Source organism: Mesoplodon bidens (genome assembly GCF_964165515.1).
Source record: "Mesoplodon bidens genome assembly, chromosome: 6".
NCBI lineage: Eukaryota > Metazoa > Chordata > Mammalia > Artiodactyla > Ziphiidae > Mesoplodon > Mesoplodon bidens.
The window spans coordinates 30,238,897-30,527,254 of NC_138162.1; the positions used below are offsets into that span (position 1 = coordinate 30,238,897).

Consider the following 288,358-nt stretch of genomic DNA (forward strand, 5'->3'; position numbering starts at 1 on the left):
AACAGAAAATCTCAAGTCAATTCCAATCCATTGACTGTTATTTTTCCTTCTTGGGTTTTAGAGACAGCTGGAGCCAACAAATGCCTGGACCTTCTGGCCTCTTTGGCTTCTCCTAATCATTAGAAAGAACACAGAGATGCTAACCTTTGGCCCAGGGCAGTTCCCTATTAAGAAAATTTGTTTTTCTTATTTTTACAATTAAAATATATAGGTTTAGCATAGAAAAATTGGAAAATATGAAAAAAATTAAATGCTTCAAACCCAATCTGACAAAGAAAACCACAGTTAATATTTTTGTTTCTTCCAGCTACACATATACAAAATTGTGATTATTTACATTGCCAGGTAACTTGCTTTTATCACATAATAATATATCATGAGCATTTTTCCTTAGTCTTAACTCCTCTGCAAGAATACAATTTTCAGTGGTACAACATATGAAGGTATGTTTTCTCACATATCATAACATGCTCCACCACTACATACCAGATTTTCAGCATCCTAAAGAAAAAAAAATTACAACTGTCTATCGATTATTTCAGAAAAATAATATTAAGTAATAATAATGATGACAATAACAGTAATCCTTAACTGACTTTTAGGGAAACACCTCCAGAGTTTCATCATTTAAAATCAAGTTGACCCATGTCTAAATTACTAAGAGTTTTATCAAGAATGTTAAATTCTAGCAAATGATTTTTTTATATCTAACTAGATGATCATATAGGGGTTTCTGCTATTATTTGTTTGGTATATTATGTTGATAGATATCTAAATAATATTCAGAATGTCTTGCATTCATGAAATTATTCTAATATACAGTTGGAATTGTTTTGAATATATTTACAAATTTTACATATATGTTCAAATGAGACTGAACCATAGTTTTGTTCTATCTTTGACAATTTGGGGTGTAAAAGTTATTTTAGTCTGATAAAATGATTTATGAAGTGTTCCATAATTTTTTGGACATTAAACTATTTATGTACCACAGAGGTTGTTTCTTGAAAGTATAAATTAACGCTTTACTAAGTAATCTGTGTCCAATGTTCATTTTGAGGATCAGTGTCTATCCTTCTCCCAGTTGAATCTCTGGTAATACTACAGAATCTATTATGCTAAGTGTTTACTAAACGAATAAATGAAAGATACTAGGAGAGAGGTAAGCACGGTTCGATGGAAGCACTTAAATGGGCATCCTACCCAAACTAGAAATTCAGGAAAGTTTCCTAGGAAAAGGTATTAACTAACTAGGAGGGGCCTTTCCAGTTTAAGCGAGGATTTCAGCATGGCTATTACAGAACATAAAGAAGAAGGATCAGTAGTGGCTCCAAAATTTATACATTAGCATTTAGGGGTGATGACCTGACTGTGGGAAACTTTTCTTGAAGCCGTGTTATATAACAACTACACTGTTTTATCTCAAATTCTACTACTGTTATATTGGACTGACATTGGGGGCAAGACTGATGAAGATTATGGGTAAGCAAATCCTCCCCCAGTATCTTTTCCCTTGACACATTCGTGGTGTGGGGAAATATGGAAATGACATAAAAGAAGATGGAGAGATTAAAGTGGGCCTTTTATGATGGGCTAACTCAGCGTTAATGAGATGACTTTTTCCACTTTCTCTTATTTGTCGTAAGTATTTAAATGGTCTCCTTCATCTGGGCCTTTTTCTTTGAGCAAAGAAAAGGAGCCACTCTCTTCTCATTTCTTTCTCAGCACCCACTCTCTCAAGATATAAGTGCTTAGTTTAGTGCTCATTTGTAACAGAATAATAAGCTCCTTCTATCCTCCTCCAACCTCTTCTCTTCCTTCTCCTCCTCCTTCTACTTAGAGCAGCTGTGCTCAAACAAATCAAAACTGCCTCAACTCACACTTTTGAAGTTAGATCCATGTGCCAACATGAACAGAGACAGGCAAGGAAGAGCAGGAAGAAAAGAATTTCTTCTGTTAATAAACTATTGTACCATGATCTCTTTTTAAATCTCTCCCAAACCATTATCTAGGTGGTAACTCACTAGGAGGAAGAGAAAAAATATAGAAAGTTAATGGGGAAGCCAGGAAGGCTGCCCTATGTGACCAGCCAAGGAATAAGCCAAGGAATCATGCCCTTCTGTGCTCCAGAAAGAGAAAGCAGGGCAAATGGTTGGTTGCAGGCTGGAGGACAGAAAAAAATGAGACATTTTCTCACTCTGCTGCCCTGGTCCCAATGAAAACAATCTATCACAGGAATACAGGAATACAGCATAGTATAAGGCACAGTACTTACATCCAAAATCTACAGTTTCCTGGGCATCATGTTGGACAAATATGAAACAATTAGGGCAACAGCTGAGTTTTCATAATGTACTAACACTGTATATCATAGGAACTCATGATATACACCGTGGGCTAGAAAAAGCAAGTAAGGCAGGAATGTTCGTTTCAACACACCTAAACGCCATGTAGTATTTTCAGAGGATCAGAAGAGAATCTGTGATAGGTACTATGGTATTGTGTTAAGAGGACTGACTCTGGATCCAGATTGCCAGTTATTAAATCCTGGTTCTAGCTATATTATCTGGGGCAAGCTACTTTACCTTCCCTTTACCTGTTTGCTCTGTAAAATGGGGATAATAATTGTTTCTCGTACTATTATTATATGTAATACTGATAGGCTCGCAGTGAATATTAAATGACTGAAAAAAGTGCTTATCACAGCACCTGGACAGAGTTAGTTCTCAATAAATATTAGCTAGCTATCACTGGTCCAGCCATACTAATACTTGCCAGTATTCATAAAATCTTTGTGCCAGGGGTTCCTTAGTGGCGCAGTGGTTAAGAATCTGCCTGCCGGTGCAGGAGACATGGGTTCGAGCCCTGGTCCAGGAAGATCCCACATGCCGCGGAGCAACTAAGCCTGTGCACCACAACTATTGAGCCTGAGCTCTAGAGCCCGCGAGCCACAACTACTGAGCCTGTATGCCACAACTACTGAAGCCTGTGTGCCTAGAGTGCATGCTCTGCAACAAGAGAAGCCACCACAATGAGAAGCCTGCACACCGCAACAAAGAGTAGCCCCCGCTCTCCACACCTAGAGAAAGCCCACGCGCAGCAAAGAAGACTCAACGCAGCCAATAAAAAAAAAAAAATGCTATTCTAGTGAACACATGAATGATAAGAAAGCCACACTGCCTTACTGCTGACATGAAGAAAGGTTTAGTGGTCTGAAGAAATCAAACCCACAACATTCCCTTAAACCAAAGCCTAAGCCAGAGAAAGGCCCTAACTCTCCTCAATTCTATGAAGCCTGGGAGAAGTGAGGAAGATGCAGAAGAAAAGTTTGAAGCTAGCTGACATTGTTTCATGAGGTTTAAGAAAGGAATCCACATCCATAATTAAAAAGTGCAAAGTGAAGCTGCAAGTGCTGATGTAGATACAGCAAGTTACCTAGAAGATCTAACTAAGATAACGAATGAAGGTGGCTACACTAAACAACAGATTTTCAATGTAGACAAAACACTCTTATACTGGAAGAAGATGCCATCTAGGATTTTCACAGGTAGAGAGAAGTCGATGCCTGTCTTCAAAGCTTCAAAGGACAAGCTAACACTCTTGCTAGGGGCTAATGCAACTGGTGGTTTAAGCCAATACTCATTTACCCTTCCAAAAATCCTAGTGCCCTTAATAATTATGCTAAATCAACTCTGCCTGTGCTGTATAAATGGAACAACAAAGCCTGGATGACAGCTCACTGTTTACAACATGGTTTACTGAATACCTGAAGACCACTGTTGAGACCTATTGCTCAGAAAAAGAGATTCCTTTCAAAATATTAAAGATACACAATGAGATTAATGTTGTTTTCACGCTTGCTAACACATCCATTCTGCAGTCCATGGGTCAAGGAATAATTCTGACCTTCAAGTCTTATTATTTAAGAAATACATTTCATAAGGCTATAGCTGTCATAGACAGTGATTCCTCTGATGGACCTAGGCAAAGCCAATTGAAAACCTTCTGGAAAGGATTCACCATTCTGGATGCCATTAAGAACATTCCTGATTCATGGGAAGAATTCAAAACATCAATATTAAAAGGAGTTTGGAAGGAGTTAATTCCAACTCTCATGGATGACTTAGAGGGATTCAAGACTTCAGCGGAGGAAGTAACTGCAGATGTGGTGGAAACAGCAAGAGAACTAGAATTAGAGGTGGAGCTTGAAGATGTGACTGAATTGCTGCATTCTCATGATAAAACTTTAATGGATAAAGAGTTGCTTTTTAAACATGAGCAAAGAAAGTAGTTTCTTGAGATGGAAACTACTCCTGGTGAAGATGCTATGAAGATTGTTAAAATGACAGCAAAGGATTTAAAATATTACATAAAATTAGTTGCTAAAGCAGCAGCAGGGTTTGAGAAATTTGACTCCAATTTTGAAAGAAGTCCTACTGTGGGTAAAATGCTACCAAACACCATTGCATGCTACAGAGAAATCATTCATGAAAGGAAGAGTCCATCAATGAGGCAAACTTCACTGCTGTCTTATGTTAAGAAATTACCATGGCCACCCAACCTTCAGCAACACCACCCTGATCAGTCAGCAGCCATCAACACTGAGGCAAGACTCTCTGCCAGCAAAGAGATTATGAGTCACTGAAAGCTCAATTGATGGTTAGCATTTTTTAATTAAGTATGTACATTGTCTAAGGTAGGAAATTTGACAAGCTATGTTAACTACAATGATGAAATCATAATAAATTCTAAGTACAATTATGTAACAGTATAGTGTATGCAGAATTAACATTATCTTTCAATAAGTTTATTATAACCTGTTAGTATTTTCCCTTAACATATCTTCTCATTTTTCAAAACAAAATACATAATTTTTTTATTTGCCTTTTATAAGATAGAGAGCAAAGTAACAAACCCTAGACTAGACTATGTTTCTATACATAGTTGCTATAGAAGACCTCCTTCTGCTTTTTCTTTTGTGTGTATCATATAGTTCACACTTTATGGTTCGGCAGGAACATTTACATTTCACATTTTAAAACATATAAAGAGTTTTTAATTGATATTAAATAAGTGAGCACTAATATTTATAATAATGCAAAATATGTTAGCAAAGCTAGTGCCGATAATGAAACATGGAAGTTGGTGTAAAAAGAAGTCATAATGATTTATACACAGCATTTATTTATTTAGATTTTAAAAAAAGAAGCACAATCAGCTTTTAATAATAAGTAATCTTATTAAATTTTAAGAGTACTTTGTTATATGCATGAAAGAATAAAATATAAATGGCATCAACAAAATAGAATGTAGATGATAATGGAATCATATCTTCAAATTACTGGAACAAAATAACTGTAACCTGTAAAGTAGCTAAATTATTTTTCAAGACTGAAGATAAATTACTTTTCAGATAAAGACTAAGGGATTTTTATCATTCAAAGAATGTACTGAATTAGCTATTAAAGAATGTACCTAAGGAAGAATTAAATTCAACCTAAATGGAAGAGTAGAATGGAAAAAAAAAGAAAGAAAGCAATAGTTAACAAAAAATTAATAAATATATGTAGAGATCTATAAAATAGCCTTTATAGAAAAATAAAGAAAACAAAAATCTTCAGAATTACAAAAAGACTCTAGTTTTGTGAAGACACTAAATAAGAGTAGGTGATTTTAATACAAACTTCTCTCAAACTGTTTGCTATAGAAATGTGAAAATAAAAGATTTGAGTTCGACAGTAAATAAGATTAACTAAAATATATAAAAATGTAAGATATAGACAATAATATATGAAATACATAATATGTAAGGTCTATAAAAATGTATATTCAAACACTAGAGAATATATGTTTAAAATACAAGGCAAGTATTAATAAATACTGAACAGTTAAAATCACTCGACCACAATTTCTAGTTACAACACAACAGAATAACAACAAAACCAGTTCACGTAGGTTAATTCTAAAAAGAAATTTATAGGTATAAATAAATGGATATTTCAATCTTTATATATGACATATATACATATCATACATATATACATATATGAAAATAAGAAAAATGGAAAATTAATACACTAAGCATTCAATTCAAACACTAAGAAAAAATAAAGAAAAAACAAACAAACAAAGACAAGGAAGTAGTGAATAAGTAGCTTAAAAAATTGCCAGGCCAAAACAATTCCCCTTGAAAAGTCTAATAAACGTTAAAGAATAGAAAAACTCTATCGCATGCATTAATTTCAGAAAGCTGAAAATATGAAGAGCTTCTCAAACTAATATTTTGAGACTAGAATAAAGTGAAACAAAAACTGCATAAGAAAATGGACAACCTGGAAGAAACTGACAAATTCTTAGAAAGGTATAACCTTCCAAGACTGAACCAGGAAGAAATAGAAAATATGAACAGACCAATCACAAGTAATGAAATTGAAACTCTGATTAAAAATCTTCCAACAAACAAAAGTCCAGAACCAGATGGCATCACAGATGAATTCTATCAAACATTTAGAGACAGCTAACACCCATCCTTCTCAAACTCTTCCAATAAATTGCAGAGGAAGGAACACTCCCAAACTCATTCTATGAGGCCACCATAACCCTGATACCAAAACCAGACAAAGATACTACAAAAGAGGAAAATTACAGACCAATATCACTGATGAATATAGATGCAAAAATATTCAACAAATTACGAGCAAACAGAATCCAACAACACATTAAAAGGATCATACACCATGATCAAGTGGGATTTATCCCAGAGATGCAAGGATTCTTCAATATATGCAAGTCAATCAATGTGATACACCATATTAACAAGTTGAAGAATGAAAACCATATGATCATCTCAATAGATGCAGAAAAAGCTTTTGACAAAATTCAACACCCATTTATAATAAAAACTCTCCAGAAAGTGGGCATAGAGGGAACCTACCTCAACATGATAAAGGCCATATACGACAAACCCACAGCAAACATCATTCTCAATGGTGAAAAACTGAAAGCATTTCCTCTAAGATCAGGAACAAGACAAGGATGTCCACTCTCACCACTATTATTCAACATAGTTTTGGAAGTCCTAGCCATGGCAATCAGAGAAGAAAAAGAAATAAAAGGAATCCAAATTGTAAAAGAAGACTTAAAACTGTCACTGCTTGCAGATGACATGATACTATACATAGAAAATCCTGAAGATGCCACCAGAAAACTACCAGAGTTAATCAATGAATTTGGTAAAGTTGCAGGATACAAAATGAATGCACAGAAATCTCTTGCATTCCTATACACTAAAGATGAAAAATCTGAAAGAGAAATTAAGGAAACACTACCATTTACCACTGCAACAAAAAGAATAAAATACCTAGGAATAAACCTACCTAGGGAGACAAAAGACCTGTATGCAGAAAACTATAAAACACTGATGAAAGAAATTAAAGATGATACCAACAGATGGAAAGATATACCATGTTCTTGGATTGGAAGAATCAATATTGTGAAAATGACTATACTACCCAAAGCAATCTACAGATTCAATTCAATCCCCATCAAATTACCAATGGCATTTTTCACAGAACTAGAACAAAAAATCTTAAAATTTGTATGGAGACACAAAAGACCCCGAATAGCCAAAGCAAACTTGAGGGAAAAAAACAGAGCTGGAGGAATCAGACTCCCTGACTTCAGACTATACTATAAAGCTACAGTAATCAAGACAATATGATACGGGCTCAAAAACAGAAATACAGATCAATGGAACAAGATAGAAAGCCCAGATATAAACCCATGCACGTATGGTCAACTAAACTATGACAAAGGAGGCAAGGATATACAATGGAGAAAAGACAGTCTCTCCAATAAGTGGTGCTGGGAAAACTAGACAGCTACATGGAGAACAATGAAATGAGAACACTCCCTAACACCATACACAAAAATAAACTCAAAATGGATTAGAGACCTAAATGTAAGACCAGACACTATAAAACTCTTAGAGGAAAACATAGGAAGAACACTCTTTGACATAGATCACAGCAAGATCTTTTTTGATCCACCTCCTAGAGAAATGGAAATAAAAACAAAAATAAACAAATGGGACCTAATGAAGCTTAAAAGCTTTTGCACAGCAAAGGAAACCATAAACAAGACAAAAAGACAACCATCAGAATGGGAGAAACTATTTGCAAACGAATCAATGGACAAAGGATTAATCTCCAAAATATATAAACAGCTCATGCAGCTCAATATTAAAAAAACAACCAACCCAATCCAAAAATGCGCAGAAGACCTAAACAGACATTTCTCCAAAGAAGACATACAGATGGCCAAGAAGCACATGAAAAGCTGCTCAACATCACTAATTATTAGAGAAATGCAAATCAAAACTACAATGCAGTATCACCTCACACCAGTTAGAATGGGCATCATCAGAAAATCTACAAACAGCAAATGCTGGAGAGGGTGTGGAGAAAAGGGAACCCTCTTGCACTGTGGGTGGGAATGTAAGTTGATACAGCCACTATGGAGAACAGTATGGAGGTTCCTTAAAAAACTAAAAATAGAACTACCATATGACACAGCAATCCCACTACTGGGCACATACCCAGAGAAAACCATAATTCACACATGCACCCCAATGTTCATTGCAGCACTATTTACAATAGCCTGGTCAGGGAAGCAACCTAAATGCCCATCAACAGACGAATAGATAAAGAAGATGTGGTACATATATACAATGGAATATTACTCAGCCATAAAAAGGAATGAAATTGGGTCATTTGTAGAGACGTGGATGGATCTAGAGACTGTCATACAGAGTGAAGTAACTCAGAAAGAGAAAAACAAATATCGTATATTAACGCATATATGTGGAACCTAGAAAAATGGTACAGATGAACCGGTTTGCAGAGCAGAAATAGAGACACAGATGTAGAGAAGAACCATATGGACACCAAGGGGGGAAAGCAGTGGTTGGGGGTCGGTGGTGAATTGGGAGATTGGGATTAACATGTATACACTGATGTGTATGAAGTGGATGACTAATAAGAACCTGTTGTATAAAAAAATAAATAAAACTTAAATTTTAAAAAAAGACTGCATAAGAAGAATAGAAGGAAAAAAAGTCACTCTACTGCAAACATAAATACAAAAATCCTAAATAAAATATTATCAAACATAATCCAGCAATGTACAAAGTAATAATACCTAGTGTCCATGTAGGAGTTATCCCAGGTAACCAAGGAAATTTTAAAATTAGAAAATGTTTCATTTTCACACAATATCAATAATTCACAGTATCAATTTAAGGAGAAAAAAATGACCATTTTAATAAATTCAGGAAAATCATTTGATAAATTCAACAGGCAATTATAATTTTTTTAATCTTGGAAAATTAGAACAGAAAGAAACTTTTTCAACCTGATAAGATACCTACCAAAACCCACAGCAAATATCATAGTTAATAATGAAATATTAAATATATTCATTGTAATGTTCAAAATGAGATTTTTTAAATGCCTGGGTTCGCCTCTTCCGTAACACTGGACTAGAATCCAATTGTATAAAGAAGCAGAAATAAGACATTTAAAGATTACAAAGGCAGAAATGAAATTATCATTATCCCAGACAATACAATTTTCTACAAAGAAAATGAAGAAAAGTTATAAACAAATCATCTGAGTTAAAAATGGTTGCAAGTCAAAGATCAATATTAAAAAATCAATTGTGTTCCTTGTATCAATCACAACTGGTTAAAAAAGTATCTTAAAAAGAATCTCATTCACAATAGCAACATATATGTGAAATGCCTATGAATAAATCTAATAAAAAAAAAGCACACGTACTTTATCAGAAAAAAATTATAAATCTTTATTTTAAAAAAACAGATAAGGAAACCTGAGTAAACAGGGAGCTATATTTTGAATATAGTTAAGAAATTCAAAAACATTTATCCCCAACAATCTAAATTTAATGCAATTTCTATTAAAAGTCAAACAAAGTGAGGTTTTCTTTCCCCTCTTTGGATATCATTAAGTTGATCCTAAAATTTACAGAAAGAATAAAAGACTAAGAGTCACCAAGAAAATACTGCAGAATAAGAAAGAGGATATGGTAATCACTATACCAAATATCAAGACTGACTATAAGTTGTAGATATGTAGATAATGTAGTGTTGGTGAAGATAAACAGACAAATGGATCAACAGGATAGGACAGAAAGTCTAGGAACATCCCAGGCATCTAAAAGAGTTTGAAAACAGATATTATAGACAGTTTGATGACTGATATGGCATTGTAAATCAGTACAGACCAAATACTGACAAAAAAAGATAACGATAGATGTCTACCTCATACTACACCACATATAAATTTAATAAAGAGTAAATAGCCAAATTCTAAAAAGCAAAATTCTAAAACTTCTATAGAAAATTGTGGAAAAATATCTCTACGGCATATGGGCAGGAATAGTATTAACATTTGTTAAATAAGACACAAAACAAAAAGTAAATGAAAAGAATGACAAAATCAGCCTCCTTAAAAAATTTTTTTTCAGATGTGTTTTCAGGTTTAAAAACTATTTAGTCAAAGAAATACACTTAACAAAACAGTAAAATTTTATTTTAAATGATAAAAATTTGTTCAACCCTTCAGAAAAATAATATGACACTACCTATTTAAAATCTCAGCAATCTGTTCATTCCTGAGAGTCAGCTAGAATTTTATCCAAGGGATATAGCCAAAAGAAAAAAAAAATTAAAGCATACAGAAATTTTCATTATTTAAAATATCAAAATATGAGAAAGATAGGAGGAGAATGAGCCAAGTATCCTGCATCAACTCAATGAAATATTATGCAACCAAAAAATAGATAATTTAAGACTCAGCCTCCTTAAAATTAAAAGTTTTATATGACTAAAGACACCATTAAGAAAGTTTAAATACTAGACATAAATGGGAGAAATTATCTGTAGTACACAAAAACAAAAAAAGGATTAGTCCAGAGTATGTTTCTAAAAATACAAACAATCCAATAAAAAACTGAAATTTCTACAATGTAAAGGAACCCCAATACCAATAAAAATATAAAAATAATCAAATCACAAGTTATCAGAGAAACAAAAAAATTTTAATGAGACATTGCATACCCCAAAAATAGTCAATCAGTAAATTATGACAGTAATATGGAGAAACACAAAATCTAATTGCCACGGGGAATATGAATTAACACTTTGAAGAGCAAATAAGCAAGATCAGGTAAAGTTAATCCCTTAATTCCACTTCCAGGTATGTACTCAAAGAAAGGATGAAGAAAAAGCTAGTCTATGCCACCATCTAGTGGCCTCAGAATATAATGGAAAATATAATTCCTTCAGCAGTGTTTACAAAGGACTTCTCAAAGTACATGCACAGGGATGCAGCAACAACTTATAAATGTGCAGAGTTTATATATGCAGTAACTTCCCTCACTGCCCTTTTGGGCCAGTATTTGACTCCATCTATCCTGCTTTCTTCTGCAGATTTGCATGAACCTAACTAACCTTGTGACAAAACCAAGTAGAAATATCTTCGGGCAGAGTGTTTCTCATGTCTATCTTATATAATTTCCAACACCCTTCAAATGATATCCATTGTTATGTGAGGTTGAAAGAACGCTTCTCCAAACTAACCAGATTAGATTGCATTGACAAGAATATGGGGCAAAAGGGGCCCTCATACACTTCTGTTAAGCTACAAATTTGGAAAATTAGTAAAGATGAATATATATCCCAAAATCAAACCAATAATTTTTTTATTAAACAAAAAAATTACAAAAAAGATAAATATGTGTATAAACTATGACACAAAAATTCCTCTCCTGGATACATTCTCTAACCATGGTTCTTAACCCCAAAGGACATCTAAAAGTTTCATATATTGAAAATGGATAAGTTCCCGAGATCAGCTGTACAAATTGTGCTATAGTTAACAATACTGTAGTGTACACTTCAAGTCTTGTTAAGCGGGGTTATATCTCGTTAGTTTTTACCGCAATAAAAAAATAAAACAAAACCTTCTTGAAGTGGCCAAAAGCATCCAGAAAATGAAATGGGGGCAGTCAACATTTATAAGAAGGAATGGCACTGGGTGAGTTTCCCTTTTAGGGATTTTAAGATAAGGGAAGGACAGTCACCACCACTACAGGGTGCCTAAAATTCAGATGGAAAACTTCAATCTTACTGACTTAAAGAAACAGAGGACAGAGTTCAGGAAGACAACAGCAGCTGAAAATCTAGAAAAGAAAACCACAGTCAAATACAGCCAGAGAGTGGGAGCCCCAAATTTCTATATAAACTCTGCCCAAATACTGGCTGATCCCTAAACTACACATAAGAAGAGTTAAGGCCAAAAGACCTGAACAGAGATTTCAGTTGCTGCCCACCTCAGAGAAGACAAGTTTGAAACCTGAGTCCTGTCAAAGTACTGCCTGCTAAAGCAAAACATAAATACTTGTGGAATATTCCATTTCCGCAAATAGTCACAGAAATATTTTTACTCCAACAGCCTCTTCTGAAACCTTGCTAGTCCCCTGATCAAGAGGCAGAGTCTTTTTCCCCTTTGTGCATCCTGCAACACTGAGTAAATACACCTGGCATCAAAATTGAGCAGAGGGCCTGGCACATATTTGGATCTTAAAATACAAATAGAAATGTGATCTTCTAACTAAGGCCAACACAATTCTGGAGTGCTGGAAGAATATAAGTGTGGATGGAGCTAAAACACTAAGATATGGAAGTGCACAGCAGGGTCAGGGGACAGAAAGTCAATAGAAGATAAATGGAGTGAGAGGGGACAGTTGGGAAGAAACAGAAGGAGGGTATTGGACATTCCTTGAGGCTGTGCATCGACAGCTTTGGTTACCACACCCTTATATCTGCTTCACCTGGAAAAGAAAAACTGCATCACACTGATCTTCCATTCTATAAAATGGGCTTTGTGATACATTCTGACAATGAGAACTGGCTTTTACTCACAGGGAATAAAATGAAGGGAATCTCTGATCTCAGTCCTCCAGCCTTCAAAAAGCAAAAAAAAAAAAAAAGTGAAAAGTTGTTGAGAATCCAGCAAAAAACTGTTTCTTTTCCATTCTTACATACTTTTTCCTATTTACCATTTAAAGATTATTATGAAATTAATTAAAATTACCTACTAAAATGATATGGGAAAATACACTATACTGTTAATTATAAAAAAGCAGGTAGTGGGCTTCCCTGGTGGCGCAGTGGTTGAGAGTACGCCTGCCGATGGAGGGGACACGGGTTCGTGCCCCGGTCCGGGAAGATCCCACATGCCACGGAGCGGCTGGGCCCGTGAGCCATGGTCGCTGAGCCTGCGCATCCAGAGCCTGTGCTCTGCAACGGGAGAGGCCACAACAGTGAGAGGCCCGTGTACCGCTAAAAAAAAAAAAAAAGCAGGTAGTAGATCAAGAAATACAGTGTGCTCTCGGGTGTGTAAATATAGTATATAAATAGATATATATAAAAATATGAATATTTATTCTATAATTATGAATGACTTTCATTTCTTCCTTTGGGTTTTCCTGAGCTTCTCAAATTTTCTATACTGAATATGTATTATTGGTATAACCAGGGAAATAATAATTCAGAGGAGAAGGGAAATTAATGTTAGTAAGTTAGGTATAATCAGTTCTTTGAGACATCAACCCTAATGTATCTAAAAGTTACTACCTTCTATATTATTTAAAGATTCAACTTGAAATTACTTCTGGGATTATAGAGTCTCTTAGAAGAAAACAAAGGAGGATTTAAATTGGCTATCAGAACCACTGTGGAGCCTCTGGAAATATTTAGGGCTCAGAGGTAGGAAAGTATTTATGTGACATGTTAGTTTACTATTGCATACAAATTTATAACATGACATTCTGTTGGGCAGAAAGCTTTATTTTTTCCTCTCCTTCGCCATTACTAATAGTTGTCTGTGATTGTGGGATACTTGACTGTGAGCCCTAGAGCATGGCTATAGCTCTAGAAGGAAAACTAAGAAGTCATTCACTGAGGAGGAGCAGCAACTGTCACAAGAAGTTAGTGAAACACTGATGAAAAAGAAAGAATGTTTTCCTTGTTTTGAAAACTGAAACCCCAATTAGCCATGCTATCTACTGCAAATGGTGAAGTTGAGGATCCTATACTGAAGATTTAATAGGGAACGTAAGGACAAAGTTGAGAAGAGATATTTCCAGAAAGGAAAAGATGAATGGGAACTGGGAATTATGAATAATTTATTTTATTTTTAAAGTGCTGAATACAACAACAAAAAAACTACCATGAAGAAAAGAAAATACTAGTCATGGTGACTGGTATAGTATAGCAACTGACCTGAGTCAAGGTAATCAGACTCAATCCCAGAAGTGCTACCCCAGTGTCAGCAAAAAGGGTGCTCTTTGTGCAATGATCTCTAAACTGGAAGAATGTAAACCCAGAGCTCCTGATGGTCATCTTTGCCAATATGTGGCAGAATCTAACCAAGGAGATTAGAGCTGAGATAGAGAATGTGCCTGATGATGTCATTTTAACTCCTGAACCCAGCTATGGCTAAAATCAGAGTCACCTGTGTTCATTTGATTTATGAGTCAAATTAGTATTTTATGCAAAACTAATTTTAGTTGGGTTTTACCACTTACAACCATATAAATCCTAATTAATATATCCCCTTACCTCACATCTCCCTCTATCTACTCACATTTTTGAGGCTAAAAATAAGTAAATAAAAGTAAAGTAAAAGTAAAAATAAGTAAATTTCTGGTATGAAGAACTAGAGCACAAAGTTTGAGGCAGGCACAACCAATCTAAACTGGCAAAAGGACAGCAAACTTTTTCCTCTGAGAACTGGAACCTGACAAATATGCCCACTCTCACCACTTCTATTCAACATAGTATTTGAAGTCCTAGCCAGAGCAAGGAAAAGGAATAACAATCATCCAAATAAGAAAGGAAGAATTAAAATTATCTCTGTTTGCAAACGAAATGACCTTATGTGGAAAACACTCTAGACTCCACACACCAAAACAAACTGTTAGAACATAATAAGCAAACTCAGCGAAGTTGCAAGATACAAAATCAATGTAAAAAAAAATCAGTATGTTTCTATACACTAATTATCTAAAAATCAATTTAAAAAACAATCCCATTCACAATAGCAACAAAAAGAATAAAATACTTAGGAATAAACTTAATCAAAGAGGTGGAAAACTTGTATACTAAAAACTATAAAATGCTGATGAAAGAAATTAAAGCAGACATGAATAAATGGAAAGACATTCCATATTCATGGATGGGAAGAATTAATATTGTTAAAATGTCCATACTACCCAAAGTTCCTACATATTCAATGCAATCTCTATCTAAATTCCAGCAGAGTTTTTACAGAAATAGAAAAACAATTCTAAAATAAATATGGAACCACAAAAGAACCCAAATAGCCAAAGCAATCTTGAGGAAGAAGAAGAAAGCAGAAGATATCATACTTCCTGATTTCAAATTATATTTCAAAGCTATATAATCAAAACTGCATGGTGCTGGCATAACAACAGACATACGGACCAAGTGAACAGAATAAAGAACCCAGAAATACACATACATATATGCACATGTACAGTCAACTGATTGACAAGGGTGCCAATATACACAATGGGGAAAGGATAGTCTCTTCAACAAGTGATTGGATAATCACATGCAGAAGAATCAAATTGGATGCTTATGTTATACCATATACCATATATAAAATTCAACTCAAAATGGATTAAAGACTTAAACCTAATACCTGAAACTATAAAACTCCTAGAAGAAAACACAGGGAAAAATCTTCTGGATATCAGCCTTGGCAATGATTTTTTCGATATGACTCCAAAAGCATAGGCAACCAAAGCAAAAAATAGACAAGAGGGATTATATCAAACTAAAAAGCTTCTGCATAGCAAAGGAAACAATCAACAAAATGAAAAGGCCACCTGTGGAATGGTAGAAAATATTTGCAAACCACATATTTGATAAAGGATTAACTGCAACTCAATAGCAAAAAATAACAATAATCTAATTAAAAACTGGGCAAAGGAACTGAATACACATTTCTCCAAAGAAGATATACAACAGATGAAAAAGTGCTCAACAACACTAATCAGCAGGAAAATGCAAATTAAAACTACAAGATATCACCTCACACATGTGACAATGGCTATTACCAGAAGAAAAAAAGATAACCTGTTGGGAAGGATGTGGAGAAAAGGGAAACATTCTACTTTGTTGGTGGGTATGTAAATTTGTGCATCCACTATGAAAAAAGTATGGAGGTTCCTCAAAATACTAAAAATAGAATTAACATGTGATCCAGCAATCCCACATCTGGGTATATATCCAAAGGAATTTAAGTCTGGATCTCAAAGAGATATCTACACTCCCATGTTCATTGCAATGATTTCACAATAGCCAAGACTTAGAAACCTAAATGCCCATTGATGGATAAATGGATAAATAAAATGTGGTGGTATATAATTAAATGTAATATTATTCAGCCTTTAAAAAGAAGGAAATCCTGCCATTTGCAACAACATGGATTAAACTTGAGGACATTATGCTATGCAAAATAAGCCAGTCAGAGAGGATAAATACATGCTACATGATACAATGTATATGAGGAACCTAAAATAGTCAAACTTATAGAAGCAGAGGGTAGAAGAGTGGTTGCCAGGAGCTAGAAGGAAGGAAAAACAGGGAGATATTAATCAAAGGGTACAAAGTTTTGGCTATACAAGATGAGTAAGTCCTAGAGAAACACTGACAATAGTGCCAATAGTTAGCAATTCTGTATTGCACACTTTGAGTTTTTCTAAGGATAGATCTTATGTTAAGAGTTCTTATCACCAAATAATAATAATAGTAATAAATAAGAGGGTTAATTGATATTTATAGGACATTCCATCCAAAAACAGCAGATTACACTTTCTTCTCAAGTGTGCATGGAACATTCTCCAGGATAGATCACATCTTGGGTCACAAATCAAGCCTCAGTAAATTTAAGAAAATTGAAATCATATCAAGCATCTTTTCTGACCACAACGTTATGAGATTAGAAATGAATTATATGGAAAAAAAACGTAAAAAACACAAACACATGGAGGCTAAACAATACGTTACTAAATAACCAAGAAATCACTAAAGAAATCAAAGAGGAAATCAAAAAATACCTAGAGACAAATGACAATGAAAACATGATGATCCAAAACCTATGGGATGCAGCAAAGCAGTTCTATGAGGGAAGTTTATAGCTGTACAAGCCTACCTCAAGAAACAAGAAAAATCTCAAACAATCTAACCTTACACCTAAAGGAACTAGAGAAAGAAGAACAAACAAAACCCAAAGTTAGCAGAAGGAAAGAAATCATAAAGATCAGAGCAGAAATAAATGAAATAGGAACAAAGAAAACAATAGCAAAGATCAATAAAACTAAAAGGTGGTTCTTTGAGAAGATAAACAAAATTGATAAACAATTAGCCAGACTCATCAAGAAAAAGAGGGAGAGGACTCAAATCAATAAAATTAGAAATGAAAAAGGAGAAGTTACAACAGACACCACAGAAATACAAAGCATCCTAAGAGATTACTACAAGCAACTCTATGCCAATAAAATGGACAACCTGGAAGAAATGGACAAATTCTTAGAAAGGTCTAACTTTGCAAGACTGAACCAGGAAGAAATAGAAAATTTGAACAGACCACTCACAAGTAATGAAATTGAAACTGTGATCAAAAATCTTCCAATAAACGGAAGTCCGGGACCAGATGGCTTCACAGGTGAATTCTATCAAACATTTAGAGAAGAGCTAACACCCATCCTTCTCAAACTCTTCCAAAAAATTTCAGAGGAAGGAATATTCCCAAACTCATTCTATGAGGCTGCCATCACTGTGTTACCAAAACCAGACAAAAATACTACAAAAAAAGAAAATTACAGACCAATATCACTGATGAATATAGATGGAAAAATACTCAACAAAATACTAGCAAACAGAATCCAACAACACATTAAAAGGATCATACACCATGATCAAGTGGGATTTATCCCAGAGATGCAAGGATTCTTCAATATATGCAAGTCAATCAATGTGATACACCATATTAACAAGTTGAAGAATGAAAACCATATGATCATCTCAATAGATGCAGAAAAAGCTTTTGACAAAATTCAACACCCATTTATAATAAAAACTCTCCAGAAAGTGGGCATAGAGGGAACCTACCTCAACATGATAAAGGCCATATACGACAAACCCACAGCAAACATCATTCTCAATGGTGAAAAACTGAAAGCATTTCCTCTAAGATCAGGAACAAGACAAGGATGTCCACTCTCACCACTATTATTCAACATAGTTTTGGAAGGCCTAGCTATGGCAGTCAGAGAAGAAAAAGAGATAAAAGGAATACAAACTGGAAAAGAAGAAGTAAAACTGTCACTGTTTGCAGATGACATACTATACATAGAGAATCCTAAAGATGTCACCAGAAAACTACCAGAGCTAATCAATGAATTTGGTAAAGTTGCAGGATACAAAATTAATGCACAGAAACCTCTTGCATTCCTATACACTAATGTTGAAAAATCTGAAAGAGAAATTAAGGAAACACTCCCATTTACCATTGTAACAAAAAGAATAAAATACCTCGGAATAAACCTACCTAGGGAGACAAAAGTCCTGTATGCAGAAAATTATAAGACACTGATGAAAGAAATTAAAGATGATACCAACAGATGGAGAGATATACCATGTTCTTGGATTGGAAGAATCAATATTGTGAAAATGACTATACTACCTAAAGCAATCTACAGATTCAATGCAATCCCTATCAAATTACCAATTACCATTTTTTACAGAACTAGAACAAAAAATCTTAAAATTTGAATGGAGACAGTAAAGACCCCGAATATCCAAAGCAGTCTTGAGGGAAAAAAGCAGAGTGGGAGGTATCAGACTCCCTATCTTCAGACTATACTACAAAGCTACAGTCATCAAGACAATATGCTGCTGACACAAAAAGAGAAATATAGATCAATGGAACAAGATAGAAAGCCCAGAGATAAACCCATGCACCTATAGTCAACTAGTCTATGACAAATGAGGCAAGGATATACAGTAGAGAAAAGACAGTCTCTTCAATAAGTGGTGCTGGGAAAACTGGACAGCTACATGTAAAAGAAGGAAATTAGAACAGTCCCTAACACCATACACAAAAATAAACTCAAAATGGATTTGCAACATAAATGTAAGACCGGACACTATAAAACTCTTAGAGGAAAACATAGGAAGAACACTCTTTGACATAGATCACAGCAAGATCTTTTTTGATCCACCTCCTAGAGAAATGGAAATAAAAACAAAAATCAACAAATGGAACCTAATGAAACTTAATAGCTTTTGAACAGCAAAGGAAACCATAAACAAGACAAAAAGACAACCATCAGAATGGGAGAAACTATTTGCAAACGAATCAATGGACAAAGGATTAATCTCCAAAATATATAAACAGCTCATGCAGCTCAATATTAAAAAAACAACCAACCCAATCCAAAAATGCGCAGAAGACCTAAACAGACATTTCTCCAAAGAAGACATACAGATGGCCAAGAAGCACATGAAAAGCTGCTCAACATCACTAATTATTAGAGAAATGCAAATCAAAACTACAATGAGGTATCACCTCACACCAGTTAGAATGGGCATCATCAGAAAATCTACAAACAGCAAATGCTGGAGAGGGTGTGGAGGAAAGGGAACCCTCTTGCACTGTGGGTGGGAATGTAAATTGATACAGCCACTATGGAGAACAGTATGGAGGTTCCTTAAAAAACTAAAAATAGAACTGCCATATGACACAGCAATCCCACTACTGGGCATATACCCAGAGAAAACCATAATTCAAAAATACACATGCACCCCAATGTTCATTGCAGCACTATTTACAATAGCCAGGTCAGGGAAGCATCCTAAATGCCCATCAACAGACAAATGGATAAAGAAGATGTGGTACATATATACAATGGAGTATTACTCAGCCATAAAAAGGAACGAAATTGGGTCATTTGTTGAGACATGGTTGGATCCAGACACTGTCATACAGAGTGAAGTAACTCAGAAAGAGAAAAACAAATATTGTATATTAACGCATAAATGTGGAACCTAGAAAAATGGTACAGATGAACTGGTTTGCAGGGCAGAAATAGAGACACAGATGTAGAGAACAAACATATGGACACCAAGCAGGGTAAGCAGCAGGGGGTGGTGGTTATGGTGTGATGAATTGGGAGATTGGGATTGACATGTATACACTGATGTGTATAAAATGGATGACTAATAAGAACCTGCTGTATAAAAAAATAAAATAAAATTCAGAAATTCAAAAAAAAACGATTGAAAATTAATACACTAAGAATCCCGCCCAAAGATTTATAAAAAGAAAAAATGAAAAACTCCAAAGACAGGAAAAGACCAAACCAGTAGTTTAAAATTTTACCAGGCCCATACCATTTCCCTGGATACTTTTAATACACTTTCCAAAAACAGGTAGCCTTTATCATATGCAAGTTGTTTCATAAAATATAAAAAGTGAGTGGGAACCTCGCCCAACTCTTTTTTATAAGCCTGAAATAACACTGAAATGAAAACTGAATGACAATATGAGAAAGGAAAAATTATGAGCCAATCACACTTACAAACACAGACAGAAAATTTCTATATAAAATAATAGCAAACAGAATCTAATAATGTACAAAATAATAATACCTAACATCTCAGCAGGGTTTATACCAGAGATGTAAGGAAGTCTTAACATTATAAAAATATGTTAATGTAACTCACCACAATATGAATTAAAGAATAAAAACAAATGATGTTTTTAGCAAATTCAGGAAAAGTTTTGAATTCAACGGGCATTCACAATTTTTTAAAAATTAAAAACTGAGTAAACTAAACACAGAAAAAAAAACTCCTTTAACCTGATAAAAAGTATTTATCAAAAAACTTATAACTAACAAGTTCCCTTAAAGTTCCAAACAAATTCAACATTGCACAGAAATCCTACCCAGTGAAAGAGAGAGAGAGAGAAAGGCAGAGAGAGAAGAGAAGGAGAAAGGAAGGGAGAAAGCAAAGAAAGAAAAGAAAGAGAAAAATAGGAAGGAAGGGGAGAAGAAAGGGCAGGAGGGAGAGAAGGAGGAAGGAAAGGAGAGGAGGTATGAAGATTGGAAAGGGAGAAACAAAATTATCATTATTTACTGAAAATAAGGTTGTCTACATAGGAAGTAAGAAAAAATCTATAAAAGGAAAATCTTAAAATTTAAATGAATAAGAGGATCTAGCAAGACTTCTAAATACATGATCAATATACAAAATGCAATAGTATTTTGTGCAGCAGTTATAATTGGTTAGAAAATGTACTTTAGAAAGCATCTCACAACACCAACAAAAGTATAAAGTGCTCACAAATAAATCTATAAAACCTGTATAAGGAATTTTTGAAGAAAAGTATAACTCTTCTTTAAAACACATAGAAGAAAACCTCCCACAAATTGGGGAGCTTTATTTTGTTCATGTTAAGAAATTCAAGAATAACTATATCAATTCAGCCCAAATTTTTCTATAAAGTTAGTATAATTTCAATCAAAATGAAATTAGGATTTTTTTTTAAATTTATTAAGTTTACCCCAAAATTCAACTAGAATAGTAAAGAACAAGAATAGCCAAGAAAATGTAAGAATAAGAGCTACAAATTTACTGTATTAAATGTCAAGATGGATGATAAAACTACAATAATTCAGATAGCATAGCACTGGTACAAGTAAACATAAATATGTCAAAGAAATAGAGTATTCAGAAATAGCCTGGGCATATGTGGAAATTTATATCCTAAATAAATGATACTTAATATGGCATTGCAAATCAGTAGGGAATGGATGAAATATTTAATAAACTGTGCTTTGGTAATGGACTACTAATATTAAACGGAAAAATAAAGATCAAATTAAACCTCCACCTCACACTGTGACCAAAATAAATTTGAGACAAATCAAATGCCAAAGGCAAAACTGTAAAATATCTACAGGAAAATGTCTTCATACACAGGGATGGGAAAAGTGTTATCTCAAATGAGCCCATAAAACATAAAAAACTACTAATTCAAATTTAGAAACATCTATATGGCAAAAATGCATCATTAGGAAGGTTTAAATATTAACACAAATGAAAGATTATATCAGTAACAAATACAACAAAAGAGGATTAGTATCCAGATTGTTTTTTTTTAAGCTATCAGATTACTAAGATAAACAACATAACAGAAAATTGGGCAAAGGATATAAACAGGACCTCAAAGAAAAGGAAAACAGCATGGACTATAAAATTATGAAAAGAGGCTCAATTCACATGAAATCAGAGAAATGTATATTAAATCAATGAGATATTTCTCAGCCAAGAGATACAAAAATATTAAACCGTTACAAGAACTGTCAAGAATATGGAGAGGGGCTTCCCTGGTGGCGCAGTGGTTGAGAGTCCGCCTGCCGATGCAGGGGACGCGGGTTCGTGCCCCGGTCTGGGAGGATCCCACATGCCGCGGAGCGGCTGGGCCCGTGAGCCGTGGCCGCTGGGCCCGCGCAACCGGAGCCTGTGCTCCGCAACAGGAGAGGCCACAACAGTGAGAGGCCCGCGTACCGCAAAAAAAAAAAAAAAAAAAAAGAATATGGAGAAAGAGGAAATCCCATTCACTGACAGTGGGAATATAAATCAATTTAAAAATCTACAAAAAAGTATGAAGTTGACTCATTAATTCCACTTACAGGTATATGACCAAGGAGATCCACACAGAGTTATTCACTGAAGCATTATTTATAAAATAAACATATGGGAACACTTAAATATCAATAACTAAGTTATGGTATCCTGTAACACTGGATTATAGGAGAGTAATTAAAATGAGTGAACCAGCTCTAAACTACTCATTTTGTTACCCTTTGTCAGTCACTTAGCTTCTTTGAATATCAATAACTAAGTTATGGTATCCTGTAACACTGGATTATAGGAGAGTAATTAAAATGAGTGAACCAGCTCTAAACTACTCATTTTGTTACCCTTTGTCAGTCACTTAGCTTCTTTGAGCTTCTTGTTTGCTATTTTTGTTTTAATCTATGAAATGGAAAATCAACCTCACAAGGTGAAATGAAAGAGAATAAGTAAGAAAGAGATAAGTAAATGACATAATATATATAACAGCTCCTATGAAATATCAGGTACATTAGAATCTGATGTTCTCTTGTCTGTGAAATAGGTATCACCAACATTCTCTGAAAGAGAGGCGGACAGGAATAGGATATATGATTTGAGAATAATCAATGTTTATTAAAACCCGTTTAAAAATGAGAAAGGCAGCTAGATAGGAAAGAGGAAAGAATTAACCAACCAAATGAGGGCCTAGCTCTCAATGAAGAGGTAATCACAAATGAGACTCTAGTCACATGAATCTACCAACAGTCTCCATTCCAAAACACTTACAGGCTCAGGACCATTATTCAATGAAAAACACTATGGAACAGGAATTATACTGAAGCAGCCTGTAAAGTTATGACTTTTCACTAACTAGTTTTAGTTTTATTTTGTGCTGAGTGAGAACTTCTGATGACACCAAGGTAGTAGGAAAATTGGGAACCATATTTCTTAATATTCAGTATCTATATAAGAAGAAAATAACCTTGAATATGAAGCTCACATCTAGTAATGGAACTAGTAACCCCACTTCTAGTAAGCCCACTTCTAGCTGACACTATTAAGTTGTCTTGAGACGTCAACTTACATTTTTCAGAAGAAATTTTAATCTGAAATAATGCTGATTTCCCATAAGCTATGTGTCTGTCAACCTTCATAAGAGATAGAGGGACAGCTGAGCTTCAATCATAAAGTGTATTTGGGGAAATCCTAAACTATATCCTGAAGGACCTAACAAGGGACAGAAGAGCCAATAGGCCCCCTGGGTTTGGATACATCCTACAAGCCCCTTACAGTAATGTTCTGGCCCGCAATACAATATTGAGAATAAATTTTAAAATAACAAATTATAAAGATGCTGCAAAAGCAATTAAAGATGGTCAAGTAAAGATGGTCAAGTAAAGCTAACACAGATTAAAAAGTGAGTTGACTACTCAGCTAGTAGGTGTCTATGACAACTTGCAGAGAGGAAGAGAATTCCATTGGAGAGCATCAGATAATGCGTGTTCATTTGAAAGAGGAACTTCATGGAAAAATGTGTCACAGACTAAGCGCACTAGTGCCTAAAGGTAAAAGGTGTTTAAACTTACACCTAGGAAAGAAATCAGCCATATTTCATGATAAAAATCCAAAACAATTAGCAAAAGGTCCAGAAATACCTCCCCCAAACGTTTCCCCCCAATTCCAATTGTGAGGCACAAGGATTATTCAAAGGAATAGACTTGCCAAGCCTATTTCAGGAAATAATTGCTTTTATTATTGACAGGTTTTTAAATGTCATTGGCACTAGAATTCACTTTCAAATGCAAAACATAAAGAAAGCCAATTAATAGAGGATATCTAAAAAGGTATATAATGGATATATATTAAACTCATATGTTTATGTGTTTTAGTAATAAAAAACAATCTATTTTATTAATAGAAACAGCATTAAATAAATTCATATTATATGTAATACTGGGCTGCTCACAAGTCTTTCCTACTAATTCTAAGAAGGCTAGCAGCAAAGAGGCTTATACAGAAATATCAAGACATTGACAATCTCAAGAAGAGGTATCCAGTCTTTTTCCTTCCCCACAGCATTTAATTCAATACTCAACACACAACAGGTGCTTAATACATATTCACTGATATGAGTAGGATGCTTGCTAAGAAACACTGAATGAAATTTTGTTACTTTATTACCATTTATTTATATTAATAATAAAGCAACTCATAAAAGTTTTGAAAGTAATTCATCTTTACTGAAATTTTTCTCTTTAATACATAATACCATATAACAAAAAAAGAAGAACTGTAAGACAACTCCACTCTAAATACCTACAGGTTAACTTACAGGAACTTAAAAATAACAAAAATAGCGCACACTACTGGAGGCCTAATGAAGGAAACTAGTTTATACCACCACCTAGTGGCCACACAATGATGCAGCACAAAGAAAGTACTTACCAGTGATGTCACCAAAGTACAAGCATCTGGAGTTCACACGTAGAGCTACTGCCCTCCTATGCAGCTGGGCCAGCGGTGGATCCATCTCTCCCACTTCCTTCTGCAGATTTGATGAGGCTGACCTTTGGACAAAACCAAGCAGAGACATCATCAAGTGGATTGTTGCCTTTCCCCAACTCATATAATTTCCTCCACACTTTAACTGATACCTATTTCTTACATACAGTGTAAAATGCATTTTCACACTCATTGGACAAGATGGCAATAATTAAAAAGTGGTCCTGGCTGGGCCACATAGCAGCAGTGAACCTGATGAAATTAATCTCTCAAAATCTCACCTTTTTCACTGATAAAATGGAGACAAAATTTAACTTATAGCATTTTGAGGATAATTAAAACCTGTGAGAAAATAAATAGGAGATTGCCTTAGGCACCTAACAGTACTTAAAAATGTTTACCTAATTCTAAGTTGTAGCCATAAATTTTACTCCTATCTTGTAAGCATTCTCCTTTTGGAAATATTCTTGGACGTTTCCTCTATCTTTCTCTTGGTTGGATGCAGTTAATGATGAGGCTCTAGAGGGTGGCCAAGCCACAGTGTGGAAGAAGTCTGGTCCTTATCCTGTATAGAAGAGCTGCCTGCCAAGTAGGTAAATGAACTCTGGTTTCTCATAAAAAATAAAATTCATTAGTGTTTGAGTCATAATACGCTTTTGGTGTCAATTTGTAACAGCAAATTAGCCTAAATGATATATATATATATATGTATGTGTGTATATATATATTATATATATGCTTGAAAGATACTACCAAATATTGAGATCTCTGGCCTATATATATATACAATGGAATATTACTCAGCCATAAAAAGAAATGAAATTGAGCTATTTGTAATGAGGTGGATGGACCTAGAGTCTGTCATACAGAGTGAAGTAAGTCAGAAAGAGAAAGACAAATACTGTATGCTGACACATATATATGGAATTTAAGAAAAAAAATGTCATGAAGAACATAGGGGTAAGACAGGAATAAAGACACAGACCTACTAGAGAATGGACTTGAGGATATGGGGAGGGGGAAGGGTAAGCTGTGACAAAGTGAAAGAGCGGCATGGACATATATACACTACCAAACGTAAGGTAGATAGCTAGTGGGAAGCAGCCGCATAGCACAGGGAGATCAGCTCGGTGCTTTGTGACCGCCTGGAGGGGTGGGATAGGGAGGGTGGGAGGGAGACGCAAAAGGGAGGGGATATGGGAACATATGTATATGTATAACTGATTAAATTTGTTATAAAGCAAAAAATAAAAAAAGAAAGAAAGAAAGAAAAAAAAATATGAGGAAAAATTATTTCCAATGTAGAATTTTACATCCACTCAAACTATAAATTAAGGAGGTTGATAAAGACATTTTTAGAGATGCAAGTCTCAAAAGTTTAAGTCCCATGTGCTATCTCCTAAAATTAGGAGGAAAAAAAAAAGATGCAAGATCCCGGAAAAATGAGGTCCAACACAAGGCAAACGAGATTCCTCAGGAGATCAGTGAAAGGAGATCCAAGAATTACTACAGGGCCACCTTAGAGAACGCTTAGTCCACACTGGACCAAGAGAAAAGACTCCTGAAAGATATCTCTAGAAAATGAAACTGATAAACTGATTAACAGGTTTAATTATTTTGAGTTTTGGCAAAGAATTTGGTGATTAATAAGTGTAAGGAAAAGAAGAGAAACAAATGAAAAAGAGAAATAAAAAAATAGTCACCTCCCTATGATTAAGATCATAGACATAAGCCACATAGCAGTGGCTTAAACTAGAAGATGAATTCCCTTGTGGAAGAAGTCCAGAGACAGGCAGTCCAGGGCTCCTAGTATGGTGTTCCATGGTGTCAGAACCTAGGCTGCCTCTCTCTTGTTGTTCTGCCATCCCCAGCATGTGGCTTCTACCTCAAAGACCAAGAACTCAAACCATTACATCCACATTCTAGCAGGCAGAAATAAGAAAAAGACAAAGAGGAAAATAACCCCTCCTACACAACTTTAAGATCACTTACAGTAGGTCATAAATGCGCTAAAACATCCCACTGGCCAGGACTTAAGTCACGTGGATGCACCAAGCTGCCTGGGTTCTATTAGTATTTTTTAAAGAGGGGTTGGGACAAGAATGGCATTGGGAAAGAGCTAGCAGTCTCTGCTACCTCCCTCCAGCACTTTCTATTCTCCATATCCTACTTTGTCTTTCCTCGTCGTATTTATTAATCCCTGATATATTTTTCCTTCATTTGTCTATCTGTTTCCCCTAACCTGGAACTTCCAAGAGGACACAGACTTTGTCTTTTGTTCACCTCTGCACCCCAGTTTCTGGAAAAGTGACTGAAGCATAGAAGAAATTTAATTAATATGGGTTGAATGAGGGAATGAATTGTTAATTCCAGCGGGGGGGAGTCTAAGAAAATAAATTTAAATATAAAGATCCAGTCTGGCCACAGATGATGCTTTGTTTTGTCTTCATTAGTTAGAAATGGATGCCCATCATCTGGAAAAAATGACTCGCCCTTCTGGAATTTTACAAAGCCTCCTTTCCTCTGAACAGATGATTCAAGTCATTGTACAAGGTACAACTAACCCCCTAGTCCTAATAATATAAGCAATATTGCATTAATGTTTGCAATAATGTAACTATTAGCAAGAATAACATAAATATTAAGATGATGTAAATAATGTAAATTAATGATGTAATCAATTAACTGATTATTTTTCATGTAAATATTATTAGCCGCAGGAAGGGAAATTATTTGGGGGGAGTGTTATACTAGAGACATAAATCCTCTCCTTCCATAGAGGGAGTCAACAGATACTATCTAAACCGAAAAGAAAAAACCAAACAAACAAAAAACACAAGAAATAGCAGAATATGCCTATTATTTAAAAATACAGAAACAGGCGTCAGAAGAAATAGCTCAAAATGTTGAAAGGTGATTATTCTGGTGAGCAATAATCAGGGATAGGGGAGACTAGACCAGAGGTTTTGCTTTTAAGGATCACAGAATTTTAACAACGTATGTTTATATTTGAATTTTTTCATATCTAGCTCGGTGCCCCCATTCCTCTGAGCTCCTGGAAAATACAGTGTAAGTTATTAGGAGCCTTGCAACTTCACGCTGTGGGCAGTAATGGGGAAGGAGAATGCACTTGGAACAGAAAAATTAAGGCTCCTTGGTCGTACACACTCGCATCCTATACACGAACTTTTAGGAATTGTACGCAGGTGCGCAAGGAGATGAGGCGATGGGCCCAGACAGGTGGTACGGGAACGACCTCAGCATTCAGCTAATTCTAATGTCATTTCTGACGCTGGGGGTAAGAACGTTTGAGGGAACCAACGGGGAAGGAAGGGTCAGAGCTAACACCAAATGCGTCTGGAGCTCAGGCTGCGAAGGGCGCCTGGCAGACTGGGCGGTCCGGCCGCCCCTCAACCCCCCCGCGCCCGGCCCCAACGCAGGAGGAGGAGCTGGCCCGCCCCGAATCTGCATCCGGCAGTTGTGCAGGCGCCGCTCCCTGCTAGTCGGGAAGCCACAGGAGGAGGAATTTAAGGAAGAATACCGGCCGCTGCCCTTCTCAGCGCTCGAAGCCGTGCCATGCTTGCCCTCCGAAGGAGCCTGACTAAGGCTCTGGCCGCTCGGACGCAGGCGCCTCAGGTACCGGCCGTCCGGGACGCGCCCAAATCGTTCCCTGGGGGAGGGGCGGGGAGGGGCGTTTGCGGGGAGAGCGCGGGCCGCGCATGCGCCCACGGGCCCAGACCTGCCAACGTGGTGCTGCTGCCGCAGAGCAGACTTCTAGTACAAGTCTCGGAATCACGAGGCGGCGGACCCCAGGATGCGCGGCAGGAGGAAGGGTGCCGTTAGAGGAAGACCCACTGCCAGGGTCGCCTCCGGCCGGCTCGCAAACAGTCGTGGACAGGGGCCGTTTCTAGCCTAGGTACCCGGAAGCCCTGAGGACACCCCTGAAGCGCCAGCTGCTGCGTTTTTGCGGCTCTGCGAGGTTGCTGTCGCCGCCTTGGGGCCTGGGCTAGACACTGGTCCGGCCCCTCCAGACTGAAGGGGCAATAGGACAGGCTTCCCCCTATTAAGCGAAATACACAACCTTCCAGCATTTTGCAGGCAGAGAACCTTTAAGAGGGGGCCCAGGGTGCAGGTGGTGAAGCATCCTGCCCAGATGCCACTGTCTCCTGAGGTTGGTGCCCTAGTCAGGCAGTGTCAGGAACCTCGTAGCAAATATGATGATGACAACTTCATTTAATCTGGCTAAAAAATGTACAAAATAGATTATTGTGATTCAGCCTTAACTGTCAGGAATTGGCCTATTCTGTGAATCTAACCTAGAGGTTTCTTCCTTTTGGTGTTTAGGCTTTTACTTCTTTCTCAAAGAGCAGTAAGAAGGGGATTATAATCTACTCTAGAGACTGACTTTCTGGTGAAGACTAAAGAGGAACCATTAATGGCCCCTTCACCCGAGATTAGCAATACAGTCTTTATTCTGATTCTCTCTACTGGGGCAGGACCAAGAATTATTCCTTAGAATTTTACTCTGAACTTTGACGTTATTAAATGTCAACCAAAAAAAAGAAAAAAAAATGGTTCTGACGAACCTAGGGGAAGGACAGGAATAAAGACGCAGACGTAGAGAATGGACTTGAGGATACAGGGAGGACACGTTCTTCTGCCAACGATAATAAAATGTGTGCCTTTGATCACATGTTTTGATCTCCAAATACAGATTGCCTGAAAAGCAACTTAAAAAGCAATTGTTACAAGTACCCTATTAGCCCATTTTCTGATATCTGATCTACTTATATTTTATTTATAATATTTTTTAACTATAAATACTAGGCAGTTTTTATTTGCTTAACATTCTGTTAGTAAAGTTTAGTAAGATGGCACAAAAAGAATATCTGTCAAATACAGGGGCAGCTGCAATTGTTTTTGATGGCAAGCTTAAGTCAGTTGGGCATCATAGACATGGAATGACCTCAAGAGAGATTATTATAATTAAGCCTTATACACAAGTAAAATATATGCATTACTGTGTTTTGTAAACAAAATATATGTCAGAGGAAGAAGCCTACTGCTTTCCTTTGACATATCAGGTAGTCAGTATAAGCCCAAAATTCATCAATAGCCTTATAAGTACCAAAACTACTTTAATAGATAATTCTGGTATAATCAGCTTCAGGAAATGTGCACATGCTAACCAAACTTAAGTACGATGGATATGTAAACTAGAATGCTATATGAATGTATATGTATACGCATGTGTGTATATACATATATTTGTATATACATATATATATATACACAAACACATATACATACACAAAGCATCTCCTACTGAAAGTTAAGTTTACTCAGAGAACCCAATTAGAAATTTACATTGTGAGCATATGACTATTACAAAAGTAATGAATGGTTCTTAAGGGATATTTCCATCAACCTGCTATAATTGGGTGGATTAAATGCCCTTCTGCTGGTTGCATTTGTAATTAAACCCTAATAATTAGGCAGACAATTCTGACTTACTGATGTTTCCTTTTTCTAGCATTTACATAGGCTATCACCATATTACAATGCAATTGGCTAAGTCATAGTTTCCTATTACTTTAGTTACACTCCTGTCCTATATTTGACTAGTTGTCCACTTCACTGGATTTAGAAAATACTTCTATCTGACCAGCAATTTCCATTGTTTTAAGAACCTAAAAAAAAAATGAGTTTTCTGCCAGTAAACACATTGTTATTGTGCCAGCCAAAATACCTGTATATGTTAAAAGTTTGTTTTAAATGCTTAAGTCTAATACATATGCTATCCAATAAAGATGGAGTATTAGCTAAATAAGGGATAATAAACTATTTGTAAAATTTATTAGGATCCTAATTGTAGTCCTTTGGTAAAGAGACTGCCCCAGTGCCTTCTTATGAGCAACTTCTCATGGAAAAGTGACTAAAGGTGGAGCCCCTGCTAGGAAACAGTAGCTATATATTTAGAATGTTTAAAAGCAGGCATCTTTATTGACATATCTCTAAACAAATTCAGTGGAGAGAGGACAACAGAAGTCGAAACAGATTATGAGTTTAATGAGTGTTCCTTGTTTCCAGACTCAGATTTGTTTGTAACATAATATTATAAACCCTACCTTTCCCAAATATTTCAATTTGCCTTATCTTTCTTCAGGTGTGCTCATCTTTTGCTACAGGCCCCAGACAATATGATGGAACATTCTATGAATTTCGTACCTATTATGTTAAGCCCTCAAAGATGAATGAGTTCCTGGAAAATGTTAAGAAAAACATTCATCTTCGGACAGCTCACTCTGAATTGGTTGGATTCTGGACTGTAGAATTTGGAGGCAGAATGAATAAAGTGTTTCATGTTTGGAAGTATGGTATGAGTCATCAGCTTAAGTATTCAGTACAGATTTTCATTCAGTTAGATATTACATGAGACTTAGTTCTTGGATCTATGTTACTATAAATACATACAGGTTAAGTAAAACTAAAAAAACAATATCAAAAAAATTAATTTAGTGATTATTCTTCTCAACAGTATACCTCTTAACAGCCCATTGCTGGAACCTTTATATTATCATATGGGAAGCAATATTGGGAAAATGTGGCATCTCCAATTTCAAGTCATAAAATTCTGAACTAGACTTTAATTCTAAAAAAGAAGTTTAGAATGGCTTATTGTAAAGATTTTTTATGAAAAATTTAAAGCGGGTAATGCAAGAACCAGAGTGGGTTAGGATCATAAAAGAAAGTAGAATTATTTTTTCTTTATATTGAAGCTATAGCTGGATATCAATGTTTTAACAGAAATCATTCCAACATCTAGGGACTTTAGGGAAATAGAAGTTGATAGGGGATGACAGTTAACTTTGAAGCCCTCACCCATCCTTAAGATTTAATAATTTTGTTATATTTCAGGACCACTTTGGTTTTTTTTCTGCCCCCAGAGTTTCAAGGAATTCACTGTCATTATACTAGTCTAGGGAGGTAGAGGAAAGGAAATGAGTGAGTTCTTTCAATACTGAAGTTGACCAACCCCTGGTTTACAAGAAGAACGGTTACAGGAATCCCCAGAATGTTTAACTCCAATATTAAATTTTTGTGAAATCACATCAGGACTTGATGATATCTAAAGAACTTTTAATAATTTCATTTAGTGTTTGGTCATCAGTGTCCAAAGTTAATAGTCATATAGTACTTTAATATGAAAAGTACTCATTCTGTATTTAACGTGGCCATAGTTTAGGGGTTCTCCCTGTTGTAATAAAACAAACCCCATTAAAACACAATTTATGGGACTTCCCTGGTGGTGCAGTGGTTAAGAATCTGCCTGCCAATTCAGGGGACACGGGTTTGAGCCCTGGTCTGGGAAGATCCCACATGCTGCAGAGCACCTAAGCCCATGCACCACAACTACTGAGCCTGTGCTCTAGAGCCCGTGAACCACAACTACTGAAGCCCACACGCCTAGAGCCCGTGCACCGCAACAAGAGAAGCCACCGCAATGAGAGGCCTGAGCACCACAACAAAGAGTAGCCCCCGCTCGCCGCAACTAGAGAAAGCTCTTGCGCAGCAACGAAGACCCAATGCCACCAAAAATCAAATTTATTTAAAAAAACACAATTTATGCTTTAATGCACCACCAGCTGAATCACGTCCCATTAAGAAATTACTAGTAAGGTCCTGATATAACTTACTAATGCTCTAAGAAAGCTGTTATTCCTTATCTGCAACGTAAACCATAGAAAACTCTTACCATTAGTCTTATAAGGCCCTATTAGTAAATATTAGCACAAGGCCCATATGTTAGTAACATATGGGTAACAAACAGAAGAGAAATAGTACTGGGTAAAAAGAATGGATGACAGTAAGAGAATGAGCACTATTTCTTTGGAAGCTGTTTGTTCAAAGAAGAGGCTGAAAAAGCAAATCTTCATTTCATTTATGTTCAATTTAATTCAGTTATACCTTGACCTGACCACTCATCACCATCACCACTGACAAAGAAAAATAGTCTTTTTCTAAACTGGCGCCATAATTTAAATGCCTCAATAAAATTAATAAGAATAGTTAACAGATATTGAGTACTCACTAGGTGCCAAACACTGTTCTGAGCTCTTTTCATGTGCTAATTCATTTAATCCTCACTTCAGCCCTGGAGTTAAACAGACACAGGAAGATTCAATAACTTACCTAAGCCTCACAACTACCTACTAAGTGGTAGAGCATATGAAGCCCATTACTATATGACATCAGTTGTTTACATTCCTACTCCCCTTTTAGACCATGAACAACTTGGGGACAGGTGTCACATTTACTTATGTTGGTATCTCCAGTGATATAACATAGTCCTTATGTGGCCTCGATGAACTAAATGAAACCGAGAAAAAGTACAGGTGGTTTTAAATCAAACATTTTTATTTTTCTTCCTCCTTTTCATCCCATAGACAATTTTGCTCATCGAACTGAAGTTCAGAAAGCCTTGGCCAAAGATAAGGAATGGCGAGAACAATTTCTCATTCCAAATTTGGCTCTTATTGATAAAGAAGAGAGTGAAATTACTTATCTGGTGCCATGGTGCAAATTAGAAAAACCTCCAAAAGAAGGTAAGTCCTTCCGTCTTAGTCCCTGAATTTTGATGGAGAAAATATTAAAGATTTTAAGCTATAAAAACTAAAGTTCTACTGGAAAAAAATGAAGTTAATCTTTTGCATAATATAGGAACCTATGTTGATTGTTGAGATAAAAATAAGTTGGAGCTCTTAGCTTATTCTTAAAAATTGAGCATTAAATAATGGAGTATTTTTCCAAATTGGTATCATACTGATACTTAAAGTTTAGCTATATTATAGAAAAAGTTGACATGGTCACTAAAGGTTGAGAAGTTGGGCCTTGGGAGCAGGGAACACATGTGGGTAGATGAGGGATAGTGTATGATATTTTGTCATAACTTTTAAATATGACAAACTTTTAGATATAAAAGTATTTTTCCATAAATTACTACTAATCTCAAATCATTAAGTACAAATTTGCTTATAAAATTTGACTGTTTGCAGGGAATGAATTAACTGAAACTGCCAAGCTGTATTACTGTAGTCTAACTTTTATGTCTTCCTCTTTCTTATTTCTCAGTTTGAAAATAATTCCCAAAGATTTGTCTTCCTCCTGATTTCACTTCTTGCTGACTTAAAGAAATTATTACCTCAATCCAGTTTTAAACAAAGGTCAGATTAGAAAAAGCATAAACTAATTTAAATTTTATTTCCCCCATTATTCCCAACTCTGTAGTGCATTTTGGATTACAAGAGATTTGAAAAGTCTTACTTAGATCCTTATCCACCTAGATCCCCTCAGTTTTAGGCACCATCTAAATGAACTAGTGGGCTTCAAAGACAATGTCAAATCTTGGTTCTCTTCCTCTATGTTATTCATGATTCTTCAGTAACTTTTGCATTTTTTTCCTTTACTTCTCAAATCTACTGGTCCCCTAGTTTCTTTCTGTCCAGCCACCCTATACTTCCACCCAGAAGGTAAAGTACTTTTCAGGTATTTACCTGGATATTATATACCTGGAATAATAAAACCACCTCCTTTAGGGTTTGTTTTGCCTCAAAAACTCTGAGACAGTCACTTCAGGTCCATTGTTTGCTTGCTGTTCCTGGTAGAAATGGAAACCTATAGGGGGAAATTATATAAAGCAAAAAAGTAGTAGAAGTTGGAAAGAAGAACAGAACTGTAAGAGATTGGAAAATACTTTATTCATTTCTATTATAAAAGTGTAAATGCAGGCAGCTAAAAAGTCCTATACCATTATTTTCTATTTTATTGATAAATTTTATAGATTAAAAATATTTTAGATAATAACTTACCTATATCTTCCAGTCCCTTTTTCTTTGTTCTCTATAAGCTTAACAACTCATCCTTAAAGTAGGTCAAGGACTTTCTAAACATAAAATCACAGTGCAAATTATTAATAAATATGTCTACATAAACATGTATATGTGTATGATCCTCCAAATCTATATATAGATTAGCTTTCCACTGGAACCAAACTAAACAGGATTACAAATTGCTTGAATGTGTTCAGTAAAATACTTACTTTTCTCCCTATTCCAGGAGTCTATGAACTGGCTACTTTTCAGATGAAACCTGGTGGGCCAGCTCTGTGGGGTGACCCATTTAAAAGGGCAGTTCATACTCATGTCAATCAAGGCTACACAAAATTAGTTGGAGTGTTCCATGCAGAATATGGAATACTCAACAGAGGTACGGTTGTCCATCTCTTCTATGAAATTGCAAAGTATATTGGTGATCTACTGTTAAGTTCCTTGGGTCAGTTTGTCTCTCTTCTCATTATTGAGTGTATTTTACTTTTTATTGGCAAATTTTTTGTTTTTTGTGATTTTAAGGGTTGAGTAAACCTGTTTTAAATCTTATTTATTTAGAATATTAATACCTTATGAAGCCTTTTTCAAATACTGAACTGCTTTTTTCTCTGATACATCAGAATGATAAAATTTTTTAAACTGGAAAGAACCTCAAGAAATCACCTATTCCTTTCATAATCTTTTTTTCATAATCTACATAATCCTGAATGTAGTTTTATTGATTTTTTCCACTTTTATTGCAATATAATTGACATATAACATTGTGTGTGTTTAAGGTGTACAACATAATGATCTATGTATTTATTGTGTGAAATGATTACCACAATAAGTTTAGTTAACATCCATTACCTCACATAGTTACAATTTTTTTTTCCTTGTGATGGGAACTTTTAAGCTTCTCAGCAACTTATTTATTTTATATGTGAAAGTTTGTACTGTTGTACCATTTGTGATTTTTTTTAATAATATTACTTGGGTTGTTTTGGGGTGAAAAGTAATATATAGTTATTGTAAATATTAAAAACATGGACAAGCCCAAAGAAAAAAATTACCCATTTCTCACTACTTATATATACATAGTATGTATACCATATTGATTTATTTAATAAAACACCTATTTGGGATATTTAACTTTTCAAGTTGAAAGATACTCCAGTCAGGATTTCAGAGGGTTTTTTTGTTTGTTTGTTTTTTTGTGGCAAACTCGAAAAATGCTTATAAGGTTTATCTGAGAGGATAACTAAGACTTTTAATATTTGAAAACTCATAATATCCAGTTGCCTCCTCGTATTCTCCACTTCATGTCTAATGGACATCTCAAACCTAACATATCCAGAGTTGAGCTGATCGTTGCCCAGAAATTCAACTTTTAATAATATATTGTAAAAAAAAAAAGTTGGACTGTGCAAAAATAGATGTTTGTTTAAGTTGGAAAATACATGAAGAGGAGAAAAATTATGACAATTGTTAGATGCCTTTCTCACACCATACACTAAAATAAAATCAAGATGGATTATAAATATCAATTATAAAACTGAATTCATAGAATTACTGAAACAAAATATAGATAAATTTATTTAATAATATGTGAGAACAACATTTCTAAGCCAAAAGCAAATGAAGAAACTATGAAGGAGAGAAAAGAACTGATGATTTTATTGTACAAAGGCTCAAATTTCTGTGCATACCCAAAACAACATAAATGAAATCCAAAAGCAAAAAGAAAAATAAAAGCTTATGCAAAGACGACACAGATGACTAATATATATTAAAGAAGTTGCAGATTAAAACAATAATTGGATGCCACTTTTTACCTAATAAAAACATATTATATAGATATAGTATTAGAGGGGTTGGGGACAAACAAGTACTGTTGTACTATGTAGGGCTGTATTGGCTTAATCTTGCCCCCCTTAATAATTTGGCAATAAAATAAAAAGCTTAATTTTTTCAACTGTTTTTGCCAACATTCTAGGAAATATGAATGTTTTTATTTATACAAGAAGGAAATTTGAAAGGATATAAAATATATAATCACATTTGAATGATGACATTAAAGGTTTTTTAAATCTCTAATTTACTATAATGGACGTATAGAATTTTTATTTAAAAAAACTACTGAAATGTGTGTGCACACACTTTTTAATATTAAATTTATTCTCAGTGTACTAGGAATATGATAATATGCTGAGTATAAATCAGTACTTCACTTCTGGAGGATAGTGTATAATATATACACCATACATTTGTAAGTATATATGTAAGATACTCTTTGGTTCTCTCAATTTAAATTTTAGGAGTTTATGTTAAGAAAATAATCAGATCCAGACTGCCTGGGTTTGAATCCCAGCTCCACCACTTAAAACTCTGTCACCTTGGGTGAGTTACTTAACCTTACTGTGCCTTCGTTTCCTCATCCATAAAATGATGATAATAATAACCTACCACTGAAGCTTATTATGAAAACTAAATGAGTTAATACACACAAAATGTAAAACCAGGCTCAGCACGTAGTAGGCACCCAATAAGTGTTAGTAGAAGTTGTCATCAACATTGCTCTTATGATAGATATACATGTACTGCTGCTCTAATGAAATTTATGTCAGCATTATTTATAGTAAGGAAACTTTGGAAACAATGTTTATAAATTTCTCTCCCAAATCGCTCACCCCTCTGAAATCTTATCACTAATATACTTAGTGTTACCCTGTTGATAATCACTATTTTGATTTAAAGAATAGGAGTTACAGTTTCTGATTAATGTTTCTTTCTTATTTGAGTAATGCTACAGTCTTTAGAATCTATTTCTGGTTTATTTATTTCTGCAGTTCATGTTCTTTGGTGGAACGAGAGTGCAGATAGCCGAGCAGCTGGGAGACATCAGTCTCATGAGGATCCCAGAGTTGTGGCAGCTGGTAAGCTATTTCACTAAGCACAAGTTATTCTTAGAACATATTTGATTTAGTCAATAACTTTATATACCTTCTTATGAATTTTTTTCCAGTTCGGGAAAGTGTTAACTTCCTTGGGTCTCAGCAGAATATGCTTCTGATTCCTATGTCATTTTCACCTTTGAAATAGTTTTCCACTGATAAATGAAGCATTTCATTAACTGCCATAAGATGTGTCTGCTAATGGTGCTTAAATTCTCCCAAGAGATTCTCACTTTTATTTGATGGAGGTGGTAAGTTAATTTGCTATGTCCCTTGCATATTTAAAAGCTACCTCTGTCCACTATCACCACCACTTCAGGAAACAGTCTGTTCCTTTCTGCCCAGGCATTTCAGTATATGTCATACATTAAAAATAGTTGCTATTACTATAGGATCTTGACTTTTCATTTATTTCCAAATATCTCTTTTTCTCTATTTTGACAACCATCTGCTTTTATAGCATTTTCTTACATTCAAATGATTCTTTCATTTCCATACCTGTGATAATATCTTTAAATTATTTGTACACATTATTAACCTTTTCATCATGTCTGTTTTTCTGAGATTTTAAAAGTTTTTGTCCATTAAAGTTTATTTTATACTACCAGATAGGATTCATAAAAATATTAAACATATTTCTTTACTATGTAAGAGTACAATGTTACCTGTGTCATCTGTATTAATTATGGTTTTAACATTAATAATTACTTACCTGGAAAATAATGTCATTAGGTCCTGGTATTAAAAGTTATTGATGACTCATTGGTTTATATGCTGCAGTATCTTCATTTACAGTTAACTTTACTAATTTTCACTTCATTTTAAATCACTGTTTAACAAAAGTACTTGGCCATCTGTTTGTTTTAATGAGATATTTATGGTTATGGAAATGTTTGCCCTAATAAAAGCCTACATGTACAATCTGATTCTTTCTATTGTGTTTTATATTTTTATCCTCATCTCTGGAGCTATTGTTGTGTTGCCATAAGGTAATGAGACAGTAATAATGTAGTGTCTTTATTGTAAATATTGTCACCTCAAGTAAATAGCCTGCTAGTAGCCTTACAAGAATTTCTTCAGTACCATCACAGACATACTAGGATTTTCTTACAAACAACTTTAGTTTTTATTTTAGTTGAGTGCCTCGGCCTTCTTAAACTAGATTTGGCACTTCTAAGCTCTCCTGGTAGCTTGTATTTACAAGCTATGTTATTTATGTTTCTAACATACTGCAAAAACAATAAATTATGAATTAGCTATCTATGGGAAAACTGAAAAACAGGAAGCACAGTCACCTCTCACTTACCTGGTCCTCAGAAATCTCAAGGACAGATGAGTTCCTAGTAAGGCAAAGAACACCCTAACTCTGAAGGCTAAAATCTATCAGACATGTTAGAGGCATTGGATTTAGGCATTGGATTTAAGTTTTGACTAAAAGTCTTCCACCTCAGTTTTTTGAAAAGTTGCCACTTAGGGAATGAGGTGGTGGTGGTATGAATTGCAGTCTGTGTGGATGGATTTCCTCTGGCGTGAGATCAGCCGTGTGCTTAAGGCCATGTTTGGTCACATGAAAGTGTAAAACTGGGTCTGCCTTTTCCTCTTTCATTTATCTTTGGACTAGCTAGAACATTTCCTGGTGATGGCCAGGGGCCCTTTCATCCATCCAATCCAGAGCCCTGATGGAGTTTTATAAAGCAGCAGCAGACCAGCATTCTTACCATGTCCTAGACAGAACTGGAGAGCCAGTAGAATGATGGGCTTCACTCCGCTGATGAACTACAGGTGCTTCTATTTGCTGACACACCCCTGGATCAGGAACACGACAAGCCTGGCCGGGACAGAGGACATCGCAGAGATGACACAGATGGACATAATTACGTCCACTAACATGTTCTTCTTGCAAAGAGAAAGTCAGTGAGAATCTGAGCGTTCATTGATGCAATTGAGGACCCAATCAAGGCAGACACACATATGCAATATCTGAGGAATAGCTCAGGGAAAAACACTGGCTCAATAAATAAAATAAAATTATTTTATTCATAGTTAAAACATCATTTTCAGGTCAAAAACCTGACAGTTCAAATGCGGAATTGATTTCTCTGAGTTCATGAAAGAGTCCAGTACCAAAATGAAACTATTGAAAGAGGTCAGAGAGGGAATTTCCTGGCAGTCCAGTGGTTAGGACTCTATGCTCCACTTCAGGGGGACTTGGTTCAATCCCTGGTCAGGGAAGGCCTGGCCCTAAAATAAATAAATAAATAAATAAATGGAATTTAATTTAATTGTTAAAAAAAAAAGAAAGAGGTCTGAGAGTGGCCTAATGGGGTTCACTTTGGTTCACTGTTTTTGACATTATAAGAGCAACAGGTTGTAAATTCTCACACAAAGGACTGCTTTGGTTTGAAAACTTAATAAATGCAGAAATATTAGTGTGAAATTACTCAAATAAGTTAAATTCTTCTGGCTGTAAATAAATTGGAAAAAAACGATGTATAGCATATTAATCTAACAGAAACAAAAATTCTAACAGATTCTTGTTATAAGAACGGTCTTATACACGCTTTATACAGGGTCATATAAAATTTCCATTGACCTATGTAATTATTCTGTAGGAGATAAGCAGAAACAATAATTGCCATGCTCCACATATAGGATCTACATTTTTAAGTATTAACTGGAGCTCAGTCTTGACTGGCCTAAGATCACTAAATGCCAGTGATGGCTTTGTATTTAAAAGTCTTAAACAATAAACTGTTAGGTGACCATGTTTACCTGACAACTACTCCCATGCACCAACTACTCTGGGCCCCTTTTTCTGACATGTTTTGGGATGGATACTGTTACTTGCCAAGCTTCCAGTGTTCCTTCACTTGCTTGATGGCATCCTTAACTTTGACTTGGAGGACATGATTGAGAAGTACTGGCACCCCGAGAAACCTACCATACCTAAAAGTACAGCCTGACATTAGAACACTGAGAATATGAACACAGTACCGCTTTGTAGCAGATATAGCATGAGTCTGTACATGCTTCATTTAGATGAATTCCCTCTTTAAAGGAAGTCTAAAGTTAGATTTGGTGAAAGTTATGGCTCAATCTCCTCTACTGGATTCTGGCAACCTCTTAACTCCTATTATTCCTGCCCAGGGGGCTAATAGAAGCTAAATGGGGAAGGGGAGGAGCCTGGGCTTGATTACAGACAAAGTTAGACATCTGAGATGTTAAAGAAAGAATACTCATTCATCTCACAGATGCTCCTCCAACTATGGTGGCTCAGGCCTGAACTTGGATCGCAGGGTAAACGAATGAGGAGTCAGTACGAGCAGTGAGGGACATTGACCAGAAAGACCTGAAGGACTTATACACAGGCCTTGGCTCTCCCAGCATGAGGGCCACTGTAGATGTCCCAGACTACTCTGCTCAGAGAGCTATGTTGTGAGGCAGCCATGTAAGTTAGCTCATTTTCCTGAAGGTATGAATGGATTTCAACGATTCTTCCTTCTTTTCTTCTGAGTACCACCTACTGCTTCAAAACTCAGAGGGACAAATGAGTTGAAAAGCAGTGAAAGTAAATGGTTTTAATACCACTTCTTCTATCCAAGTCCTTCGTGGGACCATGTAAAAAGCCTGAGAAACTGTCCTTAAATCCGTAGGACCCTTTATGAATCTGATTTGGGAGAAAAGTGTAACTAAGATATGAGACTCACACTTTGGATTAAACTAATTAAAAACAACCTTATTTAATGAGATATGACTGAGCTAGAAGCTTTTTAAATTCAAAGTAAACTGAGCACATGTGTCTTTACGGGGCAGAATTGGGACAGAAAACAAATCAAGGACAACAATGACAAACATGTACCACAGTGTGACCAGACTCTGCCCACAGGGCCCAGCCTCTGCCATCAGCCAGCCACCAAGGCCTGATCCACTCTGCTCTCAGCAGGGCCATTATGGCAAGCCAAGGAGAGCCCCAGCAAATTATTCTGAACAACTATGAAGTATCAGAATAGACCATGAAGTATCATTCTTTATGGTGACAAAAGGTTTTTAGGGAGCAGCACCATTGACTATGCCTAGTGAATTCTTTTGTTCATTGGAGTTATACTGATGAAGAGATGAGCTCTTATTTTAAAGAAACGTAAGCAGGAAGGACTGCTTTAAGTTTTCAACACCATTTGAAATTCCTTCTCCTCACCCTGCAACCTGGATGCTGATAAGGCAGCAGAGAGACATCAAAAGCAAGCCTCTTCCTGAAATCATTCTCAGAAAAAATGGCTCAGAACTGTTTCCCACACTCAGAGTTTCAGAGGATGTCAGAGTTGTAAGACCCACAGAAGTTTTATGGATGAGCCTCCCTAATTCAGCAGTGAGGAAACAGGCCCAGGGACTCAGTGTGACCTGTCCAAGGTCACCAGCTCATCTGTGGCAGAGGCAGAGATGAAGCTGGGCTTGTCACAGTCTGTCCTGTGACACCAGAGAGTCCACAGCGTGCCTTCCACAGCTCATTGATCCAGAGTGTTGTATTCTGGTTGTACCTCGAACCAGTAAGGAAACTAGGCTGACTTCAAAGAGAGAAGCAGGCTAAGCTCCCTCAGATACAGGAACAATGTGCTCCAAGCCCCCTTCTCTCAAAACTCACATGCTTTTCCCTATGACAAGAATCAAGACTGAAAGAGACCCTCCTGACACGGCAGGTCACCCATTCCTTCTCCCCAAGCCCACCCTGCACCTCACCTGAACGGTCACACCCTGAAAGTGACTCACTTGTGGAGGAGGCAGTCCCCCAGCCCCCAGGGGACACACGGGCAGCATCTTCTTGATTTTGTCGCTGCTGCACTGGCAGGTGGGGGAGGGGTTCTCCATCGTCCAGTTCCCATTTCTGAAGAGGTCCGTGATGGTCTGGGGGACTGGGGTGGTGGTCCACTCCTCCTCCCCCACCGAGCAGGGCATGTCTCTGCAAAGGGATGTTAAAGGTAGGATCACCCAAGAGGGCCTGGCCTCTCCTGTTGCCTCAGAGCACAGGACCAAGGAATAACAACGGCAAACATGCATCTACCACCTCATCACTTGGTTATCTGATCCGCCCCACAGACTTGTAAGCTACAAACTCATTTACAGTGAAGGATGATGGAAAACAAAGAGGGCCTAAACACTCATATACTGAACTCAAGTCAATCCAATCTACCGCCCATGTCTTCACTCAACAAACATTCACTGAGCAGCTACTATATGCCAGACACTGTTCTGCATATTTGAGAGTCTGGGTGAATAAGAAAAAGTCCCTACCTTCAAGGAGTTTGCAATCCTGTAGAGAAATTTGACAGTAAACAAATAATTATATCACTTAGCCAAAAATAAAGCAGTGCATGAGGAGAAGAGTGACTACGCTCCCTGAGAAGGTGATAACTTCTTCCAAGGCATAAACGATTAGGAAAAACAAGCCAGGAAAAGATTTGGGGAGAAAGAACACTATGAGCAAAGGCAATAGAAAGTATAGGTACAAAGTCCCACAAAAGAAATGAGCTTTTACGTTTAAGGAACAACAGGAAGGCAGTGGGGCTGGAATGTGATGAGCTACGAGGGAGAGTGATGGGAGATGAGGAGGAGAGGGAGGCAGGAGCCACAGGACACAGGCCTGGAAGGAGTCTGCATTTTATGCTCAATGTGCTGAAACCTGGTGGAGAGTGTCAGGATTCACTTTATGTTTCAAAATGAGTAGAGAATTGGGAGGGGCACAGTTAGTAGGGGTCAGAGTTGTTGGTACATGAAGAGCTAGGTTGTTTGCAAGCACCCCAGGTGACCAACGACAAGGCTTTTATGCCTGGCTTGAGTTCTAAATTACTGTGTAACCATCAACAAGTCACTTGCCCTCTTGGAGCTTATTTTCACCACTAGCAAAATAAAAATGTAAAATTACTTCTTTCAACAAAGTATTTCTAGTGTCCCTTTCAGTTTCAAAATTATACAATTTAATGCATTTATTTCTGAGAAATTTATCCTTAGAAAAGTGAAAGATTCCAATGATGCCCCTGGTTCTAATATTCTGGGGGTTCAGTGCAGAAATTAATCTGAGTTATTAATTCTATGGGAAAGTACTATAATGAGATTCTCTCAATTATTCTTACAACCCTAGGTAGGAGTTTAATTATCACCAATAACAAACAAGGTAACAGAGGCTCAGAGAAACTGAGTAACTTACCCAAGGTTACACAGCCAATAAGTACCAGAACCGGAATTCAAATCCAGGCCTGTATGCTCCAAACTCATATTCTTTATATCACTCACACAGTCTGTCAAGAAGAATCTATGCAGACTCCTTCCCTTGATTTTATAGAGAGACAGAGAGACAAGTCACATACAAAGAAGCAGGAATCAGCATGCCATGAATTTCTTACTAAAAGCTATAATACAATGGAGAATTGCCTTTGAAATTATAAGGAAAAATTATTTCCAATGTAGAATTTTATGCCCAACCAACATATGAATCAAGAGGTAGAATAAAACATTTTTAGAAATTCAAGTCTCGAAAAAAAAAGCTACCAAATCCTGGCAACAGGAGGTCCAACACAAGGCAAACGAGATCCCCCAGGATATCAGTGAGAGGAGATCTCAGAATTACTACCATGCTGTCTTAAAAAACAATTAGCCCACACTGGAGCAAGAGAAAAAAGGACCCCCGAAAGATAATGCCAGAAAATGAAACTAATAAGCTGATTAATGGGTTTAATCATACTGAGAGGAAATTTATTTAGGCAAAGAATTTCGTGATTAATAAGTGATGGGTATAATGAAAATAATAGAAACAAATGAAAAAGAAATAGTCACTCTCCTATTGATTAAGATCGTAGGTTTAAGCCACAAAGCAGTGGTTTAAACTAGAAAACTTTTCTCTTGTAAAAAAGAAGTCCAGAGATAGGCAGTTCGGGGCTCCTAGTATGGTGCTCCATGGTGTCAGAACCCTGGCTGCTTCTCTCTTGTTCTGCCATCTTCAGCATGTGGTTTCTACCTCATAGTCCAAGAACTCAAGCCATTACTCCAAATTCCAGCAAGTAGAAATAAGAAAGAAACAAAGAGGGCAACAACCTAAACTGCTTTAAGACCACTTACAGTAGGTCATAAATGCATTAACACATCCCACTGGTCAGGACTTAGTCACATGGCTGCACCAAGCTGCAAGGGTTCTATTGCTAATTTTCAAAAAAGGTGGGGTGGGAGAAGAATGGCTATTGGGAAGTAGCTAGCAGTCTAAGCTACCTCCCTCCAGCACTTTCTATTCTCCATATCCTACTTGTTTTTACTCATCATATTTATTAAGCCTTGACATATTTTTCCTTCATTTGTTTTTGTTTCCACTAACCTAGAAGCTCCAAGAGAACATGAACTTTGACTTTTGTTCACCTCTGCACCCCAGTTTTTGGAAAAGTGCCTGAAGCATAAAGGAGTTTAATTAATATGGTTTGAATGAGGGAATGAATTGTTAATTCTAGGGGGGGAAAGCCTCAGAAAATAAATTTAAACATAAAGATCCAGTCCAGGTACAGATGATGCTTTTTTGTCTTGCTTGGTTAGAAATGGATACCCATCCACTAGAAAAACTGGAATTACTAACTTTAAAAAGCCTCCCTTCCTCTCAACAGGTGATTCAAAAGTCTTTGCAAAGGCACAACCAATACAACCACAGACAATAGCCTTGTAATAATTCCCTAGTCTTAACAGTATAAGCAATATTACTTCAATGTGTGCATGAATGTAATGATTGTGTAATTGGATTTAGTTAGTGTGTGTATTTATGTTTAGAAGGTAATGTAATTAGTAATTATGTAAACATCAATATAATCAAATTAATAACATTACAATTAACTATTCTTTTTTTTTTTTTTTTTTTTTTTTTTGCGGTACGCGGGCCTCTCACTGCCGCGGCTTCTCCCGCCGCGGAGCACAGTCTCCGGACGCGCGGGCTCAGCGGCCATGGCTCACGGACCCAGCCGCTCCGCGGCATGTGGGATCTTCCCGGACCGGGGCACGAACCCGTGTCCCCTGAATCGGCAGGCGAACTCCCAACCACTGCGCCACCAGGGAAGCCCCAACTATTCTTAATGTAAGCATTATCAGATGCAGGAAAGGAAGTGTATTTTGGGGTAGTGGTATGTAACAGACCTAAATCCTCATTTTCCAAGCAACAGACACTATCTATAACTGAAAATATCAAGAAACACCAGAAAAGGCATATAATGACATTTACATAATAATAAACAAGCTCTACAAGAAACAGCTGAAAATGTTGAAAGTTAACTACTCTGGGGACCAGTTTCAGGAATAAGAAGGACAAGATCAGAGGTCTGCTGTTTTGCTTTTAAGGTTTAAAAACTATTTGATTCAAACTATATATATTTAAATTTGAATTTTCGAATCTAGTTCGGGGGCCCCCATTCCTCTGAGCTCCTGAGAAATACAATCTATATTATTAGGAGCCTTACAAGGTCATACTGGGGGTGGCAATAGGAGAGAAAATGCACTTAATGAACAAAAGGGAAGAATCACTAGTCTTTAGCTACACGTGAATCACCCGACCGCTGCAAACACGTCCGCGATTTAAAATGCAAAGCATGACGCACACACGCATCCATACTGCCTTCCCAATGGTCATACACACTCTCCTTCTACACACGAACTTTTACTGATTGTATGCAGGAGCTCTCGGAGATGAGGCGATATGTCCAGACAGGTGGTACAGGAACGACCTCAGCATTCAGCTAATTCTAATATCACTCTTGACGATGGGGGTAAGAACGTTTGGGGAAACAAAGGAGCCAGGAAGTCAAAGGTGACACCAAAGGCGTCTGGGGCCGGCCCCGGGCGGACGCCTTACGCACTGCGCTCTCCGGCCGCGGCCCAATCCCGGGCGTGAGGCGGAGCTGACCCGCGGATCCCCGCCCCGAGCCTGCGTCCGGCAGTCGTACAGGCGCCGCTACCTGCTAGTCGGGAAGCCACAGGAGGAGGAGTTTAAGGAAGAATCCTGGCCGCTGCCCTTCTCAGCGCTCGAAGCCGCGCCATGCTTGCCCTCGGAAAGAGCCTGACTAAGGCCCTGGCCGCTCGGACCCTGGCGCCTCAGGTACCCGCCCCGGGGACGCGCCCAAAATGATCCCTGGGAGACGGGAGGGGAGGGGAGGGGAGGGCCCGGGAGGCGCACCACCCGGCTCGCGCTCCCTGACCTGGGGGCCTTGTGCTGCTGCGTACTTGTAGAGCAAGTCCCAGCACCTGGAAGCGAGGACCCTGGAGCGCGCAGGAGAAGGGGTGCCCTTAGGGGAAGACCGGCTGCCTGTTTCGCCTACGGCCGGCTCGGGAACAACCATGGATGGGGGGCTTTTCTAGCTTGGGTGCCCGGCGGCCCTGAGGCCACCCCTGAAGCGCCAGCTGCTGCGTTCTTGCCGCCCCGCGCCTTTGGGCTCACCGCGCTGGTCCCTGTACCAGGCGCTGGTCCCTTGCCAGGTGCTGGTCCCTTGCCAGGTGCTGGTCCCTATGCCAGGCACTGGTCCCTATGCCAGGCACTGGTCCAGCCTCTTCTACTGACTTTTGACAAGCCACAAGCCCCTCTAGACTGAAGGGTGAAGGAGAAAAAGGTCAATCTGACGCTAGCAAGTGAACGGGCTTATACATGAAATAGAACTTCTGAGCATTTTGCAGAGAACCTCAGAGAGGGGCCCAGGGTACAGGTGGTGCAGCATCTACCCAGCTGCCACTGTCTTCTGCAGTCAGTGCCCAAGTCATGAAGGGTCAGGAACTTCCTAGAAAATATGATGATGACAACCTCATTAAAGTTAAATGAGAAATGATGAATTGGGAGATTGGCATTGACATATAAAAAATAATTATTATTAAATAAATTTAAAAAGTTAAGAGAGAAATGTACAAAATAGATTTTTGTGATTCGGCCTTAACTGTCGTGGATTGTCCTGTTTTGTGAATCTAAGCTAGAGATGTTTTGTTGTTGTTTTTTGATGTTTAGGTTTGTACTTCTTTCTCAAGGGATAGGACAGGAAGGGGATTTACATAGAGACTGACTTCCTGTAAAGACTAAAGAGGAGCCATAACGGTCCCTTCACTCAAAATGAGCAATACAGGCTTTATACTGATTCTCTCTACCGGGGCAGGACCAAAATTATTCCTTACAACTTTATTCTGAACTTTGACTTTACTAAATGTCGATCAAATGCTCTCTTATAGGTGACTTGGAAGTTACTGCTGCTGAAAATGAGCCCTGACACGAGTATAAGGGAGCTTGAAGTACTCATGATTCTTCTCCCAGCACAGTTCTAGTTTCTGCCCTACAACAAAAATCACCTCCCCCGAGCACACACATACTTATTTCAACTGCTGTTTAACCTTTCCCTGGGCTTCCTTTGTTACTTGTTTCTTTCTCTTGTGGAAGATAACAAAATTATGTGCCTTGACCACATACTTGTTTCCAAGTATCAATACAAATTCCTGAAAAATCAACTAAAAAAGCAACTGTTACAAATACCCCACTGGCTCATTTTCTGATATATATTATTTATAATACTTATTAAACTATTATACCAGGCAGTTGTTTGTGTAATATTGTCTTATTAGAATTTGGTTAAAATGACACAAAAAAAAAACATGTCCACCAAAAGTAGGAGTAGCTGCAGTTGTTTTTGGTGGGAATACCTGCTTTCATTGTAAGTTTAGACACTTGGGCAATAGGAATATAACTCATAGGGGACATGAGTGGAATGAACTCAAGTAGATAATTATAAATATGACATTATGCACAATTAAATCACATACATAGGCAAGTGTGTGTTATAACCAGAAATATGTCAGAGAAAGGAGCCTACTGGTTTCATTTGACATACCAGCTGGTCAACATGAGCCCCAAATTTGTCCATAGCTTTGTTTGTACCAACATTTGTATTAGATAATTATGATTAATCAGCTTCAGGAATTGGCACATGATATCCAAAACTACAATAACATGAAATTATAAAGACAAATGCCATATGAGAGCGTGTGTATACAGGTGTGCATATACGTATTTACATACACATTTACATTCACAGGGGATAATTTCTGGCAGGTAATTTCCTACCTAAAGTTAAGTTCACTAAGACTCAGAAGATTAAACACAGCAAAAATTTATATAGTGACCATACCTCTAATACAAGAAGAACTAATGGTTCTTAAGGGATATTTCCATCAACCTAGTATAATTGGATGGATTAAATGCCCTTCTTGACACTGCATCTATAATTAAACCTAATAATGATTCAGACAGTTCTGACCTGTTGATTTTCCTTTATAGAATTCATACAGTCTACCACCATGTTATAGTGCAATTTAATAGATTATGGATTCCCTTTAACATTAGTTATATTCCAGTTCTGTTATTTACCAGTGATGTACTTCCCTGAATTTGGAAAATACTTTGACCTGAATTGAAACTTACATTTTTTAAAAAAACCTAAAGAAGATCTTTCTGCAGGTAAATGTATTTCCATCATTACTGCCAGAACACCTGTATATTTTATAAAGTTCATTTAAATATATAACTGTAACATATAGTATTGACTAAAGATAGAATATTGGATAAATAAGGTAAACCATTTGTAATTAATTAGAATCCTAGTTATAGTTCTTGGATAAAGGACTCTCATTAAGACCCTAGTGCTTCTTATGATTAACTTTTCATGAAAAGGTGGCTAAGGGACCCCTGCTAGGAAGCAGTAGCTGTATATTCAGCACACTTAAGAGTACTTATCTTTATTAACATCTCTCAGCAAATTCTAAGGAGAGATGACAACAGAGGTACAAACATGGAGTATGAGTCTAATGAGTGTCCCTTCTTTGCAGATTTAGATTTGGTTGTAACATGATATTATAAGCCTTAAGTTCCCCAAATACTTAAATTTGCCTTATGTTTCTTCAGGTGTGTTCATCTTTTGCTACAGGCCCCAGACAATACGATGGAACATTCTATGAGTTTCGTACTTACTGCGTTAAACCTTCAAAGATGAATGAGTTTCTGGAAAATGTTAAGAAAAACATACATCTTCAGACAGCTCACTCTGAATTGGTTGGATTCTGGAGTGTAGAATGTGGAGGCAGGATCGATAAAGTGTTTCATATTTGGAAGTATGGTATGATTTTTCCAGCTTAAGTATTCAGTACAGATTCTCACTCTTTTAAATGTTACATGACACTTACCTCTTGGGTCTATGTTACTATAAATACACACAGGTTAAATTCAACTTTTAAAGAGAGGAACAACAAATACAACAACAACAAAAAATGAATTCAGTGATTACTCCTCCCACTGGTACCTCTAACAACTTTTGCCCAAATTCCTATGTATCATCCTTGGGAAAGTGTGACATCTCATATTTCAAATCATGAAATTGTGAACTAGCCTTTAATGCTCAGAAAGAACATAGAATGGTTTATTGTATAGATCATTTACGAAAAATTTAAAGCATTGACTGCAAGAGCCCAAGTGGGTAGAGATCATAAAAGGGAGAGTTATTTTTTCTTATTGTTGAATCTGCAACTGGATATCAGGATTTTAGTAGAAACAATTCAATATTTCTAATTTAGGTTAGTTGAGGTTCATGGGGATAATAGTTAACTTCCAGGCCTCACCCAACTCAGACTGAATAATTTGTTAAATTTAGGGAACCACTTTTGTTCGTATACCCCAAGGTTTCAGGGAATTCACTATCATTACGCTGCTCTAGGGAAGTAAAGGCAAAGGAATTAGAATTCTCCCCATATTGAAGCTGACTTACTGCTGGTTTAGTAGACAATGAAGAACAGGTTACAGGAATCCCCAGGTTGTTACTCCAGTGTCTAATATTTCTGAAGTCCACATAGGACTTGATGATATCCAGAGAACTTTTAATAATTTCATTTAGTGTCTGGCCATCAAGTTAAGAGTCATAATAGTGTCCAAAGTTAATATTCATCACATACTTTATTGTGAAAAATGCTCATTCTATATTTAACATGGCCATGGTTTAGAGGATTTCCCTGTTGTAATAGGACAAACCCCATTAAAACACAATTTATGCTTTAATGTGCAACAAGAAGAATTATGTCCCATTAAGAAAATTACTAGTAAGATCGTGATATAACTTACTTAAGCTCTAAGACAGATGTTATTCCTTATCTCTAGCATAAACCATAGAAAACTCTTTTACCATTAACCTTAGGCTCTAATAATATAGTACTAGGCCTATATGTTATTAAATGTATATACCTGTTTGGGTAACAAACAGAAGAGAAACAGTACTGGGTAAAAAGAATGGGTGTCAATAAGTAAGAATTAGCACTGTTTCTTTGGAAGCTGTTTGTTCAAAGAGGCTGAAAAAGCAAATCTTAATTTCATTTATGTTAAATTTAATTCAGTTGTACCTTGACCTGACTACCCACCACCAGCACTACCGAAGAAACAGCCTTTCTCTAAACTAACACTATAACTTAAATGCCTCAAGTAATAAGAATAAATAATATATACGGAGTACTCACTTGGTGCCAAACATTGTTCTAAGCTCCTTTCATGTACCAATTCTTTTAATCCTCACCACAGCCCTGGAGGTAGATACTATATCATTATCCCTATTTCACAGAATAAGAGACAGGCACAGAATGATTCAATAATTTACCTAAGTCTCACAACTACCTACTAAATGGTAGCACCTATAAAGCCCATTACTATATGACATCATTGGTTGTTTACATTGCCACTCCCCCTTTAGGCCATGAGCAACTACTTATGTTGGTATCTCTAGTGATATAACATATTGTCCTTATGTGGCTTCAATAAACATTTGCTAAATTGAATGAAACCCAGAAATAGTACAGGTGATTTTATTTTTTTATTGATGTATAGTTGATATACAATATTATATATGTTAAAGGTGTACAGGTGATTTTAAACCAAAATAACTTATTTTTCTTACTCCTGTTATTCCCAAAGACAATTTTGCTCATCAAACTGAAGTTCGGAAAGCCTTGGCCAATGATAAGGAATGGCGAGAACAATTACTCATTCCAATTTTGGGTCTTACTGATAAACAAGAGAGTGAAATTACTTATCTGGTGCCATGGTGCAAATTAGAAAAACCACCCAAAGAAGGTAAGCTCGTCTCTCTAAATTACACTGAATTTTAATGAAGAACATACTGAAGATTTTAAGCTATAAAAACTAAAGTTCCGTAGGAAAAAGTAATCCTTTGTTTTATATCAGAATATACTGTGATTATAGAGATAAAAATGAATTTGAGCTCTTTGCTTACAATTAAAACAATGAGCATTAAATAATGAAATTTTTTCCAATTTGGAAAAACTGTTAAAGTTTAGGTATGAATATGAAAAGTTTACATGGGAAGAAAGGTTGAGAAGTTGGGGATCTAGAACACAGAACACATGTATAGGTAGGTAAAGGAAAATGTATGATATTTTCTCATAACTTAGTATTTTTTTTACACAGATTACAGTTAATCTAAAAACAGTAAGTTTCTTGTAAAACTGGGGGGAATGGATTAATTTAAACTGTTAAGCCGAATTACTGTAGTTTAACTTTTTTGTTTTCCTCTTATTTCTCAGGTTGAAAATAATTATTAAAGATTTATCTTCTTGCTGATTTCACTTTCTTACTGACTTAAGGGAAATATTTACCTCAACCTAATTTTAAAAAGGCAGACTTTTTAAAAGCATAAACTAAGTTTTCTTTCCCCCATAATCCCAACTTCATAGTGTATCTTAGATGACAAAAGATTTGAAATGTCTTATTTGGATCCTATCCACCTGGACCTCCCCTCAGCCTTCAGCACTGTCTACATGAACTTAGTGGCTCCTAGAACAGTGTCACATCTTGGTTATCTGCCTCTATGTTGTTTATAATTCTTTAGTTGCTTTGTACTTTTTCTCCTTTTGCTTCTCAAATCTACTTGTTCCCTAGTTTCTTTTTTTCTACCTGCTCCATATTTCTGACCAGAAGGTAAACTGATTTTCAAGTGTTTACCTGGATATTTAGGAACAATAAAACCACCTTCTTCATTTTTTTTCCCCTCAAAATCTCACATATCACTTTGGGTCCTTTGTTTGCTGGCTGTTCCTGTTAGAAATGGAAACCTGTAGGGGGAAATTATACAAACAAAAAAGTGTTTCCTCTCAGAATTGGAAGGAAGAAGGAAATATATGAGATCAGAAAATACTTTTCTTATTCATTTCTTACCTAGAATTAGACTCAGGCAGCTCAAAAATCCTAATCCTATCATAAATTCTCAATATTTGTTTAAATGACTAATTTTATAGATTAAAAATCATTCTGATAATAGCTTAATATAGCTTCCTTTTTCTTTGTTCTCTATGATAAGCTTAATAGCTCACCCTTAAACATGGAGAAAGACTTTCTAAACATAAAAGCTAGGAAAAATGCAAGAAATGCAAAGAAATCATAAATATGTGTACATAAACATTTTTATGTTTGATCCTCCAAATCTGTATATGTAGATTAGCCTTCCACTGGAACCACGCTAACCTGATGAGAAATTTCTTGAATATCTTTTATAAATTATTTTCTCCCTATTCCAGGAGTCTACGAGCTGGTAACTTTTCAGATGAAACCTGGTGGGCCAGCTCTGTGGGGTGACGCATTTAAAAGAGCAGTTAATGCCCATGTCACTCTAGGCTACTCAAAACTAGTTGGAGTTTTCCATACAGAATATGGAGCACTCAACAGAGGTATAGTTGTCCATTTCTTCTATGAAATTTAAAGTGTACTGGTGACCTACTAAGTTCCTCCAATATTTTGTCACTGTTTTTGATTATGCCATGTATTTAATTTTTATTGCCAAATATTTAGGGTTTTTTGTCATTTTAAGGGTTGAAAATACCTGTTTTACATAACATTTATTTAGAATGTTAACCACTTCTGAAGGCTTTTCCAAATGTTGAACTGCTGTTTTCCATGATACATCAAAATGATAAAATTAAAAAACTGCAAGGAGCCTAAGAAAAATCTGTTCTTCATCGTTTTTATCCTCTAAATATATTTTTATTGACTTTTAAAAATAACATTACTTGGGATAGAGTGTTTGTCTCTGAATGAAAAAGTAATACATATTTTTACAGAGACTAAATATCATGGCCATGACCAAAGGTGGAAAAAAACCATTTTCCACTACTTAGAGATAACACTGTTAACATTTTGGTCTTTCTATTCCTGTGTCATTCATATATATGTAGGTGAATGTATATATGTGTATACATATATATTCATATTCATATATATGCTAGAAATAATGCATATGCATGATTAATGACTTCCTAACGCTCCACTGAGAGTAACACATGGCAGACAGATAGTGCATATCTTTACTTAATAAACACCTATTTGAGGCTTTTAACGTTAAATTTGAAAGTTACTGCAATCTGAATTTCACAGTTTTTTGTGGCAAACTCTAGAAAATACATGTATAGTTCATCTGGAAGGATAAGTGACCAAGAATAGCTAATTCACTATTTCCATCTGCCTCCTCAACTTCCTTACTTGAATGTCCAGTGGACATCTCAAACCTAACATTCAAAACTGAGCGTCTGATCTTTACCCAGAAATTTAACTTCTAGTAACATATCCTAAGAAAAGAATCCGAATATACAGAAAAAAATATTTTCAAGCCGGAAAATATACGAAGAGGAGAAAAATTATGAAAATTATTAGATGTCTATCTCATACCACATGCTAAAATAAAATTCAAATGGATTATAGATTTTAATGTAGAAGAAAAGAAGTCATAAAATTACTAAAATAAAATATAAATGCTTTTCTTTTTTTTTTTTTGGCTGTATCAGGTCTTAGTTGCAGCACGCGGGCTCTTCGTGGGCTTCTCTCTAGTTGTGGAGCACGGGTTTTCTCTCTCTAGTTGTGGCGTGAGGGCTCCAGGGCGCGTGGGCTCTGTAGTTTGCGGCACCTGGGCTCTCTCGTTGAGGCATGTGAGCTCAGTAGTTAGGATGCGCAGGCTTAGTTGCCCCACGGCATGTGGGATCTTAATTCCCCAACTAGGGATCGAACCTGCATCCCCTGCATTGGAAGGTGAATTCTTTATCACTGGACCACAAGGGAGGTCCCCCTAGATGCTTTTTTAAAATAATATGGATGAGAACGATATTTCTAAACCAAAAAACAAATGAAAACAATGAAGGCAAAAATATCAAGTGATTAATTTTTTATAAAAAGACTCAATCTTTCTGCATGCCCTAAGACACCAGAAATGAAATTCAAAAGCAAAAAGAAATGTAAAAACGTATGCAAAGGTAGATGTACAGATGACTACTAAATATATATTTAGGAAGACGTAGATTAAGACTATAAGGAGATGCCATTTTCACCAAATAAAGGCATACTTATATAGATATAGTACCAGAGAAGCTGGGAAAAAATAAGTACCCCTACTGTGTAGCATATACTGGCTTAATAATTCTCCACCACAAAATTCAGCAATATAAATGAAAAGCCTTAATTTTAAAATTATTTTTGCCAATATTCTAGGAAATATGCATAGTTGTATAGGTGTGTTCAGTTACACAGGAAGGAAATTTGAAAGAATATAAAATATATAGTGGTCACTTGAATGATGAAAATAATTTTTAAGTGGTGTTTTAATTTTTATAATGAACATATATAACTTTTATAAGAAAAAACTGAAAATGAGTGTGCACACTTTTTAATCTTAAATTCATTCTCAGTGGAGAAAAGGGAATAGTAATATGCTGAGTATAACTCAGTGCATCATTTCTGGACAACTTATAGTATATACACTGTACCTATATAAGATACTCCCTTTGGTTCTCTCAATTTTAATTTTAGGAGTTTACATTGAGGAAATAATGAGATCCAGACTGGTTGGGTTTGAATCCCAGCTCCACCACTTACTAACTTTGTGACCTGGAGTGAGTTACTTAACCTTCCTGTGCCTTACATTGCTCATTGATAAAATAATGATAATCATAACCTACCACCTAGGATTCTTGTGAAGACTAAATGAGTTAATACATGAAAAACACTTAGAGCCAGGCCTAGCACATAGGAAGCACCCAATAAATGTAAGTAGTGATTTGTCTTTGACATTGTTATTTTTATAAATATACATGATGGGTGCTGCTCTAAGGAAGTTTTTGTCAGCATTGTTTACAATAAGGAAACTTTAGAAACAATGTAGTATGACCCTATGTATATAATATATTGTAATACACAGACACACATATACATCATATATATCATGCATCTCATATAAGCATAAACATATATGCTGTGTGTCTATAAATACATAAAAATGTAAAATACATATATATATACATAAATATGGAAAAGATACACCAAAATAGCAAAGTGGTGAATTCTGGGTGGTAGGATTAGAAACTATTCCTGCTTTCTCTTTTTATTTATTTGCATTTTCCAAAATCTATACAGCCAACATGTATTACATTGTAATTATTTTTAAATTTTTAAATAATTTAAGTAAAAGAACATTTATTTCAGTATTCTGTAGAATACCACACTATTCTGAATGATATAAATAATCAACAATAGGGCTTCCCTGGTGGCGCAGTGGTTGAGAGTCCGTCTGCCAGTGCAGGGGACGCGGGTTCGTGCCCCGGTCCGGAGGGATCCCACATGCTGCGGAGCCGCTGGGCCCGTGAGCCATGGCCACTGAGCCTGCGTGTCCGGAGCCTGTGCTCCGCAACGGGAGAGGCCACAGTGGTGAGAGGCCCGCGTGCTGCAGGAAAAAAAAAAAAATCAACAATAAGGGGCTGGTGTAAAAAGTTGTTACATCTATGGGGCAGAATTCACATGTTAAAGATTAATAGCATTGTCATAGAAACTTCTCATTGTTGACTTTTTTAAATCAATTACAAAGTATAATATACAGTAAGACCCTAATTTTATATTTCTCATCTTTTAAAAGAAATACAATAAATATTAATAAAGGTTTTCTCTGGGTGGATAAGTTTCAGCTACTTTCAGTTTTCTTCTTTGCATCAGCCAAATATTCAGTAGTGAGCATAATTTTTTTTATAATCTTGCTTTTTCAAAATAAAGTAAAATCCTTCTGTTTCTTCTTCTATAAAACCAGTTTGACTAATTAATTTATAAATTTCTCTCCCAAATCTTTGACTCCTCTGAAATCTTATCACTAACATACTTAGTGCTACCTTTTTGATAATCACTATTTTGATTTAAAGAATAGGACTTTTAGTTTCTGATTAATGTTTCTGTCTTTCTTATTTGAGTAATGCCACAGTCTTTAGAATCTATTTCTGGTTTATTTATTTCTGCAGTTCATGTTCTTTGGTGGAACGAGAGTGAGGATAGCCGAGCAGCTGGGAGACACCAGTCTCATGAGGATCCCAGAGTTGTGGCAGCTGGTAAGCTATTTCACTAGGTACGAGTTATTCTTAGAACAAATTTCATTTTGTCAACAACTTTATATACCTTCTTATGAATTTTTTTTTCAGTTCGGGAAAGTGTCAATTACCTAGTGTCTCAGCAAAATATGCTTCTGATTCCTACGTCATATTCACCATTGAAATAGCTTTCCACGGAAATACAAAGCATTGCATGAACTGCCATAAGATGTGTTTGTTAATGGTGCTTAAATTCTTCCAAGAGATTCTCACTTTTATTTGAAGGAGGTGGTAAGCTAATTTGCTATATCCCTTGCATTTTTTAAAAGCTACTCTCCATTCACTGTCACCACTACTTCAGGAAACAGTCTGTTCATTTTCCCCTTGGTATTTCAGTATCTGTCACACATTAAAAATAGTTGCCATTACTACAATGTCTTGATTTTTCATTTGTTTCAGAATATCTCTTGTTCTCTATTTTGACAACCCTCTGCTTTTATACCATTTTCTTTTCTTCTTTTTTTTTTAATGGTAAAGTCCTGTTCCAGTGACTTTTTTTTTTTTTAAGATGTTGGGGGTAGGAGTTTATTAATTAATTAATTTATTTTTGCTGTGTTGGGTCTTCGTTTCTGTGCGAGGGCCTTCTCTAGTTGTGGCAAGTGGGGGCCACTCTTCATCGCGGTGCGCGGGCCTCTCACTGTCTCGGCCTCTCTTGTTGCGGAGCACAGGCTCCAGATGCGCAGGCTCAGTAGTTGTGGCTCACGCGCCTAGTTGCTCCGTGGCATGTGGAATCCTCCCAGACCAGGGCTCGAACCCGTGTCCCCTGCATTGGTGGGCAGATTCTCAACCACTGCGCCACCAGGGAAGCCCTATACCATTTTCTTACATACAAATGATTGTTACATTTCCATACCTGTGATAGTATAGTTAAATTATATGTATAAATTATCAACGTTTTCATCATGTCTGTTTTTCTGAGATTATAAAAGTTTTTGTTCAGTAAGATTTTCTATATAATACCAGTTGGGATCCATAAAAAAAATCCATTAAACATTTCTTTACTACAGAAAAGTACAGTATCATCTGTGTCATTTATGTTAATAATGGTTTTTACATTAATAATTAATCAATTACTTGGAAAATAATGTTATTAGGTCCTGGTATTAAAGCACATTGATAACTCATTGGTTTATGTGCTTGCAGTGTCTTCATTTACAGTTAATTTTACTAATTTTTACTTCATTTTGGATCACTGTTTAATAAAGATACTTGGTCATCTATTTGGTTTTTCTTAAATTGAAGTATAGTTGATTTACAATGTTGTGTTAGGTCATCTATCTGTTTTAATGAGATTTATAATTATGGAAATGTCTGCCCTAATAAAAGCCTATATATACAATCTGATTCTTTCTATTGTGTTTTATATTTTTATCCTCATCTCTGGAGCTGTTGTTGTGTTGCCATAAGGTAATGAGACAGTAATAATGTACTATCTTTAATGTAAATATTGTCACCTCAAGTAAATAGCCTGCTAGTAACCTTACAAGAATTTCTTCAGTACCATCACAGACATACTAGGATTTTCTTACAAACAACTTTAGTTTTTATTTTAGTTGAGTGCCTCAGCCTTCTTAAACTAGATTTGGCACTTCTAAGCTCTCCTGGTAGCTTGTACTTACAGCTATGTTATTTTATGTTTCTAACACACTGCAAAAACAATAAATTATTAATTAACTATCTATGGGAAACCTGAAAAATAGGAAGCACCGTCATCTCTCACTTACCTGATCCTCAGGAACCTGAAGGACAGATGAGTTCCTAGTAAGGCAAAGAACACCCTAACTCTGAAGGCTAAAATCTATCAGACATGTTAGAGGCATTGGTTTTGAGTTTTGACTAAGAGTCTTCCACCTCAGTTTTTTGAAAAGTGGTCACTTAGGGAATGAGGTGGTGGTGGTATGAATTGCAGTGTGTGTGGATGGATTTCCTCTGGCGTGAGATCAGCTGTGTGCTTAAGGCCATGTTTGGTCACATGAAAGTGTAAAACTGGGTCTGCCTTTTCCTCTTTCATTTATCTTTGGACTAGCTAGAACATTTCCTGGTGATGGCCAGGGGCCCTTTCATCCATCCAATCCAGAGCCTTGATGGAGGTTTATAAAGCAGCAGCAGACCAGCATTCTTACCATGTCCTAGACAGAACTGGAGAGCCAGTAGAATGATGGGCTTCACTCCGCTGATGAACTACAGGTGCTTCTATTTGCTGACGCACCCCTGGCTCAGGAACACGACAAAGCTGGCCGGGACAGAGGACATCGCAGAGATGACACAGAGGGACGTAATTACGTCCACTAACATGTTCTTCTAGCAAAGAGAAAGTCAGTGAGAATCTGAGAGTTCACTGATGCAACTGAGGACTCAAGGCGGACACACACATGCACACATGCAATATGTGAAGAATAGCCCCGGGAAAAATACCTGTTCAATAAATAAAATAAAATTATTTTATTCAGAGTTAAAACATCATTGAGGTAAAAAAACTGACAGTGCAAATGAAAAACTGATTTCTCTGAGTTCATGAAAAAGTCTGGTACCAAAATGAAACTATTGAAAGAGGTCTGAGAAAGAATCTCCTGGCAGTCCAGTGGTTAGGACTCTGTACTTCCACAGCAGGGGGCCTCAGTTCAAACCCTGGTCGGGGAAGGCCTGGCCCAAAAATAAATAAATGGAATTTAATTTAATTCAATTTAATTTAATTTAATTTAAAAATGGTCTGAGAGTAGCCTAACGGGGTTCACTTTGGTTCAGTTTTTGACATTATAAGAGCAGCAGCTTGTAAATTCTCACACACACAAAGGACTGCTTTGGTTTGAAAACTTAATAAATGCAGAAATATTAGTGTGAAATTACTCAAATATGTTAAATTCTTCTGGCTGTAAGTAAACTGGAAAACAACAATGTATAGCATATTAATCTAACAGAAACAAAAATTCTAACAGATTCTTGTTATAAGAACGGTCTTATACACCCATTATACAGGGTCATATAGAATTCCTAGTGACCTATACTGATACACTATAGGAGATACGCAGAAACAATAATTGCCATGCTCCACGTATGGGATCTACATTTTCAAGTATTAACTGGAGCTCGGTCTTGACTAATGTAAGATCACTAAGTGCCAGTGATGGCTTTGTATTTAAAAGTCTTAAACAATAAACTGTTAGGTGACCATGTTTACCTGCCAGCTACTCCCATGTACCAGTTACTCACTGAAACATTATTTATAAAATAAGCATATGGAAACACTTAAAAATCAATAGGGAAGAAATAACAAAGTTATAGTACAAATGTCCCTTGGTATTTCAGGGGATTGGTTCCAAGACCCCAGCAGATACCGAAATCTGCCATGATCAAGTCCCTTATGGAGAACAGTGTAGTATTTGCATACAATCTATGCACATCCTCCTTATACTTCATCATCTCTAGAATACTTATAATACCTACTACAATGCAAATGCTATGGAAATAGCTGTACATAGAATGTAAATACCATGTAAACAGTAGCCTGTGGGCAGCAAATTCAAGTTTTTTCCTCTTTGAACTGTCTGGAATTTTTTTTTAATGTTTTTGATCCACAGGTGCAGAACCCACTAGAGCAGAATCCGCAGATACAGGCCAACAGTATACTCAAACACTGGATTATTGGGGAGTATTAAAATGAATGAACCATATCTGAACAACTTACTTTGTTACCTTTGTCTCTTAATCTCTCTGAGCTTCTTGGTTGCTGTTTTTGTTTTAATCTGTAAAATGGAAATATGAACCTCACAAAGTGAAATGAAAGAGAATAAGAAAGAAAATATTAAGTAAAAGACATTAATATACACGACAGCTCCTACATGGTATCAGGCACATTAGAATCTGATATCCTCTTGTCTGCAAAATAGGTATCATTGATGTTCTCTGAAAGAGAGAGGAATAGGATATATGATTTGAGAATAATCAATGTTTATTAGAACCTCTTAAGAACGAGAAGGTCAGCGAGACAGGAATGAGAAAAGAATTAACCAACCAAATGAGGGCCTAGCTCTCATTGAAGAGGTAATCACAAACGAGACTCTAGTCACATGAATCTACCAAGAGGTCTCATTCCAGAACACTCACAGGCTCAGGACCCTTATTCAATGAAATATACTTTGAAATAGAATTTATACTAAGGCGGCCTGTAAAATTACGACTTTTCTCTAACTATTTTCAATGTTTATTTTGTGCTGAGTGCGAACTTCCAATGACTCCAACAGAGTGGGAAAATTGGGAGCTGTGTTTTTTAATATCCAGTGTCTATATAAGAAGAAAATCATCTTGAATATGAAGACTACTTCAACTAATGTCGTTAAGCTATCTTGCAAAGACAACACAGAATGATTTTCTGAAGGAATGTTAATCTGTGTAGTGTTGATTTGCTATAAACCATGTGTCTGTCAACCTTCATAAGAGATAGAGGGACGTGAGGTTCAATCATAAAGTGTGTATGGGAAAATCCTAGGCACTATCCTGAAGGACCTAACAAGGGGCAAAAGAGACAACAGGCCCCATGGGTTTGGACAAGCCTATCAGCCCCTTGCACTAATGCTGTGGCCCTCAATACAATGTTGAGAATAAATAACGCATAAAAAATTATAAAGACGCTGTAAAAGCAATCCATGATGGTCAAGTAAAGCTAAAAGAGATTAAAAAGTGAATTGATTACTCAACTAATTTAAAATAAATGGTAAACTGAACCGGTTTTAAAATCTGGCTTTAAACCCTGGATGTGCCGCTGAGCAGCAGTGAACCTGAGAAAATTACTTCTCTCTCAGAAATTCACCTTTCTCACTTGGAGATAAAGCTTAACTCACAGCGTTTGGCAGATAATTAAAACCTGTGAGAAAGTGAGTAGGAAATTATCTCAGCACTTAGCAATGTCTTCCCTCTCTAAGTTACAGTCATGCATTTTACTCTTCACTATCTGGTAAGTACTTTCCCCTTGTAAATTCTCACTCCCTTTCTGATGACTAGATGCAGTTGATGGTGGGGCTCTAAGGATGGCAGAGCCACAGGGTCGAGAAGCCTGGGTCCTTAATTCACCACATACAGAAGAGCTGCATGCCAATTAGGAAAACCCATTTTAGATCTTAAAGAACAAGAAATAGGGCTTCCCTGGTGGCACAGTGGTTGAGAGTCCGCCTGCCGATGCAGGGGACACGGGTTCGTGCCCCGGTCTGGGAAGATCCCACATACCGCGGAGCGGCTAGGCCCGTGAGCCATGGCCACTAAGCCTGCGCGTCCAGAGCCTGTGCTCCGCAACGGGAGAGGCCACAACAGTGAGAGGACCATGTACTGCCAAAAAAAAAAAAAAAAAAAGAACAAGAAATAAAATCCTACTGTGGCCCGGAGGAAGATGGCGGAAGAGTAAGACGCGGAGATCACCTTCCTCCCCACAGATACATCAGAAATTCAACTACACGTGGAACAACTCCTACAGAACACCTACTGAACGCTGACAGAAGACCTCAGACCCCCCAAAAGGCAAGAAACTCCCCATACCTGGGTAGGGCAAAAGAAAAAAAGAATAAACAGAGACAATAGGATAGGGACGGGACCTGCACCAGTGGGAGGGAGCCGTGAAGGAGGAAAGGTTTCCACACACTACAAGCCCCTTCGCGGGCGGAGACTGCAGGTGGCGGAGGGGGAAAGCTTCGGAGTAGCGGAGGAGAGCACAGCAACAGGGGTGTGGAGGGCAAAGTAGAGAGATTCCGGCACAGAGGATCGGTGCCCTCAGGCACACACCAGCCCGAGAGGCTTGTCTGCTTGGCCGCCGGGGCGGGCGGGGCTGGGAGCTGAGGCTCGGGTATCATCGGGTTTCAGTCGGAGCGCAGGGAGAGGACTGGGGCTGGCGGCAGGAAGAGAGCCTGAAGGGGTTAGTGCACCACGGCTAGCCCGGAGGGACTCCGGGGAAAGGGTCTGGAGCTGCCGAAGAGGCAAGAGACTTTTTTCCCTTTTGTTTCCTGGTGCGCGAGGAGAGGGCATTAAGAGGGCTGCTTGGGGAAGCGCCGGAGACGGGCGTGGGACGCTGGGGCTGCTGCTGCCGCCGCCGCCGCGGGGCCTGGGTGCGAGCGCGGGTCACTGTCCGCCCCGCTTCCGGGGGGCCTGTGCACCCCGCCACTGCCGGGGTCCCGGGACCCGGGGACGGCTTTCCCGGGAAAGCGCACAGAGCGCCTTGGGCTGCTGCAACATCACGCCGGCCTCTGCCGCCGAAGGCCCGCCCCACACTGCGCGCCCCTCCCTCCCCTCTGCCTGAGTGAGCCAGAGCCCCCGAATCAGCGGCTCCGTTAAACCCGTCCTGTCTGAGCGAAGAACGGACGCCCTCCGGCGACCTACGCGCAGAGGCGGGGCCAGGTCCAAGGCTGAGACCCGGGAGCTGTGAGAGCAGAGACAGGGAAATCTCTCTGTGCAGCCTCGGAGGCAGCGGATTAAAGCTCCACGGTCCATTTGATGTGCCCTGCGTCTATGGAGTGCATAAATGGACAGCGAATCATCCCAAATTGAGGAAGTGGACTTTGAGGACAAGATTTAAGACTTTCCCCCCTTTTCCTCTTTTTACAACGAATTATCCCAAATTAAGGAGGTGGGCTTAGAGAGCAAGATTTCAGACTTCTCGCCCTTTTCCTCTTTTTACAACGAATTATCCCAAATTGAGGAGGTGGACTTGGAGAGCAAGATTTTTGATTTTTCCCCCTGCTCTCTTTTTGTGAATGTGTATGTGTAATCTTCTGTGTAAGATTCTCTCTGTATAGCTTTGCTTCCACCATATGTCCCAGGGTTCTATCTGTCCGTTTTTTTTTCAATAATTACTTTTTAATTTTAATAACGCTACTATATTTCATACTTTATTCTATTTTACTTTACCTCCTCCTTTTTTTCCTACCTTCCCTTCCTCCCTCCCTCCCTCCGCTCCTCCTTTCCTTCTTTCTTTTTCTTTCCTCCCTCCCTCCCTCCCTCCCACCCTTCTTCTTCCCACTTTCTTTTTCTTTCCTTCCTCCCTCCCTCCCTCCTGTCTTTCTTTCTTTTGTTCCTTCCTCCCTCCCTCCCTCCCACCCTTCTTCTTCCCACTTTCTTTTTCTTTCCTTCCTCCCTCCCTCCCTCCTGTCTTTCTTTCTTTTGTTCCTTCCTCCCTCCCTCCCTACCTTCTTCCATTCACTCTTCCTTTTGCTTTCATTCCTCCCTCCCTCCCTCCTTTCTTTCTTTCCATCCTTCCTCCCTCCTTTCTTTCTTTCTTCCTTCCTTCCTTTCTTCCCTTCTTCCTTTCTTTCCCTCTCTCTTTCTTTCTTCTCCTAATTATTTCTTTCTACTTTTTCTCCCTGTTATTCTGAGCCGGGTGGATGAAAGGCTCTTGGTGCTGCAGCCAGGAGTCAGTGCTGTGCCTCTGAAGTGGGAGAGCCAACTTCAGGACACGGGTCCACAAGAGACCTCCCAGCTCCACATGATATCAAGCAGCAAAAATCTCCCAGAGATCTCCATCTCAACACCAGCACCCAGCTTCAGTCAATGACCAGCAAGCTACAGTGCTGGTCACCCTATGCCAAGCAACTAGCAAGGCAGGAACACAACCCCACCCATTAGCAGAGAGGCTACCTAAAAACATAATAAGGCCACAGGCACCCCAAAACACACCACCAGACGTGGACCCATCCACCAGAGAGACAGGATCGAGCCTCAGCCACCAGAACACAGGCATTGGTCCCCCCGACCAGGAAGCCTACACAACCTACTGAAACAACCTTAGCCACGGGGGACAGACACCAAAAACAACGGGAACTACGAATCTGCAGCCTGCAAAAAGGAGACCCCAAACACAGTAACATAAGCAAAATGAGAAGGCAGAAAAACACACAGCAGGTGAAGGAGCAAGATAAAAACCTACCAGACCTAACAAATGAAGAGGTAATAGGCAGTCTACCTGAAAAAGAATTCAGAATAATGATAGTAAAGCTGATCCAAGATTCTACTTCCAAGATCCAAAATCTTGGAAATAGAATAGACAAAATGCAAGAAACAGTTAACAAGGACCTAGAAGAACTAAAGATGAATCAAGCATCGATTAAAAACACAATAAATGAAATGAAAAATACTCTAGATGATATCAATAGCAGAATAACTGAGGCAGAAGAACAGATAAGTGAGGTGGAAGATAAAATAGTGGAAATAACTGCTGCAGAGCAAAATAAAGAAAAAAGAATGAAAAGAACAGAGGACAGTCTCAGAGACCTCTGGGACAACATTAAACGCACCAACATTCGAATTATAGGGGTTCCAGAAGAAGAAGAGAAAAAGAAAGGGACTGAGAAAATATTTGAAGAGATTATAGTTGAAAACTTCCCTAATATGGGAAAGGAAATAGTTAATCAAGTCCAGGAGGCACAGAGAGTCCCATACAGAATAAATCCAAGGAGAAATACGCCAAGACACATATTAATCAAACTGTCAAAAATTAAACACAAAGAAATCATATTAAAAGCAGCAAGGGAAAAGCAACAAATAACACACAAGGGAATCCCCATCAGGTTAACAGCTGATCTCTCAGCAGAAACTCTACAAGCCAGAAGGGAGTGGCAGGACATAATTAAAGTGATGAAGGAGAGAAACCTGCAACCAAGATTACTCTACCCAGCAAGGATCTCATTCAGGTTTGATGGAGAAATTAAAACCTTTACAGACAAGCAAAAGCTGAGAGAGTTCAGCACCACCAAACCAGCTTTACAACAAATGCTAAAGGAACTTCTCTAGGCAAGAAACACAACAGAAGGAATATACCTACAATAACGAACCCAAAGCAATTAAGGAAATGGGAATAGGAACATACATATCAATAATTACCTTAAATGTAAATGGACTAAATGCTACCACCAAAAGACACAGAGTGGCTGAATGGATACAAAAACAAGACCCATATATATGCTGTCTACAAGAGACCCACTTCAGACCTAGAGACACATACAGATTGAAAGTAAGGGGATGGAAAAAGATATTCCATGCAAATGGAAATCAAAAGAAAGCTGGAGTGGCAATTCTCATATCAGACAAAATAGACTTTAAAATAAAGACTATTAGAAGAGACAAAGAAGGACACTACATAATGATCAAGGGATCGATCCAAGAAGAAGATATAACAATTGTAAATATTTATGCACCCAACATAGGAGCACCTCAATACATAAGGCAAATACTAACAGCCATAAAAGGGGAAATCGACAGTAACACAATCATAGTAGGGGACTTTAACACCCCACTTTCACCAATGGACAGATCATCCAAAATGAAAATAAATAAGGAAACACAAGCTTTAAATGATACATTAAACAAGATGGACTTAGTTGATATTTATAGGACATTCCATCCAAAAACAACAGAATACACATTTTTCTCAAGTGCTCATGGAACATTCTCCAGGATAGATCATATCTTGGGTCACAAATCAAACCTTGGGAAATTTAAGAAAATTGAAATTGTATCAAGTATCTTTTCCGACCATTACAGGAAAAGATGTGTAAAAAATACAAACACATGGAGGCTAAACAATACACTACTCAATAACGAAGTGATCACTGAAGAAATCAAAGAGGAAATTAAAAAATACCTAGAAACAGATGACAATGGAGACACAACGACCCAAAACCTATGGGACGTAGCAAAAGCAGTTCTAAGGGGTAAGTTTATAGCAATACAATCCCACCTTAAGAAACAGGAAACATCTCGAGTAAACAACCTGACCCTGCACCTAAAGCAATTAGAGAAAGAAGAACAAAAACATCCCAAAGTTAGCAGAAGGAAAGAAATCATAAAGATCAGATCAGAAATAAATGAAAAAGAAATGAAGGAAACGATAGCAAAGATCAACCAAACTAAAAGCTGGTTCTTTGAGAAGATAAACAAAATTGACAAACCATTAGCCAGACTCATCAAGAAAAGAAGGGAGAAGACTCAAATCAATAGAATTAGAAATGAAAAAGGAGAAGTAACAACTGACACTGCAGAAATACAAAAGATCATGAGAGATTACTACAAGCAACTCTATGTCAATAAAATGGACAACCTGGAAGAAATGGACAAATTCTTAGAAATGCACAACCTGCCAAGACTGAATCAGGAAGAAATAGAAAATATGAATAGACCAATCACAAGCACTGAAATTGAAACTGTGATTAAAAATCTTCCAACAAACAAAAGCCCAGGACCAGATGGCTTCACAGGCAAATTCTACCAAACATTTATTTATTTTTTTATTTTTATTTTTTTTTGCGATACGCGGGCCTCTCACTGTTGTGGCCTCTCCCGTTGCGGAGCACAGGCTCCGGACGCGCAGGCTCAGCGGCCATGGCTCACGGGCCCAGCCGCTCCACGGCATGTGGGATCTTCCCGGACCGGGGCACGAACCCCTGTCCCCTGCTTTGGCAGGCGGACTCTCAACCACTGCGCCACCAGGGAAGCCCTATCAAACATTTAGAGAAGAGCTAACACCCATCCTTCTCAAACTCTTCCAAACAATATCAGAGGAAGGAACACTCCAAACTCATTCTACGAGGCCACCATCACCTTGATACCAAAACCAGGCAAGGATGTCACAAAGAAAGAAAACTACAGGCCAATATCACTGATGAACATAGATGCAAAAATCCTCAACAAAATACTAGCAAACAGAATCCAACAGCACATTAAAAGGATCATGCACCATGATCAAGTGGGGTTTATTCCAGGAATGCAAGGATTCTTCAATATACGCAAATCAATCAATGTGATACACCATATTAACAAGTTGAAGGAGAAAAACCATATGATCATCTCAATAGATGCAGAGAAAGCTTTCGACAAAATTCAACACCCATTTATGATAAAAACCCTGCAGAAAGTAGGCATAGAGGGAACTTTCCTCAACATAATAAAGGCCATATATGACAAACCCACAGCCAACATTGTCCTCAATGGTGAAAAACTGAAACCATTTCCACTAAGATCAGGAACAAGACAAGGCTGCCCACTCTCACCACTCTTATTCAACCTAGTTTTGGAAGTTTTAGCCACAGCAATCAGAGAAGAAAAGGAAATAAAAGGAATCCAAATTGGAAAAGAAGAAGTAAAGCTGTCACTGTTTGCAGATGACATGATACTATACATAGAGAATCCTAAAGATGCTACCAGAAAACTACTAGAGCTAATCAATGAATTTGGTAAAGTAGCAGGATACAAAATTAATGCACAGAAATCTCTGGCATTCCTGTACACTAATGATGAAAAATCTGAAAATGAAATCAAGAAAACACTCCCATTTACCATTGCAAGAAAAAGAATAAAATATCTAGGAATAAACCTACCTAAGGAGACAAAAGACCTGTATGCAGAAAATTATAAGACACTGATGAAAGAAATTAAAGATGATACAAATAGATGGAGAGATATACCATGCTCCTGGATTGGAAGAATCAATATTGTGAAAATGACTCTACTACCCAAAGCAATCTACAGATTCAATGCAATCCCTATCAAACTACCACTGGCATTTTTCACAGAACTAGAACAAAAAATTTCAAAATTTGTTTGGAAAAACAAAAAACCCCGAATAACCAAAGCAATCTTGAGAACGAAAAATGGAGCTGGAGGAATCAGGCTCCCTGACTTCAGACTATACTACAAAGCTACAGTAATCAAGACAGTGTGGTACTGGCATAAAAACAGAAAGATAGATCAATGGAACAGGATAGAAAGCCCAGAGATAAACCCACGCACATATGGTCAACTTATCTTTGATAAAGGAGGCAGGAATGTACAGTGGAGAAAGGACAGCCTCTTCAATAAGTGGTGCTGGGAAAACTGGACAGGGACATGTAAAAGTATGAGATTAGATCATTCCCTAACACCATACACAAAAGTAAGCTCAAAATGGATTAAAGACCTAAATGTAAGGCCAGAAACGATCAAACTCTTAGAGGAAAACATAGGCAGAACACTCTATGACATAAATCACAGCAAGATCCTTTTGGACCCACCTCCTAGAGAAATGGAAATAAAAACAAAGATAAACAAATGGGACCTAATGAAACTTCAAAGCTTTTGCACAGCAAAGGAAACCATAAACAAGACCAAAAGACAACCCTCAGAATGGGAGAAAATATTTGCAAATGAAGCAACTGACAAAGGATTAATCTCCAAAATTTATAAACAGCTCATGCAGCTCAATAGCAAAAAAACAAACAACCCAATCCAAAAATGGGCAGAAGACTTAAACAGGCATTTCTCCAAAGAAGATACACAGACTGCCAACAAACACATGAAAGAATGCTCAACATCATTAATCATTAGAGAAATGCAAATCAAAACTACAATGAGATATCATCTCACACCAGTCAGAATGGCCATCATCAAGAAATCTAGAAACAATAAATGCTGGAGAGGGTGTGGAGAAAAGGGAACACTCTTGCACTGCTGGTGGGAATATGAATTGGTACAGCCACTATGGAGAACAGTATGGAGGTTCCTTAAAAAACTAAAAATAGAACTACCATATGACCCAGCAATCCCACTACTAGGCATATACCCTGAGAAAACCATAATTCAAAAAGAGACATGTACCAAAATGTTCATTGCAGCTGTATTCACAATAGCCCGGAGCTGGAAACAACCTAAGTGTCCATCATCAGATGAATGGATAAAGAAGATGTGGCACATATATACAATGGAATATTACTCAGCCATAAAAAGAAATGAAACTGAGCTATTTGTAGTGAGGTGGATAGACCTAGAGTCTGTCATACAGAGTGAAGTAAGTCAGAAAGAGAAAGACAAATACTGTATGCTAACACATATATATGGAACTTAAAAAAAAATGTCATGAAAAACCTAGGGGTAAAACGGGAATAAAGACACAGACCTACTTGAGAATGGACTTGAGGATATGGGAAGGGGGAAGGGTAAGCTGTGACAAAGCGAAAGAGAGGCATGGACATATATACACTACCAAACGTAAGGTAGATAGATAGTGGGAAGCAGCTGCAGAGCACAGGGAGATCAGCTCGGTGCTTTGTGACCACCTGGAGGGGTGGGATGGGGAGGGTGGGAGGGAGGGAGATGCATGAGGGAAGGGATGTGGGAACAGATGTATATGTATGACTGATTCACTTTGTTATAAAGCAGAAACTAAAAAAAAAGGGTCTATAAACTATAAGCTGTGGACCAAATCTGCTCTATCACCTTGTTTTTACACAATCCATGGTCTAAGTATGATTTCTACATTTTTAAACAGTTGGGAAAGATTAAAAGAATTCTATTTCACGATATATGAAAATTATATAAAATTCAAATTTCAATGTCTATAAGTAAAGCTGTATTGGAACATAAAAAAAAATCCTACTGTGTCTGAGACATACATTTTGGTGTCTATTTGTTACAGCACTTTAGCCTAACCTATTTAATACATTCTTGAAAGGTTGAACCACATTCAGGAATACCAGATACAGCGGAAAGTGTCAAAACCAGTCTTAAATAAATTATGTGAATGACTACCAACCAAACACTGAGATATTCAGTATGCTACCCTCCTCAGTCATAGGAAACTGGCAGTAAGGCTTATAACTCATAGATGGAATCCTGGAAGTTTCCTCAGAGGGGTAACTAAGAGAAATGACTTACACATGGTAGCAAATGGGGCAATTTCCCCAGTGATGAAACAGCCCAGTCAGAAAACCCTACAGTGAAGCCCACTGTTTGACAGCCACCCCTCCAGGTACTCAAAGAGCTGTCAATTTTTTTTTTTTTTTGTCTCTCTCCAAAATATGATCTGATAGTCAAGGATCACAAACATAAAAATATTATAGGAAAAACCCTAGTAACAAGAGAGAAAAGGAATCAAACGAGAGAAAATATAATAAAACTTGAAAGAAAAAGAAATAATACAGGAAAAAGACCTAAAGCAATGACTAAAATAAATACCTGTAATTAATGTCCACAGATATAGAAATATTTAACCCATGAAAAAGAAAGAGAATATTATTTTTAAAAATAAAAATATTCTGGGGAAGGGATAAAAAAGAGCTCTTGTAAATAAATACTGTGAAAGTAGGAGTTTAAAATTCAGTAGATAAGTTAGAAGATAAAACTGTGGTACTTAGGGCTTCCCTGGTGGCGCAGTGGTTGAGAGTCCACCTGCCGATGCAGGGGACACGGGTTCGTGCCCCAGTCCAGGAAGATCCCTCATGCCGTGGAGCGGCTGGGCCCGTGAGCCATGGCCGCTGAGCCTGCGTGTCCGGAGCCTGTGCTCCGCAATGGGAGAGGCCACAACAGTGAGAGGCCCGCGTACCGCAAAAAAAATAAAGAATGAAAAAACTGTGGTACTTAACCCCAAGAAAACCTACACCAAGAAAAGTAGAGATGTAAAATAGTAGAAAAAGAAAGTGAGAAGATCAAGTGGAGGCAGAATGTTTGAAAAACAGACGTTCCAGAGATTGACAAGAGAAGGAAAAAACTCCAAGAAACACAAACATTTTTCAGGATTGAAGAGTGTCCAGATTAAGAGGGGACACTGAGTGAGGAAAAATGGATGAAAAAAAATGCCTACTCCAAGGCATGTAATTGTGAAATTTCAGTAATTGTGAAATTTCAGAACCCCAGGGAAAATGAAAAAAGCATAAAAGATTCCAAAAGGAGAAAGAAAAACAAGTCACATACAAAGAATTAGGAATCAGAACGCTATGAATTTCTTACTAGAAGCTATAATACCCTGGAGAATTTCTTTGAAAATATAAGGAAAAATTATTTCCAATGTAGAATTTGGGTTATATACCCAACCAACATATGAATCAAGAGGGTTGACAGAATAAAACATTTTTAGAGATGCAAGTCTCAAAAGTTTAACTCCCACGCACCCTCTCCAAAATGTAGGAGTAAAAAAAAAAAAAAAAAAAAGCTACAAAATCCTGGCAACAGGAGGTCCAACACAAGGCAAATGAGACCCCCAGGATATCAGTGAGAGGAGATCCCAGAATTACTACCATGCTATCTTAGAGAACAATTAGTCCACACTGGAGCAAGAAAACAAAAGACACCCAAAAGACAAAGCCAGAAGATGAAACTGCTAAGCTGATTAATGGGTTTAATCATACTGAGAGGAAATTTATTCTTTTGGCAAAGAATTTGGTGATTAATAAGTGATAGGTATAATGAAAATAATAGAAACAAATGAAAAATAGAAAATAGTTACTCTCCTTTTCATTAAGATCATAGGTTTAAGCCACTAGAAAATGATTTCTCAAGTAAAAAAGGAGTTCATACAGGGCTCCTAGTATGGTGCTCCATAGTGTCAGAACCCTGACTGCTTCTCTCTTGCTCTGCCATCTTCAGCATGTGGTTTCTACCTCATAGTCCAGGAACTCAAGCCATTACATCCACATTCCAGCAGGCAGAAATAAGAAAGAAACAAAGAGGGCAACAACCTAAACTGCTTTAAGACAACTTACAGTAGGTCATAAATGCATTAACACATCCCACTGGCCAGGACTTAGTCACATGGCTGCACTAAGCTGCAAGGGTTCTATGGCTACTTTTCAAAAAAGGTGGGGTGGGAGAAGAATGGCTATTGGGAAATAGCTAGCAGTCGCTGCTACCTCCCTCCAGCACTTTCTATTCTCCATATCCTACGTGTTTTTCCTCATTGTATTTATCAATCCCTAACATATTTTTCCTTCATTTGTTTACCTGTTTCCCCTAACTTGGAAGTTCCAAGAGAACACGAACTTTGACTTTTGTTCACCTCTGCACCCCAGTTTTTGTAAAAGTGCCTGAAGCATAAAGGAGTTTAATTAATACGGGTTGAATGAGGGTATGAATTGTGAATTCTAGGGAGAAAAAGTCTAAGAAAATAAACTTAAACATAAAGATCCAGTCCAGGCACAGATGATGTTTTTTTGTCTTGCTTGGTTAGATATGGACGCCCATCAACTTGAAAAACTGACTCACTACCTCTGGAATTACTAACTTTAAAAAGCCTCCCTTCCTCTGAGCAGATGATTCAAAAGTCTTTGCAAAGGCACAACCAATACAACCACAGATGAGAGCCCTCTAATAATTCCCTAGCCTTAATAGTATAAGCAATATCACTTCAGTGTGTGCACGAATGTAACTACTGTGTAATTGGGTTTAGTTATGTGTTGTGTGTGTAGTTATGTGTGTAAGAAGGTAATGTAATTAGTGATAAAGGCATAAAGATCAATATAGTGTAAATTTTAACTATTTTAATGTGATTTATCAGATGAGGGAAAGGAAGTGTATTTTGGGTGAATGGTATGTTAACAGACCTATATCCTCAATTTCCAAGCAATAGATACTATCTGTAACTGAAAATATCAAGAAGCACCAGAAAGTGTATATAATTCAGAAAAAGGGAAACAAGCATTAGAAGAAACAGCTGAAAATGTTTAAAGCGGTTACTCTGGGACCAATATCAAGAATAAGAAGCCAAGATCAGAAGTCTGCTGATTTGTTTGTTTAAATTTGAATTTCCATTATCTAGTTCAGTGCCCCCATTCATCTGAGCAACTAAGAAATACTCTCTCTAACAAGGCCATGCTGGAGGTGGCGACAGGGAGAGAGAATGCACTTAATAAAGAAGAGTGAAGGCTCACTGGTCTTTAGCTACATGTAAATCACCAGAGTAAAAATTAACCCCGGCAAACAGGTCCACGAGTTAAATGCAAAGCACGACAGGCACGCATCCATACTGCCTTCCCAATGGTCACACAAACTCGCATTCTACACACGAACTTTTACGAAGTGTATGCAGGTGTGCATGGAGATGAGGTTAAATTAACTAACTAATGTCACAGCTGACATTGGGGGTAAGATCTCTTGAGGGAACAAAAGTGCACCGAAGGGTCAAGGCTGACACCTAACGGGCCCGGCAGGTGGTGGACGCCTCGCTGACTGGGCTGTCCACCCCCTCTACCCCCTCCCCCCCCCCGCCGCAGTAGGAGCTGCTCCCTACCAGTAGAGAAGCCACAGAAGGAATTTAAGGAAGAATACGGGCCGCTGTCCTTCGCAGCGCTCGAAGCCGCGCCATGCTTGTCCTCCGAAGGAGCCTGACTAGGGCTCTGGCCGCTCGTACACTGGCTCTTCGGGTACCTGCTGCTGGAGCGTGCCCAAAATGTCTCCTGGCGGAGGGGAGGGGAGGGGACTGCTGGGAGCGCGCTGGCCGCGCATGCGCCTACAGACCGAAGAGCCCAGGTCTGCGAGCTCGGTGCTGCCGCCCCGGGACACGCTGGGGGAGGAAGCGTGCCCTTAGGGGAAGACCCACTGCCAGGGTTGCCTCCGGCCGGCTCGCGAACAGCTATGGACGGGGGGCTTTTTGCAGCCTAGGTGCCAGGCAGCCGTGAGGACACCCCTGAAGCGCCAGCTGCTGCCTTCTTGCCGCCCCGCGCGATTGCTGTCTCAGCATTGGGGTCTATGCCAGGCGGTGGTCCAGCCTCTCTTTGATTTGTCCTTTGACAAACCCCTTCAGGCTGAAGGGGGAAGGAGGAAAAGGTCAACCAGCAGCTAGCAACAGAACTGGCCTCCCCCTTTTTAACGAAATACGCAACCTCCCAGCATTTTGCAGACAGAGAACCTTAAAGAGGGGCCCAGGTCGCCGGTGGTGAAGCAGCCTCCCAGCTGCTACTGTCTCCTGAGGTCAGTGCCCAAGTCAGGCAGGTAGGGTAAGGAACCTCACAGTACATAGGACGACAGCCTCATTTAAACTTAATGAGAAATGTACAAATAGACAGCTTTAACTGACGGGAATTGGTCTAATATGCGCATCTAACCAAAGATTTTTCTCCTTTTGTTGTTTAGGTTTGTACTCCTTTCTCAAGGGATAGGACAGGAAGGGGATTTACGTACAGACTGACTTTCTGTAAAGACTAAAGAGGAGCCATAATGGCCCCATCACTCAAGATTAGCAATACAGCCTTTATACTGATTCTCTCTACCGGGGCAGGACCAAAATTATTCCTTACAACTTTATTCTGAACTTTGACTTTACTAAATGTCGATCAAATGCTCTCTTATAGGTGACTTGGAAGTTATTGCTGCTGAAAATGAGCGCTGACACGAGTATAAGGGAGCTTGAAGTACTCATGATTCTTCTCCCATCACAGTTCTAGTTTCTGCCCTGCAACAAAAATCACCTCCCCCCAGCACACACATTCTTATCTCAACTGCTGTTTAACCTTTCCCTGGGCTTCCTTTGTTACTTGTTTCTTTCTCTTGTGGAAGGTAACAAAATTATGTGCCTTGACCACATACTTGTTTCCAAGTATCAATACAAATTCCTGAAAAATCAACTAAAAAAGCAACTGTTACAAATACCCCACTGACTCATTTTCTGATATATATTATTTATAATACTTATTAAACTATTATACCAGGCAGTTGTTTATTTGTGTAATATTGTCTTATTAGAATTTGGTTAAAATGACACAAAAAAACATGTCCACCAAAAGTAGGAGTAGCTGCAGTTGTTTTTGGTGGGAATACCTGCTTTCATTGTAAGCTTAGACACTTGGGCAATAGGAATATAACTCATAGGGGACATGAGTGGAATGAACTCAAGTAGATAATTATAAATATGACATTATGCACAATTAAATCACATATATAGGCAAGTGTGTGTTATAACCAAAAATATGTCAGAGAAAGGAGCCTACTGGTTTCATTTGACATGCCAGCTGGTCAACATAAGCCCCAAATTTGTCCATAGCTTTGTTTGTACCAACATTTGTATTAGATAATTATGATTAATCAGCTTCAGGAATTGGCACATGATATCCAAAACTACAATAACATGAAATTGTAAACACAAATGCCATATGAGTGTGTGTGTATACATGTGTGCATATACGTATTTTATTTATTTATTTTTTTTTTTTTTTTTGTGGTATGCGGGCCTCTCACTGTTGTGGCCTCTCCCGTTGCGGAGCACAGGCTCCGGACGCGCAGGCTCAACAGCCATGGCTCACGGGCCCAGCCGCTCCGCGGCATGTGGGATCCTCCCAGACCGGGGCACGAACCCGTGTCCCCTGCATCGGCAGGCGGACTCTCAACCACTGCGCCACCAGGGAAGCCCTGCATATACGTATTTACATACACACACATTTGCATTCACGGGATAATTTCTGGCAGGTAATTTCCTACCTAAAGTTAAGTTTACTAAGACTCAGAAGATTAAACACAGCAAAAATTTATATAGTGACCATACCTCTAATACAAAAAGAACTAATGGTTCTTAAGGGATATTTCCATCAACATTCCATTTATGTGTGTATGTGTGTGTGTGTGTGTGTGTATGAATGACATGAGAAAAAGGAGACCAAAATGTCATACATTTATGTGTATGTATGTACATGTACATATATGTGTGTATATGTATATTAGAAATAATGCATGTGCATGATTAACAATTACTTCCTAACACTCTAGTCAAGTATACACAGCAGACAGATAATTATACATAACTTAACTTATTTAATAAACACTTATTTGGGGCATTTAACTTTTAAAGTTGAAAGTGATTGCAGTCAGAATTTCAGAGCATTTTTTGTGGCAAACTAAAAAAATGTATGTAAAGTTTACCTGGAAGGATAAATGACTAAGAATAGCTAATAAAATAGTTGAAAGACACATTATATCCATCTGCCTCCTCAACTTCCTTACTTGAATGTCCAGTGGACATCTCACACCTAACATATTCAAAGCTGAGCTTCTGATCTTTACCAAGAAATTTAACTTCTAATAATACATCCTAAGAAAATTATCAGAATATACAGAAAAATTTATTTTCAAATTGGAAAATACATGAAGAGGAGAAAAATTATGAAAATTATTAGATGTCCATCTCATACCATATGCTAAAAAATAAAATTCAAATGGGTTACAGATTTCAGTGTAGAAAAATGTTATAGAATTACTAATAAAATATAGATGAATTTATTTAATAATATGAATGACAACTATATGTCTTAAGCCAAACTAACAAACAAATGAAGAAACAATGAAGGAAAAACAATGAATTGATGATTTTATTATAAAAAAGCTCAATTTTTCTGCATGCCCCAAAACACCGTGAATGAAATCCAAAAGCAAAGAGAAACATAAAAACTTATGCAAAGGTAGATGTACAGATGCCTACTGAATATATATTAAAGAAGATGCAGATTAAGACAATAATGAGAGCCATTTTCACCTAATAAAGACATACTTTTATAAATATAGTACTAAATAGGCTGGGAAAAAATAAGTACCCCTACTGTGTAGGGTACACTGGCTTAACCTTTCCCCTCCACAAAATTTGGTGATATAAATTAAAAGCCTTAATTTTTAAATTATTTTCCCCAATATTCTAGGAAATATGCATAGTTGTATAGGTGTGTTCAGTTACACAGGAAGGAAATTTGAAAGATCGTAAAACATATAGTGGTCATTTGAATGATGAAATTAATATTTATTAAGTAGTATTTTAATTTTTATAATTGACATATATAACTTTTATAAGAAAAAATTGAAAATGAGTAGGCACATTTTTTAATCTTAAATTCATTGTCAGTGGAGAAAAGGGACGAGTAATATGTGGAGTATAAATCAGTGCATCGTTTCTGCGTGACAATTTATAATATGTATACCGTACATATGTAAGTATATATAAGATATTCCCTTTGGTTCTCTCAGTTTTCATTTTAAGAGATTATACTGAGGAAATAATGAGATCCAGACTGCCTGGGTTTGAATCCCAGCTCCATCGCTTACTAACTGTGACTTGGAGTGAGTTACTTAACCTTTCTGTGCCTTACATTGCTCATTGATAAAATAATGATAATCATAACCTACCACCTAGGATTCTTGTGAAGACTAAATGAGTTAATACATGCAAAACGCTTAGAGCCAGGCCTAGCACATAGGAAGCACCCAATAAATGTAAGTAGTGATTTGTCTTTGACATTGTTATTTTTATAAATATACATGATAGGTGCTGCTCTAAGGAAGTTTTTTGTCAGCATTGTTTATGATAAGGAAACTTTAGAAACAATGTGATATGACCCTATGTATATAACATACTTGTAATACACAAATAGACATACATAAATCATATACATCATGTATCTTATATAAGCATAAACATATATTGTGTGTATATAAATATTTAAACATATAAAAATAAATACATATATACATAAATATGGAAAAGATACACCAAAATTGAAAAGTAGTTATTTCAGGTTGGTAGGATTAGAAATGATTATTGTTTTCTCTTTTTGTTTAACTGCATTTTCCAAAATCTATACAGCTAACACATATTACTTATAATTACTTTTTAAAAATTTAAATAAGTACAAGAACACTTATTTGAGTATTTTGTAGAATACCACACTATTTTGAATATAACAACAATATATATTTTGAATATAACAACAATAATGTGTTGGGATAAAAAGTTGCTATATCTATAAGGAGGAATCCACAGAGCCATTAAAACTTAATATCACTGCCAAAGAAAATACTCATTGTTGATTTTTAAAAATCTATTTCTAAGCATAATATACAGTAAGACCCTAATTTTATTTTACTCATATTTTTTGAAGGAACTATACTAAATATTAAAAGAGGTTTTCTCTAGGTGGTTAAGATTATGGCACTTCTTATATTCTTTGTATCAGCCAAATTTTCAGTAGAAAACACAATTTTTTTATAGTCTTGTTTTTTAAAGTAAAGTAAAAGCCTTCTGTTTCTTCTTCTATAAAACCAGTTTGACTAATTATAACTTTCTCTCCCAAATCTCTGACCCCTCTGAAATCTTACCACTAACATACTTAGTGTTACCTTGTTGATACTCACTATTTTGATTTAAAGAATAGGACTTTCAGTTTCTGATTAATATTTCTGTCTTTCTTATTTGTAGTAATGCCACAGTTTTTAGAATCTATTTCTGGTTTATTTATTTCTGCAGTTCATGTTCTTTGGTGGAACGAGAGTGCAGATGGCCGAGCAGCTGGGAGACATCAGTCTCATGAGGATCCCAGAGTTGTAGCAGCTGGTAGGCTATTTCAGTAGGCACAAGTTATTCTTAGAACAAATTTGATTTAGTCAATAACTTTATATACCTTCTTATGAACTTTTTTCAGTTCGAGAAAGTGTAAATTACCTAGTGTCTCAGAAGAATATGCTTCTGATTCCTATATCATTTTCACTGTTGAAACAGTTTTTCCACAGAAATATGAAGCATTTCATGAACTGCCATAAGATGTGTCTGCTAATGGTTAGCATTTTAAAAGCCAGCTCTGTCCATTGTCACTACCACCTCAGGATAGTTCTGTTCATTTTCCCCTTGGCATTTCAGTATCTATTATACTTTAGAAATATGTAGTTGCCACTACTGCTTGATCTTGATTTTTCATTTGTTTCAGAATATCTCTTCTTCTCTATTTTAACAATATTTTGGCTCTATAGCATTTCTTATATTCATATAATGATTTTACATTTCTGTGACTGACAGTATCTTTAAATTATTTATATACAGTGTCTATCTTTTAATCATGTCTGTGTTATCTGAGATTTTAAAAACATTTTTGCCCAGTAAAGTTTATTTTGTGATATCAAATGGAATTCAGAAGAATATTATATCAAATGTATTTCTTTACCTTGGGAAAGTACAGTATAACCTGTGTCACCTGTTTTAATTATGGTTTTCACATTAATTACTTATAACTTTCACTTGGAAAATAATTTTTAAAAAACTTCAGAAGATTTGTTTTGTGTTTACACAAAGACTTGAAATGTGTTTACAGTTTTATTAACTTTTGTTCATTTTGGATCACTATTTAACGAAGATCCTTGGGACATCTATTTGTTTTAAGGAGATCTTTATGTTTATGGAAATGCTTGCCCTAATAAAAGCCTACATATCCATTTTGTTTTTTTCTTAATTTGCATTTTATATTTATATTATCGTATCTGGAGCTTTTACTGTGTTACTATAGGATGGTGACACAGTAATAATTTACCAACTTTATTGTAAACATTATGTTATATCAAGAAAATAGCATGATAGTAATCCCAGAAGGAAGGTTTCTTCAGTACCACCACAGATACGCTAGGGTTTTCCTTGAAACACCTTTAATTTCCATTTTAGTTGTATACCTCTGCTTTCTAACACTAGGTTTGGTATTTCCAAGCTCTTTTGATAGTCTATATTTTACGTTTCTAAGACATATTATAAATTTATAGCTGTATTATTTTACGTTTCTAAAACATACTGTAGTCTATACTTATATTATTTTACATTCCTAAAACATATAGTAAATTATGAATTAGTTGTCTAAAGGGAATTTGGAAAACAAGGTACAGTGTGTTAGGCTCCTGATAGAAGAAATGTCTAAAGGATTAAAAAACAAACAAACAAAAAGTCAGAAGGGAAAGGTGAGATGGTGCTCAGGTGCAGCCTATACTATTAACAGGCAAGAAAAGAATCCAAATAGAAGTTTTGTAATCCAGCTATTGTTGTGTTTTCTGTTTCCCTTCAAAGCAAAACCCTCTGTAGAGTTGTGTATACTCACCGTCTTCCCTTCCTTACCTCTTATTCTTCCCTGAAACCAATCCAGATAGGCCTGCAGCTTTGTCAGTCTGCTGAAATGATTCTTCTGAAGGTCACCAAGGATCTCTTTGTTACCAAAATCAATGGTCTTCTGCTGCCTTTACCTTGCTCATCTTCTCAGCCATGTTGGACACAATCGACCACTTCTTACCTTCCCAAATACACTTGATTCTGAGCTTTAATACATGGCATCTCACTCTTAGATTTCCCTCCTCCCCACTGGCCAGTCCCTTTTTTTTCTTTGCTGGTGTGTCTTCTAAATGTGGGTAGCGTCTCAGGCCTCAAGAATATTCTCTCTTCCCTCTCTCTAGGTAAGCTCATTCAGTCCAAAGGCTTAAGTACCATATATGTGCCGATGATTCACGCACTTTTATCTTTTTTCCCATCCTTGCCTCTGAGCTGCAGACTGAAATACTAACTGCCTTTTGAACACAACCATCTTCCTAGTTTGGGTCACAAATTAGAAGTCACCTAGATATCTCTCTTTCCCTCATCCCCTTTGCAGCCCATCAGCAGGTCCTGTTGGCTGTATCTCTAAAATAGATCCTCAGCATTACAATTCCTTCCTATGTCTGTTGCTACCATCCTGGCCCAATCTACCATCCTCTCCTACTTAGCCTCCCTACTGTCCTTTCTCCCCATATAACCAGCAAAGTTCTTTCTGAAACATAGATCAAGCCACTTCCTTGTTTAAAACTCTCCAGCAGCTCCTTATTGCACTAACAATAAAATCCAGGTACCTTACACTGGACTACGAGGCTCCACAAGTTCTGGTTCCTGCCATCTCTAATTCCATTCCCTACAACTCCAGAGACACTGGAAGTCTCTCCTTGCTCCCCAACTTGCCAAGATTTTTCCCACTTGGGGCTTTTGCACCGAGTGTTCTTTCTTCCAGGAACATTCTTCCTACCCACCTTCAAATGTTGGCTTCTGTTCATTTTATTCACATCTGAGCTCATATGTCACTCCGCAGAGGCCTGACACCTCTCTGTGGTTATTGTTACTGTGCTGTATTTTCTTCTTAGCACTTAGTGCTGTCTGAATTTATTATATTTCTTTACCCACACATCTGTTGTGAATATGAATATAACTTCTCCATTGAAATTCAAGTTCATTAGAGCAGGAATTCGGCCTTCTTCAACATTGTATCCCCAGAACCTAGAAGAGTATCTGGTGCATGAGAGAGTTCAAGAAGTATTTGTTACATTGTTGCATAATGATGCCAAACTGATTTTATAAGGACAATTTTAACTGATACCCAACTTCACCAAAAGAACCCTTTGCCAGTTACTAGCTGTGTCACTTTGAACAAGTTCCTTATTCTCTGAGTCAGTTTACTCATATGTCAAATGGTACTACTTACCTCATACGGCAGGTTCTGAGGATTAAATGAAATACCTGACAACACAGTTAAACCCTTGAAAAAGGTAGCTCATCTTCTCAAGCTTTTTCTTATTCAATGTATACATTAGCATTCCAAAGTTTCCAGGGTTTTTTTGAACCTGTAAATGTTTATACAGGCTTTTTTCCTAGATAGAAGAATATTTTGGTCAAGACTCATGAGTAACATATTATCTTAACTAACTGCCTTTTATTTTTTAGTATTTTTTTCTCTCCCTCAATTGTCATTTTTCACAAACACAATTTTCTGTCGTTTCCTTGAAGTGGCTATAATGTGAACTTCAAGGGGGAGAGACATAACTGTGATGCTGATGCTGGGCAGTCAACCAGGCTCAGTCGCAAAGCCACAATCCTTCCGCCCGCAAAGTTCAGATCCACACCTTAGCAAAGGACTGTTCTCTACCTGTCGCGGCCATCAAGAGGTCACAAGTAGAGCCACGACTCCACTGTGCTGCCTAAGAGGGCCTGTTTGACAGGGGTTCTTCAAGGACCGAGATAGCAGTCAGTCTCAGAAACAATGCTTATGAGCTATGACAAATGTACCCACATATCATAGCACTACGTAATCTTGGATGCAGATTGCACAGCACTTTTGACAGAAGAAAGGGAAGGCCCCTCCAACATTAGTATCGTTTCTCCTCCCACGTTTGCCTATTTTTCCTGCATGCTCACTCTTGCCAGCATCTTGCGGGTACACCTGCCACACTGTGTCCTTGTATTTTGGTTGAATAAACAAAAGAGCACTGAAGGCTGCCTTTGAGCTTCCTCAGTGCCAAATGAAGTAATAAGGTTTTTATTAAATGGCTTAGCTACAGAGTATTTGCAGAGATCTCTACAGCTTCATAATCATTAAGCAAAATAAGTTTATCTAAAACCTCTTAAACTTAGTATCAGTTACTACCAAAACTGAACCATGAAAGTGCAAAACACCCTTTATTTTCAAGTAGTCCCCTCGATTTTCTTTTGTGATTAACAGGACATTTAGTTTTTTCTAAATTTCTACTTTGGGTCCAAGCGTCTTCCCTTCTATAAGCAGACATTTCTTACTCCTGTAATGACTTTATAAGCTCCAACAGTAGGTGGTGCTATGAATGCACGAAAATAAATTAGTACAGACCACAACAGAACTGTCACAGGTTTATTTCGTGACTTATTACAACATAGAAATATGCCTTTTTAATACTTCATATAAAGTTAATGACAATACAAAATTTTTTTCTTTTTTTTCTTTTAATGAAAATGATTTAACTTAGAAATCTATTGTGAAACTTTTGTCTAGTTTTGCAATTCTCAGATATTCCAGTGCAAAAATAGATCCCATTACAGACAGCATAAAGTGCTTGGAATGAAGGGCCAATGATAAAAGAAAAAGCACAAAAACATAGCTTCATTGTAGGGTGTAAGACGGGAGAACAGGATACTTAAACCTTATGGAAGGTTAAACATTCTATAAAAAGGGATGCAACAATTCTGAAGAGAATTAGAACAATATGACTATAGCACTATATTATTACTAGTAAATAGGAACAAGGGTAGAAATTAATATCTCAGCGTCAAAGTGGTTCAATATAATATGACACATGGCTCTTTGGAAAAAATTTTTACCTGATATATACAACCACGAGAAGAAAACAGACACATCCCTTTAGTCAATGATTAGTATACAGTGAATGCTGTGCAACATTTAATAGTCACAATGCATATGCCTTCAGTACAGGTATTGAAATACAGTAGTTTGAGGTTTGGTTATTTGTTTTTTAACAGTGACCTATGCTGGCGTTTACATGTAGAGGGCTTTGTTATTGTTTTCTTTTGTATTTTTCACATTCACAGTTAATAAGGTTTAAGGTGTCCAAAAGAAGCAAAAGCCAAAATCTTTAAACACTTTTGAAAATTTCTGAAACTCACATGGTTACATTTCCACAGGGATTATATAGAAATTTTACCTGACTGAGCAGAAGGTTGTAAAAATTTCTACTATAATTAGGCTTACACAGAAAAATTTAAAAGACTGCTGTTTGGATAGTCTAAAAGGTAACAATATTAATGAAGTAGATAGGTAGCTGTAGACTTTTTCTAGCTTAAGAGAACCTTTAAATCTATATTGAAATGTTGCATTTTTTTCAAAGTAGTTCACAGTATCTTTTGATTTTTTAAAATATGGCCTTGAAGTAATCAAATAAAGGAGCTACTCATGGTTTTAATATGATACAGAATTAGAACATGATTCTAGTGAAATAGGAAAACAGAAGTTTGATTTTGAAAAATAATGAACAAGGAGAAACAATTATTCTATGAATTTTATATCATTAAAGATAGCATAAAATATGAGCTCATGCCAATAGTTATTGGGAAAATGCCTTCATTACTGGTTTATCATTTTAGAAAATATCAGCATTCATTTCTTTTTTTTTTAAGATTTTTTGATGTGGGCCATTTTTAAAGTCTTTATTGAATTTGTTACAATATTGCTTCTGTTTTCTGTTTTGGTTTTTTGGCCATGAGGCATGTGGGATCTTGGCTCCCCGACCAGTGATCGAACCCGCACCCCCTGCGTTGGAAGGTAAAGTCTTAACCACTGGGCCGCCAGGGAAGTCCCCTAAAGGTCATTTTCTTTTTCCAAGCAACAAGTTGCATGATAACATACAGTAAATTTTAAAAGAAAAAATACAGATTTGGATAGATCTGAAATCTTGCACCTTTAGAGTTAATATCTAAATTTTTTTAAAAGGAGAAGACACTAGTAATGATATTAAAAGATGACTTTACCAAACAGTATTTCTCTCATAATTTTGTTGCCTCAAGACAGATGACATTAAGCATTAGTGCAATATTATTTTTAACAAGTATTTACTGACTAAAAAAATTAAACTGGGTTAGAAAAGTCTGAGATAATCTTCACGTGGGGGCATTTGCTGTTTTTTGTTTGTTTGTTTGTTTTCATGATAGGTTAGTGATTGAAGAGATGAAAAATTTGAGATTGTCACAATGGGGTATCTGAGATTTTCAAAGTCAATTATTCAAAGGTACTAAATGCCATAAGCACAGTTTTATGTTATTCAACAAGCTTTGAAGCCAGCCGTCTTCTCTGTGAAAGTATTCATTATATAGTCTTGTGATCCTTATGACATTTAAACTTTCTTGGCTTTTGCATTGTTGCTATTTTCAAAAAGTGGGCTGCCCAATATTCTTTCAGTGGGTTCCCACAACCACAACAAAACCTGTATTTGTAAACCAGTTAGCTGACAAACATGGCACAGGGAATCTACTGAGAGTTAATATCTCCTCACCGCATCCATCCATACTCAGTTATAACATACACTCAAAAAATACTTGATTAATGCACTGATACTAAAAGTATTCTAAACGATCTTAAAGAAACTTAAATACAATGTTGTCATGAGATCTTGGCCATCACACTGTTTTCTAGTCACTAGGCATTAGATGATCCATTCGCAAACTTACATGAAAAAATAAAGCTAGCGCGGCAGTGTGGCTGTACTCCTCTGTGCCACAGGGTTCTACAAAGAGGCCATTCTAAGGTTTCAGAAGTCACTGACAGAACTTACAATTCCAAATAACATTAAAAGTACAAAGATTTTTTTCTCAAAATACAACTCCATCTTTTCATATTCTAGATTAATCCAAAAAGCCAGAAATAATACTATACTTGTATCAAACAACAAGATCTTGAGATGCACTGTACCGTGTTAGCAGACAATCAGGACAAATGGACACAGGCCTCCCTTGGTTTGAACGCATCATCTCCTTCATGCCATGCCCTGGCTTCCACAGCCTGCGGCCCCAACAATGCGGTTGCTGATTCTTTGCTTCTTAACCAGGATCTAAGTATACTTAAAGAGTCCCAGAAAGATAACCTTGGAGACTCATGGTTCCAAGCAAGGACAACAACGAAACCAAGTCTCACTCTTGCACGTTACCATGCAATTTGCATGTTGCAATTTGTATGTCACCACGATCAGAGCAGCTCATCAAAGAGGGAATCAAAGCAGGTCTTTCCCCACACATGGAACCATTTTGTCACCTGATATTTGATTATGTCAACAGACTCTGAGTAGAGCAGCTTTCACAAAAGTGTGCATGACACACCATGGTGCTTCGGGCTTTCTGAGCAACTTGGCATTAGTCATTCCAGTGCACTCACTGCCGGCACAGGCTGTGTCACCGGGAAACCAGTCTCCTGGCTTGGCACGGCTTAATGAATGAGGATGCCTTTTGATTTTGATAAACAATCACTGGCCATGATTACTTGATGAATTATTGTTGCAACCCCAGTTAGAATACAAAGGAACAAAAAAGTATGTCAAACCCATATGTCCACTGGGTTCCATACTAGAGTTTCACATAAGTATAAGGTAATAAACTAAATTCAAGTCTTTCTCACTCGAGAGCCATACAAGACATAGGCTACAAAGGCACTGCCCTTGTAATGGAATTTTGTTTTCATTGCATTGAATTGCATTGCATTGAATAGTATCAGTACAGTATCCAGTTTACCTCTTCCCACAAAATCTTCCAGCTCTTTCCTCTGGAACACTTCACATAGTGCAAAGGAAGGTCTAGTTCCTCCTTTCTTGTAGCCACCCTGTATGAACAGGATTCTTCATACATAACTTTCTTTCACTTTCTCATCCTGCAGAAAAGATGTGAGAACTGCAACATCCACTACTGTCTGGTTTTTGTGTAATGACAGGTCCTTTAAGTGGTCATCATCACTTTGGTCCTTGGCAAAGTTTACAAATACCTGTCAAAATAAAGGTGGACCTTTATAAATAGCTCTAACTTCCTCTCGTTATTCTAGTTGCATTTTTCCTCACATGAAAATTAGAGAATACGAGATTGAATAAATAGAATAAATAGATTAACTAGAAAATTCTGTGTGGGAGGGAGAGGGGAATACTTAACAAAGCATTAACCTAAAAAACTCACCTTCTATTATTGCCCCCCAAATCACCAACTGCTCAATCATCTATTTACTTTGACTCATACAGGCCTGATTAAAGGGAAGAGGGTTGAAAACTAACATTTACTGAACACCTACTAAGTGCCAGGATCTATTTGGTACCTGATGTTATCTAATTTAAATGGGATAAGGCACCTGGCATAATACCTGCCCGTGGCAGATACTCAATAAAAAACTACAGTTTTTATGATTATTATGACAATTTATTCTCACATTAACCCTATGAAGTTGGTAGTATCATCTCCCTTTTCAGATTCAGGGAGGTTAGGTAAAAAGCATAACTAGTAGTAGAAGATCAGGAGTTCATGCTCAGCTCATCTATACTGTGCTAGGGCCCACAATGGGCAGGGGGTGGAGAAGTGGCAGGAAGCCTCACCCTGAAAAGCAAATCTATTTTTGACACTCTAAGCTTACTTGGTCAAGTGTTGTCTGAGAGACAGAGTAGTCTTCTATGTGGAGTCGCTTTTTGCTCTGGGAAAGGATGCTGAAAATCCTGGCCAGGGAAGACAGTGAAGAGGGAAGCTGGTACTGCAGCATGTTCCGGTGCTTCTCCTTCAGCACGCTTCCTGGGAAGGCGAGTTCAAAGAACTCCTGGACAGGCTTCAGGTCAGGGTTGGACCCTGCTATTCGTACGACTATTGTATAACCATCTCCAAACCTGAAAGCAGGAAAAAGAAAGTCCAAATGGAAGACCCTCAGGAAACTTCTCAAAAGATATTTAACTCAGAATCCCACTTGGGCCATGAAAGAGAGAGGTCCCTGCCAGAACCAGAAATAAGTTTCAGAGAGCAGGAACCAGTGGTCATGTATTGAATACCTATTCTATGTGAGCTGCCTTGCCGAGGGCTTTAGACATGACTTCATTTAATCCTCACCTAGACCTATGAGGTCTGTCAGATGTTACAGAGAAATTGAAACCGAGAGTGTTAGTCACTTGCTCGTGGTACGTAGCTCAGAAATGGTAGGGCCAGGGTGTGGACCCAACTTGTGCTTGACTCTGAAGCCTATGCTCTAACCTTACTGGCACATATAAATCTTCCCATTACACCTCTATAACAAAGCTAGAAAGTAGATATTCCTAGAACACTGCCTCTCAGAGAGGTTAAATTAACTCGCCGAAGTGCATACAACCCATAAAAGGTAAAGATAGAATTTGCACGCAGCTCTGTTTGACCTCAAAGTCCTCATTCTTTCCACTATACCATCTTGTTCAGTTTATTTCCCTCTATTTTAGAGCCACCATGTATACACTCACAAAAGAATAAATACACAATTTCTCAGTATGTGGGATCCCAAAGATATCATCTTTGTTACCTATTTTTCAGATGTTGGACACTGCCAAGGCACCTGAACCGCCCATTGACCATAATTGCCATCCTAGTGCAAAGAGCTTCACATTCTTCCATACTGTGGGAAAACAGAATGAGGCTTAGTTTTAGAGAGATGCTCCTATAACCATCAGAACATCACCATGACATTTGGCATTTCAAAGAAACAGATCCCCAGCTTCCTAGGGCGTAACTGCATCCTGTTACAAATACATGAAGATGTAGGGAAAACGCTGTTCACTGCTGTGCCGTTTATAATCGTGAAAAAAGTTGGAAATGATCCAAATGTCTACACAAAAGAGGAATGGTTAAATAAATTAGGGTATATCCTAATGGAATACTATTCACTAATAGCTATAAGAAATGATGACACATCTAAATTAACTGACTTGGAATAATGTTCTCAGTATTGTTAAGGGAAAAAGAACTTAGTATATATGCTAAAGCTTGCATTTTTGTTTGTAAAAAACATACACTGTGTATAGACTTGCATAGGGAAACTCTGCAAAGATATATTGCTCGATGACAGTAATAGTTGTCTTCTAGTGATGCAATGTCAGGTGATCATGATTTTTTTTTTCTATTTGCCTTTCTGTGTTTTCTATTTTTTATACAATGATCATATATAGTACTTGGAAAACTTAAAAGTTACACAACAAAAAAGCCAAGCTAAGTCTTCACTACAGACCTATGAGACGTAAGCACTACTGATCTCCCTTCCTTGATGATACTTAAGGCACAATTCCACAAGAATCGCCGGGCTTTGGGGTCCATGCCTGTGGTCGGTTCATCCTGTAATTAGAATAAAATAAGCCCTATTATGTGCTGGGAAAAAAAAATCAAAGATAGGTTTGGTTTTAAATTCAGAAGCATCTCTGAAATAGCCTAAGTTTTAACTTACCATTCTATTTATTTCTTGATGGATCAAAGAACCAGACCTTACATACAAGAATATTTCATACTGTTTGCAACCAGTTCACTTTTACACATGTGTCACTGAAGTAGAAAACTCAAATTTAATTTTTTATGAAATGAAATTTCTCCAAATAAACAGAAAGGGAAGGGGAAAAGTCATTTAGTTTCAACCATCTTTTCATGACTGACAAGTATATACTAAAAATTATTTTTGTCTGATACTGAAGTCAGTTTAAGGTTTGGGTAAAATTCCTTTTCTTTTCTTTTTTTTTAATTCCAGTTCACTCTGGCTTAGCCGGTTATACTGTACTTGCTAGTTTTAGAGAAACAAATTCCAAATCCAAATAGTCTGGATAACTTTAAAGCCTCAGCCCAAGGCTTCTTCCTGTAATAACTTCAGTGCTAGTCTCCTCTACAGAAGAAAAAGGGTCAAGGGCCACTGTCAGTCTGACCTTCTGTTTTCCATTTATCTGTATGTAAGGAACTATGACCCAGGTGCTACCTTGGGGATCCTGAAGCTGTATCCACACTCTCAGTCTTCAGGGGATGAACACATAGATGGCATATAGAATGGTCCAGAGAAAGGTCAAATCACACACCCAGCCTCAGCTGCACCTGTTGGGGTTCTCCATGCTAGAGAAACAAGGTGTCTGGAGTATCTCCTCCTTTGGAGCATCTGAGGGCATGTCAGAGCCACCCCAATGTGTGTCAAGGAGAGGGGCGAGGGAGCTTTCCTCTGGTTCTCTGAGGCTGCCCTGCTGTTCCTCGTCGGGGGAGGGGGGCTTGCCATTGCCAAGCCAGTCATGCATGGCGTGGACATCGAGGACTTTAGAAAAGAGGTGTCTTCCATTCAGTCCAGAACAAAGTTTTCCATTCACAGTCACACTCACCAGAAACACCACGGGAGGTCCGCCAATCAAAGCCATGGCCGTCGAGAGCTTGCGCTTGTTGCCTCCGCTATAGTCCCCAGCATATTTTTCTCCATACTTCACGAGGCCCAGTTTCCGAATTGCCCACTCACCAACCTAAGGGTGATAAAAAGCATCTTGACCTTTGTTGGGTTTGGGAATTTTATCATGCTTTCTTACACTTGCGTATGAAAACTCTTTCACTGAGTAGGACCAGGTTCTATACAATCACGACCTGGCAAGTGTGGAGGAACCAACAGCAGGGGGGCAGGGACTCGCGTGGGTAGGAGCGGCACTCCCTCTCTGCCCGCCGGTGTGAGCCAGTTCACCTATCCCTGTCCTACCGCCACCACGGCTTCCCACCCTGAAAGGAGCTGCGAAGAGCCAGCACTTCATATTGCTGAATCCACAAGGAAGAACAGCCTGAAGCCGATGGTCATGTGTGAAGGTCACAGCCGTAAGGTACACTGTTAGGATGCCAAGGGAGACAGCCTGGCTTTCCGCTGCCCATGGTACCTTGCCGACTTCTCTCTCCGGGACACCTCTCAAGAGTGCAAAGAACTCCACGTGTTCTCTTCCAGTCAGCAGCTCTGTGATGGCATCGAACTGAGGGCAATAGCCCATGTTCTGATGTACTTCGTGGATGTTTGATAAGATACTGCAAAGAAAAACAAAACTGGTCAGGTTTTTAAGCATTTAGATACTCTGATCAGACCATCTTGCCTAATATTCCTATAAAGAGTGCTTGTGCATGACCAACATACCAGCGAGCACACCTGCTATAGCTTGAAGGAACAGCCTTTCTGCCCCCAGGATGCCAGCCCCTCCTGGAAGTCAGGGTTCTGGCCTACACTCTGCCCAGTCCTTGCACCTGGCTCCCCCAGCACCTCAATCTGCAGGCTCAGTCCCATTTCAGAATTCCCAAGTCCATCCCAGCTGCGGCACCATCTTTATCAACAGCCTTAGTCACACTATCCTGGGACTTTAACACTAAGTGTCCATCCCTGACTTGATTCTGTGGCCCAGTCATATGTACCATGTGCTCTGTTGCTCCATTCACGTCAGAGGAGGCTCAGCAACTCGCTGTGACTTCCTCTGCTTTTTGCTGCCCATACACTGACTTGCACATAATATGATCCAGACCCCTTGGTCCCACTAAATACTCAACCCAGGAATCTTCCTGGTTTTGAAGGTTTTTTTGATCACAGACCCTCTGAGAATCTGATGACAACAAAAAATATACCTACAGACGCACTTTTACATATATTGGTGGGGGTAGTTTTTAGGCCCTATGAAGCCATTCTCGGGTTAAGGATCCCTAATGTAGGAGAAAGCTCAGTGTCACATCCAGTCTGATAGCTGCAGATTAGCCACCTCTGGACAACCACGAGTTTGGCCTATCAGCAGTATTCATTCCTCTCTGCATATAAATTAGTACTCCCAGATCCAGCCTTTTCCAGAATTATGATTGAGGCGCTCACAGACCCTGTGCCTGGACCTCACAGCTACACTGCCCACACCAGCTCTCAGAACCAGGCACTGTGACGCACCTTAGTCTGGGCCAGTTATTGCTGCCATTGCTATGTGCCCCAGGAGCCTGGTACTAGGAACAAGACGGGGAAAGCAGGTGTGTACCCTTAGGCCAACTATTCTAGAAATTCTGTTCTCTTAAACCTCCTTTACACTGCTACTGAAAAAACGTGTAAGATGCAGAGGAGAGCCAAGAGTACATTAAGTTCCTTGCTCTTTTCAATTTTATTGGCTAGCATCCCCTTGTCCAAATTGTGAGTCACCACCCATTAGTACATTGTGAAATAAATTTAGTGGGTCACAACCAGTATTTTTTAAATGGTGTGGTAGAGAGTAGAATAAGAAATATCAGAGTGCATGGCAAGCAGGAAAAGTAGGTAATGTTTTACAAAACTTTTATTTAAGCTACATGCCTGTTTATGTGTTTTTGTGTATTTACTCGGTTGAGAGGTAAAATGTATTGATTTTGGTATTATGGGTCATGATCAAAGAGTTTGAAAGCCACTGCCTTGTACCGTCTCTCCATATAAAAAGTCCAGAGAAGTCCCACATATTTCGAGTGCTCGAGCGTAACATTGCCTAACAGGACTCTAAAGTGTACTGTACCCCTTATGATCAGACTGCTTAGTGATCTGTGCACTCTCGGATAACAGCCCATGGTGACACCAACAGCTGGCACACCCTTTAGCGAGGGCAACTTGGCAAGTATATAGATAACCTTTTATCTTGTAGGAATTTTCCCTGAGGAAACAATCAAGATGAATACAAGGACATATTTAATGAAAAACAGGAACAAATGTCTAACAATAAGGAATTGGTGAAATAAACTATAGGTACATGTACATAGATGCATTTTATGCAGCAAAAATTCTACATCTTAGACTATGTAACCCATTGGGAAATATAATACAGTCATTAACAACAAAAGAACTAATTTAAAAATCTAGATGTAGTATGATATCAATTTTATAATATATTTATATGTGTATATAAAGTAGAGAGATTTGGGGTGATGGGAATGTTCTAAAGTTGTATTGTGATAATGGTTGCACAATTCTGTAAATTGCCTAAAAGTCATTTGTTGTACTCTTAAAACAAGTAAATTGTACGGCATGTAAATCATACCTGAATAAAACTGTTAAAAAACAACAGAGTGATACTAAAATGAAATGTAAATAGTAGTTATCTCTAGGTACTGGGACTATGGATGACTTTTATTTTCTTATTTACAGTTTACTGTATTTCAACATTTTTAGAAACTACACAGTACTGTTATAATCTGAAAAATAACAACATATTCATTTAAATAAGGTTTAAAAAAAGTCTGTGGCAAAACAAAGACTTCTTTTCTCACCTATTTTTGTTAAGAAAAGCATCTCCTCTGGTAACAGTGGTATCTCCCGTTAACATCTTGAAAGTTGATGATTTCCCAGCCCCATTGACACCTAGAAGTCCAAAGCACTGAAAAAGATTGGGTAAGTTGTATAAGTAAACTACTAAAAATCTGAATATAAATGACCCTTATAAAATAGTCACCTCAGTTTCATTTTCATGTAACATGATCCTAAAACATCATTCTTAATGAAGAGTCAACTATTTTCTTGGTTTTAAGAACTCATATAGATATTTAAACATATGTTTTATAATGAAACCATTTAAAGTGTGGGTGTATTTGTAAATATTATTTGAGTCATCAGGTTAAGACCAAAGTTAATGTGTGAAAAACAGTAATGAAAGCCAACAAGTCAAATTTCACCATCTAATCTGGCTAAAGGGCATGCAAGAATACCCACATAAACGAGAAAGGAGAAAATCTATCTTTTAAAATCTATTTGAATTTCATTATCACCTGAAATGGATCACAAAATCACATTTTGGATGTGCATACTTTTCTTACATTGTCTGAGATTATCCCAAATTGCTGATATATGGGGCCCCCATCCTTTCAATGACTGATTGCTCCACACAGATATAAATGGAGAAGCCTTTTAAAACCACTTTTAACCCCTTACGGACATTATTGTTTGATTGCAGTAGAGACAGTCTGAATTAGTAGGGGCAAACACAAGGTAGACAAAGTGTCTTTACCTCGCCAGGAGGAATGCCAATGCAAATCCTGTCCACCGCAGGTTTCCTCTTCCTTCTATATACCTGCAACAAACAAAATGCAAAAATTCATGAGCTGCAGTGACTCACAGCTGTCCCAGGCAACTGTGGAAGAGGGAATTATGACCTAAACACACCACAAAATAAGACTCATCGATAAGACTAAGTCACACATGTGATGTGCTAAAGCCTTGGTCTGTCTCTGTGGCAACTGGCTTCTGAACGACCTTGAAGCTCAAAATACAAGTGAATTTCTTTTTATTTTTTAATCTAATGTCAAACTTTTAAAAAATATATTGGTCATTAATATTTATGTAATTTTCATTTAATATGTAAAGACATTGTAGATATTTTAAAAACTAAATTTTACAGGGTAATAATTTGTTATCAAAACATTGCAAATATTGAACAGATTACAAAAAAGTGAATTTGTTGGGATTCTGGCACCTAGAAAGGGCTGAAACAGACCCTCTTCTTAAGCAATGGAGATCTACCAGCTTTTTGGACCATGAAACTCAAAATCAATCATTATTCTATCAACTTCAGCTTTGCCTCGATACACAATATTAGATGTTTTAATAACTAATGCATAAATGTGTGAAAAACAAATATACTCAAGAATGAGAATTCACAGTATAATTATGTTCAGTAGGATTTCTTTAATTAAGAAGTCCCCATGGTGTATTTTAAATAAAATTTAATTGACAGAAACTTGGTACAGATGCACATTTTAGGAAGCATGCTCTTTTTATTGAGTCAGCAAAATGCTAGTTTCCAACAGATAAAGCTGAAAACATTGAAGACAAGTTGTTACAGCCTGTCCTCACTGCCTCACCTTAGTCAGCTCCTTGACTTCCAAGATGTCATTCTGTCCTCCGCCATCAAGAATTCTCTGTCTCTCCCTCCTCACATCTTCATCCTCATCATTCAGAGGAGGAAGCTTTGCCTTTACAGGTCTTAGGGGGGAAAGATTAAGAAAAAAAAAAAAAATCAACTTTTCAAGTTATTTTCTAAGTCAAAGACCCAGTTTCTAAAGCAGTCCTGTAAAATCCATACTCCAGAGTTGTCGGCAGTGCTGGGGGCCGGGAGATGCCCACATTAGGAAAATCAGTTTGATTATCTGCTTTGAGTTCAAGTCAATCCAACCACCACCGGCGAGTGTTTCCCTGTGTTCCTCCTCCGTGACCATCAACCAGGTACTCTGTGAGTTCTGAGAGAAAGCTCACCTGGGCCTGATGAAGAATCGGTACTGGATCAACACAGTGATGAGGAAGAACACCACTCCTTCCACGGCCATGGCAAAGAGGTTTCGTCCCACCAAGTCCCAAGACAGTGGCGAGACGAAGCGATTCTCCCCTGGTAGACACAATGCAGAGATCCAGTCAGAATGGAGGCACCAGAGACCATGGCCCTTCCTCAAATTCAGGCCTACATTCCTAGAAATACCAATGCTTATGGCCCGTGGCCAGGAGGAAAAAATAAGGGAGTCACCACTTTCCAAATCCGATTTAGGGTAAGGTTTTGGGGAAACATACTGTGAAACAGTATCAATCAGAATTTCAGAGATAACATGTATTTGAACTGTAACTTCATCTAAGAAATCTAATGTTTCCATTTTTCTTAAAAGATTTATTTATTTACTTATTTATTATTATTATTATTATTTTTTGGCTGCGTTGGGTCTTCATTGCTGTGCACAGGCTATCTCTAGTTGTGGCGAGCGGGGGCTACTATTTGTTGCAGTGCACGGGCTTCTCATTGCGGTGGCTTCTCGTTGTGGAGCATGGGCTCTAGGCGCGTGGGCTTCAGTAGTTGCAGCACGCAGACTCAGTAGTTGTGGCTCGTGGGCTCTGGAGCGCAGGCTCAGTAGTTGTGGTGCCCAGGCTTAGCTGCCCCACAGCATGTGGGATCTTCCTGGACCAGGGATCAAACCCGTGTCCCCTGCACTGGCAGGCGGATTCTTAACCACTGCACCACCAGGGAAGTCCCTAATGTTTCCATTTTAATGAGATATGCCAAAAATCCTTTGTAAAAAGGCAAACAATCCAGGGTAATTTTTAGGGTCAGTATTTTAACAAATTACAAGCTTCACTAAGAAAGATTAGAAAGCACATTTAAAAGATGCCCCTTTCAATAGCATATAATGTAACCTGGTGACTCAACTCATCTGGTTTTATGTAAATATTCCTTAAAATCCTTATATATCTCCTTGTACCTCCAAGTTTAAAAAAAGTCCCTCTTCTATGCCCATTAAATAACATGGCCCATCTAACTATATGAGCCAGTCAATAAAGAACAGTAATGTGGCCACAGGAGAAATAAATTTAAAGACTCTAAATGTAGAAAGAGCTGCAGTAAATTACCTTTTTATAGACTGTGTAAAAGGTAATATATGACCCCATCTGCAGATCCATGATTTTCCCAATAGAGCCGAAGTTTGCATCTTTCCTTCTGATTCTCTGGCCTGTATCTAATTCTCAAAGCTGTGGTTTGACTTTTCCAATGACTCTGGCAAACCCCACCAGTGGTATCAGGCACTGGGTCCAAGCTTAAGCCAATATTTTCCTCACCTCCAAAATTACTGTCTCATCTTTCAGACAAATGGTTGTGTCACATGACCCATGCCACAACCAGCTGTACTGACATGAGCCCTATCAGTGAAGTCCTGTGCCCAGTCACCACCCTCTTTCCAAAACAAAGGCCAAAGTACCAAGGCCCATGCAAACTGCCATCTCTATTAAAACATCCTACAGCCACTACTGTCACTCACCAAACCTTTCCAAGGCATCAGCCATTGCCTGGTTTTTCACCATGTCAATGAGCCCCCGTCCCAGGCAAAAATGTGGGAAGATCAAGAACACTGACTTCAGGATATCATTGATGTTATTCAGCTTCTAAAAAATAAGACAGAGAGAGACTGTCTTTCATGATTCAGGCTAAAAATTTACCAAAGTCTAAAATATGGAAGTGAAAAAAATTTTGATTCCCTGAGGTCAAACTGAATCTTTGAATTCAGATACCAATAAATAGCGGTAGCCATAGAGGATGATATATAACGTAATAAAATTCTGCTCTTTAGAAAATTTGGAATAATGCTATGAGTATGGGAGAAATATGAGCAAAGTTTAGAAACATGATTATATTTAATCAGAAGCTAATCCATCATAAAATATTTGCTTAGCATTTTAAAAGCAAATTGCTCATATCTGGGTCAATACTTCAGTTTCAGGATTTTGTTGGAGTTAAAAAAATTCTTCTCGAATACATCAATCCAGCAGTGGCCAAATACCTAACAACTGAGTAAGTTGCTATGTGCTGGATGCACTGTGGCAGGGCACAGGAGAGGCAGAGATTAATAAGAAATAGTCTCGTCTCTACTCTGAGGAAAAGAAACATGGAAACAGGAAATTACTACATAATTGGATGTGTTGTACTGGAGGCATGAACTCTGTGGGCTTTGGGAGCACAGGGAAGAGAGAGCACCTCCCATAAGGCAGGCGAGGAAAGCTTCACATTCAAGCTCAGTCATGAAGGGTTAGTGAGATACTACCCGATTCTGTGACAGAGGAGTCACAGAATCGGGTAGTATCTCACATTGCTGGTGCAGAGCTCCAGCGCCAAAGTGCCACGCTGCCATTGACGCCCATGAAGAGGTTCATGCAAGGAAGGACCACATCGGCTGTGCTGGGGATCTTGAACCAGGCCTACAGGAGCATGGAGGGTTGAAGGAACCGCTCGGCCACAGCTTACCATGTCTTGGGAAAGAATGTGGTGGGAACTGTCAAGGAAGGGTTGTACACCTCTGAAAGGCTTTGTGGGCTAAGTTAAGATGTCTGGGTGAAGGCAATGACAACAAGAATGGACAAGGAAGCTTGTTTAAGAGATCTGTAATGGGAGGAACTGGCAAGGTAACCATCTGAATGTAGGAAATAAGCAAAAGCAAAGCATATAAAATGGCTCTAATATTGCCCCAGCTGGGGTGACTGGGCGGATGGTAACGCCATCCAGCATAACAGGAATGGCAAGAGAAATACTGGGTTCTGAGGGGAAGATGACTTAGGACATGGCCAGTCTGGGGTGTCCTTCCGTTAATCTAAATGGAGCCATCCACTGGGCAAGAGAGGACATGAGAATAGAGTTCAAAAGGCGAGTCGGGGCTAAAGGTATACATGGATGCGAGAGAGAACAGCATAGGGCACTAAGCGGTGGTGGTGAAATCTTGCAGCATGAATGCCATCGCCCAGAGAGAGCTCCTGAAGTGGGAAACAAGATGCCAGAGAACTGAATACTGGGGAAAGCAACATTTGAACAGAAAGGAGTATACAAGAACATGTCAAAGGAAACAGAAAAATGTGATCAGAGACATATAAGGAAAAGGATAAGCGAGAGATGGTATGCAAACCCATCTCTCTGCAGACTCTGCAAAAGGACAGAGTGGTCCCTGGTGTCAACACCGCAGGCAAGCAGAATAAGATCATGACTAAGCACTACGCTCATCCCAGCATCCCTTTCTGTAGAACTCACATTGTTGGTGAAGAGCTCCAGCACAAAAGTGGCCACGCTGCCATTGATGCCAATGAAGAGGTTCACGCTGGTGAGGACCACGTAGGCTGTGCTGGGGATCTTGAACACGAAGGAGGCTGGGTACATGAGAGGTGTGATGGACCACCTGGTGAGGCACAAAAACACAGGTCCACTGGGGGTCCCCTGCCTTCCCCCTGACATCTGATACCATAGGCCCCATCCAGAGGTGCCTTACCCATACAGCAACAGTAGAAGGGCTAGCACAGGCAGGTTGGTGGAGGACACGTAGGACTTCTGCTGGAAGCAGATGAAGATGATAATGACCAGCGTGGCAGGGACCACATAGTTGCACTAAAAGTGAAACGAGGAAATCAAGGTCACCCCTAAGTCAAAGGTACAACACATCTCAGGTCTTCATCATCATCAGACAAGAAAGGGCAGATAAACGTATTGAAGAAGAACTTTGAATTAATGAAGCCACAAGAACTATTAATCAAAATACTGGACAATACGTGTTGACAAGCATTTTACCCCCGGCTGATTTTATAAACTGCACATCCTTTCTGTCTTTCCAACAGATAAGCCAAGGTGCCACGCTCAGTAAACTTACTGAACGGTGGATTCCCAGTCAGAGTAATTTCCATTTCCCAGGTAGCAAGTAAGCTGCTGTTATTCTTCCCAAAGATGACTGTGTCTCTTTCATCATTAATGCTGTATTATCATCTGCCCAAGTTCAAGCTCATTTGTGATCTATTTATGAGGTAAGCACTCATAACATGAATGTCAGAACTGTTTCATCACACTGAGACTAATTTTAAAGTCTGTCTTGACAGTGTCTCAAGCATTAAAATGCAGAAATAAAGACTTGACCACAGGACAATTACAGGAATTCATAGCTGGCAGAGCAGAGCAGAGGCAGGGAGGTGGTAGTGGGCTTGTCAGCTATTAGAAGTATTTGTAGCTTCAGACCACAGGGCTCTCCATCTCAGTCTCATCCTACTCAAATGTGTTTTTCAAACAACTTAGATGAAGACAGGCTTATAGCAAATTTCAGAGGTTCTAAAGCAGTGAGGGACAGATAATACACAGGAAGATAAGTGATATTCTTGAGTCAGGGACTTGATCTTTTCATCTCTGAATCTGCAATGCCTGGCAGAGTCAGACACGTAGTGAGCAGTCAGTATGTATGTGCTTACTCAATAAAGCAATTACTGGATCAAGATAAAACCAAAACAAATGGACACTACATAAAATTCAGTTTAACGGGGATTAATATAAAATTTTATATATGTTTTTAACAACCTTTATATTTATATACAAAGCTATATATAAAGTTTGATGTATATATATCAAGTTTTAGATTCGTACATAAATATAAAGGTTCAAAAAAGTCAATTGCATTAGTATACAGTGAAAGAGACCCCATAAAAAATACCTGTGAAATGGTTCACTGCCAAGTTGCCAACAAGACAGTGCTGCTTCCGAGATGAAATACCCTTGGGCTGAGTAACAGGAATATGGGATAAAGATCAACTCCCTCTAGACTCATAAACATTCAGACCACAGCCTGAATATAATGTTAATTCTGGGCTTTGCTTTTCAAATGGCTCATTAACAATATGGAGCATGGCCACAGAGAGGCAATCGGGTCAGAACAATGACAAGTCTGAGAGGCTTGCTATAATCAACACAGACATCATCATCATCACCACTCACATTTGTACAGTGATTTAGAGATTACAAAGTATGTTCTCATATATCATCTTATCTGGGGAAGACTTAGGATAAATGACAGGTGTCTTCAAATGTCTGAGGGGCTGTCCAGTGGGAGAAGAATTAAATTTCCTTTGTGTGGCCTACAAATTAATGGACCTCACAGGGAGATACATTTCAACTCCACTTTATAAAAATTAGAACTTCAGAATTCTTTGAAGTCCTCCGTATTGGTCCAAATGGAAGTAATATATTACAGCTGGCATGAAAACAGATTTGCAATGGATGGATAAGCTTCCAGTAAAACATATAAAGTTTTCAAATGACAGACTGAGTTCCTAGTAAGACAAAGAACACCCTGACTCTGGAGGTTAAAGCTCTATCAGACAAGTTAGAGGCACTGGCTTTGAGTTTTGACTAAGTCTTCCACCTCAGTTTCTTTGAAAAGTTGTCACTTAGGGAATGAGGTGGTGGTGGTATGAATTGCAGTCCATGTGGACAGATTTCCTCTGGTGTGAGATCAGCCCTGGGCTTAAGGCTGTGTTTGGTCACATGAAAGTGTAAAACTGTGCCTGCCTTTTCCTCTTTTGCTCATCTTTGGACTAGCTAGAACACCTCCTGCTGATGGCCAGGAGCTCTTTCATCCATCCAATCCAGAGCCCTGATGGAGGTTTATATAGCAGCAGCAGACCGGCATTCTTACCATGTCCCAGACAAAATTGGAGAGCCAGTAGATGACAGGCTTCACTCCGCTGATGAACTGCAGGTGCTTTGCTTTGCTGACTCGTTCCTGGATCAGGAACACGACAAAGCTGGCCGGGACGAAGGACATCGCAAAGATGACACAGATGGACACGAGGACGTCCACTGATGTGGTCATCCTGAAACAGACAGACAGTGCAGCTGAGGACTCAATCAGGGACATATACACACACAAATATTTGAAGCATAGCCCAGGGGAAAAAAATCTCTTCACCACATATATTTTATTCAGGGTTAAAGATGATTATTTTCAAGAAAAAAAAAAAAACTCGATAATTCAGATGCAAAACTGATTCTACTGAGGTCAAAAGGGTCTACTGCCAAAATGAAACTATTAAAGGGAGTCTAACAGTGGCCTAACGGCATTCACTTTGTTCCACTATTATTGACCTTCTATGAGCAACAAGTTGTAAATTTTCACACATAAGGGAGTAGTGTAGCTTGAAAACTTAATAAAGCAGAAATATTAGTTTGAAACTATTCAAACAACAATTTCTGGCTGTAAATAAGTTTGACAACAAAAGCTCGTGGCATATCAACCTAACACATACAAAAATTCCATCAGATCCTTATTATAAGAATAGTCTTATAAGTCCATTAAATGGGGTATAATATCAACTATTTCTCTGCATAAATGTTATATAAGCTTGGTATAAAGATCCTAGTGACATATATTGATATTCTATATGAGTAAAGCAGAAGTAATAACTGTTCCATGCTCCACATACAGAAAAGGAACCTAACGTGTGTTGAATATCAACCATGTGTTGAAGGCCGGACTTGGCAATTTACATGAATTGCCTCACTTAATACCATACATCTGGAAAGTTTAGAAACCAGATTCAAACCCAGATCTCTATGATTTCAAAGGCTATACACTCTGAACTAGATTATACTGGTTTTAACTTCACACTCACACACACAGACACACACACACACAGACACACACACACACACACTCAAGGAATTAAACACAAGCCGACAAAAGCATGTTTCGCCAAGTTTAAAAATAGTGATTTCAAAACAAATGAAACTGATTTTTTTATTAAACATTGTGTTAAGGGTGAGTTAAAATATTTTAGAATTATATTAACAATTTAACTTACATTATGTGAATTCACTAAATGTAATAATGGCTTTAATATATCAGAGTCATATATCTTCTGCAGTTTAATCCCTGCCCAGCCAATTCATAAACTGATCATTTTCTGTCCAGAGCCTGGACCAACCCAAACACACCATAACAAACCTGTTTCCCCAGCTGTTACTCTACAACCAGCTTCATACTTCCTTCCCCTGCTCCATGATTCCCCCAAACACCCTCTCCCTCTCCCGATTCAGACACAGTGATACTTACAGAGCCACTTCCGAGAGCTGCTGCTTGGTGAGGTTCAGGGGGTGATTGAAGGCAGTAATCCCATACTCGCTAGGGTTCTCTCCCTTCTGCAGGTTGGCCCGGAGAATGGCATTGTTGATGACATTCAAGAAAGAGCTGATGGCGTGCCAGCCCTTGTTGTTGAACCACACCTGAAACAAAACATACCAGGTGCAAGGTACTGCTCCCAAACCCTGCTCCCGGAAGTAGGTGCACACACACAAAACATGCATGTGCACTCCAGAAATTCCAGTCATACCACGAGACAAAACATGATCAGAGAACATGGCAAAGAGGTAACAGCGGCCAGGGTGTGCCCAGAACTGACCGTGTGGCCAGGCACTGTGCTATCTTTAACTCATTTAACCCTCACACCATAGATTTGAGGTAGCCACGATTACTGCCTGCATTTTATAGATTACGAAACTGAGGCTTAAATAGGTTAAGTAACTCGGTCAAGTTCATAATAGTTCCCCTGGTGTGAATGGTGGCAAAACAAGTTCTCTTCATCATCATATTGTACAGCCTCACTAGTAAAATTAAGAGGTATTTCTGTCATGAATCAATGTTATCACGAGCTGAAAGTACTTCAGGGGAACATAGGGATTATTGTTCATCAAAAAGCTATTGGAGGGGGCTTCCCTGGTGGCACAGTGGTTGGGAGTCTGCCTGCCGATGCAGGGGACATGGGTTCGTGCCCCGGTCCGGGAGGATCCCACGTGCCGCAGAGCGGCTGGGCCCGTGAGCCATGGCTGCTGAGCCTGCGCGTCCGGAGCCTGTGCTCCGCAGCGGGAGAGGCCACAGCAGTGAGAGGCCCGTGTACCGCAAAAAAAAAAAAAAGCTATTGGAGGGCTTCGCTGGTGGCGCAGTGGTTGAGAGTCTGCCTGCCAATGCAGGGGACACGGGTTCATGCCCCGGTCTGGGAAGATCCCACATGCCGCAGAGCGGCTGGGCCCGTGAGCCATGGCCGCTGAGCCTGCGTGTCCGGAGCCTGTGCTCCGTAACGGGAGAGGCCACAACAGTGAGAGGCCCACGTACCGCAAAAAAAAAAAAAAAAAGCTATTGGAGGGAATTCCCTGGTCCAGTGGTTAGGACTCGGTGCTATCACTGCCCTGGGACTGGGGTCAATCCCTGGTGGGGTAACTAAGATCCCTCAAGCACCAAGGAGCAGCAAAAAAAAAAAAAAAAAGCTATTGGAACAAAGGGCTTTACCTTGACATTATTTTTCGTGTCCAGTCCTGTCATGAACCTTCCCAAGCTGCTGAGAAATCGATCTGCAGAACTGTCCTGTGAATGACAGAAAGCTGCCTCAGCGGGATGGTTCACAGGGGAGGGCAATAGGAAGTCTGGAGTCTGTGGACAATGGGACCTTGTGAAGGGCAACACTGCCACTGCATTGTTCATTGAAATGAACCTTGAAGCCACTGAATAACTGGCTCCTGAGAAACAAGGGACCAGAAGTCTAAAGCAGCGTTGTTGCCATGAGCCACAGGTCTTAAAAGAACTAGAGGGAAACCCTGTGACTCAAAGTCCCAAGATGTAGATGTCTGGCTGTAACTGGTGGTGAGGATTCTTCACGGTGCTCCCTTGACATCCTCCTAAGACCCAGAACTACACTCAATATGCAGATGCATCAGACATGGGGTCTGTGCCTCAAGGGCAGAGATTCAGACTCTAAGACAATCCCTGCTGTCTGTGACCCTAGAGGCCATATCATCTGACCCCCACCAATTCAAACTTAGAAATGGGGAACTTGAGATACAGATAAATGAAGTGAATGCTTATTAGGTACTAAAACTAGCTGCCAGCTTAAGGAAAATGATTCATTTCCTGTTTAACCAGAGATTGTTTCAGAGAAGTATGTTTGATGCCCAGTTTATTTATCCACTGGCTATGCTTAAGTTATTGAGAGATTTACAATCTCTGCATTTGTTTTTCATCTGCACTTTCAGATAGTAAATAACGTACTGAGTAGCTCAGTCTTGGCTGGCCCAAGATCACTAAATGCCCAGTGATGGCTTTGTATTTGAAAGTCTTAAACAATAAGCTGCCAGGTGATCACCTACCTGCCAACTACTCCCATGTACTAGCAACTCATTTTCTGTCTGACATGTCTTGGGACGGATACTGTACCTTGGCCACCTTCAAGTGTTTCTTCATTTGCTTGATGGCATCATTAACTTCTTCACTCGGAGGAAGTGATTGATAATTACTGGCACCCAGGGAAAATCCACCGTACCTAAAAGAACAGCCTGATATTAAAACACAGGTGGTGTGGGGTCCAATAACATTCAGCAGCAGACACCACCTAAGTATGTAATGCCTGTTCAAAGTAGGACCCGAGTAAGGCTCAGAGAAAGTTTCACCTTGGCCTCCTCTAATGGATTCTGGTAATCTCTTAACTCTTCTGTCTCCTGCCCAAGAGGGAGGGACCTGGGTCTGATTATACATAGAGTGAGACATCTGAGATGTTGAGGAAAGAATGTTCATTCATCTCACAGATGCTCCTCTCACCCCTGGTGGCTCAGGCCTGAACTTGGGTCTCGAAGCAAGCAGATATGAAGTCAGAATGAGCAGTGAAGACACTGACCAGAGAGGCCTAAAAGGGTTTAGAGACAGGCCGTGGCTCTTCCATAGCAGGAGAACCAGGAAAAGTCCTGCATCCGCCCTGCTCAGTTACTCAGTAAGTCCTGGCTCTTGGAGAAAAGGCAAAGAAGGAAGATGGGAGGCAGGGACAAAGAGCCAAGTTTTGAGGCAACCATGTAAGGTATCTCATTTCTCATGAGAACTGATGGACTTCAAGGATCCTTCCTTCTTTTCTTCCCCAGTCCCATATGCTCCCCTTCAAAACTTAGAGGGATACGGGCAGGCGTGGAGGTGGAGGGTGGGTCGGAGACAGCCTGACTGCAGCAGAGGAGAGCATGATTCTTGCTATCCTGATGGAACTCTGGTTTTATTTTCTAATAGAAACATTGTTATTTTTAAAAAACTCAGAAGGGGCTTCCCTGGTGGCGCAGTGGTTGAGAGTCCGCCTGCCGATGCAGGGGACACGGGTTCGTGCCCCGGTCTGGGAAGATCCCACATGCCGCGCGGAGCAGCTGGGTCTGTGAGCCATGGCCGCTGAGCCTGCGCGTCCGGAGCCTGTGCTCCGCAATGGGAGAGGCCACAACAGTGAAAAGCCCGCGTACCACAAAAAAAAAAAAAAAAAACCTCAGAGGGATAAATGAGTTGAAATACAATGAACATAGATGGTTTTGATGCCTCTTATTTCATCTAAGACCTCCTTGGTTATTCCAATGACCTGAAAAATTGTCCTTGAGTCACTAGGACTCCTAGGAATTTGATTTGGTAAGTTTAACTAGCATAGGTTTTCCCTCAAAACATCGTGCTTCCTGTCAAGTCCCTAGAGACCCACAAGAAACTTCTAAATCTCTTCAAGGACACCAGTGTGCCAAATATTCCAAAGCCCTCTGAATTGGCAGCTGGGCACTGAGCAGAAATGCTAACGGCAAAACAATCCCTAAACTAACAACTTCCCGGGATCCAAGAAAACTGCATCAAATTCATCCTCCTGAACTTTAGGAGTCAAGGAAAATGAAAAGAAGGCACAGCGAAGTCAACTTACCTAAACTCATTCACCCAAATCTTGTTCTTTAAGCTGCAGAAGGCCAAAGACAAAGAAACCAGAAATCAGTCCAAAGAAACACTGATCCTATGCCTGATGATGCAAAAGGAGTAAATATCTACTTGAGGATACAACAAAGGGACAGAAATAACCCTGCGGTCGGGCTGGTGCTGTAGGGTCTTGCCAATGGAAGGAAGTCCTAATCAGCATGTCTTTCCTTCTCCCCATATTAAAACCTTATGATTTATATGAAGGTCATGCCTTATATTAAAAACAGCTCAAAAACCAACAGAGGTGATCAAACTAGAAACTTTTTAAAATTCAAAATAATAGGTCAATTATGGATGACATATGGAGAGGTTATGCCTCTTTCTTGGAAACTCATAGTAACTGTCATTCAAGCATACCCTTGTCATTAAAAGTCACTAGAACTCCTAACGTAGGGGCCCAACTAACCAAGCTGATAGGAAGGAATCTAGAACAAACATTTTCTGAGCATCAACTAAATACAGCAGTCCCCCTTTATCTGGAGGGGATACATTCCAAGACCCCCAGCAGATGCCTGAAACCATGGATAATACCAACCCCTACATATACTATGTTTTTTCCTATGTCTCCTGTTAATTTCTTTGAAGGTCAATAGGGCCACTATTATGTAAAATAAGGGTTACATGAACACAAGTACTGTAATACAGTGACAGTCAATCTGATAACCAAGAGGGCGTGTGCAGGTAGCATTTGTGGCACGGATATGCTGGACAAAGGAATGATTCCCATCCCAGGCCCCAGGAAGCTATATGGCTCTTCCAAGGCTCACAGCCAAGACAGGCCGTTATGTTGGGCCAGGGCTCTCTTTATAATGCCATGTAGTATTATTCATTCCATCCATGAGAGGTACTTCACATGTATCGTTTCATTTAATCCTCATGACAAACTAATAAGAGCAACATTATTATCACATTTTATACAACCTAAGGCTTTAATGGGATAACTGGCTGCCCGTGGTCAGAAACGCTAATAAGCAGCAGAATTAGAATTTGAATCCAGATTTATTTTCATCCTGGAACCACACAACCTCAGTCTTGAAGCTGAATGTTCATAATACTTCCCATCATCTTTTCTAGTTTGAAAGAATATCCTAAACTTCCAAAAGACAACATCAGGTCAAAATGTGATGTTCTCCCCCACTACTCAATCTACTATTTTTTTTTTGGCTTTTACTTTCTCTGATCAGTAATGATTAAGCAGGCGCCAAGTTTAGTAAATAATGACCTTTTGGCTATGATCTGCACATATGTCTTCACCAGATAATCCGAAATGTTTCTTCCCGTCAGGTTCTGAAGGATGTCCGCAGTGTTCTGTTTTCTCTGTTATCACAGAAAAACCAAGTGCATGTGTCTTTATGGACCAGAATTGGAATAGAAAACAAATCAAGGACAACAATGACACATGTCCCTCAAACATGTACCACAGTGTGACCAGACTCTGCCCACAGGGTCCAGGCTCTGCCATCAGCCAGCCACCAAGGTCTGGTCCATTCTGCTCTCAGCAGGGCCATTCACTTATGGCAAGCCAAGGAGAGCCCCAGCAAATTGTTCTGAACAACTAAGCGTTGGACCGTGAAGTATCATTCTTTATGGTTACAGAAGGTTTTTAGGGAGCAGCACCATTGACTATGCCTAGTGAATTCTTTTGTTCATTGGAGTTATACTGATGAAGAGATGAGCTCTTATTTTAAAGAAATGTAATTAGGAAGGACTGTTTTAAGTTTTCAACACCATTTGAAATTCCTTCTCCTCACCCTGCAACCTGGATGCTGATAAGGCAGCAGAGAGACATCAAAAGCAAGCCTCTTTCTGAAATCATTCTCAGAAAAAATGGCTCAGAACTGTTTCCCACACTCAGAGTTTCAGAGGATGTCAGAGTTGTAAGACCCACAGAAGTTTTATGGATGAGCCTCCCTAATTCAGCAGTGAGGAAACAGGCCCAGGGACTCAGCGTGACCTGTCCAAGGTCACCAGCTCATCTGTGGCAGAGGCAGAGATGAAGCTGGGCTTGTCACAGTCTGCCCTGTGACACCAGAGAGTCCACAGCGTGCCTTCCACAGCTCATTGATCCAGAGTGTTGTATTCTGGTTGTACCTCGAACCAGTAAGGAAACTAGGCTGACTTCAAAAGAGAGAAGCAGGCTAAGCTCCCTCAGATACAGGAACAATGTGCTCCAAGCCCCCTCCTCTCAAAACTCACATGCTTTTCCCTATGACAAGAATCAAGACTGAAAGAGACCCTCCTGACACGGCAGGTCACCCATTCCTTCTCTCCAAGCCCACCCTGCACCTCACCTGAACGGTCACACCCTGAAAGTGACTCACTTGTGGAGGAGGCAGTCCCCCAGCCCCCAGGGGACACACGGGCAGCATCTTCTTGATTTTGTCGCTGCTGCACTGGCAGGTGGGGGAGGGGTTCTCCATCGTCCAGTTCCCATTTCTGAAGAGGTCCGTGATGGTCTGGGGGACTGGGGTGGTGGTCCACTCCTCCTCCCCCACCGAGCAGGGCATGTGTCTGCAAAGGGACGTTAAAGGTAGGATCACCCAAGAGGGCCTGGCCTCTCCTATTGCCTCAGAGCACAGGACCAAGGAATAACAACGGCAAACATGCATCTACCACCTCATCACTTGGTTATCTGATCCGCCCCACAGACTTGTAAGCTACAAACTCATTTACAGTGAAGGATGATGGAACACAAAGAGGGCCTAAACGCTCATATACTGAACTCAAGTCAATCCAATCACCAGCATTCAATCACTCACCCATGTGTTCACTCAACAAACATTCACTGAGCATCTACTATGTGCCAGATACTGTCCTGCATATTTGAGAATTTGGGGTGAGAAGACAAAGTCTCTGCCTTCATGGAGTTTGTATTCCCAGGAAAGAGTTTGATAACAAACAATTAAACCATATGATCTTAGATAGCCAAAAGTGAAGCAAAATAAAGGCAGAGTGACTGGTGAGAAAGGACCATGTGAAGAGGGAGTATACTTCAGCCAAAACCTAAATGTTGGGAGAGAACAAGCTAGGCAGGGATTCAGGGGGAAAATATTACAAGCAGAAGCAACCGAGCACAGGTGAAAAGGTCCCGAGTGTTCTACGTTTAAGGAACAACAGGAAGGCAGTGGGGCTGGAATGTGATGAGCTACGAGGGAGAGTGATGGGAGATGAGGAGGAGAGGGAGGCAGGAGCCACAGGACACAGGCTTGGAAGGAGTCTGCATTTTATGCTCAATATGCTGAAACCTGGTGGAGAGTGTCAGGATTCACTTTACGTTTCAAAATGAGTAGAGAATTTGGGGGAATGAATAGGGGTGACAGTTGTTGGCCCATGAAGAGCTAGGTTGTTTGCAAGCATCTCAGGTAACTAAAGACAGGCCTTTACGTCTGACTTGAGCTCTGAATTACTGTGATACCATCAGTAAGTCACTTGCCCTCTCAGGGCCTATTTTCTCCACTAGTGAAACAAAAGTATGAAATGACTTGTCTCAATAAGTCACATTTCTACAAGGCATTTCTAACATCCCTTCCATTTCAACAAGGCATTTCTAACATCCCTTTCCTTTCAAAACTCTACAATTTGAAGCAGAGCCATAGTCTTTAGACGATTCTTCTATCAAATGAACAGTTTTGTGGATTGCCCACTAGTTCTCTCTTTAAAGCACCTGGACTAAATGGAAAAGTCAGACTAAGATGGTGCCATCCTGAAGCTCACGCTCTAAAACCTTCACAAGATCACTGGCTGAGATCAGTTTCACTACTTTCTGAAAAACCTAAAAGTCTCCACGGTGGGGCCCTTACATCAGACGGGCCCCAGTACACGTCAGTGGGCGCTCTGCCCCCAGGCCGCGAGCCTGTGATGTCAGGCCTGCACCTCTCAATGCAGACCCGGCTCCTACAGATCCTTCCTCGGCTGGCATCCATCTATGAGTCCATACTGTTGAGCTGCCATGTGATGAATCCACCTACCTGTGTTATTACCTCATCTCACTCTCCTCTCTAGCCTACAGAGAACTTCCAAGTGGAATCTCATCAAAAGTCCTGTGAAATCTCTGACCGCCTCCACCTTGGTCACCTTGTTTTTCAGGAACTGATACTGTCAGGATTTATCACTTAGCAAGTATTAAATGCTAACAAATGTTCAGTAAGTACTCAACTGATAAGAGCTAACAAGTACATAATGGCTATCCATTTAGCAATCTGTTCTAAAACCTTGCACACACAGGTGGTATGCTCACTGGTCTGTCTTCTGCAGGCTCACTATCTTCCCTTTAAAACCTGGAATTCAAGTTAGGACTTCTCCAATCTTTCCACACCTTCCCACTCTCTCCATAATTCCTCAGTCTGTGGTTAACAACCTACCTGAGCCTGGAAGCTTGAACCTGTCTCTACCATCACTGGGTTCTCTCGGAAGCTCATCACCTCTCTTCATTGTCTTTACTCACAAAGATCTCTGGCCATGCCTTCCTCCCATATACACTTAGAGTCGTATGGGTATTTCACTGAATTTATTTATACACTGCCTACTTTTTTTTAAAGGACTTTGAAGGAGAATATGATAAAAATATGCAACTCTGAAAGGACTTAGGTATAGGAGCTGGAGAAAAGGGATCAGTATAAAGTACTATTTAAATTAAATATTCATTTCTAAAGCAGTAAACAAATGTCTATAGTCATTTGCCTGGCAAGGTGCTAGACGACTCTCCTAGTCTGTTATGTTTGTTCCTAGACGGTCTGATTAAATCACTATATTAACTTTTTTAGAATAAAAAATGTTTCAAAGGGCAAATGATGGTAGTCATCATGTGGCATACAAATGATAAAAGCAGTGTAGAGATCAAACCAAGTGACAGGCACAAGAAGCCAGCCGCGGAGGGGCTCACAGCTCAAGTGGCACTCACGGGATTGGGTTTCCTTCCATACATCGGGTCCCAAAGCCAGGCTTTCCGGTGAGAGCGCTCAAGAGTTCCTGGGTGCTCACGTCCTCAGGAGCATCATTACTGTAGGTACATGAGAGGCAGCCAGCTCAGCAACTCATTAAAACCATGAATCGGGAGGAGGAAGGTGATTTTTTTTTAATTAAACGCTTTATTAAGTACTTCCTGTGTGCCAAACTCTTGAAACACAAATGAATAAAACACAGAACCCACCCACAAGGAACTCAGCCTCTGGCCATATATTTGTTATCAAGGTAACATACAGCACTCCAAAGTGGAGCTCGTGTAAATAAGTTATATGTATAGAGATGTGCACACGCATGTGTACACACCCACCCACATATATACACACATTTACCTATATATTTTAATGTGAAGTACATGAATTCATTAAAGATCAGTATTTCAAAAGTACTTTCACAATTATCCATTAGGCATAGACAACAGGGATTTTCTAGGGAAGGGCAGGCTGATTTTATGGGCTGAATGTTTGCACGGATAACTGGAATACACAAACAATGATGGGTACAGGTTACAAACACAAAACAAGCCCATGTGTTCCACAGCCCCGGGCAATACAAGGTCAGCAGCTTGGAAAGGAAAGAAGAAAGTAAACCTGCACTAAATAGGAAGGAAGCATGGGATTAGACAAAAAGAGATTGATTCACATGTTCACATATATATATTTTTTTTTCTTTAAAGCTTCCCTTTGACATCACTGACACACTTCCCCGATCGAAAGATCTGCAAATACTATGAGACTGAGGAAAACTCCTGCATAACGTGATGCAGAAATTTCTTTGTCCTTTTGTTTGAAGCGCTGGATTGTTACAGAGTAGCTGGTATTTTGGTCTAAAAAACAAACACTAGCTAGCTATTATCTATAAGCTAAAAGACTAAATAATAAATACACGAATTGCATCATGCAGAAAACAAGAACCTGGAGGTGCGATGCTCTGAGTGTATGGAAGCCATGTGTTCAACTACAGAATAAAGACATAGCTATGAAAATCCAAATATATTATAGCTCAATCATAGATTTTTTTGCAAGGGCAGATTACTTACATAAAACACATATGTTCCTCACAACAGCGTATAAAGAGGAATGGAGTTTAAATGCGGTAAGAGGACTGGCCTGTTAATTCAGGTTTTGTTCACCGCGGTCCGTTGCATCTAACATGAGTTTGTGTGAGGGCTGTAGCCACAGCTGATAAATCCATGCCCCTGTGTAACTCTCGAGTCCCCCTCCCCTTGGCCCTCAGCACAGTAAACCTGGTCGGCCTGAGGTCTCCTCCCACCTTGGGCGCAGAAGGCAAACGCATACCTGACAAATGTGTACTGTTCGTTGTACATCCAGGGCTGAAGTTCCAGGCTGGGGTACTTGCCAAAGGGTGGCACGATCAAGCTGAACACCAGGGCAATGCAGACAAACACAGCCGGCAGGACAATCTATAACCAGGGGGTAGGAGGGAAGAGAAATTGCAGGCGAAGGACAAGGGTTAGAAAGAAGGCCACAGGGCAAGGCCCTGTGAGTCCAGCCAGCCTCTCAGACCAGCCATCACTCTAGTGTGCACAGGGCGCAGCTCCACCAAGGCATTCTTGGCAGGCTGGAAGCAATGGAGACTGAAATCTAAACCTCTTCCCTCCGGGGCATTTCTGGAAGCTGGCAACAAAAGGCCAGAGGCTGTGGCCCCCTGACAGGGGCACCGAGCTGAGAACTTCAGAGTAAACAGTGGTCACATGTCAGGGTGACTTAGAACACCAGGTCCCTCTTCTCCCTGAAAACCTGAGAAAGACCACACTGGCCATGAGCCCAGCTCAGCTCAGACGAAAGCTGAGAGCCGAAGCCTGGACCAGAAGCCAGAAGACCTGCAGTTTTGTTCTGTCTCTACTACAAGTGTATCCATGTGAAGTCACATCCCCTATGGCTTCAGTCTTCTCATTTGTAATCTGCAGACAGACTAGGTGACCCATTCAGATCCCATACTTTGATAAAACCACTCTACAGCACTGTCTCCATGGAAAGGGAACAGCAGCTATTTCTTCCCCCGATGGCCTCAAAAAGCATGATTAATCTAAATCCTTACTAAACCACCTTAAACTTTACACCTGTACCTTCTCTGAAAACAATGACTTGTACATACTTTATAAGCAAACTCTAAGCTCCTTCCATTTATTCCTGAGTAATTTATCCATTTAAAAAAAAAAAGATCCAAATGATGCCCCTGGTTCTAATGTTCTCGCATTTCAATGCAGAAAATTAATCACTAGGTGATTAATTCCATGGGAAAAAACTGTATGAGCATTATCTCATTTAATTATCAGTACAACCCTAAGTAGTAATATCATTATCACCAATCAACGAACAAGGTAACTGGGGCACAGGGAGACCAAGTAACTTGCCCAAGGCCAAAGAGACAATAAGTAGCAGAACCAGAATTCAAACCTAAGTCTATACGCTCCAAACTCATATTCTGTGCATTACTCACATAGTCTGTAGAGAAGAATCTCTGTAACTTCTTTATACTTCTTGATTTTATAGAGTGGAATAATTTCATCCCTCCTAACCCAGCAAGTTAGCGTGCAAACACTGACATGCAGGCAAGAGTGTAATGAGTCTTCTCTGTTTATCTTTTTTTTTTTTTGTCTGACCTCTGGTTATCTTTTCTATCAGTTTTCAGATAAACATCAGCTTAGAGAAAAATCAAGTTTCCAATAAGTTCATATGTTGAGTGCATCTGGGCATATCATCTCTGAGGTTATGAAAGTTTAATTTGCCCAGCCAGTTTTTCTAAACTTTGTCCTTGTTATACTCTCCTTTACGATAAAACTAACACACAAGGTAATTACTAATGTGAGGTCCATTCTAAGCACTTACTCATTTTAATCTTCATAACAATTATATCATAGGTACTATTATTACTCCCATTTTACAGATAAGGACACTGAGGCTCCGAAAAGTAACCTGCAACAGATACGTGAGTGCAAGAAGCAGAACTGGGATTGAAATACAGATAATCTGGCTCCAGTGTCCATCTTATAACAAGGATGCTACCCTGTCTTCACTGGTCAGGGAGCCTGCAGCCCATCAAGGAAGCCTGAGTCCTTGGCCTGGAACAGCACTTCTCACCTGAGCAAAGAATCCCTTCCGACTCCGTCTGGCAATCAGCAGCCTCTTCCACAAAAGGGCCCCAAACTGCTGCTGTGTGAGTTTCCAGCCCTTCACCTGGTAGGAGCCTTTGCCGTCCATCCCGCTGAGCAGGTCTGTTTCTCTGGATTCTGCAGAAAGCCAACACTGAAGGTCACCTATTATATCAGGCATTTTTGACATCCCATGCTCCTCCCTCCAGCATCTTCAGCAACCACCTTGGAGGTTTGCGTTTGAAGGTAAAAGTAAAGGAGTAAAGGGCCTTGGTGACAAATTCACATCCAAGGAAAAGTGATGACCCCAAACGTATGACAGCAGCAGTCCCTGCCTTTGGGTTCTTATCTGAGGAGCACAGAAAAATGAAGGTGCCTTGAGACAGCTGGATAGAGATGTTCACACATAATGGTGCTACATCAAGCCATTCAGATGAATCAAGTCATCCTCAATTTCTTACAGAACATTCTACAAAACAGGCCATGTAAGTAGGCTGACATACTTGTGAACACACAATAGCAATTTGTCTCCCATTTATTGTATTTTTGGTAAAAGGTGGACACATTCCAGTGATCTAAGCACTAACGATGTATGAAGTTAGGGAGAACATGAGAGTCACACACTCACGTGGCACAGGGATGGGAGAGTCAGAAAGGTTTCTGTTCCAAAAAATTTTTATAGAAATCCTTGTCTTAAACAAACCATTTCTAACTGTGGTGGCTTGACATCCTACCAATATTTGCTTCATTTTCTGCCTCCCCCTTCTCCATCCCAGTCAAATAGACAGGGACACACTCATCCAAAATAGCTAAGTCTAAGGGTCCAATTAACTCTAAAAGCAAATTCACCTCGCTCTTTCAAAATCTTCCGTCCATTCAGAGAACATTTATTCAACAATTAAACACCTAATGAATGCAAGAAAAGATAAGAAATGGATTCAGAGGATTGAGGGGCCATCTTTTGACGTGTGTGTATCTTTTTTTTTTTTTTTTTTCCGGTGCGCAGGCCTCTCACTGTTGTGGCCTCTCCCGTTGCGGAGCACAGGCTCCGGATGCACAGGCCCAGCAGCCATGGCTCACGGGCCCAGCCGCTCCACGGCACATGGAATCCTCCCAGACCGGGGCACGAACCCATGTCCCCTGCATTGGCTGGCAGACTCTCAACCACTGCGCCACCAGGGAAGCCTGATGTGTGTGTATCTTGAGAGAGTGATCTCAGTGCAGTGAAGGAAGTGGTGAGGACAGGCTCTTTCAGGTTTGACGGTATGCACAACCCTGAAAAGGGGAAAGTGGCTTTTCCCATTCTCTCTCTTCCCTTTGGACCCTGTAGGCATCTATCATCCTGGTTCAAGGACCTCGAAAGATAACACCGGAGAAGAACATAAGAGAGAAATTCACTTTCTAGCAACGGAATGAAGATCTTGCCCAAACGGACCTGGATCTATGTCGGAATCATTTGGATCAACAGCATCATCTTCAGTAAATGGGCGAAGACAGCTCTGCTTGTCCCCGAAGACCCGTCTGTTTCGTCTTGCCGGTAGGGTGCCATCTGAAGGCAAAAGGAAGGAGCCCTATGTTTCATTTTATTTGTAACAAAACAAACTCTGAATCTGTAACAAATCTATACACTAAAAGTAAGAATGTCATAAAACAATTTGAAGGGAAAGGCACAAGCCTGGTGAGCTAAGACAGCCTACAGGGGGCAGAGCCCAGAGAATGTGCAGCCCCCCTGGAGGGTTACCTGAGGTCTCAGCATCCACCCCACTCTCTTCAGCCACTTTGAGAAATATCTGAAAAATAAGAGTGAGTGAGAGTGTCATAAGCACCACATTGTGAGAGCAACTGCCATGATGATTACATGACTGAATGGTACGCTAGCCCCTAAAGACAAAACGTAGAAGACTCATTTATTGCTAACACTTTGTCAGAGTCACTTGGGAGAGAAGCCGTTTTTACCAGAGAACATTTCCCCAGTGGTGAGAGCTATCAATCCAGACAATCATTCAAATTAAAGCTATGACATGAGGACACTGCGGAAGGAGGAATTTGTTCCGAACCTACAGGGAATGAGCCAAGTGGCTTCTTCCAAGTCTATGGCCCCAAATCCTTGAGTAGGCTAGCACTGTGGTAGGTTATCCGAGACAGGATGATCAAGAGAGGAGGGGTTCCCATCACTAGAAATGCTATGGCAGGGATTCCAACATCAGAAAACAATCTGAACTAGACCAATGATTCCCAAACTCTGATCTGTCCAGACGCTGCCCAGGAAGCATGCAATAAAAGCATAGACATCAAGGCCTTACCTCCAGAAATTCTGATTCAAAGACCCTGGAGCTGAGCCTTGGAATTTTTATTGTCAATAATATTCTCAGATGATTCTGTTGCACAATCAAACCTGGAGACTACTGGGCCAGACAATTTTATACCCCTTCCAGCCCCTGAGGTCTCTCTAAAGAGAGGCACTGCTTACACAGTAATAGAGTATGAGCTTTGAAGCCCAAACCCCTGATTCTGAATCCTTGCTTGGCGTCCCTGAATGTCAACTTCCTCATCTTGTTATGAGGATTAAATGAAGTTACAATGATTGAAAAAAACAAAACACACCAAGGTTAGCACATGGCACAAGTAGATTTTCCATAAATGTTGGCCATTTCCGATGCATGGTCATGACACAGTCATACCAGGGAGCAATCCTAATACTTCTTTCCTACATCTCCCACTACAACCTTAAAGGGCTAACTGGAACCAACATAACCCAGATGCCAACAACCTAAGCACTCAGTGCCTAGGTCCATGGTGATCCTATTCCCAGTGGGCACGCAGGCTGCCTGTCTGGCGCTGGGATCGTTGGCCCTGCTCTATTCTGACAGCCAGCCACCGAACTTACTTCTTCCAGGGTAGTCTCTGAGATTCCATAACTGGAGATGCCCAGGTCTGAGAGCCGGTCATCAATCTCATGGAAGAGTTCCACAAAGGCTCCCTCTTTGGCGGCTTCATAGGGCAGCACGTAGGTCAGCTCATGCCCAATGTCTTCCACCAGCCGGGCCTCGGCCACATGCTTCCTGATGAGGTTGGAGATCGCGGAGACATCTGTAGGGACCAAAGAACAGACGCAGCTCAGCCAACTCCGAGGCCCCCCCATTAGGGGCCGGCCACTCTCCACCTTCTCCCTTGCCTACTCCTTAGGAGCCCGCTTGCCCACACAACACACATGGCCCAGACACTGAAGTCATTCCACGTGTTCATCTCTAGCCTGAGAGTTCCTGGGGGCGGGGGCGGGGTCTTCTTCACCTTTGTATCACCAAAGCCGGGCACAGTGTAGGTCCTCAGTGCGTGGTGGGTAGCCGGCTGGCTGGACGGCCTTCTGAGGTTGAAAGCCTGGTGGCTATTGCCTAAGTGTTAGGATTCTTCAATGGAAAGTTTGACTAAAGGAACTGTAAACGAGTCTTCACCTTTCTCTAACCTTTTAAAGGAGGCTCCTTCTATTTACCTCAATAGAGGGTTAATCAAACAGGGCATGGAAGGAGAGCCAGAGCCTTCCTGGGAACAGCCAGCTGTTAGGATGGGGAAGACATGGCCAGGGTAAAGGCTTCTGTTCCATATGTGTTATTGGTGACACTGGCCTCCTATACACATCTCCTGAGGGAAATCCAGCGGGCTGCTCCTCTCCTGGGCACTCACCCTCCCTAGGCACTGAACCCCAATCCCTCCACCATCAGCTTGGCTACTCAGCTCCTCACCCCTTGTCTCCAGTGTCCAGTGTGCAGCCAGACCCACTCCCCTAAGGGATCCCCCAACCCCCTATCATCTCAGCGCTCTGGGACACTGCCCTGTCAGCTCCCAGACCAAGCCCCAGGCTCCCCGGCAAGCGTTAGGCCGATCCACCACCAAGCTGCACCCTCTCCCGCAGCCGCCCAGCCCCAGCCCAGCAGCAAACCTTGAGTCAGCGCCACCAGCCTCTGCACCTCTCCTCCTCTGCCTCCACTCTGCCCAGCTGGGGGAAGCTCAGGCACCACCTGAATAAGAAACCCCAGAGTCCTTACCGATGGTCAGCGTGTCACTTTCATGGTCGCTGCCCAGGCCAGCATCAGAACTGCTCTGAGAAACACTGTCCTCCTGATGGCAAAGAAGGAGGTAAGAATGGGTCAGGGACCGAGCAAGGTGCAGCTCCACCACCTTCACCTGGGGGCTTCCGAGAAGCTCTATCGTGTGAGAACCGGAGCAAAGAGCTTCTTCTGGGAGGCATGCAACTGGGCTGCCTTGGCTTCTGAGGCCACTGTCTGATCTGACACATGGGCTGTGTGCACGGGAAGCAGAGCTCTCAAAAGAGCTGTGGCCTGCCAGTGAGTGCCGTAACCAGGCCCTCCTTGACCGTCTTGGGCATGGGATTTACCTGCCTGGTTATCTAGCTCGGTGCTTCTCAAGCTTTAATTTGTGTTTCCTCACCAGAGGACCTTGTTAAAATGCAGATTCTGATTTAGTAAGTCTGCGTTGGGCCCAGGTTTCTGCATTTCTAATGAGCTCCCAAGTGATCCTGATGCTGTTCGTCTCAGACTGCACTTTGACTCACAAGACACTAGTTAAAAGGTAAATAAGTGGACAGGTCAAGGTTGGGATGTAAGTGTTTTGGGTGCCAGTGTTTGAACACACAAATAAATCTCAGCCTTGTACTGCAGTACAGGGGAAAATGTACCTGGTTATTGGGCTCTGGTACCACCTCTGTTATTCACTTGCTGGGTGACCTTGAATAAACTAAATCCCTACAAGCCTCACTTCTCTCATCTGGTATAATAATTGCAATACCTTCTTCCCAGGGTTGCTCTGTACTTTGAGGTGATAGATAAAAAAAAAAAAAAGTTTGCAAATGACAACAATGCTGCAACTATTATCATGATTTTCTTTTATGGCCAGAGTCTGCCAGATTGAGTGTCTGGCATGAAATCGGTACTCAATATACATTTGCTGTTTTGTAGTTTAAAAGTTAAGGTCAATAAGATTTAAAGGTAGTGAGCAGGCACAGCAGGGCATTCTTCAGCTAAGGCTCTTAACTCTTGGTAAGTCTTTCTTCAAAAAAAAATTAAGTCCTCTAAGGGCCTTCTCCATCACTCACTGTGTCTCCATAGGAAAAAGGAAATGGGATTCAACAGAGCTAGCACGACGGGAACAGAAGTCTCCAGAGATTTCCACGTAGGAGGTACGACGTGACTCCAAAGGGACACAGAGCAGGGAGATGGTGGCGTCAAGGTGGCAGAATGGGGCAGATGTGGACAAGCCACTCACAGCCAATGAGTCCCGACTCCCCGGACCCGGCACCAGCCCAGCAATGAGGCTGCAACTCACCTTTTTCAGGTACGACACAGTGCTACTGCTATTTCTGCACGAGCTGAGGGAGGACTCCACGTCCTTCTTGACCAGGGTCAGGTAGTAACCTGTCCCTAGCTGGTTCTTCAGGAACAGGGAGGAGCCCACGCAGCACAGCTTCCCATGGGAAATGATGGCAATCCTGTCCCCCAGGATGTCCGCTTCATCCATGTGGTGTGTGGAGAGAATAATGGTGCGGCCTGCCGGGAACAAACACAGGGACAAGGCACAGGTGAGGCCTGCTGTCCTCGCTCATTGCAGTGGCCAGAACTACAGAAATACGAGCAGGGGAAAGCCTGGGAGAAAGACCCCGAGGCCTGTGTGCTCATGAGCCCCAGGACGGCAGTGTTGTGAGGACGGCTGCTGCACCCTCACAGAATGAAGGACGGGAATGTTTATTTGGGAACTTGCTACATGCCAGCAGTGTGCTACGTGGTCTAGGTGCATTCTCATTTAACTTAATCCTCCATAAGGTGGGCACTCCCACCATTATAGATAAAGAAGCTGAGGCAAGTTAAATGACTTTTCCAAGGTCTCGAGCCAGCTTGAGCTGACTTCAAACCCGTGCCCCTCGTACTGTACCACCTTGCGTACCTTCTACCCCTCTAAGCTGACTGCACCTCTCCCATGCATTCATGTATTCATCCACTCTGTCAGCACACAAGTTTAGTGCACCACGTGGGGCCAGAGATGAAGGACAACACAGCCTCAGTTCTTGGGAATCTCAGCCTATAGGAGACCATAATTATACTATACGTGTGAGAGTTCTAGGCTGGAGGGAGCCCTGGGGGCCCACAGAGGATGCCCTTTATCCCCATTTCTCTTCTCCTTGCAGGCCCCTAGGGAATGAAGTGTAAACTTGAAGGGTCTTGGAAACCAGGCCTCCCACTTGCACACCAGGGCGGAGCTCAGAGCTCAGCTCCACGTTTTCCTGGAAAGCAATTCTGTTGCTCTAGCAGGAACAGCCACGAGATACTCTTCCAGAGGCCCTCCCTCCCTCTCTCCCTCCTTTCCTCCCTCCCTCCCCCTCCCAGCCCAGAAGGCAGAGTAAATACACATCAGTTACCATGTCGATATTTCAGCAGCAGCTCCCATATTCCCCTGCGGGAGTACGGGTCCACGCCAGCTGTGGGCTCATCCAGAATGACAACCTTGGATCCCCCAACAAAGGCCAAGGCCACAGACAGCTTTCTCTGCATTCCACCTATGGGAGAGAGGAGACAGGATCCAGGGCCAGCCCCAGTGAGTGACAGCAGAGGTGGCAAAAGAGGGATGGAGGTGCCCACCTGGGGACAAGCCTGGAACACATTTCTGACCCACCCTCCCACTCCCCCGGGAAGCCGGGGACACGGCAGTAGCTGTATTTCTTGTGTGTGTGTAGTCGGGGGCGGGGGGGTGCGCTGGAGGAGGAAGGCAGCTCTGGGTCTCACCTGACAGCTGACTTGTTTTGCTTTTCAGTTTGCTTGGCGGCAAACCAACATCCAGGGCCATCTGCTCCATGTCTGCTTTCACGTGCTTCTCCGAGAGCCCTTTCAGGCGGGCGTAAAACCAGATGTGTTCTTCAACAGTCAGCCTGGGGACAGAAGGGCAGGTCGGCTCCGGGCCCCCAGGACACACAGAACACAGTGCCTCCTCCCCCAGAACACGACAGGCACATTTTTCTTTCTCCACTTTTTTTTTTCTAACTTTATCAATTTCTGAAAAATAATCTCCAGGAAGGATTCAAGGTAGAACAGCAGTGAGCAGTCACATGAGCTACTTGAGAAGCCAAAGCAGCAAGGCGACAGGTCACGTCCACCCGATTCCCCGCTGGCCTGGCCCCCGCGCATCAGGCAGTGGCAGGTCCTCAAAGGGCGCCCTCCCCAAGGCCCCACCAACCAAGAAGCTGCCTCGGCCTTAGCCTGGAGCAGCCCTCCTGAACCTCGAAGGACTTCAGCCCTGAGAGAAGGGGGGGCCCCTGTGGAGGACACAAGCCCGGGCTGCTCACTGTAGATGAGAGGAAACTGGGGCCCAGAAGGGGGATGCCCTCACCCAAGGTCACAGAGCTCATGTCTCTCTCTGCTCACCATGGCGGCTCCCTGCTTGGTGATGGGCAGGCTGAACGGGGGCAAAAGTTCTGAGCAGGAAACATGGGACCCATGTATCAAGGGCCCTGAGGTACTGCCAGGTGAGAGCTGTGGTGGTCTCAGGGAGGGTGTGCGGGGAGAGAGGATGTCCTTACTCCAGAAGGACAGGAACGGAGAGCACCGTTTCCCAGGCCTCCATCCACCAGCTGGACTGATATAACATCCCCCACCCCACAATTCTCTTACTTTTCCAACGTCAAAGGACGACCTGGTCTCAACACATCCAGGAAGGTGAGGCCTGCTACCCCCAAAGGTGGTAAAAGGCTGAAGCCTCACTCTACCCGTGACTCATGACACACCTCCAAAGAGGGTGTGCTGGTACTCACATGTCAAACAGCACGTTATGCTGGGGACAGACCCCCAGGTTCTGCCGGATGGTGCTCATCTCGGAGCGAATGTCTTTCCCCAGGATGTAGGCAGTGCCCGAGGTGGGAGGGAACAACCCGGTCAGGATCGACCTAAGGACAAAAACGTTAAGGTACAGGAGTCAGCATTGGCCCTCCTGCCCTGAAGCTCCACTCCAGGCTGCAGCGTCCGGGCAGACGGCAGAGGCAGCAACCCTCCAGCCCCTTTCCTTCCTAATGGACTCCAACAGACCCCGACACAGCGAAGGAGTCTCTGCTTCAGTGAACAGCTAGGAGTGGGCCTATGTGTTGGAAATGGCAGTTTCAGCACAAGCATTTTTTAAATGGAGATTCCAATTTACAATGGGAAGTACACTTTAAAGCATATATACTTTTTATGCTTAAAATTATGTCCAAGTAAAAGGGACAAAGCAGAACAAATGATTCAAAGATAAAAGTAATTTGTGTGTTTGGCAGTTAGGATTTTTGTGCACCTTTTAAAGAGTTTCTGCAATGTTCATACTATATTGATTTTGTGTGTTAAAAATATATAAAAGAAAAACAGGAGGAAGAGATTACCTCCTCCCCCACCAAAATGCCCTCTGCAATGGCTGATGGACCTCACTGAAAGCCACTGAGGTAACTCTGGTGTGTTTATAGCCTGTGCTCCCTTCTGAAGCTGTCCATTATAAGGTCCTTATAGGCCCCAGAGAAGGCAATCATACAGCCAACCAGCTGCCCAGCTGTTGCTCACATCTGCTTAGAGACAAGAGTTCCTGGAAATCACTTCTTCCCACCAGTAGAGCCAAGCTTTCTTTCCACATTCTTGCCTCACAGTTCTGACCAAACCAACTCCAAAGGAGACCCTTTCTCAGACTTGTCACAGTCTCAGGTTCCAAAAACACTGCAGAATTCTGAGAACCGAAGGGGAAAGGTCATCTAAAGGCCCCCAGCCTATTTTAACCTGAAGAAATAATATCTAGAGAAAAACCAGCATTTGGAAAGCACTCTCGTGATTAGATAATATTTTTACATTCATCAGTTCCTCATATGCTCTGCCCTCGGCCCGGTAACCAAGGCAATGTTCTTAGGTATGAATTTCTAACTGTAGGACAGAAGCTTCCTGTGGCTGATTCTGAGAAAGCCACACCCTCTTCTTACATGGTGGTGGTCTTCCCAGCTCCATTGTGGCCCAGGAAGGAGGTGATCTGGCCCTCATAGAAATTCAAGGCCAGGCCATCAACTGCCACCTTCATGCCATCTCGGTAAACCTTCATCAGGTTCTGAATGGACACGCCCAGCTTCAGGTGGGTGGGTTCCTCCTCCATGCAGACTGTGAGAAGACACAGGATGGAAATGAGCCCACAGAAGACACTGACGAGTGGAGTGTCAAGACGCAGGGGGCGGTGCTTGCACTTTTACAAGTGTCCTCTCTCCACGGCTATTTCTGGTTTCTCAGGCAGACAGGCAACAAATATTTATCTAGGGCCTATCTGGGCACTAGTGTTGGTGATGGGAATACAGTGATAAAGGTGCAGAGAGGAGGCTGGGGAAGAAGAGAAGGAACAGCAGGAGAAGCAGCTGGCACAGCGGGCAAGGGCGGGTGGTAAGGAAACTCGTGAGCTATGCTAAGGAACATCATACTTCACCACTGGCAACTGGGGGAAGGGCACAGAAGAGATCAGCAGGGGAGCGACTTATGAACGACTTAGGAAGCTATACCGAACACAAAGAGTTCCCCTCGTCAGGGCTTCCCTGGTGGCACAGTGGTTGAGAGTCCTCCTGCCAATGCAGGGGACACGGGTTCGTGCCCCGGTCTGGGAAGATCCCACATGCCACGGAGCGGCTGGGCCCGTGAGCCATGGCCACTGAGCCTGCGCGTCCGGAGCCTGTGCTCCGCAGCGGGAGAGGCCACAACAGTGAGAGGCCCGCATACCACCAAAAAAAAAAAAAAAAAAAAAGAGTTCCCCTCCAAGAACTTGAGCAAACAAGCCCAGAAGGCAGAGCCTTTGCTGAACTGTGAGCATCACTACCTACAGTCAGAAGCCAGGAGAGGATGTGCGCTCTGGGTAATGCAGGGTGAGAACATTAAGAAGCACAGAACGAGCTCTGTGGCAGCCACTTGGTGTCAGCCTGCACAGGCTCGTGAGTCTGTCATCAGGACAAGGCAGGCAGAAAGGTTATGGCTCCATAACCACGGCTGTCTTTACCTCTTCTTTCTAGCTGTCAGGATAGTATGAAAAGTATGTGTATATGTGTTTGGGGGGATGGGGTGGGCGGAGGTGAAGGCAGAGATCAAGAGCCACTTTATTTAGAAGCCAAGAGAACAAAGGAAATGCCCCTTAGAAACCCAGATAGTGACTCCCCGGTAAGTCAACAGCACTGGACACAAATGCATGGGAGGATTTGGAAAGGGTCACTTCAGGGGATTTCTCCACCCCTAAGGTGGTTTTAGGCTCTTCAGGCCGAGAGCCACCCCTTGCCCCCCACAGCCAGCAGGGGCAGCAGCACTGCAGTTAAGGGGAGGGCGGGTCAGCAGAACTTACTTTCTGATGTTCCCTTTTGGCTGAAACCAGGCTGGCTCTTCTCATTGCTTTCCTCGCCAAACCAGTAGGACTTAGTACAAGGGAAATACCAGGGCCTGGGGATTCCATATTGGCCTGAAAGCAAAGCACAGGTGTAAGCAAAGCTCAGCAACGCCCCAGCATCCCCGAGGTGTCCCAGCCAGACATAGCCTCCTTGACTCTCTCCTTGACACAGCCTTTGGAGACAGGACAAAATGGACTGGAGGTGGGGGAGGAGAGGCACTAACATTTGCTGAGATCTCCTGTGTATGACAAACATCTTGCACTTCTCTGAATCTTTCCAGCAACCCCACGAGGCAGGTATCATCCCCACTTTAGAGATGAAGAAACTGAGGGATAAGTAGCCTACTCAAGATCACTCAGCCAGTAAAGTGGAGGACCCAGAATTTGAACCCAGATCTGTATGATACAAAGTTGCATATCCAATGTGGGAAGTTCAGGTAGGGTACGTAAAAAACATTTCACATACACTGCCTTAGAGAAAAATCAGTAGGTGAAACCAGAAAGAGTTAAACCTCACTCTCTCAGAATTTGATCTTCTATGAAAATGTATCCAAGGCAGGTCTTGGTCAAGGAGATTTATTAAGGGAAGTATAAAAATGAATTTTTATGAATAATAATTCGATTAAAGCACAGGCAAGGGCTGAGAGCCAGTGTATCTTATTATTCACAAGCTGTACTCAGGAAACAGAACCTTTGCTGGTGTTAATTCAGGGGATACAGAATTAGAGACCTGGGTCAGCATTGGGAGGACTCTCCTGGGCTGGCCAACCCAGTGTGACCCACCTGGGTTCACCTCCAAGCACCTACTCTTACCAGCTTTGTGGCCACAGGCAAGTTATTTAACTTCTTTGGGTCATAGTTCTCTCATTTGCAAAAACTGGCTAGAACAGTAACTCCCTCAGAGTAGTCTTCTGAGGATTAAATGAACCAAAGTATATAAAACACTTTGCACAGTGCCTGGCACACAGTGCTCAAGAAACAAGAGCTAGGGCTTCCCTGGTGGCACAGTGGTTGAGAGTCCGCCTGCTGATGCAGGGGACACGGGTTCGTGCCCTGGTCCGGGAGGATCCCACATGCCGCGGAGCGGCTGGGCCCGTGAGCCATGGCCGCTGAGCCTGCGCGTCCGGAGCCTGTGCTCCGCAACGGGAGAGGTCACAACAGTGAGAGGCCCACGTACCGCAAAAAAAAAAAAAAAGAAACGAGCTATGTCAGTACTAAGAACTGTACATTTAACATCAGCTGCTTCTCCTTGGAGACTATGTGTTTGCCATAGGTCTAAAGCCCTAACCACTTTCCAAGGAGACCCAGGCCCTGCAGAAATTCCAGCACAAAGGAAGGAAAGCACTACAGCTAGAAATTTCATTTCCCTGGCTGATGTCTAAAGCAGTGTGGAAGCTCAGTGTACCTGGAAACACAGCCTCGGTGTACCACGTCATCACCCCGTAGAGGAAGGTGTCAAAGAGCATCATGGAGACTGAGGTGGTGAGGTTGAAGCCATCTTCCTCCACGGGGCTCTCAAAAAGGTTGTCCCATTGCACCCCAATGCCCTGCTCCTCAAAAAGGGCAAAGTACTCACAGCCAAACCCAAAAGCCACAGGAGACAGCAGGCTCTGTGAGAAAGATGCAGAAGTCACTCATCCATCTCCTTGTTTCTCATTTTCCTACCACTGCTAATGTAAACGTCACCTGGAGAAAGGTGAATTTGCCAAATGGATCAATTGCAAGATATGGAAATATTTATCTACAGAGTCCCTTTAGGGGAGTGGGCTCCCTGGCAGCATATAAAGTGATTCTATTTATAAGCACTCATTATGCTCACACATTTCAGAAATGCACGTATGATGGAATGTAAAACTTTTAGAATTCTATGCTTCCAAAGATGCCTCAAGGGCTCAGCAATCCTGTACCTTTTACACACACACACGGTCCTCTCAAGCTCCCTGCTCGGCCAGTGATGGCTCAGTGTCACAGGAGCCTGTCTGGGGCTGCTGATGTCTAACGGGTCCAGACAGAGGCACCTGGAGCATCCTGCAAAAAACTCAGGACAACTCAGTCTTATAAGGACTTGCACAGCCTCAAAGGCCTCTCCTCCTCTGTACAAGGGAGGGGAGTGAAGTCCGGGATTTGCAGGGAGATGGAGCACCTGCTCCTCAGTCTTGAAATTCAGAAAATATTACTCAAGTGAAACCCCATACTGGACACAAGGGAGACAAGAGTCCAGAAGGAGCCGTCTCTGATCTCAAGAGCTTTCAGTTCTATCTGTGGCTGTGACTTTGTGGCGAGCTTAACATGGCCAACAGAGCTGGGAGACAAAAGGTAGAGCTGGCCTCTATTTATTGTCTAAAGGCATTCCTCAGTGCCACTGACCGCATGCAGTGCAGTCTGGCTCCCTAAAAACTACCATTTGATTCAATTCAACCAGTGTTCACTCAGAGGACTAAAAATAAACAATTGAATAAGACACAGTCCCTGCCTTCAAGGAGCACAGAATCCAGAACTGAGGTTCAAGTCCCGTTGGAAAGAGAATCTCCTATCTTCTGTTCTCAGCTTGGACTATAAAGCAGAAGTGAAATACCAGGTGCGGCTGTGACTGCAGCTACTGCATAAGGGCCAGAGTTACTCACCGCAAAGACCTTGAGTGTGAAGCCCACGTAGTCTTGCCACGCCACGCACAGGACGTAGGGCAGGTACAGCATGAAGTAAATGATGCCTCCACAGGCTGCCGCCAGGTTGGCTCTGGAGAAGAGCGTGCTGATCAGAAAGCACTGCAGGATGGTCACCACGGCGAACACGGACAGAAAGATAAACACCACACTGGGGTCGCTGTAGGGCAGCAGGTTTCCTAACTGGGAAGGAAGAGACCCAATAAGACTGTCAATAAGCAATGATCTATGGGAAGCAGCCAGGGCTTATTCCTGCTCATCTTAAAGACAATACAGAGGAACAGTGCTGTTCATTTTTCTGATGAGTGAACTGAAATCTACTGAAGGGAAATGACTAGCCCAAGACCACACATCAAAGTCATGGTAGAGCCAGAAACAAAACAAAGTCCAGGCTTGATATTCACCAAGGTTCATCTCAACAGACAATTTTGTTCTTTGTTTTTCCAAGAAATAGTATCATCTGGATTCTCCTTCTTCTATAAGGACTAGGACTCTTGGCACCAAGAAAGAATTGTGGGAGAAAACATCCCACATGGCTTCTCCCTCCGAAAGCCATGGAAAATGGTCAGGCCATCTTAACATCCCCCATGAGAACCTGCTATGGATTCTGGATCCCCACAATCATCCAAACTCTGTGGACTCTTCAAGTGTCTCTCTAGCAGTTGGTTCTATTTCAGCAGGACCCACCAGCACTCAGCTGTCACAGAGTGGCTCTCACCCACCAGCCACAGGACCTCCACCCCAGCCACATAGCTCAGCCCTGGCAGTCAGACATCAGAGCGTGAGGGGGGCTTGACTTTAGCAAGAACTGCTCTGCCACAGTGTCGGGTGACCCCAGTGAAGTCCTTAACCTTCCTTGGCCTCATTTCCTTGTATGTTAAATGGGTTATTTAGTGAGGATATCACAAGACAGCACACGTATGTGCTTTACACAGTGCTTGGCAATCAGTAAGTGCTCATTTGTAATGAATAGTAGCTGGTATTAAATTAAATGTTACTTCCTTTCCCTTTGTACCCCTCCGCTTTTAAAAACATTTATTTTTTTAAACAATGCATCCTTAAATGAAACTATTGTGGAAAAAAATGGCATATAAACCTATTAACGTAAGGGGTGGACACAGAACTGCACTGTACAGAGTCCCCTTCAAGGAAGGACTTGTTGCCTGGCTGTCAGCAGACAGCCTCAGGTGTCAACCCCTCTAGGTTTGTCCCAGCTGCAGACAGCTGCCTGGCCCTGGGGCATACCCTTCCAATGACTAATTGAAGGGCCTGGGTCTATGGGGTGTCAGGGAGGGAGGCCTTGGGGTAACCTGAAGGGCTGGACGTTTCAGCTCCGCGGGAAGAGTGCCCGGGGGGTTGGCCATGCGTCACAGTTCAACTCCTCCCTCTGCTCAATCCTGTATCCTCCCCATCCCTTCTAGAGGTGTGGATCCCTAAGAAATACCCATACCCAAAGTCTGCCTCAGCCTCTGCTTCCAGAGAATCCTAACGTGCAACAATATGCTATGCTTCTGAGTATGGTTTTTAGAAATTCTGGCAGAATTACCACCTAATACATGTAGGAAAATGAGTAACTCTCAGATGCTGCCATGAACCATTGCCTACAGCATGGCGTAGTTACGCTTGTGCTCACCTGGGACATAAGACCCCTAGGTTCAGTCCTGCTTAGCTGCTAACCAGCTGGGTTGACGCTGGACAAGTTGCTGCCCTTCTCTCAGTCTCCCCTTCCGCAACTATAAAATGAGGGAATTGCAGGGAACAGCACATATGACCCCTTCCCTTCCAAAGAATCCGTGCCTTTCTTCTGCTCACATAGCCCACGGCGGGCAGGGAGGGGCCGGTGAGGCAGCCTTACTTTCAGGATGACCACCAGCAGGCCGGCGCTCACGAGCAGGGGGATGAGGCTGCTGATGAACCAGCTGAACCAGAGGATGCTGTTGTCTAGGCCCATGATGCGCATGGTCTCCTTCAGCCGCGCCTCCTTCTCGTACACGATGCCCTTGATGATCACAGCCACAGAGTAAATCCAGGCCAACGTCATGAAGAGGGGCATTGACCGGCTCATGACCCGCAGGAAGCTGGAAGGGTGGTGGGGAGGAGTAAAGGTGAGTGTAAGTCAGGTTCCTGGGCCAACACCTCTGGGTCTGCATGCAAGAGAAAGCACCAGTACTGCACCCGAGACGGGCAGACCTGTGCACCCTGACAGTTACGCTTCGTGAGTGGGGTAACGCAGTGATGAAACTACTAACAAAGTGATGCCAAAGAAAACTTCTTTGAGGGCTGGCTTTAGTAACCAGATAGCTCTCAGATGTCACTAAGCTAAATGGAGGTGATTTTAAAGTACTAACACAAACCCAACAAAACCAAAAAACTGACTCATTCTGTCATGACAGTTCAACATCTTCAAGGTCACCTCACTATCAGCTTGCCTTGCATAACTGTTAACGACAGATGGTGCAGAAATACACTTCAGGCAGCTCTTGTCAGTAATATTTCAGATTTCCAAAGTAGAACAGGAAATGCAGTGAAGTAGAAGGAACACAGAATCTGGACTCTGAAACTCAAGGTTCAAGTCCCAGCTTTACCACTTATGCACTTACTGGCTACGTGACAACAGGCAAAGGCTCTGAATGCCTCTGACCTCTCATCGTGTTCCCATCTTAATATATCCTTTCTAGAGTAAATCTTGGTTTAGGGGGTCTTTGGAAAAGTCTTCCTTTGGAAAATACTGGCTAATCTTTCTGAAGGTGAAAAACAAGATAGATCCAGGTGACCTAGAAGAGCTAGAGTGAGCTTTGCAAGGAAATGGGTTGTTCAATGCAAAGCAGGGAGAAATACAAGGAGAGGAACCCTGCTCCTTCTGCACTCTGATCTCTACATACACACTCTCCCTCACACAACAGAGAATAAGAGAGTTTCCAGAATTCAGAAGAGACATGACATATTTCAGATGCTTGCAATAACTACACCTCTGCCTATTCTCTCTCTCTCACAAGAAATCACTGGCTCCAAAGGCACAGTCCCCACAGTGAGAACCTGGCAGCACAGTGACTAAGCACTAAAAGATTATCTAAAATGTCTAAGATAAAAAGGCCTTGTTCGGTTTTATTTGCATTGTTTGAAAATGTGGTTTACCACTTATAGAGAGGAAGAAGAAAAACTGACACAAAGTCTGCTTTTATAGGTCTAGAACGCTGTGCCTCTGTGTCTGGGGGACGTGAGGATGTGTGGATGTGTTTGGCATGTGCTCGTCATGATACATTTTAAACTTGCAGATTGGGCTGATTTTGACTGAAAGGATAGAGTATAGAAAAATAAAAGTTCTGGTAACCATGGACTAGAAAGGAGTGAGGATTACTGGTGATGGGGCTCAAACTGTCAGCTACCTACATCTGGCATCTTATTTCCTGAAATTTGCACAGAATTTCAAAAACAATTTTTTTTTTGCAGTAGCTACAATCTTGTTTTAACCAATTTTTTGACCCGTGTCAATACACATATAAAATAAATATAATCATTCTGTTTCCTCCCTTGACGTGTGTGTGTGTGTGTACACACCACCTGGGGACAGTGTTAACCAGTTAAGCAAAGGTGGTGGCTCGCTGGTAACTTACATGTCATCAACGTAACAGGGGTAAGGCATCTGCTGCATGTAGATGCCAGTTTTCTTCTCTGTGCCCGTCAGCACCCGGATGATTGCCTGCTCCACCACATCCTGCAAGTACGCGAAGCCCCCCCAGACGTACCGCATGTCCTCAAAGGGGTCAGCCCGAGGACCGGGGTCCCAGTACCTTAAATCAAACCACAGGCAATCAAGCATTCCTTAGAACCATACGATAAAAAAAATTCAGTCACCCACAATCCTACCACCATTACGGAGCCACTTTTCTTATTTCTGTGTCTTACTTTCTGGTCTCAGCTGACACGTACACATGTTTTTAAATATAATCAGAATGAGCAAACCACTTGCTGGTTTGGGTTTTCACCCCCCTCCATTAGCTCCCTAACATTGCAACAAGTAGATGGGCCAAAATTTACTTAACCATTCCCTTTTATCTTGCTTATTTGCTCCCTTTTATAGAAAGGGATAGTGCTAGCACAGAGAACCTAATGTCTTTTTTTCCTGTTGATTTAATTCCTCAGGACTAATTCCCTTGAATGGAAATGCTGAACCAAAAGATAATAATATCTTAAGACCTCTGAAATAGTTGTCTCCACAATGAATGAGCCAGTTACACCAAAATCATGCCACCAATTTGAGTTATACTTTGTTGGAAATTTTTACCAAATTATTAGTTAAAATGAAGTACCTCCACTCACATTAGCTGCTCTTGACTTTCCCAAGACTGGCTGGTATGATGGGGGGATTCAACTTACCCATCCTTGATCTTATTCGTCCTCTCCACATTGTCGATATCCATCCGGATCTTGTACTTGACATGATGGGGCAGCTCAACGCTGCCAGGAGCAATTCCAGTGAACACGATCCCAGCCCAGAATTTCCGCTCATCCAGTAGCTCCATGGACTTGTTGATGAGCAGAACCTCTGTTGCCACTGGTTCCAGCTTGTTCAGGTTCACACACTGAAGGAAGAACAGCCATCATGAGAACGCCGATGGCCAGGAAAACAAGTGGTGGCTAAGGCAGAATCCATGCTAAGAGAGAAGCGCTAAGTGCATGACTTTTTTTATCCTCACTCTCTACTCCTCTCTCAAGTCATTCTCCAATATTCAATTGAAAATGGGTTGTTTTGGTTTTTAACTGCAATTTAAGGGAAATGTTGGAAGTATTTAGAGGTAAGTTACCTATACTGATTTTTGTGGAGGGAAAGGGGTTTAAATCTCATTTTCACTTCTGTTTTCTTAGTTAATTTTGACTCATAACAACTAAACAAACAGAACAAAAAAACCTTTCATTTGTCCCTATTAAGTCACATCATTTTTAGAACTCAATTTTTAAAGTGTAATCGGTCCTATTAGATTTTAGATAAGTTTCGTAAGTAATGCTTTTTTAAGGGAATGCTTTGTCGCCATTAGGTATTGGGATATCAAAACACAGGAAAACCTAGAAAACGATGGATAGAGACATTCTTGAGTCAGATAGAATAAAGCTAGAGGTCAGGTCTGTTGATTTACTCATTCAGTCATTTAACTAACATTCATTGAGTACCTTTTTGTACATTACACCCTGTGTTAGGTGGAGGGATACTACTGTAAATAAGATGACACATTATTTCTAAACTTTACTCCAATCCAAACCTTATTGCACCATCTCAGAGAAAGAAGCCAAAGCCTTTTCTAAGTGGTCCGCAGAACAGATCCTCACCTCCATGAAGCGAGAGATGGTCTGGATTGCCTGGTTGGTCTCATTGAAGGCTTCTCTCCAGGTGTACACAGAGCCATTAGTGGACTGCACTTCCTCTGGGTGCTTGGCCAGAAATGCCACGATATCTTTGGCTGTCCAATCTAAGCCTTCCAATCGCTGTTCCCAAAAGTGGTCATTGCCTCTGCTGTCCAATAGCGTCTGCCATTCCAATGACAAAGTACAAGTAGTAAATACCAACTAAGTTTTGATGAGCACTATATGGTTTACAAAACCTTTTCACATACATTGTCTTTCTTTAAAATCTCCATAGAAAACTGTGAGATAGGTAACCCAGTGTTTCCATTTTACAGGTGAGAATACTGGGCTCTCGGATTCTACTGCACCTTCCCACTGCATTATATCTTCTTCCTCTTTTGAGACCCAGGCTGATGACTCCTCATAAAGACCTTAATCTCTAGATTGATTAAGACACACCTACTTTTGCTGTTTAGTTTGGGAAAATAATTCTGCTGTTAAACCAATATGATCTTTTCCAGTTGCAGGATGCATGGGTCATGATGCAAAGGAGGCCTGTCTTCCATTTCTTATTCCCTAGCTGGCTGGCTCTCCACGTGGGTCAACATGGAAGAGAAGGAAAACCAATCTGGTGCTCAACCAGCAGGTGCAGAGGACCAGGGCAGAGGCCTGCACAGATGTGCTGCCAGAAAAATGGGTCTGTTTCAACCTCAGCTCATGGAAAGGAGAATCAGCTGCAACTCCTTTCACACCTTTGAGAATGTACATGAAGCTCTGGCTCTACTGAAATGGAATCCCTAAGGGGCCAAACTCTGCTATTTTTTAAATCAGTCTTATTTCTACTAACATGTAAGTTTTTTCCCCATGTGGCTTTATATTTATTATTACAATGGGAGCATAATAGTTTTTATAGAGTATATAAACTATAATTTCATTAACTATTCCCATACCACAGCATTTAGTCTAATTTCTCACAATAACAATTATTATAGCAATAACATTCTCTCTCATATGGTGACTTCTTTCTTTAAAATTATTTCTGTATGGGATACATCCCTGAGGGTGTGTGAAATGCAGATACACAGGATAGCACATTTTTTATGGCTCTTACAATTTTCATTCCAAATTGTTTTCCTATAGGGAATAACAATTTATACTGTCATCAGTTAAGATATGTGTTTTTGTTAACAAAATAGGTATAAAACTGTACCTCACAAAGGTTCATAGGGGTATGGGTTAGTGATTCTGAAATGACTTATTTGGGACTTGAACTGAGCAAATAAGACCTGAGTGAAGACACGTGGCATTTGGGGTGAGGCCCTCCCTGGCCAGTGTGGCTTCTCAGCAATATGGCCTCTCAGCAATATGGCCAAGGAGGGCAGCAAGGCTGGAGTGACATGCCCAGTGAGATCACTGATCACACGGCTGTTCTAGGGCACGAGAGGGGCCAGGAGACCAAAGATCCCCCTCAGGAGCAGTGGCCAGGGAGAAAGCAGAGGTTTGGGATGAAGGAGACAAACAGCAGCTCAGAAAGGAGAACAGTTTAATATCAGTGGGTTACATGACTCAATGGAGAAGCGCCTCCAGATATGTGGGGTGATGCGACGGGTGTAGACAGAGCCAGAGACAGCAGAAGATAAGAGCTACCACAGAGTAGAATGGTAGCTGCCGGGGGCTGGGGGAAACAGGGAGGTCAAAGGGTATGAAGTTTCAGTTTTGCAGTACAAAGAGTTCTGAGGCCCTAATGTACAGTGTGGTAACTATAGTTAATGATACTGTCCTGTATACTTGACACTTGCTGAGAGGTAACTATGTGAAGTGAGGGACGTGTTGCTCACCTCCATTATGGAGGTCATTTCACAATGCATACATATATCAAAACACCAAGCTGTACACCTTAAATACATACACTTTTAATTTGTCAATTACACCTCAATAAAGCTAAAAAAATTAAAAAAAAAAAGAAAGAGCTACCCCAACAGACGCAGAAGTCTCAAGCATTGCCTTGTGTACCAGACACAAGACTGCAGGGGGTACAGAGGACTGAGTGGCCCAAGCTTGTGGGGTGAACAGTAGAGAAGAGAAAGCAGCTGGAGGAGGCTCCTTCGACTTCCGCCCACAGGCTGATGAGTCCCCATTTGGTGTCTCAGCCTAACCAGCCCCCTACACTCCAGGCCCCAATACCCACTGGCCTGTTGGACATCCCCACCGTCCACCAGCTAGAAATCAAGAATCATCCTGAAGCTGCCCTCTCTTTCACCCCTCCACAATCAAGCAGTCACCAGGCTTTGCCTCCAGCCAATGCCTTGGCCACCTACTTGGATAGCCTCCACCCTGGACTCTGCCTTCCACCTTTCCCCTCTTCAATCTACCTGTCAAACCAGAGTAATAGCTCCCCTTGCCTAGCACCCTTTCATGGTGCTCCAGAGCTTAAAGTAAAGGTCCTTGGCTTCACGCCCAAGGCTCTCCAAACCACATGCCATGCTTTTCTCCCCAGCCACAGCTCCTCCATTTCCTGTCACACATCCTGTGTTCTCCAGCAGGATTCCTAATGAATGCCACGGCCATGTTGGCAAGCGCCTTGTCCCAGAAGAACTGAGAGCCTGTGAGCTGCTGGAGCATCCAAACCAAACCCTCTATTTAAGAGTAGGGGAAGCATCTATCTGCCTACAGACTAAAACTCATGGAGTTCCTTCAACAGGGACCCTCACCATCCTCTGAGACGCAGAAGGAGAGAAGTCCAACAAGTAGAAATGTACATTCTAAGGAGAGGACCAAGAAGAAGACACCTGAGACCACACCTAAGTCTATGGCACTGTCTGTGGCTGGACCACTTGAATCCCTTTTGGAGGAGAGACTGGAGTCCAACAGAGATCCATCCTTGAAGGGCATAAGTTGTTTTTATCATTATTAGTCAGAAGTATTCAGTCAATCCATACAAATTATTGTTCATGTTTTTCTGACTAAAGTCCCTTGGTTTTTAAAGGCTCCCAATTTAAGAATTAAATTGCAAGACTAGCGCAACAAAGATGACTCCAGCTTTCCCCTCATTGGAAGACCACCTGCGTATCGTCCCTCCCAGGGCATCAAGGGACAGTCCTCAGCCTGGGAGAGCACCTCTCAGGGTAGATACCTCCTCTAATACCTAGCTGCCCCTCCCATCAATGAGGTGTCAAGAAAAGAAACCTGGCAAAATCCATTCGTGCTTCTTAATAGCAGCAGGAAAAAAGGAAGAGGCCTCTCTCACCACGGAGAGAGGAAATAGTCTAATGATTCTCTGACTCAGCCCAAGGCAGGATGATGCAATTAAATGGCACTCAGGCTCAGGCAAAGGAGACATTCCATTCTTGCTCAGACTCCTCTGCTTTTGAATCCAATTGTCTCTAGAGCATTTATCCCTTTTCAAGTGGTTCTGAAGCACTAAGTGCAATTCCCCTCCATGCAGCAGCTCTACACTCACACGGTGCCTCGGGGAATGAATATCTCAGGTCAGACCAGACCTTTGCTCACATACACCTCTGTCCAAGACCCACTAGGACATAGTAGGGCTAAGTAAGATGCTGTGGCTCTAGAGCCAGAAATGAAAATAATCAAGGTCCTGTAATCACCAAACTCTTGCTCCAAATACCAGCCCTAGGTTTCTTGGAAATCTGATTTTGACTATCAGACGCATTGATGCTGATGTGCATGAAATGGTGTGATTTGTGCACCGTCACCTGTAGCTCTGCCAAGTGATGGGCCTGTGGCTTGAGCGATGCTCAGTACGCCTGCACTGGTTCAATGTAAAGAATCCTCATCTCAGTGACTTCTGGGAAAGTAAAGAGCATCAATCAGGTACACGGTAATCAGAGGGACACTCACCCGGACAAGGTCCATTTCTGGGCTGCTCTCCATGAAGGTCCAGATCTTGGGGCTGAGCTCTTGCCACATGCCTTCCAGATCATGAAACACAGCCAGTTCCTGGAAGGTCTTATTCACCTGGAATCAAACGGGGAGCCAGGGGCAGCAAAAAAAAAAAGAAAAAAAAAAAAGAGAGAGAGGGAGGTAGAGACATGAGAACTCAGCTGCTCCCTGCAAAGATGTTCCATCACAGAAGCCCTTTTCCAGTCCTTCCCATTCCCAAGAAGTGTCTGCCTGCAGCAGTGATTCAAATACCCAAGGCTGGAGAGCTGGCCCTCAACAGTCAGCTTGGGCCTGAGTCAAACTGGAGGTTCTCACTCTGGAAATCCCAGAAGAGCCATGAGTATACTCAACACACGCCATCTGAAGCCACCTTTATATTTTTGTCCATAATTCTAGGAGGATTCTGTAGAGCGCCTCTTGGGCCCAGGCAGCTTACCTCAGCCATAACCTGCCTTGTGACTGGAGTGTCAGGTGTATACAGGATCTTCCCAACAAGCAGGGGCTTGAGAGCTTTCCATATGATGCGGGAAAGAGGACTGGACTCCAGATTCTTCATCAAATCATTGCAATAAGGAGCTATGAAGAGGATGAAAGGCAAATATTTGTATGCATGCTCATGTACTTGTAGGAACTAACAAGAGCTTTGGAGCCAGCTGGTCAGTCATGGGTTCAAATCTCAGCTCTGCCACTTAATGGCTATGTAACAACATCACTTGTCTAAGCCTCAGTTGGCTACTCTGTAAAAATAAAGTTAATGACATCTACTTGGCAGAGATGCAGAGAGGATTAACTGAGATGCTATCTGTGGAGCCCCTAGAACGATACTTGATAAATAATCAGAGCTCATTGTAACACTGATGATGGATAACTCACAACTGAGACAATATGGAAGACTGTTTTTTATTATGCACAATCCTTTATAACTCTAGATTTATAACTCTAGATAGCTTGCACCAGTCCTCACCACTTTGTTTTTATTGGAAACAAAGAGCTGAACTCAGACTTTAGTTTTCAAGCAGAAATTTTAAATGTCCCTTTAATTAATAGGTCTTATCACAAGTATATGTAATAAATGTAATAAACATCCCAAACTGAAAAATCCAAATTTATAACAGACAGTAGGGTTTGATTATCCAGGAGGATTCCTGATTTTTAAAAAATTTTCATTCTGGGGCTTCCCTGGTGGCGCAGTGGTTGAGAGTCTGCCTGCCAATGCAAGGGACATGGGTTCGTGCCCCGGTCCGGGAAGATACCACGTGCTGCGGAGTGGCTGGGCCCGTGAGCCATGGCCGCTGAGCCTGCGCGTCCAGAGCCTGTGCTCCGCAACGGGAGAGGCCACAGCAGTGAGAGGCCCGCGTACCGCAAAAAAAAAAAAACTTCATTCTGGGTTCTTTTAGATACTAAGTATCCTCTATATGCTACAAACAATTTTTTTTTAAAGAGGATTTTCTCACAGTTATATCTGTTGTGAAAATGAAGATTCCCTTGGGTTGACTCACAAAGTGAGGGAGCAGAGGGGATGGCATTTCAGAAAACTGCCTACAGTTCCCTTCCCTTCAGGCTCGCAAAGTAACCTGCCATGTCTGGAGTGCTTCACTCCAGACAAGAATAAAAGGTTCTTGTGTCACAATAACGCACAAAAAGCCACCTCACTCAGTGCCTGAAAGGCACATCTGCAGTTAGAAATGGAGAAAGGCTCACTTGAATCATATTTTCAATGAAAACGATGCCCTTGTCTAAAACTGTAACACTGGCTCCTGACTGCCACCAGGCACAGGACACACATGCCCACAAAACTGCCCGAGTGTGGGGAACAAATATGGAGTTACAAGGTTCTTCAATGTCACCTTGCAGCTAAGAACCACAAACAGCAGATCACATGTCCCAGTCTGATGGCACACACACACCACCATGAACAGGTATTTTGGAGGCCACATGGTTTACTGAAAAAAAGCATGGAGCCAGGCAGATCTGGCTTAGTCCTGGCTCTTGCCGATTAGCTATGGTGTGGCTTTGACCAAGTCACTGAAACTCTCTGAGCCTATAAAATGTGGGGTTATAAAACCTTCCTCGCAGGGTTATTATAAGGGTTAAATGAGATAAGTTAAATAAAATGCGTAGTACATAGGAAATGTTCCCTAAATGTTATCTTTTAGTATTGCTGTTGTTATTGTTAAGTATTGTAAAGCATACCTCAAGGAGAGCGAGGGGAGAGGGGAGGGGCAAGGGAGAGGAGGAGAAGAAGGAGAAGATACTTGACCACTTTGGGAACCACCCTCCGACATCCCCCAGAAAACTGAGGAGATTGGCTTTCAGTCATCCATTCACTTGATAAACACACTGTACGCCGGGGATGTGCCAGGCCCCGTTCACACAAGCGGGGACAGTTCACTGATTAGGAGAAGATTCCCTCCTCTAGGAGCTCAGTCTGGGGGGCAAACAGACAGGTAAACACACACCCACCGCTGCTATGTAGGGTGAGGATAAGCATGAGGAAGCAGGTGCCACAGGGGAGGCGGGGCTGAGCCTGGAACCGAGGCGGGCCGGGCCCAGGGCTTGGGTCGGCACAGACACTCACTGGTAGAGTTGTCATAGAAGGTGACTCACTGGTAGAGTTGTCATAGAAGGTGCCAGCGTCGTCCTCAGTGCCGTTGCTTCCAAAGAGGGCTTTATAGTTGTTGTCCTCATACCAGTTCAGGGACTTGATCTTCAGGCCCCCACCCTCGGGATGGCCGCAGACGATGCGGGACACGGCCTGGTAAATCTGGGTGGGGGAGCTGGAGCTGTTGGCGTTGGTCAGAAACATCACCTCCTGCCGCATGTCAGCCCAGCTCCTCATGCTGAAGAGCTGGTGGGCAGATCAGGAGGAAGAGCAGAGGGAAGAGCGGGGCGGGTTGAAGACACAGAAGAGGAATGAACAGGTTAATGTCTTGACCTCGCCAAAGCCTCAGCCCAGAACATATCTCGTCTGGTGTCGCCTCTCAGAGGGGCATCGCTCTGTGATGGGATTGCCAGAGCCTTGCTACTCCTCTGTGGTCCAGGGACCAGTGGCATCGGCGTGACCAGAGAGGCCGTTGAGGTGCAGATTCTGGTCTATCTATCTACAGTTCAAATCTGCGTTTTCACGCGGTGCCCGGGTGACTCCTAGACACATTATTAGAGACTGAGAAGCACCACTTAGCAGTCAGGGGAGCCCCTGGTGATGGGCTTTATCTCATTTGGATGATCACTGACTTCACAGAAGAGGATGCCTTCTTTGAACGACTGTGTGTTCACACCCTCGGTCACTGCCTCATTTCTAAAACACCTCAAACTTCAGTGTGGAAACTGAGGGGCCCTCTGCCCCCAGGCAGAAGAGGTGCTGTGTGTGAAGTCCCATCCTCATCTCGGCTGAGTGTCGGGCAATGGAAAGAGCGCACGGTGGGGGACCGAACGGTGGGGGACCGAGTTTGAATCCCACTTATGTCTCTCATTAGCTCACAGCCTTCGGAAAGTCACTTCTCTGAGGGCCCAAATTCCCATCAAGATGGTGAAGCTAAAACAGTGTGGCGAGGAGAAAATCACACGATATCTGACATCCCAGACAGAGAGGGCCCAACACCGAACAGTCACTGCCAGAAGACCCAGATGCCCCAGGCAGCGGGGTGCTGAGTCTGGGACTCACACGACGTGACCAGCTCTTTGTCTCACACACCAACGTACTCCAGCACCATGCGGACTTCTTGGCCCAGTGGCTCTTATAATTCAATATTTATAGAGCACTTTGTATTTCCACGCATTTCACAATAAATCATTAAAAAAACCCTACATTCCTTGACATGTCACTACATGTCCTCACCGCCTGAAGGGCTGAGGTGTGGTGAGCAGAGGGGAGTGCCTGCGGAACCCTGCACTTGCCCCGGGGGTGGAGTAGGTTTGGACTCCGCGGGCCCAGTTTTCCATCTCACAGAGCCTGCTGGCTCCAGTGAGTGACAAGGTCCTGGGCGCCACAGAGTCCGCCTTTGCCTCCTGCCTGCAAGGGGAACCAGGCGCCCCAGAGGCGGGCAGAGGTCACAAAGATGCCTCCCTCCAGAGGGAGCACCTAACACCGGGAGAACACAGTTCGGCGGCCCGCTTTTCCTGACTTTATCTTCTCATCACCTGTGTGAGGTATACAGACAGGGAGGGGAGAGGTAGTCAGACCACCTCTCCTTTCGTTGGTGGGTGCAACAGCCCTAGAGATTTTTTTTTTTTTTGCGGTACGTGGGCCTCTCACTGCTGTGGCCTCTCCCGTTGCGGAGCACAGGCTCCAGATGCGCAGGCTCAGTGGCCATGGCTCACGGGCCCAGCCGCTCCGCGGCATGTGGGATCCTCCCGGACCGGGACATGAACCCGTGTCCCCTGCATCGGCAGGCAGACTCTCAACCACTGCACCACTAGGGAAGCCCCCTAGAGATTTTTAAACGACAGCAAGAGCCACTCACTTCTCTTTCTCACCACCACCATCCCCCAATCAAAAGGACAAATTGCTCCCCACCTAAAGCCAGCACATCTTTGGACAGAAGCACCATAAATGACTGAGTTATTCCAAGCTCTGGGCTCTTCCCGGAACCTGTCTCAGGGGCAAACTCCTACTCGTTCTTCTACACCTCAAATCCCACTCCACACCTCCTCCGTGAAGCGCTCCCCCTCACAGGGAAGGGGGCCGCTCACCCTCCAGCCCACGGAAGGTGGCGTCTGATTGTCATCCGTGGAGTGAAGAACCGCTGACTCACTTTCTCAATCCGCTGCGATGGCCTCCTCCTGCCCTCACCCCCATCACAGTCTCCTAGCCTAACAGCCGAACCATAAACGACCCTCATCCTCTAGGTCACACCAGGTGCCCCTGCTCTGGACCCTCCACTGGCCTCCCATCTTACTCAGTGTAAACCCAGCCTTGGCAGCCCTGCACGGCACTCACCTCCTGCTGTGACCTTACCTCCGACTCCCCTCTCACTTGCTCTCTTTGCTCTGGCCACAGCTGGGCTCCTCCCTGGTCTTTATTTTATTTTATTTTTTTAACATCTTTACTGGAGTATAATTACTTTACAATGGTGTGTTAGTCTCTGCTGTATAACAAAGTGAATCGTCTAGACGTAGACATATAACCCCATATCCCCTCCCTCTTGCATCTCTCTCCCCGCCTCCCTATCCCACCCCTCTAGGTGGACACAAAGCACCGAGCTGATCTCCCTGTGCTATGCGGCTGCTTCCCACTAGCTATCTAGTTTACGTTTGGTAGTGTATATAAGTCCATGCCTCTCTCTCACTTTGTCCCAGCTTCTCCCTGGTCTTTACATACATCTCTTCATCATGCCCTACATCAGTGTCTTTGGACTTACGGTTCCTCCTGCTTGGAGTGGAGGCCCTAGTGTCACTCCCTTCAGGCTCAGATGTCACCTGACCAGAGAGGACTTCACAAGTCAGCCCCCTTTAAAACACCACCTCATTGCCCTCCAGCCTCTTACCCGGCTTTATTTTTCTTCATGGCAGGCATCCCTGCTGTCACATGATATACAGACCTGCTTATTCCTGTCTCTCACCCCATGTCAGTCCCACGAGAACAGGGAAGTTAGTGCGCTCGCTGCTGAGTCCCCAGCACCCGGCTGTGGCAGGCACCTGGTGGGTGCTGGGCAGATAACGGAGACACTGTTTCCTGCCCTGCCTCCCCAGGCTCACCTTCCCGTCACCCAGATGTGAAGCTCATGTCCATTCTCATTCATCTGGCTCCAAAAGTCCCCATTCCCAGCCAACTGCCGGCCCTGTTAATCCATATTTTCTTTCTTTGAAGAGTCTCCTTTTTATTCTATTTATTTATTTATTTATTATCTATTTATTTATCTATTATTTTATTTATTCCAGTTACCATCAGGGTTCAGACAAAAAGAGGGCTTAAGTAGCAAGAACATGGGCTTTCGAGGCCAACGGTCCTGGGTTCGAATCCCAGTTTTGCCAATTAACTTACTAGGCGACTGTGGGCAAGTTGTCTAGCTTTTCTGAGCCTCAGTGTCACCTGTAAAATGGGCACAGGAGGACCCACTCACATCTGTCATGTGGATTACACAGGGAAATTGGGTGAAACTGCATGAACCAGGGCAGCTTAGCTCCCTTTTCCTTTTCCTTTTAAGGGTTGTGCTTTGGTCAAACAACCAACTTTCTTTCCAAACATGGAGCAGATCAACAAGTGCACTTCTTTACTTATCTTCTCCCATTTGTCCCAGAGAAACGGCAAGTTAGACAATGAGTCACTCGTGGCAAAAGTGACTTGACTTAGTGTTCCATTGAAAGGAACAGGTGGCCCTTGCTGTCCCGGACCAGGGAACAAGCAGGGCACAAGGAAGCAGCTGCCAGGAAAAATGTATATTGTTCAGTTGGAGAGGTTCTACCACATGAGTAATAGAAGCATCACATGCTTTCAATTTTTCTTTTTATCCCAGACAAAAGGCAGGCCAGTGACGTAAGAGGAAACAGCTGCAACCAGACCGTGAGTTTAGAGGCAGCCTTCCATGTTAGAGTCCCTGTTTTGCTTTCTCTAAGGCTGGCAGGGACCTCAGAGTAGTACGGGGCATATCAGTGTCAGCTAACGGGGCCCAGGAGAAATGACTTGCAGGGCAGGTTCTGTTTCTCATTCTGCCTCCTGGAAGGACCCTGGGAGACCCAGCTTCTCCACCTACAGAGCGGTCACATAACCAGAAGAACAGATGGCAGCCTGGAACAGGGCTTCTCCTCCTGAAAGGGACACAAAAGCCAGGCCTCTCCAGTCAGACACACATGAGCAGAATTGAAAAACAGAACAGACCCAAAAGCAAAACACTAATAAATCAACAGTGTTGAATCTCGGTGTTTTCTGTATTTTCCAAATGTTCTGCATTTCTCATGGTGACCATGCAAGCCTTTACTCTTAGGAGACATAAGTGAGCTTTGATATTTGAAGAAAATGATACAAACCCCAAAAAATGACTTAGAGAAGCAACTCATATAAGACTGGACCAAGTCTGAGAGAATTTCACCATGAATTATTCCTACCCAGTGTCTTAAACATTAAGGCCTGCATGGTTTCTGACCACCATCCCTCAAGCTTAGCTCTTTACACACCTGGCTCCAAATGGTTCCCCCTTTCCAAGTCTAATGTGAAACAAGGCTGGGTGTCAGAAAGGTGAGCACATGCTGACTGGGAGGCAGAGGAATGGTTAATTGCTTTTTGTAAGTTAGGCCCCCTGATCCTGTGACAAAGGTTATTCTAATACGCTTGTAAACATGTGGACCCGAAAGGTAAACTCAACTTTTATCAGGAGACTACATTCCCATAGTTGAACTCAGGGCCCATATATTTATAAGGGAAAGATCTGAATTAGGGGTACCATGTTCTTCCCTTCAGGTAGCAAACAAATGTTTTGGTAAAAAGACTGTCTTGCTTTGCTTCTGAAAAAGAAATAAGGATGGGCTTCCCTGATGGCACAGTGGTTGAGAGTCCTGCGGGGGACATGGGATTGAGCCCTGGTCCGGGAACATCCCACATGCCACAGAGCAACTGAACCCGTGAGCCACAACTATTGAGCCTGCGCTCTAGAGCCCGCAAGCCACAATTGCTGAGGCCCGCATGCCTACAGTCTGTGCTCCACAACAAGAGAAGCCACCGCAATGAGAAGCCCACGCACTGCAATGGAGAGTAGCCCCTGCTCACTGCAACCAGAGAAAGCCCGCACACAGCAACGAAGACCCAACTCAGCCACAAATAAATACATAAATTTATTTAAAAAGATAAATAAATACGGAGAAGTTGCTGGTAAGACAAATACAGTACACAGAGGATGAGGAGGAATCATCCTCTTTACAAATGGGTCACTAACTAGGGGCCAAGAGCAATTATGAGAGAAAGTTCTAGGCTAGATATCAGGCCTTCAGCCCCTAGCTAATTAACCTTGAGACATCTATGAGTCTTGGTTTCCTCATCTCTAAAGTAAGGAGATCAAATCAGGTAATTTTAAGATCATGGATATAAAGCTGATTTTACATTTCCTATGATATTCAAATCAAAAAGACCCTCTGAGCCAAACTCAGGGTGGAAAAAAGTGATAGTGGATGATATGCCTTCTGGGGCTGAAAAGAAATGACTTACCTCTTGAGCCACAATCCCAAGGCTATCCAGCAAAGCTTTTGTGGCTTCAGCCAGCTCCTTGCTGGGGAAGGGAGATGTGGAGTTTAGTTCTGTCTGCAATGAGAAAAAAAAATACTTTGTTTCTAAGCTCAATGTAAACCTGAAATCTGTATTTAAAAATAAACAAGTTAATTAAAACTATTCACAATCTTGAGTTTAAAACACAAGAAACCCACTCCTAATCAAAATAAGACACTAAAATTATTCTAACTGTATGTTTGCAGGTTGTTCATCTCAGATAAGAATTACTAATTCTTTGATGGATGCTTTTAAAGGGTATAGAGATGTGTATTTTAAACTAGTTGATATGCAAGAGATAAAAATATCTTGTGTGTGTGTGTGTGTGTGTGTCCAGTGCGAAGTTGACCATAAATTCCCAACTCTGTCTATGATTCTGCAAGAAAGACAACATAGGAATGGCCTTGAGAAACAAGTGTGTGACGGCTCACAAAAAAAGAAGACAGTATAAAGTTGCCAAAAGCATGGAAAGAAGGAATTCTCTTTCATTCCACTCAAGTCAGCACTGTTTCTAACACTGGAAATTTACTTATTTTTAATATATTAAAATTAATTTTAAATAATTTAAAAATACTTGTTTTTATGTCTAGTTTGAGTCAAATCGTAATATGCCGCCTAGCTGCATGGCAAATATAAGCAAATAACTGAGGCCCAAGGAAAAGCTAGGTTAGGGCAGAAAGCCTAAGCTAGAGAAGAAACAGAGCAATGATGCACAGGCTCTGAGGCCAGAACTGCTTCTGAGTTTTCAGGCTTCCAAAGAAAAAAAGACACAGGGTCAGTTTCATCACTCTTATTTGTCAAATAGGGGGAAAAAGTCTCCGGGGAAAAACCCATCTTTCCTTGTTGCTTCTATGGGCATCATTTTATTCAATATCAGACCCTCAGAAATCTAGAGAAGGCTGAACCATTTTGATATTTGTCATATATCAGAGATTGCTGTGAAATCATAAGGCAGCCTGCATGGAAGATGGCTGAAAGTAGACGGAGCTCATCATTATCTCTGGGAAACAGCAGCCTGGGATGTTTCCCTTTAAAAAGAACTCTAAATGCAGAAGGCTAAGTTAGTATCATGATCTCATCATAATATCCTAGCATAGGGCTTCACTGGTGGCGCAGTGGTTGAGAGTCCGCCTGCCGATGCAGGGGACACGGGTTCGTGCCCTGGTCTGGGAGGATCCCACATGCCGCAGAGCGGCTGGGCCCGTGAGCCATGGCCGCTGAGCCTGCGCGTCCGGAGCCTGTGCTCCGCAAGGGGAGAGGCCACAACAGTGAGAGGCCTGCCTACCGAAAAAAAAAAAAAAAAAATCCTAGCATAATCCCAAATGTACATTTCTGATAAAATCTGTCTACTAGGTTCTCTGGAAGATTTCACCCAGCCTGATTCATGAGCTCTTCTGGCTCACTCGCCAGAGACCAACCTTCCCACACTCCCAGCGCTCTGATGGGCCCATGCTTTCCTTGAAATGCTACACTCAGGTAGGTCTCTGTGACACAACTAGCAGGATGTGTTAATGATCATTCCTTCCATGAAGTAATTATAAGCGAAAACAGGTGGGGGGATTTTTGTTTGCTTTTTCTTTCTCTCTTCAGGTTCACATTACACCTGAAGGCTACCACACTAAAAGTTGAACCTACAGAGACCTTGGTAAAGAAAACTTTTTATATAACGAGAGGTCTTAATTGGAAGACATAGGAGGTAAAAACTGTTTCTGTGCTCACCATGAGGCTCACAAGAGGATACATGTTCAGGATTGCACAGCAAAACAAAAAATGCTAAATTACATTAATGTAAACATTTAAAACTTAAAATGTGGTAGTTAATGCGTTTCTTTTTCAAGTCTGCATTGAAATAAGATTCGTATCACTCTAGGGTGACCCGGAGTGACTACAGAACCCTGGGAAAGTGGCTTCAACTCCCCATGCCTCCACTTCCTCAACTCCACAGCAGAATAAACGATAATGTGCACGTGTCACAGCGCCTTCAAAACATTAAACCAGAGGCCATGTGCAAGCCCCTGCACGGTGCATGGCACACTGCTGATCCTTATCATTATAAACAATTCCATCCTTGCCTTTCTCTTCCCTTCCTCCAAAGTTTACTACCAAAACAGAAGGGCTAGTCCTCTGCACACAGGGTTTTCCAGTTCTTGAAGGGACGTGCACCCTCCCTTCTGTCTGTCTCTGGGTGAACTTCTCCTCTTGTCGAGGTGCCCTTCTCCACGAGGCAGACAGCTAGAGTTGTCAGCTCGAGGCAAGAATATCAGCCACACTCCAGTGTGCTATTTCTAAAATTATAAACGGTCCTCAGCACAAAACCAAGACATCCTCATCCTTAACTCCTGACGGCCTAGGGCAAATGCTTCTCTTTCCCCTATAACCCTTTTTCTTAGTGTTTGCCAAACTGAGAAACAAAAGATAATATTAAGTGGATGACAGATATACTTATATTGGTATATATTTATACTATATACACAGAAACTTTCCCCAAACTTGACATTTAAATGGAAAAACCTGAAGCAAAATCATTACCTATGATTATGTATATATATACACACACACACCTTTATCTTAATGTATATTCATGTACACCCTCTATGTACAGTAAGTGATACTGATTTTTTTTTTTTTTTTTTTTTTTTTTTTTTTTTTTTGCTGTACGCGGGCCTCTCACTGCTGTGGCCTCTCCCGTTGCGGAGCACAGGCTCCGGACACACAGGCTCCGCGGCCATGGCTCGCGGGCCCAGCCGCTCCGCGGCATGTGGGATCTTCCGGGATAGGGGCACGAACCCGTGTCCCCTGCATCGGCAGGCGGACTCTCAACCACTGCGCCACCAGGGAAGCCCAGTGATACTGATTTTACTTTTATAGGAGTAATTCAGTTTCCTTTTCTTTATACAAAACAAATGAGTTGATTAAAAGAAAATCTTAAATTAAAAACCAATTGCACTTGAATACAACCTAAATCATGACAGAGGATTGAGAATAACCAGGTTTCACCAACACAGTGTGGTCTCAGGAACTCCTCATCAGAACCACCTGAGGTGCTTGTCAGGCGTGCCCACGCCCAGCCCCCGAGACCTGAGTGAAAAGCTAGACGTAAGACCCACAAATCCTTAGGAAATTTTTTGCACGCTGAAGTTTGAGAACCACTGAGGCACAGCACCTGGACAATATCCACACCTCTTTTTCACAGTATTCTTTGCACGAGTGTGGCTGTTTGTGCATTCTATATCTGGTCCACATGATGCTGTCTGCTTCAGACTGTGAAGCAGTGACAAGAAGCCAATCAGTTTACCTGACTGGTAACGCATCTGCAGCCAGGTACGTCACACCAATTGTGTACACAAGTCACCAAGTGCAAAAGGCTAGCTCTCTAAACCCCCAGACCCAACACTGGCCGGTTGTCCCCACTAGCAAGCATTCCCCTGAAGGAGACAAATCAATAAGCAGTTCATGTTGTTCTGAGAATATGTCTTCCCCATCTGAATGAATTTAAATCTTCACTGGGTAATGATTTTTCCTTCAGGTTTTTCCATTTAAGTGTCTTAACTTTGGAGCAAGCTTATTCTTCTTGTTTTAGAAGCTACACAATTCAGCAAAACTCCACACACACAGCAGGGCTTACTGCATGGCTGTCTCACCCATGAATATAGTTAACCATGGACATAAACATAAAGACCTCATTGAATTTACTGTGGATTTCAGACCTTTAGATATTCAAACTCCATGCAATACCGTATCTTACTATATGAACTTGTTGTCAATAGACTGAACTTTGGTTTGTTTAATTGATTGATTCAGGTTGTGGTCTCAAAGAGAAAAACACTGGCTAAACCCATCCATAAATCATAACTAGAATAGTCAATTCCATTTTTTTGGATCCTTTTTACACTAATCATTGTTTGAGATTAAATGCTCAGAATTCATTAACATAAGTATTGGCAACCTGTAATCAGTACAAACTAATTTCCATTTTCAAAGGAGTGCTGATTGGAGTTACACATATAGGTGTGGGTTGACATCACAGGGTTAAAAACACACACAATTCAAATTCAACATCAAGTTTAAATCTTACATTATCCAGGTATTTTGCTCAAGACTCCATTTCACTTTTTTGTGCTTGGACACTATAAAATACAGAGAGGAGACTGATGTAAATCAGATTTAATATTACAAATTAATGGGAAAAGGATGGGCTGTTCAACCAGTGTTGCTGAGACAAGTAGTTACTCATATAAGATAGTAATTTTTTGGTTTGCTCACCCCCCAGCGCGGGCAGGGGCTGGGAGCTGAGGCTCAGGCTTTGGAGGTCAGACCCCAGGGAGAGGACAGAGGTTGGCTATGTGAAGACAGCCTGAAGGGGGCTAGTGTGCCACAGATAGCCAGGAGGGAGTCTGGGGAAAAGTCTGGACCTGCTGGAGAGGCAACACAGCATTGTTTCCAGGTGTGTGAGGAGAGGGGATTCCTGCTCCGTGTGCCCACAGAAGGCAGATGACCACCTAAGCGAGCTCCAGAGACAGGCACAAGCCATGGCTATCAGCTCAGACCCCAGAGATGGGCATGAACCGCTAACGCTGCCACCACTGCCACTCAGAATCCTGTGTGCAACCTCAGGTCACTACCCACACCCCCCGAGGAGCCTGTGCAGCATGCCACTGCCAGGGTCCCGTGATCCAGGGACAAATTCCCCGGGAAAACACATGGCACGCCTCAGGCTGCTGCAACGTCATGTTGGCGTCTGCTGCCACAGGCTCACCCTCCATTCCAATTATGACTACCGTAACCATCCCTTTCCCTGGCCTGAGTGAGCAAGAGAACCCTAATCAGCTGCTGCTTTAATCCCCTCCTGTCTGGGCAGAGAACAGATGCCTGAGGGTGGCCTATACGCAGAGGCGGGGCCAAAACCAAAGCTGAACCCCAGGAGCTGTGAGAACAAAGAAGAGAAAGGGAAATTTCTCCCAGCAGCCTCAGGAGCAGTGGATTAAATCCCCCCAATCAACTTGATAAACCCTGCATCTCTGGAATACCTGAAAAGACAATGAATGCTCCCAAAATAGAGGCAGTGGACTTTGGGAGCAACTTTAGACTTGGGGTTTGCTTTCTCTGTCTGATTGGTTTTTGGTTTTATGTTTATCTTAGTTTACTTTTTAGTGCTTGTTATCATTAGTGGATTTGTTTATTGGTTTGATTGCTCTCTTCCTTTTTCTTTTTTTTACTTTTTAAAATTTTTTATCTTTTTTATTATTTTTTCTATTTTTATTATTTTTTATTTTATTATTTTGTTTTTTCCTTTTTTCCCTTTTTCTGAGTGTGTATGTTTCTTTGTGTGACTTTCTCTGTTTAGTTTTGCTTTTACCATTTGGTTTGGGATTCTAGCTGTTCTTTTTTTTTTTTCTTCCTTTTCTTCCTAGCCGTGTGGCTGGCAGGGTCTTGGTGCTCCAGCCGGGTGTCGGGCCTGAGCCTCCGAGGTGGGAGGGCCGAGTCCAGGACACTGGAACAGAGACCTCCCGGCTCCTTGTAATATCAATCGGTGAGAGCTCTCCCAGAGATCTCCATCTCAACACTAAGACCCAGCTCCACCCAATGGCTAGCAAACTCCAGTGCTGGACACCCCATGCCAAACAACTAGAAAGACAGGAACACAATTCCACCCATTAGCAGAGAAGCTGCCTAAAGTCATACTAAATTCACAGACACCCCAAAACACACCACCAAACGTGGCCCTGCCCACCAGAAAGACAAGATCCAGCACCACCCACCAGAGCACAGGCACCAGTCCCCTCCACAAGCCACTGAGCCAACCTCACCCACTGGGGGCAGACACCAAAAATAACAGGAACTATGAACCTGCAGCCTGCAAAAAAGAGACCCCAAACACAGTAAGTTAAATAAAATGAGAGGACAGAGAAATACACAACAGATGAAGGAGCAAGGTAAAAACCCACCAGGCCAAACAAATGAAGAGGAAATAGGCAGTCTACCTGAAAAAGAATTCAGAATAACGATAGTAAAGATGATCCAAAATCTCGGCAATAGAATGGAGAAAATACAAGAAACGTTTAACAAGGACCTAGAAGAACTGAAGAGCAAACAAACAATGATAAACAACACAATAAATGAAATTTAAAAGTTCTCTAGAAGGAATCAATAGCAGAATAACTTAGACAGAAGAACGGATAAATGACCTGGAAGATAATATAGTGGAAATAACTGCCACAGAGCAGAATAAAGAAAAAAGAATGAAAGGAATTGAGGACAGTCTCAGAGACCTCTGGGACAACATTATATGCATCAACATTCGAATTATAGGGGTCCCAGAAGAGGAAGAGAAAAAAAAAGGGTCTGAGAAAATATTTGAAGAGATGATAGTTGAAAACTTCCCTAACATGGGACAGGAAACAGTCCATCAAGCCCAGGAAGCACAGAGAGTCCCATACAGGATAAATGCAAGAGGAAACATGCCAAGACACATATTAATCAAACTATCAAAAATTAAATACAAAGAAAAAATATTAAAAGCAGCAAGGGAAAAGCAACACATAACATACAAGGGAATCCCCATAAGGTTAACAGCTGATCTTTCAGCAGAAACTCTGTAAGCCAGAAGGGAGTGGCAGGACACATTTAAAGTGATGAAAGGGAAAAACCTACAACCAAGATTACTCTACACAGCAAGGATCTCATTCAGGTTCGATGGAGAAATCAAAACCTTTACAGACAAGGAAAAGCTAAGAGAATTCAGCACCACCAAACCAGCTTTACAACAAATGCTAAAGGAACTTCTCTAGGGAGGAAACACAAGGCAAGGAAAAGACCTACAAAAATGAATGCAAAACAATTAAGAAAATGGTAATAGGAACATACATATCGATAATCACCTACCTTAAATGTAAATGGATTAAATGTTCCAAGCAAAAGACAAAGACTGGCGGAATGCATACAAAAACAAGACCCATTTATATGCTGCCTACAAGAGACCCACTTCAGACCTAGGGACACATACAGACTGAAAGTGAGGGGATGGAAAAAGATATTCCATGCAAATGGAAATCAAAAGAAAGCTGGAGTAGCAATTCTCATATCAGACAAAATAGACTTTAAAACAAAGACTATTACAAGAGACAAAGAAGGACACCACATAATGATCAAGGGATCGATCCAAGAAGAAGATATAACAATTGTAAACATTTATGCACCCAACATAGGAGCACCTCAATACATAAGGCAAATGCTAACAGCCATAAAAGGGGAAATCGACAGTAACACAATCATAGTAGGGGACTTTAACACCCCACTTTCACCAATGGACAGATCATCCAAAATGAAAATAAATAAGGAAACACAAGCTTTAAATGACACATGAGACCAGAAAGACTTAATTGATATTTTTAGGACATTCCATCCAAAAACAACAGAATACACTTTCTTCTCAAGTGCATTCTCCAGGATAGACCATATCTTGGGTTACAAATCAAGCCTCGGTAAATTTAAGAAAATTGAAATCGTATCAAGTATCTTTTCTGACCACAACGCTATGAGACTAGATATCAATTACAGGAAAAAAACTGTAAAAAACACAAACACATGGAGGCTAAACAATATGCTACTAAATAACCAAGAGATCACTGAAGAAATCAAAAGGAAATTAAAAAATACCTAGAAATGAATAACAATGAAAACACGATGACCCAAAACCTATGGGATGCAGCAAAAGCAGTTCTAAGAGGGAATTTTATAGCAATACAATCCTACCTCAAGAAACAAGAAAAATCTCAAATAAACAACTTAACCTTACACCTAAAGCAATTAGAGAAAGAAGAACAAAAAAAACCCAAAGTTAGCAGAAGGGAAGAAATCATAAAGATCACATCAGCCACTATGGAGAACAGTATGCAGGTTCCTTCAAAAACTAAAAATAGAACTACCATATGACCCAGCAATCCCACTACAGGGCATATACCCTGAGAAAACCATAATTCAAAAAGAGACGTGTACCACAACGTTCACTGCAGCACTATTTACAATAGCCAGGAAATGGAACCAATCTAAGTGTCCATCAACAGATGAATGGATAAAGAAGATGTGGCACATATATACAATGGAATATTAGCCATAAAAAGAAACAAAATTGAGTTATTTGTAGTGCGTTGGATGGACCTAGAGCCTGTCATACAGAGTGAAGTAAGTCAGAAAGAGAAAAACAAATACCATATGCTAACACATATATATGGAATCTGAAAAAAAAAAGGTTCTGATGAACCTAGGGGAAGTACAGGAATAAAGATGCAGACATAGAGAATGGACTTGAGGACAGGGGGAGGGGGAAGGGTGAGCTGGGATGAAGTGAGAGAGTAGCAGTTACATATATATACTACCAAATGTAAAATAGATAGCTAGTGGGAAGCAGCCACAGGGAGATCAGCTTGGGATAGCAAGGGTGGGAGGGAGGTGCAAGAGGGAGGGGATATGGGGATATATATATATATATATATACATATACATATAGCTGATTCACTTTGTTATAGAGCAGAAACTAACAACACTGTAAAGGAATTATACTGCAATAAAGATGTTAAAAAAAAAGACAGTAATTTTTCCATCTCATACCACTATACAAAATTAAATTCTTGGTAGATTGAAAAGCTAAAACTAAAAATGAAAGTTTAAAAGATATAGAGGAGAAAATGTACTTATGAACCTAAGGTAGGGAAGGCCTTCTTAAAATACAGAAGTCCAAACCAAAAATGGGGACTAACAACTTCAACTTCTGAAAGTAAAAACTATGCACAAAAAGATACCATCAGCAATGTGGAAAAACAAGCCAAAGAATGGAAGAAGAGTTTTAAAACAAATTTTTTAGAATAAAAATGGAATACCATGCAGCAGTTAAAATGAACCAGATGCCACATTTATCAACATTGATAAATCTCAAGAACATAACATTGAGTGATAAAGACAAGTTGCAAATCAACATGCACACCTATACAATATGAACACATGCAAACCAATACTCTATATTGTTATTAACAGAATGCAAATGTATATATGGTTGCATAAAAATATGCCACTGCAGGATAACGGTTATCTTTGAGGAAAGAGGGGGATACACAGGTGACATAAACTGTATCTGTAGTGTTTTCTTCCTTGAAAAGAATCTAAAGCAGGCATGGTAAAATGATGGATGTTGGTACATGAGTGTTCTTTATGTTATTTCTGTACCTTTTAATATATTTGAACTATTTCATAATTTTCTTTTTAATTCGATGAAAGATAAGAGAGAGAGAGGGAGGAGGAAAGGAGATTGGCAGGAATGAAGGAAGGGTAAGAATATAAGTTGGCTTGAGTACGTATCAGATCTGAAAGATATCTAACTTCCTTGAACAAAATTAACCCCAGCCAATATGCCTTAAAATGAGGCCACACGATGAAGTCTGAGAACCATGTGCCTGCACCTACTGTTAACTGAGGTCTCCGGCTCATACTTACTGGACAAAGGCAGACAAAACTTGCCAATAGTATTTCCAAAGAGCTCTGGTAAGCCATTCACAGTTTGGAATTCCTCCTACTATTTTTCTTAACCAAAAACATTCCCTTGGCTATGAATTCATACAGGTCCCCATTGACCACAGGGGGCAAGATGCTCTTGTATGAAGGCAAATGGGGAAAAAGAGGGAAAATAAAACCTTTGGTGAAGACTGTATATTCTGTGTTAAGCTAACAGGAATTCATGTATTATTCAATATTTTTAGATCACAACTAGATACTGTACTATCATTAATGGAAGAATAGACAAATGAGTATTACTCAAAAGCTCCTACCCATTTCTGCAAAATGTGTTAATCACAACATTGAAACATTTCCTAAAAGCATGACATTCTGGGGCACTGGCCTGAGAATGACCAAGTCCACTGTGCCATCTTTTCTGGGCCTAATAAATGACTTCATTATATTCTTTCTATCCTCACTAGGTTTTTCCTTCCACATGAATTTTATGTTTTTCTTTTTTAAATTGAGGTAACAATGGTTTATAACATTATATAAATTTCATGTGTACAACATTATATTCCTACATTCTATAATACACATTATATTTCTATATACGCTGCAGCATGTGCCCCACCAAAAACTTAGTTTAACTAAGTTGTAAAAGACTGAAACTTAAAAAAAAAAAAAAAAGCAATAACCTAGCAAAGTCAATTTGACTTTAATTTCTGAGCTGGTGTTTTATTTCAACTCAGTGTCCAGCACAGTTCCTGGCACATAATAACTAGGTGTCCAATAAATACGGAAGAAAAATGAAAAGCAAAGGGAAGAGCACATTAGGAGGGTGAGAGATGGACTGGTGTGAGTGCTGCTTCAAAGGTCATTCAAATTCAGATATATTGTTTCATATTCACCTCATCAAGTCAAAGACCCTTCAAGACAAGGATAACTCTTCACTCCTCCTCCACCTGCTCCTTCGATCCTTGTGTAGTCCACCTGTGAGCCCACTAGTCCTCTGGGCACCTCAGAGCACCATTCACCTTACCTCCTTTGCCCTATGAACTGAGTTCCGCCTCTGCAAGAATGTGTTACACGCATCGGAAGACACAGGAACAGAACACTTTGTTCCATGGAGATAGAGCTTTCCCTTTTCGGCTGAAAGTATAAGTCAAGGCAGTCTAGCCACATGGTCGTGCAGTGTCTAAGATGTTAGTAAGATGGAGGTCAATCTGCATGCCTGTCCTTGCTAACTCGAATCAGACACCCTTTTCCTCACCTCAAAAACCAGACACCGGGCTTCCCTGGTGGCGCGGTGGTTGAGAGTCCGCCTGCCGATGCAGGTGACACGGGTTCATGCCCCGGTCCGGGAAGATCCCATATGCCACGGAGCGGCTGGGCCCGTGAGCCATGGCTGCTGAGCCTGCGTGACTGGAGCCTGTGCTCCGCAACAGGAGAGCCACAGCATTGAGAGGCCTGCGTACCGCAAAAAAAAACAGACACCATCCTCACATCACAGACAGGACTAGAGCCCAAGCCTACTTAACCACACAGACTTTCACTAGGGCTCACAGTGTCCCATATGAGACAAGACTGTTGTCAGGGAGCTGTTGGGAGGGCAGCCCTCACTTTACAGAACCCAGAACTCATGAAGAATTCCTCAAGTTTCCAGTCTCAGCCTTAAAGCTGGTTCTCAGTGCCCTATGGAATGAAAGCTCCACGTGGACCTTGTCTGCGCTGTTCATGGCTGAACCTTCAGTGCCTTAGAACAGTACCTGGTACAAAGTAGACAGACAGTAAATATGCGTTGGTTCTGTTGATGAATGTCTCATGCCTTGTTCAGAGATGCTCTGCTTCCCAAAGTCACTGCTCTTTGGTTTGTGCATTACAAACCTTAATGAGTAGTGTCTACTGTACTTTAGAATCCCTCTCAGAATATGAGCAAAAAAGTACACAGGGCTGAAACGGGACTAATTAAAAAAAGCCAAGGACACTGAAGAAACACTTCAAAGACAGAATGAAATATTGTTCCAATATATGTTCCAATCCAAAGGCAGTTATGGCAGAAGGAATGCCCTCCCCAAAGCTGTCCACACCCTAATCTCTGGAACCTGTCAATCAGTTACTTCACCTGGTAAAAAGCACTTTACAGATGTAAAAAGTAATGAATGTGAAAATAGGGAGATTATCCTAGATTATCTGGATGGGTTCAGTCTAATCACGAGCCCTTACAAGCAAAAAACTTTCAGGCTGGAAGCAGAGAGATGTAGCAGAAGAAAAAATCAGATTTAAAGCATGAGAGGGGCTCAAACCACTGTGGCTGGGGAGGGACCATATGAAAAGCACGAGAAGGAATGCTGGCAGCCTCTAGGAGTAAAGACCAGCCCCCAGCTGACATCCAGGAAGAAAACAGGGACCTCAGTCCTACAACTTCAAGGAACTGAAATCAGCTACCAATCCGAATGAGCTCAGAAACAGATTCATGTTCAGAGCCTCCAAAAAGGAATACAGCCCTGTGAACACCTTGATATGCAAATTTCATACCTTCATTTTATGCAAGGTATAACCAAGGCATAAACAAATAATCTACAGGATAAGAAGCCTTGGCAATACCTAAGCAAAGAATGCAATTTTTCATTGAAATATTCTTCAGGATTACTTTGCTTGGTATGACTGATTTCTAACACTGATTTATAAAAGAAAATTTCTACCTTACCAGCCACTGCTTTCAGCATATAATTGATATTACTCATATCAATTAAATTATTAACTTCTATTTATTGAGCATCTAATGTGTACCAGGCCTTATGCCAGGCTCTTCATATACCTGAGCAATAGTCACAACCAAGGGTAAACTACGTTATCTGTAGGTAAAAGCCTCATTATCTGAGGCTTACAGAATCTAATGTATCCAAGGTCCCACAGCTGGTAAAATGCTGAGGCAGAATTTGAACCCAGATGCAGATGACCCCAGGCCTACACACATCCCCACTCTGTCAAAATACTGGGCTCCAAGTGGTCATCAGGGAACTGAAGGAGACCCAGGAGAAAGAGTCAGAATACTCTGGCTGAAAAAGAGAGAAATAGCCACATCAAAAAAAAAAAAAAGAAAGAAAGAAAGAAAGAGAAGAGAAATGTTTCAAAACATGTCTCTCCTCAAAATCCACTTTTAGTACAGAAACGTGGGCGGACATAACAGTTTCTCTCCCCTCCCCCACAATGTTGGTTGCTGCTCCTGTTGTATATCTTGGCACAATTAACTGCCCATGTGCAACGAGGTCTCACGGAACACCCATCTACCATCACCCATGTCAAAATTCCACCCAAGTGGCAGAAGCAAAAGGCTGCTTAATGTAAATCAAGTATCAATCCCAGTGCTCCAATTAAGGCTCTGCTATAAGAGTCACATTTCAAAATGTTTGGAAGTCACTTCATCCCAGAGGTATCCCCTAAAACAACTTTACCCAGAGCCATCCTGACCACTCATTATGTTCTAATTCAAGAGCCCCATTTTCTGATTTTAGGAAGATCTCACAGCAACAGCTGACAGGCAGGAGCAGAACCTGAGATGCTCCTATGCCCAAGAGATGGGCAGGAAGCATATGGCAGCTACCCTAATCAACACCCGCCGTGAACCAACTGGTCTACAAGGCACAAACACAGCATGACAGGATGGGCTGTGATGTAGCTGACAATTTTGACAGTGCATTTCCATGTCCTCGATCACACTAATTTTCCCTACTAGGGAGAGATTTTCAAGTTGAACCCTAAGCTGCTGACTGTCAGATTATGAAGGCTGTACTATCATTCTACTTAGAGCATAATTCAGACATTATATAATTAGAGGGATTTTACTGGGTTGTGCACACAATAGGTGTTTAATGACTAAACAGAAGTGAAACAATGAATGGGCACCAGAATAAATTACTATGTCTTCTAAAAGCACCTATCTTTCCAAAGTCTGAATCATCCCAGCTGAAAGGGTGAACATTTCTATCTTGTTGTGAAATAAAGCAAAACAGCCAAAACAGTGCTAGGAAACGGTCTACCATTTGTAACAACCTTGACCCTCTGTCTCACAACGCAAAAAGTGCCGACAGGCTGCAAGTGTCTTCACAGATGAGCTTATCTGGTTATTTAGACCAGTTATCTGGGGCTGCAGACATCTCCATACAGAAACATATCTTACTAAAATTATACTCTAGAAACATTACCAGTGGAATCACAGAGCAATGAAAATAACTCAGTACATTTTCAACCACTGAAACAGAAAATACTATTTCTGGAATAAAACAAAAACAGATCTTAAGCATTAGGCCTAAGCCCTTCACACTGATGGGATCACCATCAACCCTGCCACAGAAGCATCCAAAAGTCACAGTTTGACTACTACCTTCACCTCAGGCAGAAGCTATAGCATCAGAGAGTCAAGCTGGACACAAGGACTCCCTGATGGTCAGTCAAGAGTGTAAACCCTGGCATGTGTTTCTAAGGAATATTCTAGGGTATCATCCAGGTACAGGGTCCAGAAACAGAACCTTCTTAGTTCCCCAGGAGGGCCCATCTTTCTCTAGAGAAATCATGGTGTGCAAAGTCTCAGAGGATTCCAATTTCTTTCTATTAAAATGAGGAACATCTCTTTCCAGGCATATCCTTCTTCTAGGGCTTTTTCCCTGGTTTTAAAAGAAACTACTGACAAATCGGAGAGCTCTATGGTGAATAGGAAACCTGAACACTGAATGCTAAAGGATGCTGTTCAAGGGGCATTCCACCAGAGCTCCAAGGAAACCCAAAGAAAGATACCTGTTCTGGAACAAGACATAACACATAGATGACCAGAATGCTCAGACTCATCCCTATTCTTGGATGTATTCTCATGGACTGCTTCTCTGAACTAGTGATTCCCAGCTGATGACTGGGCTTTGTTGGGATTATTTTTTTCTGTGAATGCAATTTTGTCATTGATTAAGCTAATTATTGAGTGTGCTCCCATCCAATTCCAGAGTTTTCCCACTGAGACATCTCGATATCTCCTTTCTGATAGTCTTTTTAAAATGAATAGATATCCATCTTCCCATCAATGGTTTTGAGAATTTAAAAAAAAAATCTGTGGAATTCCTTCTTCACATGAACCCTTTCAATATTAAAAACCATAAAAAAGGAGGTTTTCTCTGATTGAAACAGGCACAAGGGACCTTAGACTTGGACTCAGAGCCACACCCTACTTACTCTTCCCCCATTTACTCTTGGGGAGGTGGCCCAAAAGTTTGAAAAGACAGTTAGAATACCACTGAGCCAAATTATGTCTCCAACTCCCAGCCAGCATTATATTTCTACAAAAACAAAGTCACGTTGCCCAAGGAAAAACGTCACATTCCAAAAGTATTAGTGCTTGAAGCTTCTCCACACAGCAATCCTACTCACCAGGATTGGCTTCAGAATGTCCAGGTTGGAATGAAGTATTTGCTCTGCTGCATCCAGTTTCTCCTTTGGCAGGCTGCAAAGCATGGAGACTTCTTGGTCACCAAGTTGAATCAGCTCTCCTAATTTTGATCCATTGCACAGATTGGTCAAATGTAACTGGTAGCCTTGCAAAAATACCTGGAAGCATTTCATGCAAAGAGAGAGAAGCAAAACTGGATTACAAAGACGGGAAGCAGGGTCCTTGAAGCCTTTTGGGGGACTTCACATCAATACAGCTTTGAAGAATGGACACTGTTGGACTCTATCCAGTGCATAAGGTCTCTAATGAACTTTAGGATGGATCAAGGCATGATCCTACAGGACATTAAAACCGGAATGTGGCATTTGACTTCTCACCTCCACACTCTTGTCCTTGTGAGGGGAAATTCTGAGTCCAACTCTTTTTCTCAAAAGTGGGACACGTGATTCACCCAGTAGGAATCTAGAGTCTGAACTCCTAAAACCACTTTTATTAAAGAAAATAGAAAATTCTCATTATTTTGGAATGCATGATATCTTAACCTGGGGTTGGCCTGAATTATGAAAAAAAGGCATTTATACTATTTATTTGTAGATACAGATATTTAACTGATGCAAAGAACTATGTTCAAACAATTTCAGAATGTGGAACTCTTCTTTTTACTTGTATCAGAGCAGAGTACTAGAAAGTCAAGCCCCTTACCTCACTGATAGTCCAGTTCTAAGTCTTTTTGGGTTTTTTTTTTAATGTTTATTTATTTATTCATTTTCTTATTAGTCATCCAGTTTATACACATCACTGTATACATGTCAATCCCAATCTGCCAATTCATCACACCACAACCACCACCCCCTGCCACTTTCCCCCCTTGGGGTCCATACATTTGTTCTCTACTTCTGTGTCTCAATTTCTGCTCTGCAAACCAGTTCATCTGTACCATTTTCTAGGTTCCATATATATGCATTAATATACAATATTTGTTTTTCTCTTTCTGACTTACTTCACTCTGTATGACAGTCTCTAGATACATCCACATCTCTACAAATGACCCAATTTCATTCCTTTTATGGCTGAGTAATATTCCATCATATATATGTACCACAACTTCTTTATCCATTTGTCTGTCCATGGGTATTTAGGTTGCTTCCCTGACCTGGCAACTGTAAGTAGTGCTGCAATAAACATTGGGGTGCATGTGTCTTTTTAACTTATGGTTTTCTCATGGTATATGCCCAGTGGTGGGATTGCTGGGTCATATGGTAATTCTATTTTTAGTTCTTTAAGGAACCTCCATACTGTTCTTCATAGTGGCTGTATCAATTTACATTCCCACCAACAGTGCAAGAGGGTTCTCTTTTCTCCACACCCTCTCCAGCATTTGTTGTTTGTAGATTTTCTGGTGATGCCCATTCTAATTGGTGTGAGGTCATACCTGATTGTAGCTTTGATTTGCATTTCTCTAATAATTAGTGATGTTGGGCAGCTTTTCATGTGCTTCTTATGTCTTCTTTGGAGAAATGTCTATTTAGGTCTTCTGCCCATTTTTGGATTGGGTTGTTTGTTTTTTTAATATTGAGCTGCATGAGCTGTTTATATATTTTGGAGATTAATCCTTTGTCCGATGATTCATTTGCAAATATTTTCTCCCATTCTGAGGGTTGTCTTTTCCTTTTCTTTATGGTTTCCCTTACTATGCAAAAGCTTTTAAGTTTCATTAGATCCCATTTGTTTATTTTTCTTTTTATTTCCATTACTCTAGGAGGTGGATCAAAAAATACATTGTTGTGATTTATGACAAAGAATGTTCTTCCTATGTTTTCCTCTAAGAGTTTTATAGTGTCTGGTCTTACATTTGGTCTCTAATCCATTTTGAGTTTATTTTTGTGTATGGTGTTAGGGAATGTTCTAATTTCATTCTTTTACATGCAGCTGTCCAGTTTTCCCAGCACCAATTTTTGAAGAGACTGTCTTTTCTGCATTGTATATCCTTGCCTCCTTTGTCATAGATTAGTTGACCATAGGTGTGTGGGTTTATCTCTGGGCTTTCTATCTTGTTCCATTGATCTATGTTTCTGCTTCTGTGCCAGTACCATATTGTCTTGATGACTGTAGCTTTATAGTATAGTCTGAAATCAGGGAGTCTGATTCCTCTAGCTCCATTTTTTTCCCTCAAGACTGCTTTGGCTATTCGGGGTCTTTTGTGTCTCCATACAAATTTTAAGATTTTCTGTTCTAGTTCCGTAAAAAATGCCATTGGTAATTTGATAGGGATTGCATTGATTCTGTAGATTGCTTTGGGTAGTATAGTCATTTTCACAATATTGATTCTTCCAATCCAAGAACATGGTATATCTCTCCATCTGTTGGTATCATCTTTAATTTCTTTCATCAGTGTCTTACAGTTTTCTGCATACACGTCTTCTGTCTCCCTAAGTAGATTTATTCCTATGTATTTTATTTTTGGTTGCAATGGTAAATGGGAGTGTTTCCTTAATTTCTCTTTCAGATTTTTCAATATTAGTGTATAAGAATGCAAGAGATTTCTGTGCATTCATTTTGTATCCTGCAACTTTACCAAATTCATTGATTAGCTCCAGTAGTTTTCTGGTGGCATCTTTAGGATTCTCTATGTATAGTATCATGTCATCTGCAAACAGGGACAGTTTTACTTCTTCTTTTCCAGTTTGTATTCCTTTTATCTCTTTTTCTTCTCTGATTGCCATGGCCAGGACTTCCAAAACTATGTTGAATAATAGTAGTGAGAGTGGACATCCTTGTCTAGTTTCTGATCTTAGGGAAATGCTTTCAGTTTATCACCATTGAGAATGATGTTTGCTGTGGGTTTGTCATATACGGCCTTTATTACGTTGAAGTAGGTTCCCTCTATGCCCATTTTCTGGAGAGTTTTTATCATAAATGGGTGTTGAATTTTGTCAGAAGCTTTTTCTGCATCTATTGAGATGATCATATGGTTTTTATTCTTCAGTTTGTTAATATGGTGTATCACATTGATTGATTGATTTGAGTATATTGAAGAATCCTTGCCTCTCTGGGATAAATCCCACTTGATCATGGTGTATGATCCCTTTAATGTGTTGTTGGATTCTGTTTGCTAGAATTTTGTTGAGGATTTTTGCATCTATATTCATCAGTGGTATTGGTTTGTAATTTTCTTTTTTTGTAGTATCTTTGTCTGGTTTTGGTATCAGGGTGATGGCGGCCTCATAGAATGAACTTCGGAGTTTTTCTTCCTCTGCAATTTTTTGTAAGAGTTAGAGAAGGGTGGGTGTTAGCTCTTCTCTAAATGTTTGATAGAATTCACCTGTGAAGCCAACTGGTCCTGGACTTTTGTTCGCTGGAAGACTTTTTTTTTTTTTTTTTGCGATACGTGGGCCTCTCACTGTTGTGGCCTCTCCCATTGTGGAGCACAGGCTCTGGAGGTGCAGGGGCAGCGGCCATGGCTCACGGGCCTAGCCGCTCCGCGGCACGTGGGATCTTCCCGGAACGGGTCACGAACCCGTGTCCCCTGCATCGGCAGGCGGACTCTCAACCACTGCACCACCAGGGAAGCCCTCGCTGGAAGATTTTTAATCACAGTTTCAATTTCATTACTTGTGATTGGTCTGTTCATACTTTCTATTTCTTCCTGGTTCAGTCTTGGAAGATTATACCTTTCTAATAATTTGTCCATTTCTTCCAGGTTGTACACTTTATTGGCGGAGTTGCTTGTAGTAGTCTCTTAGGATGCTTTGTATTTCTGTGGTGTCTGTTGTAACTTCTCCTTTTTCATTTCTAATTCTATTGATTTGAGTCCTCTCCCTCTCTTTCTTGATGAGTCTGGCTAATGGTTTATCAATTTTGTTTTTCTTCTCAAAGAACCAGCTTTTAGTTTCATTGATCTTTGCTATTGTTTTCTTTGTTTCTATTTCATTTATTTCTGCTCTGATCTTTATGATTTCTTTCCTTCTGCTAACTTTGGGTTTTGTTTGCTCTTCTTTCTCTAGTTCCTTTAGGTGTAAGGTTAGATTGTTTTGAACTTTTTCTTGTTTCTTGAGGTAGGTTTGTATAGCTATAAACTTCCCTCTTAGAACTGCTTTTGCTGGATCTCATAGGTTTTGGATCATCGTGTTTTCATTGTCATTTGTCTCTAGGTATTTTTTTATTTCCTCTTTGATTTCTTTAGTGAGCTCTTTGTTATTTAGTAATGTATTGTTTAGCCTCCATGTGTTTGCGTTTTTTACGTTTTTTCCCTGTAATTCATTTCTAATCTCATAGCATTGTGGTCAGAAAAGGTGCTTGATATGATTTCAAATTTCTTAAATTTACTGAGGCTTGATTTGTGACCAAGATGTGATCTATCCTGGAGAATGTTCTGTGCGCACTTGAGAAGAAAGTGTAATCTGCTGTTTTTGGATGGAATGTCCTATAAATATCAATTAAATCTATCTGGTCTATTGTGTCATTTAAAGCTCGCGTTTCCTTATTAATTTTCTGTCTGGATGATCTGTCCATTGGTGTGAGGTGTTATTATTATCATATAACAATAACACTAGTATTGTGTTACTGTCGATTTCCTCTTTTATGGCTGTTAGCAGTTGCCTTATGTATTGAGGTGCTCCTATGTTGGGTGCACATATATTTATAATTGTTATATCTTCTTCTAGGATTGCTCCCTTGATCATATTTTAGTGTCCTTCTTTATCTCTTGTAACATTCTTTATTTTAAAGTCTATTTTATCTGATATGAGTATTGCTACTCCAGCTTTCTTCTGATTTCCATTTGCATGGAATATCTTTTTCCATCCCCTCACTTTCAGTCTGTATGTGTCCCTAGGTCTAAAGCGGGTCTCTTTTACACAGCATATATATGGGTCTTGTTTTTGTGTCCATTCAGCAAGCCTGTGTCTTTTGGTTTGAGCATTTAATCCATTCACATTTAAGGTAATTATCGATATGTATGTTCCTATTACCATTTTCTTAACTTTGGAGGGATTTGTTTTTGTAGGTCCTTTTCTTCTCTTGTGTTTCCCACTTAGAGAAGTTCCTTTAGCATTTGCTGTAGAGCTGGTTTGGTGGTGCTGAATTCTCTTAGCTTTTGCTTGTCTGTAAAGCTTTTGATTTCTCCATTGAATCTGAATTAGATCCTTGCTGGGTAATCTTGGTTGTAGGTTCTTCCCTTTCATCACTTTAAGTATGTCATGCCACTCCCTTCTGGCTTGTAGAGTTTCTGCAGAGAAATCAGCTGTTAACCTTATGGAGTTCCCTTTTATGTTATTTGTCATTTTTCCCTTGCTGCTTTCAATAATTTTTCTTTGTCTTTAATTTTTGCCAATTTGATTACTATGTGTCTCAGCGTGTTTCTCCTTGGGTTTATCCTGTATGGGACTCTCTGCACTTCCTGGACTTGAGTGGCTATTTCTTTTCCCATGTTAGGGAAGTTTTCAACTATAATCTCTTCAAATATTTTCGTGGGTCCTTTCTCTCTCTCCTCTCCTTCTGGGACCCCTATAATGCAAAAGTTGTTGCATTTAATGTTGTTCCAGAGGTCTCTTAGGCTGTCTTCATTTCTTTTCATTCTTTTTTCTTTATTCTGTTCCACAGCAGTGAGTTCCACCATTCTGTCTTCCAGGTCACTTATCCATTCTTCTGCCTCAATTATTCTGCTACTGATTCCTTCTAGTGTAGTTTTCATTTCAGTTATTGTATTGTTCATCTCTGTTTTTTTGTTCTTTAATTCTTCTAGATCTTTGTTAAACATTTCTTGCATCTTCTCAATCTTTGCCTCCATTCTTTTTCCGAGGTCCTGGATCATCTTCGCTATCATTATTCTGATTTCCTTTTCTGGAAGACTGCCTATCTCCATTTCATTTAGTTGTTTTTCTGGGGTTTTATCTTGTTCCTTCATCTGGTACATAGCCCTCTGCCTTTTCATCTTGTCTATCTTTCTGTGAATGTGGTTTTCGTTCCACAGGCTGCAGGACTGTAGTTCCTCTTGCTTCTACTGTCTGCCCTCTGGTGGATGAGGCTATCTAAGAGGTTTGTGGAAGCTTCCTGATGGGAGGGACTGGTGGAGGGTAGATCTGGCTGTTGCCCTGGTGGGCAGAGCTCAGTAAAACTTTAATCCACTTGTCTGCTGATGGGTGTGGCTGGGTTCCCTCCCTGTTGGTTGTTTGGCCTGAGGCAACCCAATACTGGAGCCTACCCGGGCTCTTTCCTGGGGCTAATGGCAGACTCTGGGCGGGCTCACACCAAGGAGTACTTCCCAGAACTTCTGCTGTCAGTGTCCTTGTCCCTTGGTGAGCCACAGCTGCCTCCTGCCTCTGCAGGAGACCCTCTAACACAAGCAGGTAGGTCTGGTTCAGTCTCCTATGGCATCACTGCTCCTTCCCCTGGGTCCTAGTGCACACACTACTTTGTGTGTGCCCTCCAAGAGTGGAGTCTCTGTTTCCCCCAGTCCTGCCGAAGTCCTACAATCACATATCGCTAGCCTTCCAAGTCTGATTCTCTAGGAATTCCTCCTCCTGTTGCCAGGCCCCCAGGTTGGGAAGCCTGACATGTGGCTCAGAACCTTCACTCCAGTGGGTGGGCTTCTGTGGTATAAGTGTTCTCCAGTCTGTGAGTCACCCACCCAGCAGTTATGGGGTTTGATTTTATTGTGATAGCGCCCCTCCTACCGTCTCATTGCAGCTTCTCCTTTGTCTTTGCATGTGGGGTATCTTTTCTGGTGAGTTCCAGTGTTTTCCTGTCGATGATTGTTCAGCAGTTAGTTGTGATTCCAGTGTTCTCGAAAGAGGGAGTGAGAGCATGTCCTTCTACTCCGCCATCTTGAACCAATCTTCCCTAACTCATTCTTATCTATTCATTTCAGCAAAGAACCTTTCCTTGGCCATATCTTATTTAATTAGTTTTACTGGACCTAAATAAACTGCATTTCTTCATATAGGGTCCTTACTGTCCATTAGACAATAAGTTCAGTAAGATGAGGGTCTTCGTTTTTCTCGCTCTCTTTGTGTCCACAGTGCTGGAACATATGGACAGTAAATATTTGTTGAATGAATGAATGGATGATTCAGACTCTTTATTGCTCCGTTACTATTTCCTCTGTTTGTTTCTATTAGTGCAACCTGACCTGCTTGTAGTACAACCTAGTGGGAGTGATGGACCAAAAGCCTTTCAAGACCCATGCAGCTTTCTAACCCTGCAGAACACTTGGTTGGCCATGGTTTCCATTAAGTTTCCACCTACTGCCAGATACTCAAGTACACTTCACTTTTCCTCCTTTCTCTAACTAGCCCTTGCTGCCAGCCTACCTTTAGTATTTGGGTTAAGAACACTAACTACACAGAGACTAATTACCATGCAAGGACCACCTCCGTACTTAGGATGTCCCTTATTTTAAACCGATCGGATGTGACAGATAAGAAATTGGTGGAGGGCCATGGAAATCATGCTAACGATTTTCATAAGCCTGCTGCCTTTGGCCCATCTCCCAACCACACAATTGGTAAACTCAAGGCATATTTTCCCAGTTTCATAAGGGAAAGCAGTAAGCACATTTTTCGAATTTTTAAAATTCTAGATCATGTAAAGCAAAGATCTTATTTTCAGTCATAAACATTTCCTCTACTTCTGCTTACTGCAAAGACAAGCTAGTATGTAGACATGAGACACAATGAGGAAGCAGTTCCCCTTTCTGCCAGAGAATAAATTTGAGACACTTCTCTGAAAATCAATAACCATGCAATCTGGGTCTGCTGTCCACCACACAGGAGCAGTGTGATTATCTAATGATGCCAGTGGAAGTTTCTGAAAATCTAAGGTTAAAATTCGACATAAACACTAATATTACTTCCTGGTTTTATAATTTTAAGAAAAAAAATTAAGCATTTTCTCCTTATATATCTTTCTCGTCTATCTTTAAAGGAAGCATTACATTGTGAAAATCTCCTGTCTTAGATTTTATAGACAGAGATACTCTAGGTAATAATCCTCAACCCTCGTTATTGTTTCAGAACTGTGAAATTTTAAAGAAAATGTTTAATTCATCTTAAATTCATCTCCCCTTTAGGGAGTCATTATCAACAAATGCCAACTGATGGGCAGGAAATCAGTTTTATTTCAACCAGCAGGCCCGTGACGTCAGGTTGTACATTCCACTCTCTGGATGGTTTGGCAACGCCAGCCTGAGCAGGGAGGAAAAGATAGGTGAAGCTGCATTGGAGCCAACAACCTCCTTCAGCGCCATTACAAAGACAGGATTTTATTCACTTCCCTCCAGGCGCTCTCCAGCAATGTCACTGCCATCAGCCCCACCAGGGAAAGTGACGGTCACAGCTTACCTTGCGGAGATTGACACCAGCCCCCAGTATCTTGTCCACAGTTGGCCTTGGCAGAGAGAGGTTGTGATGCAGGAATCCAGAGAAGGTTTCATTGTCTACCAGGAAGTCCTGAAACTTCAAGCCTGCTGGAGAAATAGCGTTTTATTTTCATTTCATAAGTAACTCAAAAAATAAATAAATAAAAAGCATGACGGAGCAAACTATCATAATATTGACTGCCTCGTTTTAAACCGATTGATAACCACAGGCCTCTGGCTTAAGCACACAGAGAAACAAAGTTCAGGGAGCTTCGCCTTAACAGCAGAGACAAGAAAAGACTGCTTTCTGAAGCTGTGGAGTGTGGCACTGCTGTACGTACACACACACACACACACACACACACAGCTTTTCCTTGTTTTTCAAAGAAATATCAACCCACCTGAGATTTGCGACCCTGACCCCACAGCTCCCGTCTCCCTAGTGCCATCTCAGACAGCTAAACTCGGAGATATTTAAAGCCTTTATTCCCACAAGCCTCGGGGGGCTGGTTTCCTCTTGATGCAGAGCAGTGGTTCTCACACTTGAGTGGGCAATAGAATCACCTGCAGGACTTGTGAAAACAGACTGGTCCCCTACCCCCAGAGTTTCTGATTCATCGGCCTGGGATGAGGCTGGAGAATCTGCATTTTTCTAACAAGCTGCCAGGCGGTGCTGATGTGGCTGGTCTGGGGCCCACCCTTTGAGAACCAAGGATGTAGAGCATTATGCATATCAAAGCGGTTTCACAGACTTGGTCTCATTTTAGTTCTAAACGTGGAACACATGATACAGACCTCCAACACCCAGGTCTGCCGTCCTTTAAGAAAACACATATGCAGGGCCTCCCTGGTGGCGCAGTGGTTGAGAGTCCGCCTGCCGATGCAGGGGATACGGGTTCGTGCCCTGGTCTGGGAGGATCCCATATGCCGCGGAGCGGCTGGGCCCGTGAGCCGTGGCCGCTGGGCCTGCGCGTCCGGAGCCTGTGCTCCGCAACGGGAGAGGCCACAACAGTGAGAGGCCCGCATACCACAAAAAGAAAAAAAAAAAAAAAAAAAAAAAAAAAAAGAAAACACATATGCATACATTTAAAAAAATCAATGCTACCAAATGACTGGATTGCTGCAGGGTGTCATACAGACTCTCTTTAAATAATTAGCCCTTCAGGTGCATTTAGAAAAGGTTCCAATCCAGTGCAGTGAAGTGGAAAAAGCACTAGCCAGAAATCCAATTTTAGTCCCCAGAGTTGGAGGCTGTGCCAAGTGGCATCACTTGGGTATTTCACATCTTTCTGCATTTCAGCTTCTTCATCCCAAACATGAGATTTCTGGCCAGATGCTTGGCAGGCCCTCCCCCTTACTGAAATGCTCTCATTTTCCTGCCGTATTTCATTTGAGTGTCCACTTCTCCTTCTGCCCCTCCCTCTTAATAACCCAACTTCTTTCAATAAAGAGAAAACCAGCTCATCATCACCTCATGACCAGGCAGACATCACTGAGAGACTAGCCCACAGGCCCAGGAATGAACCCACCTCTCAGGGGCAAACCTAGCAAACCTAAATCACTTAACTGATGAGAAACAGATGTTTGACCTGAAAATGGGCCTGTGAGGTGAGCTTAAAGAGGACAGGAATTAATCCTGGGATCTATGGGGGTGATGTGCAGAGATAAAGTAGAAGGAGGGCTCAAAATCCAACCAGACTCTCATCACTGCTTCCTGATCCAGACATGTTCTGCTAAAGCAAACTTTAATAATACAGAGTTATAGAAGGGATACACTAAGCATGATTCGCGTCTCTAGAGAAATGATTCTCTGGCTACACCTTATTTGACTAACTCCTAGTTATTCCTCATGACACATTCAAGAAGCTGGTCCTGGCCCTGTCAGCACCCCTTGTGAGAACAGGTGCTGGTCCTGGCCCAGCACCCCGTGTGAGAACAGGTGCTCCTGCAGGCTGACACCTGCCTGGTGCTCCCTAACACATATGATACTGCGTTCTCACCATCGTGTTCGCTTCTATAGCTGCCAAACCTCAGAGCATCTAAGATTCACTTAGGGACATGCTAAAATGCAATTTCTTGGGCCCAATTCCCAGAGATTCTGAAACAGTGGCTCTAGAGTGGGGTCTAAGAATCTACATTTTAATAAGCATCTCTTGTATTTCTAATGCAGGGGGTCTGGGGACCATCCTTTTAGGAATGTTGTTTTATTTACATATTCTGTCCACCAGACTATGCCTCTGGAGCACAGACTGTGTCTTTTATCCTTGTATCACGGTGTCCAGATCAAGCAAAGAATTACTGATCAGTGAATGATGGCTGGATAATAAATACTAGGAGATGGGATCAGGGCTGGGAAGATTCCGGAAGTATCCGAGCAACATCACAGGAGATTTCCTTTCAGCTGTACAGGTCCGAGAAGGGCCCAGAGGTATTAGGATGATCCCCAGGCTGCATCCCAACAGTAAGCAGGACTCCTAGTCACTAGAACTATATTCCCAGAGACGCCAAGTGACATCCTGAGTGTCCCAGTATCCCTAAGGTATCCCTAAGGTAAACGGGAAGAAGGTAGGAAAGCTGGTGGCTTCAACTGAGGTCTGGCATGGAAAGCCTGACACTAACCACTGTGGAACAATGGGGCTCAGAAAACTGGGCTCTGTATCCATTTATTTGCCAGATTATTTCACCTAGCTGTGTCTCCACTGCCTCACCTGTCAAGTGAGGGACGAAGAAACCTCTCTGAGCTCCGGACAGAACAGAATATACACACGAGCTGAGCCTCAGTGACCAGGCGAGTACCACACCCCTCCTGAGAATGAAAAGCCGGAGCAGCACTCGACACTGGGCTGAGCCAAGTCCAGAAGAGCCTCCCCCCTCCGGAGCAGGGCTGCTGAAGGGTGGGAGGCCGACCCCACTGCACTTGCGATGGGTCTAGGTCACGAGCAACACTCTTGAGACCAGGGAGCATGCGCAGTGCATTTACAAGCCATTTCTGGTAAGTCAACTGGCTCTGCGGATGAGAACAGCTGGATGTGATCAAACTCCAACTGCCTCTCAGTGAATCCTCCGAATGAGAAAGAACCAAGAGGCTGATTAAACAGTCAACGACCTTTTTTTTTTTTTTTTTTTTTTGAGGTATGCAGGCCTCTCACTGCTGTGGCCTCTCCCGTTGCGGAGCACAGGCTCCGGACGCACAGGCTCAGCGGCCATGGCTCACGGGCCCAGCCGCTCCACGGCATGTGGGATCTTCCCGAACCGGGGCACGAACCCGTGTCCCCCACATCGGCAGGTGGACTCTCAACCACTGCGCCACCAGGGAAGCCCGGTCAACAACCTTTGACAGTGCACGTGCACGTGGTGGCGAGGCCGCCATGCGGCAAGGCAGCAGGGCGGGCTAAGATCCCTGGCTACAAAGAACTTGAATTCTGGTCACATGGATACCACGCGTGGATGCAGATTCACACACCACCACCACCAAGCTGCAGCCAATGTGTGCGCAGGAAAGCAGCGCCGTGGGGCGCACTGGTTCTCAACCTTGGCTCCCGGGAGACGCGATCAGAACTTCTGGGGCTGAGACCCAGGCATCAGAATTTTCTAACACTCGCCAAGGTGATTCCAGCCAAGTTTGGGAAACAATAGTGCAGTGAAAAGATCAGGGGTGTGGGACCAGAATAACCTAACTTTGATGCTGGACTCTGCTGTTTATGAACTGTGTGGCTTTGAGAAGTTCATTTTGCCTTCCTAAGCCTGAGATTTCTTACCTAAGAGGTAAGGGTAACAGTACCCACTTTTCGAAGGTATGAGGATTAGACATATTTACGTGTAATGCATGAATAGTAAGCAACGGGCTCACTGTAGGTGCTCAAAAAATGATAATAATTTTGTGATTATTGAGAGGGTTTATTTCCCTCACCTTTACTAGTGTACCACCATGAAGTATAGAGAAAAGGTAAGGACACAGGCACTGCCCTCAAGGAACTTCCAAGGATGATAAGGGAGATGAAGAGGCAAATCAACAGAGAAAGCAGAGGGATGAGAGAGCCAGAGGAAGGCAGCGCACGGAAGCATTTGACCCAGGTGAGGCTTATCATCTGCAAGTGTTTCAAGGGGGAAGTCAGGCTGAACAGGCCGCAGCTAAATTCTGGACAAGGACAGGGAGCCAGAAGTCTCCAGAGGCTGTAGCTGGTGAGGAGAGGGTAAGGAAGGCCTCCCGTGATGGCAGGGACAGGATACCCTGTAGTCATAGTGCTGTGTACACCAGGTTCTCAATGTTTCTGAATGAATAAATAAATGTACAAGCAGATAAACATAGAGGAGATTCCTCAAAACCTAAGATTTGGGGAGTAGGATGGGAGAAGGAAGAGGACGAGGTATAGTATGAGGCCAGAGTTGGGTGGCTTTGTACCTCTGGTCTCAGTTTTCTCCATTTTATTGTTGGCAGGAAAATGAGTGGAGAGGCCAAGAATATCGAGAAAGCCTGATGTCTGAAATGGCCCTTCTCCTCTTGGCCTAGCTAACTCCTACCCTTCTTTATGACTTGGGCCATAAGTCACCTCCTCCAGGAAGCCTGCCCTGATGTTCCACCCTCAAGCTGAGTCAGGTGGCCATCCTCTGTGCCCTAACAGCCTCCTAAGTGTGCTTCCCCCAAGGGGCAGTTGTCTGAGACCACATCTTTTTCCCCAGAAGAACAGAAGTGCCTGAGGGCCAGGACTTTGGAACTCGAAAGCACAGCAGTGCCTGGCACAGAGAAGGCTACCTGGCAATGGTGGATGATGGAGGAATGGATGAACACAAATGAGTGAATCAAGTAATGAACTGAGGTGACTGCTGCGGATAGGGAAGGGTGAAACAGGACCTGAGTGTGAAACAAACCAGGTCAAGATAGCGTTAGAGTTTCTCTAAGCCCCCTCAGCTGCATCAGCCCAGGTCAGGAAGACAGTCAGGTGAGTGGGAGCTGGAAGCAGAGTGTTGGAAGTGTCAATAACAGGGTAAATGGGGATGACAGCAGCATCTACGTCACTGCACTGAGCTGGGGGTTAAATGAGAAAATGCACCTGAAGTCCCAGCATAATGCCTGAAACCAAGACAAGTTCTCAATAAGGACGGCTAATACCATCATCACTTTCAGGAAAGACACCTCATCAGCGCCATTGTTAGTCTGATCCTAAAGCATATGCTTTCAGAATAGATAAGAACATAGAAGTGACTTTGCCAACTAAGTCAATACTGAATTTATGATCTAAGGTATATGCACGTGTGTGTGTGTATGTGTGTTATGTATTTGCCTGGCTGAGCTCCTGAGTCAGACAGAACTATTGAATTCTTTCTGCTGACACTGTCTATAAGGTGAAGAAAAGGTTAAAGCTAACCAATTTGCCTATTCAAAGCTTTAGAAAAGAATAAATAAATCTAGCATTTTGCAGAGAATCAACGGAAATGATTGCCTCTACAGGATCACTGCAAGGATGGGCATAGATGGAAGATGACCAGTAAGAAAAACCAGTCATTGGAAACAAGACAGAGAACACAATGGAAGAGACAGTCACTTACTTGGCCATTTAACTTTGCCCACATGAGCTGACATGACCTTGATTTTCTTATCTGTAATGTGTAAGTTGTAGAAGATGATCTCAGAGGTCTTCTTAAAGTTGGTACTGAAAGGTATACTTGGGGTAAAACTAAATCAGCACTGGACATGGCATCAGAAAATGTGAATTCAGGTCCCAGTTCAGCTGTTTCCTAACTGTGTAATCATGAACCTCACTTTTCTGAATCTCTCTTGGGCCTCAGTTTCCTTAGGTGTAAGAAGGGTTAAAAATATTCACAGTTTGTTGTGAACACCAAAATCAAGAAAGTGAAAGTACTCTTCTGGAGGGAAAGGGCCTCAAGAGTTTACAAGGGTAACTGAGAGGATATAAATGCTGTCACAGAATATGGTCATCAGGGAGCTGGACAGGTCACTAAACTATACATGAGTCCTTGCTGCCTGCAGAGAAGACCAAAAGTCCCTGTCCGGCAAAAGGCGCCTAGAGCTTTCCTGTTGCCGTGTCTCTGATATGGACCAAAATACTTGAGGAGCCAGCGGCGGCCTGTCCTTTTCCACAGAGTTTTGCTTTGGGTGCAGGGAGGTAGGGCAAAGAAAAGGAGAAAAAAAAAAAATTCAGGAGCTTGGAGTCTAAAGAACAAAACAAGTGAAGTGTGTGTTTGTGGGCTGAGGACAAACAGGACAGAATCCTCAGTTCCTTGCCAGTCCTCTGGGCCAGGCAGGCTAAGGAAACGCTTCCACGGCAGAAAAGAGAGGGGTGTGGAGGGGAAGGGCACTGCAACGTTGCGGGGGTGGGGGATACCTTCATGGCCACGTAGTGTTCCTTCTGCTTCTTCCCAGCCCGCCTGCGTGCCGTGGAGAAGGAGGGGAGCAGGGAAGAGGGAGGGCAGCGGCCCCGGAAGGCGGAGGAGGGAAGCCCTCAGCAGAGCTGGCGGCGGGGTTACTCCCGGTCAGTGCCCTCCAGTCCCCAGCTCCGGTTTCAAGATCGCTGTAGTCTCTTTTGTTCAACATGAAAAGAAACCACAGGATCAGCTGCTTGAGAAGTGGGTGGAGGAGGCAAATGAAAAAAAAAAGAAGTCCAGAAAGAGATCGCATCAGCTTCCCAGGCCCAAATACTCTTCTTAAAAGGACCCCAGGAGGGTCTCCCAGCCCTGACCCTGTCAACAGCCTGGAGGGGCCACGGCCAGATTCTCGCTCCTGGCTTGACTCAGCCTAAGCCGGGCCTTCTAAACAAGACTCCAAAACATTTCTCTGCCAGAAAAGGACTGGGAACAAACATACTCAGGTGTCTTCTGGGGTATTTTTTGTTGTTTTGGTTTGTTTTCCTGATGCTAGGGCTCCACTTTCTTCTTCAGGGATAGCTCCCGCCTGCTTCACTGAGACGGCTGGACCCTCCCCGGGAAAACCAGGGCTTCTCTGGGAATTTCAGGGCTCTGAAGAGGGGGGTAAGGCAGGATAACCTGGCTGCTTCCTGGAGTGACTCCTTAGGGCCCATGAGAGGAGGCCGGGAGCCTGGGGTACACACAGCCTCAGGACCTCCCTGCTGGTCATCTGGGCCCAGGGTTCCCTACCCAGGAGAAGTTTCCTTCTCTACAGTGAGGGCTTGCTGACGGACACCAAGACACCCCTGAAAGATCCCAGGTTCTGGAGTCTGGCAAACCTGGTTCATATCTCAGTTCCAGAATTTTCCAGTTATGTGGCCTTGGAGAAGTCACTTAGACTCTCTGAACCTGCATTTTTCTATAAATGGAGATCGGCCATACTAGGGGGTGGGTTAAGTAAACACTAACAACACTGAGTGAATACTGACACACACACTGCAAGAGAAAATACAAGCTGAAAAATTAAACAAGTTCAAAACAAATGTTGATAAAGTCTTGGATGACACTTATGTGAAGGGTTCCACGGAGAAACCAGAATATTTAGGGTCACACTTCCTGAACCCTTTGTGGCAAGTCCCGGGAAGCCAGAGTCTTCTCCTGAGACCAATGGGAGTATCACAGCTTCAGCAACCACATGTTCCTTATTCTACATAGAATGGAACTTGCATAAGTTCAACAAACTTCTAAATGGCTACTGAACCCAAAACGCTAGAGCTATGGTTCCAAGTAGCAATATTTCTTGGCACTCCTTGAAGGCAGGAGCCTGTAATAAAAGAGATGCTGTATAAAGACAGGATCCCTGCCCTTGCCTTCCAAGAGAAGGTGGACAGAAGGTCAGGTGAGCAGAGCCGTGAGCCTCCAGCCCACTCTGCCACTCCAGAATCAGTCAACATTGAAATCGGGGGATGGGAAGAGACACGCCACATCTTTCCCAGATCCATCTGCTACGACAACAGCATACCTGTGTCTTACTGAGAAGTAGGCAAGGTGGGAGAGGTGGTCAGGAGCCCCTGGAATGAGGACGAACATCAGCTGATAAGAAGCTGAATGGTAACCAGGCCCCCAAAGAGCCAGTGAAGACCGTGGACCTAGAAGGGGAGGTGACCTGTTCACACTGGCCAGGAGCTCTGCTAATGCAATGCAGGTGGTGGACACAGTCGGGCTGGCTTGGGAAGCCCAGAAGGAAAAGAAAGATAACACTGGCGAGGTAGCATTGGCCTCAGTGAGTTTGGCACCTAAAGAGAAAAGAGGAAGAGGCAAGGAGCCATCATTAGACAAAGCAAGAAAACAGCTGGGAGAACACTACATGGAGACCCCTTTGTGAAGGCCAGAAAGGTGGAGAGGTGTGGGAGGGTGCCCAGATGAGGCAAGGAACAGAGAGAAGGTGAGATCAAAATAAGAGGAAACAGAGTCTAGAAACAGGAAAGACCACATCAAACAGAAAGGGCAGAGAGAAAAAGAGCTGGGAAAAAAGAAGAGAGTTGGAGGCATTCAGTTCTCACTGACGAGCTGGTCTCTGACTGAAAATGAGACCAGAGGCTCCTAACACAACAAGTTAGGGATTAGAATCAGCATGCAGGGCCGTGAGAAGCCCAGGAACATGGGAAAGGAAGGGTAGATGAATTTATCAATTAGGGGCTGAGAAGGGGCTCTTTCCAGGGTTGGAAAGGAAGAATTATTCATATATATAAGGTATAAATTACTTCAGTTTTCTTACTTTTAAAATTAATAAAACGTATATTAAGGGACATGGTAGTGCTTTGTCAGCAGAGGAAGGGGATTAACGTGTACCGAGCATCAGATACATTATATGTATTATTTTCTTTCTTTTTTAATACACAGCCATTGTATTTTATTTGGCCATGCCGTGCGGCATGTGGGATCTTAGTTGTGCGACCAGGGATCGAACCCATGACCCCTGCATTGGTTGCCCGGAGTCTTAACCACTGGACTGCCAGGGAAGTCCCTGTATTATTGTCTACAATTCTTAAAATAAGCTTATGAGAAGGGTATTATTTTTCCCATTTTTCAAATAAGGAAACAGACCCAGAGATGTTAATATCCTGCTCAAGGTCACAGAGCAAGCAAGTGGCAAATCTGAACCCAATCAGCTCTGGCTTACAAAGTTTTGGCTCTTTTTGCTCTATAGGAATTAAATGAATCATTTTATGCTTTTAAAATGCTTCATAATGATTTTGGCATCATAAGCTGGTGACACCACGCATGCGTCCTGGTACTGGAATAAGGCGAAGTGGCAGCATGGGATGGTGCAAGGATGCTGCGCCTTGAGGTCAGAGAGACCCTGATTAAATTCACAGCCTTACTCTGTGACCTTGGGCAAAAGATGTAACCCTGTGAGCCTCAGTTTCCTCATCAATAAAATGGGGATGATAACACCAAGCTGGTGCTGTTGTAAAACTTGAATGTCACAACATATTTAAATGTAAAATGGCATCATAACCTGGTACAGCTTAGTGTGTTGGATAAAGTGTCACTCTAAGATTGCCTTTCTGTGCCTCAATGCAACAGCGATGAGAGGGCTAGAAATGCGAAGATTTTAAGGAGAAACAAACTGGACTTCCAAACTGCTCTTTGCCACCCACAAGGTAAATAAATCTCATACTGGAAAAGCAAGAGTCATGAAACACTGCTGTTGAGGTTAACAACCCAAACTCTTTAAAGGCAGCCTGATATTATGTGGCACATGCCTTCCTGGAATCATGTACAACTGTGTTTTCTATTCTTGTCTGGGTAAAGCTGACCTTTGATTTGCTTTAGTTCAAGCAATACTTCAACACAGCAGTGCAGCACTGAATCCCCCTGATGGCAGACCAAGCTGGGGCCAAGCCCTACACTGGATGGAAACCAACAGCCTAGGCTTTGAGACACTGCCTGGGTTTGACAGGTCTGGGAAACTTTCAAACTATGAAACTCTAAGGCTTCAAATTAGAACTTCTGATAAGTGCATAGGGATGTGAATTGCAATCATCCAAAGATTTCAAGGAATTTCCAGTTTGATGACATAATGTTGACACATAGGTCAACTGATCTCCCCAGATGACCCACGGGGGCCCCACAAGGACAGAAAACAAAGTTCGAGGCTGCAGCCTCAACTTCAGCAGCTGCCCAAATGGAAGGAAGGGGTTTAGGCAGGGAAGAAGTGGCTGTGAGTCACAGGATGTTCTTTGTACACGGGCTTTGGGGAACGTTCCGCCCATGTCTGTTACCACGAAGCCGGGAAATGGAGGAAGCCTGGCATTTCCCTCGGAAGCCCTCTTGTCTCTGCTCTGATCCCAGTCCATCCATGCCCAGTATCTTGTGACCTGGGAACTTTTCTGGCTACCCTGGGCTGCTCTCTTGAGGCTGTAATAACAAACTAGCAGAGTATGGAAGTCTGAAGTTCTAGTCCTATTCCTCCCTTTTGCCAGCTGTGCTTCCTTAGGCAAGTTACTTAGCCTCTCTGAACTTCAGCTCCTTCGTGTGCACAAAAAGGAACAAAATTCCCTATCTCACGTGATGGTCCTGCCATGAAGTAAAGTCTAAGCCTGGTGCTCCTGATGTGCCAGATACGGTACTAAATGCTTTATGCTTATCTCAGGATTCCCCACAACAGCCCTAAGAGAGGACTGTTATCCCCATTTTGAGGAAACTGACACACAAAGATGCTCCAGAATTATCTAAGGTCACACAGCCGGTAAGCAGCAGAGCCAAGATCTGAACCAAGGCAGTCTGGCTGCCAGGTATGCTGAGTCTCTTAATACTAAACTGTACTGCCCCAGTGGATGTTTACAAGATGCTAACTTTACAACCCTTTCCCTCAACTCCCTGCCACAGCCAGTCTCCAAAGCCTGCCCTGCCCTCAGGGGATCAGGTCTTTCTGACTTTGAAAGATCAAAGCAGAATCAAAGGTCCATGCAGTGAGTTCTCAGTATTACCAGTAAACCCAACAGCCAGAAAGTTATGATCCATTTCCCTAAGGAAAGTCCAGCACAACCCGCAGGACTTATTTCATAAAAGTCTTGGTCAGAGCCACATCAAAAAGGTCAAACGAGCCAGATTTGTACCATGAGTATATAGAAAATGACAGCCATTCCACTGACACTCAAAAATGTCACCAAAGGGATGGACAAACTCAAGACCCAAGTCAGGGTGTCAGGATGCAGGCAGCGCTGCCCCAGATCTCTCCTCCAGTCCTTCCCCTTCCAACCCGTGACCTCAACAATGTGGGATGTCTTCAACCACTACATACGATACAAACTCGAGAGGGGCCTGGGCCCATGATGCCACCTAGAGATGAAGGAGAGCTGTAGTCTGGATTCCAGGATTTGGGGAAGGAGCAAGGCACTGGGGCAGAGAGGATGTTTGAGCTGAAATGTCCAGCAGGAAGCAGGCTAATGAGCCATTAGGTATCCCTAAGCAACACATTTAAGTAGCTCTACAGGAAATAAACAGTAAGAAAGCAAAGGGATACCTCCTTCCCTAGCCCAGTCCTGATCTGAGCAGCACCGGCCCTACTGGGAAGGCCTTAGCTCTGGCCTCCCTGCTGGTCACCCAACTGGAAAATGCCAGATTCCCCAAAGAGGATGCAGTGGGCTGGAGTAGTGAGCAAACCTGGAGGGCGAGGTGGAAGAGGAAGCCGAGCAAGTAAGTAGGCAGTGCTTCCTGTCCCCCCAAGCCTCTGGCAGGGGCAGATGCAGCTGTGTGAGGCCTGAGGCTGACACAGTTTGGAGGACTCTATTTAAGAAAAAGAATATTTTTTTTAACATCCTACTTTGGCAATTTTTTGATTGCTGAGATCCCTACCAGCGCCTTGGAAGGGGGCTATGAAAGTGAAACTTCTTTAGCTTCTCAGTAAATCCACTTCAAGCCTCTGGGTTCATGGCAGCCCTTCCAGTAAAGTTCTGGAAGGTAAACCTTGTAGACGAAAGAAAGCCAAGGCTGTGCTTAAGATCTTTTGTCATTATTAGTAATTGAGACCCCTGGTGACTTGGGTTCACACAGTGGATCAACTTGAAAATGACATGTGCTGGGATTTTATACTTTTCAAGGTGCTTTCATTTGACCCTCAGAATACACTGTGAAGGAGAAAGGGCAGGTATTATCTCTAACCTTCATTCCACAAAGACTCACTGGTTGCTTACCATGTGCCTGATTGTACTGCTATCATGCTGATGCTTGTGACAGAGCCACAAGCAAGGCCCAGTCCTGCCCTCCAGGAGCTACAGGCAGGGGACGGCCCACATCACAAGTCAGTCCCAGGTGATCCCTCGCCCAAGTACCGACCAAGTTTCCAAGACGAAACATGTTCAGGTTGTGTTGCCAAAGTCCCAATTTCGAGGCAAGGAGAGCTGAGCCCCAGAGAGGATGAACAAACTGGCAAAGCCAAAAGGCAGCCAGGAGCAGACGGGGAGGTAAACTAACTCAGATTAATTGCATGTCAACTGTGTGCTGTGACCTCGCTATCAATCATCTACAATGTCATCTGATTTAATGCTCAACAACCCGCAGAGCAGCTAATCTCCACTTTTCAGGTAAACTGAGGGTCAGAAAGAATCAAAACATGCCCAAGGTTCACAGTTAATGAGGCACAGAGCCTGAACTTGCTCTCCAAAGGAATCTCCTTGTGAGGGGGGAGCAAAGTCAGCAAAGACCTATTTCACCATCTTGGTGACATCACTCCCCCAAAACAAATCTTAATACAAAACCCAAAACGCTTTCTCTTACAGCAGCATTTTCCAATCTTCCAGCATTTACAAACTACTCTCACAATTTTCACCACATCCACATAAAACGATGCCTTCTTTAAATTAACTTCAAGTAATTTTTTCCTATTTAACAGCCTCCTAAGCAATAATACCCATGAAATTGCAATTTGAGATGGGTTAAAATGAAAAGTTTTCATCTGTGTACTGATCAAAATCATCTCAGATACCACACAAGACTCACTCAGAGAAACACTCCTCTTGCCAGACTGTATCTCACAGAGACAGAATCTAGACCTGTCACTTGTTCTAGAGTTTTTGAGAATTTGTGCAACTTTTACACTTCCATTGGACTGTAGTCATGGCAGGGACTTAAGAAGAAGGAACGCTCCTCACCTGGACCCCCAAACATTAATTTAGCCCCTACTTAACTGGGTGGTTGTAGGTTTAGGAAGAAGATAATAAAATGTCCAAAAAGTTCCAGTGATAAGAAAACTGAGTGAGGGGCCCCTCTGTAAAGCTTCCTACATGCGTTTCTTATGAGGATGGTTTCAAGGATAATTAGACTTGTCTATGACTTAACTCTTAAAACTGGTGGTCTTCCCAGTTGGGAGATTAATAGAACAGCACAAGAGAGCTCTGTAGAAAGAGCACTGCACGGGGCAGCGGAGGTTTAGCTGTGTTCAATTCCCAGAATAACCGTCTGGTGGCTGTGCAAACTTGGGAAAGTCCCTCCCCGCTGCTGGATCAGAGTCTTTTCTAGAACAGAAGTTCCGTATGGACAGAGGCCATATTTGTTTTGTACACCTCTGTGTCCCAGCACCTAGAACAGTGGTTGGGACATATTACATGTTCAATAAATACTGGCTGAACGTTTGAATCAATGAACCCATTTGTCTATAAATGAACTAACTGGCCTCTAAGGTCTCGTCCAATAAGTGGAAATAAAACAATGTCCTAGCCCAGAAAACCATGGGACTAGAAAAGAGTATTTGAGCAGACACTCCCCTATCCACAAATTATCAGTGGAGAGGCCAATGGATTTAGCAGGTGAAGTGGAAGGAAAAAACAAGATGAGTCCTCTAACCAGATCACAGGAGCCCGGTAGCCCAGCACAGATGACAACATGGGTTGGGAGGTCTATAAGAGCCTGAATGGCACTGTCCAAAGGGGCTGTCAGTCTCCAGCCTTGGACTGATCCAAGCCTCCAGCCCTGGTCCCACAGTCTCCAATGACTTGGATGAGAACAAAGAGAGCTATTTATCAAATTCCTACATGACAGGCAACAAGCAGCAGCAGCAAATATAACATATGGCAAAACCAAAATCTAAAACGGTCTGGGTAGGAGGAGATGACACAGGGAATCTAAAAATGTAAACTAGAAAAGAGATAGATATTCTCCCTTTAGGTTCAAGAAGCCAACAGCACAATTCAGAAATGGAGAACAAGTGACTTGCAATACTGTATGTTTAAAAGGCTCTGTGGTTTGGGTTGACTGCGCATGGAATATGAGTCAGCGGTGTGACGTGGATGCCAAGAAGCTCACTGCATTAACTGAAATATGGTGCTCAGAGCAAAGGAGACAAAGCTCTTTCTACTCTGTGTTGGAAGACTGTTGTAATTTCTGATAAACTTCAACAAAGACGCAGACACACTGAAACACAACCAACCAGAGAAGAGGCAGAAAAGGGGGTGGTGGTGACATTCCAGAAGAGGAATGGAGGCCATTTAGCCTAGAAAAACAAAAAATTTCAGGAAGGGGGGGGAAGAGCTGTCTTTTAACACTTCAAGGGAAATAGATTAGCCTCTTTCTCTGGGAGATAAGCAGACCAGTGAATAGATTCTGATAATTAGAATACCAGTATTCTAATATTGGGTATCCTGCCAATACCTGAAATGAGCTGCTGTGGGAGAGGCAGTTTCCCTCCTCAGCTAGGTAGAGAAGGTTGATGAGGGCAGGACTCTGAACCAAGGATCTTTCCCATCCACAGAGTGACAGTGCAAGAGAGCTGAGCCCATCACGCTGTAAGTAGGGGTGTCGGGGCAGAGAAACAGAGGTCTCCAAGTCAGGATCTACACCAACATACCCCAGCCTCAGACGCTCTCTGAAATCTAGACTGCTATTCAAATTCAGCAAAAAGTTACTGATTTCACCTCGGAAGAAGCACCATTTCTGTTGCACTTCCCTCTGGACTGAGGCCTGGCTCAGTGCTGCAAGACAGGCAAAGAAAGGTGGAAGCTCTTAAGAAGCAGCTGCAGTAGAGACCATACTGGGTGAATGGAGAGATAAGCCTGGATGGGAGACAGTCATACTCAGAGATCTCTCTTCAGAGCTGTGCAGAGAAAGTTGTTTGAATGCAGGTTTGGTTTCTCTTCTCTACCCTGACTCATGTCTCTAGTTGCTCTGTGTCTAAGGAAGCACCATCTGAAACAACACCCGCCCCCACCCATAGTCTGTTTCTCTGGCCGTGCAGTGCAGAGGCAGAGCAAGGCCAGGTGCTCAGAAATGCATCACTGACACACAGGAGTAATATTAGCTCCCGTTTATTGAACACCTACTATGTGCCAGAAACTGTGTTAGGGTTACATTTCACATTGCAGGTTACTTATTATTTACAGCTGAAGAAATTAAGGCTCAGAGAGGTTAAATGGCTTGGCCAAGACGGCACCACTCCAAAATAATCATAGCTCATATTCACTAAGTGCTTCCTATGTGCCAGATGCGGTCTTTCAGCAATTAAATGGTTCATCTCCTTTACTCCTCACAACAATCCTATGAGCTAGGTTCTCCTATTGTCTCCATTTTACAGATGAGAAGAGTGGCCCCAAAGGGGTCTAAAGGACTGATTCACAAAGTCACCAAGCTACAAAGTAATACATCGTAGCACTCTTTCCTTTTGGTCACACTGTCTCTGCAGTGGAAGAAATAACCCTGACTCTGTCTCTGGTCCACCAGGCAGGGGGCCCCCAGCAGATAAGGAAGGACTAAGGCTTTGATTGGTGATTGCTACCCCTCTGTGTCCTGTGCTGAGACAGACAGGTGTGCAGGATGGGGGCCTATAGGGCAAGAAAACAGCATCCGGCCTGACTGTGCATCCAGGAGTGGTCCAGCTGGGAGCTCCTCGAAGCTGACCCAGGAGCCCAAGCACAGTCACACCTGTCTCTGATGTGAAATGACACCTCCCCCGCACCACCCCACACTGCTTGGCCTTCCTTTGTTGGCAGATCCCACCCTGCTCACTGCCTCTTTTCCTGCCCAGGAAAAGCACAGTCTGGCTTCCCAAGAGAAAGTTCCAATCCAAGCCTGGTTTAAACTCCAGCACTTTATACCATTTCTTCTTTCGCCAAGTGGATGGCAAACTGGGAGTCCTCTCAGCAAAAGCTGGCCCACCCCATTCCTCCCAAACACCAAACTGAGAAAAAAAGTACTTTCCTGGAGCAGTGGCAGCAGCTAACTCCTGATGATGGCTGCAATTTATCATTCATGCTGTTTAGAACCACCGGTGCATGGAGATGATAAAAAGCAGACTGACTCTCAGTCAGCTTCGTTATTGCTTTTAAATTCTCTACAGACCACGCAGGCCAACACGGCCTGCACCCAGGGGTCTGCTCCCACCGTCCCCTGCCCCCACGTGGTAGGCCGCGGCCTGGGAGGCTGCTCCGTGGTGACTTCTGCAACCAGTGCCTCGGCCAGCAAGCTGCCTGCTCTTAGACGCTTCCTAGATGGCATGCAGTAAACTGCCCGGGCACACCCCGGATCAGAGATAAAGGTGTCAATTTTTTTTTTTTTTAGAAGATGTTGGGGGTAGGAGTTTATTAATTAATTTATTTATTTTTGCTGTGTTGGGTCTTCATTTCTGTGCGAGGGCTTCCCCTAGTTGTGACAAGCAGGGACCATTCTTCATCGCGGTGCGCGGGCCTCTCACTATCGCGGCCTCTCTTGTTGCGGAACACAAGCTCCAGGCGCGCAGGCTCAGTAGTTGTGGCTCACGGGCCTAGTTGCTCTGCGGCACGTGGGATCTTCCCAGACCAGGGCTCGAACCCGTATCCCCTGCATTGGCAGGCAGATTCTCAACCACTGCGCCACCAGGGAAGCCCAAGGTGTCACTTTTTAAAGCTCAGAGTTCAAGTACCCACCAGACTAAATCAAATGACCTGGGGGAAGATGAATTGCATTTTCCTTTTAGAAATGAATGCTTAACTTTCACTTCTCCAAATCAAGTTGCAACTTTAACTGCTCTTACATGCACAGAAGTATCCCGTCTGTAAATCTTCTTATTCATGGCAACCATATGGCCAACTCCAAAAAAATGAGGTTGGCAGCAACCTGCCCCCCTAACGGTCCTAACGCCAGGCCAGTGCCATTCCTCTCTGGGGGGTTTTCTTCTGTGTCCCCAGAGGAGGCCAGCACACTCACTGAGTCCCTAGTTTCTTCTCAAATACATCCTGCAGAGAGGCCTTACAGCCCAGCCACTGAGGAGGAAAACCCCACAGGGAAGAGCTAAAAGGAACAAGCGCCAGGCCGCCTGGGCTGCTGTCTCTCCCTGGTGCAGGTTAACTTCCAATTACGAACCAATTCACGGAAGGCTTTTGCTTACCTGAGCTGGAACGCTCGATCTGGTACAATGTCCTTAGAACTTGGCGTATGTTCTTCATGCTGGTGTCTCTGTGGCTGTACAAAAGAAGTCGCCGAGCATCTGAGAACAGGCGAGACACACTGCAGGGGGTGCAAGAAAAGTAGAAAAGCCCTGGTTAGGCCAGCTGTCTCTCCAGCTTGAACACAGTACCTGCCAGGAAGACCCAGCCTGGCTGCAGGGTCCTCTGGGGGGCCGGCCCTGACCCACTCCTGCTGCCCCCTCCTCCAACTTCACTGAGACCCTATGCTCACAGCCACCCAGCCAGCAACCCTGCCCCAAATGCTCGTCCTCATGTGTCCACACAACCAAATCTTACCAGCCGTCAAGGGCCAGCCCATGTTGCCGCCTCTCCAGGAAGCTCTCTCTCTCTCTCTCTCTCTCTCTCACACACACACACACACACATGCACACAGGTCCCCAGGACCAACTTATCCAAAAGACACAGCAGACACAGTGCCTAGGGCCCAGCATACTCTTATGGGTCCACAAACATTTTTAACTTCTTTTAAAATCAGAAAAAAACAATTCAGAAATTCAGAATGAATGCATATGGTAATGAATCCAGCCTGGATTATACTCATCTTTATACCAACACAGTTATAAAATAAAATTTTTAATATTGTTGCAAGGAAGAAGGGGTTCATGAAAGCCACAAAGCCTAAGGTCCATGAACATTATCACGTGGCCCTGACTGCCTGGCGGCAGCGTCCTCTAAACTATCCTGCTACATCTCCTGCAGTTCTTAATCCTTTCTAACTCATGCCATGGTTCTGTGCCTTCCAAGAATCTTCAACGGCTCATTTGGGAAACACTTATTCAGCCCTAATGTCTGTTGTTGGAGCCAGGAGCCAGGAATACAAAAGTGAAGAAAGCAGCATCCTGGCCCTCAGGGAGCTCACACCCAGGGCTGAGAAAGACTTGCAGATGAAGGACTGCTGCAGTGTGATAGGTCAGCAATGGAGGAAGAGAGATCTGATCTGAGAGCAGAGAGGACCAAACTCTCCCAGCCTTGGCTGTGAGCTCCTTGAGGACAGGCCCCTCCCTCTGCACAGCTCTGTATCCCCAGCTCCTGGACCAGCCGTTTCCCACACACAATAAGTGTTTGCTAACTGAGTGTTTGCTCATTAACGGATGAAGCTGATGTGCTATGTCTCCCTTCTCTACTTACCCGCCAGTTTTTGGAGGAAAAGCCCCCCAACCACAGGACTTTCATCTACATAACGTTACTCCTAAAATGCACGAAGTGAGGTCACACAGTCTTACATCCTGGCGGCATTTCTCTCTGGTCTCATTCTTTGGACTTTATCACACAAACCGTCACAAAAGAAGCTTCACTCAAACCCAGCCATTCAAAATTCCCCGGAGGTTGAGAAGGGAAAGGAAAAGTATTAACTGACAAGTTTGGGAATGAAAACCTGATCCGGTACTTACATGGACTTGTTAAAGTTTCCAACAACCCCGGGAGCCTCACCAGGAGTCGGATAACGGAAACAGGGGTTATTGGCATTACAGATAATCCCCTGAACCCAAGGAAGTGTTCCTGCAGAGGGCATGGCTTTGTTTGGAAAGTGGCCTGTTGAAACCGAGGAGAAGAAAAACAAAAGGAGAAACATTAATTCTTTGAAGGATCTGGGACTTGATAGGAACCTTTATCTCTTTTGGTTCCACCGAACATTGCTCCATCCCAAATCCCTCTGTCCCATTCCCCACATCCCTGAGACCTGCCACCCTGGACTAATCTGACCCTGAGCTGGAAATGTGGCATCAGATAGCGGTTCTTAATCTACTTGCTATAGTCTGTTGAGAGGGATTCATGACAGCAGCCTTGGGGAAGTGACCAGAGGTCACTTATATACAGAAGGTGCCTGGAGGGCAGCAAGTACTGGCTCCTCATTCCTTCATCTTCTACCACTCACCTTGCCTTTCAGAGACACAGAGGCGCCCTGGCGAGGACCTAATCTAATTCCTTCACACCTGAAGGAGGAAACCACGGCTAAAGTGGCTGATGAAGAACACTCAGGGAGTCAGTGGGCAGGATGGACCAGGGGTAGAACCCACATTTCTGTGATCCCAGTCATGCTCCTTTCCTTCCACCTGTGGCCTCCTTTATCTGCTAGCTTTTCTCAGTGCCCCTGGTACTGTCCTCTGTGACCTCTGTTCACCTTCTCCACTAGCTCCCAAGGTCCTCAAAGGCACCTAATGAACATGCTGACTTGGGGTCAGATGCCATCTCTGAAGCTATGTTAGTTGCTGTTGCTGCTTCTCCTCCCATCAGAGCACCGAGCCCCATCCAACAGGCCATCTCCTCTCTGTCCCCTTCCCTTCATTACGGAGGACCTTCTCACAAACAGCAGGACTGCATGTACAGGGGCTGGTGTGCTACGTCAAAGACCATGGGGCTGCTTACGGGGATCAAGATAAATGTGCCCTGGAACCAGGGGCTCTTAACCTGAGACCAAGCACGTGTGGATTCCTGTGACGGAAAGGCTGAGGCTCCACGCTCATCATATTCTCAGGGTTATCTGTGACCCCAAAAGAGTTAACAACCATTAAGAACCATGGCTCTGAGTAGTGAAGAGCCGTATAGCTTCACAGGCTTTAGGGTCAAACCAACTGGGATTTACATCCAGTCTCTGCAACTTGCTAAGCAGTGACTTTGGCCAAGTCACTGACCCCTTAACCCTCAGTTTCCTCATCTATAAAATGGTGGTTACAATACAACCGATTTCGCAGAGCTGCAGTGAGTTTTTACAAGCAAAGCATGCCGCAGAGTGCCTGGCAGAGATTAAGGCTCAGTGAATGGGCCCGTTAGGGTTACTGAGGCGCTGTGGTGGTCAGCCTACAGTAGTACTTCCTTGGCTCTTGCCCAGCCAGGAACACTCCTTCCATCACACAGCGCCCCCCCCAACTCCCCCAGGCAGAAACCCAGTTTTATTCAGCTTACTATTTTCATGCAAATGGGCTAACAGAGTCTCCCCAGAAGTTCACCCACAGCCAGGACTTGTTACACTTTGCATTTCAATATTGGAGTCCTTCTATCTTTCTTTTTCTTCTATCCACATTCCAACCAGAGAGGCAACATCCAAAGCAAGGATGAACCAAGATCTGGACCCTGTGGCCACCCTCTGCAGGGACTCTGGCCTGTTGAACATTTACTCAGTTAATCCCCTTATCTCCCTGTTAATAGTTCAAGGAAAACCAAACAAGGTCCCTTGCCTAAGTCAGCGGCTCCTCATTCAGGGTAGATTTATGTAAACCAACCAAATACTCAAAGGACCGAGGGATTCTCCCCTTTAACCTCCAGGAAATACTGGCACCAAAGGCAGGGTGATGTTGGTCCAGCACACCAACAACGTGCTTCAGTCTAAACCTTGGTGAGTGAAGAAAAGACCCTTCCTCGTGTGTCATGTCCCACCTGATTTGCAAATAAAAGCAGGGTGAGGACTTGGCATTGGTGCACAGGATGACAATCAAGTAGCTTAATGGAGTCTCATGACCCAGGGAAGTGATTAGGACCTTGATGGGTCTGGGTCAAACTGGGAAAGATTTATGGGGAAGAATTATATACCTATCCTTTGTTCCTAGAGACAAGATACCTCTGCACCTCTATAAGCCTCACCTTAACTCTCTGCCCTTCCAGCTAGGTCTCTAGAAGGTGGTGAGAACAGGAAGTAAGGTTGCAGTAAGTACACAGATGGAGGGCAAAAGTCTTATCTATCTTCCATAGGTATAGGAATTTCACAACATTTCTGAGAATTGATGGTCTGGATTCAGAGAGATTTGGGTCAAAATTCAACAACTTGCCCAAGATCACAACTTCAGCAAGTGGCACAGCCAGGATCCAAACAAACCCGTCTGCCTGATACCAAGGCCTGCACTATTTCCCTTACACCGTCTTGTCTGCTTGTGATAATTCCTGAGAAAGAATAGCTTATCAGATGAAAAAGCTGAGTTTTCCCTAAAATGTGTACTTCAGTGGGGCTTAGGGTAATGCTTATACAAAATCAAATACACACTTGTTCATCAATCTTTGAGGTTCCAAACAAGAAAGCAGTGTTACCTTCCAGGCCCACAAACTGAGTGTGTATTTCATTGTAAGCTCTTTTTCTTTTTGGTGAAATCAGAAAATCACACCTGGTAGAATGTTTTGACGTTTCGTGGGGTTTTTTAAAACTTGAATATGTATAATGTGCACTAGCAAATTAGCAGGTAAATAACTGCCACTACGTGCCCTGAGAGACACAGAACCAGACCAAGAACACAATTCAAAGGTGACCCCAGCCCTACCTCTTCCCTGGAGAACTGTATCCTGCACACCTATAGGGCTGGTGGGATGTGGGTAGAGCTGATTAATGACAGGAAAAGTCACTGGAGCCATGGAAGAGAGGTCCCAGCCAAACCTCCCCCACAAATGCTGATCTTTTAGACTGGGACATTTTTGCAGTATTAATCCATCCAGCAAGCCCAGCCAGGAGAGAAAGACTGTGACTGTGGGATAACACAACAACCATATGGGGTAGGTCTTATTATTCCCTTTTTATAAATTTATTTATTTTTTATTTTTGGCTGCATTGGGTCTTCATTGCTGCATGCAGGCTTTCTCTAGTTGTAGTGAGTGGGGGCCACTCTTCGTTGCAGTGCGAGGGCCTCTCACTGCAGTGGCTTCCCTTGTTGCTCAGTAGTTGTGCCTCATGTGCTCCAAAGCGCAGGCTCAGCAGTTGTGGCACATGGGCCCAGCTGCTCTGCGGCATGTGGGATCTTCCTGGACCAGGGCTCGAACCAGCGTCCCCTGCATTGGCAGGCAGATTCTCTAACCACTGTGCCACCAGGGAAGCCCTATTATTCCCTTTTTATAGAGATGAGAAAACCCAGGTGCAGAGAAGCCAAACCGCTTGCCCAAGGTGACATACCTGTGTTGAAGCTGGGATTCAAACCTAGGTAACCTGACACCTAGAGCTTGTGTTCTCAGCCACTACTGTATTCTCTATGCTCACTGAAAAGGCCGTCATCCAAACACATGATTGGGAGTCAGATGACCTGAGCTTTATTTCATCACTGTCACTTGATACATATGTGACCTCGGGCAATTTCCTGCACTCCTCTGAGCCCCAATTTACTTAACAAGAAATTAAAGCAAATGATAGCAATTATAAAGTCCATTATACAAGGTTGTTATGAGAATCAAATGAAATAATATTAGTCAATCTGAGATGTTCTACACAAATGCTGCTTAAAATTGTATGTTCCATGATTTGCAACTGTGTGATAAAGACACAATGCATATGAAAAAGCCCGGCAGGGACCAGATGATAGTGGTATTAAGGTATTGCCTTAGGGGGCTTTTTTTTTAAATTTATTTATTTATTTATTTATTTTTGGCTGTGTTGGGTCTTAGTTTCTGTGCGAGGGCTTTCTCTAGTTGCGGTGAGCGGGGGCCACTCTTCATCGCTGTGCGGGGGCCTCTCACTATCGCAGCCTCTCTTGTTGCGGAGCACAGGCTCCGGACACGCAGGCTCAGTAGTTGTGGCTCACAGGCCCAGTTGCTCCGCAGCATATGGGATCTTCCCAGGCCAGGGCTCAAACCCGTGTCTCCTGCATTGGCAGGCAGATTCTCAACCACTGCCCCACCAAGGAAGCCCAGGGGGCTTTCTTAATTACCCCTTTCTGAGCTATCAGTAAGGTTATTTTACTTTCATGATTGAAAATGCATGAAACAGATGTTGGCTATTATTATAATTACTATTATCACCATCTACTAGGACTGAAAATCGTTTCCTGAGCTCATGCCTCATCAAACAATTGGAAGCCTAGCTTTTCTGTTCCAAACCATTTGCACTATTTCCTAAAGATAGCATCTTGGCAGAGGTCACATTTAGCCCATGCCCATTGCCTGGATTCCGCTTGCCAGCAGTAAGTCTCAGGCGGGATGCTCATATACTCACATTCATGTTGTTCATAGGGTGGGTAGCTCAGCCGCACGGAGATCAGGATCAGGAAGATAAACAGAGGCCAGGCCACTTCCAGCAAGAGCTGACACTGAGTGGGAAGTAAGACAGAGCACCGTGAATTAAACAAACAAAACAACATGGAAGCCTAATGCTATTGAGTTGGGAAATCCACAAAAAAAGTTAATTAAACAATTGATCAGGACTTCCCTGGTGGCACAGTGGTTAAGTATCCGCCTGCCAATGCAGGGGGCATGGGTTCAAGCCCTGGTCCGGGGAGATCCCACATGCCGCAGAGCAACTAAGCCTATGAGCCACAACTACTGAAGCCCATGTGCCAAAACTACTGAAGCCCGCGCACCTAGAGCCCGTGCTCCACAACAAGAGAAGCCACCGCAATGAGAAGCCCGCACACCGCAACGAACAGCAGCCCCCGCTCGCCACAACTGGAGAAAGCCCACGCGCAGCAACAAAGACCCAACGCAGCCATAAAAATAAATAAATAAACAAACAAACAATTGATCAACTTCTCCAGCCTCTCTTACCACTCTCTAAGCTTTGATAATACTGAATTGTTTGCAGTTCTCACCTTATAACTTACTATTCCATACCTCTGTGTTTTCCCTACAAAAGGGAAGATGCTTCCCACCCTGCTTCATCTGGCTCACTTCCACTCATCCTTCAAGATTCAACCAGGCACAATTTCCTTTACTAAAGTCTCAGGCTGAGCTGGAAGCCCTTCTGCTGTGCTCCCAGAGTAACCCATGCATCCTCCTCCCATAACAGTTTCCCTGAGCCCCTGAAATCATGTTTTTATCACTGACTTCCTCACTACAATATGAGTACCCTGAAGGCAAGCAGTGGATCAAGTCATCTTTGCATCTCCAGCCTTAGCATAGTGTCAGGTATGTTATGACCATTTGTTAAAAGAAGAGGGCCAGGGCAACCTGCTGTGCTAAATACACACCACCTTGGCTCTAAAGGAGCACACAAAGTTGCCCCCTGCAGGGCTGAGAATAGGGCTCCAAAGGACAATGGAAATTCACATGCAGTTCCATAGTGACCTGTGTGCCCCCAGGACTGGAAAGATCTGGGAAGAGTGCAAAGTCCTTCCCCATCCATCAAGATCTGGTCACCACCTTCTCCAGTGGGTTAGAAGATCATTAAACATATGTAACTGTGATCCACCAGTTAAAGCAATGGGGTTTCTCTAAAGGAAAAACCTGCCTCAGTGAGTTACCAGGGGATAAATAAGCACAGGGACAGGATGGAAATCATGAGACATAATCTAACTGAACCTGTGGTGTTCGGACAACTAGTTCCACGGCCTGAAGCCTCACCTCTTTCATTCCTTTCAGTTCTGGACTCAGATGTTCTAATTAGGATGAACACCAAAGAGCCCAGAATAGTCACGGGCCCCTGTGATTGACAGTAACTACAACTGTGGCTTCTGAGCCAAGAGAACACTGCTATGAAATCCCTCCTTTTATTTAAACAGAATTTTTTTTGATCCCCAAGTCCATATATTTTTATTGTGGAAATTTTGAAATTAAAAAAAAATACAGAAAAGTAGAAAAAAATAAATATAAATCACCATTAATCCTACTTCCTGGAGATAATCCCTAGTAAATTAAGCTAACAATGGTTCTCCATTAATATTTTTTGTCTTTTTTTCCTATTCATACATAAATAATAAATTTTTCTCTACAAAATTGAGATTATACAGAATATATAATTTTGTATCTTGCTTTTTCATTGAACATCATACTGGGAGTGTCTTCCATGACATAAAATACTCTCTTAAAATATGGATTTCAATGGCCACTTGATACTCCACGCTGTGAATAGATCATAATTAATTTAACCTTTCTGCTTCAGATTGGTTTTAGCTTTTGTTTATTATTTGTCACTGGATTTCTGGTATTTTACATTCCAAAGACCTTTGATATGGTTCCACATTAAACTCTTTTTTAAATCTTCTTTTTAGAAGGAAATACATGGATGAGGACAGTGGATGTCCTAGGATGATAAGAACATGGGTGATTTTTTAAAACACCTTCCTGTGTTTTCTAAATTTTCCATAACGAGCATGTATTACTTCTCTAGTAGAACAACAACAACAAAAAAAAAACCACTGTTACCATATAACTATGAAGAATAATTTGCTCTAGATAGCACACCAGGGGAAAAAAAAAAAAAGACAAATGGGTCCTTCTTTGGAAGAAAGCATGCTGTCAATGGGGTCTCCGAGACCAAAGATGGGGCTGGTCTTGCTAAATATTTCTGTAAATAATCCCAAAGAAGCAACACACAGTGAAATCTCCAAGCTTTCAAATGACATTCAGCCTCCTCTACCAGTTGAGCTGCAAGTCCCTCCTTGGGCTCCCCAAGTACCCTGAGCCTCTACCAGCACTGGGCATAGCAGGGGCTCCTCCTCCAGTGTCCCTTTCTTCTCACTGAGCCTGCCGCATGATAAGGGCTTTAAGAATGTGTGTTGAGTGAAATAATGAACTGAAGTTTACAAAATAATAAAGATGGAAATGTAAGTCAGTTGAGCCCTTTGGGAAAGCAACTTGGCCATATGTATTCAAAAGATATGTTTATTCCCCTTGACCAAACAATATTCCTAGAAATTCATCCCACAGAACTAAGTTTAAAATATCAAAAAGCTGGGCTTCCCTGGTGGCGCAGCGGTTGAGAGTCCGCCTGCCGATGCAGGGGACACGGGTTCGTGCCCCTGTCTGGGAAGATCCCACATGCCGCGGAGAGGCTGGGCCCGTGGGCCATGGCCGCTGGGCCTGCGCGTCCGGAGCCTGTTCTCTGCAACGGGAGAGGCCACAACAGTGAAAGGCCCGCGTACCGCAAAAAAAAAAAAAAAAAAAAAAAAAAAAAATATCAAAAAGCTATATACACTAAGTTACTCATTCATTCAAACACTGTAATTGCAAAATATTGGAAACAACTTAATTGCAGAACAATAGAGAAATGATTAAATATGGCACATCTACTCAACAATACATTATGCAGTCACTACAAGGTTTATGAAACACAGACACTATTAACCATATAATATTAAGTGAAAAAAGTGGAACACAAAATTGTATGCATTTCAAGCTTACAGCTAAATAAAATCACTCACAAATGTTAACAGACGGGAGTAAAACTTCCAAAAAACGGTTTAACTGTGAATAAATTCAGAAAAGAATAATGAAATAGGAAAAAAAACAAAAACCAACAAAACCAAAATTAAATGAAGTGTATGAGTAAGATAGTCATCAACCTTGAAGCTCTGAAGCTACTATGTGTACTTTTGCGATAAATAGTAGCTACCATTTACTTTTTTTGAGTCAAGTGTGTAGCAGGCACATTATATATGGATTATTTCATTTAAGCCTGCAAACAACCCTGAGATGTAGGAACCATTATTGCCTGTATTTTATATGTGGCAAGACTAAAGCTCAAGGAAGGGGAAGTCACAGAGAAAGTCAGTGGCAGGGTTGAGATTAGCAGCTAGTTTTGCCCAACTCATGTGGCCTAGGTAGGAAATGACCCCACTAGGCGGCACAGTCAAAAAATATCAACAGGTTCCACAGAGGTAAAATGAGCTCATGGCCTATAGGTTTATCATAGTTACAGCCAATCCTGAGCACCTACTGTGTACCAGGGATTTATATAACTCATCTCTAATATTTAGATAGTGAAGAAAGTAAGATTGGGGCAGGTTATGGGCCATACATAGCCTAGTAAAAGAGTGCACCAGAGTTTGAACCCAGATCTACTGACCCCGACGTGCTTTTGCACCCATCATCCTGCCTCTCACAGAGCCATGTATGAGATATATACCTTACAAGATGGCCACTTAAGAGGAGTCTGGCACTCACCAGCCCTCCTGGGCACTGATCTGACCCAATGAATCAAAGTTTATGTTCCTGGACATCTCTGTAGCCCCACATCTAGGATCCAATAGGGGAGCAGATGATCAAAATATGTTGATTGATTGAAAAAAAAAAGAATGGATCTTTCCCACGGCACTGATAGCAAAGAGCACAAAGAAAATCTTGCAACTCATTTTTAGCAACTGAAGCCAGTGTGTGTAAGCAGACTAGGGAAAGAGGTGAGGAAAAGATTGCCAACCATGACAGCTAACACTTAAATAGGTCTTACCATGTATCAGTGTTCTAAGTGCTTAACATAGATGAACTCATTTAATCTTCAAATAACCCCATTAGCACTATTATAATACCCAGTTCACAGATGAGGGAACTGAGGCTGAAAGAGTAAATAAATTGTCCAAAGATACAAGCCTGGTAAATGGCAGAGCCAGAATTCAAAGCCAGTCCAACTCAAGGGTGTGTTCTTAGCCACTATGCACCCCAGCCTCCTTACCCCCTGCCCCATCTAGATACCAGAGTATCTAGATCTTGATCTTTATAAGCCATGCTGAGCTGAGATACTAACATGTATGAATGAATGAAGAGACCATCTCCAAGAGCCAGCACTCAAACCAGAGAACTTGTGACACACAATTCTCTCCATGCACTTTTACTCTGAACCTCTAAAATTATTTCTGTCATTGAACATAGAATTTGCCTTCCAAACTCAGGGGGCTGTTCTAGGTACTTCTTTTCCTAATAGCCTCCCTCTAGAAACCCAATTTGACTTCTGCCAGGAATGCCATTCTGGCTCCACTCATTGTCAAAATCAGATTTCTCCCCCATCTCTAAGCTTAGCTCTTTTCCTTCAGAATAGGTCCTCATAAATATTTGGGTTGGCCAAAAAGTTCGTTTGGGTCTTCCATACCAGAGGGAAAACCCAAACGAACTTTTTGGCCAACCCAATAGCTTGGAAATAAGACTGATGCTTTACTGCTACACACTCCTATAGAAAACTAGAAAACTCTTCTAAATCTTAGTCTGATGATACCTACCCACCTCCCTCCACACCTGCCCCCACCATGAGGCAGAGGAGATGGAGAGGAACACCATGTTCAAAAGATGCTTCTTACCAAAGTTAGAAACTCAGAAGCCTTCTTTTAGGTTGGGTATTAAAACAAAAATTCTGATGTTTCAGTAAATTGCTACACTGAGCTGCTCTGGGGACTTTCCACCTTGTTATTCCTCAGCAACAACATGGGGATAATATGAGTGGGCGTTTCTAGAGCAGGGTTTCTCTCAACAGCACTATTGACATTTGGGGCCAGATAAGCGTTGTAAGGAGCCCTCCTGTGAATGGAAGAATGTTTCCCCCATCCCCGGCCTCCGCCCGCCAGAACCAACAGTACCAACCACCCCTGGCCAGGACTGTAACCACCAAACAATGTCTCTAGACATTACCCAATGTCCTTGGGACATTAAAATAGTGCTAGGCTACTTTTAGAACTTGATAAGGTAATACGATTCAATGGGGAAAAGAAACAGATGAAAATATGAGAGACTATTCTGAGAGGTTAAAAAAGTAAAATGCGAGACAATGAATTTTCCCAGTTAACGGGATGTTCCTCAAAGCAGTAGCACACTCTAGGCTATATCAGCATCACGATGAAAAATACTTAGCGATATATACCTCAATTAAGTCTGGAAAAATTAAAGTGAAATCTTAAAGATCAAATCAGAGAAATGCTGGAGGGAAAAAGAAATCTGAAAACCACGCCTGTCCTCCCAGAACTGTAAAGTCTCATGTGGTGATGGTGGATTTTTAAATTGGTTTGATCCTTCAGAAGGACATCTGATCCTATATGTCAAGGGCCATTTCCTTGGACCTAGGAATCATACTTCTGAGATTTTGGCCTCAGGGGGATAATATAAAAATAAGAAAAGGCTATGTGTATGAAGTCTTTATAGTAGTTTATGTATAACAGCAAACACGGGAAACATCTGAATGTTGGCAATAGGGTATGAACTTACAAAATAAAAACTGCATTGATGGATTACTGTTAACGCTACCAGGAATGTCAGTGGCATTATCCCATGGCAGATTTGGGCCCAAAAGATCCAGCCCCTCCTCTTACTAATTTACTAACTTACAACACTTTCTTCACCTGTGGAACAGAAATTGTAATGCATACCTCTCAGAATTGCTGTGAAAATCAAGAAGATAACGGATAAAAAAATACTTTCAAAAGTACAAAACACAGCCTACACATCAAGAATCATTATTATAAATATGTAAATTATTTGGAGACATGGCAACAGATATGCCAAATGATGTTGAATGAAAGAGGAAAACAGAGCACAAAATGGTATGTATGTATGTATGTAATGATTGTCATTGTCTCCTTGGGCTGTCGTCCTTCAAGTCCCCTCAGTGCCAAGGACCACACCCTCTGACCCTCGTCATCATGACCTATCTACCTCAGGGACTCCTTCTGCACATAAAATAAAATTCAGCTACCCTTGCTCAGCTCCATGGCTGCGTGATCTGCCCCTGCTGACTCCCAACTCATCCCCAGCCAGTCTTCCTCCAGTGCCACTGGCTTTCTTCTTCTTTGACTCCAGAACGTGCGTTAGGCCCATGGCCTTCACACCCTCTGTCTCTCTGCCTGGAATCCAGTGGCCTGACGGCTGAGCTCCCGATCTTCCCCTGGCTAACTGCTGCTCGAACTTCAAGGCTCTCAGCTTAAATGTCATGACCTCCTATTCTAAATTAACTCCCATTCCACAGCCTGGTAGTACCTAACAGAGCAGGACAGTTTGGTTTTTTTCCTTCATAGCACTTAATCACAGTTTGTTACGAGATTTCTACTTATGTGATAATGTGCTTCATATCTGCTTCCCTCACTGAACTGTAAGCTCTATGAGGGCAGCGATCCTGCCTGTATACCCAGCACACTATCTTACGTGCAGGTAGATGTTCAATAAATATCTATCCAAAGGAAACAATAAATGGCTATTTGTTCTAACTTTCCTCATTCTAAAGAAGTGGAAACTAAAACTCAGGAAAAATGTGTTTCCCTGAGCCATTGAGACATAGAGTGGCCAAGCTGGAATGAGAATTGAATTAGAATTAGATAATAATTAGAATTCTTAATCAGGATTTGAACCAGCAATGCCAGGCCAGGACTAAGGACAGGAAAGAAATGTATCAGGTGAAATTGGAAGCCGGGAGGAGGTGCAGAAAGTTTGCATCTATGCTATGAAATTCTCTAGTGGCTCTTAAATGAGGAGTCTTAATTTTTATTTATTTGATAGCTTATTCCTTGTCATTAAACAATCCCCAAATATTGATATTCTTAATATTGATATATGCAGAAATTAGAATTATCTATGTTCCCAGACACATAGCTAGACAGAGCTAAATGAGAAAATTAATGGCAAAGGCAAAAAAGAGAGGCCATATGGCCGTACTCTGTCCCATCTGTTCCGTGGGGACCTTGGCCTCTGGCTCGGCCTAAAACCAGATGAGGATCCGGAGAACTCTGAAGCCCCTCGCCCTTCCTGTCCCAAGCCCTGTTTGTGCTCAGTGACTGCCACCCACACAAGTTAACCGTTACTTTGGACCCAAACTGAGCTTTGCACCCAACTTATGCAACTCAATTTCAACGTATTCTTTGCCCAACAGGAACAGTGGAAATCTACCCCTGGCTGATGGTCCCCATAAGTCTGCATAATGGGAGCACAAGAGAGAGGTCCCCAGGATTCATTAGCAAACAAGGACACAGAGTGAAAGGGCAAACGGCCGCCTTTCAGGAAGTTTGCTCAGGGTTTACTGTTCAGCACCCAGCTTTTACATCTTTCTTCCCATCTCCCTCCACACAAGGCCCCTATAGCAGGGGAGCCTCTTTGAGACCTGTAAACTAATGGCCCATTTAATGCATTTACCCCCTGTTCAGCAAATACTTATTAAGCATATCCCCGGTGCCAGGCTCTGGGGCCATGTGTGTACATCCAGGATCTCAGAAGGAGGAAATCAGGCAATGGTTTCCCATACACTGTGGGCAAGAACTATTTGGAGCTGCTAACTTCTTCCCCTGCCTACTGGGCAGAGCTCGTTCTGACTGTGTGAACTAACAAAGTGGTACCAAAACCCTAAACAGGTTCAACTGTCTATAAAACAATATATCTAGAGATCCAAGCCAGGTGGATTGGGAAGTAGCTACAGCCAGCACTTGAGATCCATGGGCATTAAATCTTTTATGCAGATAAGGCAAAGCCTGCTCAAAAAGGGCCTGTGCCTGTAGGGCCACCAGGAAATTGGTTCTGGTGCTACTTCCATGACCCACCCACTCTGGACCCCTGTCCCCTACCCCAAACCCCAATCCCATCAGCTGTACAAGAAGCAGGTCAGATCTTTCCAGCTCTGACAACCTAAGCATGTGCAACCTGAAATAAACCACCCTTTGTTTCTGGTTTGGCAAAATACATTTCCTGTAGAAATCAGGAAGGGAGGACAAGCTAGCAGGCAGTAGGTGTTAACACCTAGAAAAGCCCTTTTGTGTCAGGATACTGTCTCCCTCTTACTCTTTCAACAAGAACTCTGCCACGAGGCCAAAAATTGCCTTTGACTAAGCCCGCCTATCTCTCTACTCGTAATGCTTTTTAAACTGATAAGCAATATTGAGCAAGAAGCAGCAAGACTAGTAAAGACTGGCCCAGCCTGGATGGCCCAATCCCAAATCCTGTTCCAGGACACTGTGCTCCTGATTCCTTGGTTGACCTTGAGGAAATCCCTTCCCTGCTTTGTGCCTCAGTGTTCTTATCTGTAAAATGACAGGCTTGGGTTGGACTGCCCTTGAGACCTTGCATCACTAAGATGATATAGTTCCTTCCACTACTCGCCAGCTAATGGACACAGCACAGCAGAGACAGTTGCCTATCACGTGGGCTGCTGCCATCATGATGAGAAGAGGCAGGGGACCTGGACCACACAGTAGCTAAGAAATGAGACTAGGAGGTGAACGTATAGGTCTTTGGAACACCAGGACCTGGGCAGAGCCATGGCAGGCAGGGGCAAAGGCAAGAAAGAGGTTAGAAACTTCAAGACTGAAGATAGAAAAAATAATAATACCACTGAAGAGCAATCTGACATAGTGGTTTAGAGAACCAGCTCTAGAGGCACACGTATACACACATATCCATGAGGGATTATATATGAGTTCTATGTCAGGATTTTAAAATGTTGTGTTTTCATTTCAATGGTCACCTAAGCAAATGTGAATAAACATATCTGGATTTTTCTGAATGCTTACTTTATAACCAAGTTCTGGCACAAGATTTCAAGCCTCAGTTTATATTTGTGTTTGTGACTGTGTTAGCACCAATATAATTGTAGCAGACCAATGAGAAAGGCACAGATGCAGATGCAACTTGTGAATGATGAGATTGGACCAAATGAAAGCCAAATGATATCAAATGAAGGTCACTGGAAAAAATGATTGGAGAATTGAATCATTAGCACATAGTAATATAGACTGTCCAAACTCAAACGAATAAGGATTCACTACCATAGTCACATTGTTACCTATAATATGGCTTCAGCTATACAGTGTCAGCTGCCTTACCACATTGACAGTCCTGGTTTTGCAATTTTGTTTGCAGTTAATTTGTAAGTTTGTATGGGTCATATGGCCTGTAAGAATAAGGGGTTTATATCTAGTTTCACATATGTTCATATTTAAGTAACATTATAATAAAAAAATAAATTTAGTGAACAGAGGAGGACCTTGACATTTTTGTTCTTTTTTTTTTTTGACATTTTTGTTCTTTTAAAGAAGGGCCAGGATGTGGGAACAGATGTATATGTATGACTGATTCACTTTGTTATAAAGCAGAAACTAATAAAAAAAAAAAAAAAGAAGGGCCAGCCAAGCATTAGTCTAGTTTCAGAAACACTGAATTAAGTTATATCCAAGATCCCTTACAGCTCTTTGAGTCTAAGAAAGATGAGCATTTCGCTTGCAGATGTGTTAAGCTTCATGAAGACAGCCAAATGGGGATATAGGTTTAGAATTCAGGAAAAAAGGCAGGGCAGGAAACAGACATTTAGAAGCCTACTACAGAGAGGTGCAGCTAAGCCCAGGAGACTGGACGGGATCTCTAAGAGTGTTCAGAGAGGGAGAAGCCAAGAGCTGATGTCGGAGCTTCAGAGAGATCACCGGGCCTTATAGCCTTTATCTTCTCACGGAAAAATACCATTCAGCTGAGAGTTAAAGATGTCCTTCTCGGGTTTACTGAAAGGATCATTGTCCCATCCAGAAGTGAATGGCTTAGAACCCTCCACAGAAATAAAACAAATCTCAGTTTTATATTCCTCCAGCCTTGCAGTCAAAGCTGACAGGAAAGAGTCCACACTGACACTAACAGATCCAGCCTCTGATCTCTAAGAGCTGGGCCACGAACTCACTTCATTTCCACTGCCCAGAAACCATTAGATACTCTTGGAGAGCCAGGTGGCCCCCAGGGCTGCAGCAAAAGTTAAGAGGAAGATGGCAAAGGGGCAATTCTGTGCCAGATTCCAGAGGTCAGAACTCAGGCCTGGGTACTAGCACAAACCAAAGCTATCATTTCTGCCTGGCTGCCAATCTGTCCCCTACGATAAGCGACGGGGCTTGATCAGGACCCTACATACAGTCCCGTGTCCACCGGGGCCAGATTCATTCAATCGCTTTGAGAAAACCAAGAAGACTCCCTTTCCCCCCTCCTCCCCTCCCAACTCAAAATCAGGAAGAAAAGCATGGGAGAACCCCCAGAGAAACCCAGGCTTACTGTTTGTCTTCTTCTGAAAGTGAGGTTCTTCCACAGCAGCAACCTCAGCTGAGGCCAACAAGCCATGTTACCTCAGCCAACACCACAGAGCCTGCGTGAGGCTCGGGAGCCCGTGGAGGAAGTGGCTGGAGCTCACAGTGGGGACGCTGTGGCTGGTCATTAACTGAAAGATAAAGCAAGAGGGGAGAGCGCCGTCAGTTTTTGCTGCAAAGCTATACGCCAGTGAGGGCTGTTGCACCAGCCCTCTCACCTGAGCCCTCAAACCCAGCTCTGCCTCATGACTACTTCTCCATAAGGCATGAGTCCCCAACTTCTAGCCTTGAGGTCTCTGGGAAACAGGGATTCTGGAGGTTTTCTGGCAGTAGCCTGGGAGTGAGTCATTATTATCCCAATCAATTGAGCTCCACTGGTGTGATCATTTGGAAATGAAAAATGCACTTATGAAGGCAGACCTACGTGAGCAACCTTAGGTGGCCAAAACCCTGAGATTGCAAAGGGCATATTGGAATCCCAGAGACCTGCCTCCCTTCTCTAAGAAAATGCCTCCCCTCTCAGAAAATGTCAGCAGCATTTATAAATTTTGCCTTGAACCTGGAGTGACTTCTGCTATTCCCTGAAATTTGCTGCAAACTACGCTTTCATCTAGCCCCAAAGTTGAGTCCTTCTGGTGATAAATGGCACCATCGATAAAGCAGTTTCCTAATCTGGAAAAAGTCACAGCGTGTCTTAGATGTGATGATGTCTTAGATGGTGTGAGTAAACACCAAGGAAATGCCATGGACACCTGGCTCCCGGGTGATGAGGACAACACCAGTGCTGTGTGTGTGTGGAAAGAAAACAATATCTCATTGAGAAAAACAAGGCAGCTAGGGCAGACGGAGAGCATCACCCGTGAAACTGACAAGCTCCCATTGTCCAGACATATGCACACTTCTGGCCTTGCTACACCTGCACCTGCACACAGGGCCCACCTACTCCTCGTCAGGTGTCACAGGTGCCTCCTTGGAGGACTGTTTTGCCATCCTGGGGTGGGGGGGTTCTCATAAACAGGGGATACAACCTTCTGTGTGTCCCTGCTGCCCCCTCAACAATGGTATTCATTTAATTCTGGAATAATCCCAGGTAGTCATACTAAAATTAAAGTTGGGGAAAGGGTGAAAAATGAAAACTGGAAGAAGGGAGGGATGCACAGGTCAAAGCTAGGCCCTGATGCCACTTCACAGTCATGAACGCTTAGCAGAAATCAGAAACCGGCTTTACCTCTAAAATGGCTCGTTTAATCATTGTGGCCTCTGGTGGAGTAGAGGTGGGATATTAGGCCTGAGGAACAAACAGCAACAACAGCTAAGAATGTAGTGGCCACTTGTGCATACAAAACCAAGTATTGGACTAAACGTCTGTGGGTCCAAACAGACCTCAATGCAAAGGGTGATCTATAGCAGGATTTTACCGTCTTGGTCCCCACCCAACAAGGACCTGGATTAAAAACTTCTACAAAAGAAGAGGGAATGGAAGGAGTCTGCAGTGTCTGAGAAGAAGGACTGACTCTACTATTACGTATTTTAATTAATTCATTGACAAGCCAACGAATCAGGGATTCCTCTGAAATAGTCAAGTCTTAGGACCTATTTCTTTTTTCTTTTTATTTATTGATGTATTTATTTGGTTGCACTGGGTCTTAGTTGCGGCAGGTGGGCTCCTTAGTTGTGGCTCTTGGGCTCCTTAGTTTTGGCACATGGGCTCCTTAGTTGCAGCAGGCGAGCTCCTTCGTTGCGGCATGGAGGCTCCTTAGTTGCGACTCACCGGCTCCCTAGTTGTGGCATGTGAACTCTTAGTTGTGGCATGCTTGTGGGATCTAGTTCCCTGACCAGGGATTAAACCTGGGCCCCCTGCATTGAGAGCGCGGAGTCTTAACCACTGCGCCACCAGAGAAGTCCCCCTATTTCTTTTCTTTATCCTTTGCTCAGCAAACCTCTAGATGGACACAGATGCCGCCCCCCTGAAAAAAATTCTCACTCCAAAAAGAAGAGTTAAATCAGCACTGTGTCCATCCACAATTTGTTGTTTAAAGATGGCAACTGGCCTCCAAGCGCTGAGAGCCAGAATTCGATTGTGAGCTGCGTGCTTGCAATCCCAAATTATTTTGAAAGTGGCCTAGGACAGGGCTTACATTCCAGAAACACAGAAATAAATAATTAGCTATATTTTTCTCATGCAAAAGCTGCTCTCCAGGAATCACTCAGTTAATTTAGAAGCTACAAGAATCTTTTCAGATCCCCAAAGTAACAATGAGGAGGTTGAAACACAAGTTTGAAATTAAAAAAGGAATATTAACTTAGCAGAAAGAGAGCCTAGACAGGAATTAGGCCCAGCTTCCGAACTATGTGCCCTTGGCCATATCTTTATGCTCTCTGAGCATCAATTTCCTCATTATAGAATGGGGGTGACAACACCTACCTTGCATGATATTCAATAGATTCAATGAGACAATATAAGTAAGTCCCCAACAAAGTATATGGCACACTGTAAGTGCCAAAGAAACGAGTTCCCTTCTCCCCACTTTTCTTTCTCTGGTCTATCAGTACCCTCTAACAGACAAATGGTTATATCCTGTCTAAACAATCTTTTCTACTCCATTATTTCTAGCAAGTCCGATGTGGGTTTCCAGCAAAGTAGGAAGGATGAAATCAGAATGGCCTAGTGTTAGAGACCCCCAGGCCCAAACAAGGACACAGAATCCCCTCAATCTGAGTGGAGAATCTCAGAGGAAAAGAAGACACGCCTCTATAGAATGTTCACGAGAAGAGAATGGCCAGGAGGAGGTTTTTTGGAGAGTATTTTCCTAAAGCAGAGCTTCTGGGTCTCCAGACATGGATTCCAGCCTCAGAGACCCTCCAGGAGACACGCAGAGAAGTCAGCGAGAAGTAGCCTGGAGCAGCAGTAGAAGGTCCTGCTCTGGCTGTGCTGGGTACCAACAGGCAGGCTTCTTGCCCCACTTCCCCTGCCCACCTTGACCCAGCCCTCGGCCTCCCGCATAATCCCCTCCTCCCACCTCAGGACACGGTGACCACTGCTGGGAGCGATTTTGCCCAAAGAGGAGGGTTTGGCAATGCCCGAATTCCCCTGCTCAGGTAACTGAAGCCCAAGGGACATTTCTACATCAGTTTTCCAAGGAAGCAAACAAACAAACCAAAACCAAAAAGAAGGCCGTATTATGTACTAGATTTCTCAATGTTTCCAAGCTAGTAGCACACTCGCTTCTGCCCTTATGCACATTTCCACATTTCCAGTTACTGGCTGGAAAGGGTCCTACTTCACAATCACGGCCAGTCAATAGGCCACCCTCTTCTGGCTCCTGCGTGACCAAAACAGCCACTCCCCTGGGTTCCCTGCCTCCGGTCTTGCCCCTTCCATCCATTCATCACAGAGCAACCAAAGTTATTCCACTAAACCCAAGTTCCAGGTATGCCACTCGCCCACTGAAAACCTCTGCCAGCAGCCCACCGCCCTGAGGATAAAGTCCAGTCCTCACCTTGGTTTAGCTGGTCTCCCCGATGACTCCAGCCTCCTCTCTCACCACTCCCCACCTCCTAAGCCAGGTCCCGCAAAACTACCCACGGCTCCAAATGGACGGCCCTCTCTCCTACCACAGGGACTCCTGTGCACTCCCAGTCCTGAAGCTGCTGCTCCCAGCACTGTCAGCCTAGCCAACTCCTCCTCAACTTTAGGATCCTGTCCTGACCACACTCGGTTAGGAGCCCCTCCTAGGTGCACCCAGGGCAGCCTCTGTCTTCACTTGCATCGTTTCTGCCACTTTCTGAGTCCACGGGACCTCTTTCTTCATAGCAATTTTCCCCAGCATGCAAGACAGTATCAGGCATAGAGTAAGCCCTCAGGGAATATTTGCTCAATTAATTAACTACAAGATGGGCATGAGAAATAGGGATTCAGGATGGAAGGGTGGTGGCATTCCTGGGCCCGTGATAACCGGTTTCTCAAGCTTGATTAACTGATTCAGGCAAATTGTCCCTAGGGAGGGGGCTCTATGTTCACCACACACTTGTGACGGCCACAAGGACTGCTGAGCTTCCCAGGTGACTCCTGGGACACCTGGGAAAGTGTAACTGAATCTAGCTAGGCTGCCCACTAACAGGTTTAGCTAAGGCCCTCCCAAGGCCAGAGGAGCCATGAAATCTGCTTTCTCCCCACCTTCATGCCAAGTCCTAGGTGCTCCCTCTCTAGGTCTTTGCATCAGTCACCCAGGTGGATCATGCTTTGCCAAAATTCAACATAGTTCCATACTCTAACCTTTTTTGTACAGCTTGACCTTGAGGAAGCGACTGTTCAAATCTTTGGCCAATTCAAAAAAAAAAATTTCACTTCAAGTGCCACTGATATTCTAAAATTATTAATACCTAGAGAATACCACAGCCTGCTGAACCATGACCTTCTCAAATAAGCAAAGATCATTAGTTGCAGAGAAATGCAAACTAAAACCACAATGAGATACCACTGCATACCCACTAGAACTACTGCAATTTTTAAAATTGAAAAGTGTTATTATGTGGAGCAACTGGCACTCTCATACATTGCTTGTGGAAATGAAAAATGGAACAGGCACTTCGTAAAATACTCTGGCAGTTTCTTGTAAAGTTATGCACAGACTTATAACCCAGCCATCCCATCCCAGGTATTTACCCAAAAGAAATGAGAGCATATGTTCACACAAAGACCTGTATGTGAACATCTATAGAAGTCTTATATAGAATAGCCAAAACTGGAAACAACCCAAATGTCCATCAATTAGTGAATAAATTAAAATGGAGTATCACTCAGCAATAAAAAAAAAGGACTACACTACTAATACATGCAACAGCATGGGTGAATCTCAAAAGCCTTATGCTAAGAGAAAAAAGCCAGACACAGTAGACTACATACCGTATGAGTCTATTTGTATGACATTCTGGAAAGATGAAACAATGGGGACAGAAATCCTATCAGTGGTTGCCAGGGGGTGGGGGAGAGGACAGACTGCAAAGAATATTGAGTGGTGGAAATATTCTACACCACGACTGTGGTAGTGATTATACATATACTATACACATTTATCAAAACTCATCTAACTGTACATGCAAAAAGGCCAAATTTAACTGTATGTAAATTATATATCAATAATTTGATCTCCCTCTCCCCAAAAAACTTGTGTTCTATGACAATAATTAACACACTCCACAAGTCAAATCATGCCTTGGAAGACCTAAGTACTGCATAGTGTAAAGCTTGACTATTGTGTGATTCCCTAGGAAGGTAAACAGTGAATAAAATCTTCACCCCCTGTTCATTCCACAAACAACTGCAGCCTTAACTCTGCAAGGCTGCCATTAGCCACAGCAAATATTAACTGAATGCCTGTTATGTGCAGGTGCTGTTCCAGACATTGGAGATTCAGCAGTGAACAAAAGTGGCAAAGTTCCTGCTCTCATGGACCTTCTATTCTAGCAAGGAGGTATAAAACAGACAAATAACAGTGTGTTGTTAAGGCAGTGGGTGATAGGAGTAATGAAGAAAAATAAAGCAGAGTAAGCAGGCAGAAAGTAACTGAGGGGTGGGTAACTCCTTTCTTTAGGACAGTGAAATGAGAGTGTGCCATATGCTACTGGCAAAAGGGTCACCAAGTGACAGCTGGGATCGTGAATTCTTTTAACTTTTCCCTAAACCAAAACCTGAAATGTCAGACAGACTCAGTGATACTGGCGAAAGAAAAAATATAGGTTCATAGGAAGCCTGGTGCCATGGGGGGAAATGACGACCCCAATCAGCACCTACTGCACTGCTCCCCCAACCCCCTTCCTCACCAAAACATTTGGCCCTTTTGAACTTCACATGTAAGTTTCAAAGAGCATGAGAAATATAAAGAAGAAAGGAGGAAAGAGGAAGAGGCAGACATGCTAGAAAGACAAGGTGGGAGGGTTTTTTCCCACTTAGTGAAGTCAAAAGGAAAACAGGAACTACACCCCGTGACTGCCTTCTACCCTCCTAGAGCATGAAATCTGTCTACAGAAACAAAGTAAGGGAAAAAACTTCATGTGTTTACACTGCTACCCGAAACTCTTAGTTTGTGCAGTAACCAAGGGTTGGTTGGTCTTTTTCCTTCCTGCAAGAACGCTGTGAGTTGGGCTTCCCTGGTGGCGCAGTGGTTGAGAGTCCACCTGCCGATGCAGGGGACGCAGGTTCGTGCCCCGGTCAGGAAGATCCCACATGCCGCGGAGCAGCTGGGCCCGTGAGCTATGGCCGCTGAGCCTGCGTGTCCGGAGCCTGTGCTCCAAAACGGGAGAGGCCACAACGGTGAGAGGCCCGCGTACCAAAAAAAAAAAAAAAAAAAAAAAAAAAAGAACGCTGTGAGCACGTGAGACTGAGCTTCTGTCAAAGGGTGGGAGCCAACCCTCTAGCCTGCTTGCTCCAGGAGAGGACGGTCTCCAGTGGGGGACCACACAGCCGCCGTTTCTCACTGGAGCAGAGAAGTCGGCTCCACAAAGCAGAAGAGGACAACCTTGCGCAAGGCCATCCCCCAGCTGATAGAAAGAGTTCACTGTGGCTTTGGAGACCCACTCCCACCACACCCCAATCTTATAGAGAAGCCAAGGCCCCAAAAAGCAAGTGGCCTGCCCAGACACCCCCTAGAGTTAGAGCTGGCCCCCAGGTTTCTCAAGAAATAACTTGTCAACAACTGTTCCCACTTTCCCACTACTATATTCCTCCTACAATTCTGCTTCTTCTTCTGAACACATTTTTCCTATCAGTTCTACCCAAAGAGTTCATACAACGCAAATATGCAGTCAGCAATTAATTTTCGTCTTCCAAAACCAGTGGTTTTATGACAGCTATTTCTCTAAATTTTAAACAAATAAATAGATAGATAAATAGATAAATTTGTGTGTGTTCACAGTCACCAGAAGTGAGATAGAAGTTGAAATCTGTGACAACAGCGATCAGCATCTCTCCTGACAAAACTGTTTCTAGATGTCTTATCTCAATAAATAACTAGCCGTTAACAAAAGCAGGAGGTGGATTTACGGCAGGATTTAACTCTATCATATATGAATTGTAGTAAATGTGTTGGCGGTAAAGCTCAACGAATGGCCTCTTCATGAGATGCTGATGCAAATGCAAGGATCACAGCTGTTGCTGCATCTCATCTCCAGAGAGATGTAGAGGGTCCTGAAGAATGAAGATATGAAACCTGTAAGCCCACCAGAGCATGCTTGCTTGGAAAAGGTCTGTTCTTTAATTGCCTCTCTGAGTATATGTCTCTGGATCAGTAGCCACATTCAGGGAAAAGGCTAGTGAAGTTATTGACAGTCAGAAAACCAGGCTGGAACAGGCTCATTGCACCCATGACTGAAGACAGGACACGGCTGCCGTGGTGGAAGAAGGGGCGTCGCCCCGTGGAGTCGCCCCGTGATCTCTCCCAGGCTGAGCCATCAGTTTTATTAAGGCTGAAGTTAATTTGACTGCCTCAGTTTCTTTTCCGGTCTCCAGTTGCCACTGAGCTCTCTACCTGTAAGGTCGTTCATGCTAATCCTGAAATTCTACCCCCTCGCATTCCCCAACCATATTGCAGACCCAGAAACTCAGTGAAACTGTCCTTAGTTGCCACTAGACCCTTAGAGGCCTGCAGAAAGGCCGTGGGCTGGTACTCAGTGACCCCTGAAACTGTGTTCCTACTTAAACCATAACATTTTAATACTCAAATTTAAGGAGAAAAAAAGATGTAAGAAATCCTCCAAGATAAAAGTCAAGGATAAAAGGAAGCCATTCTATCATTCTCGAAGATTCCTGTCATTCTAGAAGAGGCTCTGCTATCACAATACCTGTTTAAAAAATACAGATCCAATGAATTTTATCAATTCTAACAATCTGTAACTCAAGGGGATATTTTTTAAAGTACCAAATGTATCATACTTACTTATTAGTAACAATAAGTTTATAGATAACTGCACATTCTTGTTTCACCCTGAAATATATATTCAATTACCTGGACAAAAGTATTTGCTAATAGCTAATTTTCAAAATGAGAGTTATGACATGAATACATAAAAATGTAAAGCTAGAAGAGATACATGAATACTGCACAAATCTGTAACAAGCCTTTGAGAAGCATAATTCCTCATGCTGTCAACAATTCTATTTTAAAGGAGATTCAAAAAGTGTAAATCTATTTCTATCACGTCACTGATATTTGGACAACCAAAGATCCTATTTATCACTCTCAACAGTCCAGTTGTTACCAGCTAAACAATCTCAGGACTTCTAAAACTGACAAGATCCAGGGTTTCTGAAAGCAAATCTGTCCTGTCCCCAAGTTCTTGTTTCATTGTTGTAGAATTATGGAGGAATTCTGACAAAATGCTGGAGATAACCCTTCTTCCCCTGATGATTTCCACTAAACAAACACAGAGCAACCTTCAAAGGAAGACTTCAGCAAACAATACAACTATTTGCTTTTTCCCTGGTTGGGGATGTGTAGCATATAGAAGAAATGAACCTTTCGCCTAGCAATGAAATACCTGTCAACATTACATGTCATAGAAAAAAGAAATTTCTCAACCATAATCATAATGCCAAAGCAAGAGGGCCCTGCAGGGAAGGAACTATCAAAGTCACAAACACCCTGAGTGATACAGAAACACAAGCAAGCCCACCTCCATGAGCAATCCTTTATTTGCGGAAAAAACTTGACTGGGTAATATTCCCTGTTGTTGGAGGAGGGTTTTCCAAGAGAATTTTATGATAAAAGGCTTGGTGACTGTATCAACAAAACGACCGCTTTGTTTGGTTTACATCTCGGAAGGGTCAACATCTTCAGATGCTCAACCTTCTCCCAGGATAAAAAGTGTTTTTTTTGAATTTTTGAATTTTATTTATTTTTTTATACAGCAGGTTCTTATTAGTTATATCTATTTTATACATATTGGTATATATATGTCAATCCCAATCTCCCGAAACAGTGCTCAAAGGACTTGGGGACAGACAAACCCAAATCCCTTCACTGCCTTCTACTTCCTGCAGGCCAATGTCGCTGTGCAGCAAACTTCCCCAGACGTCCTTAACTCTTATTTTCTTGAATTAACTGGCCCGGTAGACAGAAGGGAGGTTTTGGAGTCAGAGGAAGCAGGTTCTGAATCCTGACTCTGCTCCTCACCTGCTCTGGAACCCTAGGGATTCTGAGTCCCTGTATCCTCTCCATTAAATAGAACAAATAATGTATATAAAATATTTAGCCAGTTCCGGGAACAAAGGAAGTATCCAGCAAACGGCAGCTATTTACAATGATTAGTGCTGCTGACTTCACAGGGTAAAGCATTCATCAAGGATGGGGCACAAAATGGGCAGTTTATTAAAGGAATCTCTCTTCTCCCTTCTTTGTCCACAGATGGCATGATTTCCCCCAAGGGCTTTTCCAGAACACACTGGAACTCTCTGCAGTGCCCAGCTCAGTGGGAGATGTGAAAGGGTTATGCTGGTATCCTCATGCCACTTCTGCCATTGTTGTACCATAAACCCCCGTTTGGGGACCCCACCACCCAGTTATACTATTCTCCCACTCTGGGGGCAGTCAGCTCCCCTGTTCCATGCAGGCCGCCGTCCTCCACATCTTTAGCACCCAGCACAGTTTTATTCTCCAGCCCACTTCCTCCAGCCTCCAGGTGAATTACCTATTTGCAATCTGGGCCTTCTAATTCCTCCATCTCTTCAGCTCTCCCTACCATCTCCTCCAGTGTACCAACTTCTCAGCTGGTCCCTGCTAAACTGCAAGCCATGTGCAGCAAGCTACGGTGTCTCAACATCTTACCATCCTCTGCCACACTGAGCCCAGAGCCCAGGACCACTTGGTGCTTGGAAACACTTGTGGAATTTGAAAGCCTCTGAAGTCAGACCTCAGGGATGAGAAAAATTAGTTAAAGCAGGTTCACCACGGTAACATGTCAGAAATGTCATTGAAAGTACAGGTTCAGGTAGCCCAAAACCATGACAAAATTTCCAGCTGTGTTCAAAGAAACACAGGTTAAATAGGAGTACATTTAATTTGGTTCTCCCCAAAGCCACTCTAATCTGTTGGGAAGGACATTCATTTTCATGGACTTCATGTGACCAAAGGAGAATCTGTAATTTGCCAGACTGAGGCTCTAGAACCCCTGTAAACATGGCAGCAAACAAGTAAACATGCCAGCTAACAAGAATACCTCCCCTAGGGGCTCAGCCACTGATACAGGACTGTCAGCATTGTTCAGGTGCCTTGAACTCTAAACCCATAGACTCAAGTCAAGAACTCACTTAATGAAGCATATCAACACCTGGATATAATTTTTCCACCTCAACACTTTATTCCTTTTACTGTTGCCAAAACAAGTTATCTTATCTCCAGGCTCTCTTCCATTTCTAGCTCGTAGAGCATGTGACCAAACCCAGCAACCTTCTCCAGAACCTCCTCTTTCACCAGCCAGCCCTTGAGACAGTGCAGGCACATGTCATGTGTCCGAGATGCCTCTGTCCCTGCAGCCCAGTGGGGACCAGCTGACCAGGTAGGTGAGGATGTCATCAGGACTCCACGGCAGGCACAGAGGTACAGGGTCTGAGCCCTGCCCTTCCAGCTTCATAAATAAACTCCTTCTCTATAACAACCAAAACAAACCACTTTGCTGGCTGCCTCACTTAATTAAAGAGGAATAAGACCACAAGTTTAAATTCACCTACCTGTGATTCTGAGAAACAAAAAATGAAGGATGGTAGCCTTTTAAAAACAAATAATGGCAACATGAACTCCATTATTTGAGGACAGAGTGCCTTGCTGGTCTCTGCAGCCTCCAGGGGCATATCCACTCCCCTCAATGGAGGCCATTGGAACCTAGTGTCAGACAGCCAAGGAGAAAGCCACACTGTGATCATGTGAAATGGGACTGGAGTTGGAAACTGGAAAATGGCACTAATTCCACTAAATTTGCAAATCCAGCAACAGGACTGACAAATGAATAAACACTACTTGACCAAAGGCTTTCTTTACTTTGAACTCAAGGCCCTTACTATAATTAACACAATCATTAAAGTTAAAAAAAAAGAAAAAAGACCTGATAAACTGCCTTTAATCACAATTAATCCTAAATGGCCAAAATTAGCATAGGGTTTTTATACTTTTGCATAAAGGAAACGGTCCCCAGGAAAGACTCAACCTTTAGGACTTCTGTGGAGGTTTCCTTCTGATTTGAAAGGAAATCAGAAGGAAATTACAACCAAAGAGCAATGTTTATTTAAGGGAGTGAGAAAAAAAAATCCAGTTGAAAAACCTATTAAGATTCAAATTGGACCAACAGACAGAATAAATGAGGTCAGCTCAATATTCAAAGATTCAGTGTCCATTGTAAGCTGAAAGGACAGACTTATAGACCCAATTTCTTTTTTCTCTCCTAAAAGGACACTGTAAACACTACCCTAAATTCTGGTACAGTAGCGAGAAGCCTGGATTAAAGAGGCAAGAAGCTAAGGTTCTAAGTTCCAGTTACTGACTGCTGGGGAGTCAATTTAGGTAAGACATTCTACCACTCTGAGCCACAGAACAGAAAACAAGCTTTTATGATAAATAGACTGGAGTAGAAGGTCTTCTGAGTCTAAGAAAACTGCCTGGAGCTTGGGTTTCAGATACGAGTTTGAACCCCCGGCTCTGCCATTATCGAAGCGTGTGAACCAGGAACAAATTATTTAACTAGTCTCTGTATCAGGTGCACCATCTGAAAAATGGGGCAACCTCAATATTTCCCCAAATGCAGGAAAGCTACACAAGATGAATTTAAGCAGTACTTAAATTCCATGTAGAGGATTTTAGGGGATGGACAGGCACAGTATTAAACACTCAATCACACAATGAGAAAACATTCTTTTCAGCACTTCTTTAGCCTTTGTAAAAACTGTATTACATTAAGGAGAAAGTTTCTGTTTGATCTTCTCTTCAATGTCTCTTTAACACGTGCTTAATTTCCCTTTTTTAACAAAGTGAGAGCAAGTCTCAGAGTCAGTGCCTTTAGAAAGCAAGTTTATTTTATAGACAGACTGTTTAAGAAATAATTTGCTTTCATTCTAATTATTTTAAAAATTACCTTTTATTTGAGACAACTGATGTCAGTTTTCAATTTAGAGAACCAATATAAAGTTAACTTTAAAAAATATATGTATTGATGATTACAGAAGTGTGAGTCCATTGAAATAATCTGAGGGGCTTACACGCTGCCTACCGCAGGATCCAGTTAGGAGAAAATATGGTAATGCAGGGCAAGGCCTAGCCCACACCGAGCTCATCTACCCACGGTCGAGGGGCAAAATTTCCGTCAGTGAGGAATCAGAGTAGAGGGTACAGTGCAAACAAAAGCCGACCACGAAGCATGGCTGTGAGATTCCAGAACGAGGAGAAGCCAAAAAATAGCAGGAAGGGGTTCTTAAAGTAGAAATCAGAGAAAAGAGGAAAACCCATAGAGGGAGAGTCAGTTAACAGATAGTTACTGAGTCAGACTACATGCTCATCACTGGTGAGAAAATCCAGAGCAATGGATGCCTCTTAAAGTCCAGGACAAAGCTGTCAAAATGGTCAGTCTTATGTTGAAGAGCCTTGAATGCCAAGCTAAAGATCGTCATGGTGGCAGATCCTTAAAGTCTTTTGACATTTGTTCAGCACCTGGTATTTACATGGTGTTTGAAAAATATTTGCTGAAGAAATGAATTTCAGTTTAATGGTATTTTTTGTACATTAGCCATACACACACACACACACACACACACACACACACACACACACACATTTTTAAAATATTATGTCGTCCTCTTCCTTCCTTCATCCAGTACCAGAAATCACACCTCACCCCAGCTAAGGTAAACTGCCACTTCCATCCCAAGACCCTGCATCTGTGAGTGGAGAAGAGTCTACAGATCAATCTAAAGCCATCAGTCTGTGGGACTTCCTTGGTGGTCCAGTTGGTAAGACTCTGCAGATCCTGCGTGCATGCTGCAACTGAGTCCACATGCTGCAACTAAAAGACCCCACATGCCACAACTAAGACCCAGCGCAGCCAAAATAAATAAATAGAGATAGAGAGAGAGAGAGAGAGAGAGATTTAAAAAAAATAAAATAAAGCCATCAGTCTGGGCCTTTACATTCTCTCTGCTTTTCCAAGGAAAGCTGCTGCTTCCATCAATGCTGCCTTTTATGTCAAACTTGGATCATCTAAATACCAGATCCAATTGAATTCAAGCTGTCATCCCCTTGGGGACTTGCTTCTTCAAGAAAACAAGCTTGGCTTGACTCTTGGCAAAAACTATTCCCAACCGGGCATCCCACAGAAATTTTGCAAAGCAAGTGTAAATAGGGATATGAAACCCAAACAACTTCTTAGCAGTTCCTTACCTCCTCCCATGCCTGCCCCAATCCTGAAAACTCTTGCTCCTTTTTTTCCCCCTTCTTCTTCCTTCTAGTCCTAATCCACTATGATCTCTGAAACAACTAATTCAGAGCAATGCTTTAGAAAACTTTGTGTCTTGCTCATCGACCCCCAGTGAAGGTCTTCTGAGATATTTAGAAATATTTTCATAAGGTTAGTCCAATTCTCATCCTTTCTTGGAGGATGAATGAGTCTTAAAAGTCAGCTTTTTTTTTCCTATCATGTATTGGCTTAACAAGACTGCAATATAAGAAGCAAAACCTATACTCAAAATGGAGATGTCCAGGATGGAAAGTTCAAATGAATATTTTCTTTTAGAGAGATTCTCCAGATGCTGAGTCGGAAATGAGACAAATGTCTCACTGTGTCTCACTACATCATGTTTGTTCCATTGAAATTTCTTGAGATCAACCAACCCCTCCTTCCCTTGCATTTTGGATGAAACTCCCCTTTTGGTTCTATGATTCAAGTCTTCATCCACCTAATGCAGATTAAATAGGCAATTCCAACATCCTCAGGCTTCTACCTTCCTCTCCTCCCACCATCTTCTTTTCTTCCATCATCACTCTCATCAAAACACTCATAAAAAAAAAAACAGAAACAAAACAAACAAAAACGCTCTTTATGCATTCCCTGGGTATTTCCACTCCACCTCTCAAAACCCACACGATCGATCTGTTACACTAATGCTGAGCCTGTCCCTCAGGACATTTCTCTGGGCAGCTCCAATCAAAGAATCATCCTTTTTCCTGAATACAGACATAGAGTTAGAGGATGTAAAAGCTTGAATGGCTCTTTAAAAGTCATGTACTCAGCCGCTTTCATCTCATCAACCAAGAAACTATATCTCAGAAAAGTAAAATGACTTGCCCAGGGTCACATGACTCCTTAGTGTGTTTCTCAAATTACATGTAGAATATAATTACGTCAAATTGTATGTAATTATATGTAAAATTTGGAGTGTACATGCCTGTGTATATTTTTTCTTTAGAGAGAAACCATAGCTTTCATCATATTCTCTATGTAGTCAAAAATCCTCTCCCAATAATTGATAGCCACTGATTAGTTTTTTATATACAAAATTCTTCCTAGGAAGTGTCCCGGACTAAACACCAATTATCATAAAACATCTTGACTTCAAGACTAGCCAAATAAACTGTTTTGACTTCCAAATGCTTCTTGGAAGTTGGATTTGGCATAGAAAATGTTGCAGTTCTAAACAAATACACACACACAAACAAAATGAATAAAAGAAAAGATCCTATGCATAAAAGGTTATTTTGGGTTTTTTAAAAACTAAATTCTATTTTTAAGTAATTAAATTCTAAACTACTTAGTGAATTATCTCATTCTTATTTTAAAAAAATAAATTAATGTGCAAATAGAAGTAGTTTAATGTGAAATGTCACAGACTACAACACTTTCTCAAATCACAGCTGCCTCAAGAAGAGAAATGAAGCTGAATGGAGTCAGAATTGTTTGTTCTACAACAAGTAAACTGGCCTAGGTACATACTAATATTTCTCAGTCTGTCATAAACCTAAACTTAACTAGAGTTTTTCCTCATATAATTCTATTTCTAGAATACAAGAATTTAAAGCATTTTATAAAATTTTTTTTGTTTTTTGTTTTTTCAGAAAAAGAATCTTTATTTCCAAATGAGCAACTAAACACACAATGGACTCAAATGGCATGTTCCTAAAATTTTCAAACCAAATCCATTTACAAGGCACAGCTTGTCTTGGAATATTTCTGATTTCCTTAGTAAGCACCTTGGTATTACATATAGGCACTATTTCATACCTACTATGATCTACTAAAAAAACAAGTACTTTCTCATCAACACACTTTTTTTCTACTTTGGATCAATACCACTTCAAAGTTTTTTTAGATTCTACCAAGCATTCTAAGCCTTTTTCAATATTTTCCATTGATAAAAAAGAGGGTTTTTTTACTTCTTTAGTAATTAATACTGTTAAATCTGATAAAATCTTTTTATTTTTAGATAACTTCACATAAAATGTCCCACATTTTGAAACATAAAGTATTTCAGCCTTTTCAAGTTGTCCAGGTTTTAACTCTTCAAAAGGAATATTAACCAACCAGCTGTTGGTAGGATGGTTGAAGGATCATAGAACCTTCATACTCATTTGATCGTCCTTTCTTCATTTCTTTATCCATAGGGCTCACCTTTTGAGAGACAACCTTAGGCATTTGCAATACTGTTTTCTGTAGGTTCGAACATGCTGTCCATTTAAATAGTTCATTAATGACACATTTTTCATCACAAATTATATTTACTTCCCATTTCTGTTCATGCTTTTTCAAAAACTCACAAGAAACTGTTTTATTACTTACTCTTGAAGCAAAATAATCCACAGTTTTGCTGTCCCATATTTCATCAGGCTCATTCCACTTTACTCCACTAAGGAAAGAATGAACCCCTAGCTTTTCTGTGATTATCCCATCATTTTAATTCATCTTTAGAATATAGAAAACCAACATTAGTTCCCCATTCTCTTTGACTTGTTTAAGTCAGCATTTATTGAATCCCCTTCCATATCAAGGAGGGTGAATTAAGGACCAGGAGAATGAATCAAAGCCCTCCTGGAGAAGCACACACTCAAGAAGAAGACAAATAAATGTCAACTATAACAACAACAATGAAAACAACAACAAAAACACAATTAAACCCATGACATGAATAGTGCTGTGATCCAATCCTATGGGAGCAAAAAAGAAGGGGATAATTAATTTTAACTGTGTGTTGGCAGGAAGGTGTGAATTCAGGAGAGCTTATGAGAAGGATGGCATTTAAATCAGGTCTTAGAGGAGATTTTCAAAATGGAAAAAAGACAGGATTTCAAATTTTCTTTTGTTTTAGGAACCAAGTCTTATGCTCCTCAGAGTAAATGATCTTTGCTTTAATACAGCTTATCGTCTCAACAGAATGCAGAACAACCAAAGGCTCTACCTGAAAGCAATTTTACATATGAGATTTTCTTCCTCTGGCTTCAGATATTTCCAAAATGTGCCTCTTTAACAACACCTAAGCTGGTTACCTACCCAGGGAACTATTTGCAGTCAGAAATACCCAAATGAAAAGTGAGACTCATTTTTTGCCTTTTGCTAGTATTTCATTTGTCAAAACTCTGATATCTTAATGAAGTCCTTACCCTGCTATAAGTAAACTCATGGAAACCAGACTGCCTGGGATGCAGCCTCAGCTCCTCTACTTACTTACAAACTCCATGATCAGGCTACTTACCCTGTCTATACCTCAGTTTCCCCATCTGTAAAATGCAGATCATAAAAGAACCCATCTCATATGGTTCTCATGAGACTGAACTAAATTATTACATGTGAAATGCTTGAAACAACACTCAGCATAAGGTAAATCAACAATAATGTAATTTTTTATCAAGAAGAAATCTTTCCTAAGAGTTTATTTCTAAGGTGCTACACCAATTTAATAAGAAAAAGATTTTCCCATCCTGCTTCACTTTTATTAAGCTGACTTTGAAACTGTATGTACTTTCTCTTTCAGAGAAAGATGCCTTAAGAAAAGGCTAAATTTGATTCCTAGACAGTAATGGCAGTAACAGAAAAACGGTTTATTTCAGAAGGTCCAAGACATAATTAGGGATAAAACAAGCAGAAGTCATATTGTACAACAACCAATTTTTTTAAATCACCAAAATTAAGACTGACAGCTAACTAATAGTTCTCTTCACTTTTTCTCTCCTTTTATTATTTATTTATTTATTTATTTATTTATTTGGCTGTGCCGAGTCTTAGTTGCAGCATGCGGGATCTTTAATTGTGGCATATGGGATCTAGTTCCCTGACAGGGGATCAAACCCGGGCCGCCTGCATTGGGAGCTCGGAGTTTTAGCCAGTGGGCCATAGGGAAATCCCTTCCCTTTTTCTTTTGTTCCTTATCCTTTTATAGCCAAATCCTCTGTCTATCCATTTTCTATGCATCACACAGGAAAAGATTTCGAGATCATCATGGACCTACTCACAAATACTTGACTAAAACGAGAGTAAATTTTTCATTTTAAACCAAGTAAAGAATTAGAGTTGAGCAAATTTTATTGTCTGTCCTTTCCATGGTGTTGCAATCCCTACACAACCAATGTCCCAACAAGCTGAAGAGAACTTGGCTGGCCCACTCATAGCAACAAGGGAAATATAACACAGGCTGCAGATTCTGATAAAGACTAGAGCAGATGAATATACCAGAACTCAGCAAGCATCCTCACAAAGTCCTCTGCCCATAGCAACTGAAATTGTACCACCTCACTGCTTAGTGTGGGAGTCAAAGAAATCTGGGGCTCACTGGCTGGGTTCAAAACTTAGCTCTGCTGGGGCTTCCCTGGTGGTGCAGTGGTTGAGAATCTGCCTGCTAATGCAGGGGACACGGGTTCGGGCCCTGGTCTGGGAAGATCCCACATGCCGCGGAGCAACTAGGCCCGTGAGCCACAACTACTGAGCCTGCACGTCCGGAGCCTGTGCTCCGCAACAAGAGAGGGCACGACAGTGAGAGGCCCACGCATCGCGATGAAGAGTGGCCCCCGCTTGCCACAATTAGAGAAAGCCCTTGCACAGAAACAAAGACCCAACACAGCCAAAAATAAATTAAAACAAACAAAAAAAACCCCTTAGCTCTGCCACTTGCAAGGTGTGTGTCTGGGGACATGTTCATTACCCTCTCTGTTTCAGTCTGCAAAATAGGGATAATAAGTGGATTTGTTGTAAAAATTAAAATAGTATTTGAAAAACATTTGTATCAGTACTTGGCACCTGGTGCTATTTAACTGTGTCTATTAAATAAATATTGCAATAACTTTGGCACTTATGATTATTTCCACATGCAAATATGAAGAAGGTTTCAGTTTCAGTGTAGGCCCTCTCCCAGAATAGTTAAATTAAAACAAATTTTCAGCAAGATCTTTAAAATTTGATACTGACGTAATTGACCGTAAGGAGCATTATACTTTCATTATTCCTTTAACATCCAGAGAGTAAATAAAAATGTATTTGGATTCGAGAGTATTTTAGAAATGTAAAAACCACACGTCTATTAGTATTTTCTAGATTCTAAAAAAAGTTCATAATTAAGGAGTCTAAGGTAATGTCCATTTATCTTAGGAGCTAAACATTAAAATAGCAAAGATATTAACAATTTACAGTCACTCTGAATACAGCATAAGCAACTTGGTTTATGGGAAGGAAGATCCCCTAAAAAAATTTATTTTTATTTTTTATTTTTTATTTTTTTTTGCGGTATGTGGGCCTCGCGCTGTTGTGGCCTCTCCCGTTGCGGAGCACAGGCTCTGGACGCGCAGGCTCAGCGGCCATGGCTCACGGGCCCAGCCACTCCGCGGCATGTGGGATCTTCCCGGACCGGGGCACGAACCCGTGTCCCCTGCATCGGCAGGCAGGCTCTCAACCACTGCGCCACCAGGGAAGCCCCTAAAAAAATTTTTGATGGAAAAATATTCCAACTTCTCTCCATATAAGGTAAATACTACAGAAGATAATAAAAAGCTGTGTTGCTGAGTTTCATTCGGTTTCATTCATTTTTAATAACATAAGCATTAACGTTTCCTAGAGCAGAGGTTGAAAACAACCAAACCCTAATCACCCTTTTCCATCCTAAGCTACTGTCTTACACTGTCTCACATGAACTGTAAATATGCCCTAAGTCAAAAGGTGTCCAGGGTCCCTTACAGGCCTCTATTTAGATGTAAACTGAGGGTTGAGATTTCAAGTGCTCATCTGGAGGGGAGACACATATCACAGGTATCCCCTTCACAATCAGATATGTCATTCTGGAACACTAGGCTGGTCCCTGCAAGGGGGCTAATGAATTACTCTGACTACAGTAGAAATTCTTACCCCTTAAATGAACTGTGGTCATCGAAGGCTGGTCACTCTGATTCTACTGCTTTTTCTCGAGTAAATACTAATGTGTTCTGTGTATCCAATGTTTTCCCAAAACTCTATCATAAATTAATGCATTAAAGCTCCTATAAAAGGAGCACTTGGGGAACAAGCTGACAATGAAAACTTCGTACTTGAAAATTATTATACCATCAGAAGAGGTTCTACTCCGGAAACTTCTCCGTGCTTTCACACTTTCTTTCATTTGGGAGAAATGCCTCAAGAGAAAGATATGAACAAAAGAAAGCCTCCGTTAATTTGTGATAGGTATGAGGAAGATGGGCTGAAATATTAATAAAAGGGGAAATGAGAAACTAAGTACTTTTTTAGTTGGGATTTAAATTTTTTCTGAAAAGAAGATCAAAACTTGGATTTGGGTCCCAAACTATTGTTAAAAGAACCAGTAAAACTCTGCTTTTGAACTTGCAAAATTTTGTGAGGTGTTCTTTGTTGGGGAGGTGGGGACCGAGCCTTAGAAAGTGACTTGCTGATTTTCATCACCAAAGAATTTTTTTAATATCAAATTTGTCCTCTATTATATTAATGTATATACTACTCGCTCAGTTTGTTGTGTCACTGAAAAGTGTTGGTTTTAAAAGCTGATGGTATCGCTTTTATAGTGCCATTTCTTTCTCTCTCGCTTTTTCTTTCTCTCTCCTTATTTTCTTTTATCTTGTTTATTCCCTTCTTTTTGATAAGTGTTGAAAAAGAGGCACCTACACACAACCCTGGCACTGGCCCACGCCCCAAGAACCTTCCATTTAGCAACGCTCTGGGAGTTGGGAACCATTGTAACAAAACAGAACCAGACGCGCTTTCGCCTGTTCCCCAGGTTTCCTCCCAGTCTGCAAACACCCGTCTTCACCGCATCTCGGTCGGAACCCTCGAGCGACAACGCCTCGTACAGCCCGGCCTCACTCCGGCCAAGGAGCCGATTCCCAGGCCACCCGGCCAGGAGGCGCTGTGGATCAGTCCCCCCGTGGCCACCCGTAGCCGGCGCCCAGCCATCCCTCCCCCCAACGCGGAGCGCAGCCCGCCAGCGGAGCTGCGAGCTCTGCACCGCCCGCCGGGGTTACTCTCGGTCATTCCGCTACACCATCCCGCCCCAGCTTCCCCATCCGTGCCCGGCCTGAGGCTGCCCCAGGAGACAAGCAGCAAAGGGCAGGAAGATGGGGCACAGGGGAATGGGCACCTCAGCTCCAGGTTTCCTCAGGCCCTCCTTCTAAGTCTAACGTTTTTTTTTAAAGAAACAGAACTCTCGTCGCCCCAGCTGCGTCAGGGATACCAGCTCCGGGGAGCGTACGGAGACCGTAGAAAGGACCCAAACAAAGCCCCCGAGGCCTCAAATGAGCACTAGCGCTATGGACCCGGTTTGGTGCACCTCCCAGTCGCGTTCTTGGAGAACAAGAACGCGCCGCCCCAGTCCGGGGGCGCAGGGGACCGATCCTCAGACCAGAGTCCAACTCGCAAGAACGGAGGGGAGACTGAGGGCTAGCATTTGTCCGGGTGGGCGCCGGCCGACCCGCAGCCAGAGAGGATTCCAGCCGGCTCAGGCGCTTCCAAACAAAGGGAAGAGCTCAGTGCCAGACCTGCCACTCTCCCCACTCCGGCTGCAGCGCCCCCAGCACCACCAGGAGCCCCCGATTCCACTGCGCCCCAGGTACTGCGCTCGGGTCTCCGCGCCCAAAGATGCTCCCCGGGCTCCACCGCCGGGCGAACCCTGAGCACAGCGGCGCCGCGTCTTTGGGTCGCCAGAGCTCGTCCTAGGACGTCTCCCCCCCTTACACCCCCGCCCCATTTGCGCTGCAGGAGGTGGGGACGTGGGGGGGTTCGGACTAAAGTCCCCGAAACCCAGCGTTTCCCAAGGTCCCCTCGGCCCTGAAACAAAACAATAACCCCAGCCCAAGTTTCTGGAGAGCCTCTTACCTATTTTCCACTTCTTGTTTCCGGCTCTTTCCCCCACCCCTTGAAAAACCCTTCTGGGAAAGAAGTGGGGGAAAGGGAGCAAAGCGCCGCGAGAAATGGGCTGTGGCGGCGCTGGTCACGCGGCGCCCCCTGTTCTGCCCACCTGCGCCCGGGGAGAGAGGTGTCGGCGCCGCTCCTCCGGCCCCGGCCGCACTCACTCTTCCTCAGAATTACCGGGGTTTTGCCGCGACTAGTTCCTTTTATAGATTCCGCTGCGCTGAGCCCAGGGGTTACTATCGGTCAAAGCCTGTTCTCTCCCTCCTTCCCCGCCCCCTTTCCCGGCCTCTGTTTATGTAGTTCAGTCACTCTGCAGAAAGCACGTGGAGCCGCGCCCCGCCCCTTAAACGGGCGACGTCCTGCAGCGCGCGGGGTTGGGGGCGGAGGGTGCTGGTGGGGGTCTGCGCCCCTCGCCCGGGCCTGGGTCCGCGCCCCTCGCCCCTGCCCGGACGGCCAGCCCAGGACCAGCGGGAAACGCCGGGCTTGGGGCTGCGCCTAACAGAGACTCTCATCCAGGTTCAGGGCAGCCAACAGCACGAGTGGACATCGCTTCCTCTAAACTCTTGCTTTCAGCAATTTTTGTTTCCTTTGTTCATTTACTCAGTCGGAGGGACTTAGGGGGCGGAGGGAGGAGGAGGAAGGGGAAGAGACCGCGAGGCTGCAACCCTTCGGGATGCCAACCCTTTGGTCTTTTTTTCCTTTCAAGTGCCCAGGGTGGATAGTCCTCTGGACAATTGGCTGGTGTTGTTTTCCACGACAAACCCCGACTTTGGAATTCAAGAGGCGACTTACTGCCTTTGGGGTTCCCAGCCTGGGCCTCCCATATCCCCAGGAGGACCCCTGAAAAGCGTCTTGCTCCTTCTCTTAGCAAACTGGGTGGAGGAGAAAGGCCACAAAAAACCGAGCAATGTGGACCAGCCCCCTTTTTATTTTCATCATATTGGTCAGCGTCCCAGTGATAGATACACATGGCTTGTATTTAGGTTTCTACAGATTCGCAAAGTGCAGCTAGAGAATCGTAGTCTTGTATAATTACATAACCATTCCAGTTCTCCACCTTCTTCCTCTGGCTTTGGCTTTGACAATCAGGAGCAAGACGGCCCGTAACATTTGAGGAACAGTAGCAAGAGTACAAATGGAGGCCCACATACTTTAAGTCTAAATATTTAACTCATAAATCAAGCCAACCAACTGTAAAACAAGTTTCTCCTACCTGACAAAGATACCTTTGGAGCAAACTGGAAGGGAGGATTCACATTCAGACTCCTCACCCTTTGACTTAAGTTTTGTCAAGAAAGTGGTGGAGTGGGAGAGCTGGCCCCCAGCCAACTTCTCTTCCCACCCCCAGCTCCATCATACTCCAGAAGAACCTCCAGGTGTGCATGTGGGCCCCTGGCTACACAAGCCCCACCATGCTACAGTCCAGGCTATGATTTGAACCCAGGTCCACATGACAGTGGTTCTGTCAACACTCAGGACGGATCCAGGGAGGGGGGCCATGCAAGCCCTGGCAGTGCACTTAGGGGCCTTACTGCAAGGAATTCTGGGGTCCCGGCAACTCATAACTGTGGTGGCCTGCCCCCTAGGTCCTGTGGACTCTTCACGCTTAGGAAGGGGTGAGGTTTAAGGCGGGCCACAGCCAAGCCTTCTGCAGTCCAGGGCCCACGAGAGGAGTCCCTCTTGCCTGGGTCAAAGGACAACCCTGGTCAAGAGAATGGGTTTTGGGGTCAAATTTGACTGAACCACATGATCCACAACTTTCTGCCTCCATTTCTTTGTCCATAAAACAGAATATATATGCTCTCCCTGCCTCACAGGGGTTTTCGGAAAGCGCATTTTGTTCATTTGAGCTCCTGGGAAGAATGGCACTGTAAACAAAGAGGGTGTTGGTAGCTGACTATTGATGTCACTTTCTGGTACCAGAAAATGGCCTATAAAGATTGTCCCATGCCAAAATTTTAAAACTCCAGGTCTAGCCAAGAGCTCAAAGTAATCTTTCTGACCCTCTGGATATAAAGGAAAGCTCCTGGAGGAGGTGTTACCATTCCAAGTGTGACTTATGGAAGTGCTTATGTCTATCTGACTCTCCACTCCCTGCCCACCCACCCCACCATCCACCTATCACAGTGCTTGAAATCCCACCACCAAAGCATTCTTTCTGGAACTGAAGGCTATAGTTCCCAAGAGCACCCCCTACTAAAGTAATCCTTCAGATTGTTCTCTTGGGGAATGAGTGACAGTAAGTTCTGTACAAATGGGACAAAGATAGACTGTTGGAGGAAGGAGATGAGGCCAAGAAGGAGATGAAAGCCCCAGAGAGGACAGCCACTGATTCTGAATACACAGGTCTATGGCCCCAACGCCAAATGCGATCATTTTTAACTAAGAACAACCTATGGTATCAAGAATCTGCTCACCTCTGCAATGAATACATGAACACACCATAATGTTTGAAATATGCTTATTAGTCATGTTGATTTCTACCAGTAAAAGAGCCCAAATCCCCAAAAGAGTCTAAGTGATTTGGCCAAGGGACACAAGGACCTAAGTCTGCTGACACCAAGCCCACACTTTGCAAATACGACAGGTTCACATGACAAAAATACTGAATTCCAAAAGTTAGAGGTTAAGAGAATGTGTCCCTTGAGAAAGTGTAAAAGCATGAATTATCTCCCTTGAATGTCACAGGTCCAGAGTATGCTTCAGCGAGCTTTCCTCCAAGTCCTTCAATTCCTGCTAACACCAACACCAACACTCCAGGTCCCCACCCTAGGTGACCCTTTCCAAACAAGTGGAATGGCCCTTCTTTGTTGCTGTGGCTCTGGAGAAGCTGATTCTGTCAATGTAGCCTGGTTGTCCTGAAGTTCTATTCTGAGATGACCCTGGAATCTTTTAACTACAGAATTCAGGCAGCTGTGGCCTTGGAGACCCTGCTAGAAGTCATGAAGCTACAGATTTTCATTCTGTTGAGACTTTTAAATTAGGGATTACCTAAAAGGTTTTGCTTGGAAATTGCTTTGATATATAATATCTGTTAACTTGTCTACATAAATGTACATGCACACATTATTTAAAATATAAATGATTTTCACTACACATGTGTATAGCATACTGTTTGATTCCTAGAAACTCTGAAAAAAATAGAGTATTACAGGAAGTCAATAAAGAATAAAACAAAATATTCTAAAAATAACTTCTCAAGCAGAATTTGTTACAATTAAGACCTAATGGCTGGACTTTTTGAGAATTCCTGGAGAATGACAGGTACCTCAAAATTAAAGAAAAATAATAGGTAATCCTTCTTTCATGTAAAGTGGAATAAAAGGACCTACAGTTCATATTTGAGTCAGTTTAATTCCAATTCATGGTTAGAAACAAATTCTCAAGCTATAGATATTCAAGCAAACAAACAAAAATTACAAGGAATCACCATTATTTGTGGAGTAAACCATGTATTGCTTAGGCTTTCAATACCTACAAATTCAATATAATTGGACCAATGCAATCCCCTTCTTTATTAATGTGACTCCTATTGACATGTAGCAAGATTCAAAAACATTACTGCTTCTGGACTTGAGTAAGATGTTTGTTCTGCTTGTCATTGGGATCAGCAAGTTAGTCTGGATTATAGACAGACATATTCCCCTGAATTACTAGTTGATCAATGAGCTATAATTCTTTTTAAAAGCCAGCCATCCAACCTGCCTCCCTTCAAGCTCTCCTGCCTTTAACAGCCAAACTACTGAAAAGATTTCATCTGTTATCCCTCCCTTTTATTTGCTCTCCAGCCCATTTCAGGCAAACTCTGGCCCCCACCACTCTCCAGATTCATTAATGACCTCCTTAAAAAGAGAGAGAGAGGGGTATATGTGCTTTCTTTCTTATCATTAAAAAATATTTTCATGTAGAAAAACAGAAAAATACCTCAAGTGCAGAAAGACTGCTGAATGGGTAACGCTGATGACCTCTTTTAAGTCCCTGGGCTACCTGATCTCTGGATATTTGACACTACCCACCACACCTTCCTTCCTGAAACAAGTTCATCTCTTTTATTTCCTAAATCTGGTTCTCTTCTGACCCTCCTGCCTCTTTAACGACTCTTTTCCTGACTCCTCTGTCCTTGTATAATGTCTCCTAATACTGGTTTTCTCTTTTTATTTTTACATGATCCACTCCCCTTGGCTTCACGTAAACCCTGTGTCGCCAGCTCTCATCTCCTTGCTGGGCTCCGGGACAGTATGCCCCCCATACATGGTGGGGCATCCAGTGGGACCAGTGGTGTGTTCGCTCCAGCTCAGAACAGCTGACTGTGTGTGTATATCTCTTCCCGATTCTGCACTAAGTGACTTCCACAGGGTGAGCTTAAAATCAGCCCATGGTTTGGAATATTAACACCATTGAAATCTGATACAGTCAGGGCTTTCTTTTCTTCCTTTTATTTTATACTTTCTTTCTTTCTTTCTTTTCTTTTCTTTCTTTCTTCCTTCCTTCCTTTCTTCCTTCCTTTCTTCCTTTCTTTTCTTTCTCTCTCTCTCTCTCTCTCTCTCTTTCTTTCTCTTCTTTTGGAAAGCCAATTTTAACATTTACCACCACAACACTGAATAGGACATTCTGCGACTAAATCCCATACTTATTTTTTTATCTTCCCTTTAAATCTCCGGCCTCCATATGCATCTTATGATTTAATTTCATTTAATGACATCCTCATCCACACATTGTGGGAAATCAGAGTCATACTTGTTTGACTTTTCATCTCTCTGACCTCATCTTTCTCTTCTCATCCTAAAAAGCACCCAAGTCAGGCCAATTGAATCTCCTAAATATCTCTTAAATCTGTCCCTTACTCTCCATCCCCACTTGTCTAAATCCAAACCAAAGGACTGGGAAACCTCCGAATTGCTATTCCTGCCTTTAGTTTCTTCCTCTTCCTATTTATCTTTCCTTCCACAATGGAGCGATTTTGGCTTGAAGGGAAAAAAGCTAAGCAAGCCAACACAAAAACAAAAAGTATCTAATCATATCTTTCTCCCCTTCAAAATTTCCTATGGTTCTCCACTGCTTACAAAGAAACAATCCCTCAAAGTCCCTTAAGAAAACCTACAAAGACCTTTGCAAACATGACATAAAAGGCCTTTGAAGCCTCCTCCATCCCCCCATCCCTATCTACCCACCCCCCCTTCCACAAACTTTCTGCATCTCTGCTCATGTAGTTTCCCTACTTGGAAATCCTTCTTCTCATCTCCACCCCTGTCCTCCTGTGTTAGATTATTGAAGGAGAGGGATGGGATTAAATGACTAACTCTGCTGTGCTGTTATTCAAGAAGCAGGAGGGACAGAGAAGAGAGAGGATTAGAATTCATTAGATAAAAAGGAAAGGGGTAGAGGGTAGATGAGAGAGAGAAATATTATAGGCAGATATTTTTTAAGTACTCAAATTAATAGGCAAATACCCTTAATTTATAGGGCAGACAGTACCCTTAAGTTTGAAAAGAAAATACCTGGACTCGGGATTAAAAGAAATCAAGCATTTATTATAACAGGAGTGATGTATCTGCATTTTTCTCTCCTTACTCAGAGTGCTTTTCTGACACTTGTTAAGAATCCATATTCCTGGCTGTGATTTCTGGGATGAGGGACTGTTATTTCTTAGCCAGGAGCTCTCCTTCTCTCTGACATATTAATAAGAGGATAAGTCATTAAAAAACAAAGAAAGCCAAGGAAATGTTCCAGATTTCCCTTTTCTTTTGGGCCGCTAGAGAGGCAAGCCTCTCTTTTTCCTCTTCAGCATTGTGGAGACGATTCCTTCTGTAGTGCATGGTCTTCCCTTTGTTGTTGTCCCCTTGGGGGACTTGACTCTTTGGTTTGACTCGTCCCTGCACCAGTGCCCTTCATAGCTTCTGAAACTGTCCTGATAGAACGAATGTTTGTGCCCCCTCAAAGACAACACTGTCTAGCTGTTGTGCTGTGACCAGGCCATGGAAGCAGGCCTTCATTTCCCTTCTTCATTGCCATGCTTCCAGTGACTGATGCTGTCCAGTGAAATCTGAGCAATTTCTTAGCTTGGTTACTTGTCCGGGAAACCTACCCGTGAAGAATCATCCACGGTATGTAAATTAGTGGGGATGGGCTCCATTCCCAGAGGCCTGGGGCTTCCCACAGGTCAGTTTAGCTGACCCTAAAGCCGGTTCCTCTGGATTGGCTCCGTTACCCAACAAAGCTCAGCAGGAAGTCCCCACATCTGGCTGCTTACTGCTGGGGATGGGAGGCCCTCAACACAGTACTAGAATGAGAAAAGATAGCTCAATGGAGGGCCCAGTCCTGACATACAAGGAAATAAACTGAGAGGTTAAGGAAAAAGGAGAGTGATGTAAAAGTGAAGATCATAAAAACTGAGGGTGTTAGTGGCGTGTGAATGGCCCAACATTCTGACAGGCAACGTAGCAACATGTGTTAAGAGCTATTGACCCAGTAATTTTACTTGGAGGAATTTGGTCAGAGACTTATATTCAAAAATATGGTCAAAGACTTATATTCAAAATGTCAAAGACTTACATGGTCAAATATAATGGTCAAAGACTTATATTCAAAAATATGGTCAAAGACTTATATTCAAAATATTTGTACTATGTTATTTCCAGGAGTGAACATTTTTAAAATAGTAAATCATCTAATGGTTAATGGTTATTAATCATCTAAGATTCTAAAATAAATTCTGGTAAACTCATATGACAGAATTCTATGTAGTCATTAAAAATAAAAATAATGTTGTCAAAGGTAGTGATATGAGAAACAGCTCATGATAAATGTTAACTGAAAAAAGCAAAACTATAGCTATGTGTATATATGATTTATATTCCGTAAAAATAGTTAGCAGTGTATTTATAGTCTTTTTCATTGACTATATGTGTATAGAAAAGAATGGAAAGAATGCCACCTAAAAGTTAACAGCTATTTTCTGTGGATGGTGGGATTAGGATTAATTTTTTCATACATGTCTGTATTTTACAAAATTTCTAGGATAAGCATATGGTATTTTTTACCTAAGAAAAATGGCATTAAGAAGAGAATTTGTAGATTAGTAGTGAGAGGGGATAGTTCACAACTGCAGAAAGGCAAACCATAAATCACCACATGGAAACAGTAAAACCTGACATATTTTAGAAGAATTCATGCGCAGTAACAAAGAACAGAAGAGAATATGGAGAGATGAAATTGTTAAGACAGCTAGAACTTTTTGGTGAGTAGGTTTATAAATTTTTTTTAAAAGTGAGAGAATTTTAAACCAATCCTAGAAGGTCATTGCTAAGTGAAAACTCCTTATTTGTACAAGATGTCTGTGTGTCCTTGGGCATGTTAGTTCACCTCTCTGTGCCTCAGTTTACTCATCTATCAAATGGAAGTAATAGTAGAAACTACCTTATAGGGTATCTATGGGTATTAAATGAGCTAGTACATGTGAAGTGCTTGTACTGTGCCTGGCATGTGGTAAGTGCTCAATAAAAGACAGCTGTTGGGGCTTCCCTGGTGGCGCAGTGGTTGAGAGTCCGCCTGCCGATGAAGGGGACATGGGTTCGTGCCCCCGTCCGGGAAGATCCCACATGCTGAGGAGCGGCTGGGCCCGTGAGCCATGGCCGCTGAGCCTGTGCATCCGGAGCCAGTGCTCCGCAACGGGAGAGGCCACAACAGTGAGAGGCCTGTGTACCGCAAAAAAAAAAAAAAAAAAAAAAAGACAGCTGTTGGGAATTCCCTGGCAGTCCAGTGGTTAGGACTCCGTGCTTCCACTGCAGGGGGCACGGGTCCAATCCCACTTGCCCCGAGGCGTGGCCAAAATAAATTAATAAATAAAAGACTGCTGTTGTTATTATTAATGCCATTTATTATGTTACTATACTATTATTCCAAACAACAATATAACCTTTCCTCAATGTCCAATAATAACTTAATAAATATGACTTTTTTCCAAAATTCCAATCTGTGGATTTTTAAATTGATATTTTCAATTAGATTAAGCAGTATAAACTACTTTGCCAGCCTAGAGTTCAAATACAGTCATATCTCTTTTTCATCTTTTATTTAATTACTCAAATCCCCACTTGCCTACCTATTAGCAGGAAATCCAATATCTCTTTCTTGAGATTTCCTTCCTCCCCTCCCTCATCCTGACTGCCTAAGAGCCCTGGGGGCTTCCACAGAGATCTAGAGAAGCCAGTCAGCCTCTAATTTTCAGCAGCCAATTGCCCTGTCACTAGCACACAGCAGTACCACTGAAGTACCACTAATTGGTGCCTCAAAGTCCCACATACCCTTGCTCACTGCTGGGATTGTGTCCATGCTGGTCCTGACCCCGGAACAGCTTCCATCAGCACCCTGCTTTTGGACTTCCAAAATTTATGCACTTTAGTTTTTATTCAGAAGTTGCACACTGGCAGCCCATAGCCACATCCAGCTCTCTGACACGTGGTTTGGGCTAAAGTGTGTTGGTATTTCATTGGAAATAGTTGATGAGATTGGAAATGTCACAACAAAAATCTTTATTTCTTGCTTCTATTGGAAGGGTGGAAGCTCTGACCACCCGAGGCCCATTCCCACAGAGCAACAATTGGCCGATGCTGAAAAGAGGCTCTCTCTAGGTGGAACATGCTGTCTCTACCTTGGCCAAGTCCCCACTAATCCGTTTTTCTTAAACAGCCTGATTTACTCTTCTGTTCCACCTGCTCAGCCTGTAAAGCCTTCTGAGTCTGTGGGCCCTTGGCCTGGAAGTTCTTGGGGGAGTGTGGGGGAGTGGACATAGTAGTCCATTATACATCCTGAGAATGTGTTGGGAGAAGTGGCTGAGAGTGTGAGTGTAGTAGGCAATGAATTACCTAAATCTTGCGAAATCAAACCTAGATGAGGGTTCTTATTTGCTATTTTTGCATCAATAATAAGAGTCACATTGTTCCTCGAAGATCAAAACCCTGGGTTTCTACTTCTGCTAGTTTGAATTTGATTTTTTTTAAGGCACATCTTTGTGATTGTAACTGAATGTGCAACTTGAGTCACAAAGCAACAAAAGGCATTACCACCTCTAACAAAAGCAAGACCACTTCCTCAAAAATCTCACCCTTTACTAGTATCAAAGGCCTAGTAAAATCAGCAGGGAAGAGTCAAAGAGGTCAGAAGCAACACTCCCTTCTGGTAACTAAAACTGAGACCAAAGAACACATCCAAACCCATAAGAGCCCAAAGTTTGATCCAAGCCACTTTGTTTATTGAATTAAACCCTAGAGATAAACAAAGGAAGCAAGATGAAAAACAGTCAGCATTCCACAGGGGGTGGTCAATAAGGCAAAGTTGGAGAAGAGGTGGATCAGAAAAACATGTGGGCAGCTGGGGAGACAAAAGCATTCTCAAATGAATCTTCAGTGTGTGGGAGATGGTTTTGAATGACTTGGGATTCAATGAGATAATGACAATGATTTCTTCTGCAGACAATTTGTTTGCCACCTTATATTTCTATGAAATGACCAGTGTGTCATATAAAATATGATACAATGAAAACTAAATTTGCAGTTTCACACTCTTCATTTTCTTAAAACCATACAAAGGCAAACAGAAATTTGAGACTCTGAGACTTCAAGGAAACTGTAGAGTCATAGTAATTTGATTCTAAAAACAGATGCTTGACAAGAAGTTATATTTAAATCAACCATCAATCAGGACATAATTTCTAAATTTAGTAATAGATAACCTTTCCATTTTATCCTCCCAATCACCATATCCATAGGATCATACTTTATACTAAACAAGGTGCATTATTTGATTTTTAACCATATAAATACCTTGAGGTTATGTTCCTTGAGTCCAAGAATTACATTTTAAATATCAAAGACAAATCCCCAAAAATGAGGAAGTGTGTTAGTAGCCCACACATATTGGCGGGTGAAAAGTTCAACAGTGGAAATAATATTGCTGGTGTCTGCAGTCCTAGCAATAAACAGCTAAATGCTCTCTTTTATAGTAGATTTGGACAGGATATTTTTGTGGAGTACATAATGTTTGAATACATCTGTTTTGACTTGGGAAAATTTTAGCATGGTCTAAAACGCAAACCTTCAAACTTTACATGGGTTTTTGTAAAAATCAAAATAAATGTTAAAAATGCATAGGTAATACATGCTCCTAGTCAAACGTTCAGACTATAACAAAAGTATATAGGTAAAAAGACTATGAAAAAGGTACAAAGAGGAAAGTGGGAATCACTATAAGCCCACTACCCAGAGATGACTTCTGTCAATGTGTCTGGTGCACATTCTTCCAGATTTTTTTTCATTGAATAAATTTGGACATATACTTCTCATTTTAAAAAACAAGTTCATGCCATACACATTATTTGTAAACTATTTTTACGTTTTTACATATTTGCATAAACATACTTTACATAAACACACATATTTGCATATCACTAATAATTTGTAAATTATTTTCACTACATAATATGTTATAGACGTTTTCCCATGTAAACAAGTATAGATTATACCATTTTAAATGTATGCTATTCCACTGTATGTATTATTATAACTTGAAATCAAATCCCCAGAGATAGACTTATAGTTTGTATCTCTTTTTTGCAGTCATAAAATTGCATGTGTGCAAAGATAGTACAAGAATGTTCATGGCTGCACTTTTCCTTAGAATATTTCAGCAAGAGTGGGATTGCTAAGTAATAGAATAGACATATTTTATATTTGATACATATAGCTAAATTATCCTCCATAAAGTTGGCACAATGCACTCTCACGAACAGGGTGTGAGAATGCCTACTTTTTTTTTTTTAATCATCACAGAGTAACATTTACATTTCTTTCTTTTGGTACACAGTTCTATAAATCTTAACACATATACAGATTTGTGTTACCACCACCATAATCAGGACACAAAAATGTTTCATCTCCCCAAAAACTCCCTTGTCCTGTTTCTTTATAGGCACACTCCCCTCCCCTACATCTAAACCCTTGGCACCACTGATCTAGTCTGTCCCTACAATTTTTTGTCTTTTCAAGAATGTCATACAGATGGAATCATCTAAAACATCCTGAGACTAGCTTCTTTCACTCAGCGTAATGCTTTGGAGATTCATCCAAAGATGATTCCATTCATTGTTCTGGAGGGGGTAGTTTATTGCTAAGTAGTATTTCATTACATGGATATACCACAGTTTGCTCATTCATTCAGCCACTGAAGGACATTGCTTCCCAGGTTTTGGCAGTTGTGAATAAAACTGCTATACAGTTTTTTTGTTTGAATATAAGTTTTCATTTCTCTAGCATAAATAACCAGGAGTGAGAGTACTAGGTCATACGGTAGGTGTATGTTTAACTTTACAGGAAACTTCCAAATTGTTTTCCATGGTGGCTGTTCTATTCTGCATTCTCACCATCAGTGTATGAGGATTCCAACTGCTGCACATCTTTGTCAGCACTAGGTATTGTCAGCATTACTTTAGCCTTTCTAATAGGTGTTTATTGGTATGAATATATCTAGTTTTTCATCTTTCTATCAATATTCTTACCAGTGTTAAAGTTATGTCCAATCTAACTATTATTGTTTTGATTTATATTTTGTTTGATTACTAATAAGATTGAACATCTTTTCATATGTCTATTGACCTTTTTAATCCAAGTGTTCAGCTTTTTCTTTGTTAAACTCTTGTAAACTAAGTGTTTTAACTCCTCAAATGTTACACGTGTTGCAAATATTTTACCCAGATTGCCATCATTTTTTTTTTTTTTACTTTGTTAAATCTGTAAGTCTTTTCCTTTAGGGTTTCTGGCTTTGATGTTTACAGATTCCTTCTCCATTTCAAGATTATAGAAATATGCAAAAAAATTTCTTCAAACACTTGCATACATTAGTAAACATTCAATTTTATTTTTACCAGTCACCTTCACCCCAGCCCATGGGGAGAGTCTCAGAAGTGGGGTAAGGGTAAGAGCAGCCAGCTTACACTCATTGTTTGAAAATTAAAACTTTTTTTCAAAGTGTTTCTCTATCAGCAGGAATCAGTTTTCTACAACCACATCAAAACATTATGTAAAATGTTCTGCTGAGAGTTAAAATAAAACTGCCAAGATATTTCATGGCTAAGGAGATTGTTCTGATTGGGGAAGGATAGAAGTGAGTGTGGAGAGAGTCTCTCCCTCGTGAAACTTTGCTAAAAATTCCATCTCTTCCCCTTCTCACCCAAGCCCAGAGAGCAAGAAAATGACCTTTCTAAAAATCAAGAGTTAATTACTAGAAGTCCTGATTTAGATGCCGCACACCCCAAAGGACAGTTTTAGTGAGTAAATAGGATTACACTGAGCTAAGCAGAGATGGCCTTAAAGGTGATCTGAAGGATAACCATAGAGGAAGAGGGCTGCAATGCTGGGGGTCCAGTTTTGGGGAGAATCAAGGAAACAAACCACAGGAGAGAAAAAAATTAATATGCAAGAGAGTAAACTGAACAAGGGAAAAGAACATAGTAAAGAAAAACTATGAGTGGAAAAGGAGTCTGGAAGTATCTGCAGCAAAACAAATGACCAAATATGAAAGCGTTGCAGCAGGAGATGGTAAGCTCTATGACAAAGGAGGAGGAAAGATAAAAGAAGTTGAGGGACCTGAGCCACAAGGACCCAGGCATCCTTGACCAGGTCAGCAACCGTTTAGGGAAGAAGCAGAGCTATACTTGCAGCAAAGGCAGAAATTATAATCAGTTGTGATTTTCACTCTTTAGTAAAATCAAGCAGTGATTTCTCTATATTTTATAAATTATTCTCAAACAAATCCCACTTTGAAAGACTCTGTTTTAGAACCTCCAATTCTCATTAGTTGTGTCAAAAATTCCAAACTCCTGCCATGTCCAGGATAGGAACAACATATCTTCCAACAGGTTCCACCTGAATACCTGCCTACCTGGTAGAATGAAAAGGGAGGGTGTCATGGTTGGCCCTGAAAATAAGGGTGTTACTTGTGTGTATATATATACATATAAACACATGTATGTATACACTTTATCATCATCACCATCATCAGAGTGATTGCTTAATTCATATGTTAGTATACTCTCATTATCAAAGAGTCAAGTGTTTATAAAGTCAACAATTTATGCAAACAAGCCAAAATAAGTGAAAGGATTGAAAAATTATCAGGATAATTAGAACCCAAAATAAAGTTCTTTACATAAGCCTGAAGACAGAATCTCTGAGTGCCCATTATTACCTAATGATGGGAATGTTACCCAAAAAGTGGGTTCACCTCTTGGTGGGTGTCAAGCCAAAGATAGGGAGAAGGATGGATTTATTACTTGCAGCAAGTAAGGAGAACACCAGGGATCTTTCCCAAAGCAGTATGTCTCTGAATAGCAAAATTGGCTAAGTTTTAAACTAAGGGTACATGCACATTCATGAAGGGGCTGAAGCAGAGGAGAATTTGGCATAGAATTGGGGCAAAGGTTGACAGAGTCCAAGCTTTAGTTGACTGAAGTCAGGAGGGTCAGAAAAGGTCAACATCATTATTCCTTAGGTTCTGAGCAGTCTCGGATCTCAGCATGTAGTTACCATTCTCCACCTCCGTGGGCGCCTTAGTTCCTGCAGAACTCAAAGATTTGTATCAGATTATGATGTATATGCCTTGAGGAGGAACTAGGACTCTGTCTTACTGCTGCTGAACTCTGGTTTCTTGACTGTTTTTCCTTTGTCCCTGCTTTCCCTCACTTCCCTTAATATCATTCATTACTGAGACCTGTTCAAGGGCAAGCACTGTGGCCAGGCTTAGATCACAAAATAGCTTAGGCCCAAAATGGCTTCTCTTATGTAAAGAAAGCCATGACTGATTCTCTTGCTCCAGGGATCCCCTACTCTATCTGCTTACAGGAATACTTGCTTTACGCAGTTTTTTCAAGAAACATTTATGAAGCACACACTCTGCTAGATGCTACCATGCTTTGAAGGAGCTCACAGCTTAGTGAGGAGAGAGAAAACAGTTTCAATATTATTTCAAGAAACATTTATGAAGCACACACTCTGCTAGATGCTACCACGCTTTGAAGGAGCTCACAGCTTAGTGAGGAGAGAGAAAACAGTTTCAATATTACCTGAAGCAAGCTGTTAATGAAAAAAATAAAACAAAAAACTCAGGCCCAAAATGGCATCCCTTGTGCTAAAGCCCATGATACCAAAACTAGATTTCATACCTAACATAATTGCAGTTTCAACTTACACCAGAAATGTAATCAATCAACTGGTCTGGAATTTTCTATTCAGCACCAATGAAGTAATCTACCACTTCGGCCCTCTCCACACCCAAGAGGAAGGAGAATCAGTCTGCATGATAAGACACTTGCTGTTGCATCCCACCCCCAAAAAGATGTCCTGGCCTAAAAACAATTCTTTCTTTTCTTTTGCTAATAGCTCCCTCATCCCACCCTTCTTCTTATAAAAACCTTCCATTTTGTACAACCCCTCAGAGCACCCATCTACTTGCTAGATAGGATGTTGCCCCACTCATGAATTGCTCAATAAAGCCAATTAGATTTTCACATTTACTTGGCTGAATTTTTGTTTTTTAACAAGCTATGGCAAAGGGATAAGCCAGGTGTTGAGGAAGCACAAACAAGCAAAAACCCAGCATGAAAAGTCTGAGGAAGTTTCACGGAGGAGTTAACATTTGAGTCGAGTCTAAAAAGCTGAAGATTTCTCCAGACTTGGAAGAAGAGCTTTCCAGGAAGGGTGCGTCAAAGCATAAAAGCACAAGGAGTTGAACAAATCAAGATAGGTGCAAGGTCTCCTATTGTGGCTGGGGCCCAGGAAAGTCACCCAGTTGGGGTGGCAGCATACAAGGTGCAGAGGCTGCCCAAGGCTAGCTCATGAGGGCTGAGAAGCCATATCAGAGGGCTTGGATTCACTGTGGCCTCTCTTTCTCTTCTTTTTTTTTTCTTTTTTCTTTCAGTCTTATTGAAATATAATTGACATATAGCACTAAGTTTAAGGTGTACAACATAAAGACTTGACTTACATGTATTGTGAAATGATTATCACAGTAAGTTTAGTTTACTGCCATCATCTCATATAAATACAAAAAAAGAAAAAAAACATGTTTTTTTCCTTATGTCTCCTCCACTTCTAATTTGGCCTGAAATATAATTAACAACATTCCTTTCTATATTTGCCACATAGATGAAAACATCCTTACTCTTAAAAAAGTAGAGCAATTAAGTGTGAACACTGAAACTAAATGGTCTGGTTTCAAATTCAGGTCTTGACTCTTCAGTAGCTGTGTGGTCATTTAACATCTCTGTGCCTTGGTTTTGTCATTTATAGAGTGAGGATAACAATAGGACCTGCCCCGGTTTGTGGTAAGGATTAATGAGTTAATATATGTAGAAATTCTCAGAACATAGCTGATAGGCAGCATTCAATAAATATTAGATAGTATTGTTATTAGATTGTATTGGCATATTCAGAAATTACTAGTATACTTTTAAAAGTATACTTTCCCACTCACTGACCCTCTGATTCGACCACGTGTGATTTCTGTTTGCTTTCAACAGCCCTGCTGGGCACCCCTAGGACAACATCCTTCCTTAAAAATACTTCTGAAACAGAGCAGCATGTTGTATTGTCAGAATGGTCTTGTTTGATCACTATCCAGCCTGGCTGCCAATCAGAAATAAATGGACAGTTCACAGTCAGTTCAGCCGTGCCACCCAGATCACAACCTGGGCCAGGAGAGGCAGCTCACTTGGAGAAGTCTTAGCCTAGGGCCCCCAGATTATGGCACTGTGGAGGTGGACTTTCCGCTCTCGGGAGCAGGGACACCATGACGTCACACCTCCACTGGAGGCACGCCATTTAACTTTCTGAAACAACAATTGGCCAACTCTGTGCGGAGTAAACATAATAAAAAGGTGTCACATAAGCATGGGACGGAAATCAATCAGAGGCTGGACAGGGAATAAGCAGACAGCTGCAAGAGGCATTTTCTATTTATTTACCTATCTATCTATCTATCTATTTATTTATTTTTATTGGAGTATAGTTGCTTTACAATATTATGTTAGTTTCTACTGTACAGCAAAGTGAATCAGCAATATGTATACATATATCCCCCTTTTTTGGATTTCCTTCCCATTTAGGTTACCACAGAGCATTGAGTAGAGTTCCCTGTGCTACACAGTAGGTTCTCATTAGTTATCTATTTTATACATAGTATCAATAATGGCATTTTCAAGTTCTCCAAACTAAACACAAATGGGTACAGTTAGTTGCCAGTTTGGCAACCTATGTTTCATGCTCAAATTTATGATTTACAATGAACTCAACAAAGGTATGGTGTCTCAAGGACAATAAAACACCAATTTAAGAGTTGTCTCTCCACAGATGTAGAGAACAAACGTATGGACACTAAGGGGGGAAAGCAGCGGTGGGGTGGGTATGGTAGTGTGATGAATTGGGTGATTGGGATTGACATGTATACACTGATGTGTGTAAAACTGATGACTAATAAGAACCTGCTGTATAAAAAAATAAATAAAATTAAATTTTTTTAAAAAAGAGTTGTCTCTCAAACATTTAAGATAAAGTTCCAAAGAAGACATTCACAGAAGCTGCAGCTGACACTCCTTTTCAATTCCACTGTGTCTGGCCATAACCTGACATTTTACCCAAGAGCACTGTAAGAGAAAGAGGATCCCAAGCCCACGGGCCCCTTTTGAACTCCAAGGCAGGAGTCACATGGTGGGACATTCTCTAGGACTCCGTGTGTCCAACAGCAATTTCTGGAGAAAGAACTCTGGTTATCTTAATATTCAAAAAGAACCTAAGCATTCATCTTGCCCAATGAGGTCATTATAAGATGAAGGAAACTGAAGCACAGAGAAGTCAAGTGACGTGCCCAAGATTATTGTTAGTGACAGAGCTAGAGCCCAGGATAATTGACTCCCAGGCTTTTTGCTGGACAGGCTGATTAAATCACGTGGATGCCAGCAAGCTTAGAGCAAACATCACTTAGCTAAATAGCCCAGGTTTCACCTACCTGTGAGTACAAACTAGGTCACATGGCTAAAGTCTCCTAAACTTTGTCAGTCCTGTGCCTCTACCTGCTCATTCAGGAATTTATCCCCCTCCCAAAGGCTTCCCTACCCAGGGTCCTGTGCTTTGTCCTGCTCAGAGACAGGCTGCAGCCCACCAGCCCCTTATGGGAGATGCAGACTCTCTGTTAGTCCAGCTGCCATGTCCTGCCCTGGGTCTTCCCTGAGGTTCCACCAAGTTCTGTGCATTTCTGCAGACTGGTCTCTGAGCCAGAACAAGTACTGTGGTCTGGGGACCGGGGCTGGGGCTGAGATGGGAAAGGAGGGCACAGGGCACGTGTTGCTCATTGTGTGCTGCCTTTGGCCACCTTTGTCCTGAAGCAGGACTGTGTGTACTCCAAGCTTCCCAGTCTGTCTGAACACAGACTCTGTTACTTGCCCTGGCATCATTCCCACAGGGGCTCACAGCCAGGTCCTTAGCCATAGGCCCAAGTGAAGGGAAAGTCTTAGAAAATTATCCAGCCAATTCTTGCCTTCCTATCCTTCCATGGTTTTTATCTTCCTTCACACCTCCCCAAATGCCTCTCCACCAAAAACAAAACAAAACAAAACACAACAAAACAGGAGCAACAACATCCAACACCTCTTTCCTCAATCACCCAAAACAAAAAGTGCCCACATGTATGTGTTTGAACGTGTACAAAGAAGTCTTTGGAAGGATGTAACTGTCTAACCCTGAGCACCAGGACATCTGAGTCCCAGATCTGTCTCACAGAAGACAAACCTTTACAGCTAATGGAATCATATCATAAGCTGATCATAAGCTTAAATAAATCGTATGTGGGGTGGGGGTAGGGAGAGGAAACACCATTTGTAAGCAATGTCTGCCTTAGTTTAAGTTCCTTCAGGAGTGGGAGCTGAAAAGGAAATGAGTGGAGGTACTGGTTTGAAAGGCAATCCCAGGATGCACCAGTGAGACAGTAGGGAAAGTGTGACAAGGAAAATAGAAAAATCAGTAAAAGGTATGTTAATAAGTAGGTTATTAACTGTGAGCTACTGGGGCTCAGTCCTTCTAGAAACCCTCTCAGAAACTGTGAGGAACTTGCCTCAGAATCAGAGCCAGGACCAAGGAGGAGTGAAAAAGGCAGCCAGGGTGCAAAATTTAAGGGGGCCGCTCACTATTGTTGAAGAGGAGTATTTTCCCTCCACCCTTCTAGGTTCCTCTGGCTGACCTAATAATTAAATTGACACAAGACAAATTAACAGGAGAAAACCCAAATTTATGTATGCACAGGGACTCCTTAAGAATATAAGGCCCAAGGACAAGTTAGGCAATTGGGACTTACATGTCATCTGAGAGAAGGAGAAGGGGTTAGGGGTTTGGGGCTTCTAAGGGAAGGAAAACGATTTACAGGAAGATGGGAAAAACAAATGTTTGGTTAACAAGTGTTTGCTATGCCGTGCAGAGACAATAGGACACAGAGAGGACTTTGATCTCCAGGCCCTGCCAAGGTCCCCCTGCTACACGGAGCCCATATTCTCTGTAGATATCTCTATTGATAATGCCTTTCCTGGACCAGGCCCTTTATCTAAATTCTTTTAGGCAGTTAAGGGGGAGGTAAAAAGAAAGACTTTTCAAGTCTTCTGTTTCTTAAAACAACCAGCCTAAAATAATCCTCCTGACAAAGAGACACATCTTGGGGGCGGGGGGGATATTTTATTCCCCTACAGTCCCACCACTGAAAGTTCCCCAAGAAGTTTCACAGTCCAAAAGTTGAATTGGTAGATTGTTTCATCTTACTGAATCAGTCTCTTAGTTCTGACAATAGATTAGTTCAGTTAAACTCATTTCAGGAGACATTGATGTATTGAGGCTCCCCAAGTTAGGTCTATGGTAGAAGCAATCAGGTTAATTAGAGGCATTTCTATGGAAACAAAACAATGGTTAGTGATTGGAGCAGACCATAATCCCATTTTCAGCCTTCTGAAGGCAGCCAGTTGAGAGGATTTCTAAATGTCCAGCTTGAAGCATTTTAGATGGAATGAGGGCAGGCAGTGGCAATCAGATTTTCCTGGTTTATAGATTGAATGTCTCTGATGATGTCATCAAATGTACCGGTAAACTTTCTGACTGGCTCACACAGCAACAGACATGAAGAAGATTGCCTAAACACGAAGTGTTGGGATGATTTCTCTGAAGTTTTTATCATCATCTAGTTTCAGTTTGCAGGACTTCAGAAAAAAGGGCAGTTTTAGTTCTCAATGATTTCAAGTTAAAAGGACGGGAGCCATTGGAAATGTTAGCTGAGAGGGCTGTAGCCAGATATGAGGCAACTAGAAGAATTCAGGATCTAGAACAGCTTACGTGTAGAAAACGAACCTCAAAGACAATAGACAATATTAGAATCTAATATCTACAAGCGTATCACTGAAACTTAATTTTTCTCTCTAAAATCACCCTCATTTTTACCAAAGACAGCCAAATTAAGACTAATTTGTTGGCAAAAATAGGTCTAGTTTCAATAAACTTGACCTGGTCATTTTCAAAAGTGCAGCAAGAATAGTAATTGATCATATAGACTCTTTTATATCTACTTTGCTAGAATTTTTCATAAGGAATTTCACTTTGCACTTTTAAATGCCTCTTGAGGCCAGGAAGCCAAGCCAAGAATTCACCACTAGACTTGCCTGCAATACCTATAGATTTGGCTGAATTACTCTCTTCTTGAGGTCCCCAAAATAGCTTGAGGTTCCTTCACCTGCCAGGGAGTAACCTTCCTTACTCACCTGGTAAGACTGCTGGGAACCCTAAGCAAGGTACTAGGCTATTTTTTCAAGGGGCTTTATTGGCTCCATAAAGTCAACCTTAGTTCCTTAAAGCTGTGTGGTCATATCTGAGTCTATGAATGCTCTCTCATATATGACATTCCAGGGCCTCCCTGGTGGTGCAGTGGTTGAGAGTCTGCCTGCCGATGCAGGGGATATGGGTTCGTGCCCCAGTCCGGGAGGATCCCACGTGCCGTGGAGCGGCTGGGCCCGTGGGCCATGGCTGCTGAGCCTGCGCATCCAGAGCCTGTGCTCCACAGCGGGAGAGGCCACAACAGTAAGAGGCTCACGTACCGCAAAAAAAAAAAAAAAAAAATTATGACATTCCAGTCAAAGTCCTGGTAATATAACCAATGTTTCCAACTGTGTCCTGTTTCAAGAAGAACAGATTCTTACTGAACTTATGCAAATAACTACACTGCCATGAAAATAAGAATACTCATGGAGAATTTCTGAATTCTGGAGGAATCAGGTAGGGAGAAAAAGATAAATGTCTCAATTCTACTTATAAAGATATAATTTACCAAATTGATCTAAGTCATAGTTAGCTTACGAGGGAAGGCTTCCTTATATCTGGAAAACAAAATATTTTTAAAAATCAGCAATATTTCAAACAAAAAGAAATCACAAAAAAATTATAATCAGTTCCTTCAGCCCCATGTAATTAATTCTTGTTGATCTTGATCTTTTGTTAGCAGTTTTATGAAGCTGTCAGTTTTTCCATTAGGGTTCTGTAAATTCTTACCCAGTTCAGTGATACAATCTGAAAGTTCATCAGAAACTTGTATTCTGGAATATGTGTTAAGAGTCCCTTCCATGAATCCCTTTGAAGATGAAACATATTTGAATCTCTTTGAAGATGAAACATATTTGCAAGACAGAGTAAAATAATAAATGCCTATAAATAATAAAAGACTTAAAATGCCTATTGTTAGAGCTCATTTGATAAGGAAGTGTCGTTATTTTTGTGATGTACAACATTATAAGATACCTGAAATTATGATGACAATATTATACCAGGACATATCAGATTTTTAGGAATTTCACATAATTTCTGGAACACATAACGTATACTCATAGAGATAAAACATACAGAAGGCTTAGTATTGCTTCTTATTTGACAATGGTTTAACATACCAAATAAGACTAATTAGTTTAACATGTCCCTTTTTATAAGGAGAGAGAACACATCGTTTGAAATATTCCAGGGACCCTCTGGAAAATTTCAAAGTTAGTTTGAGGTCAAAAAGACTTCATTTAGAATTTGGTTTTGGGAAGTTTGTCAAGAATATCAAAAGAGGTTTTAAAACAGTTGGTCAAATAGGATCACAGATCACTGTGAAAAATGTTAGTTATCCATTTAACCATAGTGGCAAAGATTTTATAGGCAAATATAGAAAGTTACATAGTTCTGAGCAAAATTTAACTCTTTTAATATTAGGAAGATTTGGTTTACTTAAGTAATCAAAGACCTGATGAAGACAAAAAACACAGGAAATTATTTTGACGAAACATAGAATCCTTGTTTTCTAGGCAGGTTATTTTAAAAAATAAAGAAAAGCCTTTTACAATTTCTTGTCAAGAGTAGACCAATAGTCCAATAAAACTTTGTTCTTTTAACAGAGAAAACCAAGTTCTAATTTCGTAACAGATTACTTTTGATATTAAATCTCATTTACTTAAGTAAATTCATTCCAATCTTAGACCTGACCACACATACAATTTCTTTCCAGATATTCCTTTTTCCACAAATCTTCTACAACTTTCTATATGGCCATTTTAGTTTGTCCCTTGTTTTCTTTCCAATTTGGAAATAATCAGTTTTAGGACAAAATCGCTTACATTTCCCTCAACAAAGAAAGTATCTCCATACCTCACACCTTTTCTTACCCCAAAATATATTCTACTTTCCTTGCATGCAAAATTGTTTCCCTTATTATTTCTAGTAGCTTTAATCATGTATATTAATTAGAATACTTAACCCTTAGAAACCTTAGTTTCTAGTGAAAACTAAGAAGTAAGCAACTGTGAACTGTTATACCAGCATTCTTTTGATTGACAAATGTATGAATACATTTAATAATTTCTAGAAACATGTTTCCTCATAACACAATTTTTTCAATTTGGCACAAAACAGGTTTACAAACATCTTTAGTTCCTCTTTAATAAGAGGTCAAAAGTAAGTAAAGTTAGACTTGTTTAGCAATTAATGTTTCATTATTTTATCTTATTTGGAAGTGATTTAGATATTCAAGGAATTTAACTTAACTCATCATTTAACTCAACTTAGCAGAACACTAAGGTTTCTAGTAACCGAAAAGATTTTGGAAGCTGTTTTTTTTTTTTTTTTTTTTTGCAGTACGTGGGCCTCTCACTGTTGTGGCCTCTCCCGTTGCGGAGCACAGGCTCCAGATGCACAGGCTCAGCAGCCATGGCTCACGGGCCTAGCCGCTCCGCGGCATGTGGGATCTTCCCGGACCGGGGCACGAACCCGTGTCCCCTGCATCGACAGGCGGACTCTCAACCACTGCATCACCAGGGAAGCCCCTGGAAGCTGTTTTTAAGTATATATACCATAACACATAATTATTGTTTAAAATTTACCTAAAAACATTTATCCTACTTACATCTATTTAATTTTATTTATTCTAAACAATTATGTTTAGATTACCTATGGGAAAAAAAAAAACTTCATGAGACATTAAACAAAGTCAACCATCAACTCAAGCTTTTTTTTTTTTTTTTCCTGGCTGAGAAATTTTGTGATAGAGATAACATAAGCTTATTTGCCTTTTAGTAAACCTAGGTAGAATAAAAATAACATACTTAATGCTGATAATGCTAAAGACATGCTTGTTTTAATGAAACCAATAAATTTAAACTTACTTTTATCTTCTAAAGATTAATCCTAGATCACATGAACTTGAAAAACATTTGGGTTACTTTTCATTACATTTTTCAGAAATTTTTATAAGCACTTGTTTGTTTAAACCAATTAAAAGAGCTCTTTTACAAATTAATTTTAGTAATACCATCCAGAGTTAGAAAACTATCACACCTTTAAAACATATATATAAAGACACATACATAAACATATAGATAGACACAAACATAGATCTTATAGCTTTTGTTTAAAAAAATTTTAATCATGAGACAGGCACAACAGTACAAAACTTACTGGTTTACAAAAGAACAGTTGGATGCAAATTTTGTTTTGGCAACTGGAAAAAGCTAAGTTTATCTGCTCAGATGGCTAAAACTTTTTACTATTAATATTGGTGAAGAAGACATATGAATTTTCATTCATTTAATTTTTCAAATGACAATTTCCCCCCTTTTGTTTTTCTTCTCATAAGAATTACCTCCCTGAAGTTTGTAGAATGTTGACATCTCAGAGGCACAGGGAAGGAATGCAAGTTCCTCCAAGAAAGAATTTGGTTTCCTAAAACCAGAATACTTATAAGCCTTTTGAGACAAATCTGTGAGGTGAGTTGCTTATCAAAGGACTGACATATCTATCCACTTATGTTGGAATATTCTTCTTTCTCTCTGGGTGCATTTAACTCAGGGGACGAGGCCTACATTTTTTTTTATTAGCTCTGAATATCAGCTATGGTCATGAGTTCAGTCAGACCAGTGGACTTCTAGCTTATTTTCTGCCTGTTATAACAAATCTTTCAACAAAGCTATTTTGGAATTTAGAAGCCTTTTGAAGTTTCCTGCATACAATTAAAATATGTATCCCATTCTCTTTGTCTGATTTGGGAGCCCTTGCTTTTAAGTGAACCCTTTAAATGATCTTATCTAATTGGAATGTTCCTCATAATGGCCATTATAATTCTAGGTTGTAATTTCCTTGAGGGCTGGCTGCAGTTTGGTAGGACCCTAGTTACAACTGGGGTTTAACCCACATTTTCTCTTCATCTATATCTAGCTGCAAATGGGGTGGAACACACATTTTTGTCTGGTCATCTTTTTTTTTTTTTGGGTAGATATTTATAGCTTCTAAGACCATAGTTCTTAGATGTTTAAAATTATTTTTATTTGCCCAAATTTCCAAATAGTTCCTCTTGTTCTTTTTTCTCCTTTTTCTTAAGTACAGGACAATTGTAATTCCAATGTTCTGATTTTTCACAGTATCTGCAAATATCTGAAGGCAAATCTGAAGGGGTCTAAGTAAACTTTTATTTTTGTTCTAATTTCTGTCCTTCTACCTTAATAAGGATGTCCCTAAGGCTAGCTGTTATATCAGTAAGAAAATTGTTTAGAATGGGAGGTCTCTAAAAAATTATTTTCTTCTTTAAAATATAGCCAATTCAAAGGATCCATTATCTGGCTATTGATGAGTAGGATCTTATATTAATCTGAAATAGCAACTCAAACCAATAAACCTTTTTATGGTTTAACCAAAGATGCAAGAGGCATCCCACAAGAGAGTGCAAAAGATGCAGCTCTTATAATATCTAGGAAGTTTACTCCCAGAATTAGTCTAAGAAAGCAAAGACCTTGTTGTCACATGAGCTAAGAACGGTGCAGTGCAAATGGTATCCTTGGTTTCCCACAAGAATATGAGTCATAGACCCACTAATCTGTGACAGCAGGCAGGCACTATTGGAATAAGACTTTTCCAGCATTAACAAGGCAACAAAGGTTGAGAAGACAAGTCCCCTTTTGGACTTATGACAAATTCCCTCTGAGAGCAAGCACTGTCGAACAAAAGAGACACCAGTTGCAAGCCCAGGTTGCTACCTGTTCTGACAAACTGGCTACAGCTGTTTGGAATCCCAGTCTACTAGACTGACCACCAAATACATGCTGGTACCTGCGTTTTCCAGCTGGTAGAGATCAGAGAGAGTTCTCACTGGTCATAAAGCTAAGATCTCAATATATAGAACAAGACAAACAACACAACAGACAGAGACAAAGAAAATCAGTGACCATCTTTGGGAGGAAAAGGATCAATAAAAATCAAGAGTAGCCATTAACCAAACTTTTACCAAAGTCACTGTGACCTAAGGAACTAGTTTCACAAGTATTTCCTCCTGCTAATCTAAATTTAGAAAAAGGAAATAAAGCACTCTTACCATTCTGGCTTCCAACAGACCCTGTAGGCAGAGATTTGGGAGACTGACGTGGTAAAAACTCTTACATTCTGCTGGCTGGATCTTTTAGCAGTAGTAGCCTCAGAGCAAGTAGTGTCAGCCAGTGAAGTTAATCCTGCCAGCTATGCCAACTCTTGTGGGGGAAAAACTTTTCCTCTACCCTTCTAGGTCCTTCTGGCTGGCCTAATAACTAAATTGACACAGACAGATTACAGGAGAAAAATCAAGTTGATGTACAAATGGGAACTCCATAAGAATATGAGGCCCAAGGACAAGTCAGGCAATTGGATTTACATGCCATCTGAGAGAAGAAGAAGGGGGTAGGATGTTGGGACCTCAAAGGAGATAAAAACAATTTTAAAGGAATATGGGGAAAACAAATGTTTGGTAAATATATGCTTGTTATGCCTCACAGAAACAATGGGACACGGAGAGGACTTTGGTCCCCAAGCTCTGCCATATTTAGCCCATATTCTTTGTAAATATCTCTGGTGCTGGTGTTCTTCCTGGACCAGGCCTTTTATCTAAATTCTTTTAGTCAGTTAAGGGGGAGGTAAACCAAACAACAACAACAACAAAAATTTCCTGAGTCTTCTGTTTCTTAAAACAACCAGCCTACAGTAATCAAGACAGTATGGTACTGGCACAAAAACAGAAATATAGATCAATGGAACAGGTTAGAAAGCCCAAAGATAAACCCACGCACATATGGTCACCTTATCTTTGATAAAGGAGGCAAGAATATACAATGGAGAAAAGACAGTCTCTTCAACAAGAGGTGCTGGGAAAACTGGACAGCTACATGTAAAAGAATGAAATTAGAACACTTCCTAACACCATACACAAAAATAAACTCAAAATGGATTAAAGACCTAAATGTAAGGCCAGAAACTATCAAACTCTTAGAGGAAAACATAGGCAAAACACTCTATGACATAAATCACAGCAAGATCCTTTTTGAACGACCTCCTAGAGAAATGGAAATAAAAACAAAAATAAACAAATGGGACCTAATGAAACTTCAAAGCTTTTGCACAGGAAAGGAAACCATAAACAAGACCAAAAGACAACCCTCAGAATGGGAGAAAATATTTGCAAATGAAGCAACTAACAAAGGATTAATCTCCAAAATTTATAAGCAGCTCATGCAGCTCAATAGCAAAAAAACAAACAGCCCAATCCAAAAATGGGCAGAAGACCTAAACAGACATTTCTCCAAAGAAGATATACAGACTGCCAACAAACCCATGAAAGAATGCTCAACATCATTAATCATTAGAAAAATGCAAATCAAAACCACAATGAGGTATCACCTCACACTGGTCAAAATGGCCATCATCAAAAAATCTACAAACAATAAATGCTGGAGAGGGTGTGGAGAAAACGGAACCCTCTTGCACTGTTGGTGGGAATGTGAATTGGTACAGCCACTATGGAGAACAGTATGGAGGTTCCTTAAAAAACTACAAATAGAACTACCATATGACCCAGCAATCCCACTACTGGGCATATACCCTGAGAAAACCATAATTCAAAAAGAGTCATGTACCACAATGTTCATTGCAGCACTATTTACAATAGCCAGGACATGGAAGCAACCTAAGCGTCCACTGACAGATGAATGGGTAAAGAAGATGTGGCACATATATACAATGGAATATTACTCAGCCATAAAAAGAAACGAAATTGAGTTATTTGTAGTGAGGTAGATGGACCCAGAGTCTGTCATACAGAGTGCAGAAAGTCAGGAAGAGAAAAACAAATACCATAACACATATATATGGAATCTAAAAAAAAAAAAAAAAACGTTCTGATGAACCTAGGGGCAGGACAGGAATAAAGATGCAGACGTAGAGAATGGACTTGAGGACACAGGGAGGGGGAAGGGTAAGCTGGGACGAAGTGAGAGACTAGCTTGGACATATATACGCTACCAATTCTAAAATAGATAGCTAGTGGGAAGCATGTGCATAGCACAGGGAGATCAGCTCTGTGCTTTGTGACCACCTAGAGAGGTGAGATATGGAGGGTGAGAGGGAGGCGCAAGAAGAAAGGGATATGGGGATATATGTATACATATAGCTGATTCACTTTGTTATACAGCAGAAACTAACACAATGTTGTAAAGCAATTATACTTCAGTAAAGATGTAAAAAAAAAACAATAGCCTAAAATAATCCTCATGCCAAGGAGACACATTTTGGAGTGGCAAATTTTGCTCCCCTGCACCCAAGGTCAGCCAACTTCAAGTCATGCAAAAGCACAGTCAGCCCTGCCCAGTATCATTCCACTGGTGGAGGGGAAGACTGAAGAATATATCCACTGACTTCCATCTCCCATTGGTTGAGAACTGCCCTCTGCCCCAGGGATGCTGATGCCCCTGCACTTCTGGGCTGAGCCAGTTTGAGGCTCTGCAAGCTCTTCATGGTGCCAAGAAAGCCCCTATGCAGAGAAAAGGGAAGCAGGTGCTCGGGGTGGGAATCTGTCTATGCTCTGGAAACTCTCTACAGCAGGTGCCAGTGAGCATAGGTAGACAGAGGGGTTAGAAGCATGGTATCAACTGCATCTGCAACATGCCTTACAAGTGCCAGCAGTTTCTTGAATACACATCAAAACTATGAAACTCGGGCCTCCCTGGTGGCGCAGTGGTTGAGAGTCCGCCTGCCGATGCAGGGGATACGGGTTCGTGCCCCGGTCTGGGAGGATCCCATATGCCGCGGAGCGGCTGGGCCCGTGAGCCATGGCCGCTGGGCCTGCGCATCCGGAGCCTGTGCTCCGCAACGGGAGAGGCCACAACAGTGAGAGGCCCGCATACCGCAAAAAAAAAAAAAAAAAAAAAAAAAAAAAAAAAAACTATGAAACTCATGTGCAGACCCCAATATTGCTCAATATTTGGGCCTCCTATAACTCAGACAATCTCTCAAACCCAAAACAGGTTGAAGGCAAAAAAAATTCTGCACTTAGAGGTACAGGACTTAAATGCTAAATCTAAGGTTTCAAATATATGAACTTTAGAAAATTAATATAATTTGCAGCATCACTTGGGTCTTAATAGTTGCCTTGGAAGAAAGAGGCCATTTTTTTTAACATCTTTATTGGAGTATAATCGCTTTACAATGGTGTGTTAGTTTCTGCTTCATAACAAAGTGAATCAGTTATACATACACATATGTTCCCATATCTCTTCCCTCTTGCGTCTCCCGAAAGAGGCCATTATTTTTAAAGTCCTACTCTCCAGGACTTTGGCACATGCAATGGGTTCTATATGATTCGCAAATGATATGTATGCATATACCTATCTTATACAAAATTCAAAGTGGGAGAAATTCCTTTATCTACATTCTTTCTGTTCCTCTTTCAAATCAGACCTTGACCTCAGGGAAAGGAAGGCTTAACAAAAATACAAAGAGAAAGAAAAAAAGAATCGTTCATGCCTATTTTTTCCCCCATATTTTCTCTTCAAATTCAGCTATACTACAGTGGGCACTCAGTAAGTGAGTGAGTTAATAAATTAACTAAGGAAATTATTGGACCAGGTCATTATAATAGTGGATTGACAGTAAGAAGAGATTTAGACATTAATAAAAGAATTGTGTAAGGATTAGGGTCTCAAATTTGCAATGCTGGAACTGGACACAGGGGAGTCTAAACTGATGGTGTGAGTTGATTGGAGGCCTCTAAATACAAAGACTCACATCTCTCCTGTATTGAGTCACTCCACTTAGCTCTTTCTTGGTTTACTCTCTTTTTGGTGGAGTATATCCTTCAGTAGCTTCTTGAGAAAGGTTGCTTTGGAAGTAAAATTTTAAAGATCTTGTGTATCTTTATTCCAGTCTCATATTTTATTGGTAGTTTGATTGACTATAGCATTTAAGGTTGGAAAACATTTTTCCTAAGAATGTTGAAAACATTGCTGCATGGTTTTCTAAAGTCTAGGGCTGCTGCTGAGATGTTAGTTGGCATTCTGGTTCCTAATGCTTTGTAGGTGATCAATTTCTTATTCTTTCTCCTCTCCCTCTCTCACTGGAAGATTTTAGGAGCTTCTCTTTGAGCCAATGTCCTGAAATTTCACCAAAATGTGCCTTGGTATAGATCTTTTTTCATTCATTATGTTGGACATTCAGTGGGCCCTTTTATCCTGGAGACATAGACTTCAATTCTGGGATATTTTCTTCTATTTGATAATGCCCTTCTTCTCCTCCTCCTCCTTCTTTTTTTTTTCTTTCTTCTTTTTGGTTCTTTTTCTGGAAGTTGCTTTTACTCAAATTTTCACTGTCTGGATTGATCTTCCCTTTTTTTTTTTTTTTTTTTTTTTTTTTGCTTATTTTTTCCTCCTATTTTTATCTCACTGAATTTTTATTTTACTTTAATAGATATTTCCAAAATTTTATTCATCAAACTGTCCACTTAATTTTTTATTTCTGCCTTCATATTTTTAATTTCCAAAATATTTTTATTTTCTGACTTCCTTTTTTAAAGAATTTTATTTTTGTTTCATGGTTACAAAACTACTCTTATTTCTCTGAAGCTAGTAACTAAAAGGCTTATGCATAAATGTTTCTCCTGCCGCTGTGTTGTTTCTCCTTTCCTTTGAGTTGCTTTTATCTTTTTCTGTTTGTTTGTCTATGTCTTTTGGAGATTCAGCATATGGAATGGTGGATTTCGCTATATGATGATTGTACCTGGCCACAGGGATTGTGTTTGGGGGACTCCAAAAGACAGTATCACTAGTTATTTTCTTTGGGGTAGACCAGTGTCTCCAGAGAAGAATTCTTGAATCTCCTATCTGGGAGATATAACCCTGGCTATCGACATTCAGAGAGTCTTTCTTAAGGAGAGAGCTGCTAGTTGCTAGGATTGGGGGAGTTCTCACCAGCTTGTAGATCTGCAATTAATCACCCTTCCACTGTGTCTGGTATTCCCAAGATTGGCATCTCCAGTCTCCTTACAGGGGTAATAAGAGAGGTAGTTCACTTGGATTCTTGTCATGGAAGAAGGAATCTGGTGATCTATTTCAGCCCATTTCTTTATATTTTCAGCCTCACCCCAGTGCTTTCTGCCTCTAATTCTTGAGCCTTTTGAAGACTCTGCAACTCAAGTCAGCTGCCTTCTTGTTGGCTAGCCCCTCTGTTGGCACCTAGGTTTCATCTTTCTCCTCTGTAAGTCTGTAAGTTACCTTTCATCTACCAACTTTCTTTCAGAATTTTGTTGACATTTCTCTCCTACTGTCACCTTATCTCTTTTTCCTTGTGAATTTCTGCCTTTTTAATTTTACAATTGTGTTAGTTTGGGTCCTTTGAGAAGCAGATGTCAAGATTAGATTACTCCCTAACACCACACACAAAAATAAGCTCAAAATGGATTAAAGACCTAAATGTAAGGCCAGAAACTATCAAACTCTTAGAGGAAAACATAGGCAAAACACTCTATGACATAAATCACAGCAAGATCCTTTTTGAACGACCTCCTAGAGAAATGGAAATAAAAACAAAAATAAACAAATGGGACCTAATGAAACTTCAAAGCTTTTGCACAGGAAAGGAAACCATAAACAAGACCAAAAGACAACCCTCAGAATGGGAGAAAATATTTGCAAATGAAGCAACTAACAAAGGATTAATCTCCAAAATTTATAAGCAGCTCATGCAGCTCAATAGCAAAAAAACAAACAGCCCAATCCAAAAATGGGCAGAAGACCTAAACAGACATTTCTCCAAAGAAGATATACAGACTGCCAACAAACCCATGAAAGAATGCTCAACATCATTAATCATTAGAAAAATGCAAATCAAAACTACAATGAGATATCATCTCACACCAGTCAGAATGGACATCATCAAAAAGTCTAGAAACAATAAATGTTGGAGAGGGTGTGGAGAAAAGGGAACCCTCTTGCACTGTTGGTGGGAATGTGAATTGGTACAGCCACTATGGAGAACAGTATGGAGGTTCCTTAAAAAACTACAAATAGAACTACCATATGACCCAGCAATCCCACTACTGGGCATATACCCTGAGAAAACCATAATTCAAAAAGAGTCATGTACCAAAATGTTCATTGCGGCTCTATTTACAATAGCCCGGAGATGGAAACAACCTAAGTGTCCATCATCTGATGAATGGGTAAAGAAGATGTGACACATATATACAATGGAATATTACTCAGCCATAAAAAGAAATGAAATTGAGCTATTTGTAATGAGGTGGATAGACCTAGAGTCTGTCATACAGAGTGAAGTAAGTCAGAAAGAGAAAGACAAATACCATATGCTAACACATATATATGGAATCTAAGAAAAAAAAATGTCATGAAGAACCTAGGGGTAAAACGGGAATAAAGACAAAGACCTACTTGAGAATGGACTTGAGGATATGGGGAGGGGGAAGGGTAAGCTGTGACAAAGTGAGAGAGAGGCATGGACATATATACACTACCAAACGTAAGGCAGATAGCTAGTGGGAAGCAGCCGCATAGCACAGGGAGATCAGCTTGATGACTTGTGACCGACTGGAGGGGTGGGATAGGGAGGGTGGGAGGGAGGGAGATGCAAGAGGGAAGGGATATGGGAACAGATGTATATGTATAACTGATTCACTTTGTTATAAAGCAGAAACTAATACACCATTGTGAAGCAATTATACTCCAATAAAGTTGTAAAAAAAAAAAAGATTGGATTGTATATACAAGAGATTTATTTGGGGGAAAGGGGAGCAGCAGAGGCTTCCAACTGCCATGTCGTTTGGATGCCTGCAGGGGGAACGAGGGAAGGAATTGAGGACTGAGTAGGAAGAGTCAAGAACTACATTGTGATTCCAAGAAAGATTTGATCGGGCCAGGGAGAGCCTTCAAGCCAATGTCTGCCACTGGAGGAGTCTCATGGTAATGAGCTTGCATTAGTATCCCTACCATGTACCATCAGGAACAGCTCACAGGAAGTGTGGCCTTGGCATCAAGGCAGTGTTGGATCTAGAGGGGTAGCAGCTAAGGCCATTGGTGAGTTATACTCCTAAGAGCAGGGAATCTGAAGAGTACATTTTCATGGAAGCCACGGCTGTCATTTTAGTGAGGTTTGAAAAGGGAATGGAGTTAAATGTATATGGTTAGTCTAACATGTTTAACAAGAAGTCTAACTTATTTTTAACATCTGTAATGTGCCCTCCATCCCACTACACTAAAATTGTTCTTGGCCTAATTTGTTTTGAAACTCCAGGTTTCTAAACGTAACCTTACACTTTAAAAATTGTTTATTACTAATGGCCCTACAAAACAAAGTGCAAAGGGGAGAGAGGACAAGATAAAAAAAGAGATAAAATATTGGAGGATGGTGGTACTGAAGAAACTGGAGAGGCTTGTGCATAGAGAAGAGAGAAGAGGTAAAGGAAGAGAAATTTTGGAGAAAGAACAGAGCTGGATAAAGAAGATTTTCATCAAGTTTTGCTAGGTAGTATGTAACTACAGCTCCGCCTCCCCACAAAATCTTCAGTTAAATTCCATATTACTTATTGATGATATTGGAGTTGATTTTGACAGTTACATGGGATACCCCATTGCCCTGAGATTAACCTCATAAAATGTGTAGGAGAAAACAGAGAATGTCAGGGGCCCAGTTGTCTTAGTTACCCAGGAGCTGTTTCAGTTCTCAAGTTATTTGACTTCTCTATAGCCTCTATTACTGAAACAATCTTCACATGGCTTCCATGATGCCACACTTCCTGGCTATCTGGCTACTTTCTTGACTTATTGTACCATCCATTTTGTGGGGTTCTCTTCCTCTTCCCCATTCTTTAAATATTGGTGAACCTCAAGGTTTCTTCTTTTCTTTCTTTTTATTATGTTCATCCAAGTCTGAAATTGCCATTTATAAATTCTATATGCTGATGACTCTCAAATCTTTTTTTCAAAGCCCAGTCTTCCTATATAAGTTCTATTCACATATCCAACAGCCTATTGAATAGTTCCATTTGAATGTCCTACAATCACTCCAAATTCAAAATAGCATCCCATAATTCCAAATACATGAGTATCCCATAATCCCGAATTCATGAGCATCCCATATTCCCATCCCCCCAAAACTGTTCCTCTTCTTGTGTCCCATATAAGAATGAATGATATCACCTGCTTACTCAAGGCAAAAATCTTGTTCTTACCCTTGACTCCTTTCTCTCTCTCCCAACAACCAACCATTAATTACCAAGTCCCATCAGTTCTAACTCTTCAGATCTCCTGACTTTGTCACTTTTTTTCCACCCCCATCAAGATGACCTTAACCTACTCCATCATCATCTCTTATTTGGATACTCCAGCAGCCTTTGACCTGGTCGTCTACTGCCAGTCTTACCCCCATCCCTCCTCCATGATAAATTTTCTACACTACGGCTGAGGTTTTTTTTTTTTTAAATACAAATCTGATCATGTTATTTCTGCTTGAAACACTTCAATGACTCCTCCATGGCCTGCAGGATAAAGTCCAGACCGATAAAATGATTTACAAGGCCTTTCATAGTCACCTCTCCAGCTTCATACCTTGTCACTCTTTCTCAAACTTTACATCTGGCTCTCCAAAATTACTTGTAATTATGTAAACTTGCTCAGTTTTTTATTACTCTTCTCTACATGTACCACTCTTCCCAACATGCTACCCCATTCTCCTGACTAATCTCAACTGACTCCTCAGGAATTAGATTAAATATAATTTATTTTAGGAAGTCCTTCTTGCCCCCCCCCCATCATTGAATTAGGTGTTAATCCTAGGTTCTGCCCAAGCCCAGTGCTTACTCTTTCCACTTTTCTATCTCATGGTAATTGTCTATTTTCTTGTGGTAGTTTCAAAACATGTCTATACATGGACACTTGTCCAATGAAGAGCTGGAGTCTAATTCCTCTCCCCCTTGAACATGAGTGAGCTCTTGTCACTGCCTGGAGGAACAGAATGCATGCTGTTGTGATGCTGTATGACTTCAGAAGCAAGGTCAGAAAAGGCCATGCAATTTCTGCTGGTTTCTGCTGGGCTCATTCTTGGAGCCTGATCACCAGGCAGTGAAGAAGTGGAAGGACTATACAGATGGGCCATATTGTGGTGCTATAGCTACTGCCCCAGCTAGGATGTCAGCATACAGCCAGCATCAACCTCCATACAGGTTAATGAAGAAGTCTTCAGGTGATTCCAGGCCCTGGCCTTTGAACTTCCCCAGAAGATGTCGAACAGAGATGAGCTCCTGCTCTGATCCTTGCCAAAATTAGAGATTTGTGAGCAAAATAAATTACTGGTTTTGTTTTCAGCATTAATTTTGGGTGGCTTCTTAGGCAGCAATACATACTAGAAACACTTGTTAATTTTCCCAGTACCCTCTTGAAGATAAGGACAGTGGTCAGTTAACTAATGTATCTGCAGAACGTGGCATATGATAGCTGCTCCGTATGTAATGAATGTGGTTGAAAGAATAAAATATGGTTCCAGATTCTGAAAAGCAGTTTCAGAGGATGAACTTCACTGAAAAGATGGAGGTCATCTCTGAGACTTGGGATTTATTTTGAAGAAAACAAGTACCATTGACATGTGTCATGGCAAAAAGTGGGTTTCTGCTTCCAGCACCATTTCACATTCATGGGAGAAGAAGCAATATGCCCAAGCTACACTTGACTAAAGGTTTGTCTCAGTGTCTTTAGCTATAGAACTCAGTTGCCCAGAATGAAGAAAATTACATTCTCCTATAAAGTCACGGTCTCAGAATGTATGAATGTGAGTCTGAGGAACAACTTGTAAAATAATCCATTTACTCTAGATAAGAGGGGCAGCCTTAAAAGACTGTATAAAATTTAAGAGTTATGAATTGCTAAGCAAAAGCAGGGCCCTTAATAGCTCCCATAGCTTTGGGGGCCTTTCCTTGCTTTCTCAGGATAACTCATAGCTACTGCTTGTCAACTTCCTTCCAAGAACATCACCCGTCCCCTTTTTGGTCTATAAAATCTTGGCTTCTGTTCTTTACTAAAGATTCTTTTCATGAATATGTCAGTGGTTGTGTGTGTGTGTGTGTGTGTGTGTGTGTGTGTGCATATGCACAGGTCGCAGCTTTACAGGTTAACACTTTTGGTAAAACTAGGAAAAGCACCCTCTCCATGCACTATCTAGTCATGATGTCTTTATGGCACACCCAAGAGGCACCTTCTCGGAGGAGAACCACAATGTCAAGGCTTCAGTCTGGCCAAGCCCAAGCCTGACCTTCATGGATCAGTTGGTTACTGAGTGCCTCTGGGTGTGCCTGAATGCCTCCAGCCTACACTTAGAAATGGCTAAAGGAATCCTGAAGATTTTATATTTGCCAAAAAGTCTGACCAGAAAGAACAAAAGCTGTTGCTAATTGGAATTCACAAGGGTAGCTGTTTAGTGAGTCAGTGCATCACAGGAAAGGAAGTTACATATCCCTCCTGTGAGAAGTATCCTTGGCAGAATTCTATTATTATTTATGACTTAGATTCCAGGATTCACTAAGAAGGGACAGGAGACTGGGTACACACAGATGAAAGAAACGACACTGCTTCAGAGCCAAATGTTCAGTCTTCCCAACACCAATCAATATGTAGTTTGATTGCTATAGTTACTGCTAATGCAGTGTAATGTATCTATATATATTTTTTCAGCTTATTAGGTTCATGAAAATTGAATCGAGTTTTCAGAATTTTATTTTATTTTTCCATGATCAGTTAGAAGATCTGGGTCCAATTAATACATTATTTTAATTCCTTCCTCATATATTCAGCAAACATTTGGAATGCCCATATGTATCAGGCACAGAGTTATTCATTTGAGAAACAAAAATGAGTAGGGCAAAATTCTTGCCCTTAGGTAGTGTGGCGTTTTACGAAAAAGCTAAACTTCTGAGGAAAAATCTTAGGATAATTTTAGAAGCACATAGGATCTTGGCTTATTAGGTATTTCAATAAACCACTGAATGAATAGTCTTTATAAGCACATAGTAGGTATACAACAAAAACATTTCTGTAATCACATCAAGCAAATCACAATATCTTTTGGCCGCTGTTCACTCCTCCTGTGTGGCCTTAGGGTGTGGTTCAATTCTTAGCAGTAGCAGTACCCTTTCTGCAAGTTAATTCATCTATGGATAACGAGCAAATAAAACAGAAGTAGAGCTGCTCCACTTGAAGTGTGAGTAAGGGAGGACGCCAGACATCTTCTGATTCGATCTCCCTCTCACACACAGCAACCCTTAAGAATGCTTTGCAAAAGGCCAAGGATTCCACCAGGCACTGTCTGAAAACCATGCACTAAGCAAGTGTCCAAAATCCTCTCCAGCTCTGAAAGTCTGTCCAGATGACTCTTAGTCACTGTCCTGAGGACTGAGTGACCCTAGACTCCTAACTTGGCTTCTCAGCTCAGTGGCCCGACTTGCAGGCACCATGCCCATTTTCCCCTCCAGACTGTGAGCTCATTTTATGTAGAAAATGGATTTATTCAACCTTGTATCTCCAATTCCTACCATGAGGTTTGGCACTAAATTATTGACAAGAGTGAACATGGAATGATGAGGACAACTTGGAGTGTCCTGAGGGAAGCCATTATTGGAGTAGGGGACAAGGAGCACATGCTGCTATGGACTGGATGTCTGTGTCCAACCCCACCCTAACTCACAGGTTGAAATCCTAAGCCTCAAGGTCATGGTATTAGGAGGTGGGGCCTCTGGGAGGTAATTAGGTCATGAGCGTGGAGTTCTCCTGAATGGGAATACTGTCCTTATACAAAGGACCCCAGAGAGCTCTGTCACCCTCTTTCTGCCATGGGAGGGTACACCAAAAGGACAGCAGTCTGCAACCTGGCAGAGGCCCTCACCAAAACGTAATCATGCTGGCACCTGGACTGCAAACTTCTAGCCTCCAAAACTGTGAGAAATACATTTCTGTTGTTTATAAGCCACCCCGTCTGTGCTATTTTGTAATAGCAGCACAAATTGCCTAAGACATACACTCTCATCATCATCTAGCTACCTACTTATCTGCACACACACACACACAAACACACACACATGTGTACACACATGAGCACACACACACAATCCTCACCCTTATTCAGGGCAAGAGAGGAGTAGAATGTCCTACTTGACTCTTTCCCTGTCCTGGATAACTTGTGTTCTGGAGCCACTTCCTACACGGTTACTTATTATTATATTTAAACCCGTAGGAAGCTCACCTATTCTTATTCCATCCTCCTTTTTACCTCCAGCCTTTTTGCCTTCTCTCTTATGCTCTAAGTAGACATTCAGTACATGTTGCTTCTTTCCCCCTATTTGTCCCATGATGGGATCTTCAGACTCAAATCAGCACAGTCAGATCCTCAGAATCTGCTCCAGTTTGTTAATGTCTTTCCTAAAATCAGACACATGGTTCTAGAAACAATTTTACTGATGCGTGTGACTATTAGAAAGTACAGCGGGAGACTTCCCTGGTGGCACAGTGGTTAAGAATCCACCTGCCAATGCAGGGGACATGGGTTTGAGCCCTAGTCCGGGAAGATCCCACATGCTGTGGAGCAATCAAGCCCTTGCGCCACAATTACTGAGCCTACGCTCTAGAGCCCACGAGCCACAACTACTGAGCCCGCGTGCCACAACTACTGAAGCAGGCACACCTAGAGTCCATGCTTTGCAACAAGAGAAGCCACCACAATGAGAAGCCCATGCGCTGCAACGAAGAGTAGCCCCTGCTCGCTGCAACTAGAGGAAACCCGTGAGCAGCAAGGAAGACCCAATGCAGCCAAAAATAAACAAATAAATTAATTAATTTTAAAAATCCAATCCTTTAAAAAAAAAAAAGAAAGTACAGTGGGATGGCCATTTCCATCTGATACCAATACTATTCTTCTATTATTCAGCAACCATTTTATACAGTTGACTCACATTACTTTTGAAACTGACTTAAATATCCATGTCTTCTTTTCATGAACTAACAAGAAGTAAATTACCCCCATTCTATACTTCTGCATTTGTTAAAGCACAGGTTTAGGACTTTACATTTGTCTTTATTAAAAATCTTTTATTAGTTTGGGGAGTTGTTCCAGTCTGCTTTTTTCTTCTTAAAAAATCTTGATTTTGATATTCATTGTACTCAATATCTCTGAAAACGTTGAGTAAAGGTATGTACAGATTTCATTCAAGTTATTGATAAAATCAGGGAACAATCAGAGTCCTATGACATACCACTATATACCTCCCTCGAGGGTGCCCTGGTTCATTAACCACTTGTTTAACCAGCAACAGCTCTACTGCATTACCATCTAGGTGCCTTTTCTCCATCTTGTCCTCAAGGAAACATTTTAACCTTACTGAAATCAAGATACACTGATTTTAAGGAATTTCTCCTTTCTATCGGTGTCAACCCTATCATAATCGGAAACAAGGTTGGTTTAGCATGGCTTGCTCTTAGTAAACCCATGCTGTTTTCTTTGCTATGTGCTTACAAACCATCTGTTTCACCACCTGATGCCAGAGATTGTACATCAAACCCATCACTTTCATGAATTTACTTTTTTCTATATTAAAAGTTAGATTTATTGCATGCAGAACTGAATTTTATTTTACTTTTATTAATAAACCATAAGACATTTGGGTAAGACTTTGTATATAATACATTCACAAATAAAAATATATATTAATGTCTTGTCGGGGCCTTGATTTTGTCACAAATTGAGAGTTGAGAAAATACAGGGATCTTATGCATATGTTGTCCCCATGGGTCACCAGGCCACTATCTCCATCACTGTGTTTATATAGTGTTTCCCTCGGTGCCCTTCACCGCTCCTCTGTCTAATACTGGTGATAAGCACAATGGTGGAGCCCCAACCAGCAGGCATACATAGCGGTTTGATGCAAATGATTTAACAATAGGCTGGGAAAGCAAGGTGACATAATGGAAAGAAGTTAACTATACTAAGACAGCACCAGCCAAACAGCAACTATCCTAGTCCAGAGAGGATGCACAATAAATACTACCAGTGAAGATGGAGGAGACAGGAAGCAGCCTATGTTTCACTCCATCCTTATCCCCAGTAGGTAGTGTTATCATTTCCATACTTCATGGAATGGAACAAAACAAATCCATATCCCTGAACCCATTTTTAATAAATAATAATAATATTTATTATTACCAGTAATAGCCAATAATAGCCAAAGGAAATTTAAGGTAAAATCCAGCTCTCGTACCATCTGTTTTTATAGTTAATGTGTTCTGGATCATGAAGAACCAGAGTAGAGAGGGTGATGGAGAGTTAGGCGATGAACTCATGCTGTGCCTAGAGCTGGCCTGTCTGCCTCATGGCGTTTGTGTGCATCCCAACAAACCCACAGGTGTTGGCTTTCCTTTGCATGCCTCACAGTTTTATGTTTCAGGAATTTTATGTACCTTTATGTATGAAGTTGGCCTTCATAAAAGAGGACCCTTAGAGTTTTAATATTTTTTACGTGTTTCGCTGTGCTTCCCACACCCTTCTTGTCTGCGCTCTTTCAAGAAAATCCTAATGGAAATCCATGAAATGAGCTCTCCTCTTTAGTTCAGACTTAATTTATAACATTTCTAGAAAAACACAACACTGCCTCTTTTCCAGACAGAATATTGCAAAGCCGGTCTCCTCTGTAGAGTCAAACACACAATCATTGCCACACAGGAAACAACTGCAAAGCTGCCCCCAAATTCTTAAGCAAACTGAGGGTTGGGACCAGGAGAAAGAGAAACAAAAGTTGCTTCAATCAGGAAAAATATTTTGAGAAGCATTAGGAAGATGTGAGGAGTCTGGCACAGTAAATTTTGCTTGACTAGAATATTCAGGGAATAGGCTCTGGCTTTGTTCTTGTTGGCTTGCTTTGTTTTAAATCCCCTAATTAAAAAGCTGCTATGCTACTATATAATTCCACTTGCATGTCATTCTGGAAAAGACTAAAGAGCAGAGACGAGAGCACTGGCTTCCAGGGTTAAAGGTGGGAGGAAGGGTTGACTACAGAGGGGCAGCACAGGGTACTCTGGAGGGTGATGGATCGGTTCTGCATCTTAATCTTGGTGATGGTTGCATGACTCTGTGTGTTTTTCAGAATCTATAGAACTGAACACTAAAAAGAGTGAGTTCTGATGTATATAAAAATAAATGAAGCAAGAGTTTAAGTCGCTGTGTGAGGTAGAAGGAAGACTGCTGGATTGGGATTCCGGTGACTTACCTTCCACTTCGGCTAGCTGCATTCCCCTCTCTTGTTATTTTTGCTTTCATTCTCATTACTAGAAATTGTTCTGAAATTACTAGATGTGCCTGCCCTAGAAAGCAGAACACGCAGGGGGAGAATGTCAGCCTTCCTTGGCCGGTGTAAATATCTGTGCCACATCCCGGGACACGGAGGGTAACAACCAGTGTGGTACCATAGCCCTTCCCAGCTGAATACTCTCCCTTCCCTGTCCTCCTCTGGTGCTTTGCACCTCCACCAGCCATTATACTTTAATAGATTTTACTAGAGTATTAATGCATTTATTTATTCATGCATTTCATTATAAGCAAAATTAGCAGTTATGTTCTTAAATGCACTGAATGAGTTCAATAATCAGGCTCTTGAGAGAGCAACCTATGGTTATTTGTGATTAGATTCAGCCACATAGAGATGTCTGTACTGAGCTGTCTTCCTGTGCATATTCTCTGCAGCTCTGAGCTCTGCCTGTGTCTCCTGCAAAAGCTCTTATGATAGAGTAAGTGCCTCAAACAGACGGTCCAGAGAAATCCTCCTACTGTGCCAATCTTCAGTGTACACTTTTAACCCCTGCATTGAGGTGCTCTTTGTAATAACAAATATTTATTGCAATGCTTTTCCAGGTTTGCTCATGATTTGACCTCAGCATTTCTATATGATTGGTCCCAGGGCATTTTTATGTGTCTCATTTCCAATACCTTCTCTCTTTCATCAATGTTCTCTGTCTTTAGAGTTGGTCTCCTGGACTATCTGATTGTTTTGTGTTTTGCTAGTTTTTCTTATATGATTTTGGGGGTTCAAAAATTTAGTTAAAATTTATACTTTTCAGCCATTTAAGCTTCTTATAGCTTTTAATTATGTAAACTGATACACAATCATTGTGTGGTAGCATATTGGTTGACTATAGATATCAAGTGAAACTTTGCCCAGCAGAACCTTGGGGCGGCATGTCTATGCATTATAAATTACATGTAGAAAGATTGCAGTACTTACCACATTTTGTTTGTTTCAGGTGGTACCCAAGTTCCAGAGTTACTGGCAGAGACTGTAGAACTCTGCAAAATGGGGGAAGAAGGCTTCCAGTCAGAAGTTATCTTTGACTCCATCACCACCCTTCACCTACTACTGGGTGTCATGTCTTGTCAGCTCCCTCATTTCTCTGCCATACCCTCTATCCCCACTGCCCCTGCCCTTGAATAGGCCTCCACCCTCTCTATTCCTGGACCATAACTACTGGTCTAAGGAGCTTGGTGCATAGAAAGTACTCAGTCAATATTGGGTGGACGGTTGGGTGGATGGATGGATGATTAGGTGAATGCGAAGGAAGGTGGGAGGAGAGAAGTAGGGGAGAGAAAAAATGGAAAGAAGAAAAGAAAGAAGGAAATTGTTCTTTTTTATATCACATGAATAGAGTGTTTGCAAATCAGAAATGACCATGCTGTGAAGCCCATTTAACTTCCTAGCTCCCTAAATGGGAGAATGAAACCAAAGACATAAATTCTCCCCTCCCCCATTCACCATGGAGTCCACTATGCATGTGGAGAGTTGGCATCTGATGACTAATAATACTTTACATTCCACCAGCAAAAAATAGAGAAATAAAACCGAATTCTCACAACTTCCTGGGAAGATGACGAGGCATCCAGTGCCTTTTGCTGACAGGCCCCTTCTAACCCCACACACGGCTGCACAAGTCACCATGACCATCAGTAACAGTTGCCTGACTGCCTGTTCTTTCAAACTAGAAAGGCCCACCACATCAACTCCTCGAGAGAGCTAAGTCCTTCTCCTCACTTGCCTGGGAGTCTGAAACCATGGAAGTCAGGCTCACCAAGAGAGAGGCAGCCTGGGCTATAAATTGATTAACTAAAGTAACAAGCTGGAAGATAGAAACCCACTCTTAAAAGACCATCACTCTCCTTTTTTGGTGGAAATCGAATCCTCATATTAACCTGTGTTTATCAGGTCTCTGTTAACCAAGAACATGTTTTCTCTAAACTGCTGGTATTTATTTCAGTTGTATGATACTAGAGCTTAATCATGTTTATGCAGGTGAATGCTTTGTGGCTTTATTACTTACAGGAAAAAGCCCCATAAAATGAATTCAAGTGTGTATGTGGTGCGGGGTGGGGTGGGGGGGTTATTAGCTCCAGGTCCTGCCTTTGTGACTTTTGCTTGGTGGAGCTCTATACTGTGGTCTAAAATGGACTACTTCCCCTTCCCTGGGTGCAACTCTATGGAAACAAGCTATAGCTGGCTTTTTGCCCATAGAAAACCATGTGATTAAAACCAGCTGAGAAGGTGGGTGGGGTGTTGAGCAAACTAAGTGAAGGAGATTAGGAGGTACAAACTTCCAGCTATGAAATAAATCATGGGGATGTAATGCACAGCATAGGGAATGTAGTCAATAATATTGTACTAACTTTGTATGATGACAGATGGCTACTAGACCTGTGGTGATCTATTTGTAATGTATGGAAATGTTAAATCACTACGTTGTACACCTGAAACTAATATATTGTCTGTCACCTATACTTTAAAAATTAAAAGGAAAAAAGTAAAAAATACTAAAAAGAAAAACAAACAAAAAAACAGCTGAGAAGGTAAGGAGCCAATTGCCCATGGCAAAGGCTTAGTAGACTCTTCCTAAAGACAGAGAAGCTCTTTCCTACCACCTTCAGCCAAAGTATCCAGTGAATGCCTGCTTCATGGCTCAGGGAGGTGGTGGAGACCCTACAGTCCTGGGTTCAAACATCTCCAGCGATCTGGAGGTTAGGAAGGGGTGAGCAGTGACAGTGTGGTCAAAGATGAAGAGCCAACAGCCTGTACAACTGGCACTACTTAAGTTTATAGCCCTGTGAGGCAAAGACAGTGTCTTTTTAAAACTTATCTATCAGGTGCTCAGTGGAGCATTGTGCCAGTGTGGGTGTCTAATTAATAAGCTTTGTTTGCTGATAAATGGAAAAGCATTCCAAGGTCATATGCATCACTTGAGAATCCAGGAGGACCTGTGAGTCAAGGTATGAAAGTGAAGGTGGTAAAGAGCCAATACGTCCTATGAAGTGCTCTTGTTTTGGGCAAAAAAAGACTGGATACACTTTTCAATAGCCAATGATAGTGACTGTGTGCTGTCAAAATAATAAGAAAACAAGGATTAAAACTTTTCAGCCAAATTGAATTTTCACAATTAAGTATCTTTAGTAAAGCAAGGTATATTATGTTCTCTGCAGGTGGCTTTCTTGTCATTTCAACCCTTTAACAAATGATTCTAAAAGCACCTTTTTAAAAAATGAGATATAATTGCCAGACAACATAATATTAATTCAGGTGTACAACATAATGATCTGATATATGTGTATGTTGCAAAATAATCACCACAAATAAGTCTATCACCATACATAGTTACAAAAAAATTTTTTTCTTGTGATGAGAACTTTTAAGATCTACTCTTAGCAACCTTCAAATATACAATACGATATTATTAGCTATACATTGCCGTACATTGCATCCCCAGGACTTATTTATTTTATAACTGGAAGTGTGTACCTTTTGACCACCTTCACCCACTTTGCCTACCCCCAAAAGCACCTTTTCTAAAACTGAAAACCAATTAAAGAAGGGGGAAGAGACCCTCATTCAAGAATTTGGCTCAGCTGCCATCCCACTAGCATCTGGGATTCAATAGATTAATTTGCCTATTTTGATTGGAAGATGCCTACAGAGAGATGAGGTGTTTAAGTGCTTAAAACGGCAGCTTTTATCAGCATCCACCAGACATCAGCGGTAGAGAGCCATGCTCTCAGGCTGCACCCATCCTGCTCCTAGAATAAGGATTCTCAGCCAGATTTAAACTCCTCAATGCCAGCTAAGCATGTTATCTCCACTAGTCCCACTGCGTTGTAGAAATGTGGAGATAGAAAGCTGGGCAGATGGCTGTCAGCAAGACCCCACCATGCCTTAGTCCTCTATGCCAAGGGATCCTACAGAGAGAGAGTGATGGTTCATTGGATTGAATTATAAAGGAAACTCAGAAAGTTATTTGAAAATGTAAGTGTAACTTCAGTTCACCAGACAGGTCAGTCTATCTTTTTCTTTCCTTTTTTTAATGGACAATTTCAAGAAATAAGGGAATAATATGTTATAAACACATTTGAAGCTCCTTCCAATTTTACTTCCTTCCTTCCCCTTGCATTTGGTGTTTATTAATCTTACGTATTTTTTATACTTTCTCTACATATGAAAGGGTCCATAATCAATAGTATTGTTTCATGTTCCAAACTTTTTGTAAATGGTAACATGCTGACATTGTATGCATCATTCTATAACTTGTTCTTGCACAAATTATATTTTTTGAGATTTATACATGTTGATAATGCAGTTCTAATTCATTCATTTTCACTGCTTTAGAGTATTCCACTGAATGACTTGGCTTACTCATCCATTCTTCTCTTGAGGGACACTTTCATTGTTTTCTATTTTGGATTATCATCATTGCTGTTGCTATGAATATTTTCCAACATGTCATTTTATGCATACATACAAGAGTTTCTCTAGAATGTATGTCCAAAGTGGAATTGCTTTGTAATCTTGACTTTTCATGATACTGTCAAACTCAACCAATTTACACTAACATCAGCAGTAAATGAGAGTTCCTGTTGCTTGACATTTTTGACAACATTGGATATTATTGGTCTAATTTTTCCAATCAGATAAATGTGAAATGATGTCTTCTTGTTGTTTTAATTAGTATTTCCCTAATTACCAGGGAGGTTGAACATCTTCTCACTATCTATCAGCCATTCGGTTTTCCTCTGCTGGGAATTGCCAAGTCATATCTTAGTTCACTATTATATTGTATCATTACACTGTAACATTTGTCTTTGTTTTAAGTGATTTTTAGTAGCTAAATGTTCTGAATACTAATCTTTTGTCTCTCTTTGAGTTGTAAATGTCTTCCCAGTGTGTGCCTTGCCATTTCACTTGTGTTTTCTAATGTACAAAAGTTTTGTTTGCTTACTTGCTTTTTTTTTTTATTTTATTTTTTTTGGCCACACCGTGCGACTTGTGGGATCTTAGTTCCCCGACCAGGGATCAAAACCAGGTCCACAGCAGTGAAAGCCCAAGTCTTAACCACTGCACCACCAGGGAATTCCCACTTACTTGTTTTTAATATACTCAGATTTACCTATCTTTTCCTTCATGGTTTAAACTTTATGTAGCTTGTTTAAGAAATCCCTTCTTAGACCAAGTTTATAAAGATATATAGCAGAACATCTAAAATTTTTAAAGTTTTGCTTTTCAAACTTGTCTCTAATCCATCAGAATGTATTTGTTTATTTAGTTAGTATGTTGAGAGAGAGTTTTTCTTTTTTCATGTGGTTAACTAAATGTTCTAAGCACCATTTATTGAATAGTCCATCTTCTCCCAGTGACATATCACATAAGTCCTCCTATATGCACAGGCCCTGACCTGTTCTCTATTTGCCTATTCCAGCAACAATACCACATTGTCTTATTACTACAGTTTTATAAGAAGTCTTGATATGTAGTATCAAGTATTATTCTTTAAAACTTTGTTATTCATGAACTATTGATCTTCCAAATAAATTTTAGAATAAGCTTGTCAAGTCACACACAGAATTCTCAATATGCTAAATATTTATGCTAAATATTCTCAATATGCTAAATTCTCAATATGCTAAATATTTATTATATGCTAAACATACATACACTAAAAATGCAATAAGAATTTGATTTGGGTTATGTTAAATGTATAGATTTGTGGAGAATTGACAGCTTTAAGAATATTGAGTCCTTTCATCCATGAACACAATGTATCCATCCATTTATAAATGTTTTCTTAACCTTTTTCAACAAAGTATTATACTTCCCTTCATTAAAATCCTGCACATCTTTTTTTTAGATTTATTCTAGGTTCCTAATGTTTTTGTTGCTACTGTTAAGTGGCATCTTTTGTCAAATTGATGTTTGTCCTTTGTTGGTGGCAATGGGAATAAATTTGATTACTATATATTGCCCTTATTTCCAGCTGCCTTCTCTTAAAAGTGTTAATACTCTGTCTGTACATTCTCTTGAAATTTTCTTGTACACAATAACACTGTCTTATATCTTATGCTTTCTTGTCTTACTCTGCTGGCTAAGGCTTGATAAACTGAATGTTTAATAGAAGAGCTGATAGCCAGAAAACATGTTCTGTTCATGACTATAAAGAGAACATTTGAGATCTGGGGAAATTTTAAATATTACCAAATATCACGAGTATTGCTTTCTCCCCTATTTAATGTTTCAGAATGTATGGAGGGTTTGTTTAGAGCACAATAGCTACACTCTAGTCTTCTCAAAAATCACTATACACCAACTATTATTACCAGTTTTCAGTATGCCTATGGCTGAGCTCCCCCCACACAAATAACAAATAAAAATTACACAGATTGTTAATTTTTGGCAAAGTTGGCCAATTTCATATAATCCTCAAATGCCACACTACACAGACTGAAAAGATACATAATCATAAATCTCAGCAGGCTGAAGTTGAGACATGCCCCTACCCCCCAGAAACTCTAAAACTATTCTGCATTCAAGCTCTGAATTGATTCCCTTTGAGGCCTTTAAAGTGTATTTGTTTGCAAAAAACAAAAGTTCATTGTTGGCATTTGGAGGTGGCTTATTAGTGGCTGTGAGAAATCAGGGTTAGAACTTGAGGTAGGAAGAGAAAAGGAAAGTTCTTAAATTTTAGTGCCTTAACCCAGTAAAACTGTCAGTTCTTAATACAAGAAACTACTTTGTTCAAGAAACCCAGTATAGTCATGAGGACCTAGGACCCCAATAGCACTGTTCTGGTAGCTATTCCTCATGCTAACAGTCATCACTTTTCTCTTCCCTACAGCAAGAAGCAGAGAGTAGCAGTTTTAAACCTCACCCCTCTACATCCTATTCAAAGATTAGGTTACAATTAAAAGTACATTTTAAAATCTACACCTTAAAACATAATTTCAAGTATGCTGCATTTTAAAGACACTTCATTACAAAAGTTAAAACTTAGAAAATTAAAGTAGAACATTTATCAATCAACAAATAATCTTTTACTTTTTCAGGATGATTTACTGCAAGATTTAAGACTCCCCTCTTATTTATTGAGTCTTTACAAGAAAAAAAAAGTGAGACTAAACATCAGCCACTGCCACCTGCAAACTAGAGAATAAAGTTGCTCCTACATGGTTGGGAAAATAATTCATCTTACAGAAATTTAACAAACGAGCTAACTTTTAGGCTCTCATTTGCTAAATCGACAATTCAGAATTTGTGAAGCAGGATCAACAAGCTGCCGAACCTGAGAGAAGCCTCTAAACGCGCTTGACTGTAGTTTATTTGTTTTGTGGTGTTTGCTAGTTCGGGTACAAAGTGGCAAAAACGGAAAGCCATCACCGCTTCCCCACTCTGCCCAGCTCAGGACAGAAAGCGCGCGCTCAGCGCCCAGCAGTTTCGCCGAGGAGATCTCGCCGCTTTAAGCCGCGGGGGACCCTCGGGCCCGCCCACAAGAAGGCGTGGCCGACCCGGTGTCTGCTGGGAGTTGTAGTTCTAGGCCCAAGCGTTTCTTGACTCTTTTCTTCCTACCTCCACAGCGTCCCGCCGCCTACGGACTTCTGAAGCTGCTGTGGCTTTAGCCCGAGGCACAACAGGAGATAAAAGGAGAGGCGATGGGCTCTGTTCAGTGTTTGGCCGCAGCGGCGCGCATGGCCGGCCTGCTCCACGCGCACCTCTCCGGGCGCGTTGGGGGGCGGGGGACAGAGGTAGGGCCCTAGGCCAGCTTGAGGTGGTACGGCTTCCGGGAGCGCGGTTGTCAGCAGGGAGATAAGGGGATCTGTCCGACTGTCTTCTCGCCCTACCTCATCCTGCCTTTCGGGACTCTCCCATCTCCTGCCCTTGTCCAATGTGCAGAATTGTAGCCACACGCACACCCGCCCTCTCCCGTCTCTCCTTGGGAAGCCTTTCCCTGCTGTGTTGTGAAATCTGTTAGAGCATCTCAGCCAAGGCCTTTTAGCCCGCCTGGAATTCAAACTGCCCCCTCCCTGCCAAATCCATGTCATGTGAGGCAGCAAAAGGCTTGAGGCACAGGCCCCACAAAGCAATGCTCTAAGCAGGTCTCTGAAATTTTCAGTCACCCCGTCCTCCTGCAAAGCTGGAACCAGCTAGGTGATACATTAGATAGATGGATAGATAGAAAGATTATGCTTTTAAGTTTGAACAGGGCTTTCATAGCTTCCTTTGCTCTGGAAGGTGACATCAATATACGAAAAGACACCGAGTGACCCAAGAACTCACGAATGTAGTTGGTGACAAAGCCTCAGGACCACAACCTCCAGGAGTTCTAAATCCACTGCTTTTTCCACCACTTCACAAATGTCTCACAAACAGCTAAAGGAGGTAACCAGCTGAACCTGATGCAAGTTGCCTTTCCGAATGGTCAAGCTCGGGTTCACCACAGCCTCTCTTAAATTAGTGAGCAGTTGCCCTCAGCTAGTGAGCCCTACATCAAACAGAGGATTTTGCTGAGGGAAATGTTTAAGATTAAACACATACTTTGTGCTGGGCTCTGGAAAGATATACATCACATTTTAGCTTACAAGGTGCCCTTCCCCAAAGACAGGTTGAACTATAAATTACCCTGTGTTTCCCAGAGGATAGCACTAGGCATGCTACGTCTTGTTTGTCTGCCTTTCTTGAGAGTCGGCAGCACTGTTTTGTTCACCATGGTGTCTGCGGTGCTAACACATGGTGGTCTCTTGGTAAAGGTCCAGTGATTACATGCATGAATCCAGTGTCTGCCATTCAGGTCTGTGCTCAAAGTCTGTTGGCAGAGGTAGAGATGAGAGTAGAGACGCAGATTTACACAAAGCTTTGGGACAGGAAGGAAGAAGCATGTAACTGCCTGGAGAGGCCCCTGAGGCTGCATGGAGGAAGTATCCTCTAAGCTTTGGAATTGCCCCTCATTGACTTAGCAGATGGGAAGTTATCACACCAAAGCCTTCTCTGTGAGCTTTGCCTGACAGGGAAAGGGACTGATTGTTTAAGAGCCAACTAGGACAGGAACACAGATGCTACCCTCTTCCAGGTGGTCATCTGGAGAAGCCGTGCTTTCCAGGGACCCTGGCTTTCTTCAGACATCTCTGGAATGCTCTTTGTGGAACTGCCTTTTGAGTTTTACAGTACATTCTTTTGGACCTCCTCAGCACTGGAAGGAACATCTCGTTCCTTCAGGGATTTGATATTTGGGAACAGCCAGAAGTTATTTGGGATGAAAGTCTAGAGGATGAGGAAGACAATCATGCTGCATAATAGTTGCTGAAATTTGGGGGAAGGTGTTTGTTTGTCTGTTTGTTTATAGGAGTTCTCATCCTGGTGTGTGTGGAAGTTTTGAGTGTATGTGTATTTTCCTGAGGGATCATGTCTTTAGCTTTTATCAGATTCCCAAGGACACCATGATTTTAAAAAGATGAACAACTACTGCTATAGAGTTATAAGATCACTTCTGTGGCCTGTAAGCTCCTCGGAAGGAGAATCACGTGGAAGGAGAGCAGAGGGGGAGGTTTCAGCTGCTCCTGTAATTTTTTTTTATTTTTTTATTTTTTTTTTTTTGCCGTACGCGGGCCTCTCACTGCTATGGCCTCTCCCATTGCGGAGCACAGGCTCCGGACGCGCAGGCTCAGCGGCCATGGCTCACGGGCCCAGCCACCCCGCAGCATGTGGGATCCTCCCGGACCGGGGCACGAACCCGTTCCCCTGCATCGGCAGGCAGACTCCCAACCACTGCGCCACCAGGGAAGCCCTGCTCCTGTAATTTGATGTGTGGTCTCAGTGGGTTCCAAAGCTCCCGGAGCCTTAGTGTCCCCACATACAAAGTGGAACAATAGCAGAATCCCTGGACTAGACATGTAATGCAAACTTCTCAGGTGACTCCTTCAAATGACAGCCCTAATTTGGATGTGTGTTACTGCTGTTGTGCTTGTTCGAGGAAATCATCCTCCTGATGTCAGAACCAGGGATCAGCGAAAACAAAGAGGCCAAATCAGAGAGGGAAGTTGGGGGCTCAAAACCCAGCAAGACTTGCTGAGAATAGTACAAATGGTCAGGGAAGGGCTCATCAAGAAGGGGGAGCCTTGGCTTCCCTGGTGGTGCAGTGGTTAAGAATCTGCCTGCCAATGCAGGGAACACGGGTTCGAGCCCTGGTCTGGGAAGATCCCACATGCCGCGGAGCAACTAAGCCCGTGAGCCACAACTACTGAGCCTGTGCATCTGGAGCCTGTGCTCCGGAACGGGAGAGGCCGCGACAGTAAGAGGCCCGCGCACCGCGATGAAGAGTGGCCCCCGCTCGCCGCAACTGGAGAAAGCCCTCGCACAGAAACGAAGACCCAACACAGGGGAGAAAAAAAAAAAAGTGGAAGTGTAGCAGTTACATAATACAATATCTTAAAAAAAAGAATGGGGAGCCTAGGAAGAGGGAAGAGGGTGCTGGAGCATCACCCTATCAGGGGCAGAATCAGCCCAGATAAGCAGCGCAGGAGGCCAGAAACAAGGATTCTGCCTTAAGAGTGAAGTGAAGGCTCTGGTAGAGAACTCAACCTCCAGAAGGGCCACTTGGAATAAGTAGAATGTAAGCAACACTATTTGGCAGGGACTGAGCTGCAGGCAGCAAGAGCCCCATTCTATGAACAGGGTGACCTGAGACTAGGTCAGGAGTCATGGCCCTCAGGATTGGTCCCAAAGCCTGCGCTAAAGACTCTGACTTGGGCTTCCCTGGTGGCGCAGTGGTTGAGAGTCCACCTGACACGGGTTCGTGCCCCGGTCTGGGAAGATCCCACATGCCGCGGAGCGGCTGGGCCCGTGAGCCATGGCCGCTGAGCCTGTGCGCGGCCCGCGTAACGCAAAAAAAAAAAAAAAAAAAAAAAGACTCTGACTCCAGCTGTGGGAGCAGAGAGCCTGGGGGGAAGCTGGAGCTGGGAAAGCTGAGGAGTGAGTCAGAGTCAGCACAGCCTAGGGCTACTCTTCCCTCCTGCCTTCACTCCCTCTCTCCCTCCCTTCCTCCCTCCTTCCTTCCCTTCTGTCTTTCTTCCTAGTCTCTATGAGAGGGAAGAGATTTTTTTTAAAAAAACACCAGATGATGCTTTCTGACTTTAAGGGGCTTGCAGACTTGAGAGAAAGATTTCCCACTTCGGAGTAAATAGCTAAGTGCTTAGTCGGGCAGTAGAAAATAAAAATCCCACAAGGCGGGCTTCCCTGGTGGCGCAGTGGTTGAGAGTCCGCCTGCCGATGCAGGGGACACGGGTTCGTGCCCCGGTCTGGGAAGATCCCACATGCCGCAGAGCGGCTAGGCCCGTGAGCCATGGCCGCTGAGCCTGTGCGTCCGGAGCCTGCGCTCCGCAAGGGGAGAGGCCACAACAGTGAGAGGCCCGCATAACGCAAAAAAAAAAAAAAAAAAAAAAAAAAAAAAAAATCCCACAAGGCAAAAAAGGTGAAGTTAGTGTGAGTGTGTCTGGTGGGATGTGGGGGGCATGGGGGCGTCCATAGCTATTCCCTGCTTCTCACATTCCACAGAAAGAAGAATTTCCAAGTCAATTCCCCGAAATGGAAAAGTATGAAGGAACTCTCCGGCTTCTCCCTGCCCCAAGGGAAGGGGTGACTTACCCGACGGGTGAATCTGCCCCTGCCTTTTCTCTCTCTGTGAATCCTTTTAGAGCCAGCCTGTCCACAGGACACCTGCATTCTGTTCTGCCATGTGAGTGTGGCTAAGCCAGCTTTGAAGGGTAAGCAAAGATGAGGAGGGGCATTTCAGGAACCCAGCTGGCTGCAGGTCAGCTTCATCAATAAATAAAGCTGATATTTTGATCTCCAGTGGTCTGCCTCCTAGTCTTATTTCTCAGTCACTTCCAAACTCAGAAGGAGAAAACAGACATGTTCCTTTTTGGCCTCCCCAGCCGCCAATGCAGGGCAGAGATTTTGGTATAGGTCAGTCTGCATTGGAGCCTCAGGGCCCTTTCTGTCACAGGGCTCTAAAGCCATGTGATCTGGCAGCCTTAAAAACCAAGTTTGAGGGCCTTTCCTGGTGGCGCAGTGGTTGAGAGTCCGCCTGACGATGCAGGGGACACGGGTTCGTGCCCCGGTCCGGGAAGATCCCACGTGCCGCGGAGCGGCTGGGCCCGTGAGCCATGGCCGCTGGGCCTGCGCGTCCGGAGCCTGTGCTCCGCAACGGGAGAGGCCACAGCAGTGAGAGGCCCGTGTACCGCAAAATAAAATAAAAATAAAAATAAAATAAAAAAACCAAGTTTGGTTTCCTAACTTCAAAAAAATCTGAATCCCCAAGACTGAACCTTGAAGAAGAGAGAGGAGTGAATGGGGGCTATCCCTGCTGTGTTAATTTGTACAGTGGTCAGAGTCAGGGCCAGACACATGGCATGTCTGGAATTAGACAACACAGGAAAAGCTGCTCCCATAGGCTTTCACTACTCTCTTGAGTCGTATGTATGTGTGAGCTTCCTGCTTTTGGCTCAAGCTGTTTTCTCTTCTTGGAATTCCTTCTCTCCATTATTTGCACCTATCAAAATCCAAGAAGAGGAAACTTCTTCCTGAGGAATGCTGTTTCTTCCTAATTGAATGCTTTTATCTTTCTGGTCTCCTAACAAGTTCCTTGACATTCCATTCTTCTAGCTGCAGGGCTTCAAAGCCCTCCACAATCTAGTCTCCATCTCCAGTACATCTTGACTCTTGCTTCTTATTCCAGCCGGGTGGTACAGCCTGCCTCAAATACCCTTCTCTCTCTTTACAACTACCTGGCGAAGTCCTTCATCCTCTAATATCCCCTCCACTGTGTTCCCCTCAGACTTCCCTAACCCCAGGAAGAATTAACTGTCCCTTCACCCTCCACCTTCCGATTTCACAATTAACATTGGCACCTAACACACTGGATTGAATTTTTTTGTTTATACGCCTATCACCTGAACTATATTATGGTTCTCTTTACCAGAAGGACCATGTTTATTTCATCCTTGAGCCTGGAACTTAACAGATAATAAATGTTAAAAAAATGAACGAATGGAGGAATGTTATCGTTTGTTTACATATGTGTCCCTCCCACTTTATTATTAAGTCTTTGAGGTTAGGAATATTGGGTCATTTATCTCTTATTCTTAATAGCTACCTTAGTGCCTGGCTTATAATAGGCACCTAATAAATATTTTTAATTGAATGGATGAATGGATGAGCAAGTAAAGTCTTTTGTAATATCTCCAACCTGATATACCCTTTCCCTCCTTTGAAACCTCAAGCACTTTCTTGTGTTTCTCCTGTGACATTTTCTTTAGCTTGTTCTTATCTCTGTGTCTAATTCCCCCTACTCTGTAGTCAGCTCCTTGAGGGCAGGAGTTGAGTCTTACTTCCCTTGTTGTCCCCTGCCGTGTCTACAGCAGTACCGGGAATATAGCAGGAGCTCAAAATTGAGCTTTTCTGAGAGAGATAAAAGTACCTGTTATTGGGCTTCCCTGGTGGCGCAGTGGTTGGGAGTCCGCCTGCCGATGCAGGGGACGCGGGTTCATGCCCCGGTCCAGGAGGATCCCACATGCCGCGGAGCGGCTGGGCCCGGGAGCCATGGCCGCTGGGCCTGCGCGTCCGGGGCCTGTGCTCCGCAGCAGGAGAGGCCACAGTGGTGAGAGGCCCGTGTACCGCAAAAAAAAAAAAAACAAAAAAAAAAACCTGTTATTCAGAGCCCCTGTTCCAGAAACAAGATGCCCAAGTACATGAGCTACACACATTGGGTCATCTAACCCACCACTTCACCTCACACAGACTTAGTGTTGCCAACTCCTGGGTGATAAGAAAGCAAAGTTGAAAAGACCATGTTGTTTCAATATTGTGTTAGCCGTAATTCTCTGTACTAGTAGGTGCCCAGTAAATATAATTTTCAGATTAATAAAGGCTATGAAGCTCATCAAAAATGAATGAACCCAAGGATACAAAGGAGCAGTTGAAAGATGGAAATCACATCAGCCGATGGAAAGGCAAATCCGTGCATTCCCCCTCAGAGTAATGGCTTAAAAAGAATTAAAAAGCATGTTTTTCTTCATAAAAGGAAGAGTGCACTGGAAGAATTTCAGCTTCAAAATGTAAAAGTCCCTCTGATTTCGCCATAACTAAATAGAGGAGAGCAATCCTCAAGATTAAAAATGGTTAACAAATGTGGGGATTTTTCATCCATTTGTTTTTTGCGGGCCTTCACTCCTCTTCCTTCCTCTTTCCTTTTCTTTTTCCTTTCCTTCTTTTTCTTTCTTTCAACATATTTTTATTGAGAAGTAACTATGTCCTTGATACTCATTCTTCTAAATGCTTTATGTTTATAATCTCTCATAACCCTATGACAACTCTGCAATGTAGGTATTAGTATCATCACTTAAAATGTGACAAAAGCTCACATAGGCTCACAAAGGCTCAGCTTAGTTGCCTAAGGCTTCACAGCCAGTTGCATAAGGCTTCCCAGGCGCTGGGATCATAATCTGAAGCCAGGTTTCATAAACTCTGACGCTTATATGTTGTTGCTTAATTCCTATATTATAATGCTTTTCTATGCCGTTCAATGGTTCTGTTCTCACATAGCTACAGACAACTGGAAGACAGAAAACGTAAGTCAAATATAGGGTCAGAGGTTAGCAAAGGATAACGCTGGAACACTAAGAAGGCCATCTATGTCAGGGGGAGAGTAGGAAGATCAGCGATGGCTCCTCGGGGGAGGGGTCATGAATTGAGAGCTGAAGGATGAGTGGGAGTCCACTGGATCAAGCCAGGGCCATCACCTAGACAGAGATACAGCAAGTGAAAAGACCTAGGGGGTGGGAAGCAGCCCAACACATTCAAGAAACTGTATGTATTTCTTTGGGTAAACATCTTAGTCATTCTGTTTTCAAAGCTGTGTGTGTGTGTGTGTGTGTAACTCACAGTGGCTAATTGTCTTTGCTTTTGTCTAAAAGTGCTGAAGTGTGAGGGTGAGTGGTCACTGGAATGACTTAGGGTTTTCATGTTGATTTCAAATGCTCTTGAGGGGACCAGTGTATTCTGATATCCAAATGACATAGTGAAGTGGCCAATGCTATGTGCACATCTGTGAAATCAGATAGCTGTGAGAGTGCACTAGGACCCCTTAGGGACTAAAAAGTCCCAAATGTGAAGACATATGTATTATGCTTTTTTAAAAATTATCATTTATAATTTCCACAGAATATATAAATGTCAATCATTTTATTCTTATGTCAGTTATAAAATCTGAAGTCAATTTAAAAAGAAATTATTTCACTAGTCACCCTGAACATTCAAATGATACTAAGATCTAAGGTGGTGGGTCCATGGGGATCCATTCATTATACTATTCTCTCTAATTTTGTATACATTTGAAATTTTGCAAAATAGCTTAAAAATTTTTAATAGACTATTTTTTAGAGCAGTTTTTTTTTTTTTTTTTTTTTGCGGTACACGGGCCTCTCACTGTTGTGGCCCTTCCCATTGTGGAGCACAGGCTCTGGACGTGCAGGCTCAGCGGCCATGGCTCATGGGCCCAGCCGCTCCACGGCATGTGGGATCTTCCTGGACCGGGGCACGAACCCGTGTCCCCTGCATCGGCAGGCGGACTCTCAACCACTGCGCCACCAGGGAAGCCCTAGAGCAGTTTTATGTTCACAGCAAAACTGAGTTCAGGGTAGGGAGTTCTTATATACTCCTTGTTTACCCGCCCCAAAACACACAGCCTCTCCCACTATCAACATCCTGTACCATAATTTTTAATCTAATATTTAAATCTGATGTATATCATAGATACTTTGTTTATTTATCAAATACATAGTATTTCACCATTTGCTTGGCATTTTCCTAGGTCTTAGGGTTATAACAGTGAGCAAAACAGACATAGCTCCTGCCCTTATGTTGTTCATAGTCTAGTGGGAGAAAGAGCCATTAAAGAAATAATTTTATAAAAACTAGTTACAAACTGTGGTGAGGAAAAGCAGAGGATGCTACAAGTATGTGTTCTAGGAGAACCCCCTTACCCGGTGGTCAGGGAAGGCTTTCTCAGAGAAAATCAACAGGTAAACTGATATCTGAAGGATAAGTAGGAGTGGACTGGGCAAACTGACAGAGGAAAGCGTCTTATGCAAACAAAGTAACGTCTTCAAAGATCTTAAGGAAAGAAGGAGCCTGGCATATTTTAGGAGCTGAAAGTTGGTGGACAAGGACAGAGAGATGGGGCTGGAGAGGCAAGTAGAGGCTAGAACACATGGGCACTGTCGGCTCTGTTAAAGTGTGATCTTTGTCTTTACCCTGAATGATGGGGAACGGGGAAGGGTTTTACATAGGAGAAGACATGAATGGATTTTGTTTTAAATCGAAGGCCCTGACTGCATGGTAGAGAATAGATGGGAGTGGGGCTTCCCTGGTGGCGCAGTGGTTGAGAGTCCACCTGCTGATGCAGGGGACACGGATTTGTGCCCTGGTCTGGGAAGATCCCACATGCCGTGGAGCGGCTGGGCCCATGAGCCATGGCCGCTGAGCCTGCGCGTCCGGAGCCTGTGCTCCGCAGCGGGAAAGGCCACAACAGTGAGAGGCCCACATATTGCAAAAAAAAAAAAAAGAATAGATGGGAGTGGAGTAAGAGTGGAACTGGGGAGACTCGCTGGGAAACTACTGGAATAGACCCAGAGATGATGGTGATGTACTAAAGTGGAGAGACAGAGAAATGCACCGATGCCATTTTTATGAGTTATAAAGTCAACAAGATTTGGTGTGTGCTTCAAAAAGTTAGGAGGGTGCTGGGTTTCTAGGCTTGCAAAACTGGATAGATTATGGTGCATTTACAGAGATGGGAGTAAGGGTGAAGAGAAGATCAGGAATTTACAAGGGTTTTATAGCTATTTTTTTTTCTATTCCAAATAATAACTACCCTGCGTTAGGCACCGTGCTAAATGATTCACATTCAGCATCACAGAAGTCCTTTTATCTAACAATAGGGACTGGCAGCAAGTGGGTTGATTCCCATACTACCACAGCTCAATGCACCTTAAGAGACTGTATTTACTGTCCTGTGTTATCATGTCAATTGCATGTTGTTTATTACCTATGCACATCCTATTGGTATATGGATATCTGAAGCTCTAAGAATTGTATTGTTTCCAACTCCCTCCCCAATTATTTTCTCATGTGACTCATTGGGAAACTCCTACACCTTTTTTCTTCTCTCAATACTGTGTCTACTCCATGGTAACTTGCTTAACAGGTTGATCTAGGCCTTTCTCCCTCCCCAACCAGGGTTAGTTTAAAGTCCTCTTGATCAGGGCAGGTGGTCACTGGGCAATCATGTTTGCAAACCGAACATGGTGGAAGTTCACCTTTGATTCATTATTCCAAATCCTCTATCTCATTGACTGTTACAGTTCTAGTCCTCCCTGGCCTCACTTCTGTTCCTCTGGCACTGCAGTGACTTGACCACTGTTACAGGGAGCAATCCCCAAGTTCTCACCTTGCATTCCAAAACCCTTATCAGAACAGACTATGGCACTATTTCCATCTTCTCCTCAGTCTAGACTGCCTCCTCTATTCTCTGAGGCCCCTCTATTACTGGTTCTCTTGAGTAGCAACCAAGAGTGTACCAGATGCTTTCATATATGTTGTGCCATTTAATTCCCACCATAGTTCTCCTTAGTTCCTGTCCCTATGTCTGGCTGATGGTAGTCACATAACTATTTGTCAAATTAATGAATGAACTGTGTTACTGGAAAAGCAAAGAATGCCTTATTTGGAGGGAGATCAGGCCCTAATTTCTGTTTTTTAAGATGAATTTTAATGTTTTTAAAATTTTCATGAATAACAGCTCATCTGTAATCTATTACTAATTTTAAACTATTAATTCATTTATAATAGTATAATTCATTCTGTATAAATGACTTACTATAAGTATGAACCTGATATTCTCAAGTGAATTATTGTTTAAATCAGAGGTAAGATGATACCAAACACCGCTAAAAAGTAACAATTAAAAATGAAAAATTAAAGTTTTCCAAAACACAATGCAGATTTTTGGCTTTGGGTGTCCGTTGAACATAGCTAGATGACTATTTTACAAGACTTCAGTGCCTCTTCTAGAGTTGCATTGAATGGCATATTTCAGACAAATGGAGCCACCTCATTGTTTTGTGCATTGTGGTAGCACTTTATATTTGTAAAGTGCATGACAATCATATTCATTAGTATTTCTGCAAAGCCCTCCTATGAGGTAGCTCAGCATTACTGAAGCCAAGCAGAAAAATAAGTGTGCATTTATCAGGAAGATGCTTATAGGATCCAAATGAAATGCCAGTGGACACTAATGCACACTATTCAAAATGGCACAGTTTGTCTAGATACATTTCAGCAGAACTATCAAAAGCTCTTTCCAAATTATTTGAATTTCCAACCCTAGAAGTGAATCCTAATTTTGAAGGAAATGATCTATATAAGATTATTATATTAGATCTTTAAGTATTAGGGTTTATGTTACTGTTTAAAACTTAAATGCACAGAAGTCTAAGTTTATGAAGACAATGTTTAAATCAGTATTTCAGGTGTAAGAAATCATTTGCATTCTTTACCAGAGCTATTTTCTAAGAGTCAGATTAAAGTAAAAATTAGGATCTCTTGTGACAGAGAAACTGAATTATTCAATTAAATGGTTTGGGGATAGCCTCAAATGGCCTGGAATTTACCATATAAAGATCAAATTTTAGTTAATTAGCCAAAACCATTCACCTATCATCACCTATATTCAGACCAGCACACTCCAAGAATCTGTTTTGGTGGAAGGGAGATCTCCAGTCCACAATAGACTAAAAGAAAGATAGGGCAAACATGAGTAAGTGAAGTGAAATTCTAAGTAGCAGTTAGGGATTGTATTTGCCTGCATGGAACAGAAAGCTGACAGTGAAGGCTTAATCAAATACATGTTTCTTTCTCTTGTGGGCACTTGGGATTGTATGGAGGCTCCACAATGCCATCAAGTACTCAGGCTCCCCATCTGTTTGCTTCACCAGACTCCACACATGGCCTCAGTTTCATGGGTCAGTGCATGGGCCCTACCTCCAGCCTCTCACCCTTGTTTTAGATAAAAAGAAGGAGGAGGAAGAGGAGGAGAAAGAAGAGAAAAGGCACAGCACAGGTATCAAGAAAGCAAGATTTTCCAGTAGCTGCCCAGAAGACTCCCCTGCAGATTTCCAAGTAGCCTTACTGGCCAGAGTCCCCCCCAACCCCAACCCTGCCCCCAGCGCAGCTGCATGGGAGATAGAGAGTAATGTGTTTGTTTTTTTTTTTTAAACTGGGCATGCTGCCATCCCGAACAAAACTGATGTTCTGGTAATAACGAAAGAAGGATGAATGGATATGAGACAGGAACCAGCAATATCCACCATGCCAGTTGTTTTCAATGTGATTTACAGAAACACTTGAGTGTATGATGCAGAGAAGGAACATGCCGAGTGGTGATAAGAACAATTGGAGGAAGATGCTAGGAGGGTTTCGTGGAGGTTACTACCCCTTCAGGCAGCCTCTTGGGGTTGTTATAAGATTTCAAGGTAGAACCATGTATGTAAAGTCCCCTTTATAATTGTGATGAAGGTGGTAAACTTTATGTACAGTGTATTTTAAATTCCCCCAAGTGTGCACAAGGAGCTATATCCAAGAAGGTTCATTCCAGAATTATTTGTAACAGCCAAAAATTTGGAAAAAACCTAAATGTCCATCAACAGAAGAATAAATTTTGGTTTATAAAAGTGTGAAATACTTTACAACAGTTAAAATAAATAAAATTTGACAAAGCTCCATTGTATTTGTTATATTATTCATTTTGTTTTTCTGTATGGGATTGAAATATTTCATAATTTTATAAATTAGCAAAGTAAAACAAAACTTGGGCAGTGTTTCTCAATATGTAGTCCATAAATGCCCTGCACCAAAATCGCTGAAAGTATATGTTAAAATGCAGATTCCTGGGGGCCCCCTCCCAGGCCTAGTACCGGAAACTCCAGGCATGGGCCCAGCAGTCTGTATTTCAAAGAAGGACACCACAGGATTCTTAGAGGACCACTGACACAGGGTTCGGGAGGGGAAACGAGTTTAGTGGAAAACAGAAATGGAGAAGACCTCCAGAGATGTGACCCATGTAGAGTCTGGAGTGGGGCTGAAACCACCATACTTCTCAGAGGTTGAGGTGGAGCACACCAGCCACCGCCCCTCGACACGAGCAAGGAGGGGAGTTTAGTGGTGAGCAGGACCAAATAGTTCGGGTTAAACTGTGAGAAATGAAGAAGCCAAATATCAGTGGCTTAAACAAGCACACCTTGCATTTCCCGCTCATGTGGAAGAAGTCTGGGGGCAGTCAGTGCAGAGCCGGTGTAGCTCTCCATGGCACCAGGAACTCAGGCTGGTTCTCTGCTGTTGCTCTGCCATGCTCAGCATGTCACATCTGCCTCGTGGCCTGAGGCGACTGTTGAGCTTCAGCCACCATGACTACACTGCAACCAACAAGAAGGAGGAAAGAGAGAAAAAGGGTATATCCCCTCCCTTTAAGGAATCTTCCTGAAAGTAACACAAACCACTTCTGCTCACCTCCAGAATGTAGTCTCACGGCCATACACAGCTGGAAGGGGGACTAGGACATGTCTTCATGCCACGGGGCCAGATACCCACTAAAGGCGGGGAGGGGAGGCTCTGTCACAGGGAGAAAGGGGTAGAATGGACATAGGAGAGCCTCCATCAGAGAGGGCCAGGGCTGGGGGCCTAAAGCCCAGCTGAAAAGACTCAGGAAGCTGCTGCGAAGGCTGCAGGATCAGAGCCGTGCTGGTCAGGTGGTTTCTACGGTAGCTCACAAGCTAAATTCTCTCTTTTCAAAGCTTGGTCCTTGGGCTAGCAGCATCAACATCACCTAGAAGCCTCTCAGAAATACACATTCAGGCCCCGCTCCAGCCCTACTGAATCAGAATCTGCATTTTAACATGCTCCCCAGCACTGCACTAGAAGATTTCAGAGAAGAGAAAGGTGAGAAACTGGGGAGACTTGTAGCACAAGACAGGAACTAGAGGGGAGAGTGTTCTCGGTAGAGTGGTGGCTGAGCTCCTATGCATGGCAAACCTGTTATGGAAGTGAATGCAGAGGCAGGCCAGAGAACTGAAGGTTCAGACTTGACTCAGGGATGTGAGTGGAAGAGACTGCCAGCAAAGGGGAACATGGAAGGGGAAGAGAAGAGATGCGTGAGAAACTTGGAAAGAATGTGGCCTTGAAAACACACTTTAAAAGAGTATCAGTGAAATACAGATTCAACTACCCTGTATTGTGCACTAGGCAGCTCTTAATCCTCATAACACCCCTGAGTGGTAGGAACTTCGATTCCCGTTGGAGGTGATGAAATGGAGGTTTAGAGCTGCTGACTTGCCAAGGTCATACAGCTAGACATTTACATAGCTTACAAGAATACTTTGTAGAGATCTGGCCAGTTTCCAAAGCACTGTTATATGCATTATCTAATTTAATCCTCACAATGACTCTGTGAAGAACACAGAAAGCAGTTTTTATTTTAATTTTGCAGCTCAGGGACTCCAGGACTTTCTCGATCCATTTTTTTTTTCATGTTTGTTTCCTGATTTTCTTACACATAATGCTAATGAAGAAGGGATGGGAGTGAGGGAGTTCACCAGACCTGATTTTAACTGTGTGAGAGTTTGGCCCCATGATAGGCATATAGTCGACCTTTTAATATAACTAATATTGTTATTATTATAACGATTGGGTTTGTTCAAGAGGAAAGCAGTATTACAAAAGTAGTTTATTGGAATGAGGAGTACAGACCCAGATATGGAGGGGGAAATTGACGATCTTGTGTCAGCAACAAGGGAAGGAATTCTAAATAGTGGTGCAGAGCAAGGATTCTGGAGCCAGACCAGCCAAGTCCACTTGTCAGCCCTGCTACTCATGAGAATGGTGACGTTGGGCAAATTACTTAACATCCCCTTGCTTCCACTTCCTCATTTTCAAGATTGAGAGAAATAATACTTTATGTGTGTAATGGTATGAGGATTAAATGAGCTACAGTAAGTAAATAAGCCCAATACTCAAGAAGAAAACAAATATTCAATAGCTAGAGCTATTATTATGTCTGGTTATGGATGGAAGATTCGAATGAGGTGGAAGTTAAAGCAATAGCACGTTCGAGTGGTACTAAAGTGAGGAATGAAATAAACTACCCTAACTGTTTTGAGTGTTTATCAGTTTATAGGCTTCATATCGACTTTAATTTTTAAAAAGGATACTCTCTCTTCCTCAGGCCCACAGTCTTTACACACTGAGTACAATTAATTTGCCTTCTGATGATGCTGCGTTCATGACTGATGATTCCAAGTTGCGTATTGTTAAGTTCCCATATTTCCCAAAAATGTATTTGGTAATTCTGAATCTAGCAAATGAATACAAAACAAGTCATCACAGCTCTTTACCTTAAATGTTCATGAAGCGAAAGAAGTCAAGGGAAAATGCCAACGAACTTTGATTGTCTCATTATGAGAAGCTTTGGCACAGCAACTTTGATTTTCTCATTATGAGAAGCTCTGGCACAGCTTATGAAGGTGACAGATGTTCTGCTTCCTAGAACCTTTTTGTTCCACCCCAGAAATCTATATTTTCCTTTAGTATATTGATTTCTTGTTATAGAGCAGGAATGGCTATTAAATATCTCTTTGGGAGCTGGGGGTGCCAGAATGTGAGAGGGAAAAAAATTCATCACTACTGAAAGAAGAGTTGATGGGATGGGTGGAGAAGGACTCAAGAGATGGTAGTCTGTATCTGGGAAATTATTTACAATTTGAATGAAGGACAGAGAGACTTGTCAGAGGAAGAAAAGGGGGAGCAAATGAAAAAAGCATCCAATTGCAGGTAAGCCTTTTGATGGATGAGGAAGATACTTTAATAGATGAGAAAGCACTTTCCCCAGTGGCCAGTTGACTCACCTCATCTCTCTTTTTGGCTTGTAGCACAGTGGAAAGATTCAGTGTAACAAATTATGAAATATATATATATAAGATAGTGAACCAGCTGATGCTACTGATTTCTCTTTTGAGGTGATGTTAGATATTCACTACCAAAATATAGCTGGAAATTGAGATGACTGATTATAAACAATGCCCCCAAAACGGTTTCTCAGCAATGGAAATAACATTTCTGTAGTGTATTTATTTCAAAACATGCTCACCTGCAATGTCTCATTTTATCTTACAAATAACCCTGTGAGTTAAGTTTCATTATCTTCATTTTATACTTGAGAAAACTGAGGTTTAGAGAAGGTAATTAATAGCAGTATCCACACCCGGGTCTGTCTTACCATACTACCTTTCTTTGACCTCTCCAATAAGTGTCAGTCTACGGCTACAGTTGCCACCAGGGCTTTGTGTGGGGTGGGAGGGGGGAGGCATTCCCTAGGTCTCAAAAATGTTTTTCCCTCCAAGTCCATTCCATGGCCCTCGACAATTCTCAAAGGCCTTAAGAGCCCACTTGAGGTTGCTTTGGGGGACCTGCAATGAGGGCGGGTGCTAGGAGTGGGACAGAGTAGTGCAGTCCTACCAGCAGCTAAGCTACAGCTTTCCTGGGCTTTGGAGGACCCTGTGTCCTTGGTGCCCCCCGGTTCCTCTGCAGCTCACACCTCCTACAGCACCCTCTCACATGTTCCCCTAGAGCCCCTGCGCTGCCCTCCACCCATCCTAAGCATACCATCCCTCAAAAGGCTCTCTTACTTCTACCACCTTTGGGACGTTTCAGCAGTGTTTGGAGACCACTCACTTATTGCAAATTACCTTCTCCTTGAGAGAATTTCCAACATGGGGAACAAACAGCCTGGGGATAGGGGGTCTTCCTTAACCATACCAATACATGCTCCTTCATCCGTGGGCAGAAAGCCTCCAAACTTGAAGCTACTTCTCCACTTTCTTGTCTGATAACTTCCTGGCCTGAGGGAACCTCTTCTATCACCAGTGGTCAATGAGCTTAGAATTGTGCTTACAAGCAGAGGAGAGGGAACAGCCTTGCCTCAGTTTGGCAGTGCAAAGTAAAGCCAATTACAGCTAGACAGACTTTGATAGTTCCTTGAATTCCCAACAGTACCTTATATTTCTTCATTAGCTCAGGCTCTAAATACCAGCTTCTTCAGAATTATTCTGTTTGAGGACTCTTGTTCTATACATTGTGTCCCCAAATGTTTAACTCAAATTAATATCCACACAAAGTTTATCAAGGTGTTCCTATATGTAGCAAACTTTGCTGAACCTTTGGGAAAACGGAGGGTTATGTTACAACACCCAATCAATTTTAAATTCAGTATCAGTCATCCCTATTCTTTATAATGTCTTTGACCACATCCATATTTTAGGATTCAGCCTTCTTCCAGGATCCTAA

General features: G+C 41.5%; 4 protein-coding genes and 1 long non-coding RNA gene across 13 annotated transcripts; 2 read left to right on the forward strand and 3 right to left on the reverse strand.

The window, feature by feature from the left end:
- Nucleotides 1-28,726: 28,726 nt before the first annotated feature.
- On the forward strand, nt 28,727-39,046 carry NIPSNAP3A (nipsnap homolog 3A). Its single transcript, XM_081237420.1, has 6 exons — nt 28,727-28,936; nt 31,467-31,677; nt 33,748-33,906; nt 35,417-35,566; nt 38,016-38,102; nt 38,192-39,046. Exons 1-6 carry the CDS (start codon nt 28,877-28,879, stop codon nt 38,266-38,268), a joined length of 744 nt encoding a protein of 247 aa, XP_081093546.1. The 5' UTR covers nt 28,727-28,876; the 3' UTR covers nt 38,269-39,046.
- A 70-nt stretch (nt 39,047-39,116) lies between these two features.
- LOC308618991 (phospholipid-transporting ATPase ABCA1-like) lies at nt 39,117-48,335 on the reverse strand. 2 transcript variants are annotated; one of them, XM_081237424.1, is made up of 4 exons: nt 47,810-48,335; nt 44,320-44,441; nt 42,885-43,074; nt 39,117-39,948 (listed from the first exon to the last, which is right to left on the reverse strand). In XM_081237424.1, exons 1-4 carry the CDS (start codon nt 47,843-47,845, stop codon nt 39,835-39,837), a joined length of 462 nt encoding a protein of 153 aa, XP_081093550.1. In that variant the 5' UTR covers nt 47,846-48,335; the 3' UTR covers nt 39,117-39,834. The 2 variants fall into 2 exon arrangements, with proteins under 2 accessions (XP_081093550.1, XP_081093551.1); XM_081237425.1 differs by lacking the exon at nt 47,810-48,335 and adding an exon at nt 46,793-46,830.
- Nucleotides 47,066-57,973, forward strand: LOC308618990 (protein NipSnap homolog 3A-like). 3 transcript variants are annotated; one of them, XM_081237421.1, is made up of 6 exons: nt 47,066-47,232; nt 50,068-50,278; nt 52,114-52,272; nt 53,733-53,882; nt 57,480-57,566; nt 57,657-57,973. In XM_081237421.1, the coding sequence occupies exons 1-6, from the start codon at nt 47,173-47,175 to the stop codon at nt 57,731-57,733; spliced, it is 744 nt and encodes a 247-aa protein (XP_081093547.1). In that variant the 5' UTR covers nt 47,066-47,172; the 3' UTR covers nt 57,734-57,973. The 3 variants fall into 3 exon arrangements, with proteins under 3 accessions (XP_081093547.1, XP_081093549.1, XP_081093548.1); XM_081237422.1 differs by lacking the exon at nt 47,066-47,232 and adding an exon at nt 49,147-49,623 and having other exon boundaries at nt 50,090-50,278; XM_081237423.1 differs by lacking the exon at nt 53,733-53,882.
- LOC308618992 lies at nt 54,964-74,904 on the reverse strand. Of its 2 annotated transcripts, XR_014016107.1 has the most exons (4): nt 74,611-74,904; nt 61,291-61,348; nt 59,729-59,838; nt 54,964-56,917 (listed from the first exon to the last, which is right to left on the reverse strand). It is a non-coding gene; the product is annotated as an uncharacterized lncRNA (long non-coding RNA). The 2 variants fall into 2 exon arrangements; XR_014016108.1 differs by lacking the exons at nt 54,964-56,917; nt 59,729-59,838 and adding an exon at nt 59,910-60,020 and having other exon boundaries at nt 74,611-74,895.
- An 8,598-nt stretch (nt 74,905-83,502) lies between these two features.
- Nucleotides 83,503-223,859, reverse strand: ABCA1 (ATP binding cassette subfamily A member 1). Of its 5 annotated transcripts, none has more exons than XM_081237809.1 (50): nt 223,746-223,859; nt 202,248-202,410; nt 191,545-191,638; nt 187,034-187,175; nt 185,564-185,682; nt 168,323-168,447; nt 159,965-160,141; nt 145,004-145,096; nt 139,474-139,714; nt 137,303-137,442; nt 136,825-136,941; nt 132,949-133,146; nt 132,001-132,206; nt 131,238-131,414; nt 129,479-129,701; nt 127,585-127,806; nt 126,366-126,570; nt 124,919-125,032; nt 123,534-123,705; nt 122,355-122,486; nt 121,333-121,475; nt 120,969-121,106; nt 119,882-120,102; nt 118,585-118,657; nt 117,429-117,631; nt 116,283-116,331; nt 115,977-116,090; nt 114,531-114,679; nt 112,725-112,849; nt 111,365-111,463; nt 108,786-108,975; nt 107,687-107,781; nt 106,415-106,447; nt 104,923-105,028; nt 104,002-104,076; nt 102,772-102,941; nt 101,356-101,533; nt 99,175-99,290; nt 98,940-99,084; nt 97,186-97,309; nt 95,642-95,771; nt 95,251-95,371; nt 94,398-94,460; nt 93,664-93,770; nt 91,296-91,437; nt 90,762-90,896; nt 89,645-89,748; nt 88,943-89,035; nt 88,043-88,286; nt 83,504-87,409 (listed from the first exon to the last, which is right to left on the reverse strand). In XM_081237809.1, exons 2-50 carry the CDS (start codon nt 202,311-202,313, stop codon nt 87,269-87,271), a joined length of 6,789 nt encoding a protein of 2,262 aa, XP_081093935.1. In that variant the 5' UTR covers nt 202,314-202,410; nt 223,746-223,859; the 3' UTR covers nt 83,504-87,268. The 5 variants fall into 5 exon arrangements, with proteins under 5 accessions (XP_081093938.1, XP_081093935.1, XP_081093934.1 ...); XM_081237808.1 differs by having other exon boundaries at nt 223,604-223,859; XM_081237810.1 differs by lacking the exon at nt 223,746-223,859 and adding an exon at nt 202,498-202,749.
- Between the last annotated feature and the right edge of the window lie 64,499 nt (nt 223,860-288,358).

Coding starts and splice junctions, on each gene's coding strand:
- ABCA1 (XM_081237809.1), bottom strand. CDS start 202,313: ATGGCTTGTTGGCCTCAGCTGAGGTTGCTGCTGTGGAAGAACCTCACT. Junction 106,448..107,686: donor GTGCAGATCATAGCCAAAAG/GTCATTATTTAC, acceptor GGCCTTCTGCAG/CTTAAAGAACAAGATTTGGG. Junction 94,461..95,250: donor AAGTCAAGGAGCTGACTAAG/GTGAGGCAGTGA, acceptor TGTTTGTTGCAG/GTATATAGAAGGAAGAGGAA.
- LOC308618991 (XM_081237424.1), bottom strand. CDS start 47,845: ATGCTGCACCACCTGTACCCTGGGCCCCTCTCTGAG. Junction 43,075..44,319: donor TATTGGCTGTGTAACCTTGG/GTAAGTTACTCA, acceptor ATCCCTTTGCAG/AGACATGCCCTGCTCGGTGG. Junction 39,949..42,884: donor GGGGACTGCCTCCTCCACAA/GTGAGTCACTTT, acceptor TGTCCCGGCCAG/GCTTGTCGTGTTCCTGATCC.
- LOC308618990 (XM_081237421.1), top strand. CDS start 47,173: ATGCTTGCCCTCGGAAAGAGCCTGACTAAGGCCCTGGCCGCTCGGACC. Junction 53,883..57,479: donor ATATGGAGCACTCAACAGAG/GTATAGTTGTCC, acceptor TTATTTCTGCAG/TTCATGTTCTTTGGTGGAAC. Junction 57,567..57,656: donor TCCCAGAGTTGTGGCAGCTG/GTAAGCTATTTC, acceptor TTTTTTTTTCAG/TTCGGGAAAGTGTCAATTAC.
- NIPSNAP3A (XM_081237420.1), top strand. CDS start 28,877: ATGCTTGCCCTCCGAAGGAGCCTGACTAAGGCTCTGGCCGCTCGGACG. Junction 31,678..33,747: donor GTTTCATGTTTGGAAGTATG/GTATGAGTCATC, acceptor TTCATCCCATAG/ACAATTTTGCTCATCGAACT. Junction 33,907..35,416: donor AGAAAAACCTCCAAAAGAAG/GTAAGTCCTTCC, acceptor TCCCTATTCCAG/GAGTCTATGAACTGGCTACT.